We start from the raw sequence: 284,486 nt of genomic DNA, 5'->3' as shown, positions 1-284,486 counted from the left end.
ACACAAAGGAGGCTTGTCTCTACTGTCTCCAGAAGATTTTTTTTCTTTTTAAACAGGGTAATAGAGTTAGTACTTACTCCTCTTCTTTATGTATACAGGTAGGTGCCTGTATCATTTTTCTTCCCACTTAGGGGTTAGGGAGGGAAAAATCTCTCCTTGCTCTGTCTCTTTTTTTTTTTTTTTTTTTTTCCCCTATCTCTCCTGGGTGATTTTCCAAAGTTTTGTAAATCCTAGGCTATGAGATCCTACTGTTAAGCTTCTAATTTCCCTAAAGGAAGCACCATTTTTTTTCTTCCTTCCCTAAGTGGATGGTAAAACCTGGCTTTGAATGCTTATCTTATGCTCTTGGATTCCTTTAGAATCTGATCAAGTAATTTCTACTTTTCCCCTAGTGTGTAGCAAAAAGAAGCTAAATCTTTGTGAGCTATTGTTTCTTCTAAGGACTAGAAAAATGTAATAGTGACTGAGGAAAGAAACTTAGAAAATGGGAAGTGTTATTTCACTGTGGCCATGCAAAACAGGCCTGTGTCTGTCTCAACCTTGGGCTAGCCACTAGAGAAGCTATTCAAAGAGCAATTTGTCTTTCTTTTGAGCCCTTCTCCTTGCAATACAGATACTCCTCTGGACTGCTGTTCCCCTCCACCCCCCAGTCTGTATTCATTTGTGAGGAGGTGGAGTGCCTATCTATTTGCAATGATGGTTACGATCTGCAATGCAGACATGTATAGCCTCTGAATGCCCCGAGGGCGGGGGGGGGAGGGGGGGGGCCTCCGGGTTCTCCTCCATTCTTTGCATTTGGGTGGAGAGTAGCAAGGAGGCGGAGGTGAGGAGGCAGTGTTAAACTTGGAGAGGGGGTGGGGGTCTGCCTAGCCCTGTCCATGAGACAGCTCTGCTCAGGCCTCTGCCCTGAGGTGAGAACAACACTCTTCCCTCCACCCCCAAGCAGGGAGGGTTGTGCCAGCAGCAATGGCTTTGGCTCCATCGTGGCACCCAGAAGCCAAGCTGGGAAGCTGGCCCTGTGTCTCAGCCCTCCCCCACTCCCTGAATACCCCAGAGCCCCTCCCCTCCAATCAACTCACTCTTAACATGACAATGGCCATGACAATCCCTTCTAACCAAGGCTGGCCTGGGGAGGCCATAAAGCATCCCCCTCACCTCCGGCTAATGGAGTATCTGCATGCGGGCTACCTGCAGCAGGAGCGTGGCTTGTCAGCTCGCAGCCGCCTCGGGGCTGGGGGCTCCCGGTGATGAGTACCCACCTGGCCCTGCCACCCTACCCGCCCTACCCCGGTGCAGTGAGGTATGGGGACTATTACTGGCCTTCTCCAGGCAGCATGGACAGCGTGTCGGCAGAGGACGTCCCCGCAGCAGATGCCCTTCTCTTCCCTGCGGCAGAGAAGATCTCTCGCCACCCAGGTAGGCATTTCGGCCTGCTGACCCACAGGGAAGCGAGTCAGGACCCTCTCGGCCAGGGAAGGATGCAGCTGGGCCGGGGAGGGGCAAGAGGTCCGAGGCAACAGCTCAGCTGGATGTGGTGTGCTGAACTCCTCAGCTATGCCTGTCCTCCGGCAGGGCCCTGCCCCGATGGCAGGCCGCAGGTCTCCTCCGTCTGCCTCTCCTGAGAGCTGCTTGCTGCGAGGGTGTTGATGGCCATGGCTACTGGGTCTCTAGCCGTCCCCCAGGTGCGAGCAGCCGGGGGTTGTCCGGCTCCTCCGCAGGGCCCAGTGTGGCATGTGTGGGTGGACGAGACAGGGGAAGAACGTGGGACCTGCTCGCAAAGGAGGCAGCCGTGGGTGTGTCTGCTCCCCTTCCCTTGTAGGGGTGCGTGTGTGCAGACACTCAGCACAGCTGAGTCGTGCTGCCTACAACTGCCAAGCCTGTGCATGTTCTCAGGGCACTTGAAATGCTAAATCTCTTGCGAAAGCAGGCTTGATTCTGAGGCATCTCTGTCTGACTCTGCTCACTCCAGTTATTTCCTTTCTCCTCAGCTGTCTCTCCAGCATCTTCCAGCTCTGGGACCCTCATTCAGTACACTCCAGATTCTGCCACAAGCCCCACCACAGAAGACCCATCTCCCCATCCTGCTTCCCAGAAGATCAAGGAGGAAGGTGAAGGTGGGGTGAAGAAGGCAAAGAGCCGTACGGCATTCTCCCAGGAACAGCTGCAAACCCTGCACCAGCGGTTCCAGAGCCAGAAGTACCTCAGCCCCCAGCAGATCCGGGAGCTGGGCTCAGCCCTTGGGCTTACTTACAAGCAGGTGAGCATCTTGCTCTGAGCACTTGAGTTGCCAGGGTGGTTTGAGTTTTCTATTTTCTTTTTCTCTCTCTTTTTTTTCTTTTTTCCCTTTTCTTAGACTCTGGAGGAATGGTTCCTCATTGCCTTATTTATGCCATTGCTTACATGAGAGTGGGTGTGAAAATTTATGACTCAGCCTTCCTCTTATGTTGGTTCCAGCACTATCTGCTGTGCAGGTTTTTGAGAGTACATACAAGTGCAGGGCTATGTGCAGAGTCAAGTTAGTATTCTGTATGGATGTATGTTGTCTCTGATAAACATGAAAGAATGGATACCTGTTGCCTTTCTGAGTCAGAATGGCACCCTGTCCCTCCCTCTAGAAAGAGGGCCACAGCAACTGATGCGTGACTCTGAGGGAGTGACTCATTCCTGAATCAGCAGTGATCTGGACATAGCACTGAGATGTTCCCGCTGTACAAGCTGCCTTTCTGCAGTTGTACTGCCTGGCCTGTCTTTTGAGCAGGGCTTTTGATGAGTGATCATGAAAGATGCCATTGTGACCTGAGCAGTAAGAATGTTAGTCTTTGTGTCAGTATTATGGTTCTACTGCTACCTGAGTCTGCTTCATATTGTTGTGTACAATATTGGGAGCCAAGCAGTAACTGTACTGTAACTAACTGTATTATAACATGCAAAACATCTCTAAGATATGTGGTAAGCTCTAAGTAATTTGTAATGTCCTATGTTCTTCCCCCATTGCTTTTGTAGGTGAAAACATGGTTTCAGAATCAACGGATGAAGTTTAAGCGTTGCCAGAAGGAGAGTCAATGGATGGAAAAAGGAACATATCAACCACAAGTGAGAGTCAAGTGCTAGTTTTATTTCTTATAAAAAGGCTTAGGGCAGTGTCATTTTAAGCCTGTTGTGGCAATTAAAATAGCTTTCTGTTTCTGGTCCATTACCTCTTAGTTAAAAACAGGTAAAAAAAAAATAAATAGCCAACAGGGCCACCAAGGCTACTCTTGGTGGCTTTCTCCCTAGCCTAGTGCTCAAAGACGTATTAGGCTAGGAATTAGTGATCTTGTCCATCTCTGTTTATTACTAGTCTTTTGTACTGGTTGTACTTGCTATAAATACTATTGTTAGCTTTTTTTTTGGGGGGGGGGGGCAGGGGAGGGAAGGAAACATGTCCAAAAGAATGAACTGAGGTGGTATGGTAGTTAGTGTTTGTTACTGAACATTCTTCTCTCCTTCCCAGAATGGGTTTCACCAGGCTGCATACCTGGATATGACCCCTACATTTCATCAGAGCTTCCCTGTTGGTGCCAGCAGAAACATTCAGGCTGTGAACAATGTTCACCAGGCTTACAGCAGTGGCCAGACATATGGGAACGGGCAGAGCCTGTACCCATTCATGGCTGTGGAGGATGATGGGTACTTTGGAAAAGGTGGGACAAGCTGCAGTACCCAGCAAGCCATGGGTTTATTAAGCCAGCAGATGAACTTTTATCATGGCTACCCTACCAATGTGGATTATGCCAGCCTGGAGTCAGATGAGACCTACAGCTTCCAGAACACCTCTGACAGCATCACACAGTTCTCAGGCTCTCCTGTACGGCATCAGTACCAGGCCCCTTGGCATCCCTTGGGGACTCAGAATGGTTATGAGTCTTAGGCCAAAGTATTTTCTTTCACCTTTTTGCAGTGCTTCTCGTTAGTTTCTAGGGTCTTGATCCAGAGATCCGATTGATTCCTTTCTCTTCTCCTCTTTTCATCCCTACTCTTGTTCTATTCATTGGTGGGGCACAGCACCCTGCTGCCTTGGCTGGGCTCCTTTTCTGATTTAAGGGCATTGGTCTGTGCATAGCTAATCCCTGGCAAGAGTGATTTATGTTTGAACTATTAATGAAGCGGAACATACAATGCTACAGCAAGATACAACTGAGGTTGAAAAGGTCCATGTCCACTGTCCAAGATCCACTTTCCTCTGCTGCCTCTTCAGTAGGTGACTTTCTGATCCTTGCCTTGTGTGTCTTGCAGCAGAGCTTTGCTGGAGAAGAATTCTCTGCACTTCAGTATGTTTCTGTTAGAAATGCCCTATTGTAGCCCAGAATCTTCACTACTTTTTTGTCTACTTCTGTTGTGACTTCAGTCCGCTGCTACTAAGTTCTTCATCTGGGTCTTCCCTCACTGAAGAGCTAAATGAGATCACCTGATCTTAGACAACTTTATTCAAGGTTCATCTTAGCTCTTTTTTCTAGTGGGGTCAGCACCTGCCTGCCTCTGGCCTGCTGCCTTCCTGTGTAAATGGGGCAGCTGAGGGGAGGGAAGGAGCACAGGAAAGAAAAGTGGGAGAGAGTAAGGCCCGTATTTGACAAATGTTCTCTGTGATACCCAAAGCTGCTAACTCTTTGGTACCTGTTGGCTCATTCAGGATGGTGTCTCTGGATTTGTTCTCACACGGTTTAGAACTTCCACATCTCTGGCTGCGATGGCTTGTCCCCTCCTGCAATTTGCAGGAGAGGGTACCCTAAAGTGTGGTTGTTGCAAGTGTGAGGACTGGCTGTGCAGTCCTCATTTGAGTGATGAGAACAATTTGCATATGAGTACATGAAGGTCTGCTAGCACTTCAAATACAGCATCACTAGAATGCAGCTTTCCCTGGGGTAGAGGGGAGAAGCTAAGTAAAAAATCCAGTTATTTGATGTTTAATGTCATTTAACCTGGAATCTGGATGTAGGGGAAGAAAATCCTATTGGGTCCCAGTGAGGTCAACATGCTAGAGGCTAAAGGAGGATGGTTCCTTCCTCTCCTCTCATCCCAGTATTTTTATCCCTTCCCCAGGAATTATTTGAGTCTCTCCCATATTCTTTGTTGAAAAAGGCACTGGCTGCCTCATCTGACATCAATATGCAAGTTCTGGGGAAGGTGAGAAGCTTAGAGAAATCTATTCAGACAAAGTGAGGAAAAACTCCAATTACTTTTTTTTTTAAGACAACTGAGTCATCCCTGCCAGTATTGATAAGCTGGAATTCAGCTCCACCTGGTATATGAAACTAACTTTTTAATGGGATGTGGAACTGCTGAGTCCAGTTTGCCACTGCCAAGAATGCAGAATTCTTGTGTAAGCTGGCAATAATGGTATAAGTGGTAAAAGCATAAATAGCTCTGTGGTAGGGTGGGTTTGTTGTTAATGCACAATCCTTACTGCAATCCTGTCCTCTAATACCTGTGCAAGGATTTTTTTATCGTAGTTGAACTTTAACTGCAAAGGAGACAAGTTCACTGTTACAGAATCACTTTTCCTGCAGTATATTTTGTATATTTTCTTGCAGTGATTTTCGATCCTTGGTGTATGTATGTGGTTTGTTATTCCTGTGTTTCTGCCTAATGCTTTTACAAACTTGTCTGAATTGAAAATAAAATGACTTTATTTTAATGCTAAAATAGTAGTGTGGCTGGCTTGTATTCTTAATCAGAAGAGGCTTTCAAGGGTTTCAATGGTTATTTTTCAGAAATTTAAGAGTAGTAATATTGAAGTAAGGGGTAGAAAATGGAACCCTGTTGTGTTCCTCCCAGAAGAGGCATGATGAAGCAGCTACCTAAGGGAGTAAGTAGGTGATTAACTTCCATCAGTCTCATCTTTGATACGCAGGTGTGCTTTTGAGGCTAGGCAACTGAACTGCTGGATCGCAGTGATGTTCAGCCCTGTGAAATACTTGCATTGGGTTTTGAACTGCAATATGTTAAAAATAATTGTTTGAGTCTAAGAGGGGTACTTAGTTAAGATGAGAGCCCAATAAAAGCATCTTTTGAGATTGTGTAGCCAGACTGCAGCTGTGTAGGGGATTCCTGTGCTATGCTACTGCATCTCAAATAGCGGCAGCTGTTTGTATGTGGATAATTGAATTCTGTCATGAAGCTGTCTCCTTCCTTTCTTGCTTTTTCCCAAGGCTGCATTTCTTTAGACAGTTAAGCAACACTTAAATTAAAAGTACTGAAACATAGAAAGTATGAAGAGGAAAGAACAAGAAAGAATTTTTGTTATGCAATAAAAGTAGCATGGACCTGACATTTCCCCATTTGCAGGCCAGATAACTTTTTGCAGTGCAAGGTTTGCAGCCTATGCCTAGGCACCTCAGAAAACTTCCTCCTACAAAGGCTCAACCTCCCACTCCCTCATCTTCTTACACATGTTCAGCTTCATCCCTTGGAAACACAGAGCATGACAGTACTGCAAAAGAAAAGCAGATATGCTTTAGCAGGGCCAAGTAATGCACTTGTCTTGTGTTCCAGCCTCAGGTTGGCTGAACAGGTTTAACACTGCTTGAAAAAACAAAGATGAACCATATACCTATAGAAGTCCTAGCTACCAAAGCCTTGAGTCTTAGCTTTAAAATGAGTAGCTTCTACTTTTTTCCTCCTTTTTAAATGAAAATGTAAGCTCTAAAGGAATAAACAAGGTGCACAGACTTCTACAGAAAGATTGTAGAGGTGCTTGCTACAGATTACCTGTGTTTGGGCATGTTTCTCTTCCATGTTTCTGTTACTGAGGTGAGGTGAAGGTATCCAGAGTTCTACTGGAAGATGTCTTCCTCTCAAAACAGATATTATTAAGAGAGCCCTGGGATTGAGAGACCTTGTCCTGCATGCTGTAGGTTTACAATTGTTTGTTACTATCTCTACTATGGGGGCATTTTGCAGTAGCGAAATGTTTCTGTGTGGGTATGTTATTCTTCTGGATTGTTCAACTCTGTGTGCATGCAGGTTTGACAAGAACATGTAATTGTAGAGCCTAAGGGAGCGTGCAAAATGCTTGCTGGAATTTTGTCAAGTGGCCTGGGAAGGACTGCTAGTAGATCAGGAAGGGTTTCTAGCAGCTATGGAATGAAGTAGGGCTTAGCTTGTTTGCACTGCTGGAGCTCTTCTCAGTTATCTTGATGTGCCTGCATCATCTCAATGTGTGAAACAGCTGCACAGGTAATTACAACACTATTACCAAAATCAGTGGAGACACAATTCCATATAGTTTTCTGCAAGACTTATATTGCCAAGATGGTTCCTATCAGTTCCTTACAGCAAGTGCATACATGTCCATAAAAGCCTTTTCTTGCTAGGATGCATTACACCTCTGTTAGGGCTGCAGCGTTCTGCACACTACAAACTTGATTTGCCTTGCTAGCAAATCTTTTTAGGTACAGCTCCATCCTTAGGCTGGTACGAAGCTTTCTGTATGTTGTATAAAGTGTGGGAATAAGCCATCGACATTACAGCTGATACATCAACATTAAATTTGTCAATGCTGCAGGTGTAGTTCCAGTGGTGCAAAAAATCCCATCCAGATTGGATCTAGTACAAACTGTTTATACAAATCAAGTTTTATTCTCTAGGTAACTGGATCCCAGTCTCTGCTGTCCCATAGGCAAAATACCAGGTGAGTAGTCTGATGCAAGCAGCTTCATTCTTTGCTTTCAGTGTGGCCTGCAGCAATGTTTTACAAGGTACACCCTTCTGAGTGGTCCATGAGCAAGGACCCATAGTTCCAGTTGTCTCTCCAATGCAGATAAAAGATGTGATCTTTACCTGAACAGTCTGCCCTAGAGGCATTTGTAAATGTTATATTTAGTCATTTAACTACACTGCATGACTCAAAGGCTGAGCTGACAGAGCTTTGGAAATTTTCAGTAAAGCGTTGCCACACATCTCCTGCATGGCTCACCTTCAGTGGCCAATAATGTCTTTGTTGATACTGAGCAGTAAAAGGGCATAAGGGACCCAAACTGATGGCACTGGCATTGGAGGAAAAAAAATATTTTGTTGTTGTTGTTGTTTTTTCTTATAAAGGCCATTTTGTTTCCATGTTGTCTTTAAGAGTCCCACAAATCAGAATTGTAGTCTCTTTCTGTAGCCCTAAGGTCTAGAAGTAATTTCTCACTGTAAACAAAAAAACAGCTGCACACACACACAATGTGTCTCCAACAGCTGGGCTTTATCCTAATCAGTGAATCTCTTAAAAACTAGAATATCAGAACTGTTGCCTTAGGTGAGCCCCAAGGTCTCTCCAGGCCTCTGCTAGATACTGGGGGAAAAAAAAAGAAAAGAAAGCAAATCTTGTGTGTCCCTCTCTGGCTGGCTGTGGGAAAGGGATTGCCTGTGTCAGGAGCTGCATTCCTGCTATTGTTACACAGAACAGCAGGAATGCAGCTCCCGATACAGGCAGACTTCAATGGACTCCTTTCCTGGAAATTGCTTTACTTGTCTGTTTGAACTGCTTCAGGCTTTTGGTCTTCAGAATCATCTACAGCCGTAAGTTCTGTTCTTGAATGATGACCTCTAGGAAAAAATATTTTATGAGAGTTCTGAGGAAACTGCAAGAGTTAGCAGCATTAGCAGTTTTGCTGAAGTTTTCCCTCTGCAAGCCAGCCCCAAAGGCATCACACCAAGATCCTACCTGTCCTAAAGCATTCCTGAGAGAACAGGGCATGTCAGGTGACTCCTCTTCCAGAGAAGTATGAATGTAGGGTTCCTTGCCCACCAGGATCTGTCACAATCTCAGCTTCTTCCCTTCCACGTACAACAGCCTTTGATGGGATGGCATGGAAGGTTTTCATATCATAATCAGGTTAATACCAGCAGGTTGGCTCCAAAAGAGTTGAAAAACCTCCTCACACTCATGGGAGAGCCCTGATAATTGCTGCTATTGTAGTCCACATTCTGATGTTAATCAGGACCTTAAGGGTGCTTTTTAGCTAATTCAGTGGATCCCCACCCTCTGATGGGTTAAGTGCATATATGTTAAGGGATTACTTGGACTAGGACAAGTGTTTATGTACCTGTGCTTTAAAATGGATTTCCAAAAAGCCTTATTTTTTTTCCTCAAATCATACTGACTATCCAGTTTTCACACTACAGCTCTATAAACAGTATAGCTGTACAACCAAGGAAGCAGACAGTGGCTGCATGAGGAGTGGGGTGGAATCGAACAGCAGTAGTACTTATGGAAAAGTAAACAACTTTAGCAGTATAACACCAATACTGCTTTTTCCTCCAGTTTGACACATACCTGCATCAATTGCCTTCATGTTATACCCATTAAAAAACAAAACAAAACAAACATAAGAGTTGCTTCATTACAATAAGACAAAATAATTGACATAATTAAGGAGTTTGATACAAACCCCATGACTTAGGGAACTGGACCCAGTTATTAAATATACTTAGATACACATATCTATTTCTAGGTATTTAGACACATATATAATATTAAGGCTAGAAATGATGATATATTTTAGCCTGGTGCCAGTATTACATATTGATAGTTAGAAGAGATTCCTAAGGTGATATTTACCACATCTAGTCCTTTGACACTAGATATCTGTCATCACCAAGAGTACCAAAGCTGATCCACTGATAACACAGAAAAATCTCTGCCCATAGTTTCAGAATCAAATCAGTAATAACAACAGAACATAGTTGCTATGCTTATTTACTTTCCTTCTGGGTTTCAGGTTGCAATGCCTTGTTACAGTGAAAAAAATTACAGAAAAATACATAATCCAAATAAAAAAAATTATTGCTTGCCATTTATTGTTTGTAAAGACACTTCTAGTTTTTGTCAAGGAGAGACACAGAAAGATACAGTCTAGAAGAAAGAGCATGTTTACAATTTTTTCCTTGTAATTGTCACAGTGCCTTAGTAAGCACTACATCAGTTCCACACTTTGTGGCTTCATCAGATGGATGCTGACATGTGACAATAACTTCTCCAATCCAATGCAAGATCTGTGATGAGTACCTCTCCTGACAGCCCACATGTTCATAGGCTTTATACGCACACAGCTCTACAGCAATATGTACAGATGAGACTCCTAAAGGAATCTGTGCCTACTCTGAAGCAGGTTATGAGGTCTGTAATTTAGAAGTTCTACAGAATGACCTAGTTAGACTGACCTTGAGTTTCACTGTAAGAGAACTTGGTTGTATGTGCTGATACAGAAAGAGTGTGTGTTTGTGGTGCCCCTGAGTCAGAGAGTCCATGAATAATGGAGAGATAAGAGTAAAATCTTATTCCCAGCTGCCCAAGCCCTCCACATCCACAGTATTCAGGAATGATAGAGATGGTGACCAGCAGTGGTTGGGAAAGGTGTCCCTATGGGGGCTGGGTGGTGAAAGTTATAGCCATCACCTGTCTTTGTGCCAGAATATTCCACACTTCCAGGATAGCTGTGATAAAAGTCTACTTTGTGCTGGGCAATGAAGCCCACTGTCTGCTGGACGCTGCAGGTTCCCCCACCTTTGCCAAACATTCCCCCGTCCTCGCTGGTCATGATTGTGTAAGCATTCTGCCCTGCACCATAGTGCTGAAGGGGGGAAGGCATGTTTTGGATGTTGCTGGCTGCTGTGATTGGGTAGCCCTGGTGGAATTTGGGGTGCACATCCAGGTAAGTACTTGTCTGGAAGCCATTCTGAAAGAGAAAGACAGAGTGAATCAAAACACATAGTTTCTGCACTTGTGCACACAAACCTAAAACATATTGGGGATCTTTCTTCACTTTCCACACTGTGTCTTGATCAGCAACGATGGAATGGAAGGGCAAGGAGAACTACATCCATCCTCGTAGCTCAGTGGGATGCACTATATAAGGAACACAGTTTTTCCCTGGAACCATTTAAGTGGTATAGTCAATCCATGGCTATGCCACCTGCGAAACATGGAGAGTCAATGACATATCTGTGTCCCTGTGCTGACCAAATCAGGAGGCAGGATGTGCCGATACATATATCGTTAATGGCCTCAGTGGAGGAATGCACTACAGGACTTCTCTGCCCAGACAGAAGGGCCATGTTGAGCCATGTACTATATTCTTACCTGTGTGAGACACTGAGCCCGCTCCATCCACAAGCTATGCTTCTGGCACCTTTTCAGCTTCATTCTCCGGTTCTGGAACCAAGTCTTTACCTGTGTGGGGAGGGGAGAGCAGAGAAAACATGAGCAAAGAAAGAGAATAACAAATGTTATCCCAGACTCACAAGCCACAGAAAATCAGGGGAGAGTGACCAGATGGCATGGATACATAGGCAGCATTAGATAAATCCCTTTAAGAGTTACCTAGGGTTACTACCAAGGGGAGATGTCTGCCTAACAGCTTCAGCAGGCTGGTACGGAATCTGTGAGGGGGAGGCAACATTACGTCCAAGTGAAAGTTAATTGTTGTGACTTATATATTCATTAGAGTCAAGGTGATGACTGGTGTAAATTACACCCACATAGGTCCCTACAAGAACTCTGGACTACAGGCAAACTTCTGAGATGCTGTTTTTGCAGGGGAACTAGTATATGCATGTGAGTACAGAAGGAAAAGTCTTGTTTCTCATATCCAGCAGTTCTCAAATTCGAAGCTCCTTGCTAGGGTGAATTCCAGAGCCATTTCCCCCCAGGGCTGTGTCTGCACTGTGAGAGCAGCTATTGCAGGGATGTTGATTGAAGGAAATAGTAAATTGTCCAGCCAGTCTTGCTTCTAACAGAACAACTGTGTGGGTGTGTATGCATGTACATACAATGCATATAAAATGACTTTAATCCCAGGATATCCAGGAGCACCCAGGCCGTTATGCTTAGATCTGATATCCAAATTCCAGATAGATTTTGGAGTTGCAACTGCAAGCACTTGTGCAGCATGTTTAAGACAGAAAACTCCAGGAGTAGGAGAACAGCATGCCAGGCCTTCTGTGAAGTTCATCAGTGTCTGGAGATAGCCTGCAATGGAATGCCAAGCCCAAAGTATGGGTCATACCTGCAGACCACATACACATCACTGTATTTGCAATACTACTGCAAATGTCAGCAACAGTCCCTTTAACTGCCATCTCACTGGGGGCTCAAGAGGCCCCAGCCATGTGCCACTGACTCTCCTGCCCCCTGAAGTGCTTCAGATCTCTGGGCATGAATTGGAGGGGAGCTACTGTCAGCTGGCACTTTTGCCTCTACCCTGTACTGGGGAATCATCTTTCCATCCTGTCACTGTCTTATGTGACCATTCAGCCATTCTGTGACCCATATACCATGGATTAAAGTTTCCATGTTTACCTGCTTGTATGTGAGCCCAAGGGCAGCAGCCAGCTCCCGAATCTGCTGGGGGCTGAGGTACTTCTGGCTCTGGAACCGCTGGTGCAGGGTTTGCAGCTGCTCCTTGGAGAAAGCTGTACGGCTCTTTGTCTTCTTCAACCCCCCTATGCCATCTTCTCCACCCTTCTGAGACTTAGCAGTGGGTAGTGGGGATAAGGATGCCGAATGTGGACTGGTGGCTGAATCTGGTGTGAACTGGCTGAAATTCCCAGAACTGGAAGAAACTGGGGATACTTCTAGATATAAAAAGATAACAGGAAAAGGTACAAGACATAATGAATAGCTGTACAGGTACAAGTATGCTTCCTGCCTGCTGTGGGATGACGTCAGAGCTCCTTGTCTATGAAACAGAAGACCAGCGTGAAGCAAAGACCTGTATATTCCTACTCCTTGCATGGAGCTCTGAGTACTGACAAATCCACTGACAGTGGACACCTTTCTAGCTTAGACCTCCAGGATGACTATGGTTTTCTTTCAACATATGGAAGAGTCAGGGCATAGAGGGGAGAATGATGCACATTGGCTCACAGTTTTACTATCCTGCATATCCTCCTTCAAAAGGCTCTAGTAATATTTTGGTCCTAGTCTGATGTCGTGTGAAGAGACCTAAACATGGCTGAAAGCATACCTGAGTTGCCAGCTTGGGTCCCCTTATATTGTCTGCCCAAGCATCTCAAGGCACTTGATATAGAAAATGGCAAAGCAATCTCCATATTGGCTCTTTTCTGCCTGTGACTCTCACCAGACTGTCTCACTGCTGGACATACATATATAGATGTAGTGACCTATTAGGCTTGAGGGGGCCTTTTAGCAAAAGAACAAAGAGAGACTTGACATGGAGTTGAGAAAGGAGACAGGAAAGGTGGGTGTGTGAGAGAGGTGAGAAGACTCAGTGATCATGTATTAGGCACATGGGGATCAAAATTCAAGAGTGCAGAGAAAGCTGCCCAGGCTCTTTCTCATTTTTCCCAGTACATGTCCTAACAGTGTCTCTGAAGAACAAAGCTGAGATAAAGATCTAAAGGAAAAACTTCCTAAACCATCTGGGCCACTGGGCCAGACAAAAGCTGCTTAGATGCAAAGCCATTCAAGCTGTTTGAACAGAAAAATGCTAACAAGAAAGATCACCTCAGTACCTTTCTGTCAAGTGGCTGAGCGCTGGGGTCTCTGAGAGTCTGAGATCTTTTCAGGGCAGTCCTTAGGACTGAAGGGTTGAGATTCCAATCTCCCCCTCCCCACACCTGCTCTGCCAAACCTGCCCATGCCTTCTTCCTCCAGGTTCTCCTCTGGAAATCCTTCTGCATGGTCCATCCCCTCTCTTCCTATGGACATTTCAGGAAAGAGATAGGTGCAGTACCTGGGCAGTGTCATTTAAGTACACATCCTTCTGAATGTTGAGCCCATCAGCTCCCAATTTCCTTCTTCTTCACCTTGAAGCCTGTGACTCAGAAGCCCACTGAAACATCCTCTTCAACACCCTCAAACACATGCACAACACGAGCTCTCTCCCAAACCCTTTCTTCTTCTGTCCTCAGCTGAGAAATTACTAAGGAATCACCCAAAAGCATTGAGGTGTTTCTGGGCCTTGGAAGGCTGCAAGGCTATGGCTATGGTACTTTTTTCCCCTGTTACCCTCCCAACAGAGGCACGAGTGCTCTTTATGGTGCCTCACACTTCTGGGAGAGCTACTTCTGTTTCACAGATCTCCTCTCAACTATTTCCTAATCGTAAGTGCTGATAACATGCAGCACAAGCTGTGTGGGAGACAGATATGTAGTGGGGCAGGTTGCTGGTGCTGAGGAGCAGAGCCATGAGAATTATAGAGTATTTTTGGCTACAAGAAGAGATAAGCTGTAAAGAGAAGAGCTGCAAGTGTCTGGAGTAGTATGTGAAATGGGAGAAGACCTCAGAGCCTGAGAGGAAGCTGAAATGTAGGAACTGGACAACAAGATTTTCATGTGCTGACCACAGGATGCTTGGCTCTGGCAAGCTGTGCAGGAAAAATTTTGTAAGTAGAAAATGAGCACACTGAAAAAATGGACTTGGAGAACAGGAAAGTCTTCTGTCAGATAGGAACCACAGCACAAGAATATTTAGCTGAAGCTTCCACATGTCCCTGCTCAGTCCATCATCCAAAACTCCTCCCTCCACGTGTAGTTTAGCATCCACAGCTCAAGTCCTCCCAAAAAACTGGCCAAAGGTGCTCTTTCTCCCTTGAGAAGGGAGTGAGGAAAGCGGAAGCAAGAAACACAAACATTGGTGAAACAAACATAAATATGAAAACCTGCCAGACTCAGCTCCCACTAGCCCTTAACTGAAGGCAAGTAGTAGGCCTTCATTCCCATGACCAGGCTCTCCCTGAAGAAAGGGGCACTAAAGGACAGTGTTTGAAACTTGGTTTTCTAACCAAGAAAGCAAGCTTATCTGATGCCCATCTGGGCATCAATGAATCAGTCTATGTGATGTCTTTATGGTGCAGGTAGCATGTAGAGAACCTAAGCATTTGTCCAAAATTCATATGTGGCAATGTGTCAAGTAGCCATTAGTCCCTCTGCTGGAGCCTATAGCTCTCTATAGCATGTGACAGCTTGAAACAGACATTCTGAAAGCTCACTCTCCTCCATCCCCTCTCACTCATTAATGTTACAAGAGTATTATCCTGCAGGCCAAACAATGGGACTGGGAGAAGACTTGTTTTCATTAGCTATTCTATTGCCACTCACTGAAATGGCAAAGAAATGCAAAGAATAGAAAAAGTCACTGAGGTGAGGCCTAGGACTTTTTGATTTTTGCAGCAAGGGAAAGGCAGGGAGACAGATCCAAGGAAAGGAGAGGGAAACAGAGACAAGCTGAAAGAAGTAGAGGGGAACAACACTGGACTTAAAGGGAGCAGGTTTCCTGGCACAGTGATTCAGAACATGACTTGGAAAAAAAAAAAAAAAAAAAAAAAAAAAGGTTTAATGAGCACATAAAAGTCTTAGGGAGTTCTGCAGAATTACCTTTGGGGCTTGTTCCTCTTTGGGCATGTGTGACAGCATTTAGCTAAAGGGAGGCCCAGATATACCTGCCCTGAGAACCATGAACTTCTGTGAAACTGTATTGTCACACTATCTTTCAGCCTGGAGCACAGTGCCTGGAGCTGCCAGTGCCTGGACTCCCAGAAGCTCAGGTGAGGTTTAAGAAACCAGCTCACAATCACCATAAGAAAAGCAGCAAGGAAAGATGTTGTGACTGCCAAATGTCACCCATCCTCCTACCAACCACATTACTTTTTGCCCTGCTCACATAAGAGGAAACTATGTCACGGAGAGAGAAAGAGGTTTGACCAAGGTTTTTAGAAGTGACTGACTGACCTGGGAACACAGATATTCCAAAGTTCAGCTCTGGGACTTAAATACCTTACCTGCAGTCTGCCTCTTCTCTCCTGCCTCTGGAAACTGACTGCCCCTGGCTGCTCCTGCTGTTCCAGCTGAGCCTAGGGTATGTTCTTCCTCCCCTGCTGAGTTCCAGTAAAACTCCAGGTACCCCATGCCAGTCCCACTGGGGTAAGCCTGGTAGGGGGGCAGAGCCAAGTGTGCGCACATGGGGGCAGATGTGAGGGTGGTTCCCCCCGCTTCCAATAGATGGCACCTCCACTCAGGGCAGGTCCTAGCAGCAACCCCAGGCAGCCCCAACTGTAGACGGGGAGTTACCTTTATAGCTAGCTTGAGACTGCAATATCCACCATCACCTGCTCCTCAAAGCTCTTTGTCATGTTAAAGAAGGTTGATTGGTGGGGTGGGGGCAGAGGGGGAGGAGGAAGGGGGGTGGGAAGCAACACAGGGCATAAGGACTAACAAATGTCCCTCCTGATTTCTTCCTATTCTGCAGGTCCCTCAGTCACACTAGAACAAGGATCTAATCCAAAGTCCCAATAAATCTCCTCCTGTTTGTTTATTTGGGCTCAACTTAAACCTTCATACCATAAAATAATCTCGTGAGGATAGGTGTCCTGTAGAAGAAAGCTACTCACCACACTGGAGGAACAAGTCCCAAGCAATCTCCACCACATATGGGATTGAATGGGAAGTAGAGCTGGCATTGAACTGCATAGCACCACTGTGTAGTACTGTGCTGGGCAAACCTAAGCCTTGGCTGCAGTTCACATGGAGGATTTCAAGACCTTTGCACTGTGGCTTGTGTCACACCAGCAACCCCACAACCTGGCAGCACCTCTACACTCCCAGTGCAGATGTCAGAAATGGAGCAAGGGAGCAAGACCTAAGTCAGAATCAGATGTGAGAGCTGAAATGTACATTTTTTTAAACTGAATTTTCCAGCTACACAAGACATTTGTGGGAGCCAGCTGAAAATGGGTCTGGCCCATCTCCCAAATATCTGTGCTGGGACAGACTCAGAAACACTGGACAAGTTACACTCAGCACCAGATCTCATTGTCCAAAGCAGATGCAGAAATCAGCTGGCTGGTCTACAGGTCAACAATCAGCAGAGACGCTTCACTTTTTGTATGAGGTAGAAGAAGGACCAATGCAATGAAGTCCATGGCTAACATGCTCCTCCAGAGCACATCAATACTGCCTTTCACTGCACATTATTTTTCTTAAGTATGCTTGGCTGTGGTCTTTGCCAGCCTGTCCCAGGCTGACTGGAATAAAGAAGATGAAAAATTTATTCTAAGGCAGTTGTTGCTGATACATGGCCCACTCAAGTGGGACAGGCACCTGCAAAACCTTTAATTAAATAACTAAAGGGAAATGAGTGAGTCACAGAAATCAGCTGTAGGCCTGCAAGGCTACCCTATAGGCTTGCTCCAGTCCCTTCCCTGAGTAGGTTTTGGTCTGCATATTTTTAGGGAAGGTTTTAGTAGTCTCATCTGGATAGATTTGGGGAGTCTTTAACTAATGTCTGTATTTCTCAATGAACAGAGAGAAATTCCAGAGTTAATTCAAATATTTCTTGCTAGAATCAGGCTTGTCTTTGTATGAGGACTTGTGCATGCCTCATGTCAGAAACCCACTGTTGAGGATGTTTAAGCCAGTTTAAATCTGTTCCTGCTCCCCCCAGCTCTCATCACTCCACAGGTGCATGTTGCTGCCTTTTCCCTGAGCCTGTAGTAGCACCCAGTACCTGCCCAACAGGTCAGAGAGGAACCAGCTTGCTGTGAGTGTTTTGAATAACAGCAAGGAGAAGCAACTTCACAGAGAGATGAGCAAGACCGTAGGAAATGGGAGTTAGATCAGCTTAAAATGATGTAGAGCAGCACTTCTACTCTTCCGCCACTGGTCTGTGTCCCATAACAGATCACTAGCCACAGCTTCCTAGTCTGTAGAATGGGAATAACTTAAACTGTTCTGAGATCCCTGAAGGAGAAGCCAAAAGAAACTGCTATGGACTAACCTATGATTGAATGTGAAAATCAATGGAACTGCTCTCAAGCCATTTTGGGCAGGGCATTAAACCCACCTGCCACATCACAGCATAATTCTGCTGCCTTGGGACCATATACTTCCCCCTGAGATGAAGACTGTGGAGGACTAAGGGCTTGGCTGGGGCTTGTACATTCAGTATTATATTTTCTGTGGGTATGAAATACTTCTGTGCCTACAGACTGCAGGGGCTAACATTTCTCTGTACAAGAAATGATGTTTTAAATATGAAATTCATCTGAAAAACTTAAAGCAAAAAAGGACTTTGAACACATCTGCCCCTATCTCTGACTGCACAGTCCTGGGAATATCCTGAATATGGCAATTGCTCTGCAATGGCCTCTACCTGGTGCTTTTGTCTCATGCCTCACTTCTGAATCATTCCACACCTTAGAGCTGCAGTGACATAAGAACTCAGATCACAGTCCCTTAGATCTGCTCTCAGGCCTAGCAACCTGAGCAAAGGCAGAGACACCAAAGGCATGAGCTATATAGAGCTCAGGACCCCACTCCCAGCCAGTCAAGGAGAATGGCAAGTGCTCCTATTCATGTCTGGCCTGTCACAGTATGCTGATGTTCAAGTTTTCATGGCCTTAGGTGCAATTAGAAAAGCCAGGTAACAGATCTGGAGGCTATCAAAATATCTTCTAAGACTGTTTAAGCTGAAGACTTGGCAGAAGACATGGCAAAGATCTGGGGTGCTTGTTTTAGTGGCACTGGATATCTATGGCCTCAGAGCATCTGCTGGGAGTCTCACTGACTGAGTACTTTCTACTTGATCTCTTTGATTTCAGCTACTTCTGAAGGTGTCTGGGTATTCTTGCAAAGAGCCTAGAGGCCACAACAAACCAGAATAGTCACCTGCACTACAAAGTCCTGCTGCATAGGAGCCAGCAGAGGAGGAATGGAGCTGCCCTGAGAACAGAGCCACCAGCAAGACTGGGCCAGTGAGTGCAGCAGGAGGAGAAAATGAGTCACCTCCCTGGGAAGGGGGAGGAAGAGGGGGACTGACAGGCAAAGGAGCTGAGCAAAACTTAAAATCTTTCCCTGTGTAGTTTCAGAGGGAAATCAACCCTGAGTGCAGCTAACAGGCCAAATCTGATTTGACCTCAAGCAGAGCTAGACTCCAGTTTGTTTGGTGCTGTGCTCAGGGTTATTCCAAACTGGTCTCAGCTACTCACTGTTCTCCCAAAATGCTCTCCATGAGGCCTGCCCTTTCCAGGTTGATGCTTTTGGCTCAGAGGACTTTCTCAGGTCTTACGTTCCATGAAGCGGAAAGCCCACTAGAATAAAAAGAGGCTAAAGTCTTCACAGACAGTTTACTAATACCATTTTTCACCAATAAATCCCTTGCTTTCCATGAGATGACACCCTAAAACAGTAATGGTAAATGAAACAGCAGCCTGTAAATGACCAGGTTTCCTTGATAAAGTCAGTGAGGTAGGAAGACCAGTAGTTAAAGAGACTAGGAGGAGAGAGGAAAAGAGACATCCTAGCTCACTGTCACCATGTACTCAAAGGTGTGGTTGCAGCTCGTGTTGGCTTACCTGAGATAGCCACAAAATGGTGAACTCAATGCTACTAACAGTGTAACTCCCAAGTGTAACTGTCACTGGTGACATGAAGAGCAGGAGAAGCTGCAAAAACTACCCTGAAAACTGGAGACTCTGCATCTCATCCAGAAGATGCACAAGCAGGGCAGAAAATAGAGCACATGTTCATGGGATTTCTGTAACAAGGTCCCTTCTCTGGCACAGCCCATATGGTTGTGACAGCTCTGTTTTCAATCCCTGTCTTATTGCTAGCACTATACCAGGGAATCACTAAAAATAAGCCTGGCCTCAACAACCTGCACTTACTGGCTACCACAACTGGTAAATCTCCACAGACTGACCTGCACTATGATGTCACTTGCTGCTTGCATTTGAGCCATTCAGACTCCAAGTCCTTAATAGAAGACAGCTTCAGCAAACCAGTTTAGCTAAAGACACGCTAGACACTGTGTTGGGGCAAAGGTTGGTGGTAATGAGCAGTTCAGCCATGTGAGTGTCTTTTCCCAGCACAGACACAGCCTTATACCAGCCACAAGAGAATCTCAGAAAGCTTCAGTGGAGAAGAACCTAGACCAAGAGCTGGATGTTACTGGATTTGTATCCCTCCTGAGACTGACTCACTATGTAATGCTGTACAAGTCACCTCTTCCCTCTCTGGCTTAGTTCCCAATTTATAGAAAAAGTCTTTTCCCTCTTTGATAACATACTTCCACCTTCAGGTGGAAGTCAGTTAAACATTTATGGCCCAAAGCAAGATGGTATGCTCTATATCACTCTAGCTAGACTGTACAAAAATTAAATGCTTCTTGTCTGCTACCTCAGACCTGTACAGCTCTAAAACCTGATTATTTAGAGGCAAGATAGCCATTTTAAGAGTTATAAAGGTCTTTGAAGAGGGAAGGAGCAAGATGTCTAAAGTGTTATTATGGCCCAGTCCCAGCTGAAGATCTGGCCTTCTTTCTTTTTCTTCTGCAAAAAGCAAACTGCCATGGAGAAAATGTAGAAGGTTCCACCAGCTTCTTTATTCTCTGCTAGCTAGGAGCTATGCAGCACAAGGAGACCTGTAAAGTGGCTGTTGTTAGGAGGGCTGGGGTTGCTAGTAGACTGGGAAGGATTTCCATCAACTCTAGGTTGAGTTAAGTCTCCGCCTTACACTCTCCACTTTCTTTCTCCACATTGTTGTTGATACCCTCGCCGGTCTTAAACTCACACAGTTCTATAGTACGTTTACCTGGTTAACAGTCTTTCTGTGGAGATACAGCAGAAGAGAATACCAGGGAAAGAGTTTTCCATACCAGTAAAGCCTACATTCCAAACAGACATTAATATTCACAAAGACAGGTTTTGGCAGCAAAAGCTGACTATGCAAGGTTCAAAATCAAATTCAGCACAGTTACACCTGCAAATTGTTAGTATCATTTTTCTGGTGACATGGCCCTCCCTTCCCTTTTCCAGATCTTCTCTCTAGCACTTAAAATACTTAGAGTAACAAAAGCCCAACTCATTTTGTTTTGCATTTTTTTTCATCAAAAATCAGCAAAAGGCAAAAGTTAAAAAACTGTGTCAGACCAAAACATATTTTTTAAAATCTCTCCCTCTCTTTCAATCTGCCTAATGAACAGAAAAATAAGGGACAAAAAATGAACAGGCTTAATATCCAATAAAGCGTTTTAAGACCAGATATTGATCATTATCATGAGATGTATTTTTGTGCTCATATATGCTTTTCGAAGTCCTTTCACACAGTGAGCCCTTCCAAGAGAAATGAAATGTGATTCTGATGCCAAGAAGGTGAAACTAGAAAAAAGAACCAATTTTGCCAACTCCCATTGTCTCCTGGGTCCTAGGTATCACTTGAAGGCTTGCACTTCCCTGATTCAATGAAACATCTGTGATGAGTGCAGTCTGAAGAGAAAGCCCTGGACAGTGTCACCACATCTACCATTGTTAACTACATTCCAGCATCTCCTGAAATGTAGGATATCCCTGCTATCACTTATCCTTCATGTAGCTTTTTCTTTCTTCCTTCTGCCTTTTGACTTCATGCTTAAAAGGCATCTGCAGTTGCTTGCCAAAACTGTTTCTTTGACTATACAGCTGTGAGTTTATGAGCAGTGTACAGTTGAAAGCTAATTCTCTGCCACTCTGATACTACAGTGTGATTCCCACTTCTAAGAGTGCCTGGCCTGGCCATGTGGCCTTCTTCACCAGCAGAAGTCTGTAAAAGCCAAATGTCAGAAGTGGAAGGTGTACTTCTCTTGTTGTTCTGCCACCATTCAGTGCATGCTTTGTCTTTGAAGAAAGAAGTTTGAACATAAAGTAACAGCAAGGTTATGCCCCAGTCTGGCTCTTAATTGTCACTAATGCCATCTATGGTATGTTTTCTCTTTTTCTAAAAAAGGAAAAGAATGAGGGATTTGCTAATACTTACATTTCTTTCTCAGTACTTTAACACGTCTCCCTTCTCTTTAACAAAAGCTATAAAAGCTTTTAATAGTTATTATTGCTATGGTACTAAGTTGTCTGAGATCGTTAAATTCCAAATTGTATATAACCATTCAGAGTCATAAAGAGCTTGTTCGTGCTTTATGGACTTTATGCTTCATCTATCTACCTATCTATCTGTCTGTTTGTCTGTATATCTATCTACCCAAAACACTCTCCCACCATTGGAAACCCTACTTGATCATACAGAGGTGTGGATCCTGTGCAATGGCCCTGCCTGTTCCAAAGTCAGAACTCCCATTTAAGCTCAGTTTGCAAAACTGTGACTCTCCAGGGCGTTCCTCCAACCCTCTTTTCCAGCTCAGATGTCAATACCAGGAATTCATCCTATTCACCCCCCTCTCTGATATTATGCTTCTGAACAAGATATCTGAGCTAGGCCAGGCTCAGGCTAGGCTTTTGTTCCTTTCATGGCCTTCACTCATCCTGCTTCATGACCTGTGCAGGACAGTCTGGTAAGGGACTGATGAAGGGCTTTTCAGCATCTTATAAGCGACTGGCATGTAAATTAAGGCTGAGCTGGTAGGAAACTCTGCCCAAAGACTAAAGTAGAAGGAAAAGGGGACTGTATTAGGGACTCCTCTGCACAGGTATAAGATACAGGGAGAACAGGTGATATATTTTTGCAGGTGGAAGAAAGTTAGAGGTTTCTTAATAGCATTAATTGCAGAAAAGACTGTCTTAAGGGGGTTATAGGCCCTGGAGCATCAAACCTCATAGACTTTTTGATGTATCTAAGAGAGGAAGAAGAATGCAGTGTGCTCCTGTTCCAGTTACCAGCTTTGGTATCTGTGATTCCACTAGCCCAAATGTGCCAGGAATTAAGTCTCCCTAGACAGAGATAACATAGCAGAGCTCTGATCAAGGGACTGATATCAAAGAAGTAAATCTCTCAGCCCCAGGGATGAATCATCAGAGCAGTTTATTCCAACCTTTTCTCATCCTTTCAAGCATCAGGTTCAATTGCAGCAGCCAGAGCACAAAAGGCTAGGTGCTGCTTAGGCAGGGAAAACACAACCAGGAGGAATGGAATTCACAGGTGATACAAGACTGGGAGGGTGTCGCAAATACCACTGAGAACAAAGAAGCAATGCAAAAGGAACCTATCTAGCTTGGGCAGGGAGGAAGAATGAAAGATGAGAGCTAGTTATGCACCTGGGGAGAAAGAATCCCAAACTTAGATAATCAAAGGAAGATGTGTAGAAAGCACAGCATGAAAGAGGGCAAGCAAGCAAGCAAGCAAGCAAAATAAAATAAAATAAAATAAAATAAAATAAATAAAAAAGTGTTAGCCAGCTGTGATATACCTGATCCAAACAATTGACAAAGATCCATATCACCCCATTTTCATAGATGTGGAAACCAAGACACTCTGAGCTCAGTAAAGGGTCTGTTGTTGTGCAGCACTGGCCACACCTTGACTAGACAGAAATATGTCCATGCAGAAAATTTGTCTTAAAGTTTAGGGTGGATATTATGCACAGCTGTGGTGAGATCATGTGAAGAAGGCTGTGTTCTGTTTCATGTACCCTGCAAAATGAGGAGGCAGGGGGAAAAATGCTCAGAGAAGATCAGCAATCACAGGAGCATTATAAAACACAGCTTTTCTCTGCAAAGCAACTATCAAAACAGAATTGCAGCACCTCATCCTCACTGCTTCTCAGCAATCTGTGGATCTAATTCCTCTCTTTACACTTAGGAGGATATCTGTTTTATCAAAGGCTTTTCCACCACTAGTTCCATTCAGATTGCCTTTCCCATAAAACAAGTGAAAGCAGGTGGGAAGGACTGAACTGGTAGATGCAATACCAAAGATGAGGTTGTGATTGAACTTCAGCTCACTCAGTCCTTCAGACTGCCCTTCATATACCAGGCCACTCTGGAACAGGGTGAGGCTGGAAGGCCAAGCCAGGTCTGGTCCTCTACTCCATCACTATTTGTAACAGTTACATTGGATGATGCACCAGCAGGCTTTAGAATGAGCAAACAGGCATCAGTCCCATTACTATTGGATCCTAAAAAGCAATGTTGTTAATGAGTCTGATTCCTCCCTCATAGCTGCATTAGTTCTGCAGGGTAAACAGGAGCAAACTTATCAACTCTGTACAAAAATCAATTGATCACTGGAGCCAGTACCTCTGGCTCAGATACATACAGCAAGTTACAAAAGTGTTGCTGAGCTGTGATCTAGTTTATATTGTGGTTTTGTTGTAGATTTTGGTAACAGTTTGGGGTGTTATTTTTTCATTTGGGAGGTGGGTGTTTGTGGGGGCTTGGGGTATTTGTTTGTTTTTTGCATGGTTGTATTTCAGAGTAGTCCTGTGCTTTGGAGAGGGCGAGTCAAAATTTATCTCTTCAGGCTAGCAGTTGCTCTATAGAATTGTTGCTGATGATGATAGTGCAGATGAGTCTCAAGCTTTGCAGGGAGCAATGGAAGAGGGGGGGAGTGATAGCCATCTATATGAAATATTTGCTAAGGAGGAGACACCTGGGAAACACATGCTGGTAGTGTGTTGCCAAATAACCAGACAGGTTTCCATGCTGTGAGCAGTATAAGACAGTCAGCACCCTCCAGGGGGATGGCACTTGTCAAGCTGTCATCGATTCCATGTGGGTGCTGCACTCTCACAGGAATGAGAGACACCTCAAGAGCAAGCAAGCAATTCATGGCCCAAAGAATCGTTTTAGGGGAGGTAATGTTAACTTAGTGGGGGACAACAGAGAGACAAGTAAACTGGCAGCCTATGGAAATCTCAGCACAAGAAGGTCAGGAGAAAGTTGTTTTCTTTTTTCTTTTTCTTTTTCTTTCTTTTTTTTTTTAAGTTTAAATTGTTCTTTCGGGGAGCAGGTAAAGAAATACTTTTTGTTCACAGCAGAAGACGCATGTTGCACAAATCGCCTGGGATCTTCACAGAAAACAGCGTCCTCAAATTTCTTCCCAGTCCAAGGCTCCTAGTCTTTATTGGAGATGTACCCGTAGAAACTACACAACTGCACAGAGCCATGATACAGACTGCGCTGAAATGTCTGAGGAACACACCCATGCAATGAATCTCTGGACCAGCAGGTGGCAGCACAGCACACAAGTTCACACTGCAGTTGAAATACTCTTCAGCTGTAAAGCATTTTACAGTTCAGGGCAGGAGAGAAAATTGTAAGGTGACCTTGCGCTAGGCTAGCAGAGAATAGAAGTGAGAAGGAAAAGAGGGGAAGAAAAGTGGGGAAGAGCAGGAAAAATGGGCCAAAGATGAGGGAAAATTTGGAGAGGATCCCAGGGGAGTTAGGGTATTTAACACCAGGCATCACTCAGTTCTATTGGTATATAAGCAGATCCTACAACACGTAATACTAGGCAGAAAGTGCTGCAAGGGAAATGGGGCCATCAGGAAATACTGCAAAAACACCATGCAGAGGACCAAGAGAGGTTCAGGGGTACAGCAAACTTGCTCTAGACACCATGTTTGGAAATACTGAAGTCTTCTGGTAATACAATACTTTTCCTTTTCCTAACATGGCCAAAGCATTACATATACAATATTACATATGAGCTACAGATGATCAGTGTGAATATTATTCTTGTCAGAATGAAAACAGTCAAAGAGTAAGGTCAGCATGATGCTACATAATCACCCTGAGAAGTTTTGACAGTGATATGAAACAAGGAAGCTGGAAAACAATTCGTTCAGTTCTCCACTTTTTCAGGGATTTTTGCCAAGCTTCTTCCACTTACCCATTTTTTCTAAGGTGGATGAGCCTTTGCAGTTTTCAATGCTAGAAGCATTTTCTGTCAGAACTGTGTTTTACTGACCTTTGGATCGACCTGTTCTGTTTGTCCAGATCTTGCCTGGTCTTACCTAACCTGAGTTAGGAGTATGCCTTTTCTTTGTATGTATGGAAAGGCTGTTTCTGATATGCTATTCAGCTAAGCTTCAGAGCAGAAATTTAGTCTAGTTGAGCAAGCTGTAGTTTGTATGTCAGTCCATCCTCCCTTACCATAGTACTTAATAAGTCCTCAGCATTTATCAGTTTGCCCTGAGCCCTTCATGCAGATGGTTTTGACTGGCAACTGGCAATGAATTCCAGCAGCAATGCTCTATGAAGAGAGAGCATTTTGTTCATGTTTCTATTGGAGTTCATGTTAAAGCTCTCATTCTGCAGATAACAGGGCACCTGAATTTCTAGTCTGCAGGATATGAGTAACTTTCTGCAGAAGCCGATTGCTCATATCCTGTGGGGCAGTTGTAATCAGTCCTGAGAGGCTGGAAAGATACAGTCTTAAACTATTGCTTTTGTACCCCAGTGAAAACATAGCTATTGGTGCTTAGTGGGCATTTTTTAAAAGGCTGTCAGTCATCTCCCACCACGCCTACCTTCTTTACCAGAGGTGGTTGTTAAAATGTGACAGTAGTGAAATCATTATACTGGGCCCAGTCTCTGTGGGAACAGGGTGCACATGGCTGAAGAACACCATTGTGATCTGCTTGGAGATGGAACCAGTACTCATCCTTCAGGAAGCTTTAATGGAAAGGGAACCACAGTCAGGAAATACGTCAGCCTGTGTCATCGAGAAAAACATGGGAAGACCCAGATGGCATTAGTGCTTCTTCCTCTCCCTCCAGCAGTCACTGTCAAACCGAGTGTAGCTCTACACCTTTTATCTGACCATTTCAAGGTTTAATTCAGATATGCATGAACTACTCACAGCTTTCTTTAGGACTATGATCCAGATGCAAGGAGGGAAATGGTTTACTCAAGATCACTCAGCCTATCAGTAGCATAATCAAACACACGCTGCTCGGGCTCAAATCTGCTGCTCTGACCACGAGGCGGCACTGCCAGCTTTTCCTGCTTGGAGCTGGCAAGACCTTTGCACAATTGCTCAGCGCTGCCAGCAGTTCCAGGTCGATGCCTGGATGCCAGGCACCACCCCTTGATAAGACCTCCGTGATTTACCTTGCTATGTTTGCTAAGCGTTCACCATAATTGTCCCTTCTTCTGATGAGATTTCTCAAGGCAAAAGCCCAGAGAAGAACACACACACACTGTCAAAGCATTTTGCTGCACACAAATATGCAGCCAGTACTTACCATCCCTCTCCCTACTTACCTTGATCCTCTTCCCCCGCCTGTTTTCCCTGGCTTCCATCTTAGCCCTGTCAGGGGAAATGCATACGCACTCCAGGCTACTGCTCTGTCATGTGATATTGTTGATTCCTGCCTTTAACCGGCAGGCTCAGCACTGCACTTGCATATCCAATATATTTCCAGCACACTGGTGGTTTGCCCCACCCTTCTGTCAGTTGGACGCTAATTGCTTTCAAGCTCTGCTTTACCCTCAGATGCCCGCAGGACACCAAGTCCCGTTTCCAGCGGATGAAACAAAGTTTAACCTTCACGATATCCATTATTCCAAAATTAACTGCATTTTTTTGTTCATTCTCATCATTCCAGTATGCTTGGCAGCCATTTCTGTGCCCACAGAGCACTGCTGGATGGGCAAGAATAGGACTGGTTTGAAAGCAGCACAGTGATGAACAAACAGAAATTGCTGGGGGGCAGCAAGTGCTGAGCTGAACATTCTTAGTGGACACAGGATAGAGTTTATTTACCTCTTCTGCCTCACAGCTGCCTGCTCCCAATCCACCTTGAAGTCATGAACTTATGATTGACATGTGGGGTCTCCTAGTGAGACAGCTAACAGCTAGCTAACACTGACTGCTGGCCACTCTGGCTTCATTTGTTAAGCTCCCCTCACAGCCATGCTGCTTTTGAGGATTCTCCCATACAAGGTCTTTTTAATCACTTTTGCCTTCAGAGATTTGACCACTCTCTTCACTGCATGCTTCTTTCCTCTCCTTATCACACATAGCTTCCTCCTGTCTCCTGCTTTAACTGCTAAACACATTGCCAGCAAGTAATATATCCTGGAAATTTGATAATCCTCCTGTCAAGTTCACTAGAGTGATCACTTCTTGCCTGCTCTAAGACTCACTTCTGGAGTAAACTGCTGTCTCAGTGCTAGCCCTTCTACTGCATCATCTCTCAGTACTTTATTCCATTTCATCATTCCTTGGCTTCCCACTGTCTCGTCCCCTAAATATCACCTTCAACTTCCATTTAACCTGCTGCTTTTTGTTGTGCTCCTTGTTTGTGCTTCACCTCTCAATCCCTGATACATTCTTTTGACTGATTTCAGACAGTGGAAGGTGATCACTAGTCCTTAGGAATGCACTGGCCATCAGCATGGACAGACTTCCTTTTGTCCATATTTAAGCATCTCTGCCAAAGGAAGGTAGGTAAATATTTGTGTTTGTTGCCAAGTTCTGTCCTTACATGCCCCAGAAGTCTGTAGTTCCAGCTGGGAGTTCAGTCATTCTTTCACTGATTTGCAGCATCAAAGATCTATGAAGATGGTGACTACAGTAGTTATCTGCCTTGGCCTTAACATCTTGGTGGGTGTGAGGAGATGAGGGATGACAGACAGCATCTTCAAACTATACTGTTGTGCAGGAAGTCTGGGAAATCTGGCAGAAAGCTACTCTGGCTAAGAAAGGTGCTTTACAATGACCTGAAATGTAAAAAGAGTGTATATAAGAGGTGGGCTATAAGGATAGGCTATTGTCAAGGAGGACTGAAACACTGGTTAAGTACTAAAGAACAAAATGAGAAAGGCCAAAACCCCACCGGAGCTGAAACTCACAGGAGCTAGAAAGAATGACAAGAGAGGATACAGTAGTAGCCAAATGAAGTTCAAGGAAAAAAAAATGGGTGAAACAAACTAGAAATTGATGCCTCAGCCTCAAAAGAGGCTGAAATATTCAAAACCTTCTTTGCATCAGTCTCTACAAGCAAGATCTTCTCCCAGATCTCTGAACACACCAGAATTTTTTAGAAATTTGAGAGGTAGCCAGGAGTGGGGCAGTAACAGGCTCAGTACTACTTAGGCTAGGTGGATATGTTACAGTCCATGGGACTGGAGGACTGAATAGAACACACTCCAACCCCGTACTTTGGGGTACATCTAAAGCTGCTGAAAAAGCTGACTGATGTGATTATGAAACTACAGACTTTCATCTGTAAAAAGTTATAGTGACTGAAGGAGGTCACTGATGACTGGAAAAAGGGCAACATTGTGCCCATATATAGGGAAGAAGAATGATGTCAAGGCCCTGAGGGCACCAGTAGGCCTTAATGGCCCTGATCGTTCTCAGGACCTTCACCAATACTCCCACCCCATGGGTCCAGGAGACCTACTTAAGCTTAGCCCTGTGCCTTCAGTCCCTGTCTGAGCTGTGGTGAAGGAGTGCTGGTCTCCAGCCACAGCCATGCCCATATCTAGCCATGGCCTCCACTGACCACTGATCTTGACCCACAGATTAACTTCCCAGCTTGACCTCAAACCTGTCTTTTTACTGTGGACTTACCTGGCAATCACTGGACCTGTAGATTGACTTTCCAGCTGGACCTTGGACCTGTCTCATCACCATAAGCTTGCCCAGTGATCTGGACTCTTGGTTGAATCTGGCTGCTACCTCTGAATCTACCCTACTTGTCTCATTTGGGTACTATGGGACAGGCACTGGGTGATGAGGCCCCTACCCTGCTGACTGTCTTATTCCCACCTGGCTCCTGCCTCCCTATCCCATAGGGAGCAGACAGTGCTTGCTGCTCCTTGACAGTGACTCATGGAATTTTAGAACAGCCATCATCACTTCAGTCCCCCAAAAGATCATGGACTATGCTCTCCTGGGATCCACTGCCAAACATGTGAAGGACAAGAATGTAATCAGGAAAGATCAATACTGATTTACCAAGGGCAATTTGATTGCCTTTTGAAATGAAAGGACTGCAATCTAGATTAGGGGAGAGGGGTTGATGTGATGTACCTTGACATGAGTTACATTTTAGGTACCATCTCCCATAGCATTCTCCATTGGAAACAGAGGGTATGTGGCAGCAAAGCAATATTCAGTATACTGGGAAACAGAGAAATGGAAAATATCCCAGTGAGGGAGAATGGCATCACCATTAGACCAGCTCTTTCTAATTCCATGCTGGTGTCCTGGCAACATAACATTCCCTGAACAGTGCCCTGGGCAACTCTAAATGTTCTAATATGGAGTAGAACATATCAGAAAGGTTAATGATAGCACCTACAACAGCTGATTGCCCATTAAAATATTCTGTAGTGCTGGAGGTGGAATGTAGGCAGAGGAGAGACTAGATGCCCCATACAAAGCCATAACCAGCTGACCAAATATCAGCAGATTTCCCCAGCTTTTTCTCTCCACCAGAAATATTTGGGAAGAGAAGAACCATCCCACATTCGTTGTCTCCATGCAGTCCTGATTTTCTGCTGATGTATATTCACTAAATGTTGCATGTCTTAAGCCGCTAACCCACAAGGATCCATTTGTCCAGTAAACATCTGACAGTTCAACGAACACAGAGGATGTGCTAGTGAAGAAGTCATAACCAAGGAGAGAGAGAGGAAGAAAGGTCACCCCCAGTTTCAGCTCATGCAGAGCGGTCACAGCTTGATCCTTAAGAAATATCCAGCAGTGCATCTATCTAGGCACAAATTGTTTGGCCTACATCGGTTCTCATACACTGATGGCTTTGGTGGGAGAGCCAGCAGGATACTTCAGTGTAGAAGGCAGGAGCTAAGATAACAGGCTGTATAGATTGACTAGCATATTTCTGAGTAGTGGAGTATAGAATAAACTAGAACAATACTAGGAGTGATGAGTCAGACAGTGTGACGAAGAAGGCAAAATGCAGTATGCCAATCTGTGTGGGTTGGTATGGATCTACACATCGACCTCACAGTAGACATTGGTCCATTTCCTAAGCTATGACACAGAATGGTTCAGAGAATAAAGGCATTGTTTTGTTTCTATTCAGCAAAGAAGCCCTATGTTCTGATTTCCATCCCAATCCACTGAAAACCAGGAACTGGCATTAAAGGCACTCAAAGAAAATATGGAGAGGAGTGCATTTGCAGCACCCATTCCCAGGGTGATGTAGGTGGAATGGGAAAACCAAGGTAGCTACAGTATTTTGGGGGAACAGTTTATTTAAAAAGGCAAATGAGGAGAAGAGAGAGCAGAGTGATGAGAAAGTCTTCCTCAGGGTTGAGACCTCCTCACAGTTCACTTCTAAAGCCCCACCATCTGCCTCTCTCAAATTCTCCTTCCGGGAACACCTTTCTTCTTCATGATCAGCACAGTCCCAAGTGCTAAGGAATCACGTCCAGTCCCTCCTCACCCCCTGAGACACTGCTCCTTCTCTGCCAAAAAGACTACTTGGTCAAGTAGGATGTTGGCACTGAGAATGGCAGCAGTAGGAATGGGCTGCATGCAACTAGCGTTTGTGTCTTTCAGCATGATTGAGTCCTCTGTCTTGTCTTCTGCCTCCTCCTAGAGTTCAGAGGCAGTTATCAACCTCTGGAGTTCTGTAAGAAAAGAAAACAGTTACAAAGGTTTCATCTCTGTGTGTACAAGACCACATCTGATCTTCACTGTCCAATCTGCTACTTACTAAAGCCTTACTAAAGTCAAGGTAAACAACATCCACTACTCTCCTCTCATTCGTTAAGGCAGTCATCTCATCGTAGAAGGCTATCATCAGATTGGTTAATCTCTATTTCTCCTTAATAAATCCGTGCTGACTACTCCCAATCACTTTCCTGTCCTTCATGTGTCCGGAAATAGTATCCAGGATTAGTTGTTCCATCACTTTCCCAGGGATCAAGATGAGCCTGACTGGCCTGTAGTCAGTCCCAGCCTCAAGGAAAGTCCACCAGCAGTGAAGATAACAAGTGGCAGGGAAGGCTGATATCACTGGTATTCACCTCAGACATCTGTCTACATGTTTTGACCTGTTCCATTTTGCTCAGCCATCTCTATCTGTGGGATGGCTTTGTTCAGTAAGGCATTTGCAGTGATCCCACACTGAATGCCACAGTGTGACTGGTACACTAATGTGACTGGCATACGCAAACCATATGACCATTTGCTAAACAAGAAATGGTTGTGCAATGCAAGAAGAAAACAGAGTAAGCAGGTCAGTCATGTCTATCAGACATGCTCAAGCTGCATCTCATGGAGAAGAAAAGAACAATTCTTGCAAATTCTATGTATTTGCATAGTGCATATATGATCTACTGCAGCAAGCAAAGATATTTGAAAAAGTTACACAGTCTGTCTACACTAGATTTCTATGTTTTTAAGTAGAACTAGTTAAATTGTGTTTATAAGACATATTTTAGGAAACAAAAACAGTCCCTTTTCTAATCTAAATAAGGCCTCATATCCCTGAATTTTGTCTCCTCCCAGTAGCACACTATGAAGACAGTTCTGTCTTGTCCAGTAACCCACATTGCAAAGATAGAGCCAGGTTAAAGTATAAGCATGACAGACCAGAGCCATGTATCCCAGATTTTCAAGAAAGAATCTCGTATGTCATTGAAGGCATCTAGTCCTTTCCAAAGTGAAGGAAACTTTGAACCTGTGACCTTGGTCTCATCTGCAGAAAGCCTGAAAAAAATCACTCGGGTGTAAATTTTCTGTGCATCCCAATGCATGTTTGAGCTGGTGGGATCTTTGAACTGGTTGGAGCTTTCTTATTAAAGAGTATGACTGGAGAGAAGTTTAGAGGGAGGCACCTCCTGCTGCTGCTCTATCATGGCCACTCTGCAATGGCATCAGCACAGTTTCCACACAGTGCACAGCACCTTCCCTTCCTCTCAAATGAAACTGATGATAGAGCAGTCCCCACACCAAACCAGCAAGTATTTCTTTTCTGAGTAGCCCTGATGATCCTATGCCTAGTAGTAAGAAAAGCTTGGCAGTTTGCTTGGAGGTAAGTCTGCACCACTGCTTGGGCCCTCACCCTGACACCCTCCTAAAGGAGAAAGAGCATTCACGGGGTCTTCTCAGGCACTGAGATATCTGAAATGTATAAATAAATAAATAAAGATCAAATATTAAAATTTGCGCACAGGGCAGGCAGTGGTGAAATTTATTTCCAATAAAATGCGATTTCACATTTGTTATTGCAGAAAGTAACTGCTTTTTCTGTCAGGTATATTTTTATCAGGTATAACACATGCAAAAAAATGACAAGTGATGTCATTTGACAAATAATGGCACTGACACCATGACATTCTGTGCTCCAGCCTCTAAAATGCCACTGAAACCCTTTGCTGTGGTTGATGTAGAGAAGGGTAGCATCACTTGTGATTCTTGGAGAACTTCTTTTTCCCACTTAGCAATAGTTTCTCTCTGAGAAGGATTCTCCAGTGATCTAGTTACTCATTCACATCCTAGGGCCTTCTGGTCCCAAGAGTATGTCAGGAGTTTCCATGCCACTTGGGCTTTTTCTGTGGTAACATCTCTGTCAGCCGCTGCTCAGATGTTGAACACACTGCAAGAAAGATAGCATTAAGACTGGTACTGAGCTGGCGTTAACTCTATTTCTGCCAATAGTGTGACATCTGAAAAGGTGCTGAGAAGCTTATAGATTTTGCAATGCAGGTTGTTGGGCAAAGAGAGGGGAAGTGGCAAAGGGAGGGGGCTTCCTTCCAGGACTTACTTTCTGATGTATTTTTCATTCCCTTTGATCTCTCCATCCCTTCTTTTTTTGTTCCCTCCCTTCCTTCCATTTCTGGTCCTGTTAGGGAGTGGGATGCAAAGATTTGGAGTGTTCTGCTTCCCCACTTTGCACCAGTAGTGATACTTCGCCAGCTCTGAGCACAGTGTATCCCACAAGAGGTAATGAAAGGATACCAGCAGGGCAGAAACCCACTGCATCTAAACCTTAATCTATCAGACTGCTCTGGGAGCTAACTTGATATTCAGAGGCCCATGCTCCGTTTTGGAGGTCTCTTCAGCGCCAGTTGTACACAGCCAGTCAGAAGAGTTCTGTGTAAGTGTCAAAAATATATCTGTCCAAACTAGCTCTGCTAGATCCCCGAGTACCCCCTCCTGTGAGAGCTGATGGACAGTCAGTGTATGTGGTTGTGGGATCTATGCAAACAAAATAAAACATCTTCAAGTATTCAAACCATTTCATTGTAACCAGCTTTTCTTCTTGGAGCTTCCTTACCTTTTTCAGAAATAAAATAATCACATCTAAAACAGAGACCCTTGTCCCCAACCAGAAGCCTGTCACAAAACTATCCAAAATATTCTTTTTAGGGCTCCGTGAATCATGCTTTGGCTTTGAATGCTTTTGCTTTCTCTTTCTAATTTTCACAGATGAAATGAAATGTTAAGTTTAACCTAAATATGCTGATGAATTTGGTTGCTTGGAGTATTTTACTCAGTCCAGCCACAGAGTTAAAAAAACAATTATGTAAGCCTTAGTCCAGAGTCCTCTGCAGCTCTTAGACTAGATGTATATCATACATAGCAGAACACAGGCTTCAGCTAGGAATATGCAGCAGTCAGTAACATTAGGTTTCAGAAAATCTATACTGGTTCTGTGTTATGCTGAACTTTCTGAGACTTTCAGATAAGGTTTGCTTAGTTTCCTGGCTGCTCTTTGTGCAATCCAACTGCTGATTCAGATGTACTAGTCTGACTAGTGTAACTTGGGTTTTCTTGTCTTTTGAGTTGGTTTTTTTTTTTCGTTCTCTCTTTCTCCTGAATCCTCTTCTCCTGAAGGATTTTTTTGCCTCCATACTTTTTGGATTAGCTGTCCTCATAGTTTTACACCTGTGAAATGCAGATACAGACTCCTTAGGCTGGTAGATGGCTGTTACAACAGGAAAAGAGTGCACTGAAACAGGAACTTGTTGCCTCATGGGGAAGAGGTAGGAGGAGTCAACACAACATGTGCAGGAGAGCTATGGGTGAAAGCACCACACAGACCTGCCAGTGTCAAGAATACCACTGCCCCTGGGAATAAGGGAGCTAGTTATGGGTACTGGCATCTTTCCAGGTATCAGGGTTTCCCTTTGCCACTCAATCCTGCCATCTGGTCCTTCCAGGCACCCAGTACAGTGAAGGTAGGTACCTAGGCAAGATTTCTGAGGAGGTCATTAAGGTCACTTGTCAAGACATTGAAGTCACTTGTCAGATGGAGAGAAGCACCATTCATGGATAGAAGGGCTTCCCCTTTACATCTGAGGGAAAGGAAGTGAGGGTCTCTTGTTGGAGCAGGCAGAGACAGAAGTCTCAAATGTTTTTAATCTTGGCAGGGTTCCTAGCCTCCAGCTACTTCTCCTTCCCCTTTGTTACTGAGAAACATGGAGAAAGGATCTCTGAAGGCAATGGTTAGGAAATTTGGGCGAGGAAGACTCAGAAAAGCACATCTTTCTAATAACACCTAAGGGAAGAGGTGGGAGAGAATTTGTAAAGATAGGCTGAGAGAAACACATCCTACTACAGTAAAGTTGCAAGTCCAGGGCTAGGCTAGTCAGAAGAGTTGCAGGGCAGAAGTTGGAGGCACTTGGGAGAGTTGTGTGGTATATTCCAGGGCTGTGAAAACAGAATAGGAAACAGAAGACTTACAGAGGAAAGAAATAAAACTCAAACCAGACATTTATATCTACAGTTTTTATTTTAAAAACAGGAAACACAATCACATGTTAATATTAAGCATAGAAAACCCATCTGAAATACTCACAATGCCATTGCAGAAAAAGAAAGTAAGAGACACCATGTGAGACAGACCCATACATTTTAGTCCAAGCCAACACACAAATCCCTCATACACAGTAGGGAATGCTCATACACTCAGCTGTGGGTGTGGGCTTTCCTTACCAGTGCCCAGACAAAAATATTGCCTCTCCAGGTGCTGGAGGACCAAAGGAAAGGCACCAAATTTGTATAATTGAACAGGGAGAGGAAACAGTCATATATTCCTCTGGGAATAAATAGCTGGAGCAGAAGTCTGATGGAAAGCTAGGGAGAATGGGGTGTGTAATAGGATCACATTGTGCAAAGGAGGATTATTTCAAATTAAGTCACTGGCAATATTTCCTAGTAACAAATTTTGCTCATCTTTGCAAATGTTTAACACTAGAGAAGGTAGAAATGTCATCACTCTAGTTACTGAAAATGCCAGAAAGACACTCCTGACTATACATTGATAGGAAATTCTCCAACTCGCTCTGAAGCAGTATGTTGTCAGAAAAGCTTGGGCAATCCATGCTATCACAATTTTGTTGACATTCCTCCCTTTGCGGGTCATTTTTTCTTTTACGCACTTTGAAAGCTGTGGACCTGCCTCTCTGTAGCAAGCCATGAGTTCTGGCATGTTTTTGCAGGCAGATCTGAATCACTGCATTCAGATCCTGAGTTTGATTCAGTCCGAAAACACAGAAGAACTTAGAACAGGAGTTTCAAAGTGGACTTTCCCCTGTGCCAACTTTATACAGCTCATGCAGGCCTGGACACACATGGCCACGGTCTCTTTCTGAACAGAGCATTACAGTTACTAAAGCAGAGCTCTCAACCCTTTATTGCAAAAATAACATATGCACTAATTTTTGCCTTCCTAAACTGAACTGTGATAGCTTAGTAGCAAGGGCTAGGCATACACATACTCTAAGTGGCCTAGCAACTAGGAGACAAGGCAGGAGAGACATCTATGGATGTACAATTACTATGTCTCCCAGGGTCCATTCAACAGAGGGTGATACTACACAGCTACACGCAAACCTACACAGCACACTGCAGAGTGGTGGACATTGCAACATCATGCAAATCTTCCAGAGTTCACATGGGCAAAAACATTTGGCCTACAGCCAGTGGGCTGAGTACTATGCATCTTTTGCACTGCTAATCCAACAGGTTCCTTTAGCTCTGGTCTCTAGTCCTGTATCTCCACCTTTATAAAATTATACATACCATAACTGATTACTATTGTGACCAGAAGGCTCATGCTATGTGCCTCTGTCTAAAATTTATAAGAACAATTGCTAAGAAAATACAGCTTTGGAAAATAACTTTTTCCTTGCACATCTTAGGTAACAATATGTATGTTTCAGACTTTACGGCCTACTGTAGAACAGCAATATAGAAAAAACAAAAAATCAAAAGAAGGCAGAAAAGGTAACCTTCTGGTCTGCAACTGTCACCCTCAATCATCTCACACAATGCTTAACTGTGACTGAAAATAATAAAAAGTAACAACATCCATTCGCTGCAACACCATACCTTTCAAGTAATACTCTGGAACAATACTTAACATGGCCACCCAATAAATCCTAGAGCACACCAGGATTTTGCTAGGCATGCAAATATATAGTTCTTCTCAGTAGCATTCAATTCTTCATACTTGTTTCCAGAGAGCATAAATAATTTTGTAGGTGATGTGAATAATTGGCTCTATTCAACCTACCAGCCAAAATGCCTGATTTCCTGTTAGTACCATATTTCTCATTTACAGTGTTATTCCACCTCAACAGCATCTTTTGTTAGAATAGCTATTTCTCTTAAACATCTTCTATTTCATAATCTGTACATTTTTGTACACCATTAAAAAAATAAATATTTACAAAGTGACATACAAATAAATAAACTTAAGCAAAAAATTACATTTTCAGTCTGTCTATTAAAAAAAACAATAAAAGAACAGGAAAAAAATATGCATGTAACTTGGTCCCTTTTTTCCTGAGGCTGAAAAAAGTGCACACTGCATAGGAAAAAGCAACAAGATGGCTTTTTGGTATGTTTGTTAATTTCCAGCATAACTCTGCACACAAACATACACACATGAAGTTGACTTGTATAGTGGGGCGCAGGGGACTTATTTAGTGACTTTAGTTCACTCTACAAAAATAGTAATTAGATTCAAATACCTAATGGCCACACGTGCGTAAGTATGTTAATCCCAAGTAGCAAGGTGAGAAAAGTGAAAATATTGCCAGCTGTTCACTGTTCTCCTGATGTCTGTGGCAGGGGAAGATGAGATTACCTTTACTAGAGCACCAGGTGCCTTCCAGTGTTGAAATGGGATCTCCCAGATCAGATTTGCTTAACGCTGGTGAGGCCTGGCATAAGGGGGCATGTGGGTGGGAAGAAGAAAATAGCAGCAATTGAAAAAATAATTGTCCCAGTTTTCTCTTTTTTTTTTTTCTTTTTCTTTTTGCTCATTCCTTTAATGACTCTTTGAGCACAGAAAAGAGTCAAGGAAGGGATGTGTCATGATCTTAGGCAGCTTCTTTATCAGGTTGTATGCTGTTCAGTTCCACCATAGGGTTCTTCTCCACTGGTGATGTGGGACTGGTTTCTGCTCGTCCTTCAAAGCCCCTGGAGATGTCTTCAAATGTCCTGCCCTTGGTCTCTGGTACTTTGAAGAATGTGAAGACAAAGAAGATGACCAGGAAAACAAGGAAAATGAGGAAGACATAGGAGCCACATAGTTTCTGCAGGAAGATAAAAGTGGGAGGTTTTAATTTGGAAAGATCACAGACTTAAATGTAAGGTCATTTGATGTTGATAGGTCAGAATTCTAACACCTTTCTCCAGCAATGCCCTTACTGACATGTTCTCAACTCATCATTTTTAAGGAAACTTGGCTCCTTGTGGGTTTCTAAAAAACTCTAACATTCCAGGGGAGAGGGGGAACAATTAAGCAATTAAGTTTTTTACGGGGAAAACCTTAATGTGCTAATTAAGATGCTCCTCTAACTATTTGTAGGCTACTTGTAGTAAGAGAAAGTAGCACATAAGGTGAGCCACAACACTCTTAACATTCAGTAACAATCAGAACATACACTCAGGAACCCCTGAAAGTCTGTAGTCCAGCCCTCAGCCCAAAGCAAGGCCAACTTCAACGGGAAGTCAAGTTGCTAAGAGTCATATTCAGCCACATTTTGTGAATCTGCAAGGATGGAGATTCCACAACCCTATTGGACACTTTTTCCAATACTGCAGCACTTTTACAAGTGCTTTGCACTCTGGGTTCTTACCTCTGCATAAGGGAAGAGCATTCCCACCAAGAAATTAGATGTCCAGTTGGAACAACCAGCCACTGCCATGGCTGCAGGCCGTGGGCCCTGGCTGAAGAGTTCAGCCACAATGAACCAGGGTATTGGGCCAGGACCAATCTCAAAGAGAGCCACAAAGCCAAAAGTGGCAACAATGCTGATATATCTGATCCATTCCACAATGTCCTGCAAGGAAATGAAACATGAGCAGCTGAACATTGACAGGTAAATGTGGCACAGCACAATGCAATGATGTCCAGTGTCACAACTTCCTTAGTAGCACCTTGAACTCTGTGGCACAGTTCCTGTAGTTGGGAAGTTGTGCTCTCCACTGCACTCCACCAGTACATCTCCTTCCTTTACCTCTGCACTCAGCTCTAGTCTCAGTTCTATCTGCCTTGTCCTGGAATTCTGCCCTCTACATCTGTATAGTCTTATAGGATCCCTGCTGAGGTGACAGTCTGGGCAAGAATACCAATTACTCACCTTAAGAGCTAAAGCGACAGTTATAAGGACAGCGCACACAGCCATGCCACCCAAACCAACTAAATGGAGGGTCCTGCGCCCTGCACGCTCCACCAGGAACAGCTGAAAACATGTCAGAAGAGAAAAATCAATGACTTTGGCAACAAGAGTAGAAAATGCCCCCTCAGTCACAATGTGCACTGCACCTGTTTCTTTTACATGCCTATAAGCCTCAGTGCCAGGGCTGACCTCAGTGCAGGTCAGCTCTCCCCTCGGCTCCTCTCTTTGTGTGTCTTTCTCTCTCATCTCTCATCTTGTTTTCATCCTTCGCTCCATTTTTTTCTTCTAAAATTATAATACCTCCTTCTCCTCTCATTTTTCCTCTCCTTTCCTTGCTTCCCTTCCCACAATACTTTTGATGTATTACTTTTTTTTGAGCTTACAGGCCACTGAGTAACCCAACACTCTGCCATAACTGGGCTGCTTGTCTTCAATCATATCTCCCAGAAGACCTCATGCAGACTAGTTCAGATAAGCTGTTACCTCTCTTACCACAAGCCCCTGCTCTACTTACTGATACAACAGTGAAGACAGTGTTAACCACACCAGCTCCAATGGTGGCATACACAGGCTGTGTGATACCAGCTCTTTCAAAAATTCCTGTAGAATAATAGAATACCTAGAAAGAGAAGCAGAAATTGGATGTGGTCACAGTTCCAGTATTTGAGGGCATGTCCCTCATGTTCCTTGCCTAATGCCAAACAGGCCCAGCAGGGTGCTTCCAAGAAATACTCAATAGTATAAAACAGCATGCTTCCAATCAAGGTTCACTCACTTGATGTGTGGGTGTAATGTTTTGCCAGGGGGGGATGTGAGGAAAACAAAAGTCAATATAATTCCCATCTCCTATCTTAGGGATCTCTTGTAGTATCACAGAGCAGTGCCCTCCAGTCAAGGCACAAAACATAGGTCTTTGGAAGCACAGTGCTCTCATCATTTGCAGTAGGCAACTATCTTGAAGTGCAAGTGCAGTCAGAGATAACTGAGACTCATAGATGGAACAGGAAGATAACTCACAGCATTGATGCCTGAGAGCTGCTGGGAGAGCTGCAGCATGATGGCAATGATGATGGCTTGACGGTAGTTTGGAGAGCGGAAGAGTTCTGGCACAGTTGCTTTCTTTTCCTGGGACATTTTGGCACTCTCTTCTTTCATTTCCTGGATGTCTTGAGACACATCTTGTGTACCACGGAGCTTCTGGAGAACTGGAGGGAGGAACACAAAAATGCCAGGTATAATACACTCAGGGACAGTACGTTCCCCCAACTCCTGCCCTGCTGTCCATTTTTTTGGGGGGAGGACACACAAGGAAGACAGGACTGCCTGCAAGTCAGTGTTTGTGCTTGCTGTGTGGGAAAGCCTGAGCTTTTATGTGTAGCCTTGGGTCATCTTTTCCACCTAAAGCTCAATATGTTATGATCACCATGGAAACCAGGCCCAGGCTCTGTTTATATGTTACTTGTACTCCAGATTACACTTGATTCCTAATTCTGTTCACACACTCACCTTGAGAGTCTTTAGAAGTAGAATTGAATCTAGTAGTCTGCAGGGTTAATTCTCTGTGGTAGCTGGAGGAAATCCTCCAAACTCTCTGCTAAATCTCAGCCCATTTCCTGCCATTCAGAAGGAGCTGAGAGAGGTGCAGCAGCTGGTATTGCTACATTTCATTAGGCCGGGAGTGACTCCTAGTGTATTAATCCCATCATGAGTCTGCTGGAATGCCAGGTTTCTCACACTTCCTCGCATTGAAGTTAAAGGGAAGTGAGAGCAGGTCTGATGCCCTCCAAGGCCCTTATCTAAGCTCCAAAGTAAGTCCAGACCTCCCACCTTAGACCAGGCGTTGAAGTCAGTCCCAGCCTCCCACTCTCAAGTTCAGTGCGGGTTGGGAGCCACAGTACTGCACTGCCCCTTTTAGAGTAAGTTCTCACCTGCTTGTGCTTTCTCCTCCTCCATCTTGTTGATCAATAGGAAGCGGGGGCTCTCAGGGCAGAAAAGAAGAGCCACACACTGAAGGATTGCTGGGAGAACCGTGAACCCCAAAAGCAGTGGCCAAAGTTTTTCAGTCCCCATGATCCCCTCTAGGCCAAAGATCTACACCAAGAAATGGAGAGAAAGAAAATGATTGAATATTCTGATTCCTTACCCCCATGCCAGTAAGAGTGTCAGGATGACATACTCCACCTAACAGCAAGTGCAAGCCACTTAAAAGGTCTCAAGCCCACAGCCCTCTCCCCAATACACAGACTTTCCCATCAGAACTGAACCCGGTTGTGACAGGCTTACCTGGGCCACCAGGATGCCAACAACAATGCCTAGCTGGTTGAGGGTTCCAAAGGCTCCACGGAGGCTGGTGGGTGAGACCTCACTGATGTACATGGGTACAAAGCCAGTGCAGAGGCCACAGAAGAGGCCAATGATGAAGCGGCCAATGATCAGCATCTCAACTGCTTTTGCCATTTTGGAGAAGGCCATGAGAATGCCACCAGCAAAGGCCAAGATGTTCACCAGCAGCATGGAGTTCCTCCTGACAGAAGACAAATGTAAAGCCTGAAGTTAAACTGGTAACATGGTGGAAAAATCATGGAGAAGGGATAAACCTGCCCATGGTCTACATCTTAAGGATAGTAGGAGAGCAGGGGTAAACCTACCCATTATCCCCATCTTGAAAGTGGCAGGAGAGCAGAGCAATTCTACTCAGCTCCTGCCTAGGCATTACTCTCTCCTTTTCTTTCTCTTTCTGTAGCCCATGCATTCTTGCTTCCTTCCCAGCCTTACCCTTCCCTCTTCCCCACTATCTCTGATCTCTTCCTCCTAACACTGCAGAGTAGAAGGGAAAAAATCCCCAATGGCTTAGATCCCCTTTCCCAGCTTACCTGCCAAATCGATTGACGAAAAGGCTGACTGAGAAGGAGCCGATCATACCTCCTACTGAGAAGATGGCCACAGAAAGGGACCATAGTGAGGTTAGGAGTTCTGGGGAGATTGGCTCCCCATTCCGTTGTGACAAGGTTCTGTTGAAGAACGCCTGGATGATCTGCAAGAGAAAAACCACCCCAGGACAGTGAGGAAAAGGAGTTACAATCCAGTAGGAGGCATTTTGCATTGGGGAAGGGATGATTATTTCTGAGGTCAAGAGAGTTTTTTTTTCCCCTGGAGACAGCAATCAAGAAGACATGCTAAAAATTCAGTAGGAGAAGGTAAGTCAGAGGAGGGGAAGTGTGGAAAGAGGAACTAAAAATTCAGAAGAGAGAGAAGTTCACAGCTGACTACCAGAAAGATGAAGAAGGCATTGCTTCACTGAACATGAGTGGGGTTGGGCAAGTGATGATTATGGAGGATGGGCTAATCTTTAGCATGTCTCTAGATGATGGTGGTGTTTTGGGGGTGAGAGAAGAAGGAGAGAGAGGCGAGCAAGAGAAATGTGACCAGAAAATAGAGTCCCAGCAATGCCAGAACTGTTTTCCCAAGAGACACAGAGAAAGTTTCACTGAATTAAGCCCTGAAAAAGTGAGGCATTATCTGAAACAATCCTTCCTTGTCCCTTGGAATAGGGTGAGAAGGGATGTGATGGGGCTGTTCATATTGCTGATTTCTGAGGCATCTGCTTTGATAACGAAAGAAGTTCTGCACTGACTGAGTAGGACATGGCCTCAGAGTGTCTTCCCCCAGCAGATGGCAGCAGGACATTAGCTAGGAAGGACACTCCACTCCCCCACCCCCACGTGTATGTGACATCTCTATTCCCGGAGACAGGGGTGGATGTGGTATTGGTGACTCAGTTCCTGAGAGAGGGGAACCATCTTAGTTACAAGAAAACCACGTATGTCTTTTTCTTCTTCTTCTGTCCTTTTTCTTTTTTGTCCTTTTTTCCCCTCATGGTGTAAGCACTAGATGATTTGGTCAGAATACCCCAGTCACATCCCTTTTACAAGCACTGAATCTACACTTAACACATGTAACAAACAAACGAATGAAAGAAAGAAGCCTTGAGAGATGACCCCCCCACACTCCGAGGGAAACTAGGGCAACTGTAATCCCTACCAGCCCACTCTCAACTCTTTCCTACACACTGCTCTCTACATTCCTTCTGCCCTGACTGTTTTTTCTCTGACTCAGAACATCCCCCCTTGTCCCCTGACCAGTATGACAGGCCAGAAGGCTGTTTTGTCATTTGAATGATTGGAGATTAGAGCAGGGCAGCAAATTGGAGCAGGGTAGCATACCACTCTTAAAATAGAAGAGCAGAATAATTTATTTTCCTCCTCTAATGCCCCAAAGGAGAAGGGACAAGATTTCTAACCACTCAAAGCAAGATGAACCCTGAAATAGCTCACATTTCCTGCACAAACCAAATACAGAATTATCTTACTCTGAGAAAGAGCAGATGGACCTCTCCTGTCCTAGTCTACACTCGTACTTCAAATTAAAAGAATGTTCCTCTCTGCTCTCTCTCTCCTCCCCAAAACTCTCTTGTCCTTCCTGTCCATTGTTGTAATAAAGAAAAGGGTTTTTGAAACTCTCATTCTTTGACAGCACAAATAATAACCATTTAACTACTAGCTACCTGAAAGATAGCTCCTCTTTATATGTCCTCTTTTTCTCTCAGCTTTTTCCTGACCTCTACCCACAATGGAAAGGATAATTTTTCATCTCTCTCCCTCCTTCCTTCCCTGGACATGAGCCTCTGTCCAGTCCCTCAGGATCAGCTCCTCATCCATATCTTCTCCCCAGCTTATTCTCCATCTCACCTTTTCAGGAGCATTGATGACACCGGTGTTGTATCCAAACTGGAGAGATCCAATGGCAGCAATAGCAACAGCATAGATAAGGGATGCAGTGATTTTCTGATGGAAGAGCAAGAAAATATATTTTTTTTGTTAATTTGGTTATTCATGCTTTCTACACAACTTGACTTTCTCTTCAGCATAAACAGCAGCTGCAGCTCAGAGGTGCCCAGAAATCTTTTGCAGGGCCCTCAGGGCAGGGAATGTCTTTATGTAGGCCAGTGCTTTAGAATTGCTTGGGCTTTTATCCAGTGACATGGGTACTAGTAAGACAGACCCTGGAAAAGGGGATACAACTGACAGCAGGAAAATGTTCTGTGACCAGAAGTAGAAGGACCTTCTCACCTGTCAGGAATTCATTTTATATATCCTGACCTTCATCAACTATTCTCAACTCATTACTAATGAATACACTGCTTGCATTACTGGCTGTTATTTTCGGTTCATCTGCTTTATAGAAAAGCTTTTGCTGATCTCTGACATGTCATGAAACAAAGGTCTAACTCTTCCCCATGCCAACTGACAAGGACTCAGAAATAGATGGTCTCAGGACTACCCATGAGCCACAACGGCAGTCACTCCTAACAATTAAAAATTGCACTTTTGAGCAACTGATCTGCATTTTTCCAGGCTAGAACTTCCCAACCCTGCCCCAGGGCACCTGACACCTGCCTGACAGAGAAGACTGTGCTGCCAACCTTCCCCATTTATTTTTCTTGCCACTGTGGCAATAGTTGATATTTTAAATAAAGTACCAGCACCTAGAACTGAGTGTGTGTGAATCTCTGTATTTATTAAAAAAAAAAAAAAAAAAAAAAAAAAAAAAAAAAAAAAAGCTGAGCCCTCAGAGATGTAGAGGAAACCTGAAGGTCCAGCCCGCACAATCCCACAGAATAAGAAATTTAAGTGTCAGTGAAAAGCATCTGACATTTTCTATATTTTTAAAGCCTATGGAATTTAAGCCAACTCTATGTTAAAAAAAGCAGGGAGAGCAGTGACTTTGGAGTTGGCATTGGGATGGCCAGTGCTTGGGCTGACACTTTTTAGAAAGATCATGTTTCTGTCATAGGCGGGATGGAAGCTTTTCCAAAATATCAGAAGTCTCTTTTTCAAGGCTTTCCATTTACTTACTTAATGCTGGCAGAGGAGAGAAAAGTACTTCATGAGGCCTGCTGCTACAATTCCTCTAGTCTCCTGCTTTCCTGCTTGTCTCCCGGAGCATAAGCTCCCAAGGCTGCCCAAAGTTCAGTGCCTTTTGCTCGTAACTCTCTGCTACCATTCACACCACCTTTACTAATTTTTCAAGTATGGTGCATGGGCTTTTCTGATCTACACAACCCTCACATATTTAGCAGTTAAGCCTTAGTAAGCAGAAACCAAAAGAGTATCTCAGATGCAACTTTCTCCCACTACATCATGTAGATATGTCAGGCTGAGCTCTGTCTGTCTGCTAGGTTAGTCATGGAGGAAGAAGTGACAAAGTCCTAGATTGTTGCATGGGGCATACGATTTTCATAGTATGGTTAACAACTAAATACATCCAAGGCAGTCTAGGCCTTCTTCTCTGCCACCCTGTGAAAAGGGGAGTGACTGCTCCCCTTGTATTAGGCACAAGGAATTTTGGCATAGAAGCACAAGGACTCAGCTCTTTCAAAGCACTTGGACATCTACAAAAGGGTATTAAGATGTCTAGGTACTTTTAGAGCTCTAGGTCAGGTCATCCCTAGTCAGTGGGTGTAGCAAAGCACAGGACAAAACCCTGCTCTCCACAATTCCAACACAGTGACTCAACACAGGAGCATCTTTCCCTTCAGGACTTTGCTTTGTCATGGCTTGCAGTGGTCATAGCTGGCCTCCTTTTCCTCTAGGTGTTGCATGGGACCACAAGGCGCCTGCAAACTATAAGACACAAGCAAACTATAAAGAGGCTAGTTCTTCCACCCTCTTTAATGCTCCCCTTCCCAGACTGTTGCCTGTTATTCATCTGTATCACACACCCAGTCTCATATTGCCTAGACATCACATGACCTGACCCATCCATTTCAGTAAGACAGGCCATGATCTAATGTATGGATCATTTGTTAGTTGGCCATACCTCATTTCCCAAAAGGTGTCCAGGGAGCTCAGAAATAGTAAAGCAGCATCCACTCTACCCAAAAGTTCAAAGCTGAGGTCTATATATTGGCAGGGAATTCAAACCACCACCCTTCCCTCTGACCACAGGTGTCCATCAGGTTCTGGCAGCTACATTTATTATCCAGCAGACACTTCAAACCAGCTCCCTTCTTTTTTACTGACTAGAATCTCAGAACAGTACAACTTGTTGAATTCAGCTACAGCAGCCTCTCTGCCCTCCTTTAAACGCCCTTATTCAGATGGTCTCTCACTTGTGTTGCCTCATCTTACCACCCATCCACATTTCCCATTAACATGATAGTGAGGGCCCTGGGCTTCCCTGCTGCTGTTGTTATTTCTGTTGTAACAGTAATCCCCTGGCATTCAGCACTGAGTGGATATTTGCTGCCTCTCTCCCTCCTCCAGCCTGCCTACTTTTCTGCCCCAGTGCATTCAAACACAGGCAGTTCATTATTTCCAGAGTTCTACTCCACTACTGCATGTTTCGCTCTAGGCTGCAGATGAACTATGATATCCACTAGGCTCTGTCCCATATTCTCTCAAGGAGAAAGGGAGAAAAAATATGCTTTGCTTTTCTTCTTGAAATCAAAACATAGTTTTCCTATATGCTGTATGTAAAAATTAAAAAAAAAAAAAAAATCTTCAAGAGAAATTACACTTTCAGCATCATGGATCCACTGTCTTTAATCCTGGCACAAATGAGTACCAGCCAGCCAGCCAAATATATCTGATGATCAATACAAAGAAAATATAGATAGTATTGTGTGGCTAATTAGGCCATACATATGAAAACAAATCAATCTCACGGCTTGCAGCAACCCTAAACAAACAGTCTCTCCATCTCTACTCCCCATTTCCCACAGATAGCACTTTTTCTAAGTCATTCTTAAAAACTAGGAGCTGAGGCCTGCCTGCGTCATCAGAGCTCCCACCTTTATAACGACAAACAGAAATCCAACAGTATCAGAGAACAAAATGATGCTGAAAATGATGCCTGGCAAATACTTTTCAGTCATGCACATAAATATCTGCGGAGTCAATGGTGGAAGACAAATGCTGGACAAACAGACACAACCAGTGAATAATCAATGAAGCAACAAGATAGCTAATCGCTCTAATAGCAAGGAGAAAGAGATATATAGCAGTTACCTTTTTATTATCCATTGCATGCGACAACCGCCTTAAAATGACTCTTGAAGCACACTGTCCTACTCCCACCTCTTAACAGACTCTGTGAACCTTCTGAGCTGCTGCGTCTTTGTCTCCCACAAAACAAAATAGCTGAGTCTCTCTCTGTGAAAAAACACCTTCTTTCTGGTTAAGCTCACGTATTTATGCTTTCTGTTATGGGTGTGGGCCTAATAGGAGGGACTTGGAGGGAGGAGCTCCCTGCAACATCCTGTAATGAGAAAAAAATAGTCCTTTGACTTAAAATTTACATCAGTTTAAAAACCTACTGCAAGGTTTTTGCTGGTGGCACTCTTCCAGCAGCATGTGTAAGTGTCTGGTTTCTTATGTTTCATGACAAGAAAACTAGAAAAAGTCACTGAGTAGGGAGCTAGCAGCTTTTGTTATTTAACTCGAGCATTTTGGAAGAAGTTACAAGCATAGAGAGCAGTATTTGCCCCACTGTTGATGCTATGAAAACATTAATTAATGATAGAATACTAGTGACTTGCATGAAAAAGAAAAGTTATTTTGAATCCATAGTTAAAACAGCGAGGAAGACAGTGACAGCCACACAAAAAGCATGGGCAGAAACACTGAAATCACTGCTATACTTTATGGATGCTCTACCCACCTCCCAAAACTGTGGATGAGACATACATCTGGATAGCTGTCTTTTGAAATACTTTTCCTACAAAAATAGAATTTTGGGGGCAAAGATTGAGACCTGATATGCAGCTGCATTTAGTCCCCAGCATGAACCCTTTCAACCAAACTATGCTACTCTCTCTCATATTCCCTTGCAGGCTTTCCCTTAAGTCAAAGAATTGCCAAACTCTCCTAAGAGAGTAATAGAGACATATGCTTTCAATTCCGGATAAAAATATAGTCAAAAAAAAAAAAAAAAAAAAAAAAAGACATTACTGAATTCCGAACCTTCCAAATACTTTCATTTCAGAAAATGGTAGAAGCTCAGAGCTGGAGGGGAGGAGAAGGGAGAAGGGCGGGGAGGAAGGGAAGCAAGAGAGAAAGTTAGCTCATATACAATTTTCTCATTGCTAGAAAAATTATTTGGGGACCTTCCATCATTGTTACTCATCAAATTCTGAGGAATTGGAATGATCCCATTTTAATTCCATTTCTGTTACTTCTTTGGCATGGTCACCAGATCACACAACAGATACGTAACAGGAAACTTACAGTTCAAATAGGGTGAGGTTTTCCTCATTCCCTTCATGTGTCTTTTATGTTTTGTAGTTAAAACATGCTATTCCAAACAGAAAACCAACTCATTAAAAGGACAAGGAATTCTTCTTCACCTGACCAATTTTTTCACATTTAGTTTTTATTTCCCTAGCTTTTTTTCCACTTATGTGCAAGCATAGCAAACTTTCATCTTGAATCTGGGCAGCCGTCTCCAACCCTGGCTTTAACTCTGGAAATACTCAATTACTGGGTAAAGTAAAAACCTTCCATATTTGGTGAGTTTGTAAGCATCTACAAATCTCAAAGGCAACCTCTGGACTGCAAAAGGCCTCCCTCTGAGACCTCCTCATTCCTAGTTTTTTCTTGACCCACATGACTCAGCTGAAGAATTGGGAAACCCAAACTCCAAGATTAGAGGAAATATATATTTAGTTTCAAGTCCAACTTCAGAAGCATTAAAAGTGAAGTTGAAAACTAAATCTCTGACACGTGATGCATAACTCAGTGGATGACATTTCTTTACCTTTAGAGAGTTAGTGGAGTAAAGAGTAGAAGGAAGAAGACATTAGCTCAAAGTAAATCACTAGAAACCAGATGTCCCTAAGAAATGTGGGAAAAGCATTCCCACCTACATACCATTTTCATTAGTTGTGCCCCAGTCTGAATTCTCCTGCTGGTGCTCAAGTATTTATATTGAAGTTTGCATTAAAGCCTGTTCTTCCTAAATACCAGTTTTGATTTAGTCCTGGAACACAACCTACCTCCTACATCACAGGTAAGTCTTCTTAAGATAAGCTGTTGGGTAGCTATGGGGGAAGTGCCTTAATCCCTCCTAACCAGAGCTATCTGATACTGCATCAGCTGCAGCTAGTCACTTATTGCGAATATAATACCTATGTGTATTATGCAATATGCATTAACTGTACCAGGATGGAGGCCCACTGCAGGTGACCCAATGGCCAGTCAACCACAAGATTTACAAGGGAAAGATGAGGCAGAACAGAAACTTGATGCTGGTTGTTCCCTCATTAAACACCAGTATCCTAACTACTGAACTATGGGAATCGGAAAAGTTCATTTTGTGTTTGACAAGCTCTGAGAATTCTTGCATGTTGAAACTAGTGCATGCTGATTTATGTTTCACTTCCAGCAAATCTAAATTTTCTGGGGAAAACTGTATTTATCAGAAAATGTACATTTAGCCCCAACAACAGGTAAGCTTATTTTTATCATCTTAATTTATCCTACAGGTTGGAGCTGGCAAGTGACTCCACAGAAACACTCCTTGCTTGTCTACTTAAGAGCAACACCACTAGAGCTCCAACTAATACAGCTATATCTGGCAAACATTTCATATGAGGCCTTGGCTCAAAGGACAAATGGAGAGAAGACACAGAAATAGTATGCTAAAAAATCACTTTTGATCCTATCCATGCCTACATACCATAGCAGGAGCAGGGACAGACCTATTATCAACCACAGTGTCATCATGCTGCTGTCCAAGCTCCTTGCAAGCTCTATTCTACCACACAGTTGTTTTGTCAGTCTGCCCAATTTTCAGTTTAGTAGTGCTGCCCTGTAAAATCTCTTTCCCCTCCAAGTTATGCACCAAATCTTTATTCTTCATACTAATTCCCATGAATATTAGTGAATCCTCTCTCATGTTTCTTTCTATTTTGCCTGAAGAAAGAACAAATTCTTCAGAGATAAGAGGCGCATGGGCAAGGAGGACTATTTTGCAGTGTTTGCATTTAGAGATGATTTTGTGCTTTTGGGTTGTTGTGATTATAACAAAAGGGTATTCAGAACAAAAGAGAGAGAATGAGAGCCAGTATGGGCCAGATGCTTCCCCCACAAGCCATGAGTAACATTCATTGTTGAGAGGTGCTGAGAAAAAATGGGAAAAAGAAGGAAAGATAAAAGAGAGAAACGAGAGAGAGTGGGTGGGGAGAGGCTGGCCCTTAGACAACAGAAGCCTAAACAAGTGAACAAGTGAGAAGAGAAACAAGGAGAGAGAGAAGACAAAAAAGAAGGAAATATAGTGAGGAGAAGAAAGAACAACTAAAACATAGAAGGACAGGAAATAAAAGGAAAAAGAAGGAAAAAAAAAAAAAAAAAAAAAAAGGCAGCAGCAAACCAGGAGAGAAAAAGGGATAACAAATGAATAAATAGAAAAGATGAACAGAAACAGAGTGGTACTGGACAGAACTGCAGAACAGAACTGCAGAACTGTCTGACTGATTGGACAGGTCATGTTATTAGACTAAAGTCTTTTTTACCTCTGCCCTTTACCACAGGAAAATGCAAGTTGGAGATAATGTCTTTGAAAACTTTCCTAATTAACTTAGTCGATTAGTAAGATCACTACAGTCAAAGCATTTTAATGCTCTAAGACTGATATTGCACTGCCTTTCAAATGAGAAGTAATTTTTTTGTTAAAAAAAAATAAAAAAAGCAGAAATGTATGTGCTGGGTTGTAAACCGCAAAAGGTAACGTCATATGGAGAAGGCTGTTTCCTGTACCAGGTCTGTGCTACGAGAGAGACGTGACAAAAGTCATCTAAGGTTTCCTAGTTCCACTTTCTATAACACTTCAGGCCTTGTCCTCTTCTTTTGCTCTAATTGGAAGAGGACTTCTGCCCAGCATCTAGGCCACAAGCCTACTTTTTTTTTTTTCTGATTGATGTTGCCAGGGCAATCAGGCTTTCTAGTAAAGCGAGAAGTTATATATTTGTGCATTTGTCTTTTTCCTATGCTGTCTATTTATCATTTCTTATTCTAAGATTGGTTCACATCTAAGAATAGCCAAACTGAAGTATATGTTCATGACTCATGGAGAGTGCTGTAAATGTATTGTTTTCATAAGCAATCATTGCTTCTTACAATCTCTCTCAGTCTCTGCCTCCTTCTCTCCGAAATGTACAGAAAACAAGTGAATTATGTCTGAAATTGCTGCAGTCCTCAGGACTGGGACCTTACAGGCTTTGGGCCTCTCACTCCTGCCCTGTGGCTTTTTTTTTTATATACCAGCCACTGCTTCTCTATATGGTTTTCTCTACCTTGAGCAAGAAACTGAAATTGAAGGGCAATAGAACGAAAAAAAAAACAGCATAATAAATTTTAATTAAACATATCAACATAAGTAGAGAGCAAACTCTATTCAGGAGTAAGATTAAAAAGAGAATTTTCTAGAACAGCCCTGATTAGCAGCATAGCAACAGGAAAAAACACACAGTCCAGGAGAGTGACCAGGTTGGGGGTCAGTTCATGAAAAGGTGAAGAAATAGAAGGGATCAGATAGAGGGAATTAGTGTGGCTGCGGTTCAGCAGAGCCTCATTCTCATTTCCTTTCTATTCTAGAGGGTTGATGTGCACAGGCATAAGAGGTGGGGCTGTTTTTGATGAATCTTCACAAGATTAGGCCTTACGTCAGATTTCTCGAGAAAACACTATATTCAGGGAAAAGTGATTTCTTATGAAGGCCAAAATAACTTTTCCATAGAAGACATAAAAAGAATCCCCCATCAGTACAGGCGGAGCACAAAGTTAGCCAGACAAAAGGGTGGTGGGAAGTTTGAAAAATTCAGCTAGACAATGTTCTCTGGCTGCTTAACCAGCTGCAACACTGCAGTCATACAGACACTGACCAGAAAGCATATGCTGGCTTACAGCATTTTATACTCAGCCCGGTTAAGCCAGCACCAGTGCAATAGGTAGCAGGGGCATGCTCTCTGCTGGCACATGGATCCAGACTCTGCTGGGAGTGTTCTACGCCCCGTGGGATGGGGTGGAGGCATTTCAGGAAAGTGAGGTGTCTTATCTTGTGTCCGCTTTTAGGCATACTTCTCACACCCCAGTATTAATAACAAAAAGCTGTACATGCTGCCAGTATATACACACACACTATGCACACCCACTACACATACACACTCCCCGACAAATACACACGTTAGATATTGACAAAGCAGCTGAGACACACAACGGGGTACAAGCAGAGTTGCAGCCTTACAAACACCATTTCTGCAGCTATTGCTCATCTAGCCATGTTCTGCTCTGCTCCCAGGTACCTAGCCTGAATATTCACATTACTTTTTTTTCAGCAGTTGCCTGAAGGATTACACGTTAGTGGGGGAGAAGGCAGAGACTGTGAAAAATGTCTCAGTAAGATCACATGTGATTATAGCAGCAAGAGTCACAGAAAAACAGGACTCTGGCCAACACACCTCTCCTCCCCAGCCCCGTTCTCCTCACTCCTGTAGTATAAAATTAGCTGGCAATATTTAGAAGTGGCAGGATAGGTGCATTCTTCCCTTTTAGTTGGCTTTTCTCACACTGTAGACTGATAATGGCTAAGCCAGTCTAGCACACAGTGGTTTTTCGTTCCTCTCCCAGCTGCTGCTCTGACTTATCCCGTGGCAGTGTTTCCCTCACCCCTCCCACATATACCTCTCCCACCTCACTCTTGCTGCTCAGCAGCAAAGAGCTCAGGGAGCAGCCCATGTATTATTACAGATAGGATGAGAAAGGAGGTGATTTGAAGGGTGCTCCAAAATACAGTAGGGCTCCTGGGTTGCGGTATCACCGCTTAAAATTCCCCAGGCACAGAGACAAGATTAAAACCATGCCTGGGAAGAGCTACCTTAAACAGCCATTCTGGCTCTGCAGTGCCAGCTCTTGTCAGTCCATAAGAAATGGGACAGAAAGGAGCTTGACAGACAGCCTTGTCCTCCTATCCTGGCAATTCTGTTGTTCACTCCCTCAGAAATAAGAAATAAGCAAGCTTGGGTGGTCATTTCCCCTTAGCTGACTCCTCAGATCACAGTAGGCTTCCTCCTCCTTGCAAAACTCAGGCCATCGGTACTGCTGCTGGCTTCACCCCAGTTACGCTCTTTCAAAAGAAATGCCTCTATCCGGCCATAACAACATCTCTCAGGCCTATGTCGTCAGTTCTGGGAAATATTGCCTGCCCCCTCAGGGACGGACATGCTGTAGCGTTGCCAGAACTGCAGACAGCTGCACAGCTTAATCTGCCGCAGGCTGTGCCTTGCCAGAGCCCACAACCCGTGCATCATGCATCGCTCAAATCTGGCTCAGGCGGGCTCTAGAAACAGAGCTGTGTGTCAGTGTGAGTGCGCAGGCAGCAGAGGATGCGTAGGTGCCAGATGTATGGCCTCCACGGGGCGCACAGGGGCTCCTCCATCCCCTCCCCCTTAGACACTTAGATCTGCAGTTACCCTGGGCTTAAATGGACCTTCTTCTGCAGGAAAACCATGGATTTCTGGTTTCATGTTATGTCCCCTCCTACCTCCCTCCTCACCCGCCCCTCAGCCACATTGCCCTTTCTCTTGCTGCACTCACGAAAGCATGTCTTGCTCATGCACAGCTCACTCTGGATTCCTCATACCCTTTACATGCAAACCCCCCCCCCCCATTATCCATCTTAGTGCCCTTTCATGGCTCGCTTCCACTCCTACACATATATGTATATGCTTGCCTGCAGCCATCCTGACCTTCTTGAAAAATAGAGTGCTTGCACTCAAGTTAGAGTTAACTGTGCAGGGTGTTGTGCCTATGACTGGTTACATAACTTACATGGCCACGTGAAGGAATCTCTGGGGCCTATATTATACTTGCATTTCCATAAAAAATGTTATTATCAGTGTAACTTTATATTCTGATTCATAAACAGATATGCTAGGTGTTCTAGTGCATTCTTTTACAAATACTAGACTGTCTGAATTTACCAGTGTGTGAATTCGTAATATCAAAAAGTGTACAGGTATATCCCTTTACTTATGTACATATTTATTTCACAGTCTTTTATTTATTTGAATATTATTCAAATAATTTTATTTATTTTTATTTCTGAGTATATATTTAAATACTTGAAGATGCTTACACACGTGCTCTTTACCTACTTTTTATATAAACAGCTGTGTACATATGCATGTGTTCATATGAGTGTACCCATAATTTGTAGCTGTATTTCTGTATATTTGCAGATCTGCAAAGACATTTCTGCATGTGTTGTGCTCGCTTATATTTGTATGTCTATTGTATATGTTTATGTGTATGTATGCTGTATACCTGCATCCACTTGTTTCCCCATGTGAAAGCCTGTATTTGTATTGTTTATTCCTCTTGGGAATATGCCAATATTTATACTTCTGGAGCTACACACAAGCATTTTTCTGGCCTAGGGCATTTACTTTTGAATGTACAGTTTGTCCAAAACCAAACATTAACATTACCATTAACATCAACAAAAATTAAAGCAAAACAAAATTACACATGGAAACTTTTGTTGCCAATTGAGTTTTTTTCCAGAGTATTTTGTTGTGCTTCTCTCTTTGTAGTGATAAGGTCACAAAATGCAGAAGAGAGAGATCTTGAACAGCAAAGATAAGAGTTTGGTTGAATGCATTAAGGAACTCGACATTATTGACCAAATCCTCAAAAGAAATCTGTACTTTTCCAACAAGATGTAAGGACAATACTTATGATATTTTATATCACCATTTGCAACAGGGTAGGCCATAACTACTTTGCTGCACAGCTCCCCTTTGCTTTAGCTTCTGCCATTAGAAGACCCCTTAAGAGTTTACTTTATGCATTATCTTTCTTAAGATTAGGCCAGGGCAGGATGTGATGGCTTGTCCATTCGAAATTCTGCATGTCCACTTTAGAAACAGAACATTTGAAATAACCAGGAATTCAGTCATCCCTGTTATCTCTGAAGAGGAGTTGCCATACAAATGCAGATAGAGTACTAACCTAGTGGGCATTCTCATCTTTTTCCATATACTGCCTCTTTCAAACCAATGGGCTTGAGGAAATGGTGTACAAGTTTTCACTGTCAATAGACTATCCCAGCCTTTCCTGTAGATAGTAGTTTAGGAAACAGAGCAAGCTATGGGAAGGTTACTTTAGCCCTGGCATCTCACAAAGAGAAACAGTAAAGAGTAAGACAGATGCATTAAATGTAACGAGAGGTTCTTGGTACTCCAAAGTGGCAACATTCAGTGGAAGTTGCAGTGGGAATTATATAGGAGCTGTGGCTGTTCTGGCCCAAGTCCCTCACAAATAAAGGCTTGGAAACAAGAAAGGTACAATACTGGGTGCACAGCCTTCCTTCTTGCAAACCATGTTACTCCAGCAAAAGCCTTCCTTCTAGAATATTTGGTTTGCTCCAAAACAGTTCTCACTGTAGCCTTGTTTCTCCATACAGAATAGGCTAACAGCTGGGAGCTCAAGGACTCCCTTAAGAATAGGCTTATAGGTTTAAATTTTTCAGTATTGAGAAGCTCCAGAGCTGAGTTCTCCAGAGATAACACAGACTATGGGATAACTGAGAGGAGACAGACTCAGTGCCGTTCTGTGGCTTTTGCTCTGTAATCTTAGCAAAGAGCTTCCTAAAGCATCTGGGCCACCTGTTCCAACAAGGGCTTCACTCATGGAGAGAGCATACTTAATTTAAGGGATTTGGGAGATTTGTACAAGTATATATGGCACAAAACCCACCATCACAATTGGCTCCAAACCTGCTGTGATCTGCCTCCAAAGTCAGGCAGAGGAGAGTGGTACTAACTGTCCATCCCTTCCTACTGCTCAAGGTAGGGCTGAGGTCTTGTTCTGAGAGGAAGCCATCAAACATCTTTTCAGGAGGGAAAGTGCTTGGGCTCAGGTCAATGCTTCACCCAAGATTTGTTCCAGTTTAATTGACCAGGTGGGAACCCGGTGCACTTTGTTTGAAAGAGATTATACTCCTGAGTTAGCTCTCCTGCCAAGTCTCTTATCGCTCTGCAAACAATGTGCGTATGGGGAAATGGACCTGGGAAAGCTGAGGCTGGATGCATGAGGAAGAGTGTAGATTCCTCTGTTGATGACACAGATAAGTAGACCTGGCCATTCCCCAGTTCAGAAATTAAACTAAAGAAATTAGATGGTATCCCTAAGATAAGAGGGAGCCATTACACAGGCACTGTGTGCTAGCCAGTCCATTAACCCAGGCTGTTGACAGAGTTACAGAAGTGCTAAAAAGAGGACACACAGAAGGGAAAACATCCACAAGGAAAGCCCAAAGAATCCATGCAGTCTGTAATTCTGGTATCTTCAGTCAGTAGTCTGTTCCCCACAAAGGGAACATGTTTAACATCATGTTACAACATGTTACAGAACTCAGCTGTAGGCAGGGCTAGATGCCATGTTAATATCTGCCAGCTAGGTGCCTTGGTTTTGGCATGCCATATAATTCCCCTCTATCTAACTCTTGGCCTCTTCCTCCATCTGCTCTTTCTCCTGTCAGACTGTCTTTCTTCTTTTTTTCTTTCTTTCTTTTTCTCCAAGTGTCCCTTCACCTCTCTGTGGTTTCTCTGACATTTTCTCTATTGTTGTGTCTCTTCCATTCACCACTCCCTCTAAATATGTATTGCCTCTTCTCTCTTCTACTCAGCTGTGGCTCTTCCTTTCCCTGACTGTACTTCCCCTCAACACTCCTTCCCTCCTCCTTTTTAATTGCCTATGTCTCCCTATTCCTCTCTCAGCCCCTGCAGATGTACTCCCTAACTTTCATCTTAAAGCCTCTTGAGAAAGGATGCTACGGTCACTAGGGAGTTAAAAATATGATAGGGAGCTGCCTCTCTCTGTCATTTGATTACTGACACCTCTCTTTTGGGAGACAGGAGTTGGCTGGACATAACTGTGCTGGCTCTCACATTCTCAGCCCGGTGAGTGCAGCGTTCCAGCTCACAGCTGCAGCCTCATGTGCCTATAGCTGAATGCAAAGCAAGAGGGAGGGACTGAGGCTAGGAAAAACAGGCTCTTTGTCAGACAGAGCTAATATCACACGTGAAGACCTCAGAAATAAAAGGATTGAAGTGGATTGATATGGGGAGTGACTGCTTTATTTATTTATTTATTTATTTATTAACAGCTAGAGAGCATTCAGCCTCACTGTCCTTGTGCCTCACTGCTCTGCAGAGACCCCTGAGTACTTCACTCTGTTAATGTGTTACTTGAAGCTGAATGAGACTTCTTGACCTCTCCTTCCCACAGTGTACCATGGAGTCCCTACTAGCGCTTCTTACTCCAACAGTCATTGTCACCCCTCTCCCACCAACACACACAGGTGTGCATATCCTTTCCCTACACTCCCCATGTAGTTGTATTTCAAAGGAATCAAACAACCCATAGCAGTCAATTCAACAGAAATCCTCCCTAAGAAACTTAATTTCTGGCAATGGTGAGAGTATAGGGAAACTACAGCAGTGAATTTTGTTAGGAGAAACAACAAAGAACAGGTCACTGCAGTGGAGATATCCTCATCATCCTCCACTTTAAAAAAATAAAAGTGTCAGCCAAATACTTTAAGAGATAGAGAAATGGAGATGAGGAATTGGCTAAGGGAGGAAAATCTTAACAGCAGGGCTGAGTGTCACACCAAGCAGGCAAAAGCAGATGCAAGAAAACAAAGGGGTTAATCACCAAAGAGGACTTGCCTGAGTGAGAGTGAGCATGGGACTTAGGTGTGAAGTCAAGGACTATGCCTTTAAGCTATGTGTCCCCAGCTAAGAGACTGCTCGGCCATTCCTGGGTACAACCAGTTGAAACCAGAGATAGAATACGGTAGATAACTTGCCAGACCCTCAAGCTTTATGAGATTACCAAACAATATGTGAAATGCTCTAAAATATGTCACTAATTATACATCCCCCATTCATGAGGCATATACACTTACACCCCATTTCTGCAGCACAGTAGGATCTGAATACCTCACAGCCTTTATTTTTCACAACATCCCACTGAAAGGAGGAAAGACCCTTTTTCAAATGTGGAATTTAGACAAAGGCAGACTAAAAGTAGATCCTAGACTAAGATGCTGACCGCTGCAGCATTAGCAGTTTCTTAGCTCTTGAAATGGAAATCAAGACCCCAGAAGGATAAATGAGTATTGCTAATAGGATCCAAAAACCTAACACCCAGGGGAGCTGTAAAGCAAAATGGCCTCGAGGAAATCAGTAAAGCCCAACACTCTCCAGGCCATGATGCTTTACTCAGCACTGCTGGGAGGTGTCTCCCTCTGGAGGGGACCTGCAAGCTTTTGTTTGGACTTGAGCCTTTTTTTCTGATTCAATGCTCTCCTCTGTTTACTTCTAAAAATGTAGCTACCAAAGAATCTGCTCTTTCTCCCTTTGACAGAGTAACTCTATGATTAGTGTACTACCCTAGAACATGAGAGAACCATGTTCAAATTCTTCTTTTAGGGACTCTTTTTTTTACTTTCCTTGACATAGTGTTCATGGATCCACAAGGTGCTAATATGCCTACTCACCATGCTATTTTTCTATGCTTGCTTAGGTCTCGTAACTACTTATGGTAGTCCTTAAAATATACAGATGCTCTGCCTATACTAATAAGTTCAAACACACACAATAATCATCACAGGAACATTTAACTTGTAAGTATAGATATGGCCAAAAATTTCAGGAGTAAAGAGTAGAAGTCAACATCACCTGCTGTTTGTACATGTGCTAGGTAACCAGTATGGTAGGAGACCTGCAACCTCTCACTGATTTGCAGCCCAACACATCCTTAATTCTTTGCATAGGGATGAAGAGTGTCCCACTGTGTGACCCAGAATGTGCAACTGCTAACTTGTTAGGACCTCCACAACTCCAGTTGTCTGCAATGGAGAGAAAGGCTTCCCAAGGAGGCTCTTTTAAGAAACAATACTAATTACTGCTGCATTTCATGTAGTGTCTGATCTAGTCGGCATACAACCAGTGTTTTCAGAAATGACATCATGACAGAAATTTGCTTTCAGTGTATGATAGCCATTGACTATGTTTTTTTCAGGAACATGTTTCATGTTTTTTAGGTGTGGTTGCCTAAATTCTGCCTATATCCCTTGTCTAATTACTAAACAATTGAAATGTGGTTTAAATAACAAGCACTGCAGAACTTGTTTGTTGTAGAACAAGCAGCTGAAAAAAGGGTGAACTGTGATGTTGACATGGGCCTGGGAACGTCTCTCTCATGAGAGGAAGTTTTTTGGATAGGGGTGTGAGATGGGGGTATAGCCCACCAAGACCTTAATTGCTCCTCAATTTCTCCAAGTTTCCTGGTACTACAACCACGTATCACTCGTTTTCTGCAACTTTTAACTCTCCTCTGTCTTTCTAGATCTTCTCTTGATCACACAATAGTGACTGAGACATAGAAATGGAAAAAGGTGTGAAGAAGAACTGAAGCTAAAGGGAAAAAAAATCTTACACAAAATGAGGTGGGAACAGGTGCAAAAGAAGAGAAAAAGATAAAAAAGAAGAGGCAGGTTAAGACAGTAAAACAGAAAAACTATGACAAAGGAATAGTTGTGTGAAAGGAATAGCTGGGTGAAAGAAAGGACAAGAAACTAATAAAAATGAAGAAAAGGAGAGACAGAAACAAAGATAGAAACAAAGACAGAAAGGGACAGCTGATTTAGAAGTATTTCCCGTTCTCAGTAGGTTACATTCTCCCCACTTTCAGAATATAACTTGGTAAAAGTTGCATGACAGTGTAAGGGAAGGATGTCCTTGCATTTATCTGCAACCGATTCCTAATTAAGTGTCAATGCAAGATTTCCGGGAACACCTTAATCTATAGGGTGAAATGTAGTAACAAAATACGTGTTTGACTCTTATTGCAGTTAGCTGAAACAAAGAGATGTTCACACAGCAGACCCAAGCCTCATTGAATCCTATCTCATCCTGTGCAGGACCCAGTGGAAAATCTGGAATTATTTCTCCACAGCAGCCTCTCTACTAACTGTTCCAGAGTTTACCCCATGGAGCTCAGAATATTGTAAAAAATAACAAATTAAATTACTGCTGACATGATTCTCAGAGTCTGGAGCCAGGTAGGCACGGATTATTAACAGTGCTAATTGGTGTTTCTAAAGGATCCGGTGAAATCAAGATGACGCTATAGAAAACACTGTATATAAACAGTAAGACATAGCCATGTTCTGAAGATCTACCTGAAGACCTACATCGATAAGATAAAGTTTAGTATTAACTCTGCTGTGTAGATGTGGGAACAAGACCTGGAGTTATTATATGGTTTGGCTCAAGAGAAAATCTATGATGGAACCATTAAAAAAAAAAAAAACAAAAAAAAAAACACTAACATCCAGAAACCTAGACCAGAGATCCTTTTCACTAGCTAGATAATCTGTGATCATCCTCTGGACTATACACAGACACCATAACAAAGACGGCTCGACTAAACAGAGCTGCTGCTATTGTTGTATTTCCAGTATGATTCATGTTCATCCTAGATTCCATGCTCTTTTTCTTACTTGCAGCCTCTGGCACCAAGGAATAATTTGTTGGGAAGTTAGAAAGTACAGTTATGGATCATAACTCTCCCTTGCCTGCTGAGAATGTACACAGCTAATGATATCAAGATAATCTACACGTCAGAGCCTATCCATGCTGCAATGTAATTCAGACCAGAAGCAAGGAAATGACCCATAGAGTCACACTCCAAATTTTTTTTGCTTTAATGGCTGTGAAACTGATGCTCCAGTAATGCACTGAAAAAGAAGTTTAGGAAGAAAAACAAAGAAACTCACTGGTTGGTGTTATGCACCAAAAGCCAAGGAACAACCCTGAGGACACTGCTGCACAGAATGTGTAAGTATTGTCATGAGTGCCTACCTAAGAATAAGCATATTCTTACTTTTTACTGTGAGGAGTAAGAGCCCCTTAAAATGTCACACAGTAGTGTGACACTGTTCCTAAACTGTTGTTGGCAGGAGACAACCTGTCAAAGACGGAAGCAGACTAAGACTGAACAATACATACCAAAAAGTAACTTACTCCTGTGGCTCTACAGCCTGCACTCGCCACAGGATCCTTCAAAAGGCAAAGTCAAACCATGGCAGGTGGCTTGTAGTGTAGTAAAAGACCTGCCTTGATTCCAGTAAGAGGGAATGGACATCATATGCTGAAATACCATGCATCTTTTTTTTGTCTCTAACTTTAGCTCCTCAGTAGTCTAAGACCACTTTCTGGACATGCTGTAAACTGTTATCGTGAAGCAGGTTTATACGAGCTCAGTATGCTCTGCAGAGAACAGCTGTCTCATCCTTCCAGTTGCTAACTGGTTATGTGGCAACAGGTTGAACCCGCCCATTTCTTTCTGTGGGACTGCCAGCTTTCAAGCTGTGAAAATGGCAGGAGAGGTCAGTTTGGGTCATCTATTTTCTAGTTTAAAAAAAGGCTTGGTTATTCAGAGGGAGATGTAGTTGACAAGCACTCATATCTCTCAGGCAATAAACTGTGTCCACATTCCTTGGCAGATACCAGGCTTTCCAGTTCCATTCTACTTTCCTCCTCTATCATGTGCTCAGCTGGTAGGCAGTCTTGTTTCCAATTCCCCCAAACATATGGAAGTGTCCAAGATAATTCAGTAGGGTAACTGTACAGGCAGAAACCCTGATACTGAGATAGCTTCTCTTCCAAATTACCATATGAGGTAGACTCGTAAGGTGGATAAGCTATTTCCTATGCTATTTTCCACTGCAAGTTTCCATAATGAAATAGCTTACCCTCATCTTCTAATATATCTGTACCCCTTTTTGTCAACCTTTGGGCAGGGAGACACAATCAGAATAGGAACAAGTACACATATACACAAGAGGTGGTGGCACATTAAGCAGTGGGAAGACAACACATGGAGCAGATGTGGATTTTATCCAGGGAGGAGGAGGATCTTATGACTGCCATGACTTCACTCTAGCTTCTCCTCAGCTGGAAAGATGCTGCAAGATTTGGCAGCAGTCAGTAACATTTAATTATTGTGTTGCCCCCTCTCTGTGCTCCCTTCATCCCCACCATGACTACAGCCTTGGACCCCAGCTGCCCCACATTGTGACCTACCACTGGGAATCTGTCAGCCCCTACCAGTACGAAATTAAGATGACTCCACAGCAACTTATCTGACAATAAACTTATCTCTTTTTCAAAAACAGGAAAATGTACATCATCTACCCAATCCCATTGCACAAAACATATGGACAAAGGTTATTACAACCTGAAAAGAAGTGGATGTAGGCTATCCACCCCAATCCAACATAGATAAGCCTCAGTCTCCTCACCTCAGTCAGATACCAGTTCTGTCATTCCCACCTTACAACAGCTTTCCTGCAAGTCTCTTGCCTTACGGTCTCCTTTGTGCATCCTTGGGTCCCCCTCTGCCTGCAGTATCCCTCTATTATGCAGCTGGATAATCCTTTTGAAGATACAGTGTTACCATTTGAAGTCTTTTCCCTCACCACCTCCCCTATGGCATTCTCTTCAACTGTCCTTCTAATTCCCTGTGACATACAACTGCCCTTCCATTTTTCCAAGCACTTTCCTCAGGGCAACCCCTCTTGCTCTGGAAACTGTGATACTGATGTCCCCTCAGGAGTCTCACCTCAGCTGACCTGACTTGATTTCCAGCCTCTAAATAACCTGTCAGTCTCACCTACTCTTACCTAGAAATCAAAAAGATGTAAGACAGTATGGCAAAAGGAAGAGCTACCTCAGAGTCACCATGTTAGCTGTGCTATCCACAGGACTTCACAACCCTCCATTTCTAATAGGTCTTCTCCCACTCCCTTCCCCTAGGCTGAAGGAAGGAGTGACTGCTGCCTTTGTACCTGTCCCTTAAGAACTGGAAGGAAACCTGCGCTAATAATTTTGTCTCCCTTTTCAAAGCCAGTGGATGCTGTCCTGGCAGCCCTGCTGTTTGCTGCCCAGCCACCGCAGTGATCAGACAGAATGGTTTGCCCTAGTGAATAGAAGACCAAGAGAACTGGGATGCTGCTACCTTGGAGACAGCAAACTTGGCTCCAGCACTGCTGGGTGTAAAGTCTCATCAGAGATCAGATCTTCAGGACCTCCTCCCCTTTAGTAATTTTCTTGTTCCTTACCTCCTTTCCCCTCACATATACTTTCTCCTTCACCCACTCTCATCACCCCTGAGCGCATTGGTAGTGGTGTTGCCTTGGGGATGTTATTATCAAGGCAACAGAAGTAGCATATGAGCACTGGCCTGAGACCAACATTTGCATATAGGGAAATGTTTCTTTGCTATTTCCACTTTGCTTTCCTTTCCCTGCTACCATAGGCAGATAAAAGGGAAACACAGAGCCTGTAGGGCCTGCCAGGGTCTTGATACAGAAAGGGGCTGCAGAACAGGCTGCAGGTGTCAGATGCCTCCAGGTTTGCCACAAGGTACAGTGCATACTCTTTCACCTCAGCAGTTAATCTGTTTCTAGGAAAATCTGGAAGCATGGCAGGCCACTTCCTGCTCTTCAAAGCTTGCCAGTTGTCTTCCTTTCACAACTTACTTCACTTGTGGAAAAGATTTTGCCTTCAAGTATACAACAGTAATAACTACTTCAGAGTTACTCTGGCTCACAAACTTTGTAAAAGGCTGACAGAAAGATTTTTGTCTTTTGGAGGAGGAATATCGCTATCTGTGACCATGCTAAAAAATTTCAAGGAATCCTGGGTTTTCCTAACAATGTTTCCTTTGATTCCATCATGGACCAAATAAGCCCAGAAAATATTCATAATTCTTCTGTTGTGTATTGGACCATTTTAGCTTTTTTATTGGATTTATTAAAGTGTGATCCAGAAATGGGCACCATTTGAGGGATGCAAACAAATTCTACTTTCAGCTTTTCCCACGTTATCTTCTCATGTATTTGTTATAAAATCTCTAATCAGCTTCTGTTTCACAATGAATGGTTATTTTGATAGCTATATGATCTGTTCCTGATGTGTGCAAGATGTTTCAAAGTTCCAGACTTACTTCTAGAATTAAAATGGCTTTGAAAGCAGGGTACTTACTATTGATTAAAGTAATTTCTGTTTTCTACAGAAATGGTTGTAGGCAAAGCCACAGCAGAATAATTATCTCACTGAGATGAATATCAGTTTATTTCCTCCCATATATAATGATGGTTAGATTCAATGACAACATGGGCAATTTTATAGTCAGTAAGTCCTTAGTACAAAGAGACCTTCTTTGGCATATTAATATCTCTCCAGGCAAATTCAGCCTTGACTTGTCACTGTTAAGTGCTCCACTCAGAACACCATGTTAATGACCATACAGAGAAATTACCACAGAAGCACTAATATTACCACCAGTTTACAAAGATCAATTATGTAATGCCTTTGTCACATGACAAGGGTCAGTCTCCAGTCATGCCAAATCTGGAAATAGATTTCAAGCCTTCTAATTTTGTAATTTCAATATCCTCTGCTCCCCACCTCCACAGCAATTGGAGTTTGTGTCCCTACTTCTCTTCTCTTGTACCTTAGCACTTCTGCAGCCAAAATTCCAAGGGAGACGTGTGATGGGAATATTCAAGTGAATCCATTGGTCTCATCTCAACTTACACTCATGCATCCACTCACTCTTCTCTAAAAGATCCTCTTTCACGCTCAAGCTTCTGTGGTGTGTGCTATATCCAGCACTGTCCCTCCATGTGTATTCTTTCTCTCACACACCATAAATCTTCCTTGTCTTTACAACAGTTCTCTTCTGTATGATCTCTTCGACATCATTTTTCTCCTCTCCAGCCTCATTTTTTCCAACATATGCCTCCTCATCTCTCTCCTTGACTTAATCTAGACTGCTTTTAAGGTGTGATGTTAGTCACATAGGCTAACCCAGTCATTTTGTCAGGCTAATATGGACATGGCAGACTGATTTTAACTCATGTTAAATGGATCAAGTTAGGACATAAAAGATTTCTTTTAAATCCTAATCTAGGAGAGACTTTTGCATTTCTTGGCATTTCACTCAGTTTTTGTCAGTTGCTGACTCATTCCTTCCAAGCTAATCTGCTTTCGCTTGTGTTCCGATCTTTTTCAGAACCTCTTTTTCCTCCCGTTCTATCCCCCAAAGGCTCCTTTGCATAACTTCCCCAACATTGTAAACATAGTTCTTGCTTTTTACCTGAGACCCATAGCATGTTTTTTTCATCCACAATCCGGGGAATCATGTGACTTTTCTCATTTTGATACTTCCCCCCTTGCATGTGTTTGCGCTAATATTTGCTTGTTTCTCATTCTTATCGCTCCTACCTCAAAGACAATATTTTTTTTAGAAAAACAAATGACTTTGTTTCCTTCCTAGATACGGATAAGGGGAGGCCAGGATCTGGAAGTACTGTTGCTAAGCATACAGCGAGGCAGAGGGGAACAAAAGAGAGAATTGAAAATAAGGTTGGAGTTAAATCATGAATCAGCTAACATTAAAAATAAGGAGACCTCATTCCACCTTTCCGGTGGTGCCTTTGGTACCCAAGGGAAGGCAAGTGATGGTAGAAAACAGATTGCGCATTAGCCAACCCACTCCAACACCTCCCTCTGCTGGCCTTTTCCCAGAGGGACTGGTAAGGACTAAGTGTGGTGGTGGGACAAGATGCTGTGGAATGTTCCTCTTTGAACAGTGACACAACAGGTCCCGTGTGGTTACAGAAACACATCTGTTAGCTCAGCCAGTGAAGGAAGAGACTCCTGTTCTTGCTAAAGGATGGCTGAATTACTGTGGGAATTTTAGCTAAATTCTAGCTATTTATTTTGTGTTATTCATTAATCTTTAATGTCAATACACCAAATCTATAAAATGAGTAGTGTTTTATGTCTTTAGATGCATATTAATACACTGCAACACTCTTATGTTGCACATAACAGTTTCCTCCAGTCATGTGTCTTTTACACACTGAAAGGAAGATCTGATTTTCTTCCCTCACTGCTGCAACAAGAGGGTAGAAGCTACAACAATATGAGAAACAGGAAGCCCTAGAAGGCCAGATCATTTACAAAACAACATGCAGGCATGTATTCATAATGTGTTTTGCATAACGTTAAATACCATGAAAAAGAGAGTTGTTTGTTTTGCTGTATCTTTTTGTGTTTAAAGAAATACTGAAGTTTGATCTCAGCTTAACAGGCCTAAAGAGGTTCTTGGCCTGCTCCCTAAATGTGCATAGCTCCATAAAATTCCTACAGCTTTCCTGTTGCTAGCACAATATAGAAGACACTGATCTGGCTACAGCAGAACTCTTGCTGCTTTTTGCAGGAGCTCTGCAATGTGTGTCATTATGTCTAATGCAATGTATATCAGAGAGTTTATAGATTTCCTTCCTCTGCTGTAGAAATGCTGACTTAAAAGTCCCGGTTTTCCTAAGGTTCCTATCTTTAGATCATTTGTAACTTAAATTTTCCTTTATATTGTTTTACCTACCTGGACAGGTTTGCTGGTACACTTCAATCTTGATAAGCATTTCAACACAAACACATTCTCCAAACCTCCCACTTGTGGCACAAAACCTCAAACTGATCTGCAGAAGCTCATCTTGAAACCTGGGCTCATGCCATAGCCCTGCAGGTTCTCTTCCCTCCCTGTGCCCTGCTATGCTAATACCTAGGCCCCTCATACAGGTCTGCCAATGTACATTAACATCTTAAACATTTGCCATTGGAATTCTCTGCTCTTTACCCACTCATCTGGCTGAAAATCAGAGCATTCCTAACAGATATGAAACTTGGCTGGAGATGAGTTTTCATAGCATCACAATAGCTAGAGTTTCCAGGGAAAAATCTGGGTGAGAGAGAGGGGGGAAGGAGGCTTGCAAGGCAGTCACAAGCTGATGTGGGATAGACACATTCCATAAGCATTTCTGAGCGGGGAAATTCTTTCTCATCTCTGACTCTCATCACATGACTTCCAGTCTGTCAGTTCAGTTATTCCACCCTACTGTCTCTTTCCACATCAGCAATTTCATCCCCTCCCTCTTTTCTTTCTCCAGTTTCCCTTATCACTCTCTGCTCCTTGACTAGCCTTCTTGCTTTTCTTTCTCTTCCTTTTTACTTTCTCTGAATAACTGTAATCCTGTGAAAATTTGACAGATGAGTAGTTCCCCACCCCGAATCCTCTATTAGTTTTTGTGTGGGCTAGAGCAGAACCCTCTTTCCTGAGCTCACCTCTTCCAGTCCTGACCATGGGAGGGCCATTTCATTCAGCCTTCAGTAGTCATTTAGCTGTTTGCTTCTGAACAGAGCCCAGGAATACAGCCAGGGCAGACTGTGAGGTATGTGATGATGTACCCTAACAGTTATTTATGATGTGAAAGTGTGTCTGTTGCCCCTGGAAACCAGAGTGAGGTTCATCTACTCCTTTCATACAAGCGTTACTCCTTTCATACAAGGGCTACTAATTTGCACTTAGGGAGTGGGGACAGGGCTAAGATCTAGCAACAATTCTGTTAGAAGTGACCTGCAGCAAAATAAAAGGGCAGAAACAGGCAGGATCATCTGCCAATTAGCAGCAGAGACCACAGAGGAGATGGATGGTTTATTGTAATATTTGACTGACAGCTAATTGCTTGCCAGAGACAGTAAGTGAGAGGAGGAGGGAAGAGCAAATTGGTTCCCATGGCAACAGTGCTCAAGTCACATGAGGTCAAAATGTAACCGAGGCTGACAGAGAAAATAAATTTTGATGAGAAAATAAAAACCCACAGCAATGATTGAGTGATTCAGTCTGCCAGTTCTGGGTGCCTGAACAGCTTTGCAAATACTCCTCTACTGGCCTGCATTGCTCCCAGCTATTGTGCTCCTTGGAGGCTCTCTCAAAGCCTGATCATCTATCTCAATGCCTGTCCTGAATTCACCTTTAGCTATTTTTGTTTCTAGGTCACTGAGAATACATCTGCATAGCCAGCAGAGGTTGATTGCAGTGCAGGTTGGCATATGCAGGCTAGTCTTAATCACTAGCAAGGGCAGCACAATCTAGACTGAATAACAGACTCTAACAACCCACCAGGGATTCTCAGCGAAGAGTCAGCTGGCCTGTCACCATTTCATCACTGTGCTCCAGTACCTGAGCCAACTTAATAAATAGCTTGCACATGCATCCCTAGTGATAATAAAACCATGTAGGCTTTTTTTTTAATAAAATAAAATAAAATAAAGCTTGGAGGGCTTTGCAGATTTGTAAATCTTTCAACCCACAAAGCAGCAGGAATTCAGTGCATCCCTCTACAGAAATCTAATGTTGAAATAGATTTCTATTGCCACCTGGTGGATAGCTGAAGAGCATATAGAATAAACACCAAGATTTCTCCCCCAGCCATTCCTTAGGAGAGGCTCATTCTCCTCTATTTATTCTACAGGCCTTTACTCTTGCCACATCACATTTTTTTCATATTAGAGGGGAATGAGGGAGAATGTTAATGATACGAGATTAACCACTTCAAGTTATTCCAGTCATTGCAAGTCTTCTGCACAGTTCTCAATTCAACACTGAGAATTTCCTTACTACTCCATATGGTGTAATAAAGATTCCCTCCTAACCTCCAAAGCTTGTGGTTTATCTGACATTAAAGTAGAAACTGTCACTCTAGCCCTTAAAGTTGCTGAATGAATCATCCACAGTGGGTCAGTTAATGAATGTAAAATTACCAACCCCACTTACCTTCAGCAGAAATTTCTTTGTAGGATTTTGCCCCTGTATACTGAGGAACATAAGAATCACTAGACAGCATCAGACTATCTGTTTATTAAGTTCAAAGGTCCATCTTTAGCTTGGTGTCAGACGCTTCATGGAAGACAGTAATCTCACATCAGATGGTTTGCCCTCACATGCTCTTTTCATGGGCATTATTGCTGCTTCTGCTGGAGTCTGGCTTAAGCTTTACAGAATAACAGTTACTACAGTCAGTCACTGCTTCATTTTCTCCTGATCTCATTATTCCCTGGTGATACCCCTCAGTGAGGGTATCAAATCCAAAGACCGTGTGGATAATTCAGAAGTATGTCTTCATACTTCGTGACAGTTGATCATAGTCCTGTTCCAGTGTTTGCTCCCTCACATCTTTAGCTCCTTCTTTGAGCCTTGCCTTTCTGTCTCCTTTCTGCTGCAGCCTTGATCTTGCCAGTGTTCCCTGCTTCAGCCCAGCCAGTTCTGCCTGTTCGAACGACCCAACCTAGCGACCATTGCCTCTGGTAACTGACTTACCACTCAGGAACAGAGTCCCCTGTGAATTCCTCACTCTGGGATTGCCAGAGGCTGGGATGATCCTTGATATCTTGTCACTCCCAATAACTCTCATTCAGTGAATGAAATCCCAGGAGCAGTAAGACACACTTCAGCTCAGTGTGGATGATGGTGTTCCAGCATCAGCTTCAGCTCCATGTAAAACTGTTCATGGAACTACAGTAGCTCCTTCACTAGCCTATCTCAGATCTGAACCTCCCCTTGTCACAAAAAACTAATGATGTTTGTTGTTTCGGTACTGTTAACCTATGTCATCTGTTGTTTTTGACATAGTCTTCTGTTCATGCTATGGATGGTGTTATGAGGGAACTCCTGACTAACTTGAGCAAGCCTTCTAATGCAGAAGGTAAAGTATTTCTCATAATTCATGAAGAGCCAGGAGAGTACAGCAAGCAGAAGCTGCACCTATAACATTAAAACAAAGGCAGCAAGACAGTATGGGGATATTTGACAGCACTTTGAGGCTCAGTGTGGTCTCAGGAAGGGGGCCACATGCTTGCAATGCAGCATCCTCATTTCCAGTAGAGACCAATTGGAATATTCCTCGTGCAGCTGAAAATGTTCTTTGGTTTAGGGTTTTTTTTTTTAATTCTCTACATCATTACTGATATCCACTGGCAAGACTGGTAAAGCTGAGCATCTGAGAGGCTCAAAATTGGCAGTGATTCTCTCACTCACCTCTCTACAGCTTCATATTTCAGCTTCATGTTCAGCCTGGTGCATTCACAATTGTTACCTCAGGCCAAAGAGCACAGGCAGCAGTGAGTTGTTTGCCTCCACTAAGGTGGAAGGAGTTGAGGGAAAAGTCAGTGGTCCTTCACCCATTTTGATTCAAATACTTGATTCCACAGGCACTACAAACTTAGGCAGTCCAAGAGAAACCCCACTGACCTACCAATCCATTTCTCTGTTCCAAAACCAAGTAACTTCATCACAGTGCCGTATGACACCAAAGGTTCACATGGGTCTGAAAGACTCAGGAGTCTCTAGAAATTTCATTGACATAAGATTGGGCTAAGTACTTCAATGGATTTGTACAACTTCAAAGTTGTTAGAAGCCAGGAATGGATTCTCATTCACTACAAACTATTTCATGAAGATTACTTTGTTATGTCCAAACTAGTAATTGAAAAGGTGCCCAGGACTGCTCTCCAGCACTGAAATTCAGTGTTCTGTTAGTTCTGTTAGTGTCAACTACTATTCTTCCAAACAATTCCTGTTCATGGTTTAGGAGCTAGCTCATGGCAAAGACCATTCTCAGTAGGAAGTCTGCATTCAGCTGGCCTGTTATGGATGGTAAGAGAGTTGAAGAGTATGGCCACTCCATGCCCATTAGCCAAAGACATGGAGAACAGTCTACAGCATGTTTAGTTTACTACCACAGACACAGCCTTTTTCTCTTAATGGGCTCTCTCTGAGAAACACTTTGTTCACTTTTCCTACTTTCCAGTTTACTGGGATGTGTGTGGCTCTCTTTGCATGGGACCAAAATCATTAGGTTAAGGTCTGAATTCTTCTTTCACCAGCATTCCTGTAGAAGTAATGCTGAATCCATTATGACCACAGAGCTAAAGTTTATTGACATATTTTTTTAGTTGTACTGTCTTTAAAAAGTTAGTGCTTATTGCTGCTTTTCAGCATCCAGGTTACTGGAAACATGCATTAATAGATCACCATTGATTAGATCCCAGGTAGTAACATTCCCTATCAAAGCCAAGGCTACATTGAAAAGAAGGCAGGTTACCCTGAAAACTTATCATAGGGTTCATCTGTTCCCAGAGCTTCATCTATAGAGCCTCATGTTCTGAGTAAAAAAGGAGAGTTCCCTTAAATCTTGCATTGATTAGTGAGAACTGAAGATTATTGGGAAATACAAATACCTCTTTAATTGCATCCTTGAGCTACTGACTTGTATGCGTCAAAAATCTCTACATATCTAGAATGGGGGAAATACGTTAGTTCTTCTAAATGCAATAGGAAACAACTGACAGTCTTCCAAGCCAGAGCTGGTTATTTGTATACATCGTTACATATCTTTAATTTATTTTGACCATATCTTATTTCTTTTAGAGACTGTAGGCTAACTTAGCCCTTGACTATTTTGCATCATCATTAAGTGTATGTCATAACAAAAGCAATGCCATTTTGAGCAACCCAGAGCAGAACTGCTGGCTTATATCAACTTAAGACTGGCTGAGGATGAATCACATACAAGCTTCAGGGCTCATAGACTGAAACAAACCTGCTGAGATTCAGGAATCTGTAAATGTTTACCTTCAATCTTTTACCAAGCAATCTCTCCCTGTAATGGACTTAAGTAGAAGACGGTATTTTCTGAACAGCACAGCCATTAAAGAATCTTTCCGAAACAAAGGCCTTTGTAAATACTTTTTCTCATTCATCCTGTTTTTCCTCAGAAGTTTGAGACAAAAGTCTTCTGATCTTGCATAGGAACATATTTATCTCACCTCATGGGTCCTCAGACACGTATGTTGTGCATTATGTTCACCTCTTGTGCTGACTATTCTTGTAAACTAACAACTATAGAACGTAATTAGAAATATTGTTGAGAAAAAAATGCAATAATTAGGACTGTGTCTGAGCAACGGTAACACTACTTAAAAAGGTACACTGTGTTCGTAAATGTGGACTGATCAGAAAATTTTAATATTTTAAAGGTCAGAGAAGAAACTAAACTATTGTCAAGTGAAATGGCTCTTCTCCTGTTTCCCCTCTAGCATTGCAGACAGAGTGGAAGAATGGGACAGTAGATGCCTGTCTGTTAAAGGAAACATTATTCAGCTCCTTTTTCAAGCTCTGTATTTTTATTTTAAAATTAGTTATGTTTCAGTGTGACTCTCTTACATCTTTAGGATATGATTCACTACAGTTTCTCCTGGGCACCAGTCACCTACCAGATAATTCATCATCCTTATCCAGAATGTTCCCCCTTACAACTTCTCAACAGTTCAGAACCCTAACAAAAACCCACTTTCCAGCTGTACTGACATTGACAACGGTTCTAAATATTCCTGAGAGCCACATAAATGTCCAGTTCTTTCTGAAATCTAATGTCCTTGGCTCAACCACCTCCTTTGGCAATGAACTCACCAGTAAAATCACATGACATGGGGAAGTGTTTCCTCCTTTTCACTCTTCAATGTATTAAATGGTCCCTTTGTTCTCATAGTATGATATAGGAACAACAGAAGCTCTCAGTTTACTTCTCCTACTTGGGTAATTATTTTATAAACCTTCCCTCCACTTGAATCTCTTCTTTCCAAAATAGCAACCTTAGTTTTTCTAATCTATCTCTGAGAGTTTTTACATGTCATAATCATTCATGTCACCATTTTCTGAAACCTTCTTTTTAAGGACAGGCCCCTCTGTCCTCCCCAGGACATTCAGGCAAGATTGTCCACACTAGTAGTGAAATCTTACGCTTCTGATTTTACAGATAATTTGATATCCTAAAACAGGTAACATGAGTCTAAACATTTCCCTTACCTTTGCACTGTTGACATTGAATTTCAATTACTGTTCTGTTGCCCATTCATCTTCCTTGTTTAGATCTGACTGAAGTCTTCCACAGTCCTCTCTAATGCTGCTATCCTGAATTAGTCATCTGCAAATGTTGTTGCATTACAGTTCATTTTTAATCTTTCCAGATAACTAACAAACATACTGAACATAGAATACAAGGTAAATCCTTAAGACATTTTGCTTTTAACCTGTTACCATGATGAAAATCAACTGTTTAATTTTACCCCTTGCTTCCTACCTATAGGCCAAGTTCTTGTTCAGACAGAGTTCTTTTCTTATTATTCCATAATGCATAAAGATATTTAGAGTTTTTGTTCCCAAAATCCAGGCAAGGTCATTTTAACAAGTCCCTGCTTAATGTAGGAAAACTTTGCTAACATTCAGCCTAAATTTGGGCATTCTATACCTACTTGTTCTTAAACTAATAGTAACGTTCCTGTTAAAAGGTCTTTTCCCTACCTATTGCTTACCCTCAGACGTATTTATGGACAGACATCAGATCCCTTCCCAGCCTTTCTTTTGTTAGGCAAGATTTTTAAGCCAAAACTCCTGTGATAGGATCATCATTCCCTTTAAAATCCTAGAAGTCATTCTTACAAGTGTTCCACTTTGAATGCTTCTAAACTGAGCATGATTGACTAGAATTATTCACAATATTCTATATGAGATTTCATCTGTACCAGCACAACAGATATTAATTTTGCTTTTACACTGCTCGAAAATTTTCTTGATACGTTCCTAGATCCCATTTAACTTTTAGCAGTTCATGGTATGTGATGAACTAATACTCGAAGATTCTTCTCCTCTCTAATTTCCAACTAATGATTCCCAGGAAAATACAAGTTAGTAGTCCCTATATTCACAGCACTAAACTTTGCACACCTGAATCTCATCAAGATTTGATCTCATGCAAGTCTCATAGGTCTTTCAATGCTGGTATGTAACATCCTGATCACTCTGTCCTATTCCGTCAGCAAATTTCATTTGAATGCTCTTTTCATTTATGTCAAGGCCATGAATTAAAATATTAAAGAAGGCTCCAAAATGACCTACATTAGTAATCCCTCTTCCCCACCAAGATTCTCTCTTTTATGGAGCAGTCTCAAAGACCTTTTAAAAATCTAATTACATCAGACTGAATAGTTCTTTTTTATTAACTACTTCATTGATACATCCAGAAAGGAGAGGGGGAATTTCTGAGCTACTCTGCTTTAAAAAAAATCACTTTAGTTATCATGGTTGTCCAGTTGAGCTGACATATTTTTAACTACAATTTCAACCAGCCTGCAAGAAACAAAAGTTTCACTATTTTACTTCCCTGCTTCTCCCCTAGAGCCTTTCCCAAATTGTAAGTACAATCTGTATTACTTCCCTGATCCTTTGATACCATTGCAGCACATTTTTCTTATCCAAAAATCCAAGCTGCCCAACAACTTCTCACTTGAGGTTCTCCAGAAATCTTAGATGTATGCCACATTACAATTTTATTAGCTTGGTCCACCATATCTCCTTCTGAGATCGCAACCTCCAAGAGTTGCTTCATTGCAAGAAAAGAATGGATGCAGGAGAGAATCTAAAAGTCCTTCCTACATCCTCAAAATTGAAAGTGGATATAAAAAAAATAAGTTTTTCTTAATTGTTCTCCTTAACTTCCCTCGATCCAACAGATTAATTAATTCTTTCATAGGCTTCCTGATGCTCATATACCAAAAGACTCTTGTTCATACTTCTTATTCTTTTGCCTTGTAACTCCCTATTCTAGCTTCTCTCCTAATTATGTATCTTGCAAATTTAATCTTCTGCCTGTTCTAAATTGTGAAGAATCTCTTACATGATACTAGTAGCTTCTCAGAGCTTATAACTTAATGGGTATCATATTTTCCTTTTGATCAACAGGGACTTCTCATCTGAGACCACTATTTTTACTGATACTATGGGTACCTGCGGTATTTCTAAGGATTTTAATCTTTTACTGTTAACACCAATGCCTGTTTCTCAGTCAGGATACAATGGTATGAACTGCTCATTAGTTCGACCTACTGAAAATAGACTTTATATCCTGTCTACATTTTCACACTATCTGCTTTTGAAGTGGTAGGCAGACTGTTAATCAGACTTACTGTGCTTCAGTGTCTGTGAAGTGTCTGTGAAGTTTAGTGGCTCTCTGAAAAGTGACTTGAGGTGGTTCTTCAATTACTGTTTCACAGCAACTTCAGCCTGCACTTACAGGCAGACAGAGGGTTTTCTAGCTGCCAATGGGATGTGAGACCACAGCTTTCTTTCCCTTGCACTATTACCTAATAAAACTTTGATATGCGGAACATGGCTTTTCCTTCAGAGACTACATGATCTTTCTTTAGTTTGTTCACCATGACTGAAACAATTTGGTCAATTTTATAGAGGAAGGAACACTATCCAGCTTCCTCTCTCAGAGCTATTTTAATTCTGCAGGGCTAACAGGCAAGAAAAATAGTAAAAAATTATTTCATCAAGTCACATTTTCACATATAGGTTTTTAAGGGGAAAATCACACTATAACTTTGCTGCAGTTTGCTGTATATTCATTGAGCCTGTACTAGCATGGCATCTGTAACCGTAGCTCTGGGCCCCAGAATCTGACGTTCATTATGAGTTTGTCTGTCTGTCTAACTACTGAAATATCTCACTTGTGAGCGTTTCACAATCCTTAATGTCTGTAGCATTGCTAAGTAACTCTTGTGAGTCAGGAAAGTTATTATCGTATTTTCTCATGGAAAACTATCTAGATGCTTCACACTGAAGAAGAAACAATATACATTGAAAATGTATGTAGAACAAATTCAGTTTGTTCATTCATGTCCCTGTGATTTCTCTTGATCTGAGAAAGCTCCTTTGTCTCATTCACATTTGTTAGAATAAAGGCACAGAAAGACCCTAAACGTCCTTCAGAAGATCCTTACACCCCTAGTCTGCCAGTGATGACTAAGATTCTCAACAACAGTGGTCAGCTGCTCTCTAGCCTTCTGAGCATCTAACTGGCACAGGAGCCTGCACTTACTTTGACAGCGCTGACTTCACTCCATAAGCTTTTCAACTTGAGCTGAAGGTCCAGAACAACATTCCTAAGCTTGATTTCTCCTCACCAATCTAAAAAATCTAGATCTCAGGCCCCTTCAGAGCATATCTAAGCCACAAGGAGCCTGTAGGAAGGAAATGGAGAGGATAACAAATGTCTTAGTTAAAACATTCTCCTCAGTTTGTGGAAGATTTGTATTCAAATCCTGCACAAGATCTGTCTCTTGAACTCTGTCTCCCTGTATCTCCCTTGTCAGAGAAATCACATTCTGAACAATTAAGTATTTTGCAATTAGTGTCTGTCACTTTCTGTCTCCATGGTATCTCCCACATATGGACTGAATGTCCTAGAAAGCAGGGCTTGTAACTCATTTAATTTGTGAATATTTAATCATGTATATAAGGAGGAAAAGTTTCAGTAAAAAAACTTTAAAAAAAAATCACTTCCAAATACCCATTGCTACGTAATAAAAGCATTTCCCTAAGATATGGAGGCATGTCTCTCTTTCAAATACAACATTTTAACTTGGGCAAGCAAGAATATTCTTTAGCCCATGATTCTGGAGAATGAGCTCCATCCTGCTTTGGTAGCTACAGCCACTATGACTGTCTGAAAGACTGAGGAAAAAGCAGAAGACCTAGTTCAAATGCTTACTATAAAGCTAGCAGAAGAATGAATATCCCTTGCAGAGATCAAAAAAAAAAAGGACTCTTACAGTGCTCACAAAAATAAGAAACCAAATACAGTAGAAATGCTTTATTTGTGTCCTTGTAAAGGGAAAGGCCACAGTACAAACTCAAGCTTTAAAAAGCGTACGAGAACAAGTTTGAAAGCAGGCATTACAAATGCACCTATTAGGGAAATAGCTTTCATAGAATCATAGCTTTAGTTGGAACTTGTGCCTTATCAGACTTCAAAGAATCCTGCTACAAGACCAAAACCAGTAAGAAACCACACTTCATTAGTTCTGCAATTCACAGAAGTACCTGCTTCAAAGTGCACTGAAGTACAGCTGTAGCCTGAAAAAATGACTAGCACATCCATATGTGATGGCATGAAGCCTGCACAGAGTCAGGTTGGAAGGAAAGAGAGAGGAATACTGAACAAACTGTTAGTCACTGAGAAATTGAGGCTAGGACTTTTTTTCTCTTGAAAATGACTTTCTGTATTAAAAGCACAGTAAGCATCCTTGTTGTAGACTTCTGAGAGTTTCAGAAAAAAAAAGCTCGTATAATCACAGATCCTGTTTTAAGGAAGACCTCTGGTAGAGAGGCATGCAGAAACTGTACTTTTGTGGGCAGTGAGGGACCTGAAATACTGAAACCCTCCAGTGTCCTTTCTAGGGACTAAAACCCTTGAAGCAAGGCTCTGGCTGATTTTTAATGTAACCTTGCTGTGTTACACTGGCACACTCCATTATAAGATCTGTTTGTAAAAGATAAAGCACGTCCTTGTGCTGAGAGCCCTAGTGGAGTTTAAGTGGAAAAAGGATACATTTCACCCTGTTAATTCAGTCATACCTGCTGAGCAAATGACTAAATTAAACTTAATGGCTTCTTTTACTCCTGATCTTTTACTGATGTACAGTGACATCAACACAACTAGGAGAGCAAAAGCACTACTGTACTTCCTCGTGCACTGCCACAATAACTGAAGTGCTGCATGCTGCATTTAAATTGATTGTAAAGTGTCAGCCAGGAGCAGTCCAGCTTGCCTGAAGATTTCAGCTTGCACATGAATGCCTAGCAACTTGGAAGGGTACTGCTTAACTTGAAAATTTTACAAATTCAACATAGCTGTTGCTGTGAGGCATCATGGAGCCCTTTCTACCATTTTATAGGCATTCTTCTCCATTAGGGAAGAGGAAGAGGAAATGACTTTGTCCCCCAAGCCTCAGCTCACCAGGCAGCTACGTACAGCACTGCAGCGGAAGGCCCCGCACAAACCTGCCCCTGCTCGGTGCCACTGCATTACCGCGGGGCTTCAGCCTCCTGCATGAACTCGGAGGAACTGAGTGGAGCTCAGCAGACCCAGGCCTGCCCACGGCCAAGGCACATGCCAAGCCCCTCCGCCACGCAGTTATGAGATAGACAACGCCCGCGCCATCCCTCAGGCCACAGTCGTCATCGTGACGTCAGCACCAGGCGTCAGGCGCAAGGGAAAGCCCGCCCTTCCCTTTTCACGCATGCGTCAGCGGTCGCCCGAAGGACAACGCAACCCTCTTGAGGCCGCTAAGGCAACCGGAAGTCGTCAACCCTGGACAGGAAGTGAGCCCTTCGAATAGTCACAAACAACTCCAGTCACTCCGTTGCTGGCTGCCTGCGCCCTTCTCCAGGGTCTTGCATGGCCTTTTGTGAATCACTTGATTGACACGATCTGTTGACCAATGGGAGATAGCCCTTCCTCCCTTCTGGGCCACCGTCTCTCAGGCCATGACCAATCGGAAGGGCAATTTCTTCTCCGCCCTTTGATGGATGGATGTGGGAGCCAATCAGAGAATGACTTGCGAGCTAGCCTTGCCTCCTGCTTCCGCCAATCCGTGCCGTGGAAGAAAGGCGCTAGCGGGAATGGGGATGCCCCCGCACTGCCGCACTGGGTGCCTGCCGCCGCCGGCCCCCTCCCCTCCCCTCCCCTCCCCTCCCCCCGCTTCCCCACGCATGGCGGACGCCTGCTTCCCGGAGTGGTGCCGCGGGCCGCGCCAGGCGTCTCTGATCGCGGGGAGCCCGCCCCTCCCCCGCCACGGGGATCTCCCGCCTCCTGCGGCCGGGGCAGCGTCCCCGCTGCGGCTCCGCTCCCGCCACACGTTCCCAGGCTGGATGCGACACGGGGCTGGGAGGAGCCGCTCGGGCTCTGCGTGCGGGGGCTCCTTAGTCTCTTAAGGTGGATCCGTGCGACGGGCCTCACGGGGCCGCCGCGGCGCCCGATCCTGTGGCTGCCGGGAACGGCAGGGGCGGGCCAAGCGTGCCGGGGCGCGCTGGACCCTGGCGCGCGGCTGCGCGCAGCAGGCCTGGCCGGTGCCCGGTGCTGGGGAGCCAGCCGCCAGATGGGGATAAGTGGGCCCCCGGGAGCAGCCCGAGGCATGCTGTTATTTTCACGGCCACTGACCAGAGCGATGCCTCTGCTTTCATTCCGCAGAGGGATGAGAGAAGACTTCGGGGAGGACTTGTCGCTGGCAGATGAGACTTTTCCATTAAGAACTATTCCATCATTTTAGTAGTCCTCGAGTTGTAGTGGAGTTATATGATTTCACTAAGGCATATTTATTGTCAGAAAGTGTACTACTGTGGTGGTTGTTAAATTAAATGGGGCTTCCAGTGCAGAATATTAAATTACACTACACATCACATGAATTATCACACGGAGAATGAAATCACTTTGTGGCTAATGGTAGTTGAGCTTGGAGGAGAAGGAAATTCTTTTATATATACCAAGGGATAAGAGTTTGTCACATGAGACTTTCTGCAGTGAAGACATGGAATTATCACACAGAGGGAATACCAGTTGGAAACAGTGTCTATATTCAAAAACATCTAAAACCAAGCCAATAAATACATCCAATAAATACATCCTTCAATAGGTGTCTGGCTTCATAACAGCTGAGCATTGAACACATCCTGCTGATGCTGATAAGGGGGCATGGCATTTTTTTGTAAACAAAAACCCTAAAATATATTGAAAGTGCCCAATTTTAAAGTTTGAGTTTTATACTCTTGGTTATATAGGACTGCTTGGAAATCAGGCAGACATTTAATTTTCAAATAGTGCTTGGAGAAATGAATTGGTAGACATGACACTAACTAGAAATATATATTATGTGTGTATATATATATATATATATATATACACACACCAACAAATAAGGAATAATTCATATTTATATAATAATTTATACACTATTTATACACATTTCTGTGTGTGTTTACACACTCACACATGTAAGATTTTCCTTTGTAAAATATATAGATGTGGTTTTGAAAAAAACCTTGTGCATAAAAAAAAAGTTAGGATACCTGTATGTAACACTGGATTGCTGATATATCTGTTTATCACTAGCTAGTTGCAAGTGGAAGGAACAGTCCTTTAGCCAGGATGTAGAAAAGAATCCCTTCCCTAGTACTATAATTTTCAATGTCCTATCTGCCAAAAAACAAAGCCACCTCCTACACTTTCCTGGATACCAGAAGCCCCAACTGCCCCCTACCCATCTGTCAAAATTTATAGCTTTCCCTAGACAAATATTCATAATTCAATCATGCAAAACCAATGGCAACTTGAAATTCTGGCAGAAAGATAAACTGTATTGAATGTAAAGAAAGGAAGGAAAATACGACGATTTAATCAGAAAATGCCATTTTTTCCCAGCATGTTTCATATCCTATACTCCAAGCCTTACAGCAGTGATTCTGTTTGGAAGTATGCATATATGAAACTATCTATGCAGAGACAAGATTATTAAATATAGGGAGTCTTGGAGATAACTGTGGTACAGAATCTGAGGCATTTACACGACTGTGCATTTGAGATTACTATGGAGAAATGGCCTGCCCAAGCATTGGCCTTAGATTCATGGAGAACCCAGACTATTCCATTTTCCACATATATTTTCGAAGATTTGATGTACCACTTAATTTACTTTTCTACACAGTTCCCTTTAATGTTCTAAAACAATGCAGTTTTCCTAGCTTGTGTCTCTAAAACCAGCCTTGCAACATACCACTATGAGACTTAACAATTTTCAGCCACCTGGGTGGACATGAGACAACACTACAGTTTTCGATGTGATTTTAACTGATTATAATAGATTGGAGAAATAGTAATCAGATTTTAACAAGAGTGTAGTGGAAATGCCTTATAAGATTTGGGGATGTTATTGCAATAACTTATTGACAGATTTGTGACGTGAGGAAGTGTTACCAGAGATGAAGATTTCAAGTGATTTGGGGGGAGCAAAAGGCTCATAATGTCTTGGCTTGGAGCAGGACACAATTATTACTTAGTTGGATAGAAAAATTTATGACTTGTGCCAGAAACAAGACTGGGAGAAACTTCCCCGAAGTAGTGAGCCCCCTGCATCCTAATTAGGGGTGAGGGATTGTCACACTGGAACAGTAGAAGACATTTGGAAGCAATGCCACACAGGCTGGAAGAAGTTACCTCAGCTCGGAGGAGATGGTCGTGTGGGTGAGTGACTGTTACAAAGGTGGCCTAGCGATCAGTTGTCACTGCAGCCTGGGAGGCGGCGAAAGATTACTATAGACAGAACCCTCCACTGAGAGGATCACCGCAGCGTGCGGCTCTCTCCTGGGCCGGCCGCGATGCCGAAGCAGGCCGCGGCCCCAGCCCCGGCTGGCAGCGGGGGGGCGATGGAGAGCGCGCGCTCGTCGGGCAGCGCCGGGGCAGCGGGGCCCCCCGGGCCGAGCAGGCCTTAGCCACGGCGGGGGAGCCTCGCTCGTCAGCCGCAGCCATCTCTAGCCTGGCGCCTCCTTAACCCGGGGAGGCGGGGGCCGCCACGGCCGGGGGGAGCTGGGGGAGGCGGAGCGCAGGCCGGGGAGGAGCCGGGGCCTGCAGTGGAGCCGCAGCCCGGAGCAGCAGCCGCGGGAGCGGCGGGGCCTGGAGAGACTCAACGCCGCCCGGCCGGGGCCCCCCGCACAGGAGCCTGGGGAGCCCTCCGGGACAAAGCCGAGGCCCAGCAGGAGGCGGCGGAGACGGCCGCTCAGCCCCACGCAGGCCCGAGAGCCGCCGCGGCCTCCTGTGGCAGCCGGGCCCGGGCAAGAGGACCTGGGGCCTGGGGGGAAACTAGGGACAGCCTCTGCGTAGTTGGGGTGGGGGGACACCCCTGTAGCCTGAGGGGTGGGAAGGAGGTCCTTCGCGCCCCCGCCCCCTCCCCCCTGCTCCATCCGCAGCCGCGAAGAGACACCCTGTTAGGCAGCCCTGCTTCCAGCTGGGGAGACACCCAGGTGCCCCCTCGCAGCCTCCTCCCATACTGGCCGGTTGGGAGACCTGCCTGCTAGCCCCCTTCCCCGCTAAATAGCTAGGGGGAGCTTAACACCTGTCCTCTTTTCTCACTAACTGGGGGGGGGGGGGGGGGGGGGGGCGGGGCAGGGGCCCTGGCACCAAATGCTGATAACTAGAAGTAGATTTACATGCTCTGGAAGAGACACCCCTCTCCCCATCCCTTGAGCTCCCTTAGTACTTACTGAGGGAAGAGGTATTTTCAGTCCCCAGATTTCTGGGCGTTGTGCAAGTCATCTTTACCACCTGCTCCCTCCATACTACATAGCTACTAGGTGAAAAAAATTCCTCCCTCAGGCAGAGAAGGAGACACTCCTTCCCTAGCTGTTCCCCAGACCCAGCCATAGAGTAAGTGGGGAGTTTCCACAAGAAAGAGAGGTAGTCCCCTAGACAGAAATAAGCTGGACTCCATCCCCCCCACCCCGATACTTACCTAGTGATTTTAATTATTTATGTCTGGTCAGCAGACAGCAGAGAAAGAAAAACAGGCACAGATTTAGTTACTCTCCCTATCCAGTTGCTGCTGACTGCTGGAGATAAAGGTAATTTCCAGTACTGATCTGGTCCTCCTTCATCCCAAAGAAGATACCTCATATCCTAAACCAAGAGGGTTTTCTCCAAATAACCTGTGCAAGGAGAGAAGACACGCCTCCCAATTACAAGGGAGGAAAAAGAACAGATTTTGCTGATAATATCCAGAGTTAGCAAGAATTCTTTCAGAGATTTGCCCAATCTTAAGGACAAGGTGTACCTGCAAGAAAGAGAACAGAGACTTCCAGGTAGGGAGACTGTGCTCTCTCAATCTGACAATCAGTGAAGAGAAGAAAATACTATCTTCCAGGGAAACTCCCCATTAGCAGTTAGCTGCCAAAAAAGAGAGAGCATCTCCATCCTAGGATAAAACTAGCAGTTTTAGGGGACTGACAAGCCCAAGCTGGTTATTTTAGCACTCAAGATTCTGATTTCATCCACAATTCCCTCGCCCTCAAAATCTTTCTTGAAGAAGCTCGTGGAGTATCTGACAGCAACATCGACATTCTGAGGATGGGGCTCACAGGATTGTGAAGGGCAGCACCCCAGAAACCAGCCCTGAAGATCCAGCTCCCTCCAGAAAATCATCCAGAGTGAGTGACTACATTATGTCAGCCCTGTCTTCCTTTCTAACATTGTTTCCCTCTGTCTTTCTTGTTTTCCATGTCTTCTCTTTTAATATCTGCTTTTATTTGAATCTTTTTCTGTCTCCTGTTTGTGAATCTATTCCAATCTTTTTTTTTCCATATGTCTTTTTTCCATCTCTCTCATTAATCACACGTTACAGGGAGTTGACCTGATTCTTTCCCTCACTATTTAGCTTATGGGCTACCCCAATTAACTGTAACAAACCTCTCTGCCCTTTCCCTTCTACTTTCTTTCGTTGGTATTTTGGCTTGGTCCTCGGCTCAGCCTTTATCAACAATGGTGTGAAATTAATTTCTGTTATCCAGGAATCATTGACAAGGATAATACTGGCCAAAAAACATTGAAGAGACAGGAAGAGTGATTTGTAGTGCTAGTGTCCAAGGATGTATATATATTATATTGCACTCATGGGGTTGGAATGTTAGGTGTTCTCTATGTGAGTCTTACTATGATCTTAAATGTAAGAATAAAATCATTGTGAGATGCAGACCTTATTATGCTTGGAAGCTGAATATACAGACCCCAGTGCTAATACTCTGAAATGAAAATCCTGCTGTACTCAGGGGTTGTGGGATGAATCTTGGTATAAGTGCCCTTGAGAGTTGATTCCATTGTACTTAGGGGCCTAGGGATGAAAGTCATGATACGCTGGTCAAACCTTCTCTGAAAGTCAAAAAGGAACTATTCCATTGCTACTAGTCTTTATATGTGTTTGCTTCTGTGTTCATGGGCTAGGAATGTCAATCCTATTGCTAGCATTATGGTTAGCCATGCTGGCTGCTTTTTGTAGATGGGACAGTTACATTCCTATCCAAATGAGTATTCTGACACTAACAGCGATTTCCTGAGAAATCAAATCTGGGGGGGGACTTCATCTCAAGTCAAGCAAAAGCAGATTCCTTTAGCAGAAGCACCATCCCTAAGGATACCTCACGTGAGATATTCCTGTTTCTGTTCTCCAGTGAGACAGCAGTGTAGAAATTGAAGATCAGAGGATCCTTGGCCAGGACAGGTAGCCTTTTGGAAATCAGTATGGAGCACAGTGGGTAATAGGGAATCCCAGCATATCTTTGATGTAATTTGACAGTAAGATCATACAAAAGAATCCAGGTCCCTCCAAGGCGATTCCCTATTTTTGCATGTATTTTGACAGTTATCCTTAGCTTGCAGAGGTGTTTTTTTCAAAGGAAGGCTGAACCATGATGTGTATATTCAGGGGGTAGTGTTAGAGGCCCTCCTACCTGTTGCCCTATAGTTGTGCAATCAGGCTGTTTTGAGTACAGACGTGTTATCTAGAGCAAGGTAAGAGATAACTGAGTCATTTTGGCCTTTGTACACTCAAAGGGGTAACTGACTTTTCATGTTCTTGAGGTTAATTTACCTTCCTCTGCCCCTTCCTCGCTGTAATGACTTGACATTTTTCAAGTGCTTTTGGTTATGATGGATGCCAAGGCACTTTACAGAGTACGTATGCCACCCTTAAAAATTACGCTGTCCCATAATAACTATCTTTGTATGTGTAAAATGTTTCATTCTGGATTATTGTAATAAAGAGTGAGATTTGTATTTTCTGCCTGAGCTTTTAATATTCAAGGCAGACGTGCAAGGTTGAAAGTCATATGCTGTAGTATAATTGTTTGTTATTTATTTGCTAATTGCTGACTGGGTATTCAGTGCTGATTCAGACATACAAAATTAAGACAGTCCCTGCTCTGAAGATCTTGTAGTCTAAAACACATCTCTACAAAAGCCAGGGCATGGTGGTAAATTCAGGGAAGGTAATAATTTTTACAGGGCATAGCTCTTCAGTGTGATGTTGGTATTTAAATCAAGTGTTTATCACAGGCTAAAATGTACTTTCCTCTGATGTAGATTTCTGCAGCTTTTCTGTACTATTTATTTAATACAGAAGTATTCATAAAAGGGAAGGGAAGACTATTAACTCATCTTCATAAACGTGCAAGGTACTTTGTAGGTACATTTAAATGAAAGTGCTGTCTTTAAGAGTTTATGTCAACAGAATTAAACCTGAATACTTAAAACGAGACTTCTAAAACTGCATTTAGGTACCTGAGTAAATAGCCTGATTCTCTTAAGTGTCCAGAAACTTAGAGGTGACTTCAATAGAAGCTACAAAGTCTTAAGCATTTGGATATAGAGACACTTAATTGTATGTGTATGGACTAGTAAATTTAAATTTGGGCATTCTTGCTTCCGAAGTTGGCTTTTAAAGTTGAAACAGTCTGATCCTTTGCTATGTGCGCTCCTTTCCCAGTGAAGTTTGAGAACTGAGAGCATGACACTTCTCAGGTCAAACCCTTAAATAAAATTAAATGAGAAGGTCTAGAGATTTATGGAAAAAGGATTACATTACTAAAAGATCAGGAGGTTATATTAATATGCAAATAGTGTTTGGTAAATTTCTTGGGTTTTATCTTTTGAAATCTGGTCCTGTAGGCAGTGTCTAGGTCAAAATAAGAAATCAGACAAGTTAGAATAAAATAGAATAATCATTTAGTGAGTATGAATGTCATGTCCCAGTCCTCAATGTGATTGTGAATCCTGAAATGCTTGCTTTTTTTCTGCAAAATACGGCTGAATTCTGGTGTGTCTGGAGAAAAGACTCCAGCATCAACTCTTCTGTCTTCTGTGAAGTACCCCCCCCCCCCCCCCAGGATACAGGTATCCATTACTTGATTACATCCTCTTCCCCTAAACTTCAGCTGACCTTCAGACAGTGGGAGGTTCATCCTCCATCACAATTTGAAGCTTTGGCCCTTTACTTCCACTCTCAGAAAGGTGATAATTAATGGCAATGGGACAGATGTCCCTCAAGAGTAGGGCTAAGATGATTATCTTACTTTACACTGCTGCCAGACAGGAATTAGTTTTGGTCATTAGTAATCAAAAGATGCTTTTGGACTCATTTTTCCATGTGCTGCTCCAAACCTTAGCTAGAATTGTAACTAGTGGCTTTCAGGCAGAACTTTGCCATTTGCAGAATTCATAGCTATGCTTCAGAACTGAAACTTTAACTAAAGAATATTGTTTCTAGCCTTCCTGGTCTTGAAGACAGCTCTAAAAATATGAATAATGTCTAGATTATTAGCCGGCCTAAAATGCTATCTCTGAAATGTGTGAATCTCCACTTGTGTTAACTCTGAAACCTAAAGAAAAGCATATAAACCTCTATATTGCTGGATATTTCACTTGCTATTATTTTAACAAGATTATCCAGCTGATGTGTGTATCCTTGAAAGGTTTGTCATCTTTGTAGCAGTCAGTATTACTACTTGCTACCTGTTCTGCAATTAATGTTTCCTTCTTCCTTCTAAAGGATATAAGATGAACATAAAGATCCATGGCATACTTCTACACTGTCCCCTTGTTTTCACTTTTAAAGGTAGCCTGTATGAATGTGTTACTGAGAGAGAGAGCAAGCACCCTGCAGTGTGTTTCCACACTTAAGATGAAAATTTTACAATCACTTAAGTTTGAAATGAAACATACGCAAAATATTGAGAGTGTTTCAAAGTTTCAGAGACCTTTGCAACAGAGTTTAGAACCAATTCACTGTTGTGTCTCAGGGTGCTTTGCCAAGATCTGGACTAGACTGTTGCTTATTTTTCTGTTTTTTTCCTCCCCTGTCCTCTACCCCATCCTAGCATGAACCTTAGGGTAGGTGTCTTAAAGGTAGAAGACAGAGCATTCCACTGATGTTGCTAGTTCCTGACCTTTGTCATCGCCTTCCTAAATCCCATCCCTGGCTTCCTAACATCATGTCATAGTCATGTTTTTCTCCTGCACCTTTAAGGCCCAGTATGTTTCCACCCTGCCTACATCTTTACTCTCATTTCCTCCTACACTCCCACTGCTCCTCCCAAGTCTCTCACTACTGCCCTTTGAATCTCATTTTCCCTACTGTCCCTTTCGGCATTCTGTCCTCATGTCCTATAAAGCCTAAAATGCCTGTTTTATCCTCATAAGACAGGCCTTTCCCATCTCCTCCCTAATCTTATTTTGTGTCAGGAATCATTTTTCACTGCATTTCACAGACCTCCTTGTTATTACCACACCTGCATTTTGACCCTTCTTGGTTTGGCTTTTATTAGATTATGTACTTGTGGAGACACAACATTTTTTTGTTTGAGATTGTGTCAAAAATTGTATAATAAATATAATTTTGTTCTTCTGAAAACATCTGGTTCTTCTGAACTGGGAATGGCAATAGAGCTTTGTCTCCATAATCCATCTGACATTCTCCTACCCTTCCTTTTCTGTTGTCCCCTTCCCTTCAGGAATAGTTAGATTTTAGTTGTGAATTCAAATGAAAAGCCCCTGCATTACATTCTCTAGTTCCTTCTAGCACTTCAGGATTTTGATTTTGAAGTGGAGTGAACAATTTGTGCAAGGCCTAACATCCCATTCCTTATCCTTCTAAACTGGTCAATTTACCTGATGTGAGGTCAAGCTAGGTTGAGTAACTATATAAAGTGTTAGGGGATATGTCTTCTTTTTTTGTCTTTGTATATGAGAGAGACTGAGTAATCAGGAGTGGAGGGAGGGGAGAGATGAGGAATGAGTGGATTTGTATCTCCAGATTTTTTTTTCTTTTCTTTTTATTTACATTAGCAATTCATATGTTATGTTCTTTGTCTTGTAAGACTCTATGGCTGATTCTAGTAGAAATATCATAGAGTTAAAAGTTAAAATCTGGATAGTTGAGAAGGAATTGAAACTTTCTGTGATCACAAAGTAAGAGAGCGAAGTTTCTGAATTCTCAGTTTTCACCCCAAAAAAGTAAGAACAGTTCTCTCACAATATCAGTAACTTACAGAGAAAATAAATTATTAAACTAATTTATCTGATTTTTTTTTTTAATCTCTAGATGAGCAAAGCAGACAAGACTTCACAGTAAATAATTGGTCTTGGATTTAGGAGATCTAGGTTCTGTGCCTGGTTCTGCTACTTGTTTGCTGGCTGACCTTGGGCTACTTACTTCTGTGGTTTCCCATTTATACTGCAGTAAAAGTACCAGTCTTAAGTGTTTCAAAGTATAAGGATGAAAAACACTGTGTAAGGGGGGGTGTTGCAACTGATATTCTTCATATTGTTGATTACCTTGATTAGAATGTGAGATTAAACTCAACATTTCTCTAGGCCACCTTTTGTGACATTAAGTAGTGAAAGCATGAAACTTCAATTCATTTTTCTTTCATGAGAGGTCCCATGACTCCAAAACTGGAAGGTGAACGATCCTATACCATGGCTGGAGTCTGGAACTGTTTTATAAGTTGAATCAAGTGTAGATACTCTGACTCCCCTGAATCTTCTCCTTCTAAGATCTCTAATGACCTTTTCCTGGCCAGGCCTCAGTATCTCTGTTCCATCTTCATCCTTCTTGGCTTCCCTGCTGTTTTTGACACTTGATCATGCTCTGTCTTGAAATGTTGTCCTCTCTTGACTTTTGTGCCTGTGTTTTCCAGGTTTCCCTCCTACTGTTCTAGTCATTCATTCAGTAACTTCTTCATTAGGTTATTTACATTTCTTCATTTATTTTTTCATAAATGCACAGACCCATCTCTGATGTATTCTCTTTGCTTTTCTTCACCATCGTCTTCATGCCAGTGGTACTAAATTATGCATTTTAGCTTACTTTCTGAACATCTTTTCTTAAAAGATTTGCTTTCAAAATCATCAAGACCAAGAAGGTACTCTCAATCTTTTTTAAGATTTCCCTTTATTTCCTACTTTCCTCTGTTGCAAGCCTCCATAGTTGGGTCTAATGTGAGCTTTCTCTGAATCCCACTGTTATGCTTTGCACATGCAGGATAGAGCCTCATCCTCCAGTTTCATGGCCTTAGCCTCCTACTTCTTTCTTAGTCTCTTAAGAAAAGCAACTGTTATGCTTTCGTCATCTTTCATCTCAACTACTGTGCGTTTTGGCTGGCTTGTAATGACTGCGTTACCCTTCTTTGGTCTTATTAAAGATGCCATTCCTAAAGCTGTCTTCCAGCCTGTTTTCTCAATGTGTTGTCCTCTCCTCCCCTGTAATCATGTCCATTGGCTATCATCCACCAAATAATGGTCCAGCTTCTTGTCCTTACTTAAGGGCCTTCACATTTATTTTTCTACCTTGTCTGTCTTTGCCTTTTATTGTATTGCCCTCTGCTCTGCCAGTAACACATTACACTGTGCTTTTCAATTTCTTCTGAAAGCATCCCTTCATGTTCTTCCACAGCTGACTCATACCTTGATACCTATGGGAAAACTACCAGCTAATAGAGCTAATAGAGACATACCGGAGAGTGCTTGTTTACCTATTTGAAAATTATTCTAAAGGACTGAATGATACTTATAGGTAGTCAGCTTACTATGTTTATCTTCTTCATCCTGACATTTCTTTCATGAAGGAGAATGATTACAAAAATAAACATCATCATAAGCAAAGACCCAACCCTGCAAGAACTAAGAAGGTGAGAGTTGGAGCAGAATAATATTTATTCACAGTTGCAAGGTGGCAACTGTGGTAAGTACGAACGGGGGAGAATCAATATCTGTGAGGGACTGAACAGGAGATATAGTTTGAGGATGATATGCAAGATGGAGCCTTTTTTGAGTAGGATGCAGAATGCCAAGTTACTAGCATTCTAAGCTAGATAGAACTGTTAATGTGAATGTATTCCTTACTAGAGTGATTCTGAATTGTGATGTTGACTTTCAAACTTCATATAAATCTTTACAAATTGTGGGCCTGGCTAGGGATTTGTCAGGTGTTTTGTCTCCTGCAAGACATTTCAGTCACTTCAATTCAAAATACCAAGGGCTAAAAGAAAAGCAAAAAAAGAATTAGGTTAAACGTGATTGGGACCTAATTTATGAGCTTTATACAGCATTAATTCTTTTAATCAGTCTCAAACTTCAGTTTCAGCTGCAGTTTGCTTCCAAACTCTTCTTTAACAAGCTATTCTGCTGTGCTTTGGTAATCTTAACACTAAGAGTATCTGCTCTATCTGCATCCTGATCACCGAGCACACAAATAATTTACACTTGATACCAATTTCCTTATTCTTTATGAATTTAGTATGTAGTTCTTCCTAGTGCTTGATATCCATTTTCACAAATGGGACAGAATGGGTTGTGGCTTGTTTCAGTAGCTATTGCAGAGTTCATGTTGACTAATCTCTCTTTCAGTGGTTCAGCCTTTGATGAACAGGTTCTGACCACTTGCAGTCAGATTTTCATTTTCACTATGCCTTGCTGACATGTATTTAGCTGAGGGAGTCCTCTTATGTGTAAGCTTCATGGTATTACTATTATTAAACTGCGAGGTTAACAGTAATCTTTCACTGACATCCTTTTATTTTTTTAAATGGTAATAGAATACAATTTTCATTTGTAAGTGCATAATGCATTCTTTTAACCTGAGTTTCTATAGCTGTCTTTGCAGTGATGTGAAGATCTTCTTAGCAAGATATTCTGGGTGCTGATCTACTTCTGATTTCTCTAATTTCAGAGACAATCTGGATAACATATCAATGTTTGCATATCCTGTGCAGAAGGTTTGCCACTGGATGTGATTCTGATAGACAGCTAAAATTTAAATTTATTCTCTTCAACATGGGTGCTTCCAAAAGGTTGAGGGAAATACCATATTACAGATACAGTTTCTCTCACATAGACTTTCTGGTTTCCAAGCTATTTTTTTCCAGATATATACTCATAAAATTGAGTTACTCCAAAACCAGTATCCAATACTTTTCTCAGTGTAAGAGTAATTGTTCTGTTAGTATTCTTGAAACAAATGCCAAAGATTTCTCTTGCCTATGTTGGCATATATTCTTTCCTTTGTGGTTCATGGAAGCGCAAACTGTGTGCCACCTATTACCACGTCTCCAATCCTTCCATTTGTTGGGAAAATATTTTTCTGCTTGTTCTGTTGCTTCCAAAGATGGGAAACATGGTTCTAGGATATGATGATTTTTGTTATCTCTTTGCCCAAAGGCTGTATTTTCACCTTTCATGTAGCATTGCACACAAAGTGTGCATTCAAACTGCAGTGCTTTTCTTTTGGTGTGCTTTTCTTTTGGTGTACTTATATAGTAATACTACCCCTACCACTGCTTCCACGATAAGTTTCATTTCATGAATAACACCAGTAGCTTCTCTTTTCCATCTGGATTTGAGTCCAGAACTATCAAAAATTTCCTAAAGGCTTCTCATTGATAGTTACCAAAATGATGAACAACGATTTTGACACTACTCAGGTGATCAGATATGATTTATCCTTCTTTCTAGACGTTTACATGGAACAAATATCTCTCAGTGAGGAAGTTTGCTTAGAGAAAATAAGATTTAAGTGTTTTGTTCCTGCCCTCTTCATCCGTATCTCTTTTTTGAGGGAAAGCGTACATCTTAAAATGGCAAATTTCTCCTCCTGCCTGAGTTAGAAAAATTGATTCTTTCCTTTTCTTTTTTTTTTTTTTTTTTTTTTTTTTGTTTTGTTTTGGCATAAGAATACATGTTTATTGCATGTGTACTTTACACATGTACTTCAAAACTTATCTTTTTTCCCTCAAAGCAGAAGCTGTCCATTTTTCCATGCACATCTTATCTTACATGTTACTTTTCTTTCTTGGTTTTTGAGGCAGCTTCCTCTCATTGCCACCCTGATCACTTATTTTAGAAAGGCTGCAGTCAAATGGTTTATTTGTAGTGATTTTTTTTTAATTACTATTTTTGTGATACCCCAGTAGCCAGCCATATCTCTTTAGCTATGTTAGGTGAACATTGTCAGTTAGATCCCTTGATCTGTATTTCAGGCACCTAAATAGAAGTGGCCTTCTTATAGTGGCCTTTTATAGACACTCTTCATTAATACCTCACACTAGTAAGTATGTTTTGAATATATGCCTGCTTGAAGTTTGTGCTGAGAAACCTAAGCTGATTCTCCTTTGAGTGTTTTGCTAGCAGTTTTTCACTGGGTTAGAATTGCAGCAAGAAGAAAACTAAAGCAACAGCGAAAGAAATGCATCTTATACAGGCTGTGCACAACATCATTTTATTGATTGTTTCACACTCTCCTGCTTCAGTTGCAGCCAATACTGACTGGCCAGCCTTTGAGTTCTGCCTTAGAGAATATTTGGGTCATAAGTGTTTATTAACTACATTCAAGATGACTCTTAGAGCTCCGTTCCCCCCATTTCATACATGTTTTTTTCAGTCCTGTTATAAGTAGCGGTGATGTTGAATAGGATCAGACTGAGTGGGAGCAAGCATTTGAAAAATAGCAGAGTAGGCACAGTATCTGATAGAAAGAAGGAGAAGGTACATTTTCAGTGTGAGGTTCGATTTTCTGATCTCAAATATTTAAAGCAAGGAAGAAGCTTCCCAGGAGAGCTGCAATGAAGTATCACTAGTCCCAAGTAAATACATTAAAAAGTATACAATGATAGGATTTTCCTTAATGATTAATATCTTTTCCCTTCTGAATCAGAGAAGTTCCCGTGTGTTTAAATGTAAATTTGGCTCAGTAGTTGGGCTGTCATCTTTACGTATCTCTGACCTGTCTTTGGTGTTGTACTGGAACCTAGTTAGTGCTTGAGAAATGAAGAAAGTACGTTCTGTTTCCAGCTCTTGATGATGATTATGACTGGCTACCTTAGCCTTGTTTTTAACATGTGCAAAGGTAAACAGTGTCAGTTTATATATTTGGTTGACTTTAAATTGGGAGGTTATGAATTATAGTATGTAAGTTTCTTTTCACTTCTTAGAATTCTTGCTTACTAATGTGGTAGAAGTTTATTTTTTAAACACCCTAAATTTCAGCTCAGCATATCAGTTAATTATTTGAGTTGTTTGTTTGTTTGTTTGAATAAAGTCGTAAGAGAGGAGTTTGAAAGAACATTTGCCAGGCAGTAAGCTGGGAAGTGGAAACTGGAAGAATCATGAACTGCTCTGATTTGGCTGCAGTCTTGTTTTATCATATCATTAAGTACTGTCAAGCTGGGGTAGTAATTGGATGAGGAACAAATCAGGTGAATGTGATGTGTGGCAGAAAGGGCTGTAACTAGTTATTTAATAGCAAGTGTTCTTTCAAATAGGTTAGTAACAAATTACAACGTATTATTTTTGTACTGAGTGTGTTGCTGGAATTACCACCTTACCTGAGGGTTTGACGTTGTCAGGTTATTATAGCCCCCATATTGCTTCTGCCAGTATCATGATCAATTTTAAACTTGGAAAATAATCTTACTCCATTAATTTCAAATTTTCTGTGTGATTAGTGTTAGTGTTGGATCTAGGAGTATTGTCTTTGTTCTAAATTACTTCCTAATGTGTATTCTTAAAGACCTGCTGCATTTATTGAAAAGCAGTTGTTTCAGTGCTAAGTGATCAGTTCTAACTTTGCCTGTCTCTGGTGAAACTGATGGTATTATGCTTGCATATGGCATATCAACCTTACCTTTTACTGCAAAGCCAGTCATCCCAAATGGTCTACTGACATAATGTGGGCAAAACTGAGGACTCTGTGAAAACTGCAGTTTTTGTGTTTCTTGTGTTTCTAGCATTTCAACTTGGAAGTTCTATCTGGCATAAAATTTTTTTTAAACTTAATTTTCTTGATGTCCATGCCCTTAAAAAAAAAAAAAAAGAAAGAAAGAAAAAAAAAAGTGTGTGGGAAGCTTGTATTTATTTCATTTTGCTTTTGTGTTGTTAGCAAAACTGATGTTTTATAAGGGTTTAATATGCATATGATAAGCAGCAGTAATTTGTTCACTGATTTCGCCATGAAAATTAAGATTTATATGAGGCACATACAAAACTAAACATTCAACTGATACTTGGTTCATGTTTTTTTTCCTTCTAAAGTGGTCTGAATACCATTCCTTTGTGAGAGCTCTACCTGTAAAATTGCCATGAAAATGCAGCTGTGGTTTGAGTTACATGGATACCTCAGCAGTCTTCTTCCTTCCCCACTGTATAGAAATACATTGTTGCTTTACCTTTGCATAATTCAGGAAGGAACAATGCTGCTTTTTCTTTTTAAAAATATGAAAGATTAGATCAGTTCAGGCCCGAAGGGTTATATTCAATAAGCAATAACTTGTTAAAGGCAGGCAATGGAAAACCTTTTGCAACCCTAATCATCTAGCTAGATGCAGCAAGTAGTCGTCGCTATCATACGTGATAGTGTGGCAGATGAATAGATAAGTTTGTAGCAATTGGGCCTTTCCTTTCTTCTATTCCACAGACAGAAAAATGTTCCACCCACTACAGATACTATAGTGCTGCAATTTTATTTTTCAGTCTGTGCATGCATATGGGTGTGAGTGATAGCACTGGTTGTGCTTTCCAAGGTATCTTCTGAGCTCAACCTGTTGGAGTCACTGCTTGTGGTGATTGAGTGCTGGATTTTGTGGGGGGCACTGCATAGGTTTTTGAGCCCTGAAAGATGTGATGAGCACATGCATGAAAATAAATAGTCTAATGAATGCACACGTGTTTGAGTGTAGACCCTTGTGTGCTTTTGTGCTGTGAGAGCACTTAAGTGCTCGGAGAGCATCCACACTGTGTTGTTTTCAAATACCTATTTTTACAATGAATGTATAATTGTTATTCATGCAAATGGGTGTCTCCATGTCTCATCTGATCTGCTTAGATGGGTGATGCATTTGGTGGGAGGTGCCTGTTGATGAATTTTTCCTAAGCAGGATATGTTCATATTAGTCTGTTATGTCTACATGTATGTTTGTGATTAATTTGTTACATGAGAATGTGTGTGTGTGTGTTTGTGCTTTTACATTTTGTATATACTAGTATACTCCAAGACAGTTTCTTTGAAAAGATTAATTCAAAAATAAAAGATGTGGGACTTGCAACCACTAAAAACTTAATTCCTCACTTGATGCAAAGAGTAAGTGCAGTGCGGTGCAAGTTGTGACCATGGAAACTTACCTACCTAAGTCTGAACTTAGAGGGATTGCTGCTGGTGTGTTGTTGCAGCCACTAGGGCTAATAGTGGTGATTTCTGTGATAGCCTGATTACTTGAAAAGCAGCCTGCAAGTTCATGTACTAAATATACAAGTTCATTCAAAGTTCATGCTACTACGTATTTTTGTCATATAAAATAATTGTTTACATAGAAAACCGTGGGTATAAATACTAGTTATATTGGGAAGGTGTGTTTTATTTATATGAGAGGAAATATGGTCTTGTAACTAATAGAAAAATTGGAAGTTAGGAGATCTTGATTCTGTTTCCTCCCTATGGCAAACTTGTTATGTGACCTTGGACAAGTCAGTTTTTCTTGTGTCTTGGATTTGGGAAGAATACTTGGCTATTGTGAATTAAGCAAGATTTAATTTAATAAGATGATACATTTATTTAGGAAGAATGTGTGATGAAAGGCAAAACTGTAACTATTGTGAGCTCAATATAGTCTAGTCCGCCTCGACATGGTAGATGTAATTATCTATATATAGTGTTATGCATGATCTTTATATTTCTAAATGAGATATAATCCTAGCTCTAAGAAATGGATTAATTATGAAGTCACATGATGCAACAAGAGAAACTGAGCCTTAAAAAGAAATTAATTTCCCCCCAAATTAAGGTAGTCGCAATCCTGGTTATTACAGATGATCTAATTAAGTTGTAGTTTGGATATGGTATGAAGGGATATTCCCTTTTAGCAGTGATTCTCTTGTCAAAGTAAATCTACAAGATCTTGGTGAAAGGTCTTAGGCTTGTGTTGCTTAAGTAGTAAAGGTGTAAGTGAAATACAGCTGCTGAAAAGGCTCTACCTCCTTTGAGCAGATCTCTTTTGTATCATAATTCTTTACCTGAATACAGTTGGGGTGGCTTTGGGTAAGACTGTGCCAGCAAAGTTACTATCTGCTCTGTCCCAGTTATTATCAGTAAGGATGGTCCTCCCAGGAACATGGTCACAGGTCTCTTTGGGTGATTGCGTCTGGCTATGAGTGAGATATACGGAGTAGTATGATCTTAAGACAGGTATTTTTTATTAGGGGAAGAGGTAGAAGAGCAATGCCAAGAGATCTTCCTGCTCTTAGATTTCAACTTGTTTGTATCTCTGGAGTTCCTTTTCTGCTTCTCTCTCCTCACAGATACTCCAGCTTCCACCATCATGGCCTCTGACCTGGAAAGCAGCCTCACTTCCATAGACTGGCTCCCACAGCTTACTTTAAGGGCTACTATTGAAAAGCTAGGGGGGTCCTCACAAGCAGGACCACCAGGGGCTGCCCGAAAGTGTCCCCCAGGCTCACCAACAGATCCCAATGCCACCTTGAGTAAAGACGAGGCTGCAGTGCACCAAGATGGGAAGCCACGTTACAGCTATGCCACTCTGATCACATATGCCATCAATTCATCACCTGCCAAGAAGATGACACTCAGTGAGATCTACCGTTGGATCTGTGACAACTTTCCATACTATAAAAATGCTGGGATTGGTTGGAAGGTGAGACTTTCGTAGCTAAAGTGCCCTCTCTGTTTAAAATACGTTATTTTCTTACTTCTGTGCCAAATATTCTCACTGAGCAAAATAAAAAGTGATAAATGTGAAACCAAGCTGACTGCTTGGATGAAATGCAGACCAGAAGTCCCTTTTCTCTGAGCTTTTTATATTTGCTTTCCCTATCCCCTTAAGAAGGACTCTGCCCCCCCCCCAAAAAAAAAAAAACCACTACCAAGCTTACCATCACACTGATACTCATTTCTCTGCATCTTCTGTAGGTGTATAGGTAATACAGCTTGTGTTATTGAGCCTAATCCACTCTTCTCCTCCCCACGACGTATATGTAGTAAGCTTTGGTTTTTGAGTGTGCACCATCCTTCTCTTTTTTTTTTGGTGCTCATTCCTAGGCATATGAAAAACTCCATAGATTTTCATTGTAGTGTTTATGCATATCTCTCAATCTCTCTTCAGAACTCTATTCGTCACAACCTCTCTCTGAATAAATGTTTTCGGAAGGTGCCTCGACCGAGGGATGATCCTGGGAAGGTAAGCAATCTGCATGCTTCTGGGCAAGCAATTTAAGACTGTAGGGAATAAGCCAGGGTTGCCCTTTCTAACCCATGGTTGGAATTTGAAACCTAAAGTGTAGGCAAAAAATGGAAGCGGTAGTAAGATTTACTGCTGTGCTTGGCTACAGAAGCAGTTACTTAAAGGGAACCTGTAAAGGGGCCTAAATGGCTTTAGTTTTGTTTTTTTCTGTTGTTGTTTTTTGTTTTGTTTTTTAATCTGTGATCTTTGTTTGACTTTGAAGATACTAGAGGAAGAAAAAAGAGGGCTGGATGTACTTAGTTTTCTTTCTTTTTCTTCTTGATTTTATGTTTAAATGCAGATCTAGTTGAACCTGTTCTATTATGACAGACCTTAGAGGCTCCTGGCAAATGGTAGGCTTATGACATCATGGGTTTCATAGAAACAAGATCCAAGGAAATGAGAGCAGAACTACTACCTGTTTAGACTGCAGACCATTTGGTGTTGAAAAAATACCACCATCACATAATTCTTTAAAAATCAGTTGGAGGAAGAACTCGTAAGAATTTAGCAATTTATTGGTTCAGTAAGGGCTAGTAAAACTCTTAATATATACAGACTGTAGAGGGGAGTTGCTAGCAAAACCAAGACTTGGTATCCAGATATTACTGCTTTAAAAACAAGCAGAAGGAAATGGTGGGGATGTGAAGCTATGTGTTTGGACAGAAATCTTGTCTTCTCTTTCTGCATCATAAAGTTATCAGAAAGGGCCTAGGTCTTGTCTTTTCAGGTTATCTTTAAAGGACTGAGTGCTTAACTGACATCTAGAAATTGAAGTTGCACAGTTCTGAAGATCAGTGTTCAGAAACACCATCGGTTACATGGCATATTCCAGGAAATCCTAACAAATAGGTGGCTTCAGCGCACCTATTTGCAGGTGCTCATTGGCATGTTGGGCTTGCTTTATAATAAAAACCTGTCCTGGGCTTGTCATGATTATTCAGATTTCAGCTGGAAACTAAAATGAACTAAATAACTAGAGTTGTCTTTATCATAATTCAGAAAACAATGAACTGACATAATTATAGACTAATTTAGGTTGGAAGGGACTTTTGGAGGTCAACCAGTCTCTCACACAACACACAGCCAACTAGATCAGATTGCTGTAGTCTTTGTCTAGTCAAGTTTTTAATATCTCCAAGGATGGAGATTCTACAGCATCTCTGGGCACTTGTTCTGCGCTACCATCATTTTAATGAATTTTTTCTTTTGCTGTGCATTTCAGAGAAGACAGAGCCAGACTCGTCTGAATAACATCATTACATAGTTGAAGATAAGGTTAAATCCCCTTAGCCATTTCTTCTTCAGACTGAAAACAAGTCTTTCTCAGCACTTCCTGCACATCATGTGTTTCAGTTCCCTAACTGTCATGATGGCCCTCTTCTGGATGTGCTCTTGTATGTCAATGTCTGGGGCACAGAACTCAAAGGGAAGTTTCACAAGCATTGAAGAGAAGGATCCTTTTGGCCCTCTTTGCCCAGCATGAACATTTTGTTGGTCCTTGTCAGTCAACAACAAATCCATGCTGTGAGGAAGGTACTGCAGGGGGTGTGTAGACCAGCTCCTTCGGATCTAACATGGACCAAAATATCATTTGCCCTTGGTCTCCTGTCTCGGAGTTACAGAGGCATAGAGCATTCTGCCTTCCACTATAAGCATTGTATCTTTCCAACACCCAAGTCTCAGTTTTCTGATGTCCTGGTGGTTCTAATGTTTAGTTCACGCTCTATCCTTAAGATCAGTAACAGCCTACTGCAGGAACCTCTCAAATTTAGTAATACAATCACTAACTAATGGGTTTTCTTTCCAGGGTTCATACTGGACCATAGATACCTGTCCAGATATATCTCGTAAGAGGCGGCATCCTCCAGATGATGATGTGAGTGTCATTCTTTCCTGAGAGCATAGAGCAGGAGGAGGGTTGTCCCTTCTTGTTCTTTAAAAAAGGGGGGGGGGGGCGGGTAGACAAAGGCTAGGACTCAGTAAACTTACATGAATGTCCTATTGTTCTGGCTATTGTTGTTGTTCAGTAACAAATTTAATCCGGTCAAAAATCCTTTATTCTGACTCTTCAGTGACTAAAGCCTAGTCCTCTTTTCTAAGTGATGAATTTCTAATATAGAGGAGTTGGCTGCCCATCTGTAGTTTTACTTCTCCATCTGTTTTTGATTTCCACTCCTTCCCTTTTCTCTTTCTCCCCTATCCACAGATACCGCAAGACTCCCCAGAGCAAGAGGCAAGTAAGAGCCCTCGAGGGGCTGTTCCAGTCAGCACAGAAGCCTCTTTGCCACCTGAGGCCACTTCTCAGTTATCACTCCAGAGCACCACCCCCATTGCCAACTACAGTCAGGTGAGCAGCAGGGAAAAGGGTAGGAGAACTGAGAAGAGAGTAAAGGAGAAAAGGAAGGGGGGAGGAGTGCGTGAATGGAAGAGTGGTGAGAAGAGAGGGAATAGAGGAGAGAGTGGAATAGAGGAGAGAGTGGTATAGAGGGAAAAAGAAAAAGGAAGGGAAGAAGTCAAAGTTGCATAGCCAGAAGGAAAATGAGGAGGAAGTGAAATGTAAGAAAGGGTCAGATGGAGATAAGGATAAAGGCATAATGGAATTAGATGGCTCCAGCATTATTTCTGCCATGTGTGGTCCTTTAGCAGGGTACAGGGCCTGTTGATGTAGCCTCTACAGTAGCAGGTGGGCAAGGCCGTGAAGGGGCCGATGTGCCACCTCCGCTCTACAGTGCCAACCACGATTTCAAGTTCTCCTACTCTGAGATCAACTTCCAGGATCTTAGCTGGTCCTTCCGAAATCTCTACAAATCCATGCTGGAGAAATCATCATCTTCTCAGCACGGTGAGTAACTACATGTGTTATGTGGGGTGGGCATAACCTACAGCCTTGTCCACTGATACATCCTTGGTGTGTGTCAGATCTTCCCTCTTCTAGGAGCCTGTGCAAACAGACTTTCCTTGTTTGACATGCTGTAATTAGTTCTGTGAGGGGCAGATAAGAAATTTGCATGTGCTTTCTCTATCCCTGCCCCCAATTCTGTCAGAATAAAAAGAGTTATGAATTTAAAATACCTTGTGCTGATACTAAAGCAAGAATAGCAAAAGCTCAGAGGAACGAAGTCCTGAAGAAAAGCTTGAGTAAGAAGTAGTCATAATCTAGCATCACAACTGTTAGGTTAAAAACCATAACAGGGAGAAAGCTGTTGCATGTAAGTAGTGGAGTTTCTGCAAAAGGAGAGTGGAAAGTCATCATTGCTAAGATCTGTTAAAACTAGGATTGAATAAGGCCTTGGAGAATAGAGCTTTGTCAATTGAAGAGTGAACAGCCTACAACTCCATTCATAGGTCAGCTATCTCTGATTGAAGCAGCAGCCACTAGAGGGCAGAGTCACTCCAAGGATAAGATGGGATGCCCACAGAAACCACTTCATGAAAATATCAAATTACTGTTCCCATCTTTACTCATTCTTCTAAATATTAATCTGTTGTAAAAAGGACTGTATTAATAGATGAGCATCACTCCTATTTTACAGCTGCTCAGCTGTCAGCCATTATACAGCACAGACAGAGTTTGTTACTATAGGAGGAGCCTCCTAAACTTGTGGCTTTAGTAAAATAAAAAAATACTATTTTTACTACTTGCATCACAGTGACACTTAAAATTCTTAGTAGGAGCCTGTTATGTGAGATGTTGTAGAATGAGACAGCTACAAAAATCCAAAAGTAAACCTTTACTCTGCGTATGTCTCTGACTGTAAAAACTAAGCAGCAGTATAGCTGTAAGGTGGTCTAGGAAAACTTACAAAGTTTGAGGAAGCTGTGTGGGGTGAAGATGATGGTAATGACCCTTTAGCCCCATTCCAGTCGTAGGAATTTGGCTCCAGTGGGGAACTGAGGCTTACTTATGGATGATCAAGTAAGAAGACTGAAAATAAGGAGTGGGTATTTCAGGTTAGTGGTATGTAGTGCATTTCACTGTGTTTTTTTCCCAGAGGTTCTACAACATAAGGGAAGAATGAACAGGGGAAACAGACACAAGAAATAAACTGTGCTCCTAATGTGAGGAAGAATGGAGAATGCCTGATGCTCTTGCATGTATGGAATGAAATGGATGAGGGTAGCAAGAATACACCCAATGAGTCAGGAGGAAATGAAATAAGGAGCCCTAGTGTGTGCAATGTGCTCTGTGTACAAAAGCAGTAGAATGTATGACCCCTGGTTATTTCTGTCAGAAAATTTGTGAAGGTTGCAGACCAAGCTCCCTGGAAGATAGGGACTGAAGAGACCTTTTCAAAACAGCAAATCGGCTTTATCACCTTCTCCATTATGTACATTCTGTTATTTAACTTCAAATTTGCTTAACGGTCATTTCTAGGAGACCAACATCTGTGTGAAATTTCAGGAGAGCAGGCTGTGGTTTGATGAATGTAGGACAAATCCAGGGAGGCATTTATGTGCCTAACACTGTGCTAGAGGTTTAATCCTTTACTGTAGGATCTTTTGCTTTGAACAGAAGTTGAAGGCCAGCGAGGACATAACTGTGCATGTGTTAATTGTTTACAGCCTCTAGAGGGCACTTCAAAAGGTTCATAAATAGTGAGATGAGCAGTGTGAAATTAGAATTGGATAATTTGAGCAGGAATCTGATCCAGGCACCTGTTAAAGTCCCTCCTCTTTCTTTCACCCTGCAGGTTTCTCTTCTCTCCTTGGTGACATGCAGCCCTCCAACCACAACTACTACATGTACCAGCAGCAGCAGCAGGGCCCCTCATCAGTGGGTGGTGGTCCCCCACTCCATACCCCGACCCCAGAGGGTTGCCCATCCCAAGGAGGAAAGCAGCAGGGTGGTGAAGGTTATGGCCCTCCACCAGTGATGTCCATGCACCCACCCCCAATGCAGCATGGAGGCTACCACCAGCATCAACAACACCACCCTCATTCCCACCCACAGCAGCAGCCACATCAGCACCAGCAACAACAGCAGTCACAAGCTTCAATCAACAATGCTGGCTTTGGTGAGTCACTACTAATGGAAAGAACAACTGGGAAAAAGAGAGTAGTGGGGAGCCCCTAGACAGAAATTCCACAAGGAAGCTTTCCCTAAGCAGTGCTTACATTTTGTGTACAAAAAAGGGCAAAAGCCGCTTCTGATTGCTCATTAAGTAGGAAATTCACTTCTCTCTGAAGGAAAGGGGAATACTTCTACCCTGGGTTTGGGAGTCTGTTCATGGGTTCAGGGTAGAGTCTGAGTAGAGCCCTAAATAAAAAGGGAGACATCCTCTGGTCTTCTAACGGAAGAAGGATTTCTCACTACTGTAGCGTTAAGCACTTTGGTGAATAGAGGCCAATCATTTTGTACTAAGGGGTGGAAGGAAAGGGTGTTCTGTCTTGGAATAATCTTGTTTCCATTTCATTCCAGCATTTCCCCCTGATTGGTGCTCCAACATTGATTCCCTGAAAGAAAGCTTCAAGATGGTAAACCGACTGAACTGGTCTAGCATTGAGCACTCCCAGTTCTCAGGTCAGTGTTGGCCTAGTGAGTTAGTGACTAGGAACACTAGTCTAGCATTTGGAAATTCTGTGCTCAGATCTTTTTTCACTGAAACCTTGTCAAGTCTGTGGGTTTCTCAGTGACACCACTCTTCTATTTATAAAATGATATGTCCTACTTCATAGGTTCTATTAAGACCATAAGTCACTTGAACACTCTACAAATTTGAGCAGGGGTATTAATTCATAAAAGTATCACAGCAAGCTGGTAAGATAATTTCCCTCCTGCTCTTCCCTCTCCTGGCCTGAGACAGTGAGACAATACCCTGAAAAGGGAGCTCTGCAGATGTCCTGTGACTGATTAGAAAGGAAGAAGCTGGGTTTGCAGGGAGAAGGTGAGATTTAGGGCTGGAAGACAGCAACTACTTGCAGGGAGTCTTCTAGAGTCAAGGGGAGAGACCAGTGTAAGTCCTGGCTTTGACACTGTCCCTTGTCCTCTGCAGAACTGATGGAGAGTCTGCGCCAGGCTGAGCGGAAGAACTGGACGCTGGATCAACACCATATTGCCAACCTCTGCGACTCCCTCAATCATTTCCTTACCCAGACTGGTCAGCTTCCTCATCTGGTCGGCCCACAGCAGCCCCCCCGAATCTCTGATTCTTGTGCCCTGAACAGTGGCAAGCAGGAGCAGTCCATGAACCAAGGTAATTAAGAGGCAGACTTAAAATATCATTTAAATGAAGGCCCAATTTTGAGAGTATTTATAGAATCATAGAATTGGTAAGGTTGGAAGAGACCTCTGGAGATCATCTAGTCCAACTCCCCTGCTCAGCAGGGTCACCTAGAGCATGGTAGACAGGATTGCATCCAGGTGGGCTTTGAATATCTCCAGGGAAGGAGAATCCACAACCTCTCTGGGCAACCTGGTCCAGTGCTCTGTCACTCTCACAGTGAAGAAATTCCTCCTTATACTCAGGTAGAACTTTCTGTGGTTCAGTTTTTGCCCATTTCCTCTAGTGCTGTCACATGGGGCAACTGAAAAGAGTTTGTCCCCATCCCCTTGATACCCTTCCTTCAGGTACTTGTAGACATTGATAAGATCCCCCCTCAGTCTTCTCTTCTCCAGGCTGAAGAGACCCAGCTCTCACAGCTGATCCTCATAGGGCAGATGCTCCAGCACTCTGATCATCCTCATAGAATATTCCAAATAGCTTGCCACCTTGCCAGGCAGTGTAACACCAAGCAACTAAGGGCTTGGCTGTTTGTGACCTTTGTGAGAGCTGTTCGTACCAGCTCAGCCTCATCTGACTTTAAAGAATTAGGAGTGTCCTGTGTCTGTGAGCTAGAAACAACATCACTGTATGCTGCATACCGTTGAAAGGCAGCATATCCTGACAAAAATATATTTAAAAAGTAGACTGATAAAGCAGATGCAGTGTGTTTTCTGTAGCTAACGAGTCGAAAGGAGTGACAAGGTAGAAAGGTTACTGTTTCACATTGCAGGAGCTCTTGTACCCATATTGGAGGAGAACTGACTGGACAAAGAGTAGGAAGTTGCATAGTGAGAAGAGCACAGAGGGTATCATGTATCATGGTCTTGATACAACTAATTGTGTATGACACCTAGCACTGAACTCAATGGCTGATTCTGAGCCAGCTTCTAGTATTTCCAGATGAAAATTTTCATTGTTTGCAATAGAGACTCTTGCTGGTTCCCAGATCCAGATCACTGACCAAGATACTGCTTGCAGTAAGGACCCAATAACTGAACATCTCAGTATTCCATGGATCTGAGGGAGTTCTTCTGTGACTGAACTGTCACCCAGTTAAGGGCAAGACAGCTGCTCAGAATACTAACAGTTTTTTATTCCTTTCCATTCAAAGTGAACTCCTATGGTCAGCCCCAGCCTCCCCATCTCTTCTCCGGGCCATCCCCTATGTACCAGATTTCCACCCAGGACTCTCCAGGATATAATCGTCCAGGTAAGGGGTGACATTGACACATTATGCCAATGAAGATTGAAGAAGTGGCTCACAAAACCTCTGTGTGTTTCTCCCAGAGCTCTTGCTTTGGAGCACTGAGGGTGGAGAAGGAGCCTGGATTGCAAGGGATCCTCTAGAAGGGCTGTGCTCTTACCCTGACAGGATTTAGAATTACAGTAGCCAGATTTCTTTCATTTCCATAAATGGTTTCCTAGCCTAGATTCACCCTCAGTCAGATACTTGAAGACAACTTGACATGGGGAGTCTCCTATTGCTAGAGTATTTTGTGCTCTTATCAGCTGTGAGGAAAGTTAAGGAGGCTGGAAATTAACTCTGTAGGTGCTTCTGTGAAGAAGCTCACAGCACAGCACCTCCTGCCTGCACACTTTGTTATGAGCGGTCTGACAGGGAGAAATGCATTCCAATAGTGTTCTTGCTTGTTTGACTACGGGGAGAAGCTCGCGATGCCTGAATGCTTTATGTTTTCTTTTGCCCAAGAGCCCACTGTGAAAAAGTGTGACTTTTTTCTTCTAACTGGTCTGTTTCTTTTCTCTTCTTTTTTCTCGTTTTTGGTTCAGCTCACCATCTGGTCCCTCGGCCTCCAGGACCACCTCCAGGTGCCAATGAGGAAATCCCCGATGATTTCGACTGGGACTTGATCACCTAGCGAGCTACAGACTTGAGAGCCCGTCCTTCATGAAGGACATGGGAGGGAAGGGGGACATGGGGTGAATGGTGTCAGCACCACCTTCCTCAGCCTCCCTGCCTTGCCTGTATATAGATATATATTCTCTAACTCTGCCAGAGAAGCCACCGCAAGATGCTGCCGAAGATAATCCTTCCTTGCGTCCTGTTTATCTTTTTTCTTCTTTTGTTTATTATTATTATTATTATTATTATTATTACCAGTAATTGAGCACAGCCCTCCCCCTCCTCTGGTGGCCTCAAACGCATCAGATCAGCTCTTTCATGTTGCGTGGTGCCCTGTGGAGGGTGGAGCAATGGCTCCTTGGTGCCATGAAAAGACCTCGGAAGGCTGAATCCTCGAGTGCATCTTTCTCTGCCTCCATCGTTTTGCGTTTAACAATTCCTCTTTCCCTTCAAGGTGGCTGGTGAATCTGTTGTATTGGCTGCTGGAGTGAGGGAGCCTAGTGGACCCTGGAAGCCTGTAATTATGTTGTTTCTTATATGTTGTAAAAGTCAGGGGATTAAAGGGACACTGGAGGGGTGATCTTAGCTCTGTGAATTTTCTTGTACTAACAGGAAAAAGCAAGAAAAGAAGTAGAGATGCCAAATACAAAGAGAGGGCAATCTCTGAGGTAGGGAGAGCTGGACTGTGCTGGGAGTGTGGAGAAAAGAGAATCTATAGCAGAGAGGACATTTCAGCATAGATGGGTTTCAGAATGCAGTGCCATTTATGAGAACCTAAAGAGATTTTGAGGGAATCCTGATCTGTTTTCTACACTGCCTTTTGCATTTCCAGGCAAGTGAAGCCTATGTACCTATCAAGTAAGAGAAGCTCAGCAGGTGTCTTTTGCACCACCATTTGGGGGAGGTCATATGTGATTCATCAAATTCTGTTCCCCAGAGCTTTTAATTTTACCTCAACCCCTTCAAGCTCTCCTTCAAAATAGGCAGTGAGGCTTTCCATCTGCATATGCAAATCAGGAAGTTCTCTCATACCATCAGTATTTGTTCGATTATTATTTGACCGTCTCCCTCTCTTATTTCTTTGGAGACTGTCCTTGCCTCTGGTTTGAGAACGCCAGCAACAGTCTTGTCTGTGTAGATATAAATTCTCAGTTATTGGTACCCATTTGGTGAATGGGCTAAAGATGGAAAGAGGAAGCTGCTACTCAGAATGGAGATGAATTAGGGGACTTCTTGTCAAGGGGCTGGAGCCCTCCAGTCAAGTTAGTGGGAGGCCCTCACAAGTGATATGTTTGTAAGAGATGCACTAGACGAGAGAAGAAAAGTGGGGGAGATTCTTAAACTGAACAGCAAAGGAGTAAAATACAAAGGGGAAGAGGGCGAATCAGACCCCTTGCAGTTCAGCTGGGGAGATGATGGAATAAATTGTAAGTTCTTAAGGATGGGTTCTTGTCAGCACTTGCAAAGCAGGAAGGTAAAAAAGGTGTGGGAGCAGGAGTGAGTGCGGAGATGCTTCCTTCCCTAAGCTGCATCCTCTGATCCCGTTTTTCTGGTATGGCTCTGCTCTATCAAACCTCTTGTTTCCTCTTTATATTTTGTAAAGTCTCCCTCTGCCCTTATTCCCTATTTACTAGTGAAGAGAACCAAGATGGAAGTAAAACATCTCATGGGGGCTTGACATGCCTAGGGCAGGGGAGGTAGTTTAGCATTGCTTTTTGAATTCGCTGTAGGGATAAACCAATTGGATCTTTGTCAGGGAAGTGGACAGAGTCTCATTGGATTGGGGGGGAGGGAGCATTTGGGTTTATTTTTTCTTTTTTTTTCTTTTTTTTTAAGTTGGGGGGGTAAGGAGTTCATCATGAGTGTTTCCAAGAGAAATGAGGAGTCCTAGAGCCAGCTTCAGCATGGAGTCAGCTGTTATCTCTGCCGCTCAGGATGCGAATGATACAACTTGGAAGCATGTGTGATTGGGTTTCTGTGGAACATGGCACCAGAGATAGCCTCTCCTAGGTGCCAATTAGTGCTTTGCAGAGGATGTTACTGAAAGCCAGCCCTGTGGGAGACTGAAAACACCACCTGGAAGAAAAACAAACCAAGATGGCTCTTTCTGCATAGCCAAGTGCTCCTCATTTGCATATTTGCCTCATTTGCATATTCAGTTGTGCCTCGTTTGCATATGTAAATATATGCCGGTCAGTGTGCAAATTAGCCTCGTTCCTCTGCCCTTGAAATAATTGCGCATGGTTAGAATGTGGGAAGGCATCCGTTTGGACATGTGGAGCTCTGCACTGCAAGCTGGTAACAGCCTGCTGAGAGCAAAGGGATGTGGCCTGTGGAGATAGGCCTGCCAATGTTCCTGTGTGCCCTTCCACTGTGGTGTGGCCCACAACGCTTTGTGTCAGTGGTCAGGGAGAGAGGGGCGTGGTCTCACGAGTTTATTTTTGTGCATGCTTTCTTAATAAAAAGAAAAAGTGAATGTTTATGGTTTAACTCTGGTGCCAGTTTTGAATTTTTTTTTCAGCGGCGCCTGATCAGGTTGGTTCATCTCCTACTTACTTGCCTTATAGACAATTTTAGTGTGGACATTGCTGAGTTAAAAGCCCACACAAATATGCACTTTACAGTAGAGACATTTTGGGTTGTCAAGAGAAAGACTGGAGGTTCTTACAGCTAGGTATAGCACTGAGATCAGTGAGTCTTTCAACCTATTTTTCCTGTCAGTGGTATGCCTGCCAGAAAGACATAGTGAAAACTACATCAAAGCTTAGTGGTTGTTCATCATACCATTTCTTGATCGTACTTCTTTAAGGAGCAAATAACACCATAAGCACATTTTAAACCACATAGTTCTGCTTTTCAGCAGTGGGGAACACTGTAGCTTGGGAAATGCTACAAAGGAATCTGACTGGAACAAACTTTTTATCTTCTTCCAAAATAAAGACACGAGAAACACATCTCTCTTGTAGGGAATAGGACATGATGAGCCTCAACACCACCTCCCTGCAGTTAGAATACAGGATAACACTTCTTAATTCCAAGCTTTCACTAAAAGGATGATAGACCAGCAGTCCCCTAATTTGGTTTGCCAATGACTGCATGTGCTTAAATTCAGTTTCTGTGCTGTCCTAAAAATGCAGCAGGGACATTCAGATGATCTGAGACCACATCCTAAAAGGATCTGGGACTCCTTAGTGGTAGAGAGAGTGTTAGGGAAAGATTGAGTGCATGTTAATAAATGCACGTCTGAATTGACCAGTTAATAGTGTTCAGTGATGTATGTGCTGAGACTAAAAAACATCTTGTGCATCCCCTGGCATGAAAATCATGTCTGGAGAAAGTGAAGTTCCAACACAGTGTTGTGACAAAAAGTAGCACTTCCCTCTAGGTACATCTTCAGAAAAAAGAAAAGAAAAAAACAGTTCTAAGTACAGGTAAAGGAAGGGCGAGTTGACAGATTTCAAGGAGGGACATTCAAGTTTTCTCTGCAGTTTATGAGAAACGGGAAATGCAGAACACCTATAATAGATAAAATATGCAAATAACTAATAACCATCATCTAGTAATTATAGTTAAATTATACGATCCCACCACAAATCATTTTGCAAGTCTGCTTTATTCTTTAAAGGTTAACGTACTGAGTCGTCCGCCTCACCGCTGTCTTCTCTCAAAGACATTCTTCATATTTTAACTCCCCATCTCTCTAGAGGAGGATATAAAGGAAGTTAGCTGTTCTCATGTGGGCTATTTCAGTGCCCTGCAGATTATTTCAGTGTGTTAGAGCAAAAAAAAAAAAAAAAAAAAAAAAAAAAAAAAAGCTGTAAGTGGAGAGTCAACGATGCACTTTGTCCTTGCAGTGATGGTTTGAAGTTGTGCGTTACACTGTGCTGCTAACATCCTTGTCTGTTGACGTCTTGTTTCTGTCAAGGGAGTAAGGGGTTGAAGGTGTTAGTTCCTCAACAAAGGCGCCTTCCAAGATTCCCTGCACTGATTGCCGTGCCTTTGCCCTGAAGTCTCGCCCCATAAAAACATAGAGCAGGGGGTTGATGCAGCTGTTAACATATGCTAGTGCTGTAGAGAGGTGATCCCAGAGGACCAATGACTCCCTCAGTCCTGTACCAGTAGCAGCTACAAAGGACAGAATCCCAACTATGTGGTATGGAGCCCAACAGATAAAGAATGCAGCTACTACCAGCAAGATCACTCGCAGCATCTTGCTACGTTGCTTGTGAAACAGATTTGCATGCATCCTGAAAGCAATAAGGACATAGCAAACTGCCATTATGCTGAAGGGGAGTACAAAGCCAAAAATGGCCCTTGTGATGGTCACAACAACTAATGGAAGGGGTACAAAAGACTCATCCGCATAGAAATTTCCCAGTGAGTCATTATCACTGTATATGTTGTCAAAATCGAGCAAATCATCATGAAGGTCAGATAGTTTTAAATGGAAGTCAAAGTTGGATGGTGTAGACGTATTTGCACTAGGCAGGCCATTAGGAGATTGCAACAGCTTAACGTCAGGATAGGCAGTGGAAGTTAACAGTGAGTTTATGTTTACTGGTAGAATTACTGTAGAACGCAGAATATGAGATGTTGTGATTATGTCTTCATTGGTGGATATGCTCTCTGTCTGGAAACCTGGATAATCATCAACGGGCTGATGAATGAAGATGGTGTCATCATAGGTGCCAGCTGGTATTAAAGATGAGTATTCCAATAATTCATTTACAGAACCATTGTCATCCATATAGTCTAGCATTTTATCATGTCCAAAATTGTACCCACACTCAGTTTTGCCATCATAAATGATAATCTCACGATAGTGAAAGACAGGACAGCAGAAAATGAAGGCCAGAATCCAAATGCCACCGCATGTTAATGATATGAACTTCATTGTTCGATGATTTTGGCACCAGACAGGTTTCATCACAAGGAGGCACCGGTCAATACTGATGGCCATGAGTAGGAAAACACTAGCAAACATGGTAAATATGATGACTGATGGAATGACTTTGCAGAGGAACCAGCCATATGGCCAGTATTCATGGAGGACCAGATGAACAATGGAAAAAGGCAAAGACAAGCAGCAAATGAAATCAGCCACAGCAAGGTTTAGGAACCAAACAATGTTCACAGATCTCTTCATTTTCAGGCCAGCTACCCAGATCACCAACCCATTGCCTGGGATACCTATGATGAAGACGATGATGAAGACAGCAAGGGAGCCAATGGATTCTGATGCATAATGTACAGCAGCCTGTTCATGTGAACTGCTGTTACCCAGGAGTGGAGACATTCTATAGCTATAAAACAAAAAGCAAATCAGTAGGCATTTCACATCTTCCTTCCCAAATTCCTCTTTTTATCTGTACTAAGCCTTGCTGAGTCAGGTGACAGTATTGAACTCTCTGGATACAAAAGCATAGTCTATACTACTTTGTTCTAAAGGCTCTACTAGTCTGACCATTATACCATTTCACCATTCACATGGTGGCTAAGTCACATAAGTAAAATTGCCCTACTATTCAAATAGAGGTTTTATATACACTTACATTCTCCAATCTCTGTCATCCCTTTCGATTTCATTTCTCTCTCTTTTCAGTTTCAAATCTGAAGAGGAGGTCTCACTTTTTTCATACTCATACCCACACTATCTCCAAGTGTCTTCCCTGATCAACTTCTGGCTTTGCATATGTTTTTGTTCTTCAGAAAGGTAAGTCAGTATTGTAGTTCCTTTAGCATTTAAAACAAGCAATTTCTCCTCCTGGCATGAACAGTGAAATAGGCTTAGGCCGAGAGAGCAATGCTTATCTTGATGAAGTAAGTCCATTCTATTTTCTGGACATTACAAATAGAACAGACAGGTCAGCAATTCTGTTTGCAAAAGGACATTTTTTTAAGGAAGTCCCAGTAAGCATTTCCTTTTTCCTGCTTTTCTAGCCCATGTATCTTTGTTCCAAGCTCTCTACCAGTTCTTTGCATTTCTAGTCTTGATGAGGAGAAAGGCAAGAGATGACTGTCTTAAGAAAAACAGAAAGAGAATTCATTGTAGAAGAAAAATTAAAATACAGAATAATAGTAATAATGTTCTTCAGCCATTTTAGATAGAAGAAAAGCTGTCCTTACAGCAAATCAAAGCTGAACCACAGAACACTTAAGTGTGGTTTTAAAGCTATAAGAAGTGGCAGTAGAAAGACTTTAATTGCTCAGTCACTCTTGCACTTGGATATTGGTATATTAAGTAGAGGAAATTCAGCAAAGTAAAAATAGATCTGAGAGAAAGAGCCTTATCCTTTAAGCATTAGCAGAACTGTTTTACAAAACCTCAAACAACAAAACTCTTGCTGAATTAATGAAGACAGTTGTATCGATGAAAGGTCCTTAAAAAGCATCACAAGCAGACAAGGAAGCTGTACAAGTAATTCAGTCTGCAGAAGAAGCTGAGGATATACAAGACAATCAATACTGTTCCTATTTTAACCTCTATCATGGAAGTACACAAATGCCAGTCACGGATTGTTGTGTGTAGGACTAGACAATATTATTAAACAAACAAACAAAAAAAAACCCTACAACAACAAATCATCAGTCATTTTCTTGCATATCATATAGTCTAGATGTGGAGCAAATCTAAGTGGTGGAATTACTTCACAAAGAGAAAAATTAGTTAAATCGTTGTAATGAATATTGTAATTACCACTTTTTGCTACAGTTACTAACACGCTTTTAGGTGAAGGTGAGCTCTGAGGAAAGCTATGAAAGAAGTCACTGAAGGCAGCTGGGCGTTTAACTTAAAAATCTAGCAAGTCTGTTCATTTTCCTGTGGTACCACTGATATATGCAGAAGACACTTTTACTGAGACCATCAGAGAACAGTGCTGCAAGAGTTGAATCATGCTGTCTCCTTATACAGCTACAGAATGTACTACAGTATAAAGAGGACAGAGAATCAGGTAATGCTGTAAAAATACTAAAACAAATCCTACACCAAAGCAAACAGAGAGATGAATTAATAAGAAGATCCTGCCCACCCTAAGTTTTCAAGAATGCTAAAAAGGCTATTATGTGTCTATGAAGATGTAAGGGAAAAGTGGAGGGGAGAGAGAGATTCTTGGAAGCAAACAATAAGAAATTGCAGGCTGAAAAGGAAAGCAGAATTCTGCAGCTTATTATACTCACGCCAGTGAAGCAGACACTTCAGCATGTCAGGGAACAAGAACTATCCTGCCTTGGCTCTAGAGTGACTGAAAAAAGAAACCCCCATGGCATTTTAGGAACTGCTTTCTTCCTCTATGTGCATATGCATACTAACTATTTAGGTCCTTGCACCCCGCTGGAAGGGCTTAAAATGACTCATATCTGAAGTTTTAGACATAATCTGCTAGAAAAAGAAAACAAACAAACAAATAAAAAGTGGTTGTCCTAAGCCTGTCAAAATAAAACAGGCTCCTGAGTTAAGGAATAATAGGAGGCAAGAGGCTGATAGGCACAACACATACTTTACATAAGGTTTCCACAGAACAATACTGGAACAAGACACTGAGTCAACTCTCTAGGGTACTGGCGTAACACTGGCCACTGCTTGGTGCAGCTCAAAAATTCAAACCCCACCACGTTACCATCAGGTGTCTGGTCTCTTGTCTGGTAGCCACCTCATGCTCTATCAGATTCACCTACCTCATACCATTTCTTATCATTCTGGATTCTTATCAATCCAGATCAGATTCTGTTTCAAATTGAAACTGTCTAGTTTACCAAATACCAAACACTTTACCCAACAAACTGGAAATCTCAAAGGGATTTAATCTGACTTGCAACATTTTGGGGTAGTTATGACTTTTTTTAAGAAGGAACTTGACTGATGAAGAAGGAGAAGTGGTTAACTGAAATGCTGATAACAGAAAAAGTAGTATGCCTACAGAATAAAGCATTCAAGGGTCTAACACTAGGATTTTTATTTCCCCCTCAAGTTGGGAAATCAAGAGACAGCAGAAATGACAAAGCCCAGGCATATGAGAATCAGGCTCAGCATTTTGGTTGTGGTCTGGAAAATTAACAGGACTGAGAAGAATTCTGCACATGAGCACATCATCTGTTTGGTAAGACATATGAAGGCTGGCTCAAAGACAAAACCATTAGATCAGGAACAGGAAGGCAGGCAAGGACTGGGCCATTCACCAAAGATTGATGGGCTGTCAGCAGCTTCCCAGGACAGCCCCTCTAGTTACCTCTTATTCTCAGCTGCCTTTCCTAGGGACTCTTCAGACCTGGACAGTAAGTGAATTGAGGATAAGATGAATTGTCCTGTTAATAAGAGGGTACTCTTATTGGTCATCTTTACCAGGGGCCCCACATCCTCTCCATCACCATGGGATTGGCTAGATTTAGTCAAACTCTCCCTTGCAAGGAGAAGGTCTTTTCCCATCAGTGGGCCAGCTCTGATTCCCTCAGTTTAAACCTCTACCCAGTAGCCAACCTGGACACAGCAAACACTTTACCTACAATCCAGCCAGCTCGCTCTGGATAATGATAAGATGATGAGGTACCTCTCTGGATACAGATTGCCTCCAGAACAGTTTGGGAAGAAGACAGAATTCCACTTTCATTTCATATTTTTACTACTTCTGCAGTTTTGAGAATCCCTGTTTCTGATCAGGTGGAGACACTAGATAGCTATGATCTTTCCCAAATGCTGAAAGTTCCTTGAGTATATGTCAAACTCATCTTCCTAAACCATCCATATAAAGCTTAGCTATAGCTAGCATAACTGTGTTTCCAGAAAATATACTGTGGCACTTTAATGGTCAATCTTTACTATATGCTTTTTTGCATGGTCTCTAGTGTGTACATAGTTTCACAAGGATTCAATCGCTGCTGCTGCAATAACACCAAGTACCAGCAAGGTTGCCCTGTATTGATATTCCTCAGTTTCCCTTCTTTAGAAAATCTCCTGGATGACCCAAAACCATTTTTGTACAGTGCTGGGTAAGCTCACAGATGAGCCTTTTGGACATCACACAGAGAACAAGCTTGGCAAAACTGATACATACATAGATAACATAGAATAATAATAAAAAGTAGCTTTTTATAATAAAAGACTCTCAGTGCTGGGTGATAGTTTGGGTCAGAATTTTTACCAGAGCATTTTCAGTGAAGAAGACATTGTCTGAAACAGTATTTGGATTGTTCTGTGTAAATGCTTGTCTCAAGATTGACCTTTAAGTGATCAATTTTGCAAGATGGGTTTCCCTTATGCCCTTTATGCACAGAAGAAAAATTTTGTATGTTGTATCCATCATGATAGGCTTCATGCATATTCCTGGACAATGCATTATTTTTTTCTTAAATGTAATCAAATCAAAGCAAAAGCTCAAATGATTCTTCTGCATGGATTAGTATCAGGCTACTCATGGATGACAGAATCACAGAAAAGTTGAGGTTGGAAGGGACCCTTGGAGATCATCTAGTTCAACCCCCTGCTCAAGCAGGGTCACCTAGAACACATGGCTTTGGACCTTGTCCAGGCACTTTGGAATATCTTCAAGAATGGAGACTCCACAACCTCTCTGGGCAACCTGTTCCAGTGCTCTGTCACCCTCACAGTAAAAAGCTTTTCCTTAGATTCAGATGGAACTTTCTGTGTTTCAGTTTGTTCCAATTGCCTCTTGCCATGTCACTGGGCACCACTGAGAAGAGTGTGGCCCCATCCTCTTTACATTCTTCCTTCAGATATTTATTTGTATTGATAAGATCCCCTCTCAGTCTTTTCTTCTGCAGGCTAAACACTCCCAGCTCTCTCAGCTTCTCCTCATATGAGGAAAGTGTAATTCTGTGCTTTTTTTATATGCTTTCTTTAAGCAACTCTGCTGTCTTTTCCTCCAAGGTTTTCCTCTCATTAACCTCTTTTAACTTCAGATCAGCAACAGAACTGTACTTAGTTTTACCTTTCCTTTTATTCTGACAGTCTGGCAAGCCCTGCCATAATACAAGCAGGGAGGTAGAGCTTTCTTTTATATTGTGGCACCTGCCTGCATTAAGTATTAGCTCTACATATTCCCATTTGCTCTTGTCCAGGCCACATTAAGGGTTTCAAATCTCATTGCCCAGGCAGATATCTGCCTGCTGCTGGGTGCAGCCTGGCAGGGAACACTGTGGGGAGGCAGAATAAGCTGGTAGAGGGGTAAAGAAAAGGGTAATTGTGTAATAGTAATTCAGGTCTATTCAAGTACTCAGCTCACTCCAACCATACTTCTTTTGTGCTTATCTATTCATACAACTGCCCACACCATTTTTTCCTGAAAAACTAGGCCAGTTACGTGTAGATAGGTTAATTAAATTACAAGTATTTTGTTTTATTAGTTTTAATGACTTAAAGACTATAATGACTCAAGACTTCCTTTTTCTTTTTTTTCCTGCACTTCACTTACCAGATCTATGGACTAGCAGCACAAAGTCCCTTTGTTTCAAAGATTTTCTGTACTGCGCACTGTCAAAGACATGCTGCTGGGCTAGCTGGACCTTTGGCCTGGCAGAAGTACTGCTTGTTTTGGATGCTGTGACTGAGGTTTATTACCATCCAGTTCGACTTACCTCTAGAACAAAAATGGTGATAAATCTCCAAATACACTAACACTATACTACAGCAGAAAAAAATAATTCTCAAAATTCAGTGCTGTTTTATTCACTTTGCTTTACCCTTGGCAATAAACTAAGCTCATGTAGTGTTCCACAGATTGCTTAAATTACATCCTAGCACAATTAGCTCATGTTATGTCCATCCTAGGCTGGATGGACAAAGGTAACTTTTTTCATAACTTGCCTTATCTCCTTTTTTTTCCCAGTCTTCAGGGTCCAAATTTAGAGAGACAGCCACAAGTAACTGCACAGCAGTAGACTTCAGCATCAGCTTCAACTACGAGGTTAGTGGCTATTAAAAATTGTGGGCTAAATGCTACTACTATTTATCTCATTATACTTAATAAATAAATTAGTATTTATTTGCTTACATTAGACACATTTCTGGGAAGTCATACCTCTGTAATTAACTTTTACTTAACATGTACTTTCATCAGTTTTAGCTGAAAAACTTACAATAGTTTGTGTTGCACTCTTTAGTTTGCTGTTTTACCAAAGGCTTCTTGGTTCCCGAACCACAGATCCCTTTTCCCTTAAAATCCCTTTTCCCTTAAAATCAACTTTTTGACCTAAGAAGAAAAACACAGCGGAAAGAAGGCAAAGCACCTAAAAGAGTACTCAGAACATTCAGAGAACTAAAAGACAAAACCCAACTGCATGTTTTGTCATGCCCTGAGCGCTGATGTTCCAACATGTGTGACATCATGAGCTTCTGCTTGATGTCACTCTGATTTGGAAACGCATGATTGGTCTTGCCTTGGCCATGGGACATGTGGGAAGCAGCCCTCACTCTTCCTGGGGCTGCCCTGTGCCTAGAAAGGCTGGGCTAGCTGCTCATACACATACACTCAGCACGGTGAGCCCAAGAAGGCCCAGGAGGCCCAAGCACCCTGCTCCATGCTGTGCTTTCTGCCTGAGCCATTAGCACCTGGGCCAGCGCAAGCGGCCCCAACACCCAGGGCGGCCACGGCAGCACGGAGCATGGCTTCCTGTGGCCGCCCGCTTCAGTCTGCCCACTTCCAACATGGCTGCTTTTCCGCGCCACTCCGGTATCCGAGCGAAAGGGAAGGCGCCAGGATTCGGGATGGCGCTCGACACGACTTCAACAGCCCGAATCAAATATGGCTACGCAAACCCAGCAGAAACTGCCAGGATCCAAGATGGCGCCCGCCCTATTGTTTTGTCAAAAACGGTTCCAATATGGCTACCTCCCCTCCCCCGCCCAGTGCTTTGCTGCCAGGATCCATGATGCCTTCCGCCACGTTTTTAGCGTGACCTAATTGCAATATGGAGACGCTCGCGCTCCCTTGGTAACGTCTGCCCTCAGCAAACATGGCGGTCGGAAGCGCCGCCGGTTATTAGGCTCCTCACCGGCTGCCGCCTGCTGGGGTGTTAGGAGTTTGTATCTGAGATGGCGGCGACGGCTGAGCTGGAGTATGAGTCTGTTCTTTGCGTGAAGCCTGATGTCAATGTGTACCGCATCCCGCCGCGCACCTCCAACCGTGGATACAGGTAAGGGGCAGGGCCGAGGCCAGGCAGCCTGTGCGTGAGCAGGGGACTCTGCACTCCACTCCGCCATGGTGCTGAGGGGACCGTGGCTGAGCTCCAGGGCTCCTTGGGGCGGCAGCGGCTGCAGGGCCGCCCTTCAGCCCCTCTCTGCGGTGCACAGGGGGCTGGAGGGCGGCCCTGAAGCAGGTAGACGCCTCGTTGAGGTGTCCTCCCTGGTGGCCGGTGGCTGGAGTAGGTGGCAGTGCCTGTGTGGCGGCGACTCGCTTGCACTGCAGGATATCAGCACCTCCTGACGGTGCCAAAACTGATGTGGGAGAAGCGTTGTTTGGGGTGGGGGGGGGCTCTGTGCGTCTTGGAGTGAAAAGGGGGTACAGTCGTGCACTGAGCTGGCATTGTGTTTTTGCTGTGTAACGGGTCTGAGCCGTGGCCTTAGACTTCTGGGTTTTGCTCTGTGGTGCCCATGCCCTGCATTGTGATGAGCTTGCAGCCTGGATCAAAGGAGAGCTAAAATTATAAAAATGGCCTCTTCTTACTCCACAGATCGGTCCTTGTGTGTGCTCTCAGTCATAGTATAGCTGCTTTCTCTGGTGGTAGATGTATGTCTTCCCTGCCTCCCCCCCCCCCCCATATTGTCCCTGCAGAGCTGGTACAGCTCTGGCAGAGTGTGCTGGCTCAAATACTCCTGCAGAATTGCTCAGTCAGCACAATTCATTCAGTGCAAATAAACAGAGGCTTGAGAGGCAGAGGCTGATACGCACTAATGCCTGCTGAACTTCCTGTCCTCTCTTTGGCATTAAGCAAGTCATGCAGGCTCTCTGAGGCCTTAGGCACCTGCAGTTTCACTAACTTCAGCTACAGATGTCATGCTTGATGTTTCTGATAAATCTGTATCAAGTCTGGTGTACGTTCTCTGTGCTTAAAAACAAAAGTACCCTCTCCTGTGCTGCAGAGGAATGGAGATTAACTAGTTAGTCTCACACAGGACATGAACATGTAAATCACTTGCTGTGCTTTTTCTGGTCAGAGCTAACTTCTGCCCTCAGTTATATTTGCTGTGCTCCCTGAGGCACAAGTCTGATGTGGTATAACAAAAGTTTGAGTTTGGCCCACTGGCCAAGCTAGAGTGGTTGGAGTGGAAGCCAAAAGGAGCTGATGGTGACTCTTTAATAAACAAACACTGCAGGACCAGGAGTTAGAAAGCCTTCTCTGCTTTAGCTAAAACCAGCAGAATATGATTTTGTGGGCAGCTTCCACAGAATTCCTAGAGAGATTGGTTTATGCTATGAAACGTTAATGTTGTCAATAGTACTTGTTTTATCTTGCTGAAGTGTTGCTGCTGTCCATACTGTTCCTGGACGCATGTTTGGTGGGGGTTTTTTTGTTTGTTTTTATTTTTTGTTTTTTTAAAACTGTAGAATCCTGTAGGGTTGACCCTTCTCCCCAATATTTTGTGGCAAAGAAGTTGATGGGCTAAATAAGGTGATGTGTATGCTTGTGTGTGTGGTATCTTACCAAGTGTAAACAAGTTGCCTCTAGTTTCAGAGGTACTTGATGCATTTTACAACAATGGAGTAAAATAATGAAGTGGTTTTTCAGCATGCTATAAATTTTTTAGGTCTTCCTGATGTTCACCAGTTGCTTATTAGTCTCTTTAGGTTTACTGTTGCAGTTGAGTTCTAGAGTTTCGGTCTTTCCTCTTTTGCAAGTTTATAAAGACAGGGAGTTGATGTTCCCTGGATTGTATCTATTTCCCTTTACTCAAGGGAAAGAAAGCCCATTCTGAGTCTCGTGTGTACACTAATAGCAATAGAGAGGACTTGAAACCTCAATGAGGAGCGAACGCTACGATGGAGAGGAGCAGACTCCACGCTTTGCGGGGAGAAAGAGGTGAAATAAGACAGCTGCATGTGATAAAGGTTTGGGAGCAAAGACTTTAGCTGAACTATTTGGGCAGAAATGTAAATGTTGAGGTACTGTGAATGAACAGATGTTCTTTTCAGGGCTTCTGACTGGAAACTGGACCATCCAGATTGGACGGGGCGACTTCGTGTGACCTCCAAAGGCAGAACTGCCTACATAAAACTGGAGGATAAGGTTTCAGGTAAGGGAAGGGGTATAGCTTGTCAATATTGTAAGTGTGATTGTGGCTTGTGAGTCTGTGCTTCTAAGTTGAGTGGGAACTGTGCATGGCAGCTCCAATCATGTTTTAGAAATAAAGGTTTAGAAGCCTGTGTTTAGAAAGAGGTTGCTCTCATTAACACCTGATTCTTTGTCTGTAGGGGAACTTTTTGCTCAGGCTCCCATAGACCAATACCCTGGCATTGCAGTGGAGACTGTGACTGATTCCAGCCGCTATTTTGTCATTCGTATTCAGAATGGGACTGGTGAGTCAAGGGGTCATACGTGGCCCAAGTAGTGGAGGTGGAAGAGAGTTAACTTGCTGAAGCCTAGTGTATACCAAGTGTATTGAGATGATGTTGGGAGTGCTGAACAGGTTGGATAGTATACTTGGAGGGGTAGGAAGGCAAGGTTAGCAGAGGAGGGTTTTCTATGTTGCACAGAGTCCAGGGCCTGAGAAGGAGAATTCAGTTTTGAACAGAACCACATGGGATGAAGGGTGCCTCCTACAGACTAGGAACAATGAACTGTTATGTGCCTGTGTTGTCCAGCTGCAGAGATGTCAAAGGAGGTAGCACAGAGTGGTTTAGGAGATGCAGAAGGAATTGGGAGTGAATAAACATGGAAGCATCTTTGCAAGACACTTCCAGTGACTGCTTCTGTCTCACCATTAGGACGAAGTGCTTTCATTGGCATTGGCTTCGTGGATCGGGGTGATGCATTTGACTTCAACGTCTCTTTGCAGGATCACTTCAAGTGAGTTGTGCTTTTGTGGGGTGCTATTTTTTTCCTCTGGCCTGTGGAATGCAGTGGGCAGCTGTGCATTTTCATTTAGGACAAGCTTCTTTAGGATAGCCTTGAAGCCCAGCTGTGGCTCCATCAGGGACGCTAGAGTGTGCTGTCATCCACCACACAAGCTGAGGGTCCTGTAGGGTCAGATCTGTAAGCTGAAAACTTGGTTCCTGTGATGCCACAGGTGTGGCATTGGACGTTTTTTTTTTTTTGGGGGGGGAGGGTTGTGTCATCTGGCTTTTTGCTGTGCTATACTGGGAGCAGTATAGAGGTAGCTAGACTGACAAGGCAAGCTAGTTCTTTGGCAGGAGGGAAGATCCATGTATTTTTTTGAAGCTGTATTTCCCTTTGCCATAGGATCTTATGTCTTCCTCTTTTCCTTTTAGGTGGGTGAAGCAGGAGACAGAGATCTCCAAGGAGTCCCAGGAAGCTGACACACGTCCCAAATTAGATTTAGGGTTCAAGGAAGGACAGACCATCAAACTGAACATTGGGGTAAGGTGTCTGGTTGCCCCAGCTTCTTTCTTTGGATTTGCTGGTTTAGATGCTTCCTCACTTGTTCTGTCTTTTCATACAGAACATGACCACCAAGAAAGGAGGGGCAGCCAAACCCCGTGTGTCTGGATCAGGGGGCCTAAGCCTGCTCCCACCCCCACCAGGAGGCAAAATTGCGGTCCCTCCCATCCCTCCCCCTTCTTCTACAGCCATTGCCAACCATGTCACACCACCACCCATGCTGAAATCCAGTAACATGAGCAGTACAGGTAAACGTTAGCACAGAGCAATCTGTCTGTCAGACACTAGTAGCGCATAGAGAGGACTGAGGCATACTTTAAGAAACTGGTGTTTAGTCCAGCGTCAACAGTGCACTTAAAAGCCCTGTGAGACATCATATGTCCCGAGGGCTTTGCTGTCTTTGACCTGAGGATCTCCGTATTTGTTTGACAATAATACCTGGTTCTTTCACTTTTTAAGGGAGAACAGTATTTTAGCTCTTATTCTTGCGTGGGGGGAAGAAAGAAATCAGGTGACTTGGTCAAAATAATCTGGGAGAGGTAGACATACAACTTAAATGCTTAGAGTTTTCTGACCTTGTGTTTGTTTGGGCACTGGCATAGTTATGTGAGGCATCCAGAAAAGCACTGCCAGGTCATTTGCTTTCCACAGAAGAATATATAATCAGCCTATAGTTGTTGAGAGATGCAGGAAAAGCATTCTTGACAAGCTTACAATAGAGAGAGAGGCAGCTTTAGTATAAAGAGCAGTATAGAAAGAGGTGCAAAGTATAGTGGGATTGGGCTATAAGGAGGAGACAAGAGTAGAGCTGCTGAATCTTTCTAGATGTTGTACTAGAAGTGTGACCATGTAGAGGTGTATGGAGAAGGCAGAGACTTAGCAGTGGTATATACAGATCTGAGTGAGAAGAAACCACAACATTCTGGTTAGGACTGGGCTCCACTGTGTGATTTGTACTGGTAGTGATGCAAATTGTCAACTGTTTAGATGGCTGTGCCCAATAGTGCTGGATCTGAGCCTTATGTCTACTGGGAGGGGTAATACGTTAGTTGGTATGATAGGTAAGAACTAAATGGTTCTTGAAGATGATGCACTCCTGCAGGCTCAGTGCACACTCAGTTTGTTAAAAGAAACTCAGTCTTTAACCTCATTCTTCTGGAGGAAGAGCTGGAGTCTGTTTAAAGATGCTGTGCCACTGCATCTACTAGGGAGGAGAGGTTGTGTAAGCTAACAGTCTAAATGCCTGTAGGGATTTTTTCTTTTTTCCTTCTTGAATACTTTGACAGATTTATCTTCTTTTTCTACCTTAGATATTCTGCTAGACTTAGGCACTCCTGTTCCTGCATCCAAGGCACCAGCTACTACAGACCTCTGGGGAGACTTCAGCACTGCATCCAGGTAAAACGTGGTGGAAGGAACTGCATATAAGAAGAGCACTGGAGGAGCCATGTGTTAGGAAGTCTGTTATTAGATCTGCTTCTTTGATTGTCTTTTCTTTACTTCTTTCAGTGCTGTTCCTAATCAGGCTCCTCAACAATCCAACTGGGTCCAGTTCTGAATGGTTAAAGCAATGGAATGGAACAAAGTGATGACCAAGAGGCTCCAGAAACACCAAATGGGATCAGAGGGGGCACAAACCTCTCTAGTCTTCAATCAAAAAGAAGTCAGGACAATCCCTCCTTTTTAAAGTAGATCTTCACATCAGTCAAAATGTACCAATTTTGATCCCACAGTGAAACCACTGAACCTAAAGAGAACATACTGACTTCTCGTGTGGTGGGCAAGGAGGAGAGGTAGCCTCATCTCTTCTACCCACTTGACTGTTACATGGTACATCCTAGCTCTTTTTCCCCAGGTTTCCATACAGGAAAAGCAAGAATCCTGAGGAAGGTGTGTACAGGAGTAGGTTGGGTAGGTGCATCTGGCTTCCTTTGTTGCTTTCTGTGGCTGCTTTCAATAGTGACTCGAGTCTATGCAGCTTGGCCTACAGTGCTGAGAGCAGCTGTGTTTAGCTGCAGCTTGTAAACGGAAGCTGCAAGGAGATAGGTTTTGTGTATCTCTAAGTTTCAACACAAAATCCTGTTTGATTAATTATGACATGTGCGGTGAGGAGTGAACCTCCCCTTGCTCACACTACTTTTCCTCTGTTTGGTGCAGTTCTTGGTAGTGCTGGATGTTGCTGTGCTCTTGTGGGAAGAGACTTACAGGACACTGAATAGACCTGCTGCTGCCACTATGCTGTGGCTCCAGATGGGCACACCAATGTGAAGCTCCTTGTTTGGCTTGTAGGTTCATTGGAGGAACTTCTCATAATCATTCCCCCTTCACCTCCATGCAAGGTCTCCGGGTCTTTGGGCTGTTTTAATTGGAAATAGCTTTTTTAAAAACAAAACAAAAGACAGAGAGAAGCCTTTTTGTAATTTAGTAGTTGCTTATGCTAGATGACAACCAGATGATCCCACCTCTCAGCACTTCATGTTCCTGCATCACTGTCCTGAGTCCTGTCTGTGTGTTTGTCCAGCAGTACATGTGGTGACTTTGCACTGTTACAGGTATTACACAGCAGTAAAAATCATGGTGGGAAAATGGACTATTTTCTAGTGAAGGGATAGTCCCCTCCCCTTTTTACTTTTTACACTCATCATTTGGGCAAGACATGTAGGAGGCCCAATCGTAAGAGATGTGGTAGCTGGATTTTCTCACCTGAGTTCCTTCTTGTGGCTGTCCTTCTGAGGCTAACTTTCTAGAGATGTGATCTGTTTGTAACTTTTTTTAAAAAAAAAAAAAAAAAAAAAAAAAAAAAAAAAACGTGTCCTGAAGACCGCCTACTTTCCTGTGTGTTTTAGAGGGTTAGAAAGTCTGAGGCAGAAGACCTTTAGTCTCTCATGTTCCGTTTGTGAGAGATTCCTTAGGCCTCCTCAGTCTGTAAACTATCCCACCTATAACAGCTATTGATGTGATGTGGGGTATGAGTTTGCTGGTTACCTTGGCAACACTCCAGGGCAGGCTAGAAAACATAAGCCCTACTGTGCTAGCTGATTAGCTAAAACACTAGCAGCAGAGATGGTCTGAATGACCTTTCTGTAGCTGTAACACACCTCATAGAACACTAGACCTCTGTACTTCCCAAGAAGGCTTCATATTTTGAACACTCAACCAACAGCAACACTTTTGTAACTGGGTTACACTGTGCAAGGGTTCTGTATGAGTAAATTCTGTCCTCTGAGGCTAAAACTTCATAGTGGGGCTCTTAGAGTATTTACCCATATACACCTTGCACTTGCAAAGGTCTCTGGTCCTTTCTGTCTTTTTACTAAACTAAGGGTATTTTGGAGACAAAGTTTCACTTAGAGCATCTCTCTGGGAAGCTAAGATTTTTTTAAAAAATAGCTGTAAAGCTGCTGCAGTTCCACTTGGGGAAATAGAGACCGGACTGTTCTTGAATGTAATTTTAGTCACTTAATCCTGATGCCCTGCCTCTCTTGATGTTCTCCCTGCTCCCCTCACCCACCCTAGTTGCTCTTGAATCTCACTGTACAGCAGCTTCCAGCCTCCTCTGAATTTGTAATCTGCTAGCTGTCCCTTTCTTTCCCGTGCATTCTTTAGTCTAAGCCATGGACTTTGCTGACTGGCTTGGTTTTTCACATATCATTGTCAGGTCATGTCATTTCAAGTACATATCAGTTCCCCAAACCAAGTTCAACACCAATTAGGAAATATCCAGGAGCCTCTTATTCTGTGTTTTGTCTTAATTAGTATTCTGGAGATAATATATTATGTATTTGAAAAGCTGAAGAAGCAAAAATTAAAAATATATGTACATAAAGCATAAGATGTACTGATGCAAAAGTGGTAATTAAACAAATAATGTTGGGGAAAAAATGTTGCAAGTCTTCTACATTGTCAAGTTGTTGCTTTGGCAGCTTTGCAGATTGAAGGTTTTTAAGTCTCCTGCAAACTCCTTGTAGCTATTTTTCCTTCTGCAAGTGCATCATGGCATGCAGGCTGGACAAGAGCAGCTTTAGGAGTGATGGAGGTTCAGCATCTGCCTGGGCAAAGAAGTAGAAGCCTGGAAGAAGGAGATAAACCACTTGGAATAGCCTTAGGTCATTAAAAAAAAAAAAAAAAAAAAAAAAAAAAAAAAAAAGAAAGGCTAAAATACCCATGGGAACAGGCTAGGTGTGTGCGATACTTGATTAGAACAAGGGTAAAACTAGCAAGTGGGAGAACCTTTAGTTGCACTGCCAGTTAGCATGTCAGACATGCAGTTTCTACAGCCTGTGGAAGTTTGTCAGAACCAATTCTTGCAGCTCTTGTACATGGGAGGCAGTCTGTGCTGACTGCAGGGATGAGCAAGGTGAACTGAGTGGGCTCTTCGTCAGGGAGTAGCAAAGGCAGGCTGCCCTGCTAAGGAGGGTAAGCTGGGATCTGTGAGTCGGAGCAAGGTAGGCAGGAACAGTGGCCTTCCTAACAAAGGAACAGTCCAGCAGTATCTTAGCAGGAAGATAATGCTCGTCAGGGTGAAAACTTAGAGCAGCAGGGTCAGCCATGGGCCTGGCTGCATTTTAGCTCAGACAGAGATCAAAGGTGAGAACCTCAGCTTAAATACAGCTCCCAGGCAAAGGAGGGGTAGAACCTTGCTGAGGATTCTCAAAACAAGACATCAATATTATCTAAGTTGGCCTTGAGTCCAGGAAGCCAAATTCTCAGAAGATGGAGAATGTGATCAGGGCTGTGATGTTCTTCCATGTTCAGTTTGGTCAAGTCTGCTTATAGCCATCTCTTCTTGCACAGCTGCACTTGCACAGTCTTCCTGTGTTGGGACAACAAAGCTCTGCACAACATTGACTAGGAAGTATCACGGAAGTTTTGCAGTCTGGGTAAAAGTGGCAAGTCTTAGCCTTTTAAGTCAGCAGTTTGAATGGGCACCAGTAAACATGGGGCTTCATAAACCCCTCTGTCAAATGCATATAAATATTCTAGCATCTGTGGTAGTCTAAGAAAAAAAGCTCTAGTTCTCTTCAGATCTAGGAGAAAAGTTGTTATCCTCTAGGGTGAATATGGTAGATATATTTGGTTAGGTCCGAGCAGACAGAAGGTGAAGGGTCTTATCCATGAGCTGTGAGGAAGCTTGATAGTGGCTTTCCAGTAGCAGTTTGCAGCAAGAAAGGACTGAATAGTCTAAGAAAGTGTTCCTCCAGAGTGAGTGTTTTTTCAGGTAAGAGGTACTTCATAGAGATGCATTGTTGCTTGTGTAATAGAGAAGCATAAAGGACTGGTACACAGTTTGAGGGAGAAAGCTTAATCCTCTTCAAAGATCTTGTTCCCAGTGTCCTTCCTCACGGTGGGGCATCTTGGACTGATAGCCTGCTGGAATGCAGCAGCTCCTCTTTTTCACATTGGCTGCTGCCAGGGATAGTCTTTCCCTTCCTCTTGGTCTGCAAGGGGCAGAAGTTGTCCATGACACTGAGTTACTAGTGAAAGGACTTGCAGTTGTGACCAGAGCAGCTGAATTCTCCATCTCCTTTGTGCTTTCTGTTGCAAGTATTCTCTTTTAATCTAACAGAAGCAGGATGCAGGCTGCTTAAGACTGTGCAATAGTACTCTCTAGATTAAGGCACAAGCCCAGGCCTTTAATACAGATCAACAGATCAAACCAAAGAGCATCTCCTGAATGTTTATTATATTCCACATAATACAACAACAGTTTTTGGGGGGCATATGAGAAGAGCTGCCCTCTGTTTGAGAGGGACAGTGGACAACTGAGGAGGAAAGTTAAATATTTGTGTTGGCCAAATGGAAAATGGAGTGTAGCAAATGGAAAGAGTCCTGGATGCTGAAAAGAAACTTAAGTGTCAAATGAAAGATCCCAGTTTTGTTTGGTCGTTGGTTTTTCAGCTTCTTTTGTGACAGCTGTAGTTGGGAGGGTTGCCATGCTCCTATCCCTCCCCCACTTTGCAAACCCATTGCAAACACCACCACCCCCCCGCCAAAATCCTGTTCTGTGTTCAGTGTTATAAAATTCCTGTCCCACAGCCATGTGGTAACTCTTCTTACCACAGCCACACAACTTTGCAGGCACCAGCTTCCAGCTTTAACAAAACCTTAGTATTGTGTATAGACTTAGCATTGTGTATAGAAATGGAGGTAAAGAGATATCCCTAGGAGGAAATTACTCCAATTGAAAAAAAAAAAAAAAAGCTTCTTGAGTTGAGAGTGGAGGGATGAACAGAATCTGCATCTGAACTGACCCTGTTAAATCAGCATAAATCTATAAACCTCAGAGAGATTCACACCTAGTATAATGCTTCAAGGCCTAGGTGATCCATGGAGTGGTCATTATATTATGTGAACAATACATTCTTATTTTAGAGATCATTTGAGGTTTGTTTTCTACTGATAGTTTTGTCCATGCTGATAGGGAAAACACATTACAGTATGCCGTAGCTACTGATGATCAGTGCCCTTCTAGTTTGATAGCTTAGTTTTGCCATAGCTTTGTGCCCTTATCCAGACTTAGGGCTCTGTCAGACATACGCCAAAGCTGCCTCTGAGCATGGGAAGATCAATCAACAGCCTGTGTCTGAAGTAGCTAGAGACCAGAGCTGCATTTAGCCGTCTGTCACTGATAGGAGACTGTAAGGTGAACGGCTTACATCTCTTATGCTTGGGGCAGACCAGCCATGCATTTGCAATGGTCTGCTTTTCCTCCCCTTTCACAGGTCTTTAGGGGATAGCAATGCTCCTGCACAATGAAATGGAGGCAGCTGGCTCTCTCAAGGGCTAGTCTTCTGAATTCTTGGAGCAGTCTGAGGAGAAACCCAGTGAGCCAGGGAACAGCCTGTAACTTCCAGCGTTTGTATTCAATTCAGCTCTGTGTTGTTGGGATATGCAGAGATGTGATGCTCTGCTGCCCTCCCAGTCTGGTCTGCAAGCCTGACCGGCCTGTGGAGAGTGGTGACTGGGAGCACCTGCAACCAGGGATTAGGACTGCAGAGTCCCACTTACGACAATGTGCTGCCACCTGCTGTTGAACCACCTTGTTCCAGGGGTTTTTGGCAATCTCTGGGCTCAGCTGGAGAGGCTGCATGCAGGCAAGAGTCACCTAGCTAGAAGCATCTGAATCTGGTGCCCTTGGGATGCACTTCTAAAGAGAAATCACAGCTAGCACATGGTAGCAAGAGCACACTGTGTCTCAGGAACTTGGGCAAGGGCTAGACCTGAATATGGAACAAGCCACAAAGCAGAACTGCAACATCCAGAAATGCCCCTAGCAGCATTCCAGATAGAAGAGGAAGGAAAAGGGGTCTTGAATTTGGCACACAGCCTGGTAGACCAAAGGGGAAAGGGAAGTAGGCAAACATAAAATTCCAGGAAAGGAATTTGGTGGGTCCAGTTTAAAATTCTAGAAGAGCTTGGGATGACTGCAGAGTTTGTATAAGCCTTTTTGAATGTTTCCCTGAGTCTAGTAGCAGCTCTCAACTCATGTCCATCAGCATCATGATTTATCATTCAAATGTTTTCCTAAGTGACTTAAACATGACAGGGAGTCAGTTCTACAGGAAGCACAATTTGAAGATCTTTTTTCATCTCTCTTAACAATTTGGCAGTAATGGAATTAATTTCTTCCAAATGCTGAAATGTTCTGTTATCTAATGCCTTCTGTGCTTTAATGACCTCATGTACAGTGAATATAGTGTAAGACTTGAAATCAAGATGTTTCAGAGCAGGCACATGTCTCCTCTTGTGGTATGGCAGTACATGTGTATTTGTGTTGACTTTAAAGCTTGGTCCTTAGTTGCAGATTACCTCCTGTGCATTGGCTAAATGTTATTATGGTATTAGGTGAACTGCTTCCAAAGGTGTGTGGAGATGCTAAATCAGAAGTACTGTGCAAACTATTGCTTTAGTTAGTTGCCAGGGGCAAGGAATTTTATTCTACTGTGTAGCTGTGCTAGGAAGATAGGAGAGGGCTGGGAAGCTGTTTCCTCTGGAAGGAAAGTATGTGTTATGGTGCTAGAGATATGGCAGCTGATGGCTGCCATCAGCTGATGGGCTGATGTCTCGCTCAGAATTAGGGGCTGCTATCACCAATACCTAAGGCTGAAGTCAACACAATAGTAAGTGTGTAAATTGTGCTTGGAAACAACTGCTGTATAGCTACATTTTGGGTAGAATATCTATTTCTAGAGCTACCCCAAGAATAAAGACATTCAAGGGGAAGGGAGGAGAACAGGAAAAGCCTGTTCCATACAGAAATAGAGGAGATTTTTTTTAGCAGTGAACCTGCCCTGGGTAACCTGATCTAACTTCAGAATTAGCCCTGCTTTGAGAAATGATTGAACTAGATACCTCCAGAGAATCTGTCCAAGCTGAGTTATTTCATAACTCAACTTTTGTGCTAGGTCCTCAATGCAGCAATGAGATGGGTCCCAGGATGGGGCTGGGAGATAGCAGTGGCTGGTGAGAAGTCTGATATGGGAGCTTGATAGGCTGTGGGGAGTGCTAAGTTATGACAACAATTCTTCAGCTCTGAAAGGGCAGAGGCCACACCTGTTGTGGAAAGACCAGTGTGATGTGCTGCTCTTTCCCAATTCAAAATGCTAAATATGCAAGTAAACGTAAACTAGAGGCAGTCTAAAAGACACAGGCCATGGTGCTGTAGGCCAGTATAAGTGAGCAGGGAGCACCTCACCCTTTGAGTCAGTCCTGGCTGACAGCTACAAGACCTGTAGGAACACTACGAGAAAGGTCTTTTGCCCTCTGAATCGATGTTGGCTCCCACGCTGAGGGCTGGCACATGGGAGTGGTCTTTACTTTCCCTTCTTTTTCCTGCTGTGCCAACACTGAGTTCAGTGCCTTAGCAACTTGATAGGAACACATGTCCTCTTCCCCATCTGACTGTGTTAACATCTGTGTCCTGATGGGATTCCCTCGTGTTTAAAACCCTAAGCTACAGTGCTGAGTGCCTGGCATGAAAAATTCCCAAACATATTTCAGGAAGTAGTTGCTGGAAGCTTATAGGAACTTCCAGCTGAGGTGACTGTATTTAGTTTAGTTCAGTCCTTCCCTAATTGTTTCCATATGGTTTTCTTCTTCTTTACCTACTCTGATTGCTTAGCTAAGACTGGCTGCAGTGAATTGGAGCTACAGCCGTCTGTTCTGGAGGTGTTTTGCCTGGCCCCACTCTCTGCCGGTGAGAGAGTAGCATGCCATGCAGTGGTTAAGAGAGGAGGGAAATGGAGGCTCCAAAGGGCATGCCTGGCCTTCTGGGCTACAGGATGCTGCTACAGCACAGGCTAAAGGTCGGTGCAGACCACTTATAATCTTTCTGATAAATCTAACCCTGAGAGTAAAAGCAGAGTGATGGAGCCAGGCAGTATCAATGCTGATGCACGCTATGCAGAGCTTTGGAAATTGGTGCGACTGTTCAAGTGCCCTCTGGTGGAATTGTTTAACCAATGCAGCTCACACCAAAACTTCCTCTCTCTAATAAGGTTTTACTGCATTCCCTTAACGTGCATGAAGAGGATGTGGAAGAGAAAAAAGTTGAGAACAAGTAAGAGTGGCCCTAAGGTTGCAGCATGGGTGTGGGTGACCTTACCTGATTGTGGCCTTGTTTCCTTGGTGATTGTAATTGGGTTGATTTGCCTTTCTGTGCTTTTCTTTTCATACCACCACTACCACTGTCAAAAGTGGGAGATGAAGTTACTTACCTCTTGAGGCAGAGGTATACCAAGGTAAATTTAAGTCTGTTGAGTTCTGTACAATCATTAGACAGATATTGACAACGAAATATGAAGGACTGTCTCTGTGGGAAGGCGTTACTAGCACTTCTGTGAGCTATGTGGTCATAGCTTGTTCACACAGATGCTGTGTGCTCTCTCTAAAGCCACAGACTTCACACTCCTGCCTTTGAAACAGGTTATTGGATCTGGCAGCACAGGACTTAGATTTGGCCCAGATTTGGAGTCAGATGTAGTGAAGCTATGACAAGCAGATACAGTATCATCTGGATCTGATCTCCAGCAATTTCTGGCCTTCAGAGAAGGTGAAGGTGTGGTGTTCCCCACAATGACATAAAACAGCTGTGGAATAATGCATATGATTGTGTCCTTTGTTGGCTTTGGCTGGATGATTGATTAATTAGGGGAGAAAAATCATTCCTCTTCTGAGAAAACAGTCCTGGGTTAACAGTTTTTGGAAAGAAGAGAGTTACAGTTTCTTGTCTGTTTGAAGGTTCTCTGAATACTGTTCTTCCTTCTCTTGTTCTAAAACTACCTGTACCTGAGGGATTTCAGGAACCTATGATCACAGGAGAATATGTCTTTTCCCCATTGCAAAGCTGACCAAGTTCGATCTCTCTCAGCTCAGGTGGCTTTTAGGCATGCTCCATTCTGCTTGAAGTTCTTTCTAAAATTTATTGGGGCAAGGGTTTGCACAAACCCTACTGACAAGGAACTTCTCTTTCTCATCTCCTCTAGTTTCCCTTCACTTCACCATGTCCTCCATGGGACTGCAGCCATACAGTGAGGAGAGCTGTTGGACTTGGTCAAAATGCTAGAGGGTAACCCTAGGTGGTTTTGGTAAGGAGACAGTGTTGGTGCTAACTCAGGCCTGCCTATGTTGATGTGCTGCCACCTGCCAGAAATCAATGTGGTTTTCCACTGATACTATTTTTGTTTTATCCCTCTCACTCTTTGCTCTAGCCTCCCTTTTCTTACTCTCCATTCAGTTCTTCCCTGTTTTCCCCTCCACCTCTGGGTGCTTTAATTCCCTTGTGTCTGAGCTTTCACAGCTCCATAACCCTTTTCTTCCTAGGTTCCCTAGTACCTCCTTATTGCACTCTGGTTTATTCTGTCATCAGCAGAGTTTACTACTTTCAAGAAAAGATCTCTTCTCCCTGCAGCTTTGACCGTAGTTATCAGTCATGTGTGAGGAGTGCAAATTTTCTCTCTTGTGCCAGCTGCCTGCACTGTCACCATACTGTATCCAGAGCTGGGTGAACTGCACAGTGAGAATTCTAGTGTCTTGCCCCTCCCTGTCCATACATCCTAGCTGTTTCCTCACAGCCTGCTAGACAGGTGAGGTGGATCACTTATTGCTGGATCCATTCTTACCAGCTGAATCCCTCAGGAGCACTCAAGGAACTCTTTCACCGCCTGACTCTCAGAGGCTAGATATTTGCCATCCCTTACTCACCACACAGTACTGGGCCTTGGGGGCCCATTCACTATGCTTCCTTGGTATTTTATGCTCTCCTCTTGGTTAGGAGGACGCTACTCCCCCCTTAGAATCTCCATGGCCAGTTCTGCCTTAACCCCTAGGAAAGAAGCAAGGTGTTGAGGTAGTGTGGGGAAGGGAGGGAGGACTAAGAAGGTGGAGCAGGTTCACTTCTGACGCTCTTCTCACTCTGGTGCGGGGAGGAAAGGCAAGCAAACTTGAGTGACCTGGAGAAGCAGGCTAACTATAAGTGGTATAAGAGCAGGTGATGGCTGGAGTCCCCTGTTAGCAGGGAGAGGAACAGATAGGGTCAGGGTCTGAGTGCTGAGGATATGTAAAGAGAAGAGTTGTGGAAAAACTGTTCACTGATTTTCAGTTCTCTAATGAGTCAGGACAAAAGAAAAAATTTGTTTAGGACTAGCTGAATTACAGAATCACAGAATCACAGAATGACTGAGGTTGGAAGGGACTTCTGGAGATCATCTAGTCCAACCCCCCCGCTCAAGCAGGGTCACCTAGAGCATGTTAGACAGGATCGCATCCAGGTAGGTTTTGAATATCTGCAGAGAAGGAGACTCCACAGCCTCTCTGGGCAACCTGGTCCAGTGCTCTGTCACCCTCACAGGAAAGAAGTTCTTCCTCATATCCAGGTGGAACTTCCTGTGTTTCAGTTCATACCCTTTGCCTCGTGTCCTGTCACTTGGCAGAGACTAGCCCCATCATCTTGACATCTCCCCTTAGGTATTTGTAGACATTGATAAGATCCCACTTCAGTCTTCCCTTCCCCAGGCTAAAGAGGTCCAGCTCTCGTAGCCGTTCCTCATAGGGGAGATGCTCCCGCCCTCTGATCATCTTTGTAGCCGTACGCTGGACTCTCTCCAGTAGCTCCATGTCTCTCTTGTACTGGGGAGCCCAGAGCTGGGCACAGTACTCAAGATGTGGCCTCACCAGGGCTGTGTAGAGTGGCAGGATCACCTCCCTCGACCTCCTGGCAACTCTCTTCCTAATGCAGCCCAGGAGACCATTGGCCTTCCTGTCCACACGGGCACATTGCTGGCTCATGGTCAACTTGTCATCCACCAGCACTCCCAGGTCCTTCTCCACAGAGCTGCTCTCCAGCAGGTCAGCCCCCAGCCTGTACTGGTGCATGGGGTTATTCTTCCCTAGCTGCAGGACCCTGCATTTGCCCTTGTTGAACCTCGTGAGGTTCCTCTCCAGCCAACTCCTAGAAAGCCTATCTAGGACTTTCTGAATGGCAGCACAGTCCTCTGAGGTATGAACCACTCCTCGCAGCTTGGTATCATCAGCAAACTTGCTGAGGAGGCACTCTGTCCCTTCATCCAGGCCATTAATGAATAAGTTGAACAGGATAGGACCCAGGACTGAGCCCTAGGGGACTCCACTAGCTACAGGCCTCCAACTAGACTCTGCAGCACTGATGACAACCCCCTGAATTCTGCCTTTGAGCCAGTTCTCAATCCACCTCCCTGTCCACTCGTCTAACAAACACTTTGTGAGCTTACCTATGAGGATGTTATGGGAGACAGTGTTAAAAGCCTTACCAAAGTCAAGGTAGACAACATCCACTGCTCTCCCCTCCTCTCCCTAGCCAGTCATTCCATCACAGAAGGCTACCAGATTGGTTAAGCATGAATCCATGCTGACTACTCCTGATCACCTTCTTTTCCTCCGCATGCCTGGAGATGACATCCAGGATGAGCTGTTCCATCACCTTTCCAGGGAAGGAGGGGAGGCTGACTGGCTGGTAATTTCCCGGGTCCTGCTTCTTGCCCTGCTTGAAGACTGGAGTGATACTGGCTTTCCTCCAGTCCTTAGGCACCTCTCCAGTTCTCCAGGACCTTTCAAAGATAATGGAGAGCAGCCTGGCAACATCCTCTGCCAGCTCCCTCAGTACCTGTGGGTGCATCCCATCAGGGCCCATGAATTTGTGAATGCCAAGTTTTCCCAGAAGATCTCTAATCTTATCCTCCTCAACCAAAGGAAAATCTTTCTCCAGACTTTCTCTCTCATCTCCAGGCTCTGGGATTCTTGAGGTCTGTCCTTAGTGGTGAAGACTGAAGCAAAGAAGGCATTCAGTCTGCCTTCTCTGTATCCTTTGTCACCAGGACCCCCGCCCCATTCAGTAGTGGGCCCACATTTTCCCCAGCCTTCCTCTTTCTACTGATGTATTTGAAGAAGCCCTTCTTGTTGTCCTTGACATCCCTTGCCAGACTTGATTCCAAATGGGCCTTAGCCTTCCTCATCGCATCTCTACATACTCTGACAGTGTTCTTATAATCCTCCCAAGTAGCCTGTCCCCTCTTCCACATTCTGTGTACTTTCTTTTTCCATCTGAGTTTGATCACGAGCTCCTTGCTCACCCATGCAGGTCTCCTGCCCCCTTTGCTGGACTACTTACTCATAGGGATGCACCGCTCTTGAGCTTGGAGGAAGTGATGTTTGAATACTAGCCAGCTCTCCTGGACCCCCCCTTCTTTCTAGGGCCTTAACCCATGAGATTCCTCCAAGTAGGTCTCTGAAGAGCCCAAAGTCTTCTTTCCTGATGTCCAGCGTTGCCATCCTGCTTATTGCCTTACTTCTTTCATGCAGGATCCTGAACTCCACCATCTCATGGTCACTGCAGCCATGGCTGCCAACTTTCACATCTCCAACCAGTCTTTGTTTTTTGGTTAGGACAAGGTCCAGCAGGACACCCTTCCTCGTAGGCTCCTCCACCACCTGTGTCAAGAAGTTATCATCAGTGCACTGCAGGAGCCTCCTGCACTGTCTGTGCCTACCTGTGTTGTCCTTCCAGCAGATATCATACCCTCTTCACAATTACTTTTATTTGGGATTGGTCCTTTGATTTATTTCCCCACAAAAGAAAGATCTGTTTTGGAAATCTCTACACTTTCTCCTGCTGTTAGTGCTGTTGCAAATAATCCATTTAGCTCTGTTTCAGTGTCCTTGTTCTCTCTGACTGCTTCCTTTATTGCATGATCTTCAGTTGTCCCCAATCTGTGAAAAGGTTTCTGCTTTCAATGTGCATAGAAAAGGATTTCTTACTAGTTCTGATGGCTTCTACTGGCTGTTTCTGAGACTCTTTTTGGCCTTGCATTTTTGGGGTTTTGCATTTAATGGATCCTTTAAATTTTTCTCCCTTGGATGCAAGGTCTCCTTGTTGAAGAATGCATATTAGTAATCTCTCTGGCTTTACATTTTGGCCCCACTAGCTTCCTTTTGCCTGATCTCAAATCTGCTAAAGAGGTGGTAGTGTTCTAACAAGCTTCTCGCTGCCCTGCAGCTTCCTCTGTAGCTGTGCTCAACTTGCTTCAAAAGGGAAGGATGTTCTTTTTTTTTTTTTTTTTTTTAATATATGAGGTCACTGCTTTAGGACTCAAGGCCTTCTCTTTTCTCAGTAAATTCATTTTTAACCCCACTTGATTAATCCCACTTGATTTTTAAACCAACTAAGGCACTATTTCTTTGCTGCTATGTAGATCTGTTTGTAAAATTCAGTGAAAATGGCCATGAGGGAAAACACCTGCAGATATTACCTTACTAAAACTTCCCTGAAAGGTAGGAGTTGAGGGTAGTCAGAGAGCAAAGAACACTAGTGCCTCTGCTGCTTTCTGTTTGGATCAGTTAGCAAACTAGTGCTTACGCAGCTCCAGAATGACCTCCAAAAGGCAGCAGCCTCCTCCTAGGTAAGGAGAGGACTCAGGAATATTGTGCTGAGCAAACCAGTGAATCTGAAAAAGCTGAGGATTGAGAGGTAAGTGGGAGTTACAAGTGCAGGAGTTATCTGGAAGTATCTGTGTGGGGTTGAGCTGAAAGACACATGTGAGGGAATACGGGTGTTGTGGGAGGACCTGGATGTGTCCAGGGCAGAATGAATGTGAAGGGAGGAGGGAGGAACTGAGGAACTGCAGTGTGAGTGCTAGGGAACAAAACTTGCAAGCCTTGTTTTTTAACAAGGCAGGGTAGTGATTAGTCTTCAGTGTTCTGCAGGGAGCAGAATTACCCGGGCATTTTTGTTTGTTATGTTTTGCTTCTTTTTTCCCCCATCCCTGCGACCACCTGCTGGGCACACTTCCCTTCCAACTCCTACATCATTACTTGCTGGCAGTGCTAATCAAAGTCAAAGAAAGTCATCTCAGTGTTGTTGCACAGTGCCACGCAATGTATCCTGTGGAAGTGTCGTTCAGAGTTCAACTTTGATAGCAAGCAACAACTCTATTGGTGGCTGAAGGGAAGAACTAAGCCATCATCTGATGTCTGGGAGAGATGTAGTATATTCTAATAAAATCAGCTGTTGAATTTATATCTAAAATGCATCAGCAGTGCTTGCAGATGTATTTCAGCAGCAAACTACATAGCAACTTCTTCCTCTATCTGCTGATTTTGGTTCCTGTTTTCATACAGTGGTCAGTCTAAAGCCCTCCCAGGAAGTAAGTTTTTTTTTTTTTTTTTTTTTTTTTTTTTTTTTCCCCAGTAAGGCTGTTGTGACTTAGTTATGGGCCAGGCAGAGGATTACTCTGAGCAAAATCTCAGCATGTTCAGAGCATAACTAGGTTTCAGCAGCTACTCAGGTGCTCTTAGGTCTTGCGGGAGGGATGACAAAGGAATGAGACACAAAGATGCTGGGAAGAAAAGGAGGTTGCATGCAACCTTCCAAGGGACCAGGCTCCTGTCTTGCAACTGGTCTTGTTGCATAATGGACTAAGTCTCTCTCTTGCAAACAGTTTAAAAAACAAAACAAAACAAAAAAAATGAAGCGAGTACAAGACATGATGATTTTATAGTAGCTGATGGAGAAGGTGTTCCTTGGTAAAGACATCCATGTTTCTTAAGGGCAGCTCTTCTCGATAATCTGTGTACAAATGTCCACTACATCCCTCCCTTGCCCTTTACCTTCTGCCACACAGTGCTCCTCTTTTCTCTGATCCATGCTCCTCTTTGCACCGTTCCGTTTCACCTTTGGTTCTGTCCTATGTACTTCTCGTGCTAGCTCCCTGAATGTCCAGATATCATGTCATCCTGGCCTGCTTTGAAGAGCTTCCTGTCCTGTCAGTGCCTGTTCTCCAAGGTATCCTGACTTACTGCCATTTCTTCTCAGAAGTGTCTGATTTGTTGTTTTCCTCAGCAGCCAATTCTCTTAATAGCCTCCCACCAGTGTATCACCCTGCTTGCAGGCATGGTGTTTCCTTCTAGAAAGTATACTGAATAGTAGCCTAGCCAATTTTCCCCAAGGCAACAACAGTGGCCTTTGAGCTGTTGAGAGAGCAGGAAAAGGGAAATAAATAGCAGTAGTGAAGAAGAAATATAAACCAACCCTTTTCAAACTCAAAAAGGGAACCTGACTCACTGAAGGGAGCATTACTCTGAAATTCAACAGATGGTAAATCAGGCTGTGATAGAGATCTCTGTGTGTAAAACACTTCTCAATAACCCCTCAAGCCATATTTGTGGCTTGATATCTGGAAGTATATCTGGAAGAATATCTGGAACCCCTCAAGCCATAATATTTTTATTTTAGCTTAACTTTTTCTTTCTTTTTTTTCCTTTCCTCCACTCTTTCCTTTCTATTTTCCCCTAGATATACCAATTTTCTGATTTTTATCTCTTCTTCTGCCTAAGACTGGAACTCCCCAGCCTCACCTCCCACAGGGAAAGTTACTTGTTTTAGATTTCTACTGGTACTGGCTTCCAGCAGGGGCTGCTTTCCCAGGATGAGATAAGGCATGTGATATTTGATATAACAAATGCAGCTTAACCACAACAGACAAATGAGGGCAGAATGTATCTTGTATTAAGCCGTGCAGAATGTCAGGGTGGGTTAAGACCCCTAGCAGCTGCAAATCTAAAAGCAATGGTAACAAAGAAAGAAAGACATGAAGATAAGTAAAGGAGAGATATTAACGAAAAAAAGTGAAAAATAGAGAGACAAGATATCTCAAAAAAGAAACCTATCAGCTAGAAACTGAAGGAGGGGGGAGGAGGAATGCAACTTCCTTTTCAGTTGCTGAGTTCTCATTTTTCTTTTCTCTCTCAGAAGTTTCCATAGTCCTGGGGCTGATTTCCTGGGCTAAGAAACCCAAGATCTGTTCAGAGTGTTTCTGAGCTACCAGCAATTCTTGGATTATCTATAGCAATTCCAGCATTCAGCATAGCCTTTTTTCTCAGGTGAAGGATGAAAGAGCAGCTGGGAAAGGTTTTGTGACTCGCTGGTGTCTTTTTCTGAAACCAGGGACCTGGAAGTCCAAGCTTTTATGTAATAAACCTAAGAACAAGGATCAATAACCTTGTGACTGAATGGCAGCAGAAATCACCTACGCTGAGGTGAAGTTCAGGAATGCATCACTGTCTGCAGAGGTCAAAGGTAAGGAATGGATAGTTGTTAAGGGAAAAGAAACTCAGCAGAGAAGGTATTGAAGAACAAAGGATGGAGACTTTTGCTTCCTGGACTGTAGTCCTGCCTGGTCTTGACAAAATGATGATGTAGAGGAGTTTACTACTACTACCTGACCAGAAGACTAGAGGAGTTTTCAAGTGGGAGGGTCAAGGAACACTTGCAAGAGGAGAAATGGGAATCTTTAAGTGGCAGGGAGTTGAGACATGAACAAGAATGGCTAGTGGGAAGACAAGCAGTAGGTGTCAGATAAGATTTAGGAAGAAAAGTATTTTGGCTCCGCTAGTCCCCCTGGTTGTCTTACGAGCACTGGTGAATGGTAGAGGGCACAAGATGTGTGCTGTAGAGTAGTAGCACTTAGCACTGGTATGACAGAGGTAGTAGGTGCCTCTTTGCATGTTATCTAGTCTTATCTTGGGTGAGAATGGCATTTTTTGACAAGTACCAAATACTAATGGTAGAGGCTGTGGTTTATTATAAATTATCTGATCTGTCACAAAGGCAGAAGGACTCCCAGGGCAGCAAATGGCAGGAAATAAGCTCAGTCTCTACCTGGTATTCCTTTGACCTCAAAGAGTGAAGCTACAGATTGCTGCCTTTGGAAGATACAGGAATGGGGAACCAATATGTCTGCTTACAGTAGAGTAGGCATCTGCACCGTACTGAGAGATGACACTAGATGCAGAAATGTAGAGCTTTGTGGTCTTCTGTTTGGTAGTGAAATCATCCTTGCAGAATAGAGACCCAAAAATCAAAAGGAGGGAAGGGCTTGAACAAAACACCCTGAAATATACATCAGAGGAATTATCTGAGACTTGGAAGAAGATTGGCTTTTGTGATTGATGCGTATTGCTCCTGAAAAATAATTAACACACCAAAAAAAGTCTTATTTCTATTAAAAATCATGGTTACAAATTGGTGCTTTTTGTAAGCTTTGTGAAAATTTATGTCCTGTTCTGATCAGTGTACATACTGTAGTCATTATGCCACAAAATGCTGTGGAGATGTTCCATGTGTGCATCAGTGCTTCCACCCTGCTGCTGTGCAGGTCCCAGAGGACTGAAAGTGTATATATATGCACATACTCGTATATCTTTATTGCTGCAAAGGATTTACTAAGTTAGAACTTTACCTCAGTTTCACAGTTCCTACACAATGCAGGCATCAGCTTTGATTCTTCCTTGCCTGCTCTGAGATGTGAGTCATGGAAATACAGCATGAGTGTACACATGACTATCAAGCTGTCAGTGAGATTTGGATGAACTCAGATCAGCTCAGAACATGAGATCAGCTGGTGCACTGTTACAGCTAGCATTTCTATACAGTGAACTGAGAGTGATGGTAATTCAGTGTTCCTCAGGACCTCTTCTAAAGATACCTGATACAGCTGTGTTTGTTGATGCCAAGTTCATCAATGAGTTTGGATGTGTGCTACTTTCGGAAGTAGTCATGACATTTCCTCAAACTGTAAGTTTCTGGAAGTCTTGAAACTCACTAGGCATGACTGGCAGGCACACATGGCTGCTGGCTGACTTGGGAGCTTCAAACTGAATGATGAATGAGGTGTCTCCAAGCTTCACATAAATATCAGTCTCTCTTGAAATTTCTTTACTCCTGTCCTGCAGTGAGTGCTGTTGTCTCTTTCCATCTCCAGTTTGCCCCAGCTTGTGTCCCTGCCACTACTTAAAACAACTTCCTAGTAAGTGTTTACTTCTCTTTCCTTCTGACCCATTCTCCTCCTTGCTCTGAAACCTCCTTGGTACGGGCAGCGTCCTTCTGGACAAAAGCCAGGCTCTGACAAGACTGAATCTGAATGTGATCCTTTAGCTAGGCTACTGGACACAGCCCTTTGTTCTCCCACACCTCTTGCATCTAGCCTAACACTGCTTAATTTCACTATGGCAAGTCTTTAAGGCCATGTGAAGGTCTCACCCTCAAGCAGCAGCAATTGACATTGCTGGCTCACCAAAAGGGCTGGAGCTGTGGACACGGCCTCTGCATCTAGTTTCCCTGAGAGACCAGAGAGCCCTACTCTATTCCAGTCTGCTCCATTCCCAAGCTGTGTAACTTCTACGTCAAGACAGAAACTATGTTTCTTAGGCAAGTCTTCCTTGAGTCATATATTCTTGGTATGTGGGCTGACTGAAGCCGAGTTTACTATGTTGTTGTGTTTGGTGAGCTCCTTTACTTTTAGCACCTCCAAAGAAGAAGGACTGTGATCATCACACCCAGAAATACCCACCATGGCTCCCATGGTTGATCTCACTGCTGCTCCTGTTGGTGTGCATCACTCTCATCATTACTCTCTTTGGTGAGTTATGTGCAGGCTGGTTACCCAGAAGAGGGGAGAGATCTTTTCAGCAGAGTAGTGACATGTTAACAGACCTTGCCCTGGCTATAGCCACCTGAGATTGCTCAAGTAGGTCATATGCTTCTCTAGCTTTGTTGACTAGGTCATCCTGGCTAGATCTTGTGAGTCAGTGGGTGGAGGAGTCCTTGCAGGCAGCTGTGGGTTGCTGGGGAGCAGAAATACCTGTTCCCTTCCCTGAGAGGACAGCAGTTACTGCTTGTGAAATTAAGAGGCAGTCAGAGGAGAGGTGATGTTGAGAGAGTTCTTAATGGGGAGAGACAAAATAATGAAGGCAGTGATGATGTGAGAGGAGAAGGGAAAAAGTGGTAACCTTGCCTTTTTTCCTCTCTTTTTTCCAGTCAGTCACTTCTCCCATAACCAAGAAGAGCTGAAGACCTTGCCACAGAATGCCACAGAGTGGCTCTGCGTCTCAGTGATGCCACCAAGCAAAGGTCAGTAGTGCTGGCAAGGGTGCAGAAGATCTTTGGGACTTGGATGATGAAAGTCGGGGTCTGCTCTGACAGCAAGCAGCAGCAGGGGCAAGAGAGGGACACTCCAGAGGAGACATGAGAAGAGAAAAAGGAATTTCTGCTAAATGGTTAAAGGGAGCATAAGGTGAAGTTATAAGAGGGCAGGGTGGATGTGAACACTGTCAGAACAAAAGGGATAGAATACAGTGATAGAAGAAAGGTTAAAAATGGAGCAAGATTAAAAGTGCAACTCAAGCCATGAAAAAAGCAAAATTCCTCGTTCCTTGTGACTAAAAGCTTTAGAATGACTGCACAAAGAGAAGCAGTCAAACTAGATCAGCTGAATAGCTTGGGCTCTGTTATGGCAAGACCTGCGAACAAGTTAAAAGGCTTGTCATGGATTTGTGTATGCACAACTCACAGATCATACTCAACACCAATTGCAATAAATATGTGAATTATCCTTGTTTGGTCAAGCACTTCAGATGAGGAAAAATATGACCTAGGGAGGACGATTGAGTATTGTCTGTGGAGAACAGGGATCCTTGCAGTGACCACCATATCTCATCCACCCTCGGTGGCCTCTCCCCATACAGGACGAGGCTGGATGTGCTGCCCAATGGGCTGGAGATTCTTTCAAAAAAGCTGCTACTACACATCAACAGATTCTATGACCTGGAATGACAGCAAGAAAAACTGCACTGGGATGGGCTCCCACCTGGTGGTGATTGATACAGAAGACGAGCAGGTAAGTGCAGGGCTGGAGAGGTGACAAAGCCCTGGGATGTAAGTGCCAGACCCTGCAGAGGATTTGAGAGCCCTTCCTTGCCCTTGCAGTGGAGTGGGAAATGTCTTCTCTAGGTCCATTCAACACTGGTTCCCCTCTGCTCCCAACCTCACTCCACAGGGTCTACTGCCTCCCTGCTCTGCTCAACCTTGCACCTCATGGATATTACGTTCTGCCTGATTTCCAGGTTTTCCTCTCTGCATGGTTAAAAGAAGAGATTCGATATATGAGAAAAGACAATTACTACATTGGTCTGAGTGCACAGAATGTGGGCCAGTGGCACTGGGTGGACAAGACTCCCTTTAATGTGACAGCAGTGTAAGTATTTCAGAACAGAGAACATTTAGTGCAGCCCCTGGCAGCACAAGAGATTAAGAGAGATGAGAGGGTGCTTGCTGTTGTGTGTCTCTGTGAGATGACAATGTTCTGATGGGGCAGGGGAGGGCGGCATAGAACACCAGGTATAGACAGGCCTATCCCTACTGGTTCATGGTTGTTGAATGACTACTTGTGGCTTGGCTATTAATGCTGTAGGCACAGAATTGAGTATTGTTGCCACTCCCCAGCAGAAAGGACCTTTCAGAGCTCAGCAGTCTTGCCTGATCTCCATAATTCCCACAGCATGCATATATGCACATATATGCGTGTGCAGGGCCAATGCTGTGGAAAAGATGGGATGCTGGGAGGGATCTGTGGGGCTGCTACTGTGATTTGTTCTTCTGGAACTTCTTCCCCTTCCCTCTTTTGGAGGGAGACACAACCCTCTGTGGGGTGTGAAGTGCTTGGGGTAAGCTGTGGTAATTGGTTCCCCTCCCCAGGAATGAACATGGCCCTATTGTTCAGTCTGTAGAAAGAAGGCAGATTTCCACACAAAGGTTGATGCCAGTGGGATCAGCAGAGTGGGAGGAAGGATGCCTCTTCTGCCAGTGAACCAGTATCTATAATTTTTCTCTCTCCCCTCCAAGCATAGCATCCTGTTGTGGCCTTTCCCTGCAATACAGTGTAGTGCTCTACAGGCTACACTGGAAAGCAACCAGTCTATTTGTCTCTGTTTCAGGTTCTGGAGGATTGGAGAACCAAGCAATGTGGAGGAGGAGAAGTGTGTTGTAATCCACTGGAAGGAAAAAAAACATTGGAACTGGAATGATTTGCGATGTGACATCCGTTCTCCTCGAATTTGTGAAGCTGCAGCAATAACCGTTTGAAGGAGGGAATCTCATGCTGAGTAAAACTGAGAGGCTAGCAGTGAGCTGGAAACAATATAGGAATATGTTGGGAGGGGTAAAGGAAGGGCTGGAACCTGCGTGTCCACTCTCCTCGATGGGAAGATGTGAGTGGAAGTCATAACTGCCATGCATCCAGCACTTGCCAATACTCACCAGTACCCATGTCTTTCTAGAAGTACTATAAAACCTAAAATGGAAAAAAATGTTGTTGGGATGGCTTTGCCTGAGCTGTCTCAGAGGTTGCCCATGTTGTCTCATAGTGGTGAGTACGGGTTTGGCGCTAGAAGATTCAGGGAAGCATGGCAGGTGAAGGGAGTGGGCTGTACATGAACAGTACAAATACCTTCCTTTAAATGTCATTGCCTCCATTGGGAATGATACGTGAGGCCTCAGGGTCATCAAAGCAGGTCCTAGGCTCTGGTTTTGTCCTCTCCATTTGGATCTGGCAAGAGTTGGGTGAAAAGAAGTTGGGATTTGCAGAAAAAAAAAAGATGCAGGAATGAAAGACATCTTCAGAGCTGCTCCTTCCTTGGTTTCCTCGAGAGGAGATGTCTGCTTTGACCTAGGGCACACAGAGAATGTCCTCTATTTACATTGCTTTAGCCGAACAAAGCTGATTCTCTACACAATGCAAAATACAATTTTAAACAAATGAAAAGGGCCCTGAGCTGTACCCCTCCCTCTCACGCTCCCTCCCTCTCACACTCCCTTGTTTGTTCTCGCCCTCTCTTTCTTACTCTCTCTAAGCTGCAAGTCTCTTGTATAACTATGGTCAAAACAGGTTGCTGTGCCAGGATAGAGCCTTGCATCACTACTGCAATATAAATAGCATCCATCCACTGAAGTAAAACCTTTCAGAGACATCCTGGCTATATGGTGGGGTTGCTATAGCAAAAGCTTGGGAAGAAACTAGGCACAGGCAATGAGCCAGGAGATATTACGAATATTTGTTACTGTGAGTGAAAGACTTGCCTGGAAGAGTAACATAGGGTTATGGTAGGAGTCTGACATGCATATGGTTGATGAAATATGATGAGTTCTCCCCAGCAGCAAAAAAAAAAAAAAAAAAAAAAAAAAAAAAAAAAAAAAAGACCTTGAGTGCCACCCCAAGGAGAAAGTCTGTTTTCCAACATAAAACTGATCCCAGATGGCAACTGATGCAACAGACTTCCTGGGAGACACAGGCACAGCAATCCCTATAGCAGCATACCTGCCCAGGCCTAGGCGTGCTGCAGAAGAGGCAGGAAGAGGCAGCAACAAGGCTGTTGCTCTGTGTAAGGTTCTTTCCAGAAATGTATTGTGTATTGTATTGCCTTTACTTGCTCCTGAGTCTTGCTACAGACCTTTGTGGATCCTAACTTTTCTCCAGCCATTTACATTTTCTGGCCCTGATGCCCACTCTTCTGTTTGCCTCAGTAAACATCTGCCTAAACTTTCCTGACTAAACAGTGCCAGCTCCCTGCAGGATGCTACTGTATATATCCTGGCTGAGTTATTACTCTGTCCTATGAAAGTGAATCTTTTCTTTGTGTCCCAAAGAAAGTGGAGAATTTGTACTGGAGAAAAGGTAACCAAAAGATTTGGCTTCCTGAACCAATCAGTGGGAATAGTTTTGTGAATGGCAGTGGATTTGCTAAGTAAGAGTTGCTAAGACCCATGAACCAACAGTGGCAAGGTTGCTGCAACTCCGTGTCCTCACATTCAGCCAGTAGTGAGCATGGTGTATTCCCAATAGGCACATGTGCACACATACATTCAACACATACATCCAGAGCCAGCTGCACAGATCAACACAGACAGAAAACACTCATGCAAGCCCAGACAGCATGAACAGCCTAATTCTCTTGCCCTCCTGGCTGATGAAAGCCTGTTAGCTGAAAATATGTATGTATGTTGAAAATATGTAGGTATGTTTACACATATATAAAACAGGTGCCTCCAGTGGTTAGCCTTAGATGCTCAGTCTGTTCAGTAGCTGGTCTTTAGATATCCTGGTCTCCCCAGTTGCTGATGTGTGCTGATGTGTGCTAGTGATTACACATGCCTGTATATGCACCCATGTACAATATGCATGCACTTGGCTCTCCAGGTGCTGGCATGTCAGGCTCACAGGGCCCTGTGACCCATGGTTCCTTCTTAGTTGTGGAGGAAGGGCAAGAGACTATCAGCCCTAGAAGTCCATATGCAGCAGCAGTCCATGGAATTGAAGGGCTCTTTGTGTTTAGCACTATCAGAGAAGTTAAACCAGCTTCATGATTTCTGTAGCGTGTTCAGTACACCTTTGTCTCATTAAGGTCTGAATTAGGGTCTTTGAATTTTGAGCTGGGCATAACACTTGCCTTTCCAGAATGGGAAGCATTCCTTGATCACTCTAATTTGTCAAAGATGTTGGAGAGTGGCCTTTCAATGATATTGGCCTTTTCCCTCAGCACCCTCAGATCTACCATGCCCTAGTCACTTGAACCAGGGTATGTCCAGGTTAATTATGGTAATAATGTTTCCTCTTTAGCACTCTCTCCTCACACTGCCAAGTCCGAGAAAGTACTGAGCACCCCTCTTTTTTTTTGTATCATTTATCACTAGGTCACCTCCCCATTCATCAGTTGCCCACATTTTATCTGATCTTCCTTTTGCTGTGTACACACAGCAGCTGCTGTTCTTATGTTTTATACCCTGCATCAGTTTTAACTCCAGCCAAGCTGCAGCCTTCCTAATTCTCTCCCTGCATGCTCAGGTGGCATCCCTAAATTCTTCCTCAGTAACCCATTGCCATTTTCACCTCTTGTACACTCCCTTTCATGTTTGAGCTCAGTCAAAAGTTCCCTGTGCAGACAAAATGACCTCCTGCTATGACTATCCCTTTCCCTGCACATCAGAATGGACCATTCTTGTACTTCTAGGAGGTTGTCCTTAAAGATCCACCAGCTCTCCTGCATCCTCTTCTTGTCTTTTGGGGATACCTTCCAAGTGATCCTGCCTACCAGTTCCCTGAACAAGTCAACTCTACTCTCCTGAAGTCTATAGGCTTTATTCTACCTCTTGCCTTCCTCACTTCTCTCAGGATCTTCAGCTCCACCAACCTCCATGCACTACTGCCAAGGGTGCAGTCAGTCTTCACATGCTTAACCAATTCTTCCTTATTTGTGAGCAGCACTTCCAGCAGGACAACTCACTAGCTAGCTCAAGCAACAGTGTCAAAAAAAAAACAGTCTCTGAATATCCTGGGTTGTTTGTGCCCTTCATATTTCCCTTCCAGCAGAAGATGGGGTGATTCGAGTACCCCATGTTTTCATCAGGGGCTGCAATCATGAGGCTTCTTCTTGTTTCCTAAGAGGGCTCTATCTGCTTGCTCTCTTGATCAGATGGACTGTAGCAAATACCTGCCAATCTTATGACCATTGTCAGCCTCTGCTGTTCCTGACCTGTAATCCCCTGACCCATCTTCCGCTTGATTTTCATTTGGAGAAGATTTAAAGGTAGTTAGTAGGAACAAGTTAACTAATACATTGCAACACTTTCCTAACATCACAGTGGTACTTTCTTTAGACATATAGTTAGTGGTAAAACCCACTGCCTGGACAATGACCTCCAGAGAACTGTCTGGAATTGCCTTCCAGGCTATCATGACTCTTCAGACAACAGGCCGTATCCTCTCTCTGTCTTCTTGGTAGAATTTTCTTGGTGGCCTTCCTTCCCTGCATAGTGCAATGCAGGAAGTGCTGTCTAATGGTCCCGAGACACTTTCAAAAAAGATGATACTACACATTGGCTGAAGAGGTGTCCTCTTCATGCAATAAAAACAAGAACAGTATAAGGTTGGGCTCCCACCTGGTGATGAGCAATACAGAAGCAGAGCACGTAAGTGCAGGGGTGAGTGAGGGGACACAGCAGCTTCCCAGCCTTTGTGCCACAGCAGTGGCAGGACTTGGAGAGGACTTCAGAGCCCCTCCCTTCTCCTTCTTGCCTTTCCTGAAGGTTTGGTGCTGGGAAAAGGCTTCCAGAAGGATTTGCTCCATCACCTTCCCAGGGACTGAGGAGAGACTCACTAGCCTGTAACCCCCTAGATCCTCCTTTTTGAGGATAGGGGTGATACCTACTTCTGTCCAGCCCTCAGGAAATGCACCTGATTGCTGCAGCCTTTCAAAGGTGAGCAACCTCACAATGACTTCTACCAGCTCCCTCAGCACTCACACATGCATCACTATCAGGTCCCATGGATTTATGTATGTCCAGTTTGTTTAAATGTTCCCTAACCTGATCCTCCTCTGCTGAGGAGAGGTGTTCCCTGCTTTGCACTTTTCCATTGGTCTCAGGGACCTGGGATTCCTGAAGGCAGGTCTTACCAGTAAAGACCAAAGCAAAGAAGGCAGTGAATTAACTTGGCCTTTTCCTTGTCCTTTGTCACCATTTTTCCTAGTCTTCTGTTTGCGATTGATATACCTGTAGAGGCCCTTCTCATTGTCCTTCCCATCCTTCACAAAATTTCACTCTAGATGAGCTTTAGCTTTTTTTAACACCATTCCTGCACACTCAGACAATGTCTCTATATTTCTCCCAGCAAAAGATTTCTGAAGCAAAGAAAAGTCAGTCTGAAAAAAATGTATAAAAAAGCAAGAAAGCTTTTAACTGAGAGAAACAAAGTGAGAACAAAGCAGTAGTCAGAACCTAGTTTCACAGTGCCAGAAGTTGCCCTGTAACTCTGCAACCTCTGTCTAGAATTGACAGCACATCCTCCCTGTTGGATGTGGTGGGTAGGGGACTAACAGCAAGGATGGGTACACACAAAGTTAAAGCACCTGTATCTCCAACAAGAAGTGCATATAATTAGAGGAATACACACTCGAGAAAAGGGGTATGTTCTTGTAACTCACTCTTCCTATGGGGAGGAGGGGCTAGGAGGTGGGTTGTGCAATTAACCATATGAATGTATGTGTGGGGATTAGAAATTTTGGTGATTAGTTATAGAAACATGTTTAGAAATTTGTAGGTGTTTATTAATATGTTGTGTCTAGTTTTGTGGTTTTTCCATTCTATTGATGACAGTGATCCTGAATATATAGGTAACTCTTTGCCAGTTAATGACATGCTATTAACATATCAATAAGTTGCTTTTATTCTGATAAAAGCTCCAGGTCTGACCTGGTTACAGTGCCCAGGAGACTGCCTACTCCTTGGAAAAGGTTACCAGCAGACCTGGAACCTCTCTCCTTGAACCTACTGAAAACAGTCTAGCAAATCCTTCCCCTCACTGCCTGGATGTCTTGGCTGGGTTTTGTCAACTAGCAAAATGAGTCTGTGAGCCAGCAGAGGTGAGAGGAGCTCATTTGATTAATGCCTGCCCAAGGGAGGAAGTAACCAATAATTAAAAAAAAAAATAAACTGCCTGCTGATTCTCTTCTTTATGTATGTTGGATATAGTTTTCAGAACTTGTGAAGATAATGGCAAGTCTCTGGCGGAGGGGGGCTCTCAGCCAGGAGAGAGTGGACAATTCAGGAGGACCATGAATAAGGAAGAAAGGATTACAGTAGCATCTTTTCTTTCCCTTCTTCCCAGTTATTTTGTATCATCAAAGCTATGACCAATACAAGACCCTGCTCCAGAATGCTACAGAGTGGCACCTAACAAACCTGTAGGTAAGAGTGAGTGATGCTAAAAACTTCATTAGTGATGCTAAGAGCCCCACAAGAATTTACTCTGGTGTCAGCCTTTGAGGTTGGGAATGTGATTATCAGCCAGCCTTGGATTGTTTCAAAGGAGGAAGCTGAAAAATTGAGGAAAAGAAAATCCTGTGTGTACAGTGTGACTTAAGCTGCTGTGGAAACATGTCCTGGCCCAGCGGAAGAAGGTGGGTTGCTCTAGGCCTGCCTTTGATCACCCTTTCCCACTCTTTCCCTCTCTCTGGCACTCACAAACCCCTCAGCTGTTCACCTCATTGATCTAGCTGAAATCTTTACCCTTTCTGTAAGAGTTCGTTCAAGCCAGCTGCGTTCCTTGAGCTGACTCTCTAACAATTCACATAAGCATCATGATCAGTGAGAGGGACAGGACTAGGAGTGGTGAGAGGATGTAGCTACGCATTTTAGATTGGTTGGAAATCTAGGCTGGAATCACATATGAAGTGACAGCCATGACAATTGCTAGCATTCTTGCAGTTCAGGTCTCAAATCTCAGCTCGTAATTCTGTTTTCTCTTGTGTATTGTGTCCAGAAACAGTGTGAATTTTGCACAGAGGCTGACTCCTACACTGTGAGTACATCTGAGCTAGCTGTTCAGACTCCCTTTGCAGTCTGTGATAAAAAGGTGCTTGTAGGGATGATTAGGCATGGTCCACCTCATCTTATGGTGGACACTTATGGAAGGTCTGTCAGACAAGCTGTACTCTACTAATATCCAATTTGCTTTTCCCTGTAAAGAGATCATACTAAGCTCCAAGAGGCATAAGTATATCCATCAAACTGCAAACAGATCTTCCTATCCAACTTACTTAAGCACCTAGACAAAATTGTCCGGTGCTTCTTAGTCATATGGGCAAAATTCAACTTTCGTATTGTGACACTACGAATGAATGGAAAAAGTTCATGGAGCATATGATGGCCAAAAGCTATCATCCAGCAGTTTCCTCAAAGATCAAGGTGGGAGGCACAGAGACAGAGAGATCCATGTTTCTCAAACTGCTTGAACTGAGTATTTTGCAGATTTGCTGGTACTCTCCAGGGTAAGGGTGTCTCTTTCTATAAGTGTATACAGTGGTAACCCTTGAATGGCTCTAACAAATAAGAGTACAGGAAGTTTAACCAAAGCTTTGCTAGACATTCCATGCACTGGACTCAACTTTCCCTGTCTGGTGTCAAGAAGGGTATCTGAGATTCTGCACTCTGAAGACAGCTCTTCAAAGATACAAGGTTATCCAGGTCTACCTTGTAGCATGTATATGGTACGCTAGCTTGCTGTGGGCGGATTGGAGCACTGACTTGACCAAGGCGTTGTCACTGTAGGAGACTCCGTCTGGCAAGCTCCTGACCCAAGAAGACAGTTCCTGTGAGGGCTGAGATCAAGATCAAGCATCTTCGGATAGCAGGAACAAGGGTGTATCTGCTTGGTAATCTTACTGAATAAACTTTACAGTCTGTTTGCCTCATGTTTTGAGAGAGTACATGTGTGGGCTTTTTAATCCATCATGTGACTGTCTGGCAAGAAGATAGGTATCTAGGAAGATCAGGCTTCTGTAAGGAACTGTCTCTTAATCTGTATGAGTGAAGAGTTAAGCATGTGGACAATGCTTCTCTGACAGAAGTATACCTGAAAGAGTAAGAGCAAATTGATTCCTACCCTGTATCCTCAAAAGGGTAAGGCAAATACTGTGTCTCATCAATTGGAAGTTGAGCAGGCATGGCTGAATAGACAGAGAAAAGAAAAGGCACTTCAGGTGAGGATCTGGTGACAGTGGTCTGTTAGGCTGTGGATAATCTTACTGGCAGAGAATGAGAGCACTTGCCTCTGTCCAGGTTAGAGGTGCAGTTAAAACTCCCTAATACCAGGGACATCACTCTGAGATCTCTTAGATGAAAGATAGCACACCTTATTCAAAAATGTTCCCCCCAACACAGAGGACATGCTGGACCTGCTGCCCAATGGGCTGGAGACTCTTTCAAAAAAGTTACTACTATGCGTTAGCTGATGAGATATCCTGGGGTAAGAGCGAGAAGAACTGCACTGGGATGGGCTCCTACTTAATCTTCAGAAGCAGAGCAGGTAAGCGCAGGGCTGAGAGGGCTACACAGTAGCCCTAGGATGCTACTGCCAGGCCCTGAAGGGGACTCCAGAACCCATCCCTGCTCCTGCAGAGGAGCAGGGAATGTCCTCTCTGGGTCCATTCAACCTTGACTCTCCTCTGCTACGAGCCCCATCCCACAGGGATTCTTGCCTTCCCCACCCAACCAATCCTGCACCTCATGGACACTGAATTCTATCCAGGACTTCCTCTTCAGTTTGTTAGAAAGATTATTTACTAGTAGCTATGAAATAAAATACTACAAAGGCTTAACTGCTTACAGAAAAGATCAATGGCACTGGATGGATCAGACTTCATATAATATACTGGATAGATCAGACTTCATATAATGCAACAGTAATGTGAGTATCCTGTAGGGGAAAGGAAGGTCTTAAAATTGACCTCCCTTTGTCCAGCTGACTAATACATAGTGTGTAATGTGTCAGAAAGTGGTGTCTGTCCCAAGCTGCACTGTAAGTCAGGGGAGCACGACCAGTCCTCTCTTTTGCCTTAACCAGAGCTCCTGATCTCTGTTACAATAATGTTCCCTTTCTCTTCCAAAACTGTTCTAGTTGACTCTATCCTCTGCTTTCACGCATGTCCATGCATTGCCAATAGAGGAACTTTTGTTTACAGGTTCTGGAAACGTGGGTAACCCCATTTAACCTTTCCAGAAAAATATGTTGCAGTTCATGTGAAGAGAAATAGAGACTCCAACACTTAGAGTAACTGGAACAACATCCTTTGCTTCACAATTTGCCTTCAAATTTGTGAACGGGTAGCCAAATATGTCTGAAGGAAGAAACTCCACTGACCTGGAGGAGCACCCTTAAGAAGGGACAGCTGATGAGGAGCTGATGGAAAGGCTGGACTGAACCTTCAGTATGCCTTGTCTTGCGCTATCATGAGACTCCAGCTCTGAAAGACCTCAGTTTCTTGGCTCTCCTCCTAAATTTCTTTCCAAGATGAAGATCAGTCTTGGACAGAAGCCCTCAGGCTGATGTCAAGGATCTTTTTGGGCCCCTTCCCATCCCTCTTCTTCAGACACAGACCACTAAGTCTTCAGCATTTTCTTTGACTCTTTGTCTAATCATTGTCGAAACAATGAAGAAGAGACCCTCTCTCTGTTTCATATATGGAGATTGGTCCTACAAATCACTGAAGCAGAGTTTGAAAGAAGAGCATTCAGTGGAGGGTCCCCCTAAAGGGAATTGCTTATTCGTGTCCTATGTCTAAGGCTTTCTCCTTCCTTCATTTCAGAGCTCCTTGTTGCTAGCTGGCAACCTTCAGCATGTTCTGTGTTCATAAAAAATAAATAAATAAACAGTAAATGTTGATCCTGTTCTTTCCTTGAGGCTGTTTCTGAGTGACCAGTCTGCATGACAATATGGCTGCCACTACTGGTGCTAGAAAGATGTGAACAAATGCTCCTTAACATATGTAAATAGATGTCACCTACAGGGGCTGAAAGCTCCTGAAAATTGGAAGTGGAGAAAATGAAGCTAGGAACCCCTAGGAAAGGTTACTGGTTCCCACTTGTCAGGAGAGAAAGGAGAAGGATAAGCAGCTCCAGCTAGAGGATATGTCCTCTTATGGAAGATGCCTGGAAGGGATCTTCCGCCACACTGAAATTCATGGTCTGCCATTTTGGGACCTTTGTGATGCTAGACTGCCAATCTTCTAAGCCTTTAACTCCAGCAATGCCACCATTAAAGTAGAAGTGGTGGTGGTCTCAACAGGGCCTGCGCCAGCCAACAGACAATAATCACTACTTTGCCAAAGTCCACAATCTTCGATTACTTGTCTGACAGGTCACAGGCTGCCAGAGCAGTCAAAATAGCTCTTTCAGGTTGTCAGCAGCCAGCCTGAGCTCACTGACAGCCTGGAAGAGAACTGAAGAGGAGTGCAAGTTCTAGCACTGCACCAGAGCTTTTCCAGTCTCAGAGGCAGCAGGTGAAGAATGGAGAATGTGTGTCTTGTGTCATTCAGTCCTAAGAAGAGCTAAGACATAGCATCCTGAGGGACTGGCTCTGGGGTAGAGGCAGGGTGAGGGGCTAGAGCAGTTTTCATGATTAGGCCTAGCCCTTAACTGCACCCTGTCAGCTCTCACCCCTTCCTAACTTAGACAGACAGTGTGCTTATGTGCCATGGCCCACATAGGCTGATGGTGTTACATTAGGTGGGACAGCATCTTCCTAGCCACCATTTTCCTGTGACCTCGGGGTGTTTCAGGTCCGCCAGAGTATGGTGCGGAGCTAGTTTCTCTACCTGATCTTCTCTGATCTAGGGCCCCATCCATGGGGGCCCTTAGTATAGAACTGGCAACAAGAGGTCTACTTGCTCTAGTAAGCCCAGGCTCACCTGGCTGAAGGGTGGAGGGTATGGGATGACTTCAACGGAAGAAGGAGGCCCTGTTCAAGGGAGGGATATCACTGCTAGAGCTAAATCTTTTCCAGTAGGACTGACAGCAGGGACTATGGGAGCTGCAACTGCAGCAGCAGGAGTGCCTTCACCAGGAGCAGCTGGGACAGATCCTTCCCAAAGGGAAGCTGTTCATCACAGGATGGCAGAGGCTTTCTCCTCCCAGAGATAAGCCTCTTGCAGTTCCTCCAGCTCGCAAGCAGGCACCTCCCTCCAACTCCACAGTGTCTTGATTGACTCTGCTGACTGCTCTGGGCCAACCTGGGCAGTTCTAGTAGCTGGTTACAGCTCCAACAGACAGAGACTAGATGGAGGACCCTTAGCACTGTTAGCATGTGTGCTTGACCCTCTCTGGCCAATGGAAATAGACTCAGCAGAGTGAGGTGAGAAGTACAAAATAATGCTTGACTATGGGCTGGATGAGGAAGGCCAGAAGCCAGCCAAAAGTATTTAGGGCTGGGAGTTATTCTTACAGTTTTCATGTTTATTGCCTTCTGGAGGGTAGACTGCTCTGACTGGCTTCTGTTACAAATGTCTTCTATGAACACTGCAGACAACAGGGTCTTATTGATGCTGAAGGTCTGGCTGTACTGGACAGAAATCATGGGCTGGAGCCCTTTAATTTCCATCCTAGTCAAATTCTTTATTTCTGTGATGATTTCTAGGTGCATCTAAGAAATTGGCCTGTATTTCATATTCCTTCTCTTGTCATACATATTTCCCTCCAAGCGTGACCAGTTAGAAGAGGTTTTTTTATATATATATCTCTGTGGAATGATTTCAGACATACTGTAAAGAGAGTGCCTGACATGACTCTCCTGTATTATTTCTGTTTCTCCATGGGGACTCACTTCAGAGTAATTCCTAGCCAACACCCAAGAACAACATCTTCTTGTACTTTTGAGACTTTAGAAACATTTTCTACCCCCTCTCTATCTCTTGCTCCCACCCCCCGCAACACATACATTCAAGCGTAACGCAGATGTCACTCACTTTTCCCTGAATGGTAGAATCTCTACTGTTCTGGGGAAGTGAACAGAGTGTTCTCCAGAGGGAGAGGGCAGGTGACCACAGTACATAAGGGAGAGAATAAAGGGGAGAAGACAGCATGGCAAGCAGTGACCTGGACCCAGAAGCATATGGGAAATATGCTGTAGCCAGTAGTCATATGCATCTGTCAGCTTTTTCCCTCTGCTTTGCTACCTGGCAGAGGTGTAGATGAGCCTTGGAAAAGCAGTGGTAAACTTGAGAGTCCAGAAGTCTCAATCCTGGTTCATGTGTCCCCTTCTTCACTGGGCAAACAGCCACTGCTGGGCATGGAGAGAATTGAGCAGGGCAAGGAGAGAGCCTTGGGAAGATATTCAAGATTTGTAGAGACTGAGATAGATATTGCCAGGTGAGGGAGGAAGGGGCAAGGCAATGATATAAGTGGGAAAGCTTGGCAGAGCTACAGTGCTGGAGATTGAAGATCCCGACAGTAAATAATTAGACAACACTGCAGATCACACTTATCTCCCAGAAACCCCTCCTCTTGGATCTGTACCTAAGGCCCGTATGAGGGTATGATATGGTACCCTGCCACACTCTGTTCCCACAGATATTGTAGTTATCCATGGTCACTCACACAGCGCACTCCACATGGGCACAAAGGCAAAATCCTTCAAAATGTGACCAGTATAGCCCCAGTCAGCACGCGAAAGGTCTCATGGCTGCATGCACAGGGGAGTTCTGAGGCAAATGACTGGTCAGGATAGGAAGGCAGAGAGCACCTGATGTGGAGTAAACACAGAGATATCTCGTATGCCTGACAGGTATTTGGCTACTGCTAGTAACCAATGTCTTGAGGAATGTGAGGGGCCTGGGGTTGTGATGCCAGAAACTGTAGGACAAGTGACTTTTATCACTTTTAAAGGCCTTGAACAAGTGCATAGGCTCTCAGGACATGAATAGCTTGTAGAGAGTGACTTTGGTTAACCTTTGGACTGCACCATGGCAATCCTTGACTGCTTCCCTTCCTCATCCTTGCTCCACTGGCCATCACTCTGCTGTTTTTGCTCCAAACACTGGATCCCACACTATGAACAGCAGGAGCTACCATCAACTAATGTTTTCTGAGCTACGAGGAAGATGCTGAGCATTAGCTCAGGGGCAGAATGCACCCTCAGTAAGTTTGCTGATGATACAAAACTGGGAGGAGTGGCTGATACACCAGAAGGCTGTGCCATTCAGAGGGACCTCAACAGGCTGGAAACCAATCAGAAAGCCCACTCTAGAAGGACGTCCTGGGAATACATCTCATTTCTCTGCATATATGCATATTCCTCCTGCATAAAAAAGCATAATCAAGTCTCCCTGCTCCCTCAATCTTGCACTTCTCCAGGAGTCCTTCAGATAAGGTTTAGAGGAGCACTCTCACTCTGCCAATCTTTTAGAGGTTTCCTGGTGGGAATATTGTGGAGGGGTTGGTGATGTGCCCTGCTGGTTACACCCCACCTACTTAGCCAGCAACCTAGGGAGAATGTGAGGTCAGTTTTCTTTCTGTTGCCGGCAAGTGCAGTGCTCACAGATGTGATCCTCAGCAAGAGAATGAAAGAAAATGCCTGCCATCATTATATGGAGAGAGAGGAGTAAAAACTACCATGGTGTGACCAATGCAGGTACTATCATCCGGCTTGTAGGATCATATGGGAGAGGAGTGGTGGTGCAGGATCTGTTGCAGTAATATCGTACCCACCTGCTTAAGAAAATTCTCCATTGCTTTGGTGAACACTGCCATCCAAAGTGCTGCCTTACCTTCCTTCCCTCTTGCTCAGGGGAGTGACACCAAGCTCTCTGAGAGATCACAGCTATTAGTGCTGACATTGCTTCATTAGGGGAAATATAAAGGCATCAATGTTCATGATTCTTATAGTCAGGCTTGTTAATTACAGCTGTCCACTGTTTCTGCTACTGTTTATGTTTAGTTATGACAGCTGATTCCTCTTTACAGGATACACATGATTGTCTGCAATAAATGATGATCCTCACTAAGTCACATGATGAAATGAAGCAAAATGTATGCCTTTTTTTTTACAACATCCACTGTCTCTTTTTTAATCACTTTTCCATGAGAATTTCCTCTGAGGATCTCTACTCTTTTTTTTGCATGAGACAAGAATTTCCTTCTCTTCCTCTCACTTATTATTTCTTTTATCCAGGATTGGATCAGCTAATACGAATGTTACCACCACTCTGGTCTGGCCAGACTACCGAGGATTCCTGTTGCAAGGAAAATTTGTATACATTCCCTACCTTAAATGGCTCATCATCTGTCACGTGGTGGCTGGACTATTCTAGTTAAATCTTTAAGTCTCAGTGTTTGCATTGCACAAGAAGACAGTGGAGATAGGAGATGCCCAAGGCAGCAGCATGTTGTGGGACAGTGTATTGTTTACGCACTTGCAGCCTCCTGCAGGAGCTTTGTAACTCTGGTTAGGATATCATCTGAAGAAATTTCGACTTTGGCATCTCATTCCTGCCTCTGCAGTGTGTTAGCTGTTCCTTCTGTGATGTTGATATAATTTTCTGTGTGCTATGGTGTACCCTGGATCATCCAAAAAAAAATCTCTGTCAAAAATAACCTTTTTCTCTTTCTTTCCTTTTTTTTTTTAATGTAGAGGGAAAACAATCCATTCTTCTCACAGATTGCTTTCATTAAATATAAAAAAGAGTACCAGCACCACTGAGCTGTGGAAGGCAGAGGGGAGAACCATATGGTGAGAATGTTGAAGAAAAAGCAAAAAAATGTGGAGGATAAGTCAAAACTATTTGAGCATTCTTTTCCAGGGAAGCCAATTATCATACAATATTGCCCTAATCTGCTGGAAGGCATACAGGGAGATAAAAGTCAGCCAAAGATTTTACAGGAGAATAAAAGAACCTATGATAAAGGTAGTCTTGAGATACTGATGCCAATACGAACAGGTCAGTCAGAAAGTCAATAGTTAACACTTTCGTAGCTGCAAACATTTGTTTTCATAACTTGAGACATAATTGATTCAAGAGACTATATTCAAGAGACTATTGATTAATCAACACACTACTAAGAAACTAATCAACCAATTGAAAGATCAATAAATAATTAATAACTAATGAACACACTAGTAATATCAGTTTACAGTTCTACCATTTTTCACAGTTACATGTTGTTACGCAGCTACAGTTTAGCACTCTTGAATCTTATTAATTACATACAGCTGCTTTTAAATTACGCTTCCATTCTCCTCCTATTTATCTTCCCACATCATTTAGTTTTAGGATGCATTTCTATCCCAATATTTGCTCTACTCTCCCACATCAAGTCTTTCAGACATAGAAGCTATAGAGAGACTGGTGACTTGTCAAAAAGTGTTCCTGGCAGTATTCCTCTGGATTTGGGTCCTCAGGTCAGCTTCTGTACTGTCTGTAGGTGTTCATATTCCTGCCATTGGAAGATTTGCCCTCTTGAGCTCTTTGTTTTTATACGTAATTCTCCATTTTTTTTCCCACATATTTGGATGCACCTTTTGCCACTGTTACAGTGGTCACGTATTGTTTATCTATGTCACACACTGTCTAAGACAACTAGTTCAACTCTAGCCTTTACACATCTACTCGGTTACAAATAAATACAAATACTTTCCTATCTTATATGTGGTTCACATACCAGAGCAACATGTTTTTCACATTCTCTTTTTTGTGCTTACACAAATCTTTGCTCTCTCTTAACTGCTTAATTATAAATCATATCCCTTGTCATGAGGAAGGGTTGAAAGAGATGGAACTCTTTTTTGCCTGGAGAAGAGAAGGCTGTTGGGGGGGATCCAATCAATGCATTTAAATATGTGATGGAAGAATGTAAAGAAGATGGCGCCAGACTCTTGTCAGTGATATCCAGTGACAGGAAAACAGGCAGTGGGCACAAACTGAAATACAGGAAATTCCATCTGAACATAAGAAAAGACTTTTTCACTGTAAGAGTTGTTGAACACTGAAACAGGTTGCCCCAAAATAGTGTAGAGGCTCCATCCTTAGAGATATTGAAAACCAGTCTGGATACGGTCCTGAAGAACCTGCTGTAGGTGACCATGATTGAGCAGAGGAGATGAACCAGATTATCTCCAGAGATCTCTTCAAACCCCAATTATTCTGTTACATTCTTCTGGAGAATAGTAGGAGTAATTAACTGCATGAGGTGAGAACTTGAAGTCTTACATTGTAAAGGTCTCCTACACAGCAGAGTTGCCTCAAATTTGAACTCTGCCCTACCTCTGCACTCTGATCCTACACACTGCTGCATTGCCCCACACACTGACTATTTGAGAATGAGACAGTTGCTCTTCGAACAGGGCAACTCAGGTGTGAAGAGGTTGGAGAGGAACAGAGAAAACAATTCGTAGTTAAGATCTACCCTAAGCTGGTAAGGAGAAAGAATCTGAAGGTCTTAGTTTGTCAAATTTGATCCTGAGCTCAGATGCTGAAGGCAGTTGTGTGGTACCCAGCAAGTACCAGTCAAAGAATAAGTACCAGAAGCAGCATGGCATCAGACTACTGTGGAAGTAGTATGTGAATTAAGCACTTTATTTTTATATATATGTGCTTTGTATGTATATATATGTTTTATATAGAAAAAACATATATATATAATGCTTTATATACAAACATTGTATTTTTATATATATGTATATGTAAAACATAAAGGGATTTCTTGATCAAGCAGCCAACTGATGCTCTGTCACAGATCTGAAAGTAGCCATGAAGGCCTAAGTGGACTTTGGCAGAAGAATCTTGATGGTGGGGAAATATTTTGCCAAAGCAGTGCAGCTGAGGTAGTTGCTGGATATGATGCTTTCTTAGCTACAGCTTATCTACTGTAAGAGTTCATTATGAAGCTGTGCTGCTATTTGGTAGCTTTCATAAATCATAGAGTACTTTAGGTGGGATGGCACATCTGGAGGTATCTATCCCAACCTCCTGCTAACAGCAAGACTAAATTCAATCCTAGATGAGGTTACTTAGGTCCTTTTCCTGTTAAGCTGGTCAGTCCCAAGTAATGGATATTCCACAGTCCCTGTGGGAACCTGTTCCAGTGCTGCTCCACTCTCAGGAGAAGATTTTTTTTCTCATATCTATTCCACATTTCCTTTCCTTAGTCATGCAGCCCATGATCAAAACTCCTTTTGCTTCTCTCTAGCGTACTGACTTGGTAGGATGCAAGGGAATGTATGGGGTTAATGAGCTCATGAAGAAGGAATATCCAGTCTGTGCCTTCTTAAATCTTTTTACACTGAACCATCAATACATATTTATAGAGTGGCCAAATCTGTTCACCATTTTGCAAAAGAGAAAATAAAAAAAATCCTCTTCCTTTCTCCACCCCAAGCAAGTGAGGAGAAATCCTCTGCAAGCAACCAATTAAATTTGAGGCTGCTTTTCAATCATCTCGGGTAATACGTTACTTCAGACTTTCACTGTGCCAGTTGCTCAGTGGCTCAGAACTAAAACTACTGGATAAAACTGTTTTCAGCCACATGGTCAAACTAAATATCTGTGATACAACTGAGTTTAATTCTCCTGATATAAGGATCCAACTTAAAATCAAATATTTGTTAGAGAAAAGATCACTTCTGACTAAGGACTGGGAGCTTTGGGGATGTGTGTATGTGGGCAGGGTGGCAGTATTTCTTGACTGGAAAAGGGACTACAAGGCAGGAGTGGGGGGTACTGTCAGAGCTCTGTGAGAAGCCCAGAGCTAGAATAGTGGGTCGTCCACAAGGAAGATCCATAGAGGCTTCTTAGATTGCAAAAAGAAAAACAGAAATGCAGCCGTTTGAACGGGAGAATGCCACAAAGCAGTGCTGAACCTAAGGATCTGGATGAGCAGAGTGAACAATATTGTTGCATTCCCTGGGGAAACAGCCCACTGCTGATCCCTAACAGTGTGAAGGGACACTGTCTTTAATTACAGAGTAGTTCAGCACAGTAGGAACAGATTAGTAGTTGGCACAAAGGGTCCTCATGTCTCTGTCATTTCCTGTTCAAAGCTGTTGGATCAACAGCATTCATACAGAAGCTGCTAAATTTGACAGTTAGACAGACAAACTCACTTGCCTTGCATTACTTCTCTAGCAAATTTGTGTTAAACCACACCTTCCCCAGAACACTTTTGGATAAATTCATAAGCAGTTTCTGCATTGCAGGTTGGCCCTCCTACACTGCCACATCTTCAATGTTTGAATTTCACTTTAAGAATACTGTTTGGCTTTTGATTTCAATATGGTGAACATGGCCACCTCAGCCTCTCTTCTTCTGGCATAATAAAAGCTGGGATACAGACCATCCCAAACCCTCTTTCACCAGATTTTTTTCAAGAGAGGATCAGGGTGCTCTTTCTTGCTCTAGACCCACACCCAAGAGCTCCAACAAATCCTTCACAGATTAATTCCCAGAGTGTCAGAAATGTGACAAGTTCTCAAGGAAAAGCAGGCAGCATTGTCAGTTCCTGTTTTTATTCTGGTACATTATTCCATTCACATACATAACAACTCACTTCTTCCTGCCTGTATAAGTACCTTCAGATACCAACCTCTGCAAGGAGGAAATGTCCTTGCATCAAAGGGGAATTATGAGCATATTACAAAGCTGTTTTCAGTGAAGGATGGGAAGCAGCTCAGCCTCTCAATCATTTAGAACACTTTCCCTTCCTCATCATGACAGGAGTTGATAGTTTCTCCCAATATGCTTCTCTGTTAGAGCAGAAAGACTTCATTTTGAGAAAGGCAAGTGATGTTTTTCACATATGCATTAGTGTCTTTCATACAGACATCAGCTGCACACATGCCTGGCATCACCTTCAGCCCTGCTCATCTACAGGGTAGTCTGACAGTTTCCATCGTAGGTGACACATGCATTGCAATGTGGTGTAACTAGTAGCTTTAGTCTGTCCAGCCTTCTCTAGGTCGTCTCTGCCCAGACCAGTGCAGTAGTTCACTTCTTTGCTGGCTGTGGCAGGTACTTGTAGCCAATCAGAAAAGCAAATCCTGATGAAAGATAAATTCCATTGACCCATGAGACAGACCCTACACATGGAAAGATCAGTGTTTTAACCTGCTCTGTGTGTGGGTGGTAATAGGCTCTTTGATATGCCCCAAAGTCAAAGCAAAGGACAGAGGTGGTTATCCCTTTGTTTTCTGCTAATAGGACGTGCTTTGAAAACTGGAGCTCAAGGAATCACAATTTGGAACTTCTCAGAAGGGTCTGCAAAAACTGTAGGTCATGATCTTCTAGCATAAAGAACTGCACTGAGGCTGCAGTAGCTCTAATTCAGACCTCAGTGGGACAAAGGTGTATTGAACACACAGAAATCATGAGGCTGGCTTAACTTCTCTGATAGTGCTAAACACAAAGAGCCCTTCAATTCCATGGACTGCTGCTGCATATGGACTTATAGGGCTGATAGTCTCTCGCTCTTCCTCCACAACTAAGAAGGTTGTGGGGAAAACACTTACAAATAAGAACAGAGGTCTCTGTCCATCACATGATTTCAGAATCTTGGAAACAGGGAGAAATACAAAAAATAGCATACGATATTAGTCACGAGGCTGAGACATGAAAAACCTGAAGTGAAAAAGGAGCAGAAGTTGCTGTGATGGCCCTTGAGGCCAGTTGTTAGGCCCTGAAAGGCTGATGTGAGGTTGGGTCAACTCCAACTCTGAAAAAGCAGTAGCACAGCAACCTTTTATATTGCTTCACTGGATCATCTGACCAACAGGGAAGAGTTAGCCAGCCACTAGGAAAAGCAGTAGGCTCCCCTTTAGTGACCATCCCCAATCCTTAAAGAAGGGTACCAAATTCTTCTTCACTATCTGAGGAAACATTTCTGTCCCCAGATTATTTTTGAATCATTATCTGGGAGCATAAACATATTTTGGGGTTCAGAAAACATTTCAATGAAGGCTTTCCATCCAAAGGACTCTCACAGCTATGAATCAGAAGAGAAATAGTCCTCCTACTTAGTTCTGTTATACACAGATGAGGACTGGTCATATTGATTTGTGGAGTTCTATGTTTGTTCTTCGACAAATATATTATTGCCTGGAAACTAATATTCAGCAGAGAGAGAGATAAAATGGGGTGAGGGGTCAACTTGTTGCAGAAAGCAAGGAAAAGGACAGAAGCAGCTCTGCATTAAAATGATCAACTTGCAAATCTGTTTGCATTCTAGTCAAAAGTTTAATTTTCCTGCAGATTACCTGCAAGTAGGTCTCCAGTGAAGTAAATACTTCCCAATCCAACAGCTATGCTCCACTTTTAATGTAATCCTGAATTCTCTCTGTAAGTTGTACCACATAAGGAGTTGTACTACATAAGATATTGTGGGCCTTAGCTCCTGGGATGCCAAACACAGTCTCATTCACACAAACAGACCAGAGGTTGCAGGTGGCTTCAGTGGTGTGAGGAGGAAACTCCCATTTAGATTGGTGCTGGTTGTAGCTCGGCTCTTGAATGGCACCCCAAAGGCCATTGAATCCGCGGAACTGTGCATCTACCGTCTCTGTCGCTGACTCCAAATGATGCATGACTGGATATCCAGCACACATCCAACCTGCAAGGAAGGTAAAATACAGTTTTGCAAATCTGCCTGGGAAAGGTGCTGGGATGGAATACCACAATAAGAAAAATACAATTAATTCTCTTTATGTTAATTCATCCTCTGAATTGTATGTCATGTGGATACTGTTCATGGTGTGCTTCAACTCTCTGTCCTATTAAATGTTTCAATCACAAGCAAAATATTACACATGTACCTTGCATGTTATTCTGCTCCTTCCCCACTCCCCAGCACTGCCCAAAGCAAAGGACCAAAAAAATGCCAAATGGCTCTTGACATGCATAGCCTCAGAAGCAATAGGAAATTTATCTGGAGGTGTATAGGAAAATGTAGAAGAATTTCAGAGAGATAGGTGATGGAAGCTAGCCAGACTGTTCCATGGGAAAAGGAGCATCAACAGGGCATGTTGACCCACAGCCATGGTTAGCCAGCTGGACCCTTGCCAGGGTGGCGCTACACCTGGGCTTTGAATTGAGATTAATGATGAGCTCAATATGTGTACTGCGCATGTGTATAGTACATAAAAACTCTTATAGTGCACCCCCAATGTTCCTCACCATGGACTGATGCTCAGTTGTGCTTTGGATTCCCCTGTGCCTTTATTGCCTCGATTGGGAAATTTCTGGGAAACCTCCACTTAGATACAGAGGTGGTAAATACTCGGTATTGTCCATAGTGTACCCTGTGCTTGTGTAGCTGTCCCTGCTAAGGGTAAGGCCGTGTCCTCCCCTCACCCTTACAGGATGTAACTGTATTTTAAAGAACCAGTGGGCAGATCCTGAGATTCTGGCTGGAAGTCAATTATTTCTCCTGATGCTGTAAAGGGTTGATGATGCACGTTCTTTTTAGTATCAAGCCACTTTAAAGATAGTTCAGACTCACTTATGCTGGGAATATGGACAGAGATTGATTCCTAAGTGAAAGTCCTATCAAAATACTTTCCAGAGTGAGTTTATGGAAAGGCTTTCCTGGGGCATTATTTTTTCTGAGGTCTTCTCCATACACAGCCATAAAAAATGCAGGAAAATGTGGCCAAGTCAGTAACACAGAAATACTCCTATCCTACCTGTAGTTAGGATATTGGCACTACTTACCAAGCCTGAAGAATGGAGTCTGCACCCCTCTTTAATTGTGAACAGATATTTGGCCTAGTGTGTTTTGCTTTTGCACTATAATGTATATAAGGCCACCCCACGGACTAGAGATTGGTTGTCTCAACTTTAAACTTATTCACTACTGCAGGTAGGTGTTGCAGTGCCTCAGCATGGCTGAGGTCAACAGAGTGACAGACTGGAGGAGAAACAACTGCCATCTAAAGGCACTGCAGCTCTGACAGACTTGGGTAGTTCTAAATATTTACAAACCAAGTATTTTTGTAGCTACCACAGAAAACTAGATATTATTTTTTTAGCAAGGAAAGGCAACAGCATGCTACCATATGGAACATTATTCCTCACAAAGGTACAGACATCAAAAGGACTCACTTGAAAGCATAAAAGAATTCAAGGGTAGAATCAAGCCGTATGAAGAAGAAAAAGGAAATGCTGGATCAGTTGCCAGAGGAAAGCAGAATTCTCTTTTTACAGCACTGATCAAAAAGAGAGATTTTACTCGTTTTAAAGTACTTCCAAAGTTACTTGGTGGTTTGCCTCTTTTTAGTGCACCCCCTCCACACACACACCAGCACAATTGCAGATGTCATGGGGAAAAGCAAAGCATGAGGAGAGCTTACCCTGACATGAAATGGGAAAGGAGAAAGGAAGCTGGGGAAAGGCACAGTGTCCCCATTTATAATAATTGATCCGCCCTCCACTTATCCTGTGAAAAAGGAGGGCCAGCCATCAATAGCTGAAGTCCTGTGAATCTCTGATTCACAGACCAGCCTTGCCCAGAGTTTCTCCTACTGTTGGCCCTTTAAAGATGAAAAAAAAAATCTCCTATGAAATAATATTGTTTCGAAGATCGTATCCATTGCAGTGCTTATGTCTCTCTTCTTACTATCAGGTAGAGGCTGTTTTCAGGATCAGGATATAAACCCAACAAAAATAAACATTTTCTGTAGTGTGGTTATTCCTATGTTGTGATGACAAAGGTCATCTTGATTGGAGAGCTTGAAATAAGACAGGATGACAGCAGAATATTTCAAGGTAGGCAAGACATTCTTTATAGGGGGCAGAAACATCTTAATCACACAGAATCACAGAATGGGTTGGAAGGGACCTCTGGAGATCATCTAGTCCAACCTCCCCTCTCATATAGGATCACCTATTTGATGATGCATGTTAGACATGATCTCGTCCAGGTGGGTTTTGAATATCTCTGGAGAAGAAGACTCTACAGCCTCTCCAGGCAACCTGTTCCAGTGCTCCGTCACTCTCACAGTAAAGAAGTTCTTCCTCATATTCAGGCAGAACTTCCTGTGTTTCAGTTTGTGCCCCTTGCCTCTTGTCCTGTTTCATGGCACTACTGAAAAGAGCCTGGCCCCAGTCTCAATAGTCTCTTCTAGATAGGCAAATTTTGATCTTGTTACTTTTCATCCTATTCACTGTGAATATGGGGTTTATTTCCTTCATTTTGACAGTAACAGTACAGATATTTGTCACTTGCGACCTCTGCCTTCTCTAGGAGAATGGAGGAGAGCACATAGGAAGTGAAACTAACATGGAATGGCCATAGCATAGAGCAAGTAAAAATCGGAGGTAGGTCTGTTACAGCCATCCAGGGGAGTAATTTTTTTCAAGACAGAAGTGAGAGCATATAGTTTGGGGAATGCATGAAGAGGATTAGAATAACAGAAACTCGAGGAGGAATTGCTTGTGGTTCATGTCTCAGTAAGGCTGAGACAAACTTCAAAGAAATGAGAATGGGAGCAAGGGAAGTTCTTCTGACTCTAGTAAAGAAACAAATGAAAATGTTAACCATCAGGTTAGTTGCAACAACGGAAACATGAAACTGCAGACTTGTTGTTCTGGGAGGAGTATAAAGTCCAGTGCTTGTCCATGCTTCTGGACCTTAAAAAAAAAAAAAAAAAAAAAGAAAAAAAGAGGAAAAAAAAAAGCATTATCAAGATACAAACATGTAAATCATATGTTAGTCTCCAAGTTACAGATAAAACTCATCAACAGTTTCTATTCTAATTCATTTCTTTTCTGAAGCTTTCACCTTTGGAACTGAATCTTTCCACATTTGATCAACAGCTATGCTGAACTTTTTTTGAAATGTTTGTATTTATACCAATTTATCAAGGAATTAAGAAAAGGCACTGAAATCTCGAACTAAACTAACCAAAGCCTGCCCCACCCTTACCTCACCTGGATGAATTTGCTGTCAAGGTGACCTTCCTGTTAAAACTTAAAAACAAAATAAAAAAGCCTCGAACCACACAAGTGATGCTTGTTTCAGAAAAGAATGCAAGACAATCTCCAAACGTAACTTATTATTTTAAATGTCCTATAAACATCCCATAACAGGCTGGGTTTTTTCTTTTCAGAAAAGCTCTCCTCAAGCAAGATAAAACACAATCCCCAGATAATGAAATCTTTGTATAAATTTTGACAAAGAGCAGCAGTGATGCTTCACATCAACTAATAAATTATACACCCTCCCCTAGAAGCATTTGTGGACCGTGAGAGACTATTCCCCTATTATATAACCAAAAATTCATCCATCAGCTGACCAAAACTGCACTTATCAAATGGCCAGCTTTGGATCATAGTACATCATAGTACAGAGGCACATAGTTACCTGGTTACATAGTGGACATGAGATTCCAGAAAAAAGAAAGGGAGGGAGAGAGTAAAGAGCAGATCATATCAATTATTCTGGTCAACCTGGTTCCAGCCCAAAGTTTGGGTGCTGTTGAAAAAAAGATATGGAAAAATATCTCCTACCTTCATTTTTTTCCATCAGTCTGAACAGTTACAGTTGGGGAACACAATCATTTCTGGAAGATTTGATTGGGAGTAGATATTTGGTTTTGTATGTCAGAGAAGTTGTAGAGTTCTGTGGCTATATTGATTTAAACTACTTCCTCACAGCTGCCTTTGATTGAGCTGTCAGCACAAACATCAGGAATCCCCTGGGAAAGTACAAGCTCAGTCGTCTCCTTTCAAATAGATCAGATAGGCAGGGAGTTGCACATGGAGATCTTTAGGAGCACAGTTGAGTCGTGTGCTAGTTTCTTGAGCCAGGATAAATATGGTGGCTTGAGAGCTTCTTTTTCTTACAGTTTTGTTGAAATTCAGAGAGTGCCTTGCAAAAATGGTATTGTGAGGAAACCTCAGCAGAACATAAGACTAGCTGACTTGGTACTGGGATGTTATCTCCTAAGATACTGACTTCAAACTTGTACAATATTTTGTTGCTAGGGAACTCAGTAATGGCATTTTGATCAGCATTCCCTGCAGCCTGGGATCATGCCTGTTTTCCAACCAGCATAAAACAGCTTCTTGAAACAAACTCATGGATCTTCTCCACCTCCTCATCACTTTAGACTCTGTAGCAGTACACACTCAGTTTTTTCTTAAGATCTATTAGCTGACATGGGATCTTCTCCTAGCTTCTCCACTAGGAGAATGAAAAGGTCCTGTAGCTTTCCAGTAATGTCAGCTCGTCCTCCCTATCCTGCATCAAGCCAACCAAAGGTATTAATGATACAGCTTTTCATTGCTGCTGCTTTGAAATAGTTTTGAAAATGGGGTATCACAGTGCAGCCTCTGCAGTGAGCAGCTGCTAGGAATGCCTGGTGGGAGTCATTGAGAGAAATGCTAATGCACCATGGCTGAGTAGGTGGGAGGGGATACTGCCTACTTCTATTTGAATTCACTCTATTCTTGAATTGAGTCATTCCCTTCAAAAGAACTTCTAAATTCTTTTTTCACATCCAATCCATATCTGGAAAACAAAAAGAAATCCTTGTCATCCAGACTGATTTATAAAAGCTGAAATACGTATTTATCTTTCCACTGTTCTGGGTGATACAGCCATTGATTTCTACTAACATTCCTTGTTTCAAGAAGTTGTCAAAACAAATATGCTAACTCTTTCAAAAAAGACTTCAAGGTTAACCTAACAGATGTCAATGAAGTGACAGCTATGTTAAAATCACAGGAATTACCAGCTTTCCTTACACATGACATAAAATAAATTCCTGGTGTGCTGTGGGGAAATCCTCACATATGCACATAGGCAAGAAGAGTGCTATTTTCTTGTGACTCAGGTTATATCCATCTGGAAAAGGGTAGGATGTTACCATCTTCAGCAAAAAGTAGCAAGAAGAACTTCTGTAGCAAGAAGTTACTGCCTTTAGGGCAAAACACCCATAACAGATCAAGCAAGCACTTCCTAATCTGCTTCAGTGCTAAATCAGACTTGTACCTCAAAACTTTCTCAACAGTGGCTTAAACTAATCCAGTTCATTTTGCTCTCGAGAAGACTAGGGGAACTGACACACCATGTTCAAGAGCCTCATCTTTAAGGCAGTGACCTTCAGTCATGGGATGAATGGAAAGCAGGTACTAAGCTGTTAAAACTGTGGTAGTTGTCTGCAAAGTTGTAGATGTCATCTGCTCTCTTACTTGTCTCTTTACCACAAGTTTCAGCCTAAACTTAGCCTCCACTGCCTGCCTGCTTGTCCATCATGAGATGTAAAGATAATTTTTCTTTCCCTGACAGTTGTCAAACACTGGAACAGATGCCAAGAGAGGCTGTGGAATCTCTGTCCTTGATGATATTGAGTACTTGACTGGAAAAAGCCTGGAGAGACCTAATCTAGTTGGCCCTTCTTTGAGCAGGGGGTTGGACTAGATGACCTCCACAGATCCCTTCTAACCTAGAGTATTCCATGATTCAAGTTTCTATCAGCAGTTTCTAAATGTATTGGCTGTGCAGCACTCGTAAAAAGTCGCTATGAAAACAATAGCTTATTTCTTGAGTCGACTTGCTTCCTGAGCATTGCTAGAGCTGAGGTTCTTTATTACAATATGACTTATTATTCTTGTCAGCCTGCTAAGCCAAAAGGGCTCTGAGATAGAGATGAAGCTGGAATGTATTCTTCCATATGCAATACCAAGCACTGTAAACTCAACTACAGAGCTTCAAATTCCTACCTCATTTATACCTCTGTGCCCTCCAGTAAATATCTACTTGTAATGTAAGGTGTCCATCAGCTGAGAAAACTCTCTGAAGAATTATCATCACTAGCAAGGACTTGTGACAAAAAAGGAAGCACTTTAACTTTAATAGCAACACTGGGCAGGAAAGGCCAGCCTACCCTACTGAGTCTAGTTCCCTCAGGTTCCACACATCTACACAGTACATTGTTAATCATTAATCCAGTGTGGATTGCATGAAAGATCGTGGAGCCAATATGGACAATATCCAAACATCATAGCTCCACAGAACATCTCCCCCATGCTTCTCCTACAACATAGGTAAGGTACATGCTACAAAAGCCATAAAAATGACACCACGCCACAGGCATGAGTAGAAAAGATTAAGGGCATCCTTTGTACCCCAGGTCTTGCATAAGGAAGGATTTAAATACCTGAGGAAGTCATACCACAGCTGTATCATTGACAGAGTGGAAAAACAAAAGTGCCATAGTGCTTCACAGCAGACCCAGACAACAGTTTCTTCCTGGATGCTGATCTATTGATCTCTTGAAACATGGAACATGTATCACCTGGAACATGGAGCACATGAGCCAAGGTTCTCAGTAATCTCTAGAAGCACCTTCACCTCCTTGAACACCCATCTCTATCCATAGCCATTTCCCTTGGTGGGCAGGGAGCAGAGACTTTTTCTTGTTCCAGCAGGCCAATTGCATAAAACCCAAAGCAGAGTATTCATTAAATATAATCTAAAGATAGTGCAGATAAACATTTAAGATACTGACTGGGTGATCAGAGGACTCTTCGACATTGCTTTGGACAGTGTAAATGTGCCAATCACTCTCTCAATGCTTGTTAAATACACACCAGCCACACTTGTCACCTGGTTCCCAGGAAATTCAAACAGCACCTTCTCCTTGCCATGTTGACTAGCCCAGTACCAGGCCTGGCCTCCAGTGAGCAGGCCCCCACCTTCCTTTACAAAGTGAATCAGATTCTTTGCATGAGTACTGTCATGCAAACTGTCATAGGCATCCATACAATACACCCCCACAGGGCTGCTGAGCTCTGCCCCTGCCTGTACTTTGGTGCCAGCCCTGAGGAGCAGCTGGGAGAGGGAATCCAAATAATGATGGACACCAACCAGGGCACCAGGGGAAGGCTTAAGCCAGTCCACAGCATTTCTGAGGAAAAAGGAAAACTTGGAGTCCTTCAAGATTTCATCATGAGAAACAACCACCCTTTTGCTCATCCCATAACAAGTTGCTGCAATTAGCACTTGACCATTGGTACTCACCAGCACTGGCTTGGCTTTAGAGATAAAGTGCAACAGCTCACAGGGATGAAAGTTTGTTGTCAGCTCAAACGAATTAACATATTTCATCAGAGAGGCATAGACTGCTTTGGAATATATCTGATATAGCTCATATTAGAGTACTGAAAAAGAAAAAAGGGATGCACTTTTAACCTTAGAATCTACATTTGAAATGTTTAACAGAGACAAGCTAATGAGGTACGTACCAAGTGTGCTATTCTACAGTCCCAGGAAGAGTCTGTATCCATGGATGATGCATAAATCTATAGTGCAGCCATAAGCTGAGCTGGGAAAACATGACAGGAATGAGGAACCTTTGTATTAGCTACCAGTCATGCAATATCTTACCCCAACAGACCTGTTAGGAAACATGAAGTGAAGAAATAACTCCAGTTAAACCTTTCTATAGTCTTCTGCCTATGTGTTCAGATTGCCATGGAACTGTTTTACTATACTAACGTAACTGGAGTTGCAGAAGAAAATTCCAACTCATTTTTTTAATTAGAAAATATTGAATCATTTGAAACTTTGAACTATTAACTTCCCTAAGGTCACCAGCATCAAGGCAAGGTCAGCAAGAGGCAATAGAAGAGCCTGGGAAGTGCTAAGATACTTGTACATATGAACACACCTACCGCAGCAAGTGATTACGTCCCTTCTCACTGCAACTTGGAGGAATCAATTCTCCAGATTCTCCAGATTTCTTCACTGTGAGAGTGACGGAGCACTGGAACACGTTGCCCAGAGAGGCTGTGGAATCTCCTTCTCTGGAGATACTCAAGATCTAATCACAAGCTGTTATGTTTCCACACCTCAGTTATAACAGGAATACTCTAGCCTCTTAGGGAGGCAAAGGCTTTCAGTTCTCATTAAGACTGTATGACAGAGGTGGAATGCCATTTTATGTCTGCAGTCAGCATACATTGAACTGAACCCTAAAAAAGTTGTATTGGCTTTAAGGAATACTATTTATACACAGTCTCATAGTGTCTTGACAGTGTTTTTACAATACAGCAAAAATATTAATCCAGTTAAACTATATTAACAAATAGAATACAAATTATCCAATTATTGTTAAATCCCAATAATGATACAGTTAAAATTTCTGTACATAGTCTACCCACTATCTAATTGTTTCCCCAGTGTTGGGTCCTGTGGGTCAGTTGTGCCAGTCTTCTCTTAGAAAAGATGGATTGCTTTGACTCATCAACACCCTGAGTTATTTCCTGGGAGGAGTTCGGTGGAGAGAGAAGTAGGAAGTTCTTCCTCCTCGATCTTCAGTCTTCTCAAGGTTGTTTTTATACTTCTCAAGCAGTTTGTTCCTTATTAGCCCACAGGTCAGTTACAGAATGACTACACGGTAGTATCAGACCTTTACCAAAATGGAAAATAAGCAGAATGCATGTTAAGATATAGGAAATTGTCCTTCCGACCCTTTTTTGATGCTTACAGATTTTTGTAGTTACCTCTAAAACAGCTGCATGACCACTCAAGACAATTACTGGTGAGACCTGAGCTGTTAAATTAGTAGAAGGCATTTGGCATGCAGCTAGCAAGGGCAGCAGCATATTTACTGGAAGATCAAGCCCCTTTCAAAATATCATTTATGGAGGTCTGAAGAATTAGACAGAGCCTTTTTCAGAGCCGTGGGATGAAGTGCCCATGTTCTGTGTAAAACCAGTGCAGTCTCACTGTCTCCTGTCCATTTTCCTGACCAGTAGAACAGGACACACTGTGTGCTTGTGGATTTCTATTTCTGATCAGTGTGTCTCCTCTGGGGCTATACTGATGTAGTAGGTTCCACATATCTTTACCTGCCCAGAGAAGAAAATTAACTCACAAGGTAAAGTTGGATTAACAGAATATTTCAGTATTCAATCCTGCACTGAGCTGCACCTTCTTACCCAAGCTGATGCACCTTCTTACCCAAGATGATACTCTGGGTGCATTCCTGTATCAGTAAGGGGACAGAGCAGAGACCTAGAGATACGTCCCATTGGCAGAAGAAATAGGGAGTTTCTGCCATATCAGCTGGAACATCAGGCAAGCAGCAACCTTGCTGCTCCCTGACACAGAAAAATCAAAGCTTGACAGTGCTGCGGAGCCTCCCTGGCCATTTTGCTGTGAGGGAAAGTCTCTTGAGCACACAACTTTGGGACACATGATAAAAGGAAGGCAGTCAAACACAGTTAATTCAAGGTACTGGGACCAGGACCTAATCTCATAACATACGACTTCTTATCCTGATCTGGCTGTGGCTAAATCACTTCATCTTCTACGCCTGTTCCATTTGCTTATTTAGACTGTAACCTGGGGGTGCAGGTACTATTTCTTTCTATGTATTTGTACAACATCCAGCACAAGGCCCTCACTTTCACAGGACTTTTTTATGGTCTAAAAATAACAGTGAACATTTGTCAGTTCCTAGGCTGAACCTCATTGATGATTAATTTGTTTTTTCTTTTCTAGGCTGGTGTTTTGTTTTCTGCCTGGTGGCTTTGGTGAACACTGGAATATTTATTACTTTTTTTTTTTTTTTTTGAAGGTCAAGGTAACCTTCTTCTGATTTCCAGTGTACAACTCACACCCTGCATGAAATGTCAAACCAAATAAAATACTAATCACGTCAAACCAGGTCTGTTAATTCCTCAGAGATCACCCACTAAGGATATTTCCTCTGTTTGTTCTAATCAAACTACAGAGGCTGCTGAGCCTTGCAGGTTTAAGAGTAAGAAAACGCAAAAAACAGGCCACTGAGGGCAGAGTAGTTTTACACTCTCGTACATTCTTTAGTGTGAGTTTAACCAGAATAACCTTACCTCAATAACATGAACAGACTTGGGATGAACAGTGTGTTTGGCACTGAAGCTGGACAGAATCTATAGCTATTCATAATAGAATGAAATAAGATTAAAGATAAGGGGCATAGTAAAGACCATAAATGCCAGAGATGGTTTCCTCTAGTGCAATCTGGGACTCTTAACTCCCTTCCCAACCCACAGTGCTGCCTGTCAGGTAAGTGCACTCTTGCTCACATGCAGCCCATGAGGGTGGAAAATTCCACTCACACACCCTGTGGCAGTTTCTGGCCTTAGATTTACAGACAAAACTGGGTGCCTCTGTGGATAGGAACCAGGAGGAGGATGCTTCAGTTGGCAGTGGAGGATGTATCCAGTCCCACATGAATGTTGTTGTCCAATGAAATTCACAAACAGATCAATACCCTAACCTATCCAAACTCAGAATCTGACCCATCATCTTTCTCTTTGGCCTTTTCTCTTTTTCATTTTTGCTCTTAAGTATCTCAAGATCCATTTTACACACTCATGGGGGGAAAAAGAACAGATCATGCTACCCCCAGGTAACAGAACTGGTAACATTTTGAGCAATTTTCTATGTAAGCAAACTCTTAATCTTTGTTCATAAAGTCAGTAGGGATGAAACCTGCTACTGCAGGTAGGATAAGATACAAATCTTTGTACTGTGTAAATTCTTCTGAGTCTCCAAAACAGGGCTAAACTGGTACTGAATCACTGTCTAAGTTAGGACTTCCCTCTGCGTATGTTTTATTGGAGGAACAACTTAATAGCAGTAGTGTATAAAAATGGAAAGAATGCTTGAAGGACAAAGGAAAAAAATAGGCCAATGAATCACAGGAAAATCAGAACTGCATCTGAGCCAGACCAAAAATAAAAAGCAGCTGTAACAAATCTTTGTGTCGCTCCTTTTTAGGTGTTTTTCTTACTGGGCACAGAGACTTGAAAGTAAGACAATACACACAACCTGTGAGTTCACTACAATTATCTTATTTATTGCTGATACACAAGGTGTGAGTTGGGACTAGCATGCTGTTAGGCTAAGCATTAATACCCTCACCAGCCCTGGTGTGGTCAACAGTGTGCTGTACAAGCCAAGAAACTATGAGCTGAGGGAAGTGTTAACTTCCATGGCTGATGCTCCATGTTGCCGAGCTTCTGCCTTCCTCCTCACTGCTCCCTCATGCTGTCATGTCAGTGCCTTTTTTAAACAAAACCTTAATGAATCCATGTGTTAAACCATTATTGACTACAATCAACTCACCTCTTTTTGTTTTTGCTCTCCCATCCTGCATGGTTTGCTCATAGTATCTTGCTTACAGACTAAAGTGAGTGTGACAGGTACAATTCATCATTGACTTGTATCAGATAAAGCTGGATTTTGGGTCAAACAGTAATATAAAGTAGAAAGAAATAAACAGTTTTTCCGTATCAGCTAAGCAGCCTCTGTATGTAAACACTACAAGGTCACTTAATTTCATGATAGCAGGTGTAGAAGTTCTGCATACTTAGAGAGATTAAAGACTAGGAATTTTATAGGCAATCAAATCAGTAGAGAAAATCTTGTGTTGCTAAGATCATGCATTCATGAAGGATACAACATTACGAAGGCTACTATCTTCTTACGGATCCATATGGATCCATATGCTATTTTCATTGTCCTTGAGACTGCTCCAGTGACTGACCCACCCTGAAAACTTCAATTTCAGCAGAAAAAGGTTCTGCAGGAACTAAATCCACCCAGCATTAAATTCCCCCTGAGGTGAAGAACCCATCATAAGGCTCGTGCATTATTTAACTCTTCAGGAGATAGCTTAAATGGGAGCTAAACAGCACATAAGTTTCTGCTGAGTTTCTACCAGGGTTGGCTTTTATTCTAAGCCAACAAAAAGCTAAAGAATTCAGGGTAAAGCATATCATACAGCATACAAGGAGAAAATGACAGGCTGTAGCTAATCCTGAGAATCAAGGTCTGGACGTGTTTTCTTTAGGATTATAGGTCTTCATTGGGTTCTCTTCCCAGCTGGGTAAAGAGGACAGTTCCATGGCCAGCTCTTTTCTGATAGGCCATCCCCAGGCCATAAAAAAAGGAGCCAGGTTCCTGTTCACCTGCTGAGAAAACTTCTGTGCCCACAGATTCATCTTAGAAGGGTTGTCCTTTGGGATGGTGGACATTTTCTGGTAGTCAGAGAAGAGGTGGGTGAAAGGCTCCCAACCAAAGCCCTCCTGCAACTGAAGGACAAGAATATAAAGCATCAAAACAATAAAATTCTCATTTCATAGACATTATTCCTGTTCCATTATAAGTAGAAGAAATCTCCACAGGTTTCTACAGCATCTTCTGCAAAGGGTGTAAAGTTAAATGAAGTCATACAACTTTCAGGCTTCAAAGCATAACTTACAGCACTAGCATACAGAAAAAAAAAAAAAAAAAAAAAAAACACTCCCACTATGGCCTGTCAGAACAAATGGAGACAAACAGTACATTGGGAGCAGATAGAAATGTCAGCGCTCAGCAGCAACCAACTATGCAAGCTGATGATTCCTGCAGAATAAACCTTCTTGTGCAGTGAAAAACCGCCAGTAAGGACTCTGAGAGAGAACCTGGACAGAAGGAGGATAAGAGAACAAGAAGTAGTCAGAAAACAGAAAGGAGAAATTGGGAGCAGAGCATGTTTTTGTCTAGGAATAAGAACAAAGGAGATGAGATAGAAAAATTACTATTATATGAGTAATGAGTTTAAAGTAAAGAGGGAGCAGAAACCTATTTTGTTGCTCAAGAGGAGGTTAATATGGAGAGCTGAGTTGGAACAAAAGCATGACAGGATGATTGTCAGTGTTAGTAGTTCCTTACCAAGCCAAAATGCATCACACTTTGACACTAGTTTGACACTAAAATGTATTCCACAAATCCTCCATCATGCTGGAATAGCTAAACAGTGGCAGACAATATTTCTACATTAGGTAGAACAAACAAACAGGTTATCTGCCTCTAATATTCCCATATTCACAAGGGGAAACCCCTAGTGCTGAGATTGGCTATGGACTGGGAAATAGTTGGGGGTAGAAAGGTTGAAGAGCCATGAACAAGCTGATTGGAAGGTAGGAGAAGGAAAGGTCTGGTTTTACACAAGGCCAAAAACAATGAGCCAAGTTATACAGAAAACTCCTCACTATGTTAGGTTATGTCTGACCTGCAGAACGCAGGAGCATCTCCTAGATCCTGTGTTCAAGTATTCACCTCAGAGAATGAGGAGTTCCCAGCTCCATGTCACAACATGACCAGAATGAAAACTGTCTATTCACTCCCTCACAGCCAGTCTTCTATGGGAAGAAAACACAGATAATTGTGGGGTAGCCAACTTGATAACTAGAGGAACAAGTACCCTGGAGCATGCTTGCAAAGTACTTCTTTTGCCTAGTTTAGACAGAGCTTTGGAGGGCTCTGACCTTAGTCCCAAGCAAGTACCAGAACAGTGAGGAAGTGGAGACAGAACAGCACATACAGGAGTTTTGTTGGGCCATTTAAATCTGTAAATCTCTTGGGCTAATTGATTGATTTTCTAATTGCTTTATACTCTCTTTTGCAAGATCTGCATTACCGGCTTCAGTGACCACTCTGGAGAGGTAAATGCATCGTGAGGCTGAACTCTGAGAGATGGTATGCTCTGTCAGGCGATGTCAGGAACAGATGACATCCTGCTGCCATGCAAGTAAGAGGCAGAAAGGATGTGGATCTGAAAGGCCTGAAGATCAATGCTGAAGCCTTCCTGGATGAAAGGAAATTGAAAAGCATCTAAATGGGATCCTGATGAATGGCTCAAAGTAATATGGAACATATTCAACTGAAGAAAACCCATTATAGCTGAAAAAAGGACAGCAGTTAGTAATTGTAAGTAGGTGTTCTGTTTGTAGAAGGTGTAATTAGTTTCTAAACTGAGTGTTTCTTGGCTCTCTAAAGCATCTTTGAGGTGTAAAAACATGACACCCATAGATTCATGGGTTTTGAACCTGTAAGTGCTGAGGGAGCTGGCGGCTGTTATTGCTAGGCCGCTCTCCACCATCTTTGAAAGGTCATGGAGAACTGAAGAGGTGCCTGAGGACTAGAGGAAAGCCAATGTCACTCCTGTATTCAAAAAGGACAAAAAGGAGGACCCAGGCAACTATAGGCCAGTCAGCCTCAACTCCATCCCTGCGAAGGTGGTGGAACAGCTTGTTCTGGACATCATCTCCAAGCCCATGGAGGAAAAGAAGGTGATCAGGAGTAGTCAGCATAGATTCACCAAGGGGAAGTCATGCTTCACCAATCTGGTAGCCATCTAGGATGGAATGACTGGATGGGGAGAGGAGGGGAGAGCAGTGAATGTTGTCTACTTTGACTTCAGCAAAGCTTTTGACGCTGTCTCCCATAACATCCTCACAGGTAAGCTCAGGAAGTGCGGGTCAGACAAGTGGACAGCATGGTGGATTGAGAATAGGCTGCAAGGCAGAATTCAGAGGGTTGTCAACAGTGATGCAGAGTCTAGTTGGAGGCCTGTAGCTAGTGGAGTCCCCCAGGGCTCAGTCCTGGGTCCTATCCTGATCAACTTACTCATTAATGACCTGGATGAAGGGACAGAGTGCCTCCTCAGCGTTTGCTGATGATACCAATCTGCAAGGAGCAGGAATAACCCCATGCACCAGTACAGGCTGGGGGCTGACCTGCCGGAAAGCAGCTCTGCGGAGAAGGACCTGGGAGTGCTGGTGGACAACAAGTTGACCATGAGCCAGCAATGTGCCCTTGTGGACAGGAAGGCCAATGGTATCCTGGGCTGCATTAGGAAGAGTGTTGCCAGCAGGTCGAGGGAGGTGATCCTGCCGCTCTACACAGCCCTGGGGAGGCCACATCTTGAGTACTGTGCCCAGCTCTGGGCTCCCCAGGACAAGAAAGACATGGAGCTACTGGAGAGAGTCCAGCGTAGGGCTACAAAGATGATCAGAGGGCGGGAGCATCTCCCCTATGAGGAACGGCTACGAGAGCTGGACCTCTTTAGCCTGGGGAAGGGAAGACTGAAGCGGAATCTTATCAATGTCTACAAATACCTAAAGGGGGGATGTCAAGACAATGGGGCTGGACTCTTTTCAGTGGTGCCAAGTGACAGGACACGAGGCAAAGGGCATGAACTGAAACACAGGAAGTTCCACCTGAATATGAGGAAGAACTTCTTTCCTGTGAGGGTGACAGAGCACTGGACCAGGTTGCCCAGAGAGGCTGTGGAGTCTCCTTCTCTGCAGATATTCAAAACCTACCTGGATGCGATCCTGTCTAACATGCTCTAGGTGACCCTGCTTGAGCAGAGGGAGTTCCAACCTCAGCCATTGTGTTACTCTGTTATACTATTCATCTGGAAGTTCTAAAATGCCAAAGTTTTTTATCAACTAGCCCAAAGTCCACAGGAAATCTGCAGATTAAAGAACTGTATCCACACTTGATCCTCATTTTTCCACTCTGTATGAAGAAACAATTCCTGTTTCTCTCCTAGGACGAAATACTAGCACTTGCTTCTCTCTCCGAGTGGCTAAGCTCAAATTTTGCAGAGGAAGGGCATCAGAATACCTCAATGCTACACAACCTATCCATATATCTCTGTGGTGCTTTCCAGACTTAAGAATCCAGCTTGTAAACAAACCATTGCAGTCACTAGGCAACGAGAATGAACCCATCTCTCCCAGAGTTACCTGCAGGTATGTCTCCAGTGCAGTCCACATTTCCCAGTCCTTTAGTTTAGCACCTTTGTTCAGGTACCCTCTTATCCTCTCCTCCCGACACTGTGACCTAAGTGCCTTATGGGCCTGATGCCTGGGAATCCCCAGCACCTTCTCATGCACATAGACAGACCAGAGGTTGCAGGTAGCTTCTGTAGTATGAGGGGGAAATTCCCATGCTTGCTGCTGTTGATTGTGTCCCAGTTCATGGATGGGACCCCAAAGACCAGTGTTTTGCATGTGCTTCACATCTACCATCTCCTTCACTGAATCTAGGTGGCCCATGATGGGGTAGCCAGCATGCATCCAGCCTGCAGGAAAAGACAAAAACCAACACACAGCATAAGTGCTTATCCCAGTACCTCATAGATACAAATGACTATTTTTTCATTTCTCTAGTGTCTTTCCTCCATCTCCCACCAATACTTCATCATAATGCGTGACAACCTCTTCCTTTTTTGAGATAAAAAAAATACAAACTTCACCTTAACAGACAGCCAAATAAGGGGTGTAAAATGCAGTTTTGCCCACTTGCCCTGTTTATATATAAGCATACACTCATATAGGACTGAAACGTTTTAGGTCGAAGAAGAAAGCCTGAACATTGCCCAGAACACACCTGAACTCTCTCAAATTCACCACAGTGAGGCCAATCCAACCATGCTATTATGTGATTCAGGACTCTGGCAGAGCTTGACTCTTCCTATGTAAAGTGTGGATATTGCAGGTCTGCGCTCCAAGAGTTAGCAGTGTGTAGGAAACTCGTGGAGACCACAGTGCTCGTCATGCTTAACCTCATAGAATACGGCTGTTATCTAACAATTTACCAGCATCATGCTGGGCATGAATTTGGTACTGCAAGGGATTTTACCCATGTCTCTTGGGTGGCTCCATCCCTGATTTGTCCTTCTTGACGATTCCTAAAACTTCATATGAGAGGCACCTCCAAAAACTCAAACACCTACCATAGGATGGTTAAACACGATCCTACATAGTTGGCTTTGACTGAACGCAAAGCTTGTAGACTACTCAAATTAGAGGATATGAATCACATACTTCTTTCAGAAGCTATGTAAGATCTTGAGCTCCCTTCCAGGGGAGTAACCCCTATATAGCAACCCCTGGCAACCCCAAAAGTTCAGGTCCAAAAATGGGAGTCAAACCATTTAGATCATCTAAACCACAAGGGAATTTTTAGTCTGCAGACTATGGTAATTTTAATTGGCATTTTCCTAGGACAGTAGAATTTAACACTCCCAAGATATGCCACAAATTCTTTCCATGTGTTTAGGACATTAGCATTCATGCCAAGCCCTTGCCCTCACTGTGGGATGATGAATTTAACCAGCTGGCTTCAAAAAACAACAGAATAAAAATAGCATTGTAAGAGTTCCACTTTACCATCCAACTGACTCTAAAACAAATGCACTTCAGAAGCTAGTGTGGGGATGTGGAGGAGCACCAGTGCAAAACTGCAAACTCATGGGCTTTGATAGTAATCCACATTCTGTTTCTTCTTTGCCATCAGCTCAGACACATGTTTTTTCAGGCTAAGCTTTGCCTACAGCAACCCTTGTGTAGTCTGTCTCCTGCAGGTACAATTGCAACTGAATTTAAGCAAACAGTCCTGTGACTGAGGCAGGGAAAAATAGAAAACAGGTCACTATCTCCCAGTCGTACCGTCTCTGCAGTGCATTCAGGAGGGTGAATGAGTAACTGCATGTGAGCCAAAGCCATTACAGTCAGCAGCTCTGCCTCTCAGAACACTCAAGCAGCAGAAAAGCTGAGTAAGACAATACTAATTTTGAAAGCAGAGGGGCACTTGCAACAGCTGATGTAGTTTTTGTAAGCTCTGCCCTGCCACGTTTCTATCCTGATGGAGTAGCTCTGTTATGCAAAGCTTGCACCCCTTACGTAGGTTTGCAGTACAATTTTGGCACAGCAACCTTGAAGAAATAGGCATTGATGCTAGAGGCCGCTTTTCTCTGCCCCCTTTGAGAAAGCCATACAGTAATATACCTACCACACGAGATCTGGACATCTGTTACAATCCTCTCTGGCCTTGGGAATTTTGTTGGTATGGCTGCCAGTGTGCTTATTGCCACCATGATCTCATCCCACAGCCTAAGCAGTGGCTTTGGGTTCTCTATATGGCGAATGCTGTCAGCTGGTACAGTCAGGATAAGATTCTCAATAGCTAATTCTGCCCAGGGAGCAGGGTAATGCCGGATATAGGCCTGCCACTGGCTTTCACAGGTCTCCCCTACATCGAGACAGAAAATCAATCTTGAGCACATTCCCAGAGGTCAAGCCACAGAAACACATGCTTCAGAAGTCTCCTCAGGGCTCTTTTGTGGATAGAAGATAGAGACAGAAAAGGACTGTCTCACACCAAAGCAGTAGCACAACAACAGATTCCTGTTTCCTGTCTGAGGAAAAGAAGCATCAGACTTTTCCAGCCTCTCTTGATGATCTCATTTTCTGTTCTCCAAGAGAGATAACACCACTAAATTTTGTTTAGTTTGACATAGGAACTGAAAAATGCTCCGTACAACAAGAGAAGAGAAACTGATGGGAACATGGGAAACCCACCAGTGGAGAGATTACCATTTACTGTAGGGACTGGAGGTGGCCATATGGGGGCACTCTAAAGCAGGCATATGGCAAGGCAAGCTTTACCATGACTGAGGTCAGCCTGTATTGCTCCAACACAGCAGTTTTCATCAAAAATGCCAACTCTGACCTCCAAGAAATGTCATTTGGGATAAACATTGCCCATTTTATGTGCCTCCTGCCACACAGCAGGCTCAGAGTGGTTAAGTAATTTACCCAGAATTCCAAGGGAAGTTAAAGGAACAAAAACCAAGAAAGTTAAACCTGGTTATTCCTAAGCCCAGGTCAGTGACTGTAAGCACTGGGCCATCTTTCTTTTCAGTTGCAACAACGGCAGCATCTACGAGCAATGCTAAGGAGAAAGGCACCAAATAAACAAACCTACCAAGCTTGAAGAATGGAGCTCTGACTGCCCCTTCTATGGTGAAGGACACTTCCCCCAGGACACTCTTTCCTGGTACTGTGATGTAAATAAGGCCACCCCAGAGACAGGAAACAGACTGCTTCTGGCAGGTAATATCACAGGTGTGTATCATCACTGGGGCCCGTTTCAGCTTTGTGGCATGAGAAAGGTCATCCGTATGACATCCTATCTGCACCTGGCAAACAGAAGAGTAAGAAGAGCTGGACAGAGTGCTCAAAGTGCAAGCCAGCAGGCTGCATAATCCTGAGATCTCTGATGCAGGACTGTCCTTGTAGGGTGCACACACAAAAGCAGCCTTCTGACTCCAGCTCTACTCAAGCTTTCAACCTGTAGTGAGCAGAAGCAGCAAAACAAATGAAGAAAAAAATGCAATGAAGTTCAATGTTGTCCCTGTCACACAGTCTTATACCACTACTGCCGTTATTACTGGGGTCAGCTACCTCCTTCACTGGCAGTGGACAGTACTGCAGAAACTTCCTTCATTAGAGTCTGTTTCGATCTTTTCTTCACTTTACACCAGCATCAAACTCACATACTAAAAATATGAGGTGAAGAGATGTGATCACTGCTGTCTCCCCTGCTTGCGCCTCTTCCCTCGTATAGATACAGTAGAACAGACAGCATGTGGCTGCAAGATCATACAGAAGTACCTGAGTTAACTTTGGGTTTCAGCTATGTGGAGCTTTCTACAAAAATTCCCCAGCAGGTGAGCATTTGTCCGCTTTGTACTTTACAGATAGCAGGAGCCCAGGTAGCTAGTTTGTATCTGATCTGGATACATCTACATGAGCAGCAGGAACAGCACTATGAAAGTACCTCAGGAGACATCTGGAAAGAGACAACACTAAGTTTGGTGATTAGAAAGGCTCAAGCACTTATCTTGGGCCTGGCAACCACCTTGATTGTTTTTTATCTGCAGGGTAATAAAACAAGCACAGCTGCCTTCAGGCAGCAGCCACACTCATTTATCAACTAGCACGCAGAAATAACAACAGTAAAGAATGGGAAATAAGGTAAGAAATAATGATAATGCACTATAAGTGCCATAGGGTGGCAGCAGTAAACAAGGATTGAAATGGCAGCAAAATCAGTAAGAAAAGCCTTCTGAGACCTGTATTTGAGTGTCCTCCTGACGAATACATCAATGTACAGTAGCCAAAATCAAGAAAACTTACCTGCAGACCAGCCCCAACCACCATGCAAGGGAATGTTATAACTGCCGTGCGTCCTTCAGGGAGATAGAGTCCTGTGCTCCTCCAGGCTGTCTTGCCTAAAAGTTAAAGACTTTCCTGAACAGCCAGCACTTTTTCAGCCTAACATCATGCATTCTGGAGATGCCAAGCTGCAATAAAAGAATTTTCATCTTCCTTTTTGCCTTGCTGTGCACTCACAAAACTGTCTTGTGTTTTACTCAACCTGTCAGAAACACATTTCTGGTTTTAAAGCAAAAGGTATCTATGTGAACAAGACCATCAGACAATTAGCATGCTTGCCCACCCAGATTTGAACTTCTGGAAATGCTATGCTTAAATGCACTTATCAACACCTTTAAAAATACAAAAAAAGAAACCAAAACACCAACACCTCCACTCAGATCCTCTCACAATAAGAGGTGCACCTCATAAGAGGTGCATACTGCTGTATTAAATACAGTTAACTGTATTAAATACAGTTGAAGATGTAATCATCATAAATCATTTCCAAGATAACAGACAGTAACATCAGATTTTTTCCTACAGTCTGATCAGCACAAGCTGGGGCCCACACAAATTTCTATTCCTAGCAGACTGAAGTTATGAGAAAGCCTAAAAGGTCTGCCCTATCCTAAGTCTAACTCTAAGCTGGGTGCCCCATAATTCCAGTACAATTCAGCATGCTTCTAGACAGTCCTTCCATGGATATGCAAGTCTCCTCTGTGTAGAAGATCTTTGTGAACGGACAGTTGTGACACATAGCGCAAAGCTGACTCATCTCTACTCTACTGTCCAGACAAAATCCACTCACAAGTTCTCACATACGGTCTATTCATGTGTATTTCAGCACAAACAGTAGCAGTCCTAAGAAAGAGCTGTACAGTCACAAAGCACACTTTCCATAAAGCATCCCCAAGAAAAAATGACAATTTTTTTCAAGCAAAACTTAGACAGTATCATGTTTCACAAAATATCATGTTCACCAAATACCACGATTCACCAATTCATCTTCGCTTTGCTTGGCTTGACCTGATACCATTTCTGAAATGGTATATACTCTTAATTCATGGTTTGCTATCATTTTTTTATTTTGTATGTGAAACTATACAAATACCAAATAATTTCTGGCCAAACAAAACAAGGAGTTTAATCCAATATATTCAATTGGAAACGATACTCAACTAACCAAGGAAAATATAGGCCAGTCAGCCTCAACTCCATCCCTGCGAAGGTGGTGGAACAGCTTGTTCTGGACATCATCTCCAAGCACATGGAGGAAAAGAAGGTGATCAGGAGTAGTCAGCATGGATTCACCAAGGGGAAGTCATGCTTCACCAATCTAGTAGCCATCTAGGATGGAATGACTGGATGGGGAGAGGAGGGGAGAGCAGTGGATGTTGTCTACCTTGACTTTGGTAAGGCTTTCAACACTGTCTCCCGTAACATCCTCACAGGTAAGCTCAGGAAGTGCGGGTCAGACAAGTGGACAGTGAGGTGGATGGAGAACTGGCTGAAGTACAAAGCTCAGAGGGTCATCATCGGTGGCGTGTAATCTAGTTGGAGGTCTGTAGCTAGTGGAGTCCCCTAGGGCCAGTCCTGGGTCCCATCCTGATCAACTTATTCATTAATGACCCGGATGAAGGGACAGAGTGCCTCCTCAGCAGGTTTGCTGATGATGCCAAGCTGCGAGGAGTGGCTGATCCACCTGAGGGCTGTGCTGCCATTCAGAGACCTGGACAGGCTGGAGAGTTGGGCAGAGAGAAACCTCAACAGAGTTCAACAAGGGCAAGTGCAGGGTCCTGCACCCAGGGAGAAATAACCCCATGCACCAGTACAGGCTGGGGGCTGACCTGCCGGAAAGCAGCTCTGCGGAGAAGGACCTGGGAGTGCTGGTGGACAACAAGTTGACCATGAGCCAGCAATGTGCCCTTGTGGACAGGAAGGCCAATGGTATCCTGGGCTGCATTAGGAAGAGTGTTGCCAGCAGGTCGAGGGAGGTGATCCTGCCTCTCTACACAGCCCTGGGGAGGCCACATCTTGAGTACTGTGCCCAGCTCTGGGCTCCCCAGGACAAGAAAGACATGGAGCTACTGGAGAGAGTCCAGTGTAGGGCTACAAAGATGATCAGTGGGCGGGAGCATCTCCCCTATGAGGAACGGCTACGAGAGCTGGACCTCTTTAGCCTGGGGAAGGGAAGACTGAAGCGGGATCTTACCAATGTCTACAAATACCTAAAGGGGGGGATGTCAAGACAATGGGGCTGGACTCTTTTCAGTGGTGCCAAGTGACAGGACACGAGGCAAAGGGCATGAACTGAAACACAGGAAGTTCCACCTGAATATGAGGAAGAACTTCTTTCCTGTGAGGGTGACAGAGCACTGGACCAGGTTGCCCAGAGAGGCTGTGGAGTCTCCTTCTCTGCAGATATTCAAAACCTACCTGGATGCGATCCTGTCTAACATGCTCTAGATGGCCCTGCTTGAGCAGGGGGGTTGGACTAGATGATCTCCAGAAGTCCCTTCCAACCTCAGTCATTCTGTGATTCTGTGATTCTGTAATTCAGCCAGTCCTAAACAAATTTTTTCTTTTGTCCTGACCCATTAGAGAACTGAAAATCAGTGAACAGTTTTTTCCACAACTCTTCTCTTTACATATCCTCAGCACTCAGACATTGTCACTTCAGAATAGTCTATGCTCATTAGAATAGTTTTCAAACAACTCTTCTCAAACATATCCAAATACAAAAACGTAAGATGAATCCATACAGGGAAAAACACCTTACTAGTGCAATTACCTAGAGTTTAAACATATTACATTTACACACAGGAATCTCAGCAGGGCTGTAGACCTCTTATTCCAGATGTGATTACAAAGCACCTTGGCCTTAGGGACAATGTCAGCTTAAGAAGTCCCTATCTTACTTCCAGACCCCCAAAACCACAACTGGGTGCTCCTTCAGTTGTGTTGACACTAGCTGCAGGACTGTGCTGTAGCTGGATTGAAATGATCTGGATCAAAAACAACTCTTTGTGGCTAATTCAGATCTTTTCAGTCCCATAGATGGCTGTATCAACACAACTAGGGGAACAGCAATCTGCAGTGCAGACTTTCTTAAGGCAGTTTTTTTGCTGAAAACCATTATGTCGCATAATTCCCTGAGGTGCCTCTGTTAGGAGGTTCATCTCCCGCAGTACTCTGTACACAAAGATAAAGCAGAACTTCCACAGGGTGTTTCACAGCACTGCAGTCTGGATTGGCCACAAAAGGAGCCTGTCTGTCACTACGGAGAGGTCAGCCCCTCACAAGCCCAAAGTAAAATTGTACAACTGTTCCCATATTCAGCCATACATACATACAGAGACACACACATGAGGTAAGCCACTGTTCCCAGCTGTAGAATTCCTCAAGAGAGAGGAAGATATGCTTCTCACCTAGGTTTGTGCCATCAATTTCCACAGTAACAGGAACATCACAGACCGCACTGGTAGGTTTCGGCACTAAAGTTGCACAGTCTGTCATGGCACGGGACAGCTCAGTTGCCATACAGAGAAGGGCTGCCTCTTTGGAGTTGCTCTGGACAGGACATTGCTTGCTGACATGTGGGATCCCACTTCTGCAAAGCATTTTGGTCAGGATGCGGTGGAGCGAGGCATATGCCGGGCAGTCTTCAGCTGGGATGCGCAGAAAGGCAGCACAGTCTTGTGTCAGTCTTTGCAGCCAGTCCTTCAAGGGAACTTTGAGCTCCTCACCCTTATCTACATGCCTCTGGAAAAGAGAGAGAGCCTTGCGGAAGTGGTAGTGCTCCCCAGGCACCACAGCTGGGTATTTAGCTGCCTGAACATTCAGACCCAGAACGCTGAGCCCAAAGTGGTTGAGGATTTTGTTGCCAGGATATTCTGCCACAGCAGCTTTGCTACAGTTCTGGGAAGCCCAGTACCAGGCCTGACCTCCTGTCAGCAGGCCACCTCCCTCTGCCACAAAAGCATGAATCTTCTCCACCTCTCTGTCACTGTAACAAGGGCAGCAGTACACACTCATATCGCTTGTCAGGTGTGACACCTGGAATTTCACCTCCCCTGGAGAGAACAGTTCACAGAGTCTCTTCAGGCTGACATCCACACCCACCAGACCCTTCTTCCCTGCATCCAGCCACTGGACAACATTGAGCAGGAATCCAGCCAACTTTGGGGAGAACAGCTGACTCTCATGAGTTGCCACCACAACACGCCCTTTGCCATAGCGTGCTGCAGCTAAGAGGCAGCGGTGTGAGCTGTCAAGGCAGAGCGGGAAGGAGAGTATACCATGCACCAGCAAGATGGAGGGTATGCCCCCTGACACAATATCCAGCTCTGATACACCACGCAGGAGAAACTCGGTGTCAAGGCTGAGATCGGCATGATGTCTACAAAACCAAGAGACATCCAAGTTAGCCCCAGTCTCAGAATCTTTTACACACAAATCTGCCTTGTCCACTGTGCCTCTTCTTCCACCTTCACCTTAGTATACCACATTGCCAGTTCTGTCAATTTTTAAAATGTCTTTATTTTTCCCTTAAAGATTCAGTTTGGGGGGTCAAGTATCTCTGTAGGAATTTCAGCATTCATTAAAAAAAAAAGAAGAGAGAAAGGAAGGACAAAAAGAAGTTTCTAATCATGTGACTTCAAATAGTAACTTGAAAATCCCTTCTAAATATATCACAGAAGCTCAAAAATCAGAAGGACTTTCATGTATTTTAATCATTCTCTTGTAGGTTTAAATCTTCATGTGGGGATTTGCAAATCTCTTGTAAGGGAAATTTCATTCATTTACCATGCCCTAGAAATCGTCAGCTAACCAAGCCCAAAAGATTTTTCTGTGTTATTTCCTGGCCTCTGTCACTGTTTAGAATTGTAGAAAGGATAGCTTGGTTAGATAGACAGATATGCATACAGACAATGAGTGACTTGAAGTTGACTTAGGCTCCTAACACATACTCCTCAAATTCCTATCAGTCGACCTCTATAGAGATTTTATTGTGCATGGCCCTCCTCTTATCTCCTCTATTTCCATGTAACTCATGTATGTCACGATGGTAAATGGTATGTTGACTTGTTTGATTTTGCTTTATTTAAATTTTCTTCTGGTTTGGCCATATAGTTTTATACTTTAGAAAACACAGTTTTCACTCTGGCACTGGAAAGCATCTCGGTATGTGGTCATTGCAGCCAACTCAGTGAGAATAAATGATTCAGTCCTTTTGCATACCCACAGAACAGAAATTAAAACTGCAGCTCTCCTTTGATTTTCACTTTACTCCAATCGTTTGTCACACAGAATAGGTATCCAGGCATATGACACATTACCTGCATCAGATCACAGTCTGATTCTCTGTGGGTTAAACAAAGGCATGCAGGAAAGCCCAAATGAACACAACTGTTGTGTTGCACTGAAATTAGATATCTGAATTCCTTTTGTGGTTCTCAGTCAAAGCAAAATCACCACAGAAGGAAAAAGGATCATTTAGAAAATTTTAATAAAATAACTCCATTTGTTGGCTATGTGCTAAGCACTTTTCTGAATGCAACAACAGAGCTTTCTGTTACCTTTACTGGGACATAAATTCAGCACCCAGAAAGTACCAAACACAATTATTTGTTGAAATATAGTTTCATATATATACAAGACTGTGATGAAATAAAAAACTTGTAGGTAATTTTATTTTAATCGTTGCAGCTTTCAATGCAGTGAAATGAAACTGCAACACACAGGAAGTAAAGCAGCATGTACGCTCATAAAAGACCCCATTGCACTTTATGTAACTGTAGAGAGCGTGGAGCTGTGCTAGGCACAGCTTGGCACACTAAGTGGGAAAGGGAGATAAAGAAAGGCAGCAGAACAACAGTCAAGATTCTGGTGACTTGTCTGCTCTGTGATGTGAGTCACAATAGCCCTGAACTTTACAGGTGCTGCTTTAGGTCCCAAAGTGCCACTCTGGAATCCCAAACTATCTTGGAGCACAGAAGTTTCCTGACCACAGTCTGTGTCAGGTGCTGAGAAGGGATGTGGCACTGGGACAGCCTCCTCAGCTTGGTACCTGCCCTGAGGTTTCCCTACGAAAGTAAATTTCTGCAACCAACAGGATGAATAGGTTTAATAGCTGCCAGCCAGAGTCTGGCCCAAAAAGCTAGCCAGATGTTCCATATGAAATCTGTTTTTGAACCATGGAGAAGCCAGAGTTGCCCTGAATGTGCAGTTCTGGGGGCAAAGGAGAGGAGTTACTCTTCACTTCCTTAAGTTGCCATGTGTTGCACACAGATGCATTTGGTCATATAGGCTATTCTAAACAATGGCTACCTTCATTTCTTGTCTCTGAATGAATTCCCTGGGCCTTATCCACCTCCCCACAAAACAGTCAGACATCATTCTTTGAGACAGCAAATAGTAAGAAGGTACCTCTTAAATTTCAAGATAAAAAACGCATCTCTGCTAAAGAACCAGCATTCCTCACCATCCCCATCTCTTACCTCAAGAATCTCCTGTAAACATCTCACCTGTATAGCTTTATCAGCTATTTAAATAGAGATAGCAATTCAAATACTCACTGGACAAGTAAGGGAATCTTTGGTATCTTCTTAGCAACTTTGAAGATCCCCTTTCCCACAGTGTTTCCTGTGAAGTACACACCAGCCACACTTGTCACCTGGTTTCCAGGAAATTCAAACAGTACCTTCTCCTTGCCATGTTGACTAGCCCAGTACCAGGCCTGGCCTCCAATGAGCAGGCCCCCACCTTCCTTTACAAAGTGAATCAGGTTCTTTGCATGAGTACTGTCATAGGCATCCATACAATACACCCCAACAGGGCTGCTGAGCTCTGCCCCTGCCTGTACTTTGGTGCCAGCCCTGAGGAGCAGCTGGGAGAGGGAATCCAAACGATGATGGACACCAACCAGGGCCCCAGGGGAGGGCTTGAGCCAGTCCACAGCATTTCTGAGGAAACGGGAAAACTTGGAGTCCTTCAAGATTCCCTCATGAGAAACAACCACCATCCGGCCCTTCCCATACCGTGAAACAGCGATCAGAACTTGTTTCTGAGAGCTCACAAGCACAGGGTAAGCATCCTTTCCAGTAAGCAGCAGCTCACAAGGAACAAAGCCTCCAGTGAAGTCCCACGGCCCAACACCATCCACTAACAGCTCATAGGTGGCAGAGAGTTTCATCTTCAGGTTGCTCTTATCTGGTGGAGAGAAGACCAACATTTACTCCAGGATGGCTCAGCTGTAAAGAACTGCTATCTTCAACACTTCAGGGTCATTTCGTTGTTCTCTAATAGCAACTCCAAACCAAATAGAAATCATTTACTGGAAGCAGCTTTATGGCCACAACTTTTCAGTAACCGATAATTTTTTTTTTTTTTTGCTTGTTTGGTTTTGTTATCATACTATTTACTATTTAAACAGAAGTGACAAGTATATCAAGATGACAGAAGAAAAAAAGAGACTGTTGTAACAAATTCTGCTATTTATCATGGAGGAGATCAAGTAAATAAAAATGAGCTATTTCCCATTAACAATTTATTTGGAGAGGGAGGGGTGCTGCAGACTCCAGGCAGGTAGTTTATAAGGAAAGTGCCAGAAACTAAAATGATGGAGGCAACACAAAACCCAGATGATGCTGAAGGTAAATAATTTTTTAGCACAATATATGGCATAACTCCAACATGCAGTTCCACTTTTCTTCCTAACTGGTTATCTATAGAACCACACACAGCTGCTCCCAGTTGAGCTTCCAAAGTCATGTTTTTCCATATACATTAAGATATTGAAAGCAAAGGGCATTACAAAGTACTAGAGGCATGAGGAAGGTCAGTATAAATGACAATCAGCACCCCTGGAAGAAAAGGGACTTAAAAGAACAAGTCTGGGAGCAGGTAATTCATGCCCTAGTTCCATGCTCTGAACTGCCACATGACCTCAGGGAAATCATTTCCCTTTTCTTTAGCTTTGTTTCCCCACCTGTAAAGTGAGGCAAATGATACTGACCTCAGCTGCCAAGCCCTTTGAGGTCTATGGGTGAGACGTTCTCTTTTGAGGCTTCCTCAGTTTGAAAGTTTGTCTTCTTCAGAATTATCCCTGCTGCTGAGCCGGGACTGCTGTGTAACAGATTATACAAGCAGGATGGTTTTGAGATGTAGAGTTTAACTTAGTCCCACCCAGTTCCTGTCTTTCAGGATTCCGAAGGCTGACTCAGAGCAGAATGCCTACAGCAAGAGAAGGAACTGTTTTGGGGCGGGCTTGGCCCTGCTCCTGGTCATGCCACATACTAACATCAGAAGGACACCTTCTGGTCTTCATATTAACTTCATATGTGCCATCCTGAAAACAGTCCTTAGTGCGCAAACACATAGAAACAGAGTCATCCTGGAGAAGCAGCATCCTGGATAAGGATTTATTCATCAGAAGGTCAAAGGTGCTCAGAAACTGTAACTGATCAAGAATGAAAGTACGATTTTTCCTGGCTTGTCCTCTGGACATGCTGGAAGCTCCTGTTTTACTCTGAAATTCTCCTGGGATTCAGGAATTGCTTTAAATACGATTTTTTAGTGGAAGTTGCTGACTAGCAAAGGAAAAAAGCTGTTACACTCAGAAATTTAGCACTTGCTTGCTGACTTATTTTGAATTGTTTCCCTGCATTTGAATGAGCCCTTAAAGGCACTTATTTAGCCAGAACCAGGTGTGGGTGTCTGTAGAAGGATTTTAACTCTGTCTTAACTGGATGTAACTATCACCCAAGAACTCCCAATTTCTATGTATTTATAATTTCACTCTTTTATTGTATTAACCATTTACTCTCATTTTTGCATAAACGTAGAGCTGAACTACTCAATTGCTTTCAGCTAACTCAGCATCTTTAGCTACATAAATTAGCTTTCATATATATATATATATATACACACACACATATATATATATCAGCTATAGCATTGTCTATACAGATGCATTTCAGTGCAGCCTAGTTCAAATTCTTACTCTTCCTTAAGGTAATTCATCAACTAATAGGCCTCTGCTCAAAGAGCCAGGCCCCTCTTAGAAGTTTATGTATCTATTTATAGCTACAGAAAGATCTGCGGCTTCATCAGTCTATCTCCTTCCCATAGGGAGAATCACTAATTTAAATGTAGGAGCCTCCTCCACTTACTGCAGTCCTAAATCCCAGATTTACATTCCCAATTCAGCTCTGCCACGAAGTGCTTTTCACCTGAGAGGAGACAGTTACCGAGCAAGCAGGAGTCATGGATGAGGAACTTGTTACCTTTTTTGTGTGTCTTAAGTTAGTAGGAGTAGGAGCACCAGGGTTGATAGGAGACAGTCTAATAAAATCCACCCCATGTTAGAAAACTGAATGTGTACTGTGCAAAATAATCAGATTTCCCTGTGACTGTTGTTCAATTCTCAACTCTTTAGCAAGTAAGCTCTTCAGATAATTTCTGTGACCATTCTCATGATTGCTAGTGCCTCCTCATAGGAATGGCATTATGTTAAAGCAGTGCATTCACATGCTGGGAGCCAAGCTGAAGTAATAAATAAGTGTAACTTCTTGAGGAAATTTGAACAGCTTATTTGGCACATGTATCAGTTAGTTTCTGTTTTTCTCTCTAGTTTACAGACAAAACCTCAGAATTGTGAAGCGATATAAACTGTTATACCTACTATATGGGACTCAGAGCAGACACAAAAAAAGGCAAGTTCTTTGTAGAGAGACAGGAGAGGATGTAGCAGGGAGAGAAAACAGCAAGGGTTAACAGGAATTATAGAAAGATGTAGAAGACTGAGACGGTATGTCATGTGAATTAGGAGGAAACTGCTACTAGTTCTAGATACGCACAGTGGGAAGAAGATCATCTTGGCTCCCTTACTACAATTCAGGTGCAACAGAATGAACACAAACAAGAATACAATACCTAAACTTGGCTTTTCCAAAAGAGCTTATCAAAACTGTGGTAAAGACAGTATCTATTAGAAATAGAGAAGTTAAAGGCAACCAAGCAATAAAGAATAAACAGAAGTAACAAAAGCTTGCATGGGAAAGATGTTAGGAAAAAAAAACAATAAAGAAAGCCCTCTTACATTACTTAATAATATCAAAGAAACAAAGATCATCAAGGGAAACTAAGAGCCAGAGAAAAAGTCTGCAGCAACAATTAAAAGCTGGATTCACCCTGAAAAACATTACAAAAGGTGGCTTTCAAAGGTGGCTGTTGATAAAAGCCAGGTGAGGAGAAGATTTAATCCCTACAAATCAACAGAACCAGGTTATCAAAGATATTTTAAGAAAATAACTCACAATTTTCTTTTTTTTTTCTTCTTTTTTCTTTTTTCTTTTTTACAGTTACTGTGCTGGAGTTACCAGAAAATTGGTTAAAAATAAATGCAGTATCATTTTCAGTATGAACACATCAGAATCAACCAGGCAATCACCTACTTGCAATTACTGACAGTAGCTTCCTATGTTGCTTTACAGCAGTATATTACAAAACACTACAATTTCCAAGCTCAGTAAAATACTGCTGTGTTCTAATGAAAGAACCCGAAATTGCCCATCCTTTCTGGTGATGTTAGCATGCATCCATTAGGTTATACTCACTGGCTACCGTGCAAAGAAATAGAAAACCTGAGTATTTAAACATACATCTGCCCAGCTATCTTAATTGCATTTTAAAAATAAAACTTCAAAAGGAAAGAACAAAATGAAAACAGTTCATGATATTTGTTTGGAGAAAGTAACTTTGCATTTGGTTCGAATGGCAATTAAAATCTTAATTCAAATATACTTGACTAGCATCCTATGAACTGAAAATAAGCTCATAGGCTATGGTCAGTGAAGACAGTGATACACTAAATCAGAAGAAATGTCTACACAAGGAGATGGTGGAGTTCAGGATCCTGCATGAAAGAAGTAAGGCAAGAAGTAGGATGGCAACCTTGGATTTCAGGAGAGCAGACTCTGGGCTCTTCAGAGACTTACTTGGAGGAATAACATGGGTTAAGGCCCTAGAAGGAAGGGATGACCAGGAGAGCTGGCTAGTATTCAAACCTCACTTCCTCCAAGCTCAAGAGCGGTGCATCCCTATGAGTAAGCAGTCCAGCAAAGGGCCCAGGAGACATGCATGAGTGAGCAAGGAACTCTCAGCCAAATTCAGACAGAAGAAGAAAGTGCACAGAATGTGGAAGAGGGGACAGACTACTTGGAAGAATTATAGGAATGCAGTCAGAGTATGTAGAGATACGGTGAGGAAGGCTAAGGTCCTGTTGGAATCAAGTCTGGCAAGGGATGTCAAGGACAACAAGAAGGGCTTCTTCAAATACATCAGCAGCAAGAGGAGGACTAGGGAAAATGTGCGCCTGCTACTGAATGGGGGGAGGCCCTGGTGACAAGGCATACAGAGAAGGCAGAATTACTGAATGCCTTCTTTGCTTAGTCTTCACTGCTAAGGACAGACCTCAAGAATACCAGAACCTGGAGACAAGGGAGAAAGTCTGGAGAAAGGAAGACCTTCCTTTGATTGAGGATGATAGGATTAGACACCTTCTGGGCAAACTTGACATTCACAAATCCATGGGCCCAGATGGGAAGCACCCACAGGTACTGAGGGAGCTGGCAGATGTTGTTGCCAGGCTGCTCTCCATCATCTTTGAAAGGTCCTGGAGAACAGGAGAGGTGCCTGAGGACTGGAAGAAAGCCAGTGTCACTCCTGTCTTCAAAAAGGACAAACAGGAGGACCTAGGCAACTATAGGCCAGTCAGCCTCAACTCCATCCCTGCAAAGGTGGTGGAACAGCTCATCGTTGATGTCATCTCCAAGCACATGGAGGAAAAGAAAGTGATCAGGAGTAGTCAGCATGGATTCACCAAGGGGAAGTCATGCTTCACCAATCTGGTAGCCTTCTGTGATGGAATGACTGGAATGACTGGCTAGGGAGAGGAGGGGAGAGCAGTGAATGTTGTCTACTTTGACTTCAGCAAAGCTTTTGACACTCTCTCCCATAACATCCTCACAGGTAAGCTCAGGAAGTGCGGGTCAGACAAGTGGACAGTGAGGTGGATGGAGAACTGGCTGAAGTACAAAGCTCAGAGGGTCATCATCGGTGGCGTGTAGTCTAGTTGGAGGCCTGTAGCTAGTGGAGTCCCCTAGGGCTCAGACCTGGGTCCTATCCTGTCCAACTTCTTTATCAATGACCTGGATGAAGGGACAGAGTGCCTCCTCAGCAGGTTTGCTGATGATGCCAAGCTGCGAAGAGTGGCTGATCCACCTGAGGGCTGTGCTGCCGTTCAGAGACCTGGACAGGCTGGAGAGTTGGGCAGAGAGAAACCTCAACAGAGTTCAACAAGGGCAAGTGCAGGGTCCTGCACCTAGGTAAAAATAACCCCATGCACCAGTACAGGCTTGGGGGCTGACCTGCCGGAAAGCAGCTCTGCGGAGAAGGACCTGGGAGTGCTGGTGGACAACAAGTTGACCATGAGCCAGCAATGTGCCCTTGTGGACAGGAAGGCCAATGGTATCCTGGGCTGCATTAGGAAGAGTGTTGCCAGCAGCTCGAGGGAGGTGATCCTGCCCCTCTACACAGCCCTGGGGAGGCCACATCTCGAGTACTGTGCCCAGCTCTGTACTCCCCAGGACAAGAGAGACATGGAGCTACTGGAGAGAGTCCAGCGTAGGGCTACAAAGATGATCAGAGGGCGGGAGCACCTGCCCTGTGAGGAAAGGCTGTGAGAGCTAGGCCTATTTAGCCTGGAAAAGAGAAGACTGAGGGCTGATCTTATTAATGTGTATAACTACCTGAAGGGAGGTTGTCAAGGGGATGAGGACAAACTCTTTTCAGTTGTCCCGTGTGACAGGACAAGAGGCAATGGGCAAAAATTGAAACACAGGAAGTTCCGTCTGACCGTGAGGGGGGATTTCTTCACTATGAGAGTGACAGAGCACTGGACCAGGTTGCCCAGAGAGGTTGTGGGGTCTCCTTCTCTGGAGATCTTCAAGGCCCACCTGGATGCAACCCTGTCTAACATGCTCTAGATGGCCGTGCTTGAGCAGGGAGGTTGGACTAGATGATCTCCAGAGGCCCCTTCCAACCTCATTGATCCCACGATTCTATGAAAGTACTAGGTTCAGCCTTTTTAATCTCTGTGATGTAAAAAAGGGCAGCACCTGTAACATAAATGGAATTCACAGATAATGGTAAAGTAGTTACAAGGTGAACCACAGGAGAAAAATAATAAGCTTACCACAAAATAAAAAAAAGTAAGAGAACTTGCAGAAATGGAAGTCTTATGGCCTGTACTTTTCAGAAAGTTTTGACATCTGTTGTTGAACAAGCGCATCTTTGAAATCACTAACTGCAGATCCATAGCCCTTCCATTCCTGCATATTAGAGGAGTTGGGGCTCATTTGCATGCCTGTTATGTAACAGCTCAGATCATTTCTCTTTAAATTTTGCTGCATTTTAAAGTTAAGGGATAAGTGTAACACCACTGTTTATTTTTAAAAAAGAACACATGAGAAGCCTGTGTCTAATGCTTTTTGATTGGGGGTCATGCCAACCTGCTATAGTCTGCAGTGATGCAGAAAAGGGTAAGGAGAAACACTGTCTTCTTCTTCTCTCCTGATTTTAAAAGACAATATGGGGCTTGTTATGTTAAATACTGCCAGGGGTAGGGGAAAGCAGGGTTATCAGGACACCTCAGTGAAGCTGCAGTGGAAGCTTCTCAGGCTCTCTGCTTTTCAGAGACCTATGAAAGAAGAGCAGGTAGGGTATAACTTGGCTGGAGGGCAGTGGCTGACATTCTGAGTGGCCTAAGGTAGGTATTACATACAGTGACAGTGTGGGGTTCCCCCGAAGAAAGCTTATGCTTTGTTGTGTACTTCAATTAAATGTTCTGAAAGCAACAAAAAACTGTTGATTACATAATAAATAGATTAGACATTATTTCTTCCTTATTATGCATCATTATATTTTATGCAACAGGCAGAACTTGTCACATTTTCTTAAATCGTATTTTCCAACAGGCTACAGGCTACAGCCCAGCTGTGTTATACTATGCCCATCTTTTCATGGCTTTTTGTTCAGATCTTATGATCTCTGGCAGATCTTTACACAAACTTACTCATAAATGTAGCAAGTTGTAAACCAACATTAGCTAGGCTTGATCTGTTGGGAGGCTGTTCCACAGTCTTGCTGCAACTAATTTTTCTGTAGACATTTGACTGCCCAGGCTACTCTTTCCTATTCTGTAGATTCATCTTACTTGTCTTTCAGTCTGCCTGGAATCTATTCCCAAAACTTTCATTTTCATCACTATTACTCATGCCCCTGAAGCTCTGAAACCTTCCTTTTGAATTCCCCTCCCTTGCATAGTTACTGACCTTACTTTCAGAACTATCAGATGCTTCAACTGTGTATCTTCTGAAAATAGGCCTCTCATATGACACTCAGGCTCTTTTCCAATGCTGTGGTAATATACAAAAACCTCAAAGATGCTTGAACGGAGGCTTAAAAGACAGAAGAGACTCAAACTTCTTTGCATATAGCAAGAAGTTTTAAATCAACTCAGAGCATGATATGAGAAAATCTAGGCAAAGAGACATCAGGGACCTGATGACTTGGGAGTGCAGAGAACTTGCATGTTAGTGATGACCTGAGACTGCAAACCCAGTACAATATAAACTCACTAGTCAGGGAACAGATGAAGTATCTCCACATTTTTGCTATGCCTCAGCTAACAAGATCTGCTAGATTTGCTGGACTGGAACCAGATTTGATGCGTCTCTGTGCTCCCCAGAGTGTCAAGGTCTAGGTAAGCACGCACAGAAACAACTTTGCACCCCCAGATTTAATCTGCGATCTAAATAACTCATCCATGGGAAACTGAGATTTGACTGCAGCTAGAAATTTCTAGACCAAATGCACCCAGAAACCAGTGTTTTTTCTCTCCTACCCTCACCCCCACTTATTCCGCTGAATGAAACTGCACCAGTGTGTTTGCTTGGGACTGAAAAGCATGCCTTTTTTACAGGGGAAACCTGTTCATTTTGCTGTTTGCACCAGGCTCTTTATTTAGGCTCTTTCCAGTTTTCCTATACCACTTCAGAGACAGTCTAAGAGTGCTGAAGTCTTTGTGTACTGTACACAAATTTAGTTTTATCTTGGCACAGAGCTACTCCTGACTCCCGCGAAGTAAGACATGCACAGCATGCCTGCTCACAAACCAACCGCACACACAGCAGCCCATTCCCTTACAGTCTTCCCAGGCATCCATTCCAACTAACAGCCGGGAGGTCTGAACGGCATGGACCGATGCCCCAAGGTGGCAGTAGGGACTGTAAAAACCAACTCCAGAAACACCAAGCATCTGTCCACGAGCTTCTTCCCTTCTACTCTCAGCGCTGGCTTTTGTCATCGGGGGAGTGGGGGGTCAAACATCGTATTGAGAAAGCAAAAGGAGAAAGCCCAAAACACGCAGCTGTCAGTCTTCCCCTCGGCTCTGGGGCCCGTGTACGCCACTCCACCGCGGAAGACCCCGCTCTCGCTGGCGGCACGCAGCGGTCAGGTACTCCGGCGGCCGGGGGCCGCGCACCCGCCCCTGTGCGCCCGCCGCAGACAGCAGGGGCCGCTGCGGGGCCGGCACCGCGCTTTTGGCGGCAGCGCCCGCCCCTAACCGCCGCCCAGGGCGCGTCGATAAAGTGAGAGAAGCAATGGGAAAAGAAAGTTCAGGAAGGCTCGGGAGCACGCCAGCCACCTCCCAGGTCTCAGGGACCGCGCGCCGCGGGGGGTATGCAGGATTGAGCACGGTAGTCCAGGGAACCGGGCAGTAAGGGCTCGCAGTAGAAAGTTTAACGTTGTAAAACCTTAGCTTTTGTTTTACTAGTTTTTGTCAAAATTGCCAGACAGGATTCCACTCTGATATTACATCATTTTAAGTTGCAGGTACTTTAGCTGAAAGGAGTACACAGCATATAACCTTTGTGTTGATACAAACGAGCACAGAATCTGGTCTGCTAATTCCAATATACTTGTACTACAAATCTTCATTTTCAGAGCAGAATGCTTTTTTAATAAATGCTAATCTAAAAAAACGCCAAACATTCTGGTAATGGGTCAAGCCACAAAACCAGGGGTATTATTTACTCCCGTACAGATGTTTTGCAGTTCGAAAGTAATTCTTGGCCACAGAAGTTGTGTCAGAAGCACACTAAGCCCGTTTTCACCTTTCCTGGCTCAGGTAGTTTTAATTATGTAGTTTTCTAATGCGACTCCCTTGCCTGGCAAGCTAAGCCACGTGCAAACTCCTCCCATTGCCGTTTCTGAGAAGACACTCCATTTTGTACCTACTTGCGCTTTCACATAGATCTAGAAATATGTGGCAAAATAAAAAATTGCTGCACACTAGTGACTGCGCTCCCGTCCGCCTACTAAGGAAGTCTGCTTCCCCAAGCAAGCGAGCCACCCCCCCCCCCCCCCCCCCCCCCCCCCCCCCCCCTTTCCGCTCCGCCACGCAATACCTACTTTCCCCCCACAGCCCCTGGCGCGCTCGGGCTTTTTAAACCCTCTCGATACCTCTCTAGAAACTTCTCGGCCCCTCCTCCCCCCCCCCCTTCCTTGTCTCCTCCCCCTCCCCATCAACCTCCGGGCCAGTGCTGCGGCAGAGGTAGGAGCGGAGGAGACACGCGCCCGCCCCTCGCGCGCCGCTGCCGCAGCAGCCAGGGTGCGAGCCGGCCAGGCGCAGCTAGCGGGCGAGCGCTGAGGACCCCCGCGTCAACCCCCCCCCCCCAGCTCCGCAGCGGTGGCAGCGGCAGGCGGGATGACGGCGGAGGAGATGAAGGCAGATGGGGCCCCGCTGGAGGGGGTGGACATCACCCCTAAGGGGGATGAGGGTGTTCTCAAGGTAACCGGGCTGCTCCCCCGCATCGTTCTCGGCCCTGGCTTGCAGAGCCTGCGGGAGGGATTTGTGAAAGAGGCGCGCGGTGCTGGCCTGGCGCGGCTTTCAGGGGACCCTTGAGCGCCCGCACTTTCCCCTCCCCGCCCGATTGCCGGGCTGAGTGGGCCTCTTTTTTTTTTTTTCCCCCCTTCCTTACTTCCTTTCGTTAAGGGTACGGCTGTCACCTGGCTACCCGCCGCCCGGGAAGACTCATGCGGCCTTTGCGGTTAAATATTAGCCACGCTGACGGTGCAGCGGGCGGGAGGGCGCTCCGCCTTGCGCACGCAGCCACGTGCGCGCAGGCTTGCGCGGCTGCGGCGGGAGCCGGGCGGGAGGAGGGGGTACACACACTCCTTGGAGCGGCTGGCGGGCGCCCCCCTTACCGGCAAGGAGGCTTTCGGCCTCCGGCGGGGAAGGGTAAACTGGATTGCGAGGAGGGGATGCTGCGTTTAGGTTGTTGCACAGCACGCATGTGGTCGAGGGGGTGATCAGGAAGTTGTGTGCCTTTGCCCTTATCCCAGAGTGCGCTTCTGTCCCTACTCACTGGTCACTTGTTTTGGGGCATGTTAGTGTTCTGTTCTGTTTTTTTTGTTTTTTTTTTTTTTTTTTTTTTTTTTTTTTGCTTCCCAGTATGTGCTCTCGGGAGCAAAGACTTTTTTTTAAAAAAAAAAAAGCTTGGAATAGTATAATGTATATTTTGTATTGTATTTATACCAACATAATTGGTATAAAACAATGATGCTTTGCGAACTTGGCCTTAGGAATTGGAAAAAGGGACTCCCCGTCTTCATGGAAGTAACTTCTAAAACATGAGATAGTGCCATTTATGCTTGGTCCTGAAGTAAATGTAGGCTCTAGCTCTGGCAAGAGCCAGAAAAGTTGTTGTTTGTTCCATTTCATGGAAAAACTAGTTATTAGCAAGCTGCAAGTTAAGGTTGTTAGGGCAGACTGCAGAGCTAACAGTCAGTTTTTGCTGTATCTTCAGCATGACAGTAACCTGGCTTCTTCTGTACTTGCAAGTCAGTTGATAGGAGTGGCAGAATTTATATGAATGAGGGGGGAGTTGCATTAACTTCCTCTTTTCTCTAAAATTTCCTATTTCCCAATCTCTAGAAGCTTCTTTAGTCTTTCTAGAAACTTGAACAACAATCACTAGAAGTTTTTCTTTTTTTTTTCTTTTTAATTCAGTGAAATTTCAGACCAGTTATGTTACAAAGAAGAAAAGCAGCAGGACAGTAAGAACAAAATTCTGTCTTTAGCAAGACTTGTCCTGTAGTAGTTTAGAAATGCAGAATACCTCTACAGAAATCAAGGATTTAACTCTCAAATTGTCTACACCAGTCTTGTACTAGTATCGTTTCACTGATTCCAGGAAATTTTTGATTTGTTCCTCAGTTTCTTATCAGGATAGTATCCAGAGGTTTTTCTGCCTGGTGATGTTGAATGTGCTTGTGTTGTTTCTAATGTAAGCATTTAAGTTTAGAAATAGAAATGAGATTTGCAATCCTAGTATGAACAGGAAAAACAGGATTCTCCACTTGAAAGGGAAATGGGTTACCATATTAAAAATACTGAGTATATGGGGGAAAAAAATAAACTTGTTTCCTCTTCAAAACAAATGTGAAAGAAAAACATTATATAAATATTGAAAATGAAATATTCATAACTTTCATGTTGTCTAACTTGATATGACAGTTGAAAAACCTCACATTTGAAAAAGCTTAGTAAATTCTCATTAGATGCAGTTATTTCAAAATGATTTTAAGCTGACTGTCTTAGAACTACTAGACTCTCCTAACAATTTTGATCCTTTTTTTTCTTTCTCTTAAATTTATGTATGATATAGCTAGTTATTGGATTACCATTATTTTCAAACGTCTCTGTTTACTTCTCTCTTTCAGTTGCAGTGGTTGCTTGCATTGTCCTCCATGGAGGAGGGAAAAAAAGTCTTAGTTGTGTCGCATTAAGAACTGCTGTAGCATTCAGGTTATGCAGGGTGAGGGGATGATGTAGTTAAATAAGGCATCCGTCATTACATTGAGCAGATGTAACTTCTCTTCTATCTCTGCTGAGATACTTTCAGCTTGTTAAGACAAGCCACTGATTGCTTCTATTAAGACAGTTTCTGACAGAAGCTGTTAACATTTGTCACTGTTTCAGGCTGAGGGTCCTAGAATTTCACTAACATAGTTGGAGGGAGGAACACAAAGTAGAAGATACTGGCAGTGATTGGTTGCAGGAAGTTGCAGTTTGGGAGTGAGAGTCCCAAGGGGGCACTTCCTTTAGTGCAAAGGTGTAATCAGTATAACAGCATGCAGGAATATCTCCATGCTTTTATTGATTTATTAAGGGGAGGAGATATGCTAACTCTTGTTTATGTATAATTGCACTTGTATAAGCATCTGTCTTCTACCAACATGATGATGTTTTCCAGGTATGCACAGATGCAAGCAAATAAAGTCTTCTATTAATGCCCTATTTTTTTCTATTAATTCCCTAATATTGCCTAGCCCAAATAATGCCAAGCTTTGGCTAGGAGCCGTATGGTTTCAGTCAGAAAACTGAAACTTTCTTGAAGAAAACTAGAACTTGAACTTTAGAAATCCTGTTATTGGAATGGCTTCATGTCCATGTTGCATGGGAGAAGTGGGTGTATCACAGCAGGTATCTTGGAGAGTCCATACATTTGCAACACTACTAATCTATAATGTATTTCCAGTTAACCTGCAAATATCTTGTCAGCTGAAGATGATGAGGTGCACACCTGAGTAAATGAAATCAATGTCCATTTTGCGTACTTAGTTTACATCATCTGAGTGACACTTACTGTTTTCCTCAGGTTATCAAGAGAGAAGGCAGTGGGACAGAGTCTCCAATGATAGGTGACAAAGTGACTGTCCATTATACAGGATGGCTTCTTGATGGCACAAAATTTGACTCCAGTCTGGACAGGAGAGACAAGTTTTCATTTGACTTGGGGAAAGGTAATGTTTGATGTTGATTAGTCTAGATACTAAGATGAGAATTCCCTGCATGTGTGGCTCCTTTGTATGCTAAAGTTGCTATTTTAACCTGTTCTCAAAGTGTAAGGTTTCTTCTCTTAGAATGGCCCAATCAGAATTGCTTTGAGATCTTTCTGAATCGAAAGAAATATATAGCCACTTCCTGAGGTTGGTGGAGAATTTCATAGAATCATAGAATCAGTAAGGTTGGAAGGGACCTCTGGAGATCATCTAGTCCAACCTCCCTGCTCAAGCAGGATCACCTACAGCATGTTATACAGGGTTGCATCCAGGCGGGCTTTGAAGATCTCCAGAGAAGGAGACTCTACAAACTCTCTGGGCAACCGGGTCCAGGGCTCTGTCACTCTCATAGTGAAGAAATTCCCCTTCACATTCAGGCAGAACTTCCTGTGGTTCAATTTCTGCCCTTTACCTCTTTTCCTGTCACGCGGGACAACTGAAAAGTTTGTCCCCATCCCCTTGACACCCTCCCTTTAGGTACTTGTAGACATTGATAAGATCCCCCCCCCCCCCGAGTCGTCTTTTCTCCAGGCTAGAGAGGTTCAGCTCTTGTAGCCGTTCCTCGTAGGGCAGGTGCTCCAGCCCTCTTGGAGGATCTCAGACAAATGACTCCAAGGAAAGCAAATTCACCTTCAAGGGAATTCACCCTGAAGCATAATGATAAGTTAGTTAAATAACCAGGCATTTTTTCTCTGTATTTATGTACAGTTAAAGTGAATACCAGAAAGGTTGGATGAATTTGATTTTTGTACAGCATAGATTTAGGCGTAGTTGAGCTGGTTTTGTTCACTACTCTGTAGTATCTCTTAAAAAGAATGTCAAATCCTTGTAGTTTTTATATGTAAAATATAGGTGCTGACAATCCATTTTATAGTTGTGAGCTGCCAAAATTAGTATTACATTTCCTGAATGTTGCTGTGTTAGCTGCTAGTACTAACCTGTGTTGGGGTGAAACTCCATTATCTTTGTTAAACTATAGAGTAACGTTGAAGAATATCAAATTCTTTGCATGAAACATCTATTCTAGCAAGGAACTGGTACATTTTCCTTGTTAAAATGCTTTGTATAGAACATGAAAATTTGGGATAATGATACAGTGTTGGTAAGGAAAGTACCATGAGCAAATAAAGCAAAAAAAAAACTTGCCGATGGCATTATCTGCATTTCACAAACATCTAAAATTTGTTGAGGAAGGATAAGTGACATTGCTAACTACAGATATGGAGCTCTCTAAGCAAGAACATTCTGAATTGGAAAAAATATATAACCATTTCATGAGGTTTAGTGAAGAATTTGGAGGACCTCAGACAAATGACTCCAGGGAAAGCAAACTCGCCTTCATGGGAATTCACCCTAAAACATAATGATAAGTTAATCAGATAGCCAGCACGTACATTTTATTAATCCTTTTTTGGCAGAAGTCTCATTTAAGTATGCTGAATTGTGACCAGTTACTGGGACAGGGTGCACTGGGGCAGCTGTCAACTGCAGCTGAAGAATGAGGAAATCTACTTCTTTCTCTAAACTTTTTAAGTTAATCCAAATCTGATCATATACCTCTTCATGGTCAGAAGCCTTTGTTTTTTTAGATGCAAAAAGCCAAACATCCTTAGTGTGACAAATCTTACTATTCAGTTTCATGATTCCCCCTGACAGTTGTCTACCTGGTTCTTTTTCTATTTGGGGGATAAATTCTGTAGTGTACTGAGATCGGGTGATAAGAAGAATACCAATTAATACAAAGTTAATACACAGGCTGCTTCAGAGTTGAAAGGAGCAGCAAGTAGGAGAGTGTGAGAGAGAATTTTGTTACTTCAGGTTTCAGCTTCTGTTCACTTTGGCTTTACAAGGAATATGTCTTCCTCTTTCCTGCCCCCTTTTGTTACAAGTGTGTGTAACTTTTAGTTACTGCTCATGCTGATCTTTGCCAACTGATAAAGTACAGAGAGAAAGACTGTTGTTTTGGATTGTTTTCAAAATATGAGCAGACAATCTCTCACCCTAAGACCTTCTTCTTCGAAGAGTTTATTGTTATTTTCTAGCTCTTGAGATTGTGCCAAGCACTTCAGATATGGTCTGTGTTCAAATGATTTGTGTTCTCTATGGGCAAGAACGAAGAGGAGGAAAACAAGAATCACTACGTTCAGAATGAAGCAATTTTAAGAAATTTCAGATTTGAATTGCCAAGTAACTTTGTAACTTTATTAGAATTTAAACTGATAAATGCAAACAAGAGCAAGTGCTATCAAGTCCTTCAGTACTTCTGCACTGACAGATTCTTACGTTTTGTATTGAAAGTGATGATGCCAAACCTCACAGCTGATGATGACTTTCATATGTGCCTAACAATCATGCAATTGAAATCTGACTTGCACAGGTGAGGTGATCAAAGCATGGGACATTGCTGTGGCAACTATGAAGGTTGGAGAAATCTGTCGGATTACATGTAAGCCAGAATACGCCTATGGCTCTGCTGGGAGCCCCCCAAAGATACCTCCCAATGCTACACTGATTTTTGAGGTAAGTGGGAGACAGTAAAATTGTAACCTTCAAAAACAATTATAATTAAAGTGTTTTATTGTAGAAAACATCTACAAAAAAGATCTATTATACTGTGCAACGCATAGTTAACCTGTTACTTTATTATTTAGAAAGACTGTAGCTGAACAGTTCCTTTTAATGAAATCAGTACAGAATAATTCCTCTATCTCTCACAGAATTCAGGATCATCAGTTAATAGCTGGATATGAGTGTTAGCCTATTATCCTGTCTGGTATTTTTGGAGCAAGAGGCTGGTGTCTGGTAACACTAGTTTTACAATTCACATGAAGAGTTCATCTCCTCAGAGGTGATCCCCAAGTGTTACCTTAGCATCTTAGTAAGCATAGAGCTGGTTAGGTTCCTTAAATTCTGTCCTCCACAGGGGAGGTTACTTTTAAAGGAACCGTGTCCAGTGCCTTCTCTGTCAATGGGGGGTGGAAATAGCAATTCTGTTTTGCTTCGGTAGAGTAGTTTCTCAAAATGCTGAGACCTGTACTTGACTTTGCATAGTTAGAGGATAATGACAAAGCTCTCCTCAAGCATGCTGTGACAAACAACCTATACAGTGTTCTGGGAGGATATATTTTTCTCATTTTTGAAATGATTCTGTTTTCCAAGAAGTGCTTCAAAATTAGTTGGTCTCAAGAGGAGGAGGATGGACTTCTGGAGTGTGATTTTTAAGTATTTAACCAGTGGAACGGACTCGCACTTTTAAGGTGCTTAGTTTGGGGGCATGAGGGAAGGTTCTTGAGTTTGGTTGCTCTGAGATTGTTTTATCCAAAGACTAAGGGAGGTAAAAACAGATTTTGGAGTAGGGATTGGAAGCCAATTTAATGCTAAATGGAAACGATGAAAATCTGTAAAGGGTAAAGTAATCAATGTTGGATACGTGTATTTTTATTTCACTTTTTCATGAACTTGTGAGTAATAGCATTAGAGGTGTATTTTTTTTTTTAATGGAAGGATTCAAAAACACCTGCCAGAAAGTAGTATCCTAGGCCACCAAGGGACGAGCACTTGCTCATTTCAGGTATGCCAAAATAAATACCATTTGTGCAGTTAACTGTTAAAGAATGACTTGGGAACCTCATTATAAAAACAGAATTTCTTACAAATCTAAGGTAGTCACAGTTCATTATATTTGATTGAGCTACACACATGCTGAAGTGCACAGTACTCTTACCAAGGTAAGTGATACAGTGTAACACAGGACCAGATTGAAAAGGGAGGTAAAAACAGCTGTTGCTCTCCTTCTGCTTGCTCTGCTGTCCATGCATGCTATCTTAAAGCTCAAACTTTCTACCTTGACTGCATGGCTGCATAATAGAGCCTTACTAATGCCTTAGTTGGTAGCACACTGGATGCTACTTGGTTGTTCTGCAACAATAGATAATACCTAACCTTTTGATAAATAGCAGTTGTAGCAAGGGATTTTTCTGGGTACTGCTGAGAAGCACTGAGTTTATCTGATGCAGTCTTGGATTAAATTGGCCCACTCTGTAGCATTATGAGCTAACAGTTCAGTAAACCACTTCGTGGGCTGAAAATTCCAACGTGAATCATCTTTCAGTTGAGTTGAGAAGCCATCTTTCTAGCTAACTTGTACAAAATGAAGTAACATTAAAATAATTTAATTTCAGAAGTAATCTGTATAGTCATAGCTCTGGTTTGTAAGTGGGAAAACGCAATTGGAACAAGTAATTACATAATGTGGTATGAAATCTAAATTATATTATACATCTATTTTTTTCTGTACATATATTATAATTCTATATTCTACGTGAATAATGTGGCTTGTAATGTTTCTCATAAGCACTTCCGCATTACTTCTTGGTTCTTTGGGACTAAACTCCCCCCCTGCCCCCAGCTAACTTCAGCCTGCTTCTTCCTGTCCACTGTTCCTAAGTGCTTTCCATACTAGTGTAAATATTCAGGTGCTTAGTTCTCATCTCCCTCTCCCTGTACCACATTAACTTTGCATAAATGCGTAAAGAAGACATAAGAACTTAGTAAATTTCATACTGATTTAAGCAGTCTTACCACTTAAGGGACACTTTACCTTTTCAGTTAGCTACCTACTGAGCCTATTCAATCAGTGTGGATTTCACATGTGTAAGCTAAAATAAGTATTAGCACTTCCACACTAATAACATGATTTTGAGGCTGGAAAGGTATTTCCAAGTCTAAAAAGGAGCCATTTTCTGTAGGGTATTAGGGCAGGGGAATAGGGTGTCAGGATTTTTTTTATAGTTCTTACTATGATTTTTTTTAATGATGGAATCCTGACCTTTCTCTGTTCTAGATACCTTTTAGTTTAAACTAGTGTTTCGTCATGACCCTTTACATCCCTCTATGCCTGTGAGGATGTAGTGGATAGAGGAAGAAAGGAAGGAAGATGGAAATGAAGTTGTATGATGGATTTACACCTTCTCTGATAAAATGGCATGCAGATGAACCAGTAGTAAGTGCCAGTTGTGCCCTAAACTGGGAAGACACTTGTATCAAGAAAGTCTCTCCAAAGTTTTAAATAGGAGTGATTTATGACTACTATGACTCTCAGGCACTTAAAATCAGTGAAGGGATTCCACTTCCTTTAGTTGATTTTAAATAATGAAAAAGAAAATACAGCAAAAACAAAGTCAGCATGGTTCCTATGCAAGTGCCATCACCTTGCAATACAGAAAATTGTATGTGAGTTGCCTTATAAAGAAAACACATTGTCATCAGTAGGGTGTCTTGAGGTGACTTAGCTTGTTTCAGTTTGGTTTTTTTTCAGTCTGAATATTACTTGGGATTAGATACCCATCAAAATACAAGGTAGGATTTGTTCTGATGAGTATCCAATTCCTCTTGTATTCCAGGTGTCTATAGGTCCACTGTCATGAACCTCCGCAGCAGTAACCTTGAACTTTTTTAAAAAAAACCAATATACTTAGTCTAAACAGTGCTGATTATAATGGCTTGATCCTTTTGCTCTTTTTAGTGTTGTCTTACTCAAACATACAGTAATAAAAACCTTTTTCTTAATTTCATAGCAGTAATGACAAGTTTCTTTTGCGACTGGACTGTTTGTTCCATCTTGTTCTATACGCTCATTTCAAACTGTGGTTTTCACTAGAGACTTTGAAGAGCATGTGAAGATTCGGGCTGGGCAGTCATCTCTTACATTAACATCAGCTCTTAAAAATTCTAAACAATTTGTTGCAGCAACAATTTAGATTAGGGGTGGGCCACATCTCCCTTTTTATTATAAAATACCTTATTTACATTTCTTTGTTAGCAGCTGAAATTTAATGATCTTGATTTCTTCTTTCTTTTAGAGATGATATTTTTGAATGATTCTAGAATACACAAAGGTCAGATGAGAGGGGAAAACACAGCAGGCTTAAAATGAGAACAGTAATTGGATTAAGATAGACAAGCAAGAATGATACAAGTTTTGAAACTGTTGTCTTCTAGCATGAGAGTAGGTGGTTGAAGAAAAGAGTTGGGAAGAGCTGAATAGAAGCAGAAGCGATGTTTCTGAATTTGCTATAATATTGCAGGACAAGCATTAGAAATGAGTTTGGGCTCAGTTCCGTCCTTTGAAATTGATTTCAGTTTGACTGGAGATCGGAGGGTATGATCAAGCATCAGAGGAATAATCTCACTTGTATTTAATTTTCCTCCTCGTCCTCTTCTTGCATTACTTAAACTTTTTTTCACCTCTTGGATACCATGACACTACTGATGATTCTGCTTATACTAGGCTCTAGCACGACAGCACGTGAAGGCTGATGATCAGTGCATTAGCATTTCAGATTGGCAAGTGTGAGAAATCCTTTCTGGCTTTCTGCTGTATTTCTCATATATTCAGAAGGCATTTTTCTTGGGGAGAGAGGGTGGAAATCCTACTGCTGCCTGCAGACATGAACAAAAAGGCTATTAAAGCAGCCTGTAGGAGAAAGAGGAACAATTTTCTCCATAGTAGTTTTCAAGCATTGTGGGTCATTTAAGCTTTATTCAGAGACTAGGCTCACAGTCCAGTCCATTCAAGAGCTCTCTTAATTTACAGATTTCAGAGCTTTGTTCTTCAGCATCCTCAGTCTTTAAAGGTCTGAATATAAGATTTCATCTTGTTTCCATGTAGTATTGACTTAATACAGTAGTTGCATAACGTTAGCTATCTGATATCTTACAGAACCTTGGGTCATGCTGAAGATGGTGCCTGCCTAAACAGTTATAGTTTCAAAGATCTCTGGAGATTGAATTCTGTGGGTTACTGAGTTGATGTGATAGGAATAAATGTAAGTGTTTTCTTCTCCCTGCAGATAGAGCTGTTTGAGTTTAAGGGGGAGGACCTCACTGATGATGAAGATGGTGGCATAATCCGAAGAATCCGTAAGAAAGGGGAAGGCTACTCCAAGCCCAATGAGGGTGCGCTTGTAGACAGTAAGTCAGCTATATGAGTAGTAATTGGGCTAACCGTGTGGGAGGGCAGAACCTTTCTACCACCCACAACTTTTTGTCTTCAGAGAGACGAATACCTGGCTTCTCTTTCCCTTACTTAAGTAACTTAGGAGCTAGTCTAGAGTAGCCTTTCATTCTCTTGTTTCTGGAGAGGTTAAATTTTCCAGCAGGGATTGAACTTGTGCTCTCCAGTGATTCTGAATCTGCTCAAGTGCTCACTTGACCAAAAAGCTAGATGAGTGTAATGTATTTTTTTTTTTCTGAGAAATGAGAGGGAAAGTAGTTCTGGCATTTGTTGTTGGAGTGAAAAGAAAACTTGAATGGAAAAAAAAGAGGAGTTTTACTAGCTTTAGCAGCACAGGCTGTGTGTGCTTCCAGTTGCTAATATTTGCTTAGGTAGCTACTTTCAAGAGGGAAGACTATTAAGATGGAAGAACTTGTCATTCCCTGTATTACCTGTGCTGCCTGCTGCTCACTACACTGATATCATCTGATTTGTCTCTGGCTTGTTTTGCTTTTTGTTACCAGTCCAGTTTGAAGGCCGATATGAAGATCGCGTATTTGACAGGCGAGAGTTGCGATTTGAGATTGGAGAAGGTGACAATTATGATCTTCCTCATGGTCTGGAGAAAGCAATTCAGAAAATGGAGAAATCGGAAGAATCTGTGTTCTATCTCAAACCGAGGTGAGCTATTTCTGATCTTTTTCATACTTGAAGAATGCATTCTATGTATCTGGGAAGAAAGAAGTGATCTGTAAAGCCTTTCAGCTTAATGTGATACCATATTAAAGGCTTGGTCAGGTCCAAAAGTTTGATGTTTGGGAAGTATGAAGCTCAGATGACTTAGCTGCTGGATGAGAAGTGAAAAATGACCTTAGGTTTTTATAGGGTTAATACTAGTGAATATCAAAAGAAATACTGTTGTATTTTTGTAATCTCATAATAATGCTTTATAGTCACCCCAAACTTGCACGTTTTCTTTGCCTCTAGCTTCTGATACACAAGCATGGCTATCTGGAGAGCTTTAGAGCACTTTTATTCCCTCTGTCTTACAGCTATGGTTTTGGAAGTGCCGGGAAGGAGAAATTTCAGATCCCTCCAGATGCAGAGCTACAGTATGAAGTAAAGCTCAAAAGCTTTGAAAAGGTGGGAATGAGATGAAATATCAAACAGATTGGGAGGTAGGGGAAGAGATGTTGATGGAATTTAAACAAGAAAGATGAATCTTTGAACTCTGATCTGGATTAGGGAAGCTGCTGTTGGTGGTGACAACACACAGAGTACTTGCCTGAAACTGCCCTTGTTCTTACTGGATCTCTGTCTGTTGTGGTCGGTGTCTCTGCTACTCTATCCCAGTTTCTGTTTTCTCAGTAGCAGTTCACAATTCTCCTTTACCAGACCTATCTTTACCATACCTGTTAGTGAGAAATGGCATAGCCACGTGAATTTCACTCAGAAGTTGCGTCCTTACTTGTACTCTTTGGTTTTGTTTAGGCTAAAGAATCTTGGGAAATGAACACGGAAGAGAAGCTGGAACAAAGCTGCATTGTGAAGGAGAGAGGTACTCAGTACTTCAAGGTAAATTACAGGCTCCAAGTTCTGTTAACGTTTCTTAACTCATGTCATGAGCTGGTAATGATGATCTACAGCTTGTCACTTCAGAGTCCTGTTCGTGGTATCCTCAGATAGCTTGTGTTGCACTATCGAAATACTAGCTGCTCTGCAGAGTTAGCTGTTGTGTGGGGGTTGTTTTTTGGGTTTGGGGTTTTTCTGTTTTGTTTCCCCCTGCCCCTTCCCTCAAAGCTGTTTGCTGTACCTAGAGGTGGGTGGCAAGGTTACAGTATTAAAGTTGCTGCTGTGAGATAGTGCTGTGAATGAAAAACATTCATTTAGGCTACAGATGTGCGGAGAAGATGTGTTTTAAAAGATTTGACAAGCTCATGACAGGCTTTCTCTGGGAGATTCCCATGATATTCTTGGTGCAGTGGTAGTCTTGATGTTTTAAGAATGCCTGATCTTCCTTTCTATTTAAAGTTCTGAGTATAAAGCAGGGGCTCAGAGCAAAGTATCTGTGTTGGCCTGTACCCACAGCTGTAGTGAGTAGTATGATTCCTAAAGAGTTTCTTGCAATACGCAAGAATTGCTGACAAATATTTTATATTGTGTGATGATAGAAGTTAGTTTACTTAAATTTTTCTCTGTATTGTTCAACATAAGCAGGAGGGGCAAGAGACAGATAAAGGATATTTAAACTGCTGTGCTTACAGGAGGGGAAATACAAACGAGCAACATTACAGTATAAGAAGATTGTGTCATGGCTGGAGCATGAATCAGGACTTTCTGATGAGGTTGATACAAAAGCCAAGAGCCTGAGGCTTGCTGCCCACCTTAATCTAGCTATGTGCCATCTTAAGTTGAAGGAATACTCCCAGGCTTTGGAGAACTGCAACAAGGTAGTAAGTTTTTTGTGTTCTTAAACTCTGTACAGATTATTCCTCACTTCAGCAATTTAAGGTAGACCAGACCTCATGCTATTCAACCTATCTTACCAACTAGTACTTTGGTAGAACCAAATACACGATGTACAAATATTCTACAATATATTTTCATCGTTATTCTTGGAATATTTTTTAATATTGCTGGTATGTTAACTGAGAACATTAAAGTGTTTAGAAAGTAAAAACAAGGAGACAAGGCAAAGATACTGGTATTGGCAAATGTCACAGACCTGGTAATAGACCAGGATTAAACAGCTGATTTCCTGGTTCTCTGTCTAAAGTCCTACTCTATTCAGCCCTCTATAGAAAGCCTCGAATTTTAGGAGAGACGTACTTCAGAATCAAAGTACAGTTTCTAGGAGTGTCTGATCTGGCTGGATTTTATTTTTTTAAAAAAATCTTGAATTAATTGTTTATGCAGGCACTTGAACTGGATAGCAGCAATGAAAAAGGCCTCTTCCGACGTGGGGAAGCCCACCTGGCTGTTAATGACTTTGAATTAGCCCGAGATGATTTCCAGAAAGTGATACAACTTTACCCAAGTAACAAAGCTGCTAAAGTGCAGCTAGTAACTTGTCAGCAGAAAATACGGGAGCAGCATGAGAAAGAGAAGAAGATGTATGCCAATATGTTCCAAAGGCTTGCAGATAAAGACTTAAAGGTAAGTGACACTACTCAAGAAAACTATACAAGGCTTGATCAAGTGTTAAGCAAGGAATAGTGAGTTTTTAGTGTACTCAGCTTACTTCTTAGTACAGATAAATAGCATAGTGGAAGAGCACTGAAAAAGCTGCCTCTGAAAAATGGAAATAGCCAGTGCTCTCATGATTTTCAGGCCATCTTGTTTGAACAAGACAACTAGCAATACCAAGCACTGCACAGGATGCTTTTACTTCATTTCAGCTAATCTTTCAGCAAAGTACTGTTAATGTCAGTGAGCAGTTGAAGTGATGAGGTGCAAATATGAGAACGTTCAAGAACTGAAAGAAGCACCTTTTCTCCTTAAACTGATTGTTCTAAAGAACACTCTGTTTTGGTGTCTGCATGGTCCATCCACTTTATGCTTCTCGTACTGATGGTCCCATGCAAAACCTTGAGAATTGTCTTGCTTCTGGTGGAGACAAATACAAGATGGAGAGCATCAACCACATGCTAGTGTCACAGATTCATTTTGAAGTGTCTGTCTTGAACTATTTCTTCCGGCTATCAGAAGATCCTTTAGTAGGAAAGCTATCCATACAGTAGAATAAGTTTTCACTTAAGTCTTAGTACAGTTAACTTGTAAGCAAATGCTGCTTTTATTATAATAGGATATGCCAGCTAGGAAAAACATTCATTGTTGCCTGTGAAAATCTCTTATCCCAAGAAAACACTCATCTCCTTCATTTAAATCTCATGGCCCTGGATTGAGTAACTTCCAAGAGAAATGTTATCTACATTTTACTCAATTTTCTCAGCAGCATTGAGCAGTGTAGAAGATTGGAAACAGCCTTGTGACAGGCACAGATCTTTACCCATTGGCCTGTATGTGCATAGATAATACAAAATAATCATTCTCGATTCAGGTATTGGTATATCAATTTGCTGTCACTCAGCCTATGCTTTGCTGTGTCAGTAAGTCTGTCCTGGAGCCTTGTGTCCTCAGATCCATAAGATTATTCTGACAGAATTCAGCCTTTTTGGATTGAGTCAGTTAACTATATGTTACGCAAAATATTTCTCCTCCTCTCCTCTCTCTCTCTTCCTCTTTCCCCTCTTCCAGTCCTTCAAAATAAGAAGTATCTGAAGTTAATTTTTAGCCCAGAGACAGTGGGAACTGTATCCCTTTCTTCATCTATTTACTCTGTTTAAGTAGTCATATACTAGGTATTGGGTAATTTCCCATAGCTGGATGATTTGGTGGGCTAAATGTTCTATTTTGGGATGTTTTGTTTCCTTTTTAAAGAATAGCAGTGGTTCTGTGGATCTGATTCTCCTTCTCACAGAAGAGTTTAAACAAAATCATAAAGTCAGACACTCCCTACTGATTCTGCAAGGAAAGCAGCATTACCTATGAGTAAGGTAGTTAAATATCTAGTCAAAGCAGTATAAGATCCACAGCAATCCTCAATTGTTGGAGGCTTTAATAAAAATATCTTAGCAAGATCATTGTAATTTTGTTTCTTTATTTCACTGTTAGAGATCTTCACTTCTGAATTTGCAGTTCTTGATCACCAGCCATTAGGCTCTACTGTTCCTGTTCATGTTTCTTTCAGATAGTATAACTGCTGGGAATTTGACTTCCCCCACGGTACAGAACACTGCAAGATCCCTCAGTCAGAGACAGCCCTCGTTGAAAGAGGCAGAGTTGGTTTCAAGTTACGCCCACTCTACTTAAAGTACAAGTATAGTGTTCCATGTTCTTTAAAGTATACACCTCAGCCCCTAAAAAAACGGTTGGCAGAGTTCCATTCTTAGCAAAAGGCAGGCTCATAAGTATTGCATACTCTTGGGAGATACTCTGGCTCCAACGGTTTTCTTCTTGTCTCAGAAGTTCAACAAATTTGTAGAAGAGGGTTTGTTCAGCAACTGTCTTCTGATTCATGAGAAAGCAATTTGTATTATGGTTCTGAAATGTATGAATCTTACAGTCTGGTGGAGTTCAAGACAGCCACTCTTGCATCAGTAATCCTTTCCCTGAATTCAGATACTCACATACATGGAGTATGAATTTTTAAAGGTTGAAATGTTTATTATCTTGAGCCCAAGATTCCTAGCTAATGTATTCTCTGTGCAGAGGAGACTTTGCTCTTGTGCTTAACAAATGCTTCTAAAGATGAAAAATGAGTTTGACCATTTGATTACTAGATGTTCTTTGGCTGCAGTTGCATGTTGCAACTGATACTTCAGTTTAATGATTCTGCCCTTCTCTCAACCCCTTGCCTCCCCCACCCCCTTCCCAACATTGCACACCCATCTCCTTGCTTGCTGTGGTATGGTGCTCATGTAACCTCATTGTAAGACAGACAGTTCAGTGTTCTAAGCTGACAGACATAATAACAGTTTCTTTGCAGTGCTTTTGAGACATAAGCAGTACAAGACACTCTTCCCGTTCTCCCTTTACTGTATTTTAAAATTATTAAAAGGATGCATAAAAAGTAGAGAATGTCCTACTGTAGAACAGATCACAGAATTAGAATCACAGAATAATTGAGGTTGGAAGGGACCTCTGCAGATATCTAGTCCAACTCCCCTGTTCAAGCAGGGTCACCTAGAGCATGTTACAGGATCGCATCCAGATGGGTTTTGAATATCTCCGGAGAAGGAGACTCCACAGCCTCTCAGGACAACCTGGTCCAGGGCTCTGTCACCCTCACAGGAAAGAAGTTCTTCCTCATATTCAGGTGGAACTTCCTGTGTTTCAGTTCATGCCCTTTGCCTCGTGTCCTGTCACTTGGCACCACTGAAAAGAGTCCAGCCCCATTGTCTTGACATCCCCCCTTTAGGTATTTGTAGACATTGATAAGATTCCGCTTCAGTCTTCCCTTCCCCAGGCTAAACAGGCCCAGCTCTCACAGCCTTTCCTCACAGGGCAGGTGGTCCCGCCCTCTGATCATCTTTGTAGCCCTACGCTGAACTCTCTCCAGTAGCTCCATGTCTCTCTTGTCCTGGGGAGTACAGAGCTGGGCACAGTACTCGAGATGTGGCCTCCCCAGGGCTGAGCAGAGGGGCAGGTTCACCTCCCTTGACCTGCTGGCAAGACTCTTCCCAATGCAGCCCAGGATACCATTGGCCTTCCTGTCCACAAGGGCACATTGCTGGCTCATGGTCAACTTGTCATCCACCAGCACTCCCAGGTCCTTCTCCGCAGAGCTGCTTTCCAGCAGGTCAGCCCCCAGCCTGTACTGGTGCATGGGGTTATTTCTCCCTGGGTGCAGCACCTTGCACTTGCCCTTGTTGAACTCTGTTGAGGTTCCTCCCCACCCAGCTCTCCAGCCTGTCCAGATCTCTCCAAAGATAAATACTTTTAACCTTCCTTTGTAATCTTATAACCGACATCCCATTTTTTTCTCCAGAGGTCCAGCATATTTAACTCTTAATTCACATCTAACTCAGCTTCCTTTTTAAAAACTGAATATGCCTCTTCATAGTTGTTAGATTGAAGGTAATCTGCTATTGCTCGATTTAGCTCATCTTGTTGCCTTTGTGATAGCACAATTGTGGCTGTGATGTCAGATTAACATTCCATGGTGGCTGCTTTCAAGATCCAAAGTCTTAGGGGGAGTGCTGGATCCACAATTCAGTTTGCTACAGAATGGCTTAAAGGAAAAGAGAAGTTTCTATTGCATGTGAAATCCAATAGGAAACCGAGAGACCTTCAGCAAGGAAGAGTCATTCCATCTGAGCTGCCACTGCCACCTCGCCAGTGCAGTACACCTCTCCCATTCACCGGGCTGCAGGTGCCTACAAAGCGGCTGCACAGGGCTTCACTGGAAGGGGGGGGGGGACAAAGGGGGAGGATCATCAGCTGGCTCAGCCCTGTGCCACTGCTCCAGCTCTGTGGTAGAGCCTGTCAGTGTGCCCCAGCCACCAGCAGAGAGGGAGGGAGGGAGCCCTCCCTGCTGGTATTCTCGTTCCATCTGGTATTCTTAATCCATAACACTCTGCCTTCTACACCCTTGTAAAGTTGAAATCGCATCTTCAAGGAGAAGCTTATCTTCAAGCAAGGAGAATTTTTAGTGCAGCTGTCTTGTCAGAGAAGATGAGCTGATTTCTTACTCTATAGGTTTTCTTCTTGTCATTTAAGAGAGCTTATTTAGGTGTCTATGATAGAGTTGAAGTCACTTCTCTACATTCTTAATGAAACTAGTCTTAGGTTGTGAAGAAGCACCTTGCCAAGTCCAAGTGTGCTGTAAGTATGTTTTCCCCTTAAGGGAGGGGAGAAAGGGGAAAACAATAGCGACATTAAAGTTGAAGCAGGACAAAAGTAGCTTTGTGCAAAGATGTCCTAAATAAATTTAGTTTGTGGAAGAGCACGTTAACAAAGCATTATGTAGCAAATACGCATGCCAGAAGCGTGCACAAGTAATACTAAGAATCATAACCACCTTATATCAATATTACTCTTTAGCTCTCTTTAAAGTGCTCCTAATTTCTTAGATGCAGAAAAGAATGAAAGTAAGTTTTGGTTTTTCTTGGCTAAGGTTGTTAACTCAGTCTTGTTGGGAGATCAGGTAGCCCAATGGCTACCAGACACTATATAGCGTTTGTGGTATTGTTGGCAAAGTATAACTTTGTATAACAAAGGAATATTTGTCTTTGTCTTTCTGTTTAGTCGGCTGATACTCTTCAAACCAGCCACCCTGAAGATGCAGAAATGAAAAATGAGCAGAATGGAGTGGAAGATAAGCCAGAAGTTGACACAGAAGCTTAAATGCAAACAATATTCCATTAGTTTTGTAAACAAAAATTTCCAGTGTATTAGACATTTATTTTTCTACCTGGTTGGACAGTGGCTTCAGGGGAGCAGAAGCTGAGGCCACTGTGCCACAGTCGGTTACAGCTTTACGTGTCTGTGGAAGAAGCTCAGTGGCAGCCCAAATCTGGTTTAATCCTAAGGACTTTATTTATTCATTCAAACCGTTATTACTGGGGTTCTGTCAGGATTTATTATGCTTGGTTTCTTTGCAGTTTGTCATCGGTGTTTGTCTCTTTCTGGTTTCAATTCACTTTAATCCCAGGTTCTGTTTTCTGAATTTATTTCCTTAGGGTTTTTTGGTTTGGGTTTTGGATTTTGTTTTGTTTTGTTTTTTAAGTAACCAGGCTTTTCCAGGAATTCTCACATGAGACTTAAGAACAAATCACTGCTCCTAGTTCTTCTGGCTTTCCCTTCTGTGAGGCTAGGGATTCCCTTTCTTAAGTGTTGTAACCCTCCTTGTATGCCCCCTCTTCACACATTGCTGAAGGTGAAGACTGTGCAGTCACAGCTTGAGTAATGAAGCTCCAATTAAACTCAAGAAAACAATTTACAGTGTGTTTTTATTGGAATATCACAGAATTAAAAGCAAACTTGCTGTTTGCTAGTCATTCAGTGTTTTCTCATCCATGTAGCTGTACAGTAGTCACCGTATCTATTTTCTGTTGTTCATTCACTGCTGTAGCAAACTTCCACAATAATCTATACTGTCTTTACCCATTTATTTGCAAAAGGAAAGCTGGGGTAATGAAAAGGGTAAGGGGGAAAAGAAGCCTACAATATCTGCATAGAAATTACTTTCTATTACCTTCCTCTTTCCCTTCCAAGTTACAAAACAAGACCATAAAGAACACCATTAATTCTGTTCTGAATTAAGACAAAAATAATGGTCTTTAGTCTCCATTGTATTGTAGAAGTGGTGATACTCCCCCCCCCCCTTACTCAGCAGAATTATAGAAAGCTAGGACAGATAACTAGATTCTGTATTCTTGTATGAAAACACAGCTACCTTTAAAGGGAAATGTTACTGAACAGGTTAGGACAAGATGTGAAGAAAACAGTTCATCAGTTTGAACTACAACAGGGAAATTTGGGGATGGCAGGTTTGCACAGTCTTAAGTACTGCTTTTTCAAAGCTTGGGGAAAAAGTTTCATGTGAATTCACATGCTTCTAAGGATTTTTGCAATTTGGAAAAAAAAAAAAGTAATATGGTTTCCAAGACCCATGTTTCTGTATGAAAGCACGTAATAGCACCATAACCACTTATATTGTTTGCTGTTGTGCCACTGCGGGCACTTTGGTCATGTAATCTGTGAAGAGGCAACTCATCTTTTAGTGTGTGCCTCAGTGATTCACACTTGACAGAGGGAAATGGTTATTAAATGGATGTATCTGAAGCTATGTGGGAAATCAAGGTAGACAGCTGGGCACTTAGAACCCCTGATCGCTGCTCTGGTACTTGACAGATCAGCAATGCCAGTACATAGTGGTGTTTCCTACCTTCCTCATTCAAATGAGGTTACGTGCTCATGCAATTGCAAAAACAAGATTCCAAGAATTTGGGGGCTTAGTGAAAAAAAAATCCTTAAAGCAAAAATGGAAAAGGTGCATTTTTAAACACATTTTTTAAAATAACAAATCTGTAGTTCCACATCAAGAGCATGAACCTGGAGTGGCCCTTCCCTTCTCCCCAGCCTTCCTGATTGCCTCAGGGCTTTCCAGTGCCAGGCTCGGCCATGCCGCCTTTCCAAGGGGTTACTGTCTTGTTGCAAGCGCTCAGAAGTCACGAGACAACCCCGTTTGCTCTGCGCCAGCGTCGGAGTGGCGCTACACTTGTCCGTAAGGTATAAACTCAGATCTTTCAAAATGCAGGCAGGCGGGAGTTCGGTCCCTCCCTCCTCAACCTCCATCCGCATGCGCCAGGCCCAGGCGGCAGCAGCGCAGGGGCACTGCGATGCGCGGGCGCCTGGCCACGCCCTCCAGGCGCATGCGCGGGCCCCTGGCACCGCCCAGAGCTTGGCACGGCTATCGCGGCTAGCGCCGCCACGTGATTGCGGCGCGGGCGCGCTCCCCAAGCCGCCGTCCCGCCCCCGTTCAGTTTGGAGCTATAGGGCCGCCTCAGCGTCTCCACTGCGGCAGCACGGACAGCGGGCCTGGGCGCCGGCTAAAGGAGGCCCGCCTCTATGGTCGGCGGTGGGATGCGGTCCGTCAGCTACGTGCAATGCGTGGCACTCGAGTTCAGCGGGAGCCTCTTTCCGCACGCTATCTGCCTGGGAGACGCCGACAATGACACGGTCTGGGGACAGGCGGCGCCGCGGCGTTGGGAGGCGGCGGTGGCTCTGCGGGCAGAGCGGGCGGGGCCTGGCTTGGCTTCGCCCCCGTGCGGGTGGAGCGCTGCCGGCGGCTCAGGGGCGCGCTGCGAGTACGGAGCAGGGCGGCTGATGGCAGCGGCGCGTGCCCGGGCAGCGGGAGCGCGGCCGTTAGGCCCGTGCCGGGTGGGGCAGTGCCAGCAGGCCAAGGGAGGCGATCTTCCCTTCTGCTCCCTCCCAGTTGGCGTCGTGAGGCCGCAGCTGGAGTGCTGGGTCCAGGCGGGGACAGACCAGTGGAAGGCTGGCAGCGGACTTGAAGATGCTTAGGGGGCTGGAGAATGTAGCATGTGAGGAGAGACTGAGGGAAATGTACTTGGTCAGTCAGCAAAAGGTGGAGGAGGGGAGCTTATCGCTATCCACGACTACCTAGTGTAGTTGTGGAGAAAACAGAGCCAGGCCGTTCTCAGAGGTAATACAGTGATAGAACAAGACAGAGCAATCACAAGTTGCAACAAAGAAAATTAAAGAGGAGAGGGAGGGGAAGTCTCCCTGCGGGTGATGCAGCACTGGAAACGATGCCTGGAAGAGGCTGCAGATCTTCTATTATTGGAGCTTGACAGAAGCCTGAGCTAATGTCAGAGAAGCAGGAGTTGAAACAGATGGCATCCAGGGGTCACTTACAAACTGAATATTTCTGTGGTTCTGGGCTACGACTGATCAGTGCTTGCATCACCATTAGACCTTCTAGGCACCCTTGATGTGGACACTGGATGTTGTACAGCCAGCAGAGAGCTTTTGCTTCCAAAGAGTGTCACACTTCTCCATTGGTAGGGATATGGAGGCATGGGGAGACTATTGGGACACAGTGACGCACCTGCAGGGAACAGGATTGGGTCTCTGTGTTTCTTGATCCATGTGCTTGATGGAGGTGCATCAGGAATGTTGCTGTCAGCCCCACAAAGAGTTGCTTCTGCTTATGTTGGGTTTAATTTGGCTGTTACTAGGAAGAGATTACTGCTCTGCCTGATTTATGGAACTGTCCCTTTTTCTCAACAACCAAGTTCTATCACAGCCTTACTGGGCAATCTTGAAAAGTGCAGTGGCTAGCAATGCAGTGGGCAGCAAAACAGTTTTTCCTATTACAATTTGTGTAAGGGGGGGGAATGTATGGAGGGACTTATGAAATGCGCACAATTTAAATATACAGCAACATGATGTGGAAGATGGAATAGCTGGAGTAGGGTCATAAGCTGGAGGAAATGCTGACTTTTCAGCAGCCTTCTTTTCAGAATAGATCACCATTCTGAAAAATCTTAGCCACTTCAGTGAGGCAGAACACCTGGTGTAAGCCTATTGTGAGTGCTCTTGCAATTTCTTTCTCAATGGTTATGTTTTCCTTATTGTCATCAGCTTCCTCAGAAGAATCAAGAAAGATCAAATCAGTCTAGATTGAAGGATGCAAGGTGGGGTAATGATGATGGTTATCAGAGCAGATGTTTAAAAATTGGTGACAGAACTCTGAAACAATGGCTAAAGAAACAATGAATAATGAATTGTTGTTATAAGGGGCTCTAAGAGCCACTCTCTCACCCTTTCAACTCCTAGAGTTAAATTATGGTGTTCTCCCCCCCCCCCCCCCCCCCCGCCTCACACATTCTCTGTTGATTCATAGCTCTCTTTTTAACTCTTGTTTCACTTTGCTGATTCTTCCTACAGAAAGTTTTTAAGTCTGAACCTTGTAATTCCTGCTGGGCTGGGAATGTTGTATTGCTGTGTAAGTTTCTTTTTACTAACCCAGTTCTCTTGTCCAGCTGAATGAGCTAGTAGTGGGCGACACCAATGGGAAACTCTATGTGTACAAGAATGATGACAGCAAACCCTGGACTGTGCGATCCTGCCAAGGAATGGTCAGTTGTGGACAAAGTTTTAAGATGGTCTGTGCCTTTTGGTGTATGTGCAACCTGTTGTCCTTGACTACTGCCTAGGAATGTGTAGGCCAGAGTAGAAAGGTAGCCAGAACTGGTTCATATAGTGATATAAGACCCTGCTTTTGCCAACAGCTAACCCAGTGGACTAGCTGTGAACCCAGCCTGAATAAACAAAGGAACTGTGCTTCTGTTCTGCCTTGATCCTGCTCCCATGCACTGTGGATTTTGCCCCAGAGCTCTGGGCAGTTTTGTGGATCAGATGTGTTTCTGTCCCTGCCTCTGTTCTTCTTGGCCTTGAAAAGGCTGTTAGAGGTCAAGAGATTCTTTATGAGGAGAGGAGTGAGTAGGGTGTGTTAGCAGAGGTCTATCCCAAAGTGCTGCTTTGTGTTACCTTCTCTCATGTATCAACTCTTAAAGCCTTCTTTTTTCCTGCAGCTCACATGTGTTGGTGTGGGAGACATATGCAATAAAGGAAAGGTGAGAGCAGCCAAACCTTCCTGTCTGTAGGGCATGTGGGTGGTGTTCAGGAGTTTACAGTTATGACATATGCTGAATGTGGAGGAGGACAGGTGCATTCTGTCCAGGAGCTGCCATAATTCAAGAATTTTAGCACTACTCTTCGTAAGAAAAAGGTTTCTCTGTTTACACATAACCCGTATGTGCCTGCGAGCCATATGCAGGCACTGGTAAGCAAAGAAACCTACCCTGCTTCAGGAAGCATTACTGATTGCCAAGTCTCCTTGTGTGAGCCCTGCAAGGCTTCTGTGGTTTAGGGGTTGCTTACTTTCCCCAGTGGGTTTTTCCCTGCTCTGTGATGGTCCCTGTTATGGACCATGGCCGTTCTGCCATTTGGCTGTGTCCATTTAAGGTCACCTAAAAAAACTGAGCCACAGAACAGTCTAGACTCCCAAGCTAATTCCAGTGTGTCTTTTGCTGGATTGGTATTTCTGGGATTAATGCAGGGCTGTCGAGTCCAAAACTCCCAAGTTTAGGCACTCACCTAACATACTTTAGGTATCTGTGCTCCAGAGGGCAACAGAATGGAAGTGAGGATTGAGAAAGCCAAACATTGTCTGCGGACTGCAAGTGCACATCAACCTACAAACAGGAATGTTCAAGAAGGTTGGACTCTGCAGGACCTGAGTAGTTTGTACGCTGACCAGAAACTTCACTGTTCCCTCTGTAGCATCTGTTGATCTTGATGGATCCACCCTTGTTTTTTCCCTTACCTTGCTGTGGGACAGCTTCTAGACAAGGAAAAATCAGAAGGTTTTTTCCTTCCCTCTTAGAATCTTGTGGTGGCAGTGGGTGCAGAAGGCTGGTTTCATCTTTTTGACCTGAGTTCTCCAGCTTCAAAACACCCAGATGCCTCAGGCCACCATGAGTTGGTGGCGGGAGCAGCAGAAGAGCAGAAGCCAGTGTTCAAGCAGCACATTCCTGCCAACACCAAGGTCATGCTGATCAACGACATTGGTGAGCAGGGCAGCTGGGGTGGGAATGCAGAGTGAGGGAGTTTGTGGGTGTGAGGTAGAGCTGGAAGGTAGAGAAAGTGTTCAGGTTTCAGGATACAGAAGAAGTTGACCTGCTGAAGTAGGTGCTCTAGCAAATGCAGCCAAGTACTTAAGAGTGAGAACTTCAGGAATTTTCCTGAAGTGCAAGTTCTTGTTATAGATTTGGGATCCTCTGAGACACCAGCTGGTGGAAACCAGCACTGTGGTTTCTGAACGTTGGGGATTTAGGGCTGTGAAAACCTGAGAGAGATCATCTGTCTCTTTGTATCCTCTGCAGATGGAGATGGGAAGTGTGAGTTGGTGGTGGGTTACACGGACAGGGTGGTGCGTGCCTTCCGCTGGGAGGACTTATCTGAGAGTTCAGACCACATCGCAGGGCAGCTGATTCTACTGAAGAAATGGCTGCTAGAAGGTCAGGTAGGAAACAAGATGCTTGAAGCTGAACATACCAAGTATAGACTTTATGAGGTCTGCCAACGGAAGGGGCATAAAAATCTCAGTCCTGTGAGAGAGATTTTTTTTTGGAGAAGGGATGGCTTGAAAAGGGATTTTCCTAGCAGTTTTCCTGTGTATGCAGAGCAGCTGGTTGGGATGGTCTGGGAAACAGTCATCAGCTCTCAGAGGACTCTTGAGAGCCTTTTTCACTGGGGTGTTCTTAGGTGGCTTCTGGTAGGAGAAGATGCCTTTTACTGTAATTCAGATATTTTGCCCCTCTAGCTAAATTTGTTCAGCCCCCTCTGAATTTCTAGTAGAAAATCTACTACCTTCCAATTTTGATACAGGAAGCACAGTGGAGTCCTTTGAGGTGTATGAAGTTCTCATTTTGACTCCATGTTTTTCCCATGTCAGTACAGGTGGACAGCTTGTCTGTGAACCCAGGCCCTGATGGCTTGCCTCAGATGATGGTATCTCAGCCTGGCTGTGGTTATGCAATTCTTCTGTGCACCTGGGACTCTGAGCAGCAGCCCACAACAGAGGGAAGAGACAACTCTGCCCCAGGCAGGTGAGCAGCATATCTGCATGGAGTAGGTAAGGAGATTCTTCTTCAGAAGCCTATTGCAAGGGACCACCATCACATCAACTTTCTACAGAGGGCTGCAGTTCATCTTCAGTGTCCTGCTCTGCTGCTGAGAGTCCATGATTTGTCCCAGTACCTTAAACCCATCTGCTCCCAAGTACCTGTGAACTCCTTTTCATGTGTCTATCACAGATGTATGCAGCTTTCTTTGCATCTCACTCTTTATTCCCTAGGTTGCATAAGGAAAGTGGCAAACACAGCTTGCCAAGGCAAGGCAGTATCCAGGGCTAAGGCAGGAAGGAGAGCAGCTTGTATCCCCAGAAAAAGAGGAGTAGGTAATCTGGGGAGCTATTTAATGGTGGGGAGTGTGGTGACTGTTAGCTGGGCTAAGCCCAATGAGTCAGAAGTCCTGGAACAACACCGTAGTTTCACTGATTTCTTCCAGATCTGGTAGGTGGAAGTTTTCCTAATGAGGCTTCTGGCAAGTGCTGTAAATCACAACCAAAGCAGTCAGAATGACCAGGGAGGTTATTGTCCTTGGCGCTTCAGGGACCCTTGTTGGGAACTGAGATGTTCCTTGGGTCTTCTGTGAGACTTCAAGGCTGACGCAGAAAACTGTAGTAGGAGGCAATTTATTAGTAGGCAGCTTTGCTCTGAGCTGTGTGGCAAAGAGCTGAAGGCATTCATCTTGTCATTGTCCAGGGACAAGTCTTCTCCTTGGTTTATTAGAGACATTAGTAGACAAAGTACCCTTCTAGCCAGGACCTAGGCACTTGAGCCTGTTCTGCTCCAGGCAAATGTTTTCTTTGAGGGAATGGCAGCCAGGCTTACCTGAAAGTAATGGTAGGAATTACTTTTTTTCCCTTGGTTGGAATTGATTTTATTCACTGCCTGATTTTTGAGCTCTTTCCAGTTTTCTCATACATAAAATCATTCTGTTTCGTTTTTTAAACATTAGCAGTTTCCTTTCATACTTAAGGAGGTGTGCATTCTTTTTCTTAGTCTTTATCAGCAAATAATCCCTCTGCTAAGCCAGACTGATCTCCTTTGTCATTCTTTGCTGCTGAGTATATAACTGGAGAATTAGCCTGTGCACAGCCCCCATCCATTTCTGGACTTGGAGAGTTCTGGAGCGCATTGCTCATAAGTTTGCTCTTGCAGAGTCCCTAGCATGATGTCTGTCTCTCTTCTCCCCAGGGAGGCACCTGTTCGAGATGTTGTTCTCCACCAAACATCTGGTCGTATCCACAACAAGAATGTTTCCACACATCTAATTGGTAGCATTGGCCGAGGTGAGAAATTGGAAGCCTTGGGTCTCTGACCCAGCAGTTGTCTCTGATAGAATTTGTCAATGCATCAGTCCAGTATGAGGTTGGATTTCCTGTGGTAGAAAAATAATAACTCTAGGAGGTAGCTACAAGAACACAGGTTGCTCAGTTCGTGTTAGCCAGCCCCCGAAGTAGGACAGGTGGATGTTTGCATTCAAACTTCCTACAGCCCTTGTTCCTCCCAGAGTAGCTCTTAGCCTTCACCCCGCATAGCAGCTTTTCTGCAGCCCCACTGCCTTGCATTTACTCCATGCTCTGCTCCTGCAGACATCCTTTTTCCTTGTCTTTGCATGGTTGCAGCTTATGCCCTCTTTTTACTCCTGAGATGTATCGCCTTCTCTGCATTGCTTCATGTTCGTACTTGCTTTTGTACTTTGCAGAGCTTGATTCCTGATACCTTTCCTCCAACAGTGATGTCCTGCTCTTCCCTTACATACATAATTCCAGTCTCTCCAGAGCTGTATGCTCTGGTGTGCTCTGTCTCCAACCAATGTATTCCGTTCAGCTATTGTGCCTAAGCTCTCCACAGCTACTTGCTTCTGTCAGCCCTTATAAACACTGCTGTTTTATTTGGACATTTCCTCTGTGCTGCCACTTCTTCTGGACCCTGTTCTGGCAACTGTGGAGAGTGCAGTTCTCACAGTTGGAGCATGTGGGGTTAATGCAAAGAGGCATGAGCTTCCCAGTATAGATCACTTGAATTCTTTGTCTGCGGCTGGCTGGAATCCAGCTGCATTTGCTCTGAGTGTTACTCCTGCAGCACAGTCTGAAGAGGATTTCAGCTGTTCTGGAGAGTTAGAGCTGGGGGAGACGGACAGCCAAATGAATCCTGCCCTGTCCCCCCAACAAACACAGTAGTACCCTGTCCTCCCCAATGCCCAAGTCTCTTGCTCAGCCTGTTATGTTTTCTGCATCTCAGTTGCTACTATGAGCCCCATGGGCACCAGGGCATGAAATTGATTGTTTCACTGCATGCAAAATGTCATACCTAATCAGAAGAGCCTGCAAACAAATGGAGGTGCACAGAACAAAGGATGAGGGAAGGGTGGGAAGAGCCTCTTGTGCTGAATCATCAGTAATGAAACAGCTAGAGTGCTATTGTGACAGCTCTATAAAAGTGGCACAGCAGATCTTTTTAATCGGGGTCTGTCTGGATGAATGTCAGAGAGAGACAATAGGACACCCAACCAGCTGACTGTTTCTCTTAAGATGACCAGCAGAAATAGCGCAGTCCTGTCATGGGAGGGTGCAGGGTGCAAGGACTGTGTAGCATCTGACCAAAGTTTGCTGGGGGGAGACCACAGCTTCTGCACAGTTTTGCTCTAGTGACTACAGTAGAGGTGGTAGCATGGGTCTTGGAGCTTCTCTCCAGAGACTCATTCATGAATTGCCATGGAGGGGCTTTTGTGCTAACATGACTAATACTTTGTCCCCTTAATGAGGTCTGTCCTTGTTCCCTTACTCCTTCCTCAAACAGCTGAAGGCTAAGTTCCCATCCCTGAAAGAAATGGTGAAGGCGCAGTTGTAATGCTGTTGGCTTCAGCTGTTCTCCACTTTGTCCCTCATGATGCTCCTGCCTCTGCTTTGGGTGTTTCTGGAGACTAGAGGGGATGTAATGAAGTCCATTAAAACCAGAACCACCAAGGGCCTACAACAGGCACTTATATGGCACAGAAACTCCTAGAAGCAGGCAGCAGAACCAGACAGGCCTACTTCAGTGCAAACAAAAGGTTTGGTATCTTTTGTTTTGAGAGGCCAGTGCCCCACAGATAAAAGCTGTCAGGAAGTAGGGTTAGCTGCAAGACTGTGCAGATATCTTTTACACAAAATGTCGAGGCTGGGCAGAAAAGGAGGGAGAAGTATGGGTCAGCTTGCTATTTTGGATCTTTCCTCAGGAGAGAGAGGGGACAAGACTCATAGAAAAGTAATTCTCTTTTGCATTTACAGGCTGCTCCAGTGTGAATAGTGGTTCAGGCCTCTTTGCTCTCTGTACTCTAGATGGTAAGTCCTTTTACTGTCCTGGGAGAGGGCCCTGTGGGGCAGCCAAGGCCTGCCACTAATTCAAAGTAGGGAACAAGGACTCAGTGCTTTTAGTCTTGAAACATGAGGGAATCAGGCTTCAGAAACAGCTCCTGGATCAGACAAGAGAATTTGACGTTGAGACTCTTTCTGCCGATACCTGTGTAGGCATGAAAGCTAAGACAGGAGTGAAGGTGTGTGAATTCTCACTAAATCCCCCTTTAACGAGGTGTGTGATTGCATCTGTGTATCTGAGGATATGATAAATCTTGTGAAATTGAGCATATATTTCTATTCCTTACCGAATTGAGTTCAGTATTGCACAGGTTTGTTCCCTCCAGGAAACCTGTGGTGTTTTCTATTGTTATTAATATCCAGCCTTCTGTCTTCCCTGACGCAGTTCTTTTATCTGTGGATTTCAAAGCATTTTACAAACATTACTCACTCATATGACCCCATGGCCAATGGGGATGGAAGTATTAATGCTATGCTGCCTTGAGCAACCTGGAGTATGAAGAGGTTAGGTCATTGGCCCAAAGCTCCACTGCAAGTTTGAGATGGAAGGTGAGACCAGAACTTGCATCTGCTGACTGCCGGTTGCCTACTTAATCCAATGATTAGACAGTTGTTTGAGATGTTGATTCAGCTGTGCCATTCATGTAGACGAGAGAATCTAAACCACAGCAGATACGTGTCCTTGTACTTGAAGGAATTTAGGTTGTTTCCGGAAGCAGTAAATGAAATTGAAGCTGCGCTCTGGATGCTCAGACAGGAACTGGCCTTACGTAGGCCTAGGAGTCAGGTTCTCCAGGCTTGTACAAGGATTCTGTCCAAAAACCCATTGTATGATGACAAGATGCTGTGCTTCTGTATACCCAAATAGGCAGCCTGACAGATTTTGGCTGGAAATCCACCTGTCCTAAGATATCCAGCCAGGGACTTTATGATTATTCCTTGGGCCTGAATTCTGATGCTGCTGCATTGGGCAAAGCCCCCAACCTCACCATGGTTCACTCATGAGCCATACTAAGGCTGTAGTACACTATGAGAATGGATTCGTGTTTATGTTCTGATCTGTCTCATGGCCACATGCCCACCACTGCCCTGTACCACCCCAATATCTCTCTGAATGATAGGAAAATGGAATGTGAGCTAAGTGTCCAGAATGGTTTTAGTAGCCAAGAGGCATGTCTGTGCTGTCAACCTGCCAATTCCTACCAACATACCTCTCTGAGATTGCATGATCTGTGGGACATGGTGAGGAGCTTCTACTTTAAGCATTGCCTGATGTGAGGTCTGTTGATGTACTGTATTCTGGGAGCCCATTTTGGGCAGTTTGGAGTACAATTCAATTAGCAAGGCTCCTGCAATTTTTCTTCTCCATCTCCATTTCCTGCTGGCAAGATAATGGACTGTCATACATCCCTGAACTGAAGCTGTGCTGTATGTTATCAAGCACAGCCTGTACCATAGTGATGGTACCTGTACCATCAACTACATCTGAAGACCCTGAGTGTAGAGGGAGTATGCAGGGCCCAGTGCTAGTGGACATCTTGCTTCCTATTGATGTTTTCAAGACGATTTTTTTTTTCCTCCCTTCAGGGACATTGAAACTCATGGAGGGGGCAGATAAGCTGCTCTGGTCTGTGCAAGTTGATCACCAGTTGTTTGCTCTGGAAAAGCTGGATGTTACTGTGAGTGTGTTTGTTAATGGTGTTGGGAGGGAAGAGGGCAAGTGGGAGCAAAAACTCCACATGGCTTGGCACATAAACTTAGAAAGTGCAGAGGGAGTATATCTTAGCTAAAAAAAAATACTAGAATTGTCCCAGGATGATACGAAGAGAGCTCTGACTGTCCCAGTGCATTCCATCAGGTCATGCAGTCCAGGCATGTCAGTCCATGCACCTGCAAGAGGTTGAGCTGTGTCTGCCTATTTGACCCAGTGGTTTTGCTCACTGCTGATATACCTAATTGTCTACCTGCTCTTAGGATGCTGGCACCAAGTTATGAAAGGAGATGTCTTGTTAACTTAATGTTCTGTTTTCTGAGTTCTGTTGAATGTTAGTATCCTTTCAGGGAGAATCCTGGTCAGAAATTATCTATGTGCAGACTTTTACAAAGAAGGCAAAATGGGGAGAGAAATGTTTATACATTTCCACAACAGCAAATATCCTAGAAAAGATGGTTTGGGAGTTGCTGTATTGGGATTTTGTTTTGTTTTGTTTCTTTCTTTCCTTTTTTCTTCCCTGTTACATGACCATTTTCTCTTAGGCTGCTTAATAAAGACAAAGGAGGAGAGTGACGGCTGTCTAGAATATTCAGAGCTCTCATAATTAACTGATTCAACTTTGGGGGATGGAAGATTCAGGCTTCAGCGTGCTGGAGGGACAGTATTTTCCATCCATTTGCTGGGAAACTTATATTTTGATGCGTTTGGCAGCAACCACTGTTAGATCCAGAGTCCCAAACCATCTGCATAGTAGGTCTGATCAAGTCCTGTATTCCCTTACTCTGGAAACTCTCTGCGATCTGGTATCCTCAGAAAGTTGGGATTGGGAGGAGGTACCTGGTAGGCAGGAATGGGAGTTGGGAGTTGTTGGTGCTCTTGTGGAAGGCAGAGAAAGAAGCAATGAAGAACCAAAGAAAGACAGAATAAAGCCCAAGGTGTAAGGAACTGTGAGATGGAACAGTAGGTTTCCTCTCTCTTGTGTTTTATAGTGTCCTATAGTGTTGCCTATTCATGCCTTCACTTTTCGGTCTGTTGCACAGAAAGCCTAGAAGCTTTTCCCAAAGGGAAGAGATTATCTGCCACTGTGGCTGTGAGATTACTGATTCCTCTATCAAGGCTCTGTATTGAACACATACTAAAGCAATGTGCTAGAATAGATGCTTCTCTCTCCAAGAAGGAAGGATTCCTGCCTGCCTCTGGGAATAGTTCATGTCTGTGCTAAACAGAGATTTTATGGTTCTTGTAGGGCAATGGGCATGAGGAAGTGATTGCCTGTGCATGGGATGGCCAGACATACATCATTGACCACAATCGGACCGTCGCCAGATTTCAAGCAGATGAGAATGTCAGTGCATTCTGTGCAGGTGGGCAACTGGACTGCAAAGCCAGCCTCACAGCATTTCTCCCTCCAGGCTAATGTTCTTCTATGGGAGACCTAAGACCCTTTGAATGTCTGCAGTGGGAGTAATTTCCTCGGGCATGTATAATGGAGGATGCCAAGCTAGTCTTCCCTCTGGTAGTATCTAGAAAAAGGAGTGGTGAAAAGAAGTGATGTTGGGCCGTGTCTGTAATGGAGAATAGTGGAGTCTTCTGGGGGTTTTTTTTGGATTTTTTTTTTTTTCCTGTTCTGTTTGGGAGCATTCAGATGGTCTTTTGTCTCCCCACTCCTCTTCAATTTGCAAACTACTAAGCTATTGCCAGTAGAGGTGTGGAGCCCTATATAGCCTGCCTCAGCTTTGGCTTTGTTCTCAGACCTGCAAGAAGCAGCATGCAAATTCCCAAGCTCTATGCATTAATACCACAGTTCTAGAGATACTTGTCCATGGTCAGACTGGTAGGCATCTCTTGTATTATCTCAGAGGGACTACACATACCCAGGTTCATGTCTCTGCCACTTATCCTGGCTTCTTGATGCTTTCTGCTACAGCTTTGGTATCACATCATGCAAAGCTGCATGTTTGCTTTTTATGTCCTGCATCTCCATTCTTTTGCTTTCTGCAGGTCTCTATGCATGCAAAGGAGGAAGCAATAGCCCATGTCTGGTTTATGTCAGCTTCAATCAGAAGATCTACGTCTATTGGGATGTGCAGCTGGAGAGAATGGAATCCACCAACCTGCTGAAAATCCTGGAGAGTGACCCAGAGTTTGGAGACCTCCTGCAGCAGCTAGGTGTAGGTAAGTGCAGAAAGTGAGAGGATTATGCATGAAAAAAGTGGAAAGGGGCTGTTGGCAGGTGGAATGCTGGACATTAGCATTCCAGATACTTCTTGGCAAGGAGAGTAATCTACTACCTGATGAGGATCCTTACCAATCATCTTTCTCTCTTCTTTTTTTTTAGAAAGAGGTGACATTTCTTCTGTTAAAGATCTGATTCACAAAACACTGTATTTTCCTGAGAAACAGCAGCAGAACAGCCCCTCACAGTGTCAAGACCATGCTGGAATAGATTCTTCTACCTCCTCCACTATCATCCGTTGCCCCTTATAACCCCTTGACACCTTTCATCCCAGCTAAAACTCTTCATTGACTGGAATCAGGCATTCACATTGCATGAAGATCAGACTGCTCTTTCTTCCCTCTCTGTCAAGGCTTCCAGCTAGCTAAGAGTCTACAGGTCAGGATTTCAGGGAGGCAAGTGCTTGCCTTTTGGCTTGAGGCAGAGTGGCAAGTTAATTCCTTAGCCAAGGAAGTTACCAGGACAGCAAGAGTCTAGAGTTCTGTTCGTTGGTCTTCCATTGCCATGTTCTGTATTATTCAAAGTCCTTTCTGGGTGACTGTAGAGGAGCTCTGAGGACACAGATGAGAGAGAATAGCCAAGCTCAGTTTTGCTTTTAGCCTGTTGTTCTTATACTTGCTCTAGTGATAATTTCTGAGTTCCTAGTGGGTTCACAGCACAGGAGGGCAGATTGAGGTCTTGAATTGGGCAGTGGGAGAGGGCTTTCCCTTTGTCTAATATAGATGGGTTTCTTCAGTAGACCCAAACATTGTTTACCTTTGTTCTGGTGCTCCCCTCCTGCCAAGCTGAGTTTATTGCAAGCTGCCCTCTGTTCTGAAGAGGTTAGAACATGTGTGAGAACCACAGCTTGCACTGGTGACTTGTCAAGGGGTATCAAAGCTCCAAGGAACCCAGCTGTACTCAAGAAGCATTGATTGCCTTCATCTCCTTGGGCAGAGTGATCCCAGAGATGGTTGTGACTTAGCAAAGCAACTGTAAACTGGACAATAAAAGTAATTTGTCTTAACTGTGGATCTGTGGTGCAGTGATAGCTTGTCCCTTCCATAAAAAGCACTGGGAATGCTGCGCTTTCTATGGAAAGTTCCATGCTATTTTGAGTCCTTCACAACTGAAAGAGATTGGCTGGCAGAGATGCTCTGCTTACTGGCATGCAGAATATAGAAGAGGCCCTGGCTTGTCCAGAATGCTCATCTGTGATGGCCCAGGCAAGAACCTTGCCACATGCTGCTGGTACTCTGCTTTCCAACCCCCATCTCAGCTTATTAGGACAGGAGCAGTAGGCTCACCTGCTGTGTTTCATCCATTAGCTTTTTCTCTCATTTATGTGATATTCTATTGAAGATGCATAATAGATGGAACTATTCTTTCACTCCTATGGTAGCCTGAGAGGGTTGGATCCAAGTCAGAGCAAATATAATTAATTTAGTGATATCCTTTTAGAAAACGTGATACTGCAGCCTGCTCAAAAGTCTGCTGTGACGTGCTCTGCAAAAACATCCAAGAGCAACCCTATCAAGGAGAAGGAACTTTTTAAGGAGCAAAGAGGTGTCTTGCTGTTGGACCAAAAGGTCTGCTGTTGAAGTAGGGACTATGTGGGAGAAGAGCAGGATTTTTACATAATAACCCCTACCTTTTCTTGCAATTTACCTCCATATATTTCCACGAGCTTTATAGAGGACAGCTTCTGTCCTCTGTGTTTGATAGCTCTAGAAGTTGAAGCATGGAGCAGTGAGGAGTATGCTCTGCTCTGTAGCTGTGGAACAGCACTCTCAGACCATTCTGTCTTCTGACTCTTAACTATGGTAAGCTTCTCCATTATAATGGCCTCACTGAGAAGCATTTTTAAATGCCCCCCATAATACTAAGTGCTTTATCCAATTGGGCTCTTCATTGAGGCAGGAGCTCTGAAGGTATAATGGTGCTTTGCTAACAGGAGTGCTCAGGCTAAGGGAAGATGGGAGCAGCAGTGCTTGAGTTTTGTCAGCATTGGAGAGCTGATAGTGTCTATTGCCAGGCTAAAGCAAGGAGTTATCTTTGAGCTTGTAACCTCAAGAAAATCTGCCAGTTATTATGATCCTGTGATATAAAACCTCCAATCCAAGTGGGCATCTACCATACAGAATAGAGCTGGTGGCAGGTTAGTTAGTGTGACCCTTTGACTCTAATCAGTCTTGCTGCACTTTGCAAATGAAGATGAGATCTGATAGGTCTCAGACTGTTGTTTCCTGCTACTTTTAGATTTCTGATCCCCAAAACCTAGAGCTGCTGCTCTGATGACAGGAACAAGTGATAATTCTCTTCCTTCTCTCCCCAAGAGTTTCAGGTGAAATAGCAACAGTTACTATCCCTGTCTCCTCCCCTGGGGACCCAGCTGAGTTGGGAAGGAGCAGATGCCCCTCCACATGGGGTGAACAGTAAGGTTTCACTGTATTCTGAGATGCTTTCTCCCTAGCCCTGTTACTACCTGGATTTAGTCTCGCACTTCAGAATTAGTGAAGCTGACACCAAGAGGGACCACAGTGGAGCAAGACTCGGCAAAGCAGATTTCTGGAAGCATTTCCAGAACTTCACTGAACAACAGACTTGTGTCTTGGAGTGTACTACTCTTCGAGCCTGAACACAGACTGGTGCTCTTTCTCCACTTTGGGACAGAAACAGGATGCTTATGCGCAATAAACATAACAATGTCTAGGTTTTTCAGTCCTAGCTTGCACAACGTGGCAGATGTACTGCTGCTGAGAAGGAGAGCTCTTCAGCTGCCTATGCCATCAAGTTTGATAGGATTGGAGGGAGCCCTACCACAATGTGTGCATGCCATGGCACTGCTTAGTATTTTGTTTGTTTTTGGTAGAGCAGGCATTCTTCACAGAAATACTTTCTCTCACAATCCCCTGCTTCCTGCAGCAATTGTCTGAAGCATTTTATTTGTCTGAGAGGCCAGGCTGAACTGATCTGGAAGCTGGGCTTCCAGGCTATTGCGGTTCTACTGCACTGTAAATCTTTCCTAATCCCTAGCAGCAAAAGATAATTATCTACGCTGGTAACAGAACAACTCAATGCTGGCTGTCCGTGCCCAGTGGAAACCTTTATTAGCAACACAAGCACAAAAGAGTACAAATGGTTATGTAACTGGAACTTGTTTATACAAAACAGATTTTGCCACACAGGTTAAATGATTTCAGAGGAAGGAAGGCCAAATTGATTCACTGTTGGACTGTTCATTTTTTTAGAAGAAACAGGAAAGACCTAGTGCAAGAGACACAACATTTTTCTATGAACCATCTTTAAAAGAAAATAGGGCAAAACCATGTGAGTGTTGGACAGGGCAAGTATAACCTGTGCAACCTAGCCCTCTTCTCCTATTGGCCTGAGTATATTACTGTGCACCATGCAAGCACTGGCATGCTGCACTCTGGAAAGCAGAGCTAAGGGGATACTGATACTACAGAACATCTGATCCCCAAAGCTCTCCCGCTCTTGAAACCATTGGAGAGGGGGGGGAAAAAAGTAGTGTTTGAGGATATTCCTAACAATTCTGTTGCTTATAGTACTTAAAGGGACTTACAGATGCATTTTGCTCCCATTCCCCTTGCACACAAAAGAAAATAATAAGAACTGTCTTAGTGAACTGTATCAGGACTTTTGTACTGTTCCTGGCCAGAAGGTACCTTCCCTGCTTCTTTTCGTGCCCTGAAAGCCAAAGTGGCAATTTAAAGGCTGGCTGCTGATGGCACTTCCACTGGCCACAATTTTCTGTGGCATGTATATTTGCTCAGAGACTCAGCTGACGTGGTTTCTTCTCTGGAAAGGTATGGTTACTTTATTATAGTTCCATGGTAACTCAAAGCCCCTTCTTTCTGCACAGCCAACACACTTCAAAGAGTTGGAATTGGAAGTTGTTCCTTCCTATGCAGCAACAAGTAGTGTTTGCTCCATCCCACTCAGTGACAGATTAGCATACCCACTGGTGGTAGGAAGCTCTCCCATGGGGCAGAAAACGAGTCCAACAGAGTTCTTGGACAGTGCAGGCATTTGAGGATAAGCAGTTTGTAGCTTTGGTTGTGGCATTCAATTTACTAGCAAGAAAATAAAGGGAAAGATTTATTTTATTTTCCTAAGAGACAATAAACCTGTTGTCCATCCCTGCTCCAATTCTTACAAACACTTTTCTGGATGCCATCATTTCCATTACTCTCCAGGTATATCCTGGCATTTGTCAGTTGAATTTCTGGTAAAGGAGGACTGTAAATCTATGTAGGCAGCTGAATAATCTTCAGTTCTGTAACTCACCATATAGTGGTGAGAAAAGGAGCAAGCCTCTGGGATAAGGGCTGGCTGAAGCTCCCGTTCCTTTCAAAGGCCAAGTGTCCCCCAAGCTTGGCAAGGCAAATGATGTGATTATGGCTTCAGAATGGTGCGTGTTCTTGGGATGGGTTTACCTCTTACACACAGACCTTGCAAGAGGCCTTGGAAAGTTGCTTAGTCCATCTTTCTATCTCAGGGCAAGTTCAGCCATATGTATCTCACACCTAACACATACTTGTCTGACTGTTTCAAAGGCTTGCTGTGACAGATACTTCCCAGTATCACTGTTTCAAAGCTGCTCTGTCCACACTATTGGAAAGCAGCTCTAGTAGGAGCTGAACAACATGGAGGTTCAGAGACATTCTCACTAAAATGATAACATACCATTGCCTATTTTGAAGGGGTAGGCCACCTTAAAAAGAAGGTGTTGAACACACAGAAGATGTCACTGTGTCCTGTTTTAGGATGGCAGTTTGTACTAAATTTCCACCTTCCATATGAAAGATGTAGCATTTTGGGGGGTCTCCATTGGAAAAGACCTTTAGGCGGTTCCCTACTTCCCCTCCCCCTCAAAAAATAAAGGGTGACTGATGTTGGGGTCACAGAAATGTGTCTGTGTAACCAGCTTTTCCAAAGGAAACTACTGCTGAAGCAGTACTCAGCCTTGCTAATCCACTTTAAAAATGACATATTTGATTCCCTACACTGAGGAGATTTTAAAAAATAATAATGTTTTATGTGAATGAAGTTGAGCTTTCTTCTTTGAGGCATTATCAATCCTGTTTTGTAACTCCATTTTGCATCTTTGAAAGCCAACATTTTTCTCTTTCACAGTGGAAACTGGAAGTCCAATGTAAGGACACAGCACCAAGAAGGTTGGTCTTTTTAGAAAACACTAGTTTGTATGTTAATTCAGAAAACATGTATTAGGATTAGTGACAACATGTCATTTAATGCTAGAGAATTTGGGGAGACTCAAACCCACCAGGAGTTCAGCTCAATGGTGAGGAAAGCAGGTACTGACAATGTAGGATTAGACTGTGACTTAGAGATTGAGTTGAAGTGGGCTGTCAGCTATGGTGTTATGACTAGCAGGTCTCATTCCATCATAACTTCTTCTGTAACAAAGCCTGCAACAAAGTTTGATGGGGAGGTTTCAGGATAACTGTTTCCAATAGGTTTCTTGATGTTTGGGAGGAAGATAATTTTAGTAAGAGGACCTGGATGTTCCACTGACATGGGCAGGAGGAGGGTGAAAAGCATGTCTCATGCTCTGGAGCTGATTTCATGGTTGACTATAATAGCTCTCCCACACTGACTTAGCACTTGCTGGAAACATCTCGTCTGTGACCAAGAAGTGGTACAGTCTGAATTCATACATGCAATTGCGAAGACTCATAGAATCACAGAATCAGTAAGGTTGGAAGGGACCTCTGGAGATCATCTAGTCCAACCTCCCTGCTCAAGCAGAATCACCTACAGCATGTTAGGGTTGCATCCAGACGGGCTTTGAAGATCTACAGAGAAGGAGACTCTACAACCTCTCAGGGCAACCTGGTCCAGTGCTCTGTCACTCTCATAGTGAAGAAATTCCCCCTCACGTTCAGACAGAACTTCCTGTGCTTCAATTTTTGCCCATTGCCTTTTGTCCTGACACATGGGGCAACTGAAAAGAGTTTGTCCCCATCCCCTTGACACCCTCCCTTCAGGTATTTGTAAACATTGATAAGATCCCCCCTCAGCCTTCTCTTCTCCAGGCTAAACAGGCCCAGCTCTCGTAGCCATTCCTCGTAGGGCAGGTGCTCCAGCCCTCTGATCATCTTTGTAGCCCTACACTGGACTCTCTCCAGTAGCTACATGTCTCTCTTGTACTGGGGAGCCCAGAACGGGACGCAGTACTCGAGATGTGGCCTCCCCAGGGCTGAGCAGAGGGGCAGGTTCACCTCCTTTGACCTGCTGGCAACACTCTTCCTAATGCACCCCAAGAGACCATTGGCTTTCTTGGCCACACGGGCACATTGCTGGCTCATGGTCAACTTGTCATCCACCAGCACTCCCAGGTCCTTCTCTGCAGAGCTGATCTCCAGAAGGTCAGCCCCCAGCTTGTACTAGTGCCTTGGGTTATTTTTACCTAGGTGTAGGACTCTGCACTTGCCCTTGTTGAACTCTGTTGAGGTTCCTCTCTGCCCAGCTCTCTAGCCTGCCCAGGTCTCTCTGAATGGCAGCACAGCCCTCAGGTGGATCAGCCACTCCTCGCAGCTTGGTATCATCTTGCTGAGGATGCACTCCATCCCCTCATCCAGGTCATTGATGAAAAGGTTGACAGGATGGGACCCAGTACTGAGCCCTGGGGGATGCCACTTGCCACAGGCCTCCAATTGGACTCCACACCACTGATGACAACCCTCTGAGCTCTGCCTTTCAGCCAGTTCTCAAGCACAGAGGAAGAGCAAAGAGGAAAGGCTGGCAAGATATATAAGAGTATTAGCAACCAGTATATATGAAAGTGTTATTAAAAGGATTATCTAAAGAAGGAAAAGACACCTTTGGTAAGTAACAAATTTGCTCTTTCCAAGTGTGGGAGAGTGAATGATTCACTTGGGCAGAGATAAAAAGACGATGCCGAGAGGGATTCATTAAGCAGAGAGCAGAGGAAGAGATAGGCAGAGCTGGGTATTTCCACCTGCCATAGCACATTAATTAGCAGAGGAATCTGAACTTCTAATGATTTGAGAATTGAGGCATGCAAGTCCCAGAAAGGCTTCAGAAGGCCTGGAGGGTGTTCTGAAGATGAGCAAAAAAAGAGAGTATGCCAAGACTGATATGTGGGAACTCCAACAGCAGCTCATGTACAAACATCTGCAGGGCTGTAAGTAACAGGTAGCAGTCAAAATATAGATGTCAACTCAAAGTCATACCAACTTTATATAGGATCCAGTTCAGCACCTTTTAAATGATCTGAAAGATTTCTGTTAGGTGCGGTCTGATTTGGGGAAGATCCTTATTTTTTTTGTTTTTCACAGACCAGGAAGGTTAATGAATAATGAGATGTAATAGACGTGCTATTTGTTAACTTCAATAGGTTATTTGCCATAGTTCCCCATGCTATTTTAGAGGGAAGCAAGAGCTGGAAGCTAGCTGAGTTGCTACACACAGGAACATAGGAGCAAGTGTCTCATCTAACACAAGATTTTTTTTCAGCAGAGTGACCTAGGTACCAGGTAGATTCCAGCTGGCATGCAGGATGGGTCCAGTACAGGCTTGAACTGTCATTAAAGAACTCTAGGCTTCAGAAGGCAGTCTGATATGCAGTTGATGATACAAATCCAGAGGGGATTTCTGTTACTTTGGGAGACAAGATCATCAAGAAGCTTGTGGGTGTGGACACAAATGAGAGAAAACTCTGAAATATTGGTGTCATTCAGGAGATGCAAGAAAAGCAATACACATAAGAAGAAATAATCGGATGCACAAGTGGAAGAATGGCTCAAAAGCCAAGCAACAGATCAGACACTGGAGGATATGAGCAACAAAATCACCAGCCTGAGGCTGCTTTAAGGAGGAGCAGATGCCAGTCACAGCAGCTAATATTAGTGTGTTACATGTATCACCCAGGCAGTAACTCCACTTGTTTTGCCATGTGTTAAACTGGAGTCCTGCATCTGGTTTAGGTGAGAACTAAGGGGGGCAGGGGGAGGCAGGAAAGCAACCACAAGTATTTTAAGAAGTGCAACAGCAACAATGAGAGGTTTGATAAGGCAGGAAGAGAGCCAGCACTGTTTAATCCAGGATGACAGGCAAAATGACAATGTCATGATATTCTATGGGAGGATAAAGGGATATTGTGGAGAGATTAGATAGAGAATCAGTAGTCATGAGGAAGAGATGGCTTTACTGGGTTTCAAGTGTGATATGGAAAAACTTGTGCTGAATATTATGAAAAATATCAGTTGTGATCATTTCCAGGCATGGAGCAAGCTGTCCTGGTGCATCCTACCTAGAGGTAGTACAAGTAGATAATGTATCTATCATGCAGTTACAGATGCAAATGAAACAAAAAACAAACAAAAAAAAAGTGACTTAATATCCATTTTGTTCAACCCAGATGAGTCCACAGTTCTCTGACCTGAGCTGATACTACAAGAAAGTCTAGTTCTCTAGTTTTATGCTGGAGTACCAAAGGAGTACCAAAGGCTGTGAGATGCTAGGGCTTGAGGCTGATGGTATGTCTGCATCCAATTACTAGATTTCAAGTTGAAAAAAAGGAGCTGACAGAAGACTCTAGCTGCTGTAATTCATTGCAGCATTTAAATTGAGTGGCAGGAACTCAGTTTGATGATGCAGCAGAGGTGATAGGAATGTAGCTATAGCAGCTGGAGTGTGGAGGGGAGAGGCCTGGTCAGAAGACTAGGGTGTGCAAGTCTGGTTACTATGTATAGCAAGACATGCTAAGCATTGCCATTCACACTAGTATAGCCTAGTAGCAAGGCTACACTGGCAAAGCCGAAGCACCAGTGAGCATTCACTGTAGTCTGGGCATCTACGCTTAGCATTTCTGCAAAAGTTTCTTAGAATTAAGAACTCTGACATTGTTCTTGTTGCAAGGTTTTTTCCAATAAAATCCTTCTGTTCTGCTCTGAGCCAGTAAGAAGAAACAAAATCCAACTTCCCAGCATGCAGGCGAGGGGACTGGCCACAGACCTCTTCCCACAAAGCAAAGGAAATGGAGTCCACTCATTCAGGCAGAGAGAAAAAGAGAAGCATTCGTAGCAATCTCTGAAAGCTTTTGGAAAAAGCACCACTTCCCTGTCCACAAAAAGCTGGAGATTGTTCAAAGTGACTCTCCCTTGTCTCATGAATAGAGTGCATTGTAAAAAGGCATTATTAAAAGGGTATGGTGAATTTAGTGCAGAAACAGAAATTGGAGGGACCACAGGGACAGATAGAAAAAACAGAATAAAGTGCCCACTCAGCATGTGGGGACAAGCAGGAGGGTTCACTGAAAGAGGGGAGAACTCTCCAAAGAAGAGGCATTCCCAGCAACAACCGCTTCCAGCTCCTGTTTGCCTTTTTCTCACTTCCCAGTGAATGCCATAGCCCAGAACTCAGCAAGGTTAGGGGCCTATGAACCTCACCCTCATCTCTTTCACATGGCAGCAGTTTCTTCACCCCCTAGAGATAGGGTATGCAGCCAGTCACTGACCAAGCTCTTCAGAGGCATGTAGGAAAGGCAGTTCTTGACTCAGTGCTTTAAATCTCAGGACTCCTTCCTCCAAGTCGATGCAGCTCTAAGAAGGGGAGAGCCAGTTACTCACTGGACATTTCAGATCTCAAGTTCCTAAGTCTCATGATGTCTGTGACCGGGGAGAAGCTGGAGAATCATCAAACATCCCCACTTTGAATTTGAAGAGGCCTCATAACTCCTGCTTCCTGCCTTGGCTGTACCTCCTGGCTCCGATTCCCTCCACTGGATTCCTCTCCAAATGCTCCACACAGCCATCCTCCTCCCTTCCTCCAGTTTACTCCCTCTGGGGTCATGTCTTCACACCATTCAGCTTTTTGGCTCAATGCTTCTCCTACTTTATGAGTGTAAGCATGTGACTACATATTTGGCAGGCAGAAGCAAGTTTGCTGAGGCCATGTTCTGTGCTGCCCAGGAGACAGGCTGATCACAGCACTAAACCTGACCTAAGCTGACAAAAAGGAGAGAACTCTCTCCACCTTTGTCCAGTTGTTGTTGGACATTGGTTGTGGCCATACAGCTTCATTTGACTCAAAGCAAGGACAGAGCTTGTTCATGTCTACCTGCAAAAGGCAATGTAGATGTCACTGAAGTGGCACATTGTGCCCTCTGTTTTACAGTCACTTCCCCCTCAATTTCATCTTCTCATTTCCAGCCACTGTGGTGAGAAATACCAAGAATGGGAGATGCTCTAGTGCCCTATGGGGTAATTCCTTTATTAGTCCCTTTTAAGAGGGGCTGGAAACAGATAAGCATACTGCAGTCAGCCAGGGAGCTGTGCAGCAAGCAATGCAAGTGGCACCCCAGAAGGCTTGGGCATGAGCATTTCTGATTATTCCAGCAATCAAACCTTGGAAGACTCATTGAGAGGAGCCCTGCAATAAGCAAGAAGCTTGTTCCTTACCTTGAGAGACAACAGGGTCTGGAGACCAATGCAAAACTCCAGCATTTCATCATCTGGGAAAAGAGAAGAGACTGGTCAGGATCAAGACTATACTACATATCTTGACTGCCCCTCTACAGAAAGTGTCTCCCTCCTGTAAGAGTATGCAGAATGTGTGAGCACTTGATTCATTAAGTTATCTGGTTAAGGACTATTCACTACAAAGTAAATAACATATAACAAGGAAAGTGATGAATAAAACAAAAGGACACACAGATGTTAATAAGTGATGATAACAGACCAGAACTCTTCCATTATGGATCAATGAGCCATTAAAGGAACTACTCAGGCACAACCTTGAAGAGGGTCAACCTGAATTTTGTAACTGATAAGGGGAAAAAATAATCACAATGTGTATTATGAGATATTGAGGGGGCTTGTGGGACTGTGCAAAACTTATTATGGGATATTGGAAGGGGCTTGTGGGATTACGTAAAATTTATTATGAGTTGTTTAGGGGAAGGGCCAAAGTAGGGAAAGGGATGGATCAAAGTGGATCAGGGAGGAACAAACATGGGAAAATGCACAAAGTAGGATGGATAAAGGATGGTCACATGTAAGCAGGCTGCTGATCAGTTGTTTTGTCTGAACTGAGTCCTATGCCTGATCACTGCAGTCTATCCTGTCTTCTTATTAAATCCTTTTAATAAGAATTAATAATAATCCTTTTAAACTTTTTTCTGAGTAATCTCACTGTATCCTATGTGTGAGTATGTAAGGTCCCTGTGCGAAAAACTAGAGGGACTGGTATGCAAGAGAGGTTTTTGTGCCAATAACTGGAGGGACTGTACAGGTCATATAACTCGTAGGTCTAAGTATCAGCAACTGGAGAAGGGACTGTGGGTCACAGGGGCAGTAGGTCTGGGTGCCAGCAGCTGGAGAGACCAGCATATAGGAGAGGTCTGGGTACCAGCAACTGGAGAAAGGGCCATAGGTCACAGGGCCCTTAAGCTATGAGTCAGCAATGGGAGAGATCAGGGTATATGTGTGAGAGGTCTAAATGCCAGCAACTAGAAAGACCTGAATATGTGTACATTTCCTCAGGGAATTTAACACTGTGTGTGTGTGTATATGCATAATTTCTAGCAAACCTCAAGCTGGACTAGCTGGCAAGTAGGAGGACATCTGGAAAAACTCAAGGTATGAGCCAGCAGCTGGGTAAAGGGCCCAGTGTCTAAAGATGAATATTAGACAGACCTAGAGTGTCAACAGATCTGTGAATGTGAGTGTGCCTGTGAATCTAGAGTGTGTGTGTGTGTGTGTGTGTGTGTTTTCACTAGTGAACTTCAATCCTGATCAGCCAGAGAGGAGGTTCAGAACTGGGCTATCTGTACTGATGTTTATGAGAGTGCTGGTAAAGGCATTGCTCTGTCTGTGGTAGTCTGCGTGGCTGGCCTTGTTAGTGTCATCTGTGTATGTGCCTCTCAGGAGTATGCACTGAACCTTGATACTGGCCAAACCTGCAAATTCAAACAGTAGCAGCCACATTCATTGGACTGGGATGGAGAGACCACCTGCATCTTTGATTGCTCCCAGCTGGATATTCAGTGGCCAGGAAGGAGGAATCTCCAGGTCCTGGATTCTCCAGGCACCTAAAACATCCTTAACATCTGCCACAGTTCCTGCATGCCTGCTTGCCTTGTAACCATTGTCTGTGTTTTACTCCACATAAGCAAGAGCACTGTGTGTCTGAGACCCACTGAGCACAACTACGGCAATTTTGCTCCTTCCAGGCAGCCATTTCCATATCCCAGCTCAGTGGATATATGCTACAAGGCTGAATTCATCTCTGCCAATACTAAAGCAGCCTTCCCATGAAGGACAAGAGCAAGTAGATTGGGAATCAGGGAAAGAGAGTGAGCTGGGCTGTGGACAAGGACAAACTTCTCTCTAGATGACTATGAAAGCAGGAAGAATGGACAGGAAAGAGGTAGTGGGCAAGGGAGGCCCTGGAGGTAAAACAGTGAACAGTAGTCATCAAAGATGAGACAGATAAAGGCAACAGGGGTTAGCTGGGGTGGCTAAAGGGTAAAAATGACAGAAAAAAAGGACCAGTAAGTTGTTTTCAACATGTGTAGAGCTTAATGTAAGTGCAGAAAGTGTGTCTTCTACAACTCCTTCCTCCAAAGTGACCCATCTCAGCACATCTCAGGGGATTCAGCAGTACAGGGTTACTAGGTTCTTCTAGGGAACTCCTCGCAGCAGAGGCAGATAGGTATACAGAGAAACACTCCAGGGAATAAGCTGTACCCTCTGTCAGTTTCCCGAGTGATATCTAGCCAGCCAAAGGCACCATTCTGATGACCAAGCCAAGGGCACAGGAGAACATAGCGCATTCAGAGGACTAATCAAGCAGTCTGGCTAATTTTAAAAGAGGTCCATTTTAAAAGGAAAAGAGAATTTTCCACATCCTCAGTTACAACCAAAAAGCACCTGATTTCTACCCCCTTTCAGCATCAGTCTCTCTTTTCTGCACTCTCCTATGCTCTTTGCCTTTGGTTACATTGAGGGTATTCACAGCACATGATGAGCTCAGTCAGCAGTGCAGGTGACAATACCAACTTCCCACCACCATACCTTTTTCTCACAGATCTATTTAAATGCCCTTGGCAGGCAGAGAGGGACTGGAAAGCTAGGGGAAAGGAGGGGCTGGCACGCTCACCTACAACCAGCGCTGAACACAGCACTGTCTCCTGGCCAAACTGCACCTCCACGTGTTCTACTTGGCCAACAACGCTGGGGATGGGAAGAGAGAGATCTCCACAGTCCATGACAGACACCTCTTCTAGCCTGTGAGACACAAGAGGTGTTAATGCCTCAGCTGCAGGAAGAGGATGAATAACAGGACTTCCCACTGTTTGCCAGTACTTCTTCATCCCATTGGGAACAGGTGCAGAAAAGGAGGAACCTCATTCATACAGCAGTAATGTCTGGAGGCAGATTGTACAAGGCAAACCACAAAGCATTATCCAGCTGAGTTCTTCACATCACCCGGTGACCATCAGCTGGTCTTCTTTGCCATGCAGTACACACAGCCAAAATTACACAGCTCTGCCTCCAAGCCTGGAGTCTACACAGAACTTTTCTAATAGTCCTGATGCCTACCCTGTAGCCCACCTTCTGCATCTTGTTCTAAACAGCCTTGTGCACATGCAAAGCTTATAGCCATTATCACTGGGATTGGGAATCAATGTAAGGATGTGATTTGGGAATGAAGAGCAGAATTTCAGTGCCTAGATCTTTGCCATAGGATTTTTTTTGCCATCTATTCTTTTCTAGTATGCAAAGACTTACCCCAGCTGTTTTAAACAGCTCTTGGAGATGAGATTCAGTTGACATCCTGTGTTAACAGTTGCTTTCAATACCTGACCTTGGCACTAGAAAAAAACATAACAACAGATTATTATGGTCTCAGAATTGATATACTCACTCCTCCAATATTGTGACAAGCCCTTACATCTCGTGTAGCAACACAGCCAAAGACTTGGTGTTTAGGCAGTAGTCAGAAGGCAGGAGACTCATCCAAGTCAATGAGGCTCTCTGATGCTCTGCAAACTTCTGCCAAAGACTTCCTTTTGGATTTCTTGTCTTCTTTAATTTTTGTTTGATTGCCTAGACATCTGTCTATTATTAGCAAGGTTAACGTAGCAGTACTCTGGTCCAAAGATGCATAACTGGTGATTTTTTTTTCAGGAAACCTATATGGATTTTATTAGTAGAGCAATAACTGATAAGAAGAAAGGTTCTAAAGAAACACAAGCCTTTGCAGGTTTCCTCTCTGCATTTCTTCTAGTGTTGCAGGGCAAAATGTTCCAGGGCTAGATGTCTGTTCTGAGTACTTTGGGCCTCTAGCTTCCAGAAGGCGGAATCTGTGGGAGAAGTAGGAGCATCATGAAGAAGCATCCTTGAGAAGAGCTTGAATTTAAGGCAGTTTTCCAGGTAACTGGCACATCCAAGTGACTCCTGAATCTGAGTGGCTACCTAATCAGTGTCTACTTTTCTGTAGGGCTTACAGTAAATTCCGAGGCAGTTCTTTAAAGAAGATTGACATGAATACTACAGTTTAAATATTCACAACTGGTGTTATCTAGAGAAGGGAGAGAAAAACTGAACCCTGCACACTGCACAAAAGTCACTACTGCATGATCTTATTGGAACAATGCTTAGCCCGCTTCATCTCTTCACTTGAAAGGGAACAATAGATGTGGTTACCACCTGTTTTCTGTCCCTTCTGCACAGAGGACCTTAGTGACAGACCGGAAGTGCTGAAGTAACAGTAGCTCTCACATATGGCAGAGGCCTAGAAAACTAGAGTTGGCAAGGACATCAGTAAGAAATATGTGCAGAAGAAAAGGAGGAACAGGAACTTAGAAAAGAAACTGGAAAATATGGTGTAACTCCCAGCTGAACAATATGTCTTGCACCCACCCATAGTGCCTAACTATTATCATTTTTGATGGCTTTCTTCTTCTAGACTCTGTCTCACACAAACAGTAAAAGAAATAAACCATGCAATTTCTCTCCTGGGAGAGTTCACTTTCCTACTGCTGACATTAATATTTACCTGTGATTCTTTTTCTTTCTTCCACTGTGAAAGTCAGTGCCATGGACTAGTCACAAACAGCCGCTTGTTCCCACAGTTCTCCTACCCTTATGCTCATTCCTGTCAAGAGCTTAAGTATTGAAACAGTGTAAACAGATCAGTATGGCTATCAGAGACTCACAGCACAACATCAGGAGGGTCAAGAAAAAAGTCTCAATTTCCTGATTTCTTAACTAAATCTGTTTATGATTTTTACATGGATTAATCAAGGAGAGCAAAACCCAATATTTTTAAGATTTCATTTTCAAAAATGTGCCATTTGTAAGTTGTTATAAAGAGAGAGGAGAAAGCAGCTTCCTATGAGAAGTATTGGAGTGCTGCAGAGATGACACCATTAGTAGCTTGAATGCCAAGACAACAACGGACAATATACGCTGGAAACTTCAAGTCTATTTCACCTGAGCTTTTTCTCTGATCTAAATTCCCAGGCACATCTGAAGTATATTAATGTAGAGAATTTAACTATTTTGAGCATTTATATACATCACCTTCTTAGAAGACCTGTTTAGTTGAGAAATTTGTCACTCTGGTAATTGCAGGACTTGTCACTCAGGTAATTGTAAGACTCTGGTAATTGCAAGACTACTGGAGCTAGACAGCTCAACCTATTCTATTTTAGAGTTCACCATGAATCATGTTAAAACTCATGTATGCATCACATATATATAATGTATATTCAAAGAAAGTTAATAAATGAGCATTTACCATGTGTGGCCACATCCAGGAAAAAAGAGAGAAGTGTTCAGCTGAATCTACACAGATGCATATTTTCAACAGTTCCTAGATTATTTATTATAGTTTGTGGTTTTCTAAATTTAAAAAAGTTTGTCTTACTCTTAAGGAATTATGTTCAGGACAAGCTTCCACTTTGGAACAAATATCATGAACACTTCAAATCAATAAGAGTACATCACCACAGTATCTCAGTGGGAAGTGAAGACTGGGATGAAAGTCTTTCATAGTATTTTTGCAATGTTTTTCTTTTTCAGTTTGGTTTACTGGCCTAAAAGTTAGCTAATAATACCATGAGTCTGTAAACATTTATGACTCCTTACAACACCCAAGTAAGGCAAGTACAATAAACAATTTATCATGGTCAAAGCCAAGGCAGAACTCACAAACTTCTGGCTGCCAGCGCTGTGCCTTCCCCATTACATTATGCCTTTATCATGGTCCCAGTCACACTGGCATCTACATTCTAAGTCACTATTGGCATCTGCAAGGCTGCTCTTTAGTACATGATATGGAGATTGCCAGAGCACTATAAAGTCACATATTAGGAGCACACAAAACTCCACCAGCCTGATTCCAGCTGGAAGAATAATGGAACAGAATCAAAGCCCAGAGAAACCTGCCCCAGAAGCTCTCCCTGGTTCTTTATGCATTCACACAGGAATAGCCCTCCTAATTCTTTCACAAATGAACAATCCCAGTTTACATTGCTTAGCAGCTTGAACTGTTTTTCCGTGGTAATGTATGTATGACAGCTATGATAACGTGTGACAGCTGGGAGACCCAGCTGAGCTGTTGCCTATTTCCAGAACACATCCATTTTCTCACCCTCCATTCATGACTATCCTCTGCCCCTTTGCAAGAAAATAGCCGTAAATATGTGGGAGAAGATGCTAGAGTCTTACAAAAGGAGATGAGATGCAAAGTGCTAAATTTAGAACATTCTGACTTTATCTTCTGCTTGCTCAGAAGAAACCACTGCAGCAGGGTTCCAGGCTATCTGGCATGTGGACGTTAAACAACCAGGACTTGCAGCAGTGCCTGCCCACAGAGGCCTCTGCTGTTTACTCCTTTCCTTTCCCCAAGGCCCATCAGAGAGAACACATTTTGCCTCATGGTGACAGCTGTTTATAGCAAAAAACTGGTGATATAAACTTCAGACATCTAGACAGAGAATAGCCTGGAAATAGACTGGACTCAGGGGATAAATGTTGTCTCTTCTCTCCACTTAGAGCTCTGTAATGTCTGTGCTTTCCATACAGAAAAGGCATTGTATCAGCTCTTCAAAAACAGAAGAGCTGAAACACAGATAGCAGTTCCTTGGTAATCACTTTGGGAGCAGACAGACCGAAGAGGAATAATCTGTTAACACTGTTGTGATAATAAAGCTAAACTATATCACTAGACAGACTCTTGAGTTTTATTCCAGAACAAGTTGGAAAAATTGCAACTTAGAAACTAGCAGGAATCTAACAGGATAGTGATTATTCTTTACAGAAGGATATTTCAAACTGTCTAATCATGGTAAACAGCCCAGAGCAGTTAATCAGCTCCAGCAGCCTCACAAAACAAAAGCTATACAACCTCCTATTACACTGCTAACCATTTGCCTAGAAGACTTACCAGGAGCCAGGGAAGAATTCTTGTTCCACTACACCACAGAGATGATAAACTAGACTAGGTGACGAGTACATGATGAACTGATGGGCACCTCAAGTCTGCTTGCACTTAGAGGACTATTCATCATGTTACCCACTCTAATCTCTGCCCTAGAACTTTGCTATCATCAGTTACTGTTAGTCTTTATTTAAAAATAGAGTATTATTTTGATTTTCAAGAAAGTGAGGGACATGATAGGAATCAGTAAAGATCATTTATAAAAAGCTATGTTTTCTGAAATAATATTAGTTCCAAAGTCAAGAAGCTGCTTTAATCAACCAATCTGTATCCCAGATGGCTTTGGCACAGAGAAAAAGCAGCCTTAGATATCATTGGAATTGTTCATCTATTTCCAATTCAACGCAAGGCAAGCCATGTTACAAAAATAAGTTTGTTTTTACTGTGCAGATGTCAGTCACATGGCAAGCTTTCCAAAGTGCTTCATGAAAACTGCCACAAAGGAGGGGCACTTGGCTAAAATAATGTGAGTAACTGACATAAGTAAATAGAAGGATGAATGATTATGCAGTACAAATATTACAGACTGGGGCTGCCATGATCTCTGGTAGCAAACAAGTCCTTAGTCACAGGGCAACTATAAATCCATTCAAGTGAAAACACTGATAGCCTGGGTCTCCCTGTGTGCTAATCACGGAAGTCTACATATATTCAGCTTTATTTCCTAGCCAAGACTAGCTGATGCATTATTACCATTTTGAAATTTTCAATATACTTGTATGAGTACAAGTAGAAACTTTATCCTGGCATATGATCTTTTCTTGCAAGGTTCTTTCAGAGAGAACACTTCACTGGGGCCACATCCTGTTTCTAATAACAACTACACACAGTCAGCAGAAAGCATTTCTCCAGAAGGTTCCCAGTAATGCATCTGGTTAAAATGAACCTACAGCCTATGGGTTCTATTTCCTGTTGTAGAACCATCACTTACAGCCTGGGCTTTCTGAAGTTCACACATGGAATGTGACCATGAAAACCAGCAAGACTGAAGAGAAGGAGAAGAGAGCTTCTCTTTCTTACATGTTAGAAGATTCAAGTGTGGCAAACTGGCTTGCTCTTAAGTTGGACAGAGGAGAGAAACACCTAGTACAAAAGGTACTCAGTTCAGAAGAGTTAAGAGCACATTAGATCTTGTCTGTGATGTCTAGCAAACCTCCGTCTATGAAGGAAAATGTAACATGTATAAGAACTAGGATACAGCCTGTTAGAAACACAAAATGGGAATAAGTAATGGATTATGATGCTGAGTTAGTTACTGCCCATGGGATATTATACCTATGCTTGGCTATCCTTTGTATAAGGTACATTCCTGGCAAAAGCACACCCTTACCATTGAGTTTCCTCTTCATGAGCAATACAGACAGTTGATTAAAGAAAAAGAAATACTTTAATTTACTCAAAGAAGACTTCAGGTACCTAGAGAAATTGCACTGAGAGCAATCCTATGAGTCTGTTTTCCCAAGTACAGTTATGTTGGCCTAACTACAGTAGGGGCTAAAACTCAGGATAAGCAATGACTGTCTCCAACAGTAAGGCTGGAAAACAAATTAGTCAATGGATTTGCATTGTCCTGAAAGACTTGATCTGAACATGTCAGAAACTTGCCAGCAGCCTGTGTTCATACGATAATTAATTGTGCCAGCTGATTTTTCAAAGGTAGATGTATTTTTGTTGCAAGTGCAGACTTTGCACTGTAATGTGAGAGGTTTTGTAGGACAGGTTACAGAAACAAACACAGCTGTGAAATGGATTTTTTTATACCAGGTCCATCTCTTGGTGAGCCTCATATCTGCATATTACTGAATAACTCTAACCATGCAGCACTGAAAGCCATTTTATGGAGCCTAGCCTTTGGATTTGCTTTGTTATATGTAAGGGCTAGAGAGAAGTGTGTTATGCCATATAGAATAATATATGAGGAAAAGAACTATAAGAGGAAAAAATACTGTTTCCACGGAGGAAACGAAACAGTGCTAATACAAAGACAGCCACTTTCTTAGGAGGTCCTGTGATATCTGAAGATTAGTTTGTCTAAATCATCTAGGGCAGCACCTGCCTTGAAGTGATAAGGAGACACTGCTTGCTCTTGCATGCTTCTATATTTGTTTTCATGTGCATGGAACACCTCTTCTCATGGAAATGCTTATTTCCAAAGGAAGGAGATGTAATGAAGGTTATTTCTCTTATCTTCAAATACACAAACAACTAGAATGAATGTGGTAGAAAGGCTTTCCTCTGTCTGTTGGAAGAACTGAATCCAAACTCTAGGAGAGACTATGTGGAAAATCTACTCTCTCCAGCTGCAGAAGAGTGGCCCAGCTGGCATTGCAAGTAATAACTTGGAATGTCTTTTGGGACTGGAGCAACTGGCACTCATTGAATATTTGCCATCACTGTGAAATCACCAGCACCATGCTGTTGCCTTACCTGGCACTGTATTAGCAGGAGTGGAGTCTCTTTTCTCCTGTCCTCTCCCTTTTCCATCTTTTCGTCCTGGTCTTTTGCCAGCGGAGATTGAACCCATGCAGATTGAACCCTTGTCTTGCCCCGCAGTTTGTTCAGATTGCCTTCCAAGAGGCGCCGCTGGACCACACTATGTGGCTGCTGTCTCCACCAGAAAGAAAGAGAAATACCAGGTAAGTATAGACCTACGGACTAGGAGATTTGCTAGCCCAGGGAATCAGCCTGCCAACACTCTGGCCCAGCTGATAACCTGATGTAGGACAGCATTATCCCAGGAAACTTTTTAAAAATCCCAATCATTTTCTGCAGCCTCTGAGATGATGTTAAGGTGCTGGGCTGTCTGTGACAGGCAGGTCTCTGGGATGCAGTCACTGGAGAGGAAGAACATATCTGATGCTTACTTTCCCCCCACACATCTCTTCCTTCAGCCAGACATACACTCAGCAGTCTCATACCTGTCCACCTACTACAATACAGTACCTGGTGTGTATGTGCTGACACCCAGCCAGGCATACTTACAACTTCAAAGGAGGCAGGGGTGGGTGAGTGATGTACATATGGGTAACAAGGAAGGTCTCCAGAAACTTTAGGTGTACAACCAATTATTTGAAGTTAAGCAGAAAGTTTCCCCTGCATAGGATACTAAACCCAGCTTCTAATGGTCTTTGGAGTCTGTCTCTGCTCCCCTCGATCAGAAGTGATGTTATTTAGATGCCTTTCCTAGTAGGGGAATCATCTGTGAAGCCCCATTTTGTACACTGCTAGAAGGGAGCACCATTAGCCACATCAATGGCTAAAGATTTTGCTTTATTCCTGTCTCATGTAATAGTAGCAGTTTCATCTCCCTTTCTTCTAAGTAGACGGGAAGGTGCACCAAAATGGAAGAAAATGGTGAAAACCTGCCTGCCCCCACAGTGCATACATACATTACAGAAAAGTATTGTTTTGGAAAGAAAGTTCCCTTATCATCAGCTTGATACTCAAGTTCTTGCCCAGTGTTGATGCTGTTACTCCATTTCCAGCACAGCTACTGATTCAACAATGGGCAGCATAAATGAATTAGGCCTATTGGAGGTAGCCTGGCCCATTCTCCACATGCTGGGCCCCATGGCCTTTCTGCAGGAGCTGACAATATGGTTTTCAGTAACAGTTGAATATGTGGTGAATGACAATGACCCTTAAGGGGATAATGTATGACAGGATAATGTATGACATTGATTGGAATGCTGAGGTCAGGGAAGTATACAAATTACAACTTTAAACACACTGACTGATCAGTTTTGCCCAATGATTGGAGCAGCAGAGCTGTTACGGGCTCTTTGGTCATACCTAGCATGGCTCTGGGCAAGGTGCTAAGTCCCTTGTGCCTCTGTTTCTCCATCACTCAAGGGATGAGAGTCGGATCTGCACATTCTGCATGAGAGACATTGCAGGAGTTGAAAAAGTGAAGCAAAAATATCCCTCTGTTCCTGTTGCTTAGTCCTTTCCCAGGCCACTGTGCAAGTCCACAGGACAGCTGGCTGTTTGATTTCACTCTCTAAATACTCAGAGCACAGTGCCAGTTTGGCTGCCAGCTAATATCTGGGCCATGGGAAAAAGGCTGGGAGCTGAGAGCAGGTCTCCAAATTCCCATCCTCACTCCACTGTCTCCTCGCACAATCCGACATACAACTGACCTTTTCCTCTCCCTGAAACCTTTCCCATAGAAAGATCAAGCCCTTTGCAGCTGCCACCTCTGTCCTTTTCTTGTCACTCATGCTGGGAGAAGGCCAAGCACCAAAGGGGAAGAGCTGAGCTCTGGGACAGTGAGGGCATCCACTCCCAGAGCAGGCTTCTGGGGCCCTCCCTGTCTTCTATCTCAACAAATGAGATGGAAAGGTGAAGAATGTTGTCTGTCTTGGACTGGTAGGAAACAATGAGATAAAAAGGATGGTTAGAGGGGACCTGAAGAGAGTTGCAACAAGTAGTGACAAGAGAGACCCTCTCAGGACTCCTGGAAAAATCAGAGCAGGTTCCCAGCACAGCATATCATGTTTAGACTCTCCATTGTGAAATCTCAAGGCATTGTTCTGACTTACTGAAGTGGTATGAGCTAGAAATCTTAATCTGGGTTATGGAATAAGCCAGATGTTCAGATCTTCTTGTTACTTTCAGAATTTTTTAGTTCATGCAGCTACTTTTTTCTCCCCCCTTTAAAAAATAAATTTACACTTGTGGTTGTAAGAAAGAAGGAAATGTGAGTTATTCCCTGAAATACCTAATTCTCCATTGTTGGGGATGTGATGGGCCCATAAAATCCATGAGACTGCTGAATGCATTGTATAACATATAACAACCTGAATACACAGAAAATGGTGGCAAAAAGTAACAGCTTGACTATGACTGTGTAGGAAAACATGTCATTTGTGAAATGCTACCTAGAATAATCAGGGACCTTGCTCTAATCTTAGGACATACAGGGCTTCCAAGGTGGGAGTCTCTGGTACTTAATCTGCCAATGCAGATATGTTTTGGGGAATTAATAAAGTCTCCTCCCCTGTAAGCACTATTAGACTCTGGGGTGTTTTGCACTCTCCTCAACAGACTCTCCAATACTTCCTGCTGCTGTGCTGTTGTCCTGTCATCTCAGGGCTAGCAGTATGAAATTAGGAAATACTGATAGGGTTTTGCATGGAGCTGGAGGACTGCCTGAGAGCACATTTTGTCCTGCTGACTGTCAAGGACCCTCTGGCTTTTTGTTATCAGTATAGTCCAAGAGAGTCTGCACTGCCTTTTATCATTCCTACAGGACATGGCAGGGGCCATGGCAGAAATGGACCAACAGGAGAGCTCAGTTCTATTTCTGGTCCTGGAACAGGCCTGTCAGGTGACCTTGGACAACCTTCCTTAGTTCCACATTCTCCCTGCAAAATGGGACAAAAGTATTAAGCTCTTTTATAAAACCTACAGGCATCATGAGCTCAACAGATACAGTTCATTTCTGATCTGCAGCCCCCAAAATGTCACAGCGGCCCATCAAGTCCCAGAGACTGCTGAATGCAGCACATTCTTCCTGGAAATCTGAGGCCTGGTTCTTCTCTTGCTCCAAAATAAACCAGAAGTGGAGGTACCAGAGCTACCACATTCACCCTTGATATTGTACTATGTGTATGAACTTGCTCAAGTGCCACCTTTTATTTTGCACCTTCTAACACTAGTGCAAAATTTCCACAGGGAAAAAAAAAAAAAAAAAAAAAAAAAAAAAAAAAAAAAAAGATGTTATACTTCATTCACTGCTCCCTAGCTCCATGATAAAAAGCTTTCAGTAATTCTGTTATGGAACATGCATGACCTATACTGTGATTTTGAGTGACCAAACACTGTCTACACATGAGGAACTCTCATGTCTAAAAACCTATTAAATTAATCAGGACAACTGTTCATAATAAAAGATTCTGACAAGGCCCCTTTTAGACTATTCAAGAATACTGACTGTCAGCATGTTAAGGCCAAGACTATAATCTGTAATATACAGGAGCTGCTGTACAAAGAGGCCTCAAAATGTACAAAGGCTTTTGACTGGCACGACAGTTTCATTTTGGGGGCATGGTGTGATAACAGTCAATATCAAAGTAAAGCAGGTAGTATTATTTCTCTCTAACTTTGTGACTGGGCTCAGAAAGCACACAAAGACCAAAAAGTTGCCCTACCTGCTGAAAACTGTACAGCTACAAGCCTTGGGATATGTCTGGGTATCCATTCCTCAAGCTGAAATTTTCACTGCATGACATGAAAGGTCAGAGCTGGTTTATCTGCCAGCCTAGATGGACTCTTTTAGACTCAGATTTGGTCTGACCTGCTTCCCTATGGGGATAGGGATTTCTGAAGAGGCCTCCTCCTTGCTAATGGGCCATTTTTGCAGCTTCTCTGTTAGACTTCAGACAGTGACTACACTCAGCTCCAGAGGGACATTGATGACAAGTCTCTGCTGAAAGTTGTACGTGCTATTGACAAGGACTGGGAAAGCATGGGGTGAAATCTCAGGAGCCACCCTGGTTCCTTCCTGACCAAGGAATTTCTGCTATAGCTGGGACAGCTCTGGAGATAGCGTGCTGGGAGCGAGAGGTTGTTCAGTCACAGAGCCTGTGACACTGGCTCTAGGCTGTTCACAGCATAACTGCTAAGTCAAAAAAGTTTCAGGAAGAAGTAAAGAAGGTAATTTCTATTTAGGCCCAAATGCCCAGGAACCTGCCTGTCCTTCACATTTGTGCTGTAGTGTGAAGCAGTGTCTCATTGCAGGCAATGGTGAGGCCTGCAAAGGGAGCAAATAAAACAGAAGGGAAATGGTCTGAGACAGATAGATACACACAAGCAACCTTGTTGTTGTTATTGTCGTGGTAGCTGGTAGTCATGGTAGCCGTGATAGTCGTTGTTGTTGTGATGATCTAAGGCTACAGAGGGAAGTGTTGCCTATAGGGAGCACAATGTCTTTCATGATACCCACTGACACAACTGGAATAAATGACTGAGCTTTTTGCCACGGGCTGCCTCTGATTCCCCCTCTCTAGCTCTAGCTGAGAGGCCCAGGGTGCTGCTACAGCTTAAGAAACATCTGTGCCTCCCTGGCCAGCAGGATGCCTCTGAATCCCTTGCACTTGGTTTATTTGACCCATATTTAAAGATAAGGAACTCTTACTAGTGCAGCAACACTGCAGACTGGGCAGAAGAGAGCCTTAGATAGAGTCATGCACTCTTTTGAGAAAAGGGTTTAAACCCCTACATCCTTGAGCAGTTGTACTCCACAGTGGAGAGGAAAAATTAGAGAGGAAAAATTGCCAGAACATGTGAGAAAGGGGAAGATGTGTGCAGTTAAAATAATAAGAAATCCCACGGGAAATGGTTCCCTGTCTTGCCATGCTTTCTTGGTGAAGTCTGTCCTGAAAACAGATTCTCCCCAGATTTCTGGAACAAATCTTCTGCCTGATGCTGCCTGCTCTATATTTCCACAGGGAGATACCCAGAGACCTTGCTCCCATGCCTCTTCCCCAAAGATGTCACCAGTAGATGTTGATCTGTTACTAGCATCACACAACTAGCAGTCCTGCCCTGTACTTACCATTCTGGAAACAGATAAAAGGAAACCCAGAGACTAGGGGAAAGGCGAATAACCAAAAACCTGACAAGGTCAAATATAAACCCCTCAGAGTTCCAGGAACTGTGCTCCCCTTCTTGCTCCTTTATATTGAGTTCAGGGAGCAGCAAGTCTGCTTTTGAGCTGGATCTTGCAGGAGTATATGTGGGCTTTCAGGGGAGTCCCACACAGAAACATACATGCCAGATGAATATATTTCTGTACCAGGTGAGTGGAAAGTTGGATCCTTCCACCCTCTGCCTGCCTGCCTCTGTGCTTGGCCTCTGTGGGGATGCATAGTAAGATATGCAAAAAAATGGGGGATTTGTTCTTTCCTTTCACTCAGACCTGCTCCTAAATGATGCTAAGGAGCGTTTTTGTCTTTGCTGGGCCTGTGACTCTTTGCCTAACCTGAGGGCAGTTCCTAATGACAACAGGGAGAAGGGGATGTTAGGATGTGAACCCACTCCCACATGAGATCCCTTTGGACTCACCAGATCCTTGGAGGTACCAAGCCTCATCAAACCGTCCAGAGGCAGCAGGTCAGCAGAGTCCTTGTGCACAAACTGTGTGGCCTGTTTAAGACGCCTTTTCTGTTGCAGAATAGCGTTGTTCCTCAGCTCCAGCTCACACTCCTGTGGCTCCACGTCTGGAGTACCCTCACTCTCCTTTTCCTCTCTGTCTCCTTGCCCCACTGACAGAGGGCAGCTCTTTCGTGTGCTCATGGTGATGACTCGGCCAGAACAGGTCCTTCTTGAGATGATGGGGTGTTCCTTGCACTTGTCTCTTAATGCTTGTCCTCCTGAGGCTGACTCAGTCTCTGGCTCCTTTCCCTTTCCCACAGCACTTCTTCTCTCCCTTTCTTTACCTTTCTTCCTGCTCTCTTAGTTATAACTCACCCATCTCTGAAGCATCTCTGTCTTTTTCTCCTTCTGCTCTCTCCAGTATCCCAGCTTCCCTCTACTCCCCACCTCTTCCCCTCCCTCTCTTCTCCTGCTTTGACTGCAGCTCTGCCTCCTCCAGTCAGTAGGTCCTTGTCGTAACAGAAAAAAAAAACACGTCAGAAACCAATTTCCATAAATTACAGCAGTGCCAGCAAGATGCTCTGGCTGGAAAAATCCAGCAGCAGAAGGATGGTCCTGCTGCTGGGGGCTGGACCTACCTCGCTCCGGCTGTGTGTGTGCATGCGTGCGTGCGTGCGTGCGTGTGTCTACGCGCATGCAGCTCTCTGTCCTCCACTCATACTCTGAAGAGACAGTAAATCTCACTGTTGTAGGCTATGTGGTTCAGTATCTCTGCTGGGGGGCTTTGATACATCTTAGAAAGACTGTAAATATTGGCAAGAACATGGTTCTGTCTAGAAGATGGTGCAGTGCTTTGGTAAATGGGAGAGAACATTTGATTCAAGGCTCCTTGTAGGCATGACCGGTCTCATTTCTGCAGAGAGTGGCACATATTTGGGATAGGCTGCACTGAAAGATTTTACTGTATAGCTTGAAAGAAATGTTGAAGGTGTGCTTTTTGTTTGACCAGTGCAAATGTACTGGCCCTGACTCTGCTTTTATTTACGCACTAAAGTAATTCCCTGAAGTTACTGAAGCTTAAAATCACTGTTTGGCTTGTAGATATCAGTGGACTTGACTCTAGGTTTACACTTAAAGTATGCTGAAATTGCTGCAGCATGGGATGTCTGCTCTGGTCTAGCTCAGGGGAAAGGGGAAATAGCAGAGCTTATTTTTTCAACTTTCTGCCGTCACAGTGCCCTTTTGCCTTTCTTGAAATTGTAGCTCAAGCTTGCTTTGTTTTAATCTCTTTTCATTGTTGAGTGCAGTGCCCAGGGAGGCACCAATCTGGATGTCATGTACAGTGGAGGATACTGAGTTTTAATTGTGCAGCTGAGGACATTACCTTGACATGGATCACAGCTGGCTTTAGTAAACTGGGGGTGAAATCACTTTGGTGTATGCACATAGAAGGAACAACAGCAGCAGGATATGAAAGTTACAGCAAAAAGAGGCTTTCTATTGCTCCATATTTACTATATTTTTTCCAGTTTAGCAATATGTAACATTCCAACATTAATCATAAAACTTCCTGTGTTCCAAACTGTATATAAAAATATAACAATAAGTTTACAATGCTAGGGAGTAAACCAAATAATCCATGTACAGAGATGTGTCCAGTCAGCCACTGAGACCTATCTGAGGTGGCAGAAACTGCAAAATGAGTTAGTTGGCTTCAGTGCAAAGTAAAATGAATCAGGTTCCTTTTACTCCCTGCTAATTATCATGAAGTTAGGAGTTGAGGGTTGATCTTTAAACACTTCCAAACCCCAACACCACAATGCAGGCAGAGTACCATCTAACTCAACAGAGCTGTTCTTTATCTGCTCCTGTGTGTCTGCAAACAGAATTAAGCAGCTGGGGGAGGCGAGGGGGAGGTAAGGAATTGGTATTCCCAGGGAAGCCACATTCCCATGGTGCTGTTTTCTTCCCCTAGGTTGTCATGACTCCTGATTTACATGCACTTTTGACCTCTTGCAGCCTCACTGAGCATCCCCTGAGCCCTGTTCTCAAAGCCTTTAACCATTCCTATAAACCAGAACTGAATCATGCACCTCTACTCTCACACAGTGCAAGCTGTTTCCCCTTGTGCTCCTTTGTAAATACCTCAGGATGTCAGCTCCAGCAAGGCAGCTCTGCTTCTGCTGGCAGCAATGACAGTGTCAATTTTCTTAAAGGCTTAGAACATATCTTAAAACAATAAAATAGAACAGACCATCTTGGGGCCATATGTCCTGCAGTCCCTTGCTCTGAAACCTCTGAGGTAGAAGACCTCCCACCCTTACCATTTGCTCTTGCTCTGCACTTTGGCAAAGTCCAGTCAAAACTGGATTTGCTTTGCAGCTGTGCTGGAGCCATTGTTTGAGCGGTTCTGCTGTATAGTCTGACCAGCTAATCCAGTTCCTAATTAAAAAAACATTTCTCTCTGAATCTATCGAAGGGGAGGATTCTTCAAATGTTTTCTAAGACTTTCTCTCCTCCTTCATCCTTCTGCTCCCAAGTGCAGGTCACTTGACTCTTTATATCCTGTTATGTGCCAGTTCCTAGATCTGGTTAAAAAAAAAAAAAAAAGGAAAAACAAACAGTTTGATGGAGGTGGGGCCAGCTACGATAATATCCTCTCCTATAAAAGGCATTCTGGGTTTGAGGTCACTGACTTTTTATGTTTAGTAATTACTTTCTCCATCCTGTTCTTCTTAAACAGAGCCCATTTATTAAGTAGGTTAGTAGATTTTCTTTTTTTTTCTTTTTTTTTTCCTCCAGTTTGGCTGCTCCTAAAGGTTTTCTAGGGGAGAGCCAGACCACCATATAACGAATTTAAGCTTACTCCCAGTTGCTATGTCTTTCCCAGTCATCTTTCACAGGCCCTGGAAAATAGCACATGGATCTGTGTTAGAAGTAGTTAACATTGACTTAGATAAAAACATTCATACACAATCCCATACATACTGAGAAATTATTTTCCCTCTCCGATCCAGTCACATACATACTTCAGTATTCTTATCCTTCATACAGAAATTCTTATAGTAGTGTCACATAATGCATTTAGATTATGGAAGAATCATAGATCACGCAGGCACTGTTATGAAGCTGGTCTTAGCCAATGTTCACCTTGGTTATGTTCCATCTGCGATAGGCACAGAAGATGAAAGACCTGCTCCTGCCAGCAGCTTGGCCTTCTAGCTCAAGCAGTTACAGGCCAGTGAGAGCTCTAGGCAAAGATTTCATCTTCTAACCAAGAAACCACAGCACTATATGTGTATTTGTGGCTGTTGGTCCCTGACACTGATCTTCTCTGTGTCTGAGAAATGATGCAGAATTCAGAATGAGTGCCCATATTTCTGTAGGAAAGGCACTGGAAAAAAGCATCTCTCAGTAGCAAGATGAAAATTAGATTTGCCCAGCTAAGAGACAGGAAGAGGTCATATTCTATCTAGCCACTCTTTCTCTCAGTCTTTGTGGAAGAAATGCATAGTACCTGAGGTAGTGAAGGGGATAAATGAATTCCTTTGCTGACAGAAATAACTTCCACATTAAGGAACAGGAGACGAAGTGGAATTTACTACCTTCTGCCAGGAGCATTAGAAAATATCTCAAATCTTAGAGGAGCTATTGTGTTGAAGGCTGTCGCTGGGTTTGATTTTAAGTTTCACAAGGAATCTTTCATCACAGAATTTCTTTGTATCTCACTTCTGGGAAGCTTTACCTAATCTAATCACTCCGCTTTAAAATATTCTCCTGCTACTTTTGCAACTTCTAATACTTTCCTCTTTCTTAGAGAATTCATCTCCATCTTTAAATCTTTGCTCTTTCAACAGTTCAGAGACTATTAATTTGTCTTCTCGTAGAGCCAATATAGTCCAAGTGGGGAGGTAGAGCATAGATAAAGAGCTTTATTTGTGTGTGTTTGTGTGTGTGTCAAGCTGGACTATTAGAGATCAAAAGTTTCTCCATATACCATAACCAGTCAGGAGGTTGTTTCTATGTTACATCAGCCTACAATACGCTGTCCTAATTGCTAGAACAAGCTGCAAGTGGCTGTAAAACTTCCTCATTGTGTAGCAACCATGTCAGTGCCAGGAAGCTGCTTGTAATGGCCGAGTGCAGGAGCTCTATCAAACAAATTTCTGCTCAACCTCTTGCATTGTGCCCACAGCCCCTGCACAGCCTCTGGGCAACTGCAGATGGTGCAAAGGAGGGATAAGAGGACAAACCTTACTTAGCCAAACTGTATGTGCTTTTCTCTCCTTCCTCCCCTGGAAAAAAAAAAAGAAGAGTTAAAAAAGCTTCCTCTTCTTTGAATTCTCTCCAGTTTGTTAATTTAGATAATAAAATATCTTCCTCCTTACTATTTTACATGTGATGAATAACAGGTTACAGTATTTATATTTGTGAATATGTCTGGCAAATCTCCTTGAGGTAAATGTCTTCTCAGAGGTACATAACATTTTTGCTCAGCTGCTGGACAGCAAAGTGTGTCCTATCAAATTTCTATGGTCATTTGCCTTAGGGGCTAGATTCTATGAAAATAATGTGGCAGACCTGGTACAATGTTGTCCAATATGAATCCACCCTGATGTTTAAGTATTTCTTGTACTGATGTGTGTTCAGTCTATATTGATTTTATTGGCTTGAGGTAACCTGCATACAAAGGAACCTTCTCTGTTTCCATAGCAGCAAAGGTATTGGTTAGAATAGCTAGCCTTATTACAGAACAGATGCCTTTCATGCAACAGGAAATACAAATCCCCCCCACCATTATATGGCTATATTAATTACACTAGATGACTTTGGCTTCATTTTTGAAGAGAAAGAATATTCACTTTTACTATAGAGTGCTAATGCACATAACTATGATAATGGCCTTGCTCATGCTACAGCCTCTTTGCACTTATGAGAATGTTTAAAGTAGAAAATAATTTCTAGTAACAACATGCTTACAAAAAAAAAAAAAAAAAAAAAAAAGTATGCAAGCATCTGAGATCAACAATAGTTGTGCATTTAAGACCAGTAGCCCAGTACTTGGAGACATGCATTCAGCCTCAAAGATGTCCTCTTTCCATACCTTGGGGTAATTTCTTTCATTTCACTGCCCCTCAACTTCTTATATAGGGGAAAAATAGTATTTTCTTTATCCAGTTAGCTTGAAGCAAAGAATGCATTTGTCCCTAATACAGATTTTTTTTTTTGAGGTTTGTATCTGCTGCCATAATAGTAAATTATATCTATCTATTTATCTATCTCCTTAGGGTTCCTTTCAAAGGATGTCCTCAAAACTGAATAACAAAACAGTAAAAAACAGCACCATTAAAGCTGCCTCAGCAAACTTAATTTTGTGTGCATACATGTGAGCTTATTACCAAAAGCAACTATGGAGTCAAAGCATGATGCTTTGAGCGGCTGTCTGTGGACTTTCTCTTTTTATTTTTCCAGTTATAACAACAACAGCAGAAGCAAAGAGATAAGATAACCACTTAAAAATTTTTGGCCCATGAAATAGTGACCTGTACAATCAGAGTAGTCCTGCTGAAAATGATCAAGTCCAGATGACCATCAAACCCAGATATAGTCCTCAGAAGGTAGAAGATTTCTCCTTTGGCCATGCTTTGACTCCAGTCTCTTTTTCTTGGGTAATAGCTTTTATTGTTAGGGTCCCCCAACAGGAGCTGTAGAAAACTCCCATCTGCACTTGCTAGGTCTAGTGTAATGTTTCTGGTCATATTTATTTGTTTGTTTGTTAATGGCTTGCTTTATATCTTAAAGACATAGACATCACTCAGTCTTCACCAACATATTCAGCAGCATATCTTATTGAAATTAAATATAATCATCTTAACAATCAGAATACACAGTCAGTCTAAGTCATGTATATTTCTGCCTGTGGCACTTTCGTGGTTGCTGCAGTGTGGCGCCCTGTAAGCACCTTGACTGGAGCAGTTCCAGCTGGCTGCTTAAATACTCACACTGAGGTCTGGCAAGAGTGAACCTCTCCTTGCTAGTAGGTGCATGGCCCTTGGTTCATCCCTCAAATATTTATCAAGCCCAATCCTGAAAATAGAGTGCTCATGTGCATCTCTGCAGTGCCTGAGCGCTTTGCAACATTAGTCTAAGGATTACTATCTCAGTGACCATAATATTCTTCTGAGATAGTCTTTATGTACGTTATCACTTGAGCTATTTGTGTGTGACATGCTGAACTGTTACTTACACAGGAATTACTGATGTGCTTCCACAGAGTCCTTCATAGCTATTTTGGACAGCAGACACTTAACATCTCTGCATTCAGCTTGCATTCAGTAGGGGAGTTACCTACAGGTTATGGTCTCCTTTGTCCACAGGATGGTCTATTTCTTGTCTTCTGGCTCCTGACTCCATTGGCTCTTCAAGCCACCTTTTTCCCCATAAAATTCTTTGTTCCTATCATCTACTATCTCAGCTCCAGCAGAAAACTGTAGTCTGCAAGAGAGCTCATATTCTTGTGCTCAGCTCCTGACAGCCAGAAAGAACACACTCAGGAAGGAATATCTGTATGCTTATAGAATCACAGAATGGCTGAGGTTGGAAGGGACCTCTGGGAATCACCTAGTCCAAGCAGGGTCATCTAGAGCAGGTTTCCCAGAACTTTGTCCAGAGAGCTTTTAAATATCTCCAAGGATAGAGACTCCATGACTTCTCTGGGCAACCTAATCCAGCGCTCTGTCACCCTCACAGTAAAGATTTTTTTTTTCTTAGATTCAGACAGACTTTCCTGTGTTTCAGTTTGTGCCCATTGCTTCTTCCCTGTCACTGGACATGACTGAAGAGTCTGGCCCCATCCTCTTTACACCTTCCCTTCAGATATTTAAACGTGTTGATAAACAGTCCCATCTCTGTCAACCTTTTCAGAGAATCACAGAATCAGCAAGGTAGGAAGTGACCTCTGGAGATCATCTAGTCCAACCTCCCTGCTCAAGCACGGTCACCTACAGCATGTTAGACAGGGTTGCATCCACGTGGGCTTTGAATATCTCCAGAGAAGGAGACTCCACAATCTCTCTGGGCAACCCAGTCCAGGGCTCTGTCACTCTCACAGGGAAGAAATTCCCCCTCACGTTCAGACAGAACTTCCTGTGGTTCCTGTGGTTTCTGCCCATGCCTCTTGTCCTGTCACACGGGACAACTGAAAGCAGTTTGTCCTCGTCCCCTTGACACCCTCCCTTCAGGTACTTGTAGACATTGATAAGATCCCCCCTCAGCCTTCTCTTCTCCAGGCTAAACAGGCCCAGCTCTTGCAGCCTTTCCTCACAGGGCAGGTGCTCCAGCCCTCTGATCATCTTTGTAGCCCTACACTGGACTCTCTCCAGTAGCTCCATGTCTCTCTCGTACTGGGGAGCCCAGAACTGGACACAGTACTCGAGATGCGACCTCACCAGGGCTGAGTAGAGGGGCAGGATCACCTCCCTCGACCTGTTGGCAACACTCTTCCCAATGCACCCAATGATACCATTGGCCTTCCTGTCCACAAGGGCACATTGCTGGCTCATGGTCAACTTGTCGTCCACCAGCACTCCCAGGTCCTTCTCCACAGAGCTGCTTTCCGGCAGGTCAGCCTCCAGCCTGTACTGGTGCATAGGGTTATTCCTCCATAGGTGCAGGACCCTGCACTTGCCCTTGTTGAACTCTGTGAGGTTCCTCTCCACCCAACTCTCCAGCCTGTCCAGGTCTCTCTGAATGGCAGCACAGCCCTCAGGGGGATCAGCCACTCCTCGCAGCTTGGTATCATCAGCAAACCTGCTGAGGAGGCACTCTGTCCCTTCATCCGGGTCATTAATGAATAAGTTGATCAGAATAGGACCCAGTACTGAGCCCTGGGGGACTCCACTAGCTACAGGCCTCCAACTAGGCTCCACGCCACCGGTGATGACCCTCTCAGCTCTGCCCTTCAGCCAGTTCTCCATCCACCGCGCTGTCCACTTATCTGACCCGCACTTCCTGAGCTTATCTATGAGGATGTTATGGGAGACAGCGTCAAAAGCCTTGCTTAAGTTAAGGTAGACAACATCCACTGCTCTCCCCTCCTCTCCCCATCCAGTCATTCCATCCTAGATGGCTACTAGATTGGTTAAGCAGGATTTCCCCTTGGTGAATCCATGCTGACTACTCCTGATCACCTTTTCCTCCATATGCCTGCAGATGACATCTGGAATGAGCTGTTCTATCACCTTTCCAGGGATGGAGTTGAGGCTGACTGGCCTATAGTTGCCTTGGTGCTCCTTCTTGCCCTTTTTGAAGACTGGAGTGACACTGGCTTTCTTCCAGTCCTCAGGCACCTCTCCAGTTCTCCAGGACCTTTCAAAGATGATGGAGAGCAGCCTGGCAACAACATCCGCCAGCTCCCTCAGTACCTGTGGGTGCTTCCCATCTCAGCCCATGGATTTGTGAATGTCAAGCTTGCCCAGAAGGTCTCTAATCCTATCCTCCTCAACCAAAGGAAAGTCTTCCCTTCTGCAGACTTTCTCCCTCACATTTAGGCTGCGGGATTCTTGAGGGCTGTCCTTAGCAGTGAGGACTAAGCAAAGAAGGCATTCAGTAATTCTGCCTTCTCTGTATGCCTTGTCACCAGGGCCTCCCCCCATTCAGTAGCAGGCGCACATTTTCCCTAGTCCTCCTCTTGCTGCTGATGTATTTGAAGAAACCCTTCTTGTTGTCCTTGACATCCCTTGCAAGACTCATTTCCAACAGGGCCTTAGTGTTCTTTAACACATCTCTACATACTCTGACTGCATTCCTATAATTCTCCCAAGTAGTCTGTCCCCTCTTCCACATTCTGTGTATTTTCTTCTTCTGTCTGAATTTGGCCAAGAGCTCCTTGCTCATCCATGCAGGTCTCCTGCCACTTTTGCTGCACTTCTTACTCATAGGGATGCACCGCTCTTGAACTCCTTGCTCACCCATGCAGGTCTCCTGCCCCTTTTGCTGCACTTCTTACTCATACGGATGCACCACTCTTGAGCTTGAAGGAAGTGATGTTTGAATATTAGCCAGGATAATCTTTCTCATATGAGAGATGCTCCAGTTCCTCAGTCATCTTAGTGGCCCTTCGCTGGACTCACTCCAGTACCTCCATATCTTTCCTATACCAGGGAGCCCAGAACTGGACACAATTCTCCAGATGCAACCTCGCCAGGGCTGAGGGGAAGGACCATCTCCCTTGACTGCAACGTTCTCCTAATGCAGCCCAAGATACCGTTTGCCTCCTTGGCCACAAAGGCACATTGCTGGCTCATGGTCAACTTGCTATCCACCAGCACCCCAGCTCCTTCTCTGCAGAGTGGCTTTCCAGCAGGTCAGCCCCCAATCTGCACTGGTGCACTGGTGCACTGGTGCATGAGGTTATTGCTCCCGAAATGCAGGACCCTGCACTTGCCTTTATTGAACTTCATGAAGATCCTGTCTTCCCATCTCTCAAGCCTGTTAAGATTCCTCTGAACGGCAGCACAGCCCCCTGGAGTATCAGCCACCACTGTTCCTAGTTTTGCATCCTCAGCAAGCTTGCTGCTGATATGATTTGCCCTATCATCCAGTGAAAGGCTGAACAGTACCGGCCCCAGTAATGGCCCCTGGGGGGGGGGGGGGGCACCACTAACTAGAGGCCTCCAACTAGACTCTGTACCATTGATGACAACCCTCTGAGCTCTGTCTTTCAGCAAGTTCTCAGTCCCACACTTTCTGAGCTTACCTATGAGGATGTTATGGGATATAGCGTCAAAAGCCTTGCTGAAGTCAAGACAACATCCACTGCTGTCCCCTCATCTACCCAGCCAGTCATTCCATTATAGAAGACTATTAGATTGGTTAAGCATGATTTCCCCTCTGTGAATCCATGCTGACAACTCCCAGTCACCTTATCCTTCACGTCTGGAAAGGGTATACAGAATTAGCTGCTCTGTCACCTTCCAAGGGATCAAGGTGGGGCTGACTGGCCTGTCTTCACTTGAAGACTGTAGTAACATTAGCTTTCTTCCAGTCTGCAGGCACCTCTCCTGATCTCCATGACCTTTCCAAGATGATTGAGAGTGGCCTTGCAATGACATTGGCCAGCTCCCTCAGCACACACGGGTGCATCCCATCAGGGTCTGTGGACTTGTGGATGTCCAGTTTGCGTAAGTGATCCCTAACCCAATCTTGCTCCACCACAGCAAACTTTTCCTTTCTTCAGACTTTCTTCCTGGTCTCCATGGTCAGGGAGTTCTGAAGACCAGTCTTGCCGGTAAAGAATGAGGCAAAGAAGGCATTCAGTACCTGAGCCTTTTCTGTATCTTTTGTCACCAGGGCCCCTTTCCCCATTCAGCAGCAGGTCCACTTTTCCCCTCGTCTTCCTTTTCCTACTGATAAACTTACAGAAGTCCTTCTTGCTGTCTTTAACATCCCTCACCAGATTAAATTACAGATGAGCTTTCCTAGCCCCATCCATGCATGCTCAAATGATGTCCCTATATTCCTCCCAGGTTACCTGTCCCTGCTTCTGCATACTTCCATTTATGCCTGAGTTTTGCCTTGAGCTCCCTGTTCATCTGTGCAGGCCTCCTGCCACCTTTGCCCCACTTCCTGTGCTTGATAGGATGGATCATTCTTGAACTTGGAGGAGGTGATCCTTGGATATCAACCAGCTTTCTTAGACCTCTCTTCTCTCTAGGGCCCTAGTGGGATCCTATGGGATTCCTCCAAGTAGGTCCCTGAAGAGGCCTAATTCTTTTCTTCTCAAGTCCAGCATTGTGATGCTGCTTTTTGCCCTGCTCCCTCCTCTCAAGATTCTACACTCCACCATCTCATGGTCACTGTAGCCAAGGTTACCCCCAGCCTTCACATCTCCAACCAGCCCTTCCTTGTTTGTAAGTACAAGGTCCAGCAGAGCTCCTCTCCTCATTAGCTTCTCTATTACCTGTGTCAGGAATTTGTCATCTGTGCTCTCCAGGAGCCTCCTGAATTGCTTGTGCCCTGCTATGTTGTCCCTCCAGCAGATATCTGGGCAGTTGAAGTCCCCCATGAGGACCAGGGACTCTGAACATGAGGCTACTTCCAGCTGTCTGTAGAAGGCCTCATCTTCTACTTCCTCCTGATCAGGTGACCTGTAGCAAACACCCACAACATCACCCATATTGATCAGCTCCTTAATCCTTATCCATAAGCTCTCAGTTGGCTCTCATCCACTCTAGGTAGAGCTCCAAACATTGCAACTGCTCTCACATAAATGGTGAGTCCCGCCACCTCGCCTTTCTGGCCTGTCCTTCCTAAAGAACCTGTAACCATCCATTGCAACACTCCAGTCATGTGATCTATCCCACCACACATCCATGATCCCAGGAGGATCATAGTCCCGCAACTGCATGCAAATCTGAATCCTCCTGTTTAGTCCCTATGTGGCATGCATTAGTGTTCAGGCACTTCAGAAAGACAAAGTGTGTTGCTTTCCCAGAAAGGGTTTGAGAAGTTTCCCCATAATATTATCTTGTAGGCACTACCTTGCCTACATGCAAATGCTTCAGGCATCCCACTTAAGCCCACTTAAGATTATATGTTCCTTTTTGTTTACATCACTCTAGGGCCTTTGCTCATCAACCCTGTCCATCACTCCCTCACATGGCTGCTGGTACCATTCCCCCTCCATTGTTCCTAATTTAAAACCTTCCTTAGCAGGTTGGCCAACCTGTTGACAAAGACACTTTTGCCCCATTTAGTGAGGTGGACCCATCTCTCCCAAGCAAACATCAATCCTCAAACAGGGTCCCATGGTCATAGAAACCAAAATGCTTTTGTCAACACCAGCTGCACAGTCAACTGTTGACATACAGTATCTGTCCACTACCACTCATGTCCTTCCCTCTCACTCATAGGATTGAGGAGAAAACCACCTGAGCCCTCATACAACCCTAACATCGCCCCTAGAGCTATGTAGCCACATTTGATACTTTCCAAGTTGCCCTTGGCAGCATCATTAGTGCCCACATGAAAGAGCAGCAATGGGTAAGAGTCAGAGGGCCAAACAAGCCTTAGCAGTCTCTCCACAACATCTGGTATCTGAACCTTTGGAAAGCAGTAAACCTCAAGGTCAGCTTGTTAGATGGGTGCCTCCATTGCTTGCAGCAGGGAGTGCTTGCTGATTTCTCCTAGTGTTTCTGTGTGGCTCAGAGTCTGTTGGCCCAGATACTTTACTTGAAAGCACACTCGGCTCCTCCTTAGCTCTGAGGGCAGTGAACATGTTCCATAGCTGCTAACCTTCTAGTGGAGCAGAAGCCTTCCTCCTGGTATGAGAAGTCACCATCTTCCAGCCTTCACCTTCCTCAGAGTTTCTCCTTGTCATCCCACTAGGCACATGCTCTACCTGTGTCTCCACTGCCAACAAGGGTTGAGGCTCTTGAAGCTGTATGGTCTCCAAGAACATCCCATCTATCTCCCTTTCATCCTTTCTGCTGCTGCACAGTCATCTGACTTCCTCCTGTAACTCCTTTACTTGGCAACACACCTCTTCAACAACAGCACATCTCCTGCACAAAAGGAGAACTTCTGCCCCAGGCACTCCCTGCAGCCTGAGACTTGCAGAGCTGCATCCTGCATCTGAAGCTCTATCTGGGTCAAAGTCCTCTAGCAATGTAGGGACAGTTGCTGGGGAACATGTCCTACAGCACCTCACCACCATACCTGGGGAACATGCATGTTGGTCCGAACAGAGATGATGTCCCTTTCTTTGGACCCTGCTGCATAAACTACTGTGTCTATTGGCTATGCTCTAGGCCTGACTCTTATACAGGACTCACCCTAGCACTGCCTAGAAGGGTTCTTGGCCCCCTCTAATCATGGGTCAGCTGAAATAAAAGTCACCACACCCTCAGGGGCAGCCAACAGAGCTCCTTAGCAGCAGCTAGAGCTTGCTAGAACTTCCCAGAGGAAGTGGAAGTCTACTGTGGCTGTTCTTACCTGAATGTCCTTATCTGTTAGCAGCAGACACCCTCTAGTTCCTAAGATGGTTCCCAGGAATCACCCAACAATATCCACCAAAGTCCCCAGAAGATCTCAGCAGAGCCTAGAGACTGCTGCACAAACTACTGTGTCTGTTGGCTGCCTCTGTTAGCTGCTGGAGCACACTGTGTACTAATCAAATCTCTCAGGTTTTGCTTGCCAAATAAGTCTTTTATGGATATGAAATAGATTTGTTTTTTAGAATGCTTATTACTCAGCCAAATGTTACAAAATTTTCATTCAGTTAGTAAAAAGAAATACTTCTAATCCAAGAAGGATTCCCTGATAGTAGAGAGGCTTGTGTGCTCATTTATAGCAGCAAGAGGTCTGTTTGAACTGAATTCCCTATGCTCCCTGCTTCTTTTTTCCACAGTAAAGTGAAAGTAAATCTGATCAAGACCAATACTCAGTATGGATATTTTTCTGCTCAGACAAGTGTATAAAGAAATGGTTTTGGAATTTTGTGAAGGAATTTGGGTTAGAGATCCTTGGGGAAAACTTGACATCCACTAATCCATGGGATCCACCCATGAGTAATGAGGGAGCTGGCAGATGTTGCTAGGCCAATCTCCATCATCTTTAAAAGGTCATGGAGAACAGGAGAGGTGCCAGAGGACTGGAAGAAAGCCAGTGTCACTCCAGTCTTCAAAAAGGGCAAGACGGAATACTCAGTTTCCTGACCAAGGAAACTACAGGCCAGTCAGCCTCACTTCCATCCTTGGAAAGGTGATAGAAACTTCTCATCCATCCTCATCTCATCCTGGATGTCATCTGCAGGCATATGGAGGAAAAGAAGGTGATCAGGAGTAGTCAGAGGGGAGAGCAGTGGATGTTGTCTACCTTAACTTAAGCAAGGCTTTTGACGCTGTCTCCCATAACATCCTCATAGGTAAGCTCAGGAAGTGTGGGTCAGACAAGTGGACAGTGCGGTGGATTGAGAACCAGCTGAAAGGCAGAATTCAGAGGGTTGTCATCAGTGCTGCAGAGTCTAGTTGGAGGCCTGTAGCTAGTGGAGTCCCCCAGGGCTCAGTACTGGGGCCAACTTCTTCATCAATGACCTGGATGAGGGGATGGAGTGCATCCTCAGCAAGTTTGCTGATGATACCAAGCTGCGAGGAGTGGCTGATCCACCTGAGGGCTGTGCTGCCATTCAGAGAGACCTGGACAGGCTGGAGAGTTGGGTGGAGAGGAACCTCACAGAGTTCAACAAGGGCAAGTGCAGGGTCCTGCACCTAGGGAGGAATAACCCCATGCACCAGTACAGGCTGGAGGCTGACCTGCCGGAAAGCAGCTCTGTGGAGAAGGACCTGGGAGTGCTGGTGGACGACAAGTTGACCATGAGCCAGCAATGTGCCCTTGTGGACAGGAAGGCCAATGGTATCATTGGGTGCATTGGGAAGAGTGTTGCCAGCAGGTCGAGGGAGGTGATCCTGCCACTCTACATAGCCCTGGGGAAGCCACATCTCATGTACTGTATTCAGTTCTGGGCTCCCCAGTACAGGAGAGAGATGGAACTACTGGAGAGAGTCCAGCGCAGGGCTACAAAGATGATCAGAGGGCGGGAGGAAAGGCTGCAAGAGGTGGCCTGTTTAGCCTGGAGAAGACTGAGGGGGGGATCTTATCAGTGTCTACAAATACCTCAAGGAGAGGTGTCAAGGGGACGAGGACAAACTGCTTTCAGTTGTCCCGTGTGACAGGACATGAGGCAACAGGCATAACCTGAAACACAGGAAGTTCCGTCTGAACGTGAGGAAGAACTTCTTCCCTGTGAGAGTGACAGAGCCCTGGACCAGGTTGCCCAGAGAGGTTGTGAAGTCTCCTTCTCTGGAGATATTCAAAACCCATCTGGATGCGATCCTAACATGCTCTAGGTGACCCTGCTTGAGCAGGGGAGGTTGGACTAGATGATCTCCAGAAGTCCTTTCCAACCTCAACCATTCTGTTATTCTGTGAATTACCCAGCATTGTAACTCGTAGTAGAGAAGCAGCTTGGTGTACAAGATGCAACAACAGTCTTACAAACAGTGAAGGACTGGAAGTTTAATTGGAAGATAGAGGGGGATAGTAATACACCTAGGATTTGATGGATAACTATGCTGGTTTAAAAGTGTAATTTTGTTTTTCATTACAGATATCAGATTCCTTTGATTTCTTAGCCTTGTGGCTGTATACATGTATTGTGTCACCCAGTTTTGTAGTCTTTTGTGGTCTTGTTGGCTAGGCCATGCTATGATTTTAATGACAGCTAAGACTGTCTCATAATCTCATGACTTCAGCAGTCAGGGTTTTAATAAAAACAGAAAATAAATCAAAACTGAGATTCAGCTATGGGAAATGGCAATAGAGCTATTCTCATTATAGTGTGCCAGTCCCATGTGGATTCATACTAGAGTGCTGACTGTCAAGCATTGATTAGCTACATGGGTGAAGCTCCAAAGACCAAACCATTCCCTGGCATTGATCTTATCATTTGTAAACATTTGGAAAAGCACAGTGATTCTGAAAGCATCTGCAGTGAACTTACAAGTCACAAGTAATGAGCTTTGTGGTGACAGTTCTGCTCCATTCTGACTTTTCTTTGCCTCCTATTATTGGATGTTAAATACATCAAACACCATTTGTTGTCCAAAAGTTTAAGACTAAAGTTCTATTTGAAGGCATGAAGAAACAGCAAGGGATTGCTTTGTAAGGACTTCACTGGAAGGAAGACAGGTGAAGGAATACCAGGCAATAACATCTCTCAGGAGAGAGCTGCTGAGCTGGAGGGGACCCAGAGGCTTTTGAAGCAGACTAGATTAATGAGAGCAGAAAATGAGAAGAGGGGCTGAGAGGGAGTGGGAGGAGGACTAAAAAGAGCAATCTTGTGTGTGTCAGAATTATCTAGCTGGCAGGGTGGGAGAGAATGGGAGGGTGGGGGTTGTCCTGTGTTGCATGTAAAGACTTGTGGTTGTGGAGGGAATTATAGAGACACCTGCTCTCCTGGGAGACTGTTTGTGGCAGAAACTTTGCAAATATGAAGTCCCACCCAGAAGACAGGTAGAATTATCAAGAGCCTGAAGCAGGGAGCACCACAGTTGTTCCTAGCATCTGAGTCCTAACGTGTAACATTTCCTTCTTCAGGAGAGGTAGAAGTAAATAAGGAGACAGACACTGCATATGGAACAAAGATGAGAGAAGAAACGGTACGCTCATGGGGAATATGCGTACAACAGGGAACTGACAGTGTCTAAAGGGAGAAACAGCAGAAGCATAGGTCACTTAAGAAACACACTGGTCATACATGCCTACATGAATTAGCCCTGAGAGGGTGGAGTTCTTGCCAACAAAATATTCATTTAAAGTTTCATACATTGTTGACTTGATGAAGCTAGAAGCAATTCTTCCTCTATTTACCTGTGCATATGTAACAAGCTAAGCAGACAAGATTGTAGTTGTCCCAAGCAAAAGCTTTTTTTAAAGTAAAGCTGAAAATGGAAAATATATATTGACAATTCAGGGCAGATTATATTACAGGGGTCATATACTACTCCTAAATAAAATGTTTCAGGGCTTTAAAATATACACACATTATTCAGAATAGAAATTGGAATTGGAATTTCATACTGTTTTATGATTCTAAAAACTTCGTGCATAGACAAACATGATCTTTAAAAAAGCAGAATAAAAAAATAAAAGTAATTTAAACATGTTACTCCTTGAAAAAAAAAAGCATGGAGTTGAGATTGGATGTCTTGGCCTGAGTAATTACATTATGCAAAACTTGCATGAAATATGAAAGAATATAGTACACCAAGAAAATATACCATATTGATACTGAAAACAAATATGTATTATAGGAAATATCATCAATGTTAAGAGATTCCTCTAATGTGTTTGATTTCCAGTGCAGTTCTTTTTTTTGTTTGTTTGTCTACTGGAAATTTGGTCTAAGATTTTTTCGAACAGTACTTGTTCTAATGATCTGATTTCTTGTTTGTAACTACAAATAAGTACAATAGAACTTGATTTCTATAAGTTAGATTACTAAATAAACAAGGACTCTATTGGCAGCAACCTCCTACTACTCCATGAAAATGTAATAGAGACCCACAACAGGGAACATGAGCCATCCATATCTGATTGTAATTTAATCATTTGTGCGGACTGTTTTGCTTGACCTTAAATGTCATTTGTTGTTTGGGATTTTTTAATAGGAAATATTTAAAAATGGAAGAAAACGTGTACAACAAATAATTTCGATCATAGTTCTTCTATGTAAACAGTTTACTGGTGTGTTCTGTATAATGATTTCCCACAGATTTTGAAGCATAGAATCAATTTGCTTTACATAACTTTTTGCTTGTATTGGTGAACTGTGTATCAAGATATTAAACATCTTTATTTTTGCAAGAAAAGTTATCACTGAAAATCAAGTACAAATGTATCACTTGAACTCCATCAGCAGTTCAAATTCATGGCCTCTATACTCTAAAACTCTGCCCATATCAAAGCAAGAAACCAGTCTAAGGTGACTAGTGAACCAAGACAGTTTCTTCCTAATCTCATGCAGCTAATACTTGGTTATAGCCTCGTTTTATCCTCTAGTACTCACTAGTTACTCTAGTAACTCTGCTGGAAAAAAAGGGTTTCTTACTTGAGTTCAGGAACAAAATCACATTATTCAGTCCTGTCATTTTGCTCTCTGAATCTATGAAGCATTTTAAAGAGAACATCAAGCCTTTTACTAAAAAGGAGTTTTCCACCTTACTATAAATTATGTGAAGTTTGCATTCCTCCTGACACAGCTACAAGCATGGCAGTATTCTACAACAAAGCCAAAAAACCCAAAGAATTTGGGCAGCTGGCCAATTACTCCAATTCGAATGAAATAAAATGAAATTAATTACTCCAAATGGGCTTCATCCAAAAGATGAACCACTAGAGAACCACCGTTTATTATTTAAATGTCCTTGATGTTGCCACACAAAATCAATGCATTTTCTAAAACTTGGCCGTAAGCCCAAATATATAGGATCTTGTTAAGGTTGCACCATGCTAATGTCCTTTATTGACAAATCAGGTCAACCAAACCAGTCTGTGTGAGGGTGGAGGGGAAGATTAAGTCAAAGACAACAACTGCTTGTTTAGCTTCTCATTAGTGAGCTCCATTCCTCTGTAATACCACACTGTAATGGGATCAAGAGCTTTTTCTTAATCCACAGAAAGTACAATTCATGGGAAACTGTATCTTAAGAAAAAAATGCTTAATCTAAATTTCCACTGTAGAAGTTAGGGGCTACTCAGATTTTCAAAATATATAGGGTGCTAGGTGGTACCTTCTTTTAGAACAATATTAATATATTATGCAATACAGTAATTTAAATAAATAATCTTTAATATGTGGTAGTCATAGGTGAGCAGAGCTAAATCTAACCTGTATGCAGGTGCATTCTGTGGTTCCCTTCCAGTCTATGTGATGAGATATTTGCTTCATGTGTGTTGTCTGTTCCTCTTACCCAGACTACTGCTACCTAGGAGGAAAGGATGGGGCATGCTCGCATCTCATACTGCTAAGGAGTCAGGACATACAGCCAGAAGAGGCACTGGAAAGCACTTCTGGGTCCTGCAATTTAGATATAAGCCCTCTGTCCTGCACAGAAATAAGGTCTTTGATCTCAGGCGGTGGTAAGCTGGTATCTGAAGCTGTAAGAGCAAATGTTTGCTCCCTAGAAGACAGTTTCATAGGTGACTTCCAGTAGGCTGCAATATGATCAGAACTAGACTATCATAGACATGGTTTTAACCATTAGGATTTGGCGGCATGTCATTGAGGTGATTTCCAGAAATAAATGAGATAAAACTGAGGTTATGTTACCAGAAAAAGGGGAGAATCTTCATGCTGTTGAACTACGTGAGAAGCAGAATCTCATTCTTCGTGTGCATTCAATGTATGCCAGAGACTGATGGCAGTTGGATGACATCGGGGCAAAGTGAATAAGGAAACATCTGCCTGGGCAACACATGTGATGCCTATTGTCTGGTTAGATATTGTCTGTGTATAATGGAAGCATTACTAATAAGAAAAATAATAATAATTTGAATATTGTTTCATGTAATAAATGATAGATTCCTTCTCTTGGTCATCATCTGAATCAACCAACAACCACTACATGCAAATCAGTCTTTATATTCCAGAGCTTTAGTTCTCCTGCAACAGTGTGTGAGCTCAAAGGAGAGATGTACTGCTTGCCTTCAGAGATGGGAATTTCTGCAGTATCTTTGAGCTGGGGAGGATATGGAGAAAATGCCCCAACCAGGGAAGGAATTCTTCCTTAGAATTCTAATAAAACTTCCCACAGGAACAGAGGTCTACTGCAACCTTAGTGCTCAGCTCTGAGTACTCAATGTATGTTTTTGCATAGTAGGACAGGATGATGGGTTTGTGCTTAGCAAAGTGATCTACTATGTCTCTGACCTGACTGCAGAAGAATTTGTCCTGCTCAGCCACCTCCCTGCTCTGCCCATGTACCTCAGTTTCATTAAATGGCTGCCTTTGGTCCTAAATAAGACTTTAGTTTTGTTTCTTACACAGTATTTTGCTTCTGCCCAGTAGCCTCATCATCTTGTTGTTGTATTTGGTTCATGAAATACATCTGCAGCACTGCTACTCTGTAGCCCGCTTCCCACACTCTCCCTACCATAACCTCTCTGCTTATGTCTCTTATGCTTGCCCTAATGTACAAAATGCTTGAGTTCCAGCTGTCCTACTTTTCCATCACTTCAGTCCTGAACAATGGCATCTCTTAATAGTCCAGTTGCCTAAATACAGGATACCTCAGCAAACATCTGCAACAACAAATTCTACAAATTTAATCTGACATTCTCCAAACAGTTGCTTAGCTGAGTAGTCAAGGCTATTACAAGCGCAGCTCCCCCTTTTCTGTCTCTTGCTACACTTATCTACCTTCTAACATCCGATCTGATTTGATTCCACAAATCTTCCATGGGCTGATCCTGGACTACTAAGAGCAAGTGCCGTTCTCCCTTTGTGACAGCAGCCTTCCAAGAAAATGGATTTCATCAGGAGCAAATTACAGAAATTACAGAAATTACAGAAATTACAGAAATTGCAGAAGGCAGCAACAGAATCTTCCTTAAACTGGCCCAGAGATGTGAAAATTCTTACTACTAAAGATGCAAATATCTATGGCTTTAACACTGTGAAGACTCTTTCTTCATTGTAGTTTACCTGCAGTAACAACTCATTTCCATAAATGTAAATACTAGGTAAAAACATATGCAAAATATATAATATACATTAAAAAAACATGTAAATACCATCAGGGAAAAAAACACAAGGAGAAGTCAAGACTTACTGATTTAAACAATGTGGCTGCAGTCACTCAGACACTGGTGCAAATGTATGACTGCTTTCTAGCTTTCTGTATAACTTTATGGTGATGAAGTTAACAGGATGGAATAAAGGAAAGGATATCCAGGCAGAGTATCAGGGAAACACTTAAAGACAGAGAGATTTACTGAGCAATGAAGCAGACTTCCTAAGGGATGTGATGAAATCATCACTAAGAGTAGCTTTGAATTAGATCGGACAAAATGTTGGGAAATCTACTGTGGGAGCAGTAGGATACTTAGGACTTTCTGTCCTCATTATTTTTTGATATGACTGCTCTCTAGTGGTGGCTCTAATTATACTTAGTGGTAGACGAAGTAAGTTTTTGGCACTACTATAGTCAAAACATAACAAGATGGTGCAAGTCAAGAGTTCTGTTATATGGGAAAGCATGGAGTTGAACTAAAGAAGTTTGCTAAATCCTAAAGGCAGTTGTTAAACTCTGGAGATAGGACTCATAGGGAATATTACATAACCTTTGGGAATAAATATTTCCTACTTACACAAGTATTTGGCATATTTTTGAACTGTTTTCTAGACCTATTAGTGTAAAAATATGCCAGTGTTCTTCAGCCAGACCTTCCTTATTTGTTACTATTACAGACATTCTCATTCATGATTTTAACAGTTAATATGTTTCTACACTTACGATCAGACACATTTCCTTCCCATTTTCTCACAGATAATTCCATTGCCTCCATAGTTTGGTTTCATTGTACCTGTGTATGTAATTCTCCATGGCTTATGCAGAATGGCAATTTCTCAGCTTGCTTACTTAAATCACAGAATCTCTGCCATAAAGCTATATCAAAATCCAAGTAGCCAACAATTTCCTAAGATAGCAGACCTCTCTTCTAGGAGACCATCTGCAGCCTCTGTTTTAAGCACTGAGGATACTGAAATGCAGCCTTCACCACATGTGTACTTTAGCCCTACACTGAGCAGTCACTGAATGCAGAAATCTTCAGTTCTCCTTTTTTTTGTTCACCTTTTTCTTCATTCTTTGACTGCCCTGTGAATGATGTTCAGATGTAGACCCTGCAGCTGCCTCTGTGAAAATCTTCTGAGCAGCATAAAAAGTAGCTAATGAACATACTCAGTAGCTACGTATATTCCCTTTCTAGTTGTCTTTGCAAATAGCTATGTCCACAGCAAGCGTGCTAGGATTCAGCTAAAAAACTGTATTTTCTTTGGTCACAGGATACAAAGGGATGAGTATGAAGGCTGCACGAGTTCACAATGCCTGCAGTATTGGACCTTAGCAACCAGGCACTTGCTCTGTTTCGTAGTTGTCATGAGAATGGTACTACCATTCTCCAGTAGGAAAGGGAACTGGCTGCAGTGTTGAAATCTCCTACCAGGGCTGTGGCAGGGCAAAAAGGCCATCTCTTGCTGTCTACTCAGCAATGTGAGGTGGCTTTCAAAGCAGCTCTACTGACAGGGATTGTGGATGCTCCACTTGGAACTGGACACCATCTGAAGGATAAGAGCATTTTGAACATTTCACAGTGTGTTGAGGAAGTGATCCTTAGTTAGTTGGCTCTGAAATGTTAGTTATGTGCACATGTTCTTTCAGGAGCAGGAAGTGAGGTGACTGGGAGGGAAATAGGATTTTTTGAGAAACATGAATAGTGTTGAGGACTGTGTAATGTGTACTGGCAGATGTCCAGGAGAAACATCTGTTGTTCATGAGCAGTGAAGGGTTATATACTGAAGAAAGACAGAAGACAGCTATGTTTCCACTTACATTGCCTCTCCATAGGTCATCTAAAGCATGCAAGTGGTTTGCAAAAGTAGGTAGGTATTATTACTGTTCGGCAGGCAAGGGAGCAAAAGCGAAGAGCCACAATTCAAGTTTCTTGAAGTCAATTAGTGATTCAGAAGCAAGGAGTCCTTTGGCCTTGTGCTTAGGCTCACATTCTCCATCTTATCATGTACAAGGGAGACAGCAGCAGTGTTGCCAGCAAGAATTCAATCCAAAGCCTGGAGAAGTTTCCATCTGCTCAATTACTTTGGACAAGGACAATACTAGATGCATCTTACACAGTGGAGAGCCCATCATTCCCCAGTGGAAAAGTGACTGAGTTCCTGTCTTCTGGGACGTTCTCTGTAAAAACTAGGGAAGGCGGGCAGAGGAAAGGAAAATCTTAGTTTCTTACTGTTTAAAGCTCTTAGTAAGTAAGATGTGTCCTTTGCTCTCTAAAGGGGGAGCTTGGCATGCACTCCTCATCTTCAGATGCTTGTATGTATGTAATTCTTTCTGTATTTGCACCTCTGCTGCCTTATTTCTCTGGTTCACAAGCAGATCACACTCCCTATGAAGTGTAGGTATTCCCATTCACGTAAGAAAGAGTAGGGACAGGGAAATGGGGTGCCCAATAGCTCTTAAGTGCTGTAATCCATCACCATATGTTGCTGTCATAAGGTGCATCTGGCTTTCTAGGAAAAAGCAGTGGCAGTCTCATCACACCTAGCCAGATGTTGTAACCCCAGACATGCCAGTGGCCATCATCTTCCCAGGCTCAGTTTCTGATGGACTTCAATCTTGATATCTGTGTGTGATGGTTTTGTGATGGCCAGTTGATAATAAAGTCCCAGGGAGAATTCTGGCTATGTTGCATGCTTCTCATCACACAGGAAGTCTTTTTGCCCAGGTGCTCATCCCAGATGCAAGCCTAGCTGGGTACAGGTAGAGGAAAGGAAAAAGAAAAAAAAAGGGGGGGGGAGAAGAAGAAGAAGGGAAAAAAGAGTGGTTTAAGTGTTTAGTAAACATTTTTTCCCACAGAATTCTTCACCTCCCTCTACCTTTGTTTCCAAGGGTGTCAAATAAATATAGCAAAGCTGAGCAATACACAGACATCCCTAACATCCCTACACATGCAGTCCTTCATCTCACCACTCATTTCTCTGCTGCAATTCTGTGCACAGTTCTGTGCAACTCTACTATTGCCTCTTGCAATGTGCTCCTACTGCTTTCTGCCTGCCTCCAAGAGTGCAAAACATGGCTTCTGAACACTCCTACTCTTTCAATTTGCTCACACTTACATACTCTGCAGCCCCCAGAGTTCTGAAACAGCTTTGTCCAGGAGGAAAATGAAATGTGCATTATGGCTAGGAACAGCTCACAGTTCAGAACTCAGTGTGCTCCTCTACTCAACAGTCATCCTGATCACCAGTGCTCCATTATCACAGGAAAACCGTGGTGTTTATGGGGACAAATGAAGCCCAGGTCCTCTATTCAAGGAACCAGAGCTCATAGCTCGTATTTTGAAGGTTAATCTGTCCCATCCTTTGCTGACTGCAATCTGCTCCAAACATTCTCCATTCTTTCTGCCTATATTCTTCATTATTCTGTCCTTTCCTGCTCTTGTGTCACAAATCTGTCGACAGGCTTGAAATAAACAAATTAAGCCATTGCAGTCTTCATTTGGCTTTTAGGTTCTCCCTCTCTCCCTGTCAGTCAGTCTTTGACAAAAGTACATTAAAGACCCATAGACTGATTGACTATGCCCAATATATACTGAGGCTTCATTCTTGGTTGGTCCCAGGAACTCTCAGTAAATGGGAGATCAGTAGAAACCAATGGCATTCCTTTAAATGACACAGATACCAGAAGGCTTAGTTCAGTGCAACACACATGCGTAGAAATCCGAAAAACAAGACTATGATGCATGGAACATCATGCTTATTGATAAACCTTCTCAAACAGTTACAGTGGAGAGAAAGCTAGCCAATTGCCTCCTGAAGCATTTAATGCCTTCTTTGCCGGAAAAAATAACTTTCATGAAATGCAGCATTATGGAAGGGAATAGCAACCACAGAGATTTATAGAAACTATATTAAAAGCCTGCAGAATGTAAAAAAAAATTCTATATCTACTGTAGAATTTAATAGACGAGTCTTTTGCTGCAGCAAGACCACTTTCTCAACTCTCTAATTCTCATAAGAATTAGGAGAACAGAGAAATATAATGCAGGCTAATAAAAGCTGCCTGACAAAGCACTATGTAGGTATCTAGAGACATGCCTACATTTTATCCCACCAGATGTGTCTTTAGGGAGAGCAGTTTGAGATGCTTGAAATATTCTACCATCCTGGACATCTCAAGGTAAAGTCTTCAGAACAACCCTCTCTTTTTCAGCTAAGACTGACTACTAGAGTTCTAACTGCTATGTCACGTTTGTGTATCTACCTTTGTGATTCCAGTTCCTATGGTGACTGTCATACTTATTCTCAGATTTTGTCTGTTAAGACTGGAGGGAGGTGACTAGGCCCTGAATTGAGTTTAGATAGCTGAACAGAATGTAAGAATTTCTGATATGACATGACAAAGTGCTGGACATGAGAGAAAATAATGTAAGAAGCTGGCAAAAATATCTGATAGCACTAGGAGTGGTGGCTGGATTTTACAGGTGGGCATTTACGTGAGAAAAGGCAGAATTTTACAGGGGAAAACTGAAGGGGAGTATTGGATGCTTTTGGAGGATAAGAATCTTGTAAGGCCAACAATACCTAGATGATTGCATCAGTAATACCAAGTAAGTCTGATATTACCTAGGTAACTGTCAGAAATAACAAATTTGGGTACAGCTGTAGCAAAACTAGGACCAAGGAGGAAAAAAGTTATTAGCAGTGGGTTGTTTATCTGCAAGGGGACAAGGGCAGAAAAATTGAGGCATCAAGGTACATTAGGGAAGAACAAGCTTGGAAAAGAGGAAGAAGTGGGGGGGTGAAAAGGGCTGGCGGACTGCAAGTAGGCAGCTGATCTTGTCTGCTTGATAAGCTTGAAGCTTGTCTGGCCAAGTCCTGTCCCTAATCACTGCAGTCTATCCAACTGTCTTATTAAACCCTGTTCCTCTTTTTTTTGTGCAAGTGTGTTCTCTTTTATGTGTACATGTGTATGAGATCTGCTAATAATTTCAGGCTGTACTAGCTAAGAATTAGCAGATCGGCATCTTGAAAGACTTAAGGTCAGAGCTGGAGACTGGATGAAGTGGCCTATGGTAAGGGAATGGATTCTAGGCAGACATAAGGTCCAATCGGAGTTAGTGATCCAATGTGAGCGTGCATGTGAGGGAGGGTATGCATATGTCCTCCCCTGCCTGTGTTGCAGCAGGGGCAACACTGAGTCACACTATTGAAAGATATTCCAAAGTGCTTTAGCAGGGCATTTATCAGAAGCCCACAGCGGAAATTGCCCAGACTAACCTCTGCTAATGTCAACAGAGTATCAGAGTAGAAGTGCTCTCAAAGAAGAAAACCCACAATTGGCAGTTTGCCCATGTCTTTCTTTCTCTCTAGACCTAAGCCGAGATTTAGGGCTTTCCCCTCAGTCTCAGCGATCCTTCCTGAAGAGGGATGTGCTGCATAGCTTTGATCAATTTTCACAGCTGTCTATTATGGTATTGTGATCAGAGAATGATTTCAGTCAGGGCTGCAGGAGGAAAACTCCTCACTGGAGGACATCTGCAGATAAACAAAAAAGAATCAAGACTTCCTGCCTTCCTAGGCAATATCACCAAACCAACCCTAAACTAAATATACTTAAAAGACTACTGGCACCTAGCACTTCCTAACCTGAAAGCTTTCTGAATTCCTTTCTTATTTCCTGCTTTGAGGAGAGGACATCTTAGGCTCAATCAGAAGCGATGGACTTAACATCTCAATCACTGACAAAAGCTTCTGTTCTGAAA

The 284,486-nt window shown here is 43.4% G+C and overlaps 11 protein-coding genes and 1 long non-coding RNA gene across 22 annotated transcripts; 6 read left to right on the top strand and 6 right to left on the bottom strand.

The window, feature by feature from the left end:
- The first annotated feature begins 1,247 nt into the window (after window positions 1-1,247).
- LOC134137997 (homeobox protein NANOG-like) lies at window positions 1,248-3,910 on the top strand. The gene is made up of 4 exons (XM_062571184.1): window positions 1,248-1,416; window positions 1,989-2,257; window positions 3,004-3,093; window positions 3,494-3,910. Exons 1-4 carry the CDS (start codon window positions 1,248-1,250, stop codon window positions 3,908-3,910), a joined length of 945 nt encoding a protein of 314 aa, XP_062427168.1.
- Window positions 3,911-9,624: 5,714 nt separating this feature from the next.
- LOC134137561 (homeobox protein NANOG-like) lies at window positions 9,625-13,672 on the bottom strand. Its single transcript, XM_062570722.1, has 4 exons — window positions 13,603-13,672; window positions 12,323-12,597; window positions 11,105-11,194; window positions 9,625-10,700 (listed from the first exon to the last, which is right to left on the bottom strand). Exons 1-4 carry the CDS (start codon window positions 13,670-13,672, stop codon window positions 10,338-10,340), a joined length of 798 nt encoding a protein of 265 aa, XP_062426706.1. The 3' UTR covers window positions 9,625-10,337.
- Window positions 13,673-35,391: 21,719 nt separating this feature from the next.
- LOC134150054 (solute carrier family 2, facilitated glucose transporter member 3) lies at window positions 35,392-47,559 on the bottom strand. Its single transcript, XM_062593556.1, has 10 exons — window positions 47,381-47,559; window positions 44,060-44,155; window positions 42,185-42,345; window positions 41,595-41,835; window positions 41,240-41,402; window positions 40,329-40,516; window positions 39,826-39,930; window positions 39,273-39,374; window positions 38,769-38,972; window positions 35,392-38,222 (listed from the first exon to the last, which is right to left on the bottom strand). The coding sequence occupies exons 1-10, from the start codon at window positions 47,393-47,395 to the stop codon at window positions 38,007-38,009; spliced, it is 1,491 nt and encodes a 496-aa protein (XP_062449540.1). The 5' UTR covers window positions 47,396-47,559; the 3' UTR covers window positions 35,392-38,006.
- A 34,841-nt stretch (window positions 47,560-82,400) lies between these two features.
- On the top strand, window positions 82,401-108,187 carry FOXJ2 (forkhead box J2). 5 transcript variants are annotated; one of them, XR_009960581.1, is made up of 12 exons: window positions 82,401-83,446; window positions 96,633-96,985; window positions 97,454-97,528; window positions 99,381-99,449; window positions 99,780-99,920; window positions 100,217-100,415; window positions 102,265-102,588; window positions 102,993-103,094; window positions 103,567-103,767; window positions 104,948-105,046; window positions 106,152-106,214; window positions 107,534-108,187. XR_009960581.1 is itself a non-coding variant. In XM_062593527.1 (12 exons), the coding sequence occupies exons 3-12, from the start codon at window positions 96,653-96,655 to the stop codon at window positions 105,711-105,713; spliced, it is 1,632 nt and encodes a 543-aa protein (XP_062449511.1). In that variant the 5' UTR covers window positions 82,401-82,864; window positions 83,326-83,446; window positions 96,633-96,652; the 3' UTR covers window positions 105,714-108,187. The 5 variants fall into 5 exon arrangements, 3 of the variants coding, with proteins under 3 accessions (XP_062449511.1, XP_062449523.1, XP_062449503.1); XR_009960580.1 differs by having other exon boundaries at window positions 105,625-106,214; XM_062593527.1 differs by having other exon boundaries at window positions 82,401-82,864; window positions 83,326-83,446; window positions 105,625-108,187.
- Window positions 108,188-109,488: 1,301 nt separating this feature from the next.
- Window positions 109,489-110,993, bottom strand: C3AR1 (complement C3a receptor 1). Its single transcript, XM_062571173.1, has one exon. It carries the CDS (start codon window positions 110,991-110,993, stop codon window positions 109,572-109,574), a length of 1,422 nt encoding a protein of 473 aa, XP_062427157.1. The 3' UTR covers window positions 109,489-109,571.
- Window positions 110,994-117,664: 6,671 nt separating this feature from the next.
- Window positions 117,665-125,250, top strand: NECAP1 (NECAP endocytosis associated 1). The gene is made up of 8 exons (XM_062571163.1): window positions 117,665-117,844; window positions 119,842-119,942; window positions 120,121-120,225; window positions 120,634-120,715; window positions 121,138-121,246; window positions 121,329-121,515; window positions 122,578-122,665; window positions 122,777-125,250. Exons 1-8 carry the CDS (start codon window positions 117,744-117,746, stop codon window positions 122,823-122,825), a joined length of 822 nt encoding a protein of 273 aa, XP_062427147.1. The 5' UTR covers window positions 117,665-117,743; the 3' UTR covers window positions 122,826-125,250.
- A 13,348-nt stretch (window positions 125,251-138,598) lies between these two features.
- LOC134137972 (C-type lectin domain family 4 member D-like) lies at window positions 138,599-144,680 on the top strand. Its single transcript, XM_062571151.1, has 6 exons — window positions 138,599-138,872; window positions 141,097-141,213; window positions 141,612-141,704; window positions 142,319-142,470; window positions 142,697-142,827; window positions 143,567-144,680. Exons 1-6 carry the CDS (start codon window positions 138,806-138,808, stop codon window positions 143,712-143,714), a joined length of 708 nt encoding a protein of 235 aa, XP_062427135.1. The 5' UTR covers window positions 138,599-138,805; the 3' UTR covers window positions 143,715-144,680.
- A 30,096-nt stretch (window positions 144,681-174,776) lies between these two features.
- TCAF2 (TRPM8 channel associated factor 2) lies at window positions 174,777-200,357 on the bottom strand. Of its 3 annotated transcripts, none has more exons than XM_062571141.1 (8): window positions 200,312-200,357; window positions 190,354-190,987; window positions 187,204-188,174; window positions 183,755-183,849; window positions 182,541-182,754; window positions 181,566-181,805; window positions 179,516-179,853; window positions 174,777-176,029 (listed from the first exon to the last, which is right to left on the bottom strand). In XM_062571141.1, exons 2-8 carry the CDS (start codon window positions 190,968-190,970, stop codon window positions 175,763-175,765), a joined length of 2,742 nt encoding a protein of 913 aa, XP_062427125.1. In that variant the 5' UTR covers window positions 190,971-190,987; window positions 200,312-200,357; the 3' UTR covers window positions 174,777-175,762. The 3 variants fall into 3 exon arrangements, with proteins under 3 accessions (XP_062427125.1, XP_062427118.1, XP_062427110.1); XM_062571134.1 differs by lacking the exon at window positions 200,312-200,357 and adding an exon at window positions 191,793-191,877; XM_062571126.1 differs by lacking the exon at window positions 200,312-200,357 and having other exon boundaries at window positions 190,354-191,009.
- Window positions 200,358-200,427: 70 nt separating this feature from the next.
- On the top strand, window positions 200,428-219,239 carry FKBP4 (FKBP prolyl isomerase 4). Its single transcript, XM_062593506.1, has 10 exons — window positions 200,428-200,690; window positions 203,563-203,707; window positions 206,124-206,266; window positions 210,598-210,718; window positions 211,265-211,421; window positions 211,793-211,883; window positions 212,232-212,315; window positions 213,005-213,190; window positions 213,657-213,896; window positions 218,550-219,239. Exons 1-10 carry the CDS (start codon window positions 200,607-200,609, stop codon window positions 218,646-218,648), a joined length of 1,350 nt encoding a protein of 449 aa, XP_062449490.1. The 5' UTR covers window positions 200,428-200,606; the 3' UTR covers window positions 218,649-219,239.
- A 1,472-nt stretch (window positions 219,240-220,711) lies between these two features.
- ITFG2 (integrin alpha FG-GAP repeat containing 2) lies at window positions 220,712-233,780 on the top strand. Of its 3 annotated transcripts, none has more exons than XM_062593450.1 (12): window positions 220,712-220,985; window positions 222,812-222,934; window positions 223,364-223,405; window positions 224,218-224,401; window positions 224,717-224,856; window positions 225,294-225,442; window positions 226,655-226,749; window positions 228,733-228,786; window positions 230,407-230,498; window positions 231,780-231,897; window positions 232,535-232,708; window positions 232,872-233,780. In XM_062593450.1, exons 1-12 carry the CDS (start codon window positions 220,875-220,877, stop codon window positions 233,018-233,020), a joined length of 1,431 nt encoding a protein of 476 aa, XP_062449434.1. In that variant the 5' UTR covers window positions 220,712-220,874; the 3' UTR covers window positions 233,021-233,780. The 3 variants fall into 3 exon arrangements, with proteins under 3 accessions (XP_062449434.1, XP_062449452.1, XP_062449445.1); XM_062593461.1 differs by having other exon boundaries at window positions 220,713-220,985; window positions 222,812-222,907; XM_062593468.1 differs by lacking the exon at window positions 224,717-224,856 and having other exon boundaries at window positions 225,289-225,442.
- A 2,049-nt stretch (window positions 233,781-235,829) lies between these two features.
- NRIP2 (nuclear receptor interacting protein 2) lies at window positions 235,830-258,835 on the bottom strand. Of its 3 annotated transcripts, none has more exons than XR_009960573.1 (7): window positions 258,339-258,835; window positions 252,699-252,875; window positions 246,554-246,636; window positions 245,922-246,049; window positions 243,221-243,273; window positions 242,210-242,362; window positions 235,830-238,204 (listed from the first exon to the last, which is right to left on the bottom strand). XR_009960573.1 is itself a non-coding variant. In XM_062593482.1 (7 exons), exons 1-7 carry the CDS (start codon window positions 258,567-258,569, stop codon window positions 238,173-238,175), a joined length of 789 nt encoding a protein of 262 aa, XP_062449466.1. In that variant the 5' UTR covers window positions 258,570-258,835; the 3' UTR covers window positions 235,830-238,172. The 3 variants fall into 3 exon arrangements, 2 of the variants coding, with proteins under 2 accessions (XP_062449466.1, XP_062449476.1); XM_062593482.1 differs by having other exon boundaries at window positions 242,278-242,362; XM_062593492.1 differs by having other exon boundaries at window positions 235,830-242,362.
- A 2,314-nt stretch (window positions 258,836-261,149) lies between these two features.
- Window positions 261,150-278,808, bottom strand: LOC134137945 (uncharacterized). The gene is made up of 3 exons (XR_009957780.1): window positions 278,759-278,808; window positions 262,622-262,663; window positions 261,150-261,274 (listed from the first exon to the last, which is right to left on the bottom strand). It is a non-coding gene; the product is annotated as an uncharacterized LOC134137945 (long non-coding RNA).
- Window positions 278,809-284,486: the final 5,678 nt, after the last annotated feature.

Source organism: Rhea pennata, chromosome 1, assembly GCF_028389875.1.
Source record: "Rhea pennata isolate bPtePen1 chromosome 1, bPtePen1.pri, whole genome shotgun sequence".
In the NCBI taxonomy this organism is placed as follows: domain Eukaryota; kingdom Metazoa; phylum Chordata; class Aves; order Rheiformes; family Rheidae; genus Rhea; species Rhea pennata.
This window is presented reverse-complemented; position numbering and strand designations above follow the sequence as displayed.

What these genes read in the sequence shown, in the direction of transcription:
- LOC134137997 (XM_062571184.1), top strand. Translation starts at nt 1,248, where the DNA reads ATGAGTACCCACCTGGCCCTGCCACCCTACCCGCCCTACCCCGGTGCA. An exon ending in TTGGGCTTACTTACAAGCAG is followed by an intron (nt 2,258 to 3,003) that starts GTGAGCATCTTG and finishes TTGCTTTTGTAG; the next exon opens with GTGAAAACATGGTTTCAGAA. An exon ending in AAGGAACATATCAACCACAA is followed by an intron (nt 3,094 to 3,493) that starts GTGAGAGTCAAG and finishes TCTCCTTCCCAG; the next exon opens with AATGGGTTTCACCAGGCTGC.
- LOC134137561 (XM_062570722.1), bottom strand. Translation starts at nt 13,672, where the DNA reads ATGGACCATGCAGAAGGATTTCCAGAGGAGAACCTGGAGGAAGAAGGC. An exon ending in TTGGGCTCACATACAAGCAG is followed by an intron (nt 11,195 to 12,322) that starts GTAAACATGGAA and finishes CTCCCCACACAG; the next exon opens with GTAAAGACTTGGTTCCAGAA. An exon ending in GGGCTCAGTGTCTCACACAG is followed by an intron (nt 10,701 to 11,104) that starts GTAAGAATATAG and finishes TTTCTCTTTCAG; the next exon opens with AATGGCTTCCAGACAAGTAC.
- LOC134150054 (XM_062593556.1), bottom strand. An exon ending in TCATCAATGCTCCTGAAAAG is followed by an intron (nt 42,346 to 44,059) that starts GTGAGATGGAGA and finishes TTTCTCTTGCAG; the next exon opens with ATCATCCAGGCGTTCTTCAA. An exon ending in CTGTCGCTTTAGCTCTTAAG is followed by an intron (nt 38,973 to 39,272) that starts GTGAGTAATTGG and finishes ATTTCCTTGCAG; the next exon opens with GACATTGTGGAATGGATCAG.
- FOXJ2 (XM_062593527.1), top strand. Translation starts at nt 96,653, where the DNA reads ATGGCCTCTGACCTGGAAAGCAGCCTCACTTCCATAGACTGGCTCCCA. An exon ending in AATCAACAATGCTGGCTTTG is followed by an intron (nt 102,589 to 102,992) that starts GTGAGTCACTAC and finishes ATTTCATTCCAG; the next exon opens with CATTTCCCCCTGATTGGTGC. An exon ending in TGAGCACTCCCAGTTCTCAG is followed by an intron (nt 103,095 to 103,566) that starts GTCAGTGTTGGC and finishes TGTCCTCTGCAG; the next exon opens with AACTGATGGAGAGTCTGCGC.
- C3AR1 (XM_062571173.1), bottom strand. Translation starts at nt 110,993, where the DNA reads ATGTCTCCACTCCTGGGTAACAGCAGTTCACATGAACAGGCTGCTGTA.
- NECAP1 (XM_062571163.1), top strand. Translation starts at nt 117,744, where the DNA reads ATGGCGGCGACGGCTGAGCTGGAGTATGAGTCTGTTCTTTGCGTGAAG. An exon ending in ACCTCCAACCGTGGATACAG is followed by an intron (nt 117,845 to 119,841) that starts GTAAGGGGCAGG and finishes TGTTCTTTTCAG; the next exon opens with GGCTTCTGACTGGAAACTGG. An exon ending in TCTTTGCAGGATCACTTCAA is followed by an intron (nt 120,716 to 121,137) that starts GTGAGTTGTGCT and finishes TTTTCCTTTTAG; the next exon opens with GTGGGTGAAGCAGGAGACAG.
- LOC134137972 (XM_062571151.1), top strand. Translation starts at nt 138,806, where the DNA reads ATGGCAGCAGAAATCACCTACGCTGAGGTGAAGTTCAGGAATGCATCA. An exon ending in TTGATACAGAAGACGAGCAG is followed by an intron (nt 142,471 to 142,696) that starts GTAAGTGCAGGG and finishes CCTGATTTCCAG; the next exon opens with GTTTTCCTCTCTGCATGGTT. An exon ending in CCCTTTAATGTGACAGCAGT is followed by an intron (nt 142,828 to 143,566) that starts GTAAGTATTTCA and finishes TCTCTGTTTCAG; the next exon opens with GTTCTGGAGGATTGGAGAAC.
- TCAF2 (XM_062571126.1), bottom strand. Translation starts at nt 191,009, where the DNA reads ATGTTGGTCTTCTCTCCACCAGATAAGAGCAACCTGAAGATGAAACTC. An exon ending in AATTGATGGCACAAACCTAG is followed by an intron (nt 183,850 to 187,203) that starts GTGAGAAGCATA and finishes TTTAACTTTTAG; the next exon opens with GCAAGACAGCCTGGAGGAGC. An exon ending in AGCTCCATTCTTCAAGCTTG is followed by an intron (nt 181,806 to 182,540) that starts GTAGGTTTGTTT and finishes GTCTCGATGTAG; the next exon opens with GGGAGACCTGTGAAAGCCAG.
- FKBP4 (XM_062593506.1), top strand. Translation starts at nt 200,607, where the DNA reads ATGACGGCGGAGGAGATGAAGGCAGATGGGGCCCCGCTGGAGGGGGTG. An exon ending in TTCATTTGACTTGGGGAAAG is followed by an intron (nt 203,708 to 206,123) that starts GTAATGTTTGAT and finishes TGACTTGCACAG; the next exon opens with GTGAGGTGATCAAAGCATGG. An exon ending in GAGGTACTCAGTACTTCAAG is followed by an intron (nt 212,316 to 213,004) that starts GTAAATTACAGG and finishes CTGTGCTTACAG; the next exon opens with GAGGGGAAATACAAACGAGC.
- ITFG2 (XM_062593450.1), top strand. Translation starts at nt 220,875, where the DNA reads ATGGTCGGCGGTGGGATGCGGTCCGTCAGCTACGTGCAATGCGTGGCA. An exon ending in GAGACGCCGACAATGACACG is followed by an intron (nt 220,986 to 222,811) that starts GTCTGGGGACAG and finishes TCTCTTGTCCAG; the next exon opens with CTGAATGAGCTAGTAGTGGG. An exon ending in TGCTCTCTGTACTCTAGATG is followed by an intron (nt 228,787 to 230,406) that starts GTAAGTCCTTTT and finishes TCCTCCCTTCAG; the next exon opens with GGACATTGAAACTCATGGAG.
- NRIP2 (XM_062593482.1), bottom strand. Translation starts at nt 258,569, where the DNA reads ATGAGCACACGAAAGAGCTGCCCTCTGTCAGTGGGGCAAGGAGACAGA. An exon ending in TCCTGCTAATACAGTGCCAG is followed by an intron (nt 246,637 to 252,698) that starts GTAAGGCAACAG and finishes GTTTTTTTCTAG; the next exon opens with TGCCAAGGTCAGGTATTGAA. An exon ending in AGCTGTTTAAAACAGCTGGG is followed by an intron (nt 246,050 to 246,553) that starts GTAAGTCTTTGC and finishes TGTGTCTCACAG; the next exon opens with GCTAGAAGAGGTGTCTGTCA.